Consider the following 288,358-nt stretch of genomic DNA (forward strand, 5'->3'; position numbering starts at 1 on the left):
CCAGAAGTAGCTGGCATATAATCTTAATCCTTGGTTCCATGAGCCAGTATTAATTTGGTGCCTGGAACAGCCTCTGGGCAGACCCCACGTTTTCTTCCCTGTTGTACCTTTGCCCAGAATATTTAAAGGAAGTCATGGGGTTGGAGTAGGGGTAGTTTCCTGCTAGGTCTGGCCTTCTACTGGGTCTGGCTTTCTCAAAGCCAGCAGTTCCAGAGAACATAGCTTGTGTTTCCACCCCTCAGCACTTTTCTTCCCAGACCAAGCAGGGAAGATGAATCCAAATAACTCCACCCACACTTAGTATCACCTGCATAATTTGTGGTGCCTAGGGCAAAATGGAAGTGTGTGTGGGGTCCTTTGTTCAAATAATTTTAAGAATCCAAGGCAACAACAGCAGAGTATTAAACCAAGTGAAGCCATTATAAACATGCAGATTCAAATAAAATACTTTAGGAGAAATATTGTACAAGTCTATAGAAAATAACCAAAGTCACTTAAATTGCATTTGGGAGCTGGGGTTCTAACTTGGTGGTGGAGCGCTTGCCTAGCATGCGTGACACACTGGGTTTGATTCTCAGCACCACATATAAATAAAATAAAGGTCCACTGACAACTAAAATAATTTTTAAAAAACAATTGCATTTGAGATCATCTTGGAAGTCCTCAACAAGGTGACCACTGAGGTTACTATAAAGTCCAAGCATTGGGCTATATGGGGAAATGCTAAGATTGAGGATGAATGCTTACCAAATGCCAGGCACAGCACTAGTTGTTTTTCAAACATCATCCCACCCCTGCACAATATGTAGCTTCAATGATCTGAGGAGAAAAACTCAAAGAAGTTAAATAACTTAACCTTGGGCACACACAAACGAAAAGAAATTAAGTTTCTGGTTTGTTTGCTTTGTGGTGCTTTTGTTGTTTTCTATTCTAGGGATCAAACCCTAGGCCTTTTGCACATGCTAGGCAAATGCTCTGCCCTTGAACTACATACCCAGCTCCAGGAATTGGAATTTATTTTAAAAAGTAAGTTAGTCTGGCACAACAATGACTCAGCAGAGGAAACTTCAAAACAGAAGAATAGTTGGATCAATGAGTGCTAGTAGGGAGCCTGGGGAGTCAAGGACTGTTTACAAGTGGATTTTTTCCTATCATAAATGTGGCCTTGACTCTTAAGGCAATGCCAAGAGTAAAAAGATTCTAAGCAGACGCCAAAAAAATGAGCTGAAAACGAGAATGTCATCGGCAGCATGATGATGCCCACGTAGACCAGTAAGTCTTTATTTACTGACCGCAAGGATGCCAGACCCATCACAGTGGATTTGCCGCAAGTAAACAAGCGCAGCTCCATTGGAAAATCTTCTTCGCCTACATTATTCAGCATTTAAAATCCCCAGGGTGGTTGCTCCACAAGCTTCCTTGGGACCCCTCCTCTCCAAACACTCCAAGCTGGGAGCAGGTATGATGGTGGTGCCCTGATCTTGCGCCGCCACTAGAGGCCGTTGACCTCTTTAGCGCCCCCTGGCGTCCGCCCAGCCCTCAGCATCTCCGCCTTTGTCTAGTGGAGCCCGCCTATTTTTCCTTGGAGACCCTGCCCAACTTCCTTCCGGTTGCGCCGCACATCCGCTCACGTGTGGGTACTGTCACGTGACATACCGTCACGTGATTTCCACCCCCCTTCAGGGTCGCGCTGCTGGGGTTCGGCCTCCGGAACTCTGAGGTTCTCTGCGGGTGCAAGCTTTGCAGCTGTGCAGCTCGCGGAGTCGTGCGACCGGGATGGTGAGGGCGGCGGTCAGGGGAGGGCGGCGGTCAGGGTAGGGCTGCGGTGGGGTGGCCTCCACCGCCAGGCTCATTCTCTTTTCTTTCCTTCCCGCTGCAGATGAACCGGGCAACCCCAGACCAGGAGCGGGCTCCAACCTCCAAGCCTGTGTGGGAGCGGCCCTGGTCGGTGGAGGAGATCCGCAGGAACAGCCAGAGCTGGTCGCTAGCGGCCGATGCGGGAGTGAGAGGCGGGCCCCGGGGACGCGAGGGGAAGGCGGGACTCCCGGGGTGAAGCACGGCCTGCGAGCAGGGGGACGAGAGCCTGGATTCCTCTGCACCCAGGCTGTCCCGCTGCCTGCTTTCTGCAGGAATACGTACCCACTCCTTGCCCTTGAAAACGCAGCCGTGGCAATCTCCGGGTCCCAAGGAGAGGGGCGGACCAGCGGGCCTCAACTCACCGAGTAGTCGGACTAAAGCCCTTATGAGGATTTCTGTTCCTTGTTTGGGCTTCCTAGTGATGCCGACGGATTGCGTTATTCAGGATCTAGCCTAAGTGGGGCGAGAGACAAGCCACTATATGACTATCCTTGAGTGAGACTCTTAAGTCTTGGGACCCAGAAAGATCAGTTGTAATTCCAGAGTCCCACATGAATAGGCGTTTTGGATGTTTTGTTATCTTGTGCTTCATCAGTGATCTCTGCAGAATGACAACCAAACAGGACTCTAAAATTCCTCCAGAAATGGGATAACAAATATCTATTGACTCACTCCTTCAAAGAGGTTTCTTAATTTTCAATGCTTCTTGGTCTTAACTACTGTCAAAAGCATCATTCCTTTACATTTCAACATACAAAAGAGAAAGGATATGGGTTATTTTTTGTTTTGTCACACAGAGTAGATACATATAATATTGATACTACTATATGTTTATTTTAAAAATAGCTACTACAGTTTCTACAGGAATTCTCGCAACAGACTATCTCTCGGACCCATGAAATCAAGAAACAAGTGGACGGACTAATTCGGGAGACTAAAGCCACTGATTGTCGCCTGCATAATGTCTTCAATGACTTCCTTATGTTGTCCAATACCCAGTTTATTGAGAATGTGAGTATTTTACGTAGTACTTATAGATAATACCTTTATGGGGAGCAAGAACTATTGTAATTTTGGATACCCTCCCAAATTTTGGTGGACTGTGCTTATGGGTATTTGAAGTTTTTCTCTAGGGTTATTGCCTGCTGTTTTTTTAATTGAAGTTTTTTTTTTTTTTTTTTTACATCTTCAAAAGAAATCTAATGATAGGATGCCTAATATTCTAGTTTTTCTATCCCTTTTTAGTTTTGAGAGCAGTTAACAGTTATCCTAAGTTGTGATATTCAAGGTGTATTATGGCACATTCTGTAAGAATAGTCATATGTCTGGTCTAACCCTTTGGGCATCTGCTGTGGCTTCAGTTGTTGGTTGGGTACATTATGTTCTGATAAATTATATTAAAGGTATGTATATGTCTACTTGTAATATCCTCAGTTAAAGTTTTTTTATGATTGTTGAATGCGATACAGAATCATCTACAAACAGGTTACTGAGCTTCAATTAAACCACATGTGATTTTTGTCTATATATTGTTTCTACCAGATGTTCAGAACACAGGTAAATTAGAAATTTTATCTTAGTAAATAGTGTAATTCTAGAATAGAAGAGAAGATGTAGGTGTCCACGAAGCCAAGCGAGCAAAGGGGAGACTGTTAAGAAGTAAGGATAGAGAAGAAGCTTAGTTATCTGTCAGAGACTGTTAATTTGTGAAAAGAGGAATGTAAAATAGGCTATCTCCTGTAATCATTAAATGCGAAGTAATATAAAAGATTTTCAGAATTGCAAGATTATAAAAAGCCCACAATTTAGAATTAAAAGAATACCAGTAATGCCACACAAGCAACTTGTGCAGCATGTTTATGCATATTTCAGAAACTCAGGTTGAAATACTACTTCTAACCTTTTGGGGAGAACTATATATATGAGTAAAGAACTTCATAAAGGTGTTAGAGATCTCTTTGCTAGTTATTTTCCTTAAAGGCAAACTCATGAATTTGAAATATAACAGTATTCAAGTAAAACAAATACATTAAGTATTCCTTGTCTTGAATGCTTAGAATCACATGTGTTTCAGGTTTCAGAGTTTTCCAGATTGGGTTATTTACATAGATTATGGGGTCAGCATCCCTAATCTGAAATACTCAAAAATCCGGAAATTTTTGAGGGTCTTTGCAGTGCTCAAAAAGTTTTGGGTTAGAGGTGCTTAGCCTCTAGTTATTTTCTACACTGAATGTCCTTTCTTGGTCCTGAGCAGTTCTCTCACTGAAAGAGTCAGCTTGATGGGCCAAAGATGTGTCTCAGTGGTGGAACACTTAAACATGCCTGAGGCCCTGGACACAAAAACTTAGTAATAGTTTTAGAGTAAAACTAGAAATAGTAGTAAGAATCAGCCTAGAGGTTTCTAGTCTGTACTTTCCTGGTGAATACAGCCCAGTCACTTTTTCATCCCACTGAATTTGTTGTCCTTCTAGTTATTCTCATTACTTTGTTTACCTTTTCCTGGATCAAGTACTCAGCACTTCTTGCAGTCAATGTTACAGCTCTAGACTGACCAAGGAATAAATTTAGAAGGTTTTCTTTTATACCCAACATTCCTATACCAGCGTGGTCCTGGATTGGGTACCAGATGAGTCCTTTTGTGAGGAGAAGGGGTGGAGAGTGTCAAAAATTTATTTTCTGAGTCATAGTCTTTAGGTGTCCTTTTTTCTCCAACTTTTCTTTTCTGTTGGAGTTTTCTTTGATTCAGAGTTTTCCATGGTACAGGTTTTGTGGATTTTGTTTTGGTTCCAGGTCATTCTTTCTGTCTACTTTTGTGGATTCTATTTTCCATCCATATATCCATCCCCTTAATGTTAAGTCTTGTGCCTCTTCCACTTCCATTCTGCTGTCAGAATTCCTCTTTGGTATCACTACCAAGTGTTAATGCTTCCTAGCACCCCTATAATGCCTAAGAACATATTAGAGGTTCTTTCCATTTGTGACAGGCAGCTGATAATGTTGAGGAAACAGCTTCTGCTAAAGAAAACTCTGAAAAAAATCTATTTTCTGATAATACCTGTGGCAGTGATGTGGCTTCTATTGTGTTTTTTTTCCCAACCCTGATGGTGGTACTTATATATTGCTATTCAGGCTAGAATGATGGGTTCGTGGTAGTTCATTGGAAAAAAATTCTTGCGTCAGGTTTCTGAGTTTTATTAATTAACCTCAGAAGCAGAAATGCTTTTCCACACTACAGTAGAATCAGTGAAGCATTCTGGATTTTCTGGGGCGAGAACCATCAAGACTTTCTAGGGCAAGAGAAATTAGCACCTTTAGTAAAGGCTCAAGAGGGGATCCTGAAGGAGAAAGTAATGCTAATTAACACTACTGGCCAGTGTTTTAGTGTCTAATCAAAAGGTGACCCAATTCTTTTTTTCTTTTCTTTTTTTTTTTTTTTTTTTAGAAACTGGTGTTTATTTTCTGTAACCTCATTTCTACTTTGCTTAAGTGTCTGCAGAAGAATAGCTCCAATTTTTAGTTTCATTAATCTGTCAGTTTAGGAGTTTCAACCATATAATTGCCTATAATGACTTCAGTTTTTTAGAAGATGTCTTAAAGGAGGCTTTTTTAAGTTCGTTGTTTTAAAATCTTTAGATTTGAATTTAAAAAAAAAAATCTTTAGATTTGTAAAATCAAAATTTTCTGTTCCAAAATGAAACCTAAATTAATTTTTCAGGTCATCTTCCTGTTCATTTATAAATGCTGTTTTTTGGGTCATTTTCCCCCCTCCTTTTCTCCCTTTCTCTAGAGGAAATAGATGCAACTATTGCAAACTCAGCAATTAGGGCAGTGCAAGTCTCAGAGCCTTATCGTCCCAAACTTCCCTACAGGCTGCCTTCTGAACCTGCCTTATTTTACATGATGATACCTTGCTTTTGGCACTGCAACCTCTTCATTCCTTGAAGGTATCCAGTGCCCTGCTGCCATCAGGCCTTGGCTTACATTGATCTGTGTGCCTCTGTCTGTTGATTGACATCTGTCTTCCAGGTCTCAGCTCAGTTATTACTTCCTCATTGACTCTCTGTTCTAGGCATATCCCCTGGATAAAAGCTCTACAAGCATCACAGACTTCTTGTAATCCTAATTTTTTTGATGGTATCTGATTAGCTGAACTCCTGTGCTAAATGTTGTATTAGTAGGGCTCATCACATACCTGATACATACAGACTTCATGAATATTTGAATGAATGAATAAACAAATGAAAGAACTGAGATCTGTGTATAATCTGTTTTCATCAGTTTTTTCGATATCGTGACCAAAAGACCTGACAAGAACAATTAGAGAAGGAAAGTTTATTTTGGGGCTTAGGTTTTCAGAAATCTTACCCCATAAATGACTGTCTCTGTTACTCTGGGTTCAAGGTGAGGCAGGACATCATGGCAGAAGATACCGATGGAGGAAAGTAGGTCAGGACTTGGCCACCAATAAGCAGCGAGAGACATCCTCTCACATCAGGGATAAAATATACACCCCAAAGACATGCCCCATTGACTTACTTCTTCTAGCCACACCCTACATGCCTTCATTTACCACACAGTTAAACCCTATGTGGGGATTAATGCATTGATTAGGTTAAAACTCTTACAACCCCAACCATCATTTATCTCATACTTTTCTTACATTGTCTCACACATGAGCTTTTGGGGGGCACCTAATATCTAAAGCATACATCTGTTAAAAAATCCCTAGGCTTTTTCAGTTTTCCATGGTTCTCCACCTTCACCTTTTATTTTCTCTTCCCAGTTGAGGAATATCTCCTACAAGGGAAAATACCAAAGATACCTAACAGTTCTGAGTATAGCTCTGATTGTAAAATGATCACAAAGCACATGAAGCTGTGAGTTCAGCTGGGAAGGGTGAAGAAAGTTGGCTTCAATTAGTTGCTGTATTAAGTACTTAAAATGCATAGACCTGCTTGCATGCAAAAGATCCCCTGAGTTATAGGTCTTTGCTGATTGGTTTCTTATGTCTTGTAAGGTAGTTTTAGTGACAGGGGAAAAAGAGGGTATTTGTGCTGTTCTTGGTATTTATATTCTGAAGTAACCTTGGTAACTCCTCTGTTTAAATTAAAGTCTCAATTTTAAGATTTAGTATTTCTGTTTCTGTCTTTGAAAATTGCCAATTTCTGATTTTTATGAAGCAATTAGGGTTTGAAAAAAATTAGAACTTTGAATGTGTCTCACTGGTAAAGTGCTGGCCTAGCACACAAGCACCATAAGGAAAAAGAGAGGAAAGGGACCATAGGGTGAGAGGAGAGAGGGAGTAGGGAAGGGCTGGGGAGTGATATTGGCCACATTATGTTGTTATATTGTGTGCATGTACAAATATGTGACAACCAGTCCCAGCATTATGCACCAGTAAAAATGTGGAAAGAAAGAACAGGAAAACAGATGGGAAAAAATAAAAATAAAGTCAGAAAGATTAAAAAAAATTAAGGGTAAGAAAGTTTTGATCACAGAGTAGCAGTGAAAAAAAATCAGTGTATAAACTGAATTTGTATTTTTTTCTACTCCTTCTTAATAGTTTAGAATCCAGAATTATTTAAGCAATTGTGGAAAATTTATAATCTGAAATGATAGCTGAAAAATTTTTACATTACCTCAATGACTCAGGAGACTGAAGACAGGAGGATCGGGAGTTCAAAGCCAACCTCAGCAACTTAGCGAGGCCCTAAACAACTTATGAGACCCTCTCTAAATAAAGTTTTAAAAGGGCTGGGGAATGTGGCTCAGTGGTTAAGCATCCCTCAGTTAAATTCCTGCTACCAAAAAAAAAAAAATTAATTTAATTATGATCTCTGAAATCTTATGTATCTTTGTAAAAATAAGAAAAAGTTTTAAATTAGAATGTTGTGGTTCCTCTATAGTGACGTTATAGCAGATTGGACTTGTTAATAAAAATAGATGTTCTGGACTGGGGAGATAACTCAGCTGGTAGAGTGCTGGTCCTGAGTTCGATCCCCAGTACTGCAAAAAAAAAAAAAAAAAAAATTCTTTTTTACTATTAGGAAAAAGAAAGATATAGGGAAGAAAAGTAAGGAAAAGAAAAATTATCTGAAATGTCGTCATATGGAAGGGAACCTGTCAATATTTTATCATATATATTCTGAATCCATTTTCATTCAGACATTAGGCTTACAGAAATTAAATCTACAAAAAAAGATTAGCTACAATTCCACCAACCCAGATTAACTAATCCTTGAGCAATTAGGTATATTTTTTTCTAGGTTTTTTTTTTTTTTTTTTTTTTTTTTTTGTGGTACTGGAGATTAAACTCAGGAGTGCTTAACCACTTGAGCCACATTCCCAGCCCTTCTTATTTTTTATTTTAAGGCAGTGTCTTGCTAAGTTGCTCAGGACCTTACTAAATTGCTGAGACTGACTGACCCTCCTGCCTCAGACTCCCAAACAGCTGGGATTACAGTCCTGTACCACCAATCTCAGCCTTTCTAGTCTTTTGTTTGTTTTAACTTTAACTTTTTCTAGATGACTGCGTATGTATTTGCAGCCTGCATTTTCCTTAATGTTAACTTATAAACATTTTAACACATCTTTTTTTTTTTTTTTTTTTTTTTTTTTTGCGGTGCTGGGGATTTGAACCCAGGGCCTTGTGCTTATGAGGCAAGCATTCAACCAACTGAGCTATATCCCCAGTCCTTTAATACATCTTTGAGACTTTTATGAATTTAATTTATATTTCTATTCCATGTATGACTATCATAATTTAACAATCATTCAATATCAGGTTTTAATGAAATATTTAATATATATAGAAAAACAGATAACCACAAATGTTAAGAACACACAGCACCTAGCACTGATTAGCAGATCTTAATATTTTGCCATTTTGCTTCAAAGATACCAATCCACCCCTGTTTGCCCCTTAATGCTAAACATTTTGGGTGAGGACTTTTTTTGTCCCAGCCTTTTTATTTTTTATAACTGGAGAAATTATCCTGAGTGGGTATGTGTGAGTACATATATATATAGTATTAGGAATTCTTTTTTTTCTTCTGTATAAATAACCTTTATTGTGTAGTTGTTATTCTCCTGTTGATTTATGAATATGAGAGAGTGTGTGTACATGTGTTTATGTGACTGTAAAATCAGGCTTTCACATAATTGTGGTCCTTTCTGGTTTTCTCTGCTGTATGCCAGTATCATTATGTCAAGTACCACAGATTTCTAATACCTCATGATACAGTGAGTCCCCACAACTTTATTCGTAATTGTCACATTTCTTTTATTTTCAACTTTTTACTTTGCTGTACAAATTAAAGGTTTATATTGCTATTTCATTCCATAGAAAAATACTATAAACATTTGATCCAAAGGGCATAGTAATTCTGGTGTTTGTGACTTTCCACTGTAAATTGTGATGCCATGAGCATCTTGTTGTTTGCATTCAGGATTATTTTTCTTTAAACTAAATTTTTTTTTTTTTTTTTTTTTTTTTTTTTTTGCGTACTGGGGATCGAACTCAGGGCCTTGTGCTTGTGAGGCAGGCACTCTACCAGCTGAGCTATCTCCCCAGCCCTAAACTAAATTTTAAGAAGTAGAATTCTTGAGTCAGAGTATACATTTAAAAGCAATGTCATTTTGATCAAATTAGAAGATTATTTTTTAAAAGATGGACAGTATTCACTGCTACCAGAGGTTTGGAAAATAGATGGGAACACTGGTGGTGACAGTGACTTGTGACACGTTCATGCATAGTAATTTAGAAATGCTGTTAAGATTAGAAAAGTTTTGTCTTTTGATTTGACAGTGCTACTTTTTAAATCTTTTTTTTAGATGTTGACAGACCTTTATTTTATTCTTTTATTTATATGTGGTGCTGAGACCTGAACCCGATGCCTCATACATGCTAGGCAGGTGCTTTACCCCTGAACCACAAGCTCAGCCCCTTGACAATGCTATTTTGAGAAGCCTATAGAAATAAAATAACTATTGCCTAAAAAAATATATATCTCTGTGTGTGTGTATGCTGAGAGCAACTTTGTTTACAGTAGCAAACTTGGGAAATATTAATTAAACTTTTGGCTAATTGAAAGGTTTGAATCAAATTTGTATGTATTGACCTAGGAAGAAGTTTATGAGAATGTTAAGTGAAAGATGGGGCAAAGAAATGTATAGTATGAGTGTGTTTTTATTTAAAAACAGGAAGAGTAGGAGAACTCTGAATGTGTGCATAAGTCTGTGTTAAAAGGCCTTAGGAAACAGGAGCATGTGCTCAAAGTGTAAGTTGGTTATTCCAAGGATTAGGTTGGGGTAGGAAGGGAATTATTTTTAACTGCATACCTTTTACATGTATTTTTATACAGGTTGAGCATCCTTAATCTAAAAGTCTGAAATTGAATTTTAAAGTTTCAGATTTTGGAGCATTTTTGATTTCAGATCTTCAGATTAAGGGTAGATACTCAGTGGTAAAATGTATGCAAATATTCCAAAATCTGAAAAACTCAAATTTGAGACACTTCAGGCTCCAAGGTTTTGGAGAAGGGGTATTCAACCTGTATTGACTTAGAATTTTAAACATGGAGCTGTAATTCACAGGCCATAAGATTCACCCTTCTTAAATGTGTTTAGTTCATTTAGTTCAGAGGGTTTTAGTTTATTCATTAAGTTTTATAACTGTGGCCAACTAATTCCAGAACATTTTCATCATCTCATTTTTATTGACTTTTTTTCACCTCTCAAGTGTCCCAAATTTGAGATTTTCAGATTTTGGAATATTTGCATAAATTTTACCAGTTGAGTTTCTATCCCTAAGCATGTTGTACTTTGGTGGTTAAAAGAAAAGTTGAATAAAAAAAGGAAATCACAATGAGTTGCCAGAGTAATTCAACTGTCTTGGAAAAGAGATTCTTGCCTGACCATGCAGTAAAGGTCAGTTATGTGCCCACCCTTCTGGCAAGTTATTGGTTGATTTTGTCTTTCTGCTCTCATATATGTGGGGTAATAAAAATTTATTGGTCATTTTAAACAGCAGGATGAAGATAAATTTTAACTTTACTATGTCCATTGCTTTACATGTTACAGGTCTTATTACCTAGTTGATAAGTTATTCCAGTTGTCATTCTCAGTACCTTATTACTGCCCACCAGCATTGTGTGTCTGGTGAAACAAAAGGGTACAAAAACTTACATAGTTTCTTCCTGTTTTTACTACTCTGGTCAACTATGAGCTTGAACTTACTTTGTGTTTCCTTGTCATTTTTTTTTTAAATTGTGTAAATTGATGACTGTTCTTTGCTATTTGTCTATGACCCATTGGTATTGGCTATAGCCATTTGTTGATAACCATTTCCTTCCCCATCTTTTTCTTTTACTGTATGTTGAATTCTTACATTTTATTTCAAATGATGTTTTGACCTTTTAAAACTGAATTTGTTTTCATATTTAGCGTGTGTACGATGAAGAAGTGGAGGAGCCAGTACTCAAGATTGAGGCAGAAAAAACAGAACAGGTACTTTTAAACATCACTTTTTGGTTAAGTTTCTGGCTTAGATTCGAAGATTGGTAGAGATTTGTTAAGGTATCTGGTATGGGGATGGATATTGGGGGAAGTGGGAGAGATTACTCCTGACAGGTAGCCCAGTTGAACTTTTTTATTTGTTTCTAAAACTTAGCACATTAAGTAATAGGTAGATTGAATTCCTGAACTCTTGTATAAAAATAGAGCAGAGATCAGCAAACGTTTTCTGTAAATGTACCAGGTAGCAAATACTGGAGGTTTTGTAAGCCACTTACTTGTCACTCTCTTCTTGTCCTTCTCCTCTTCTCCTCATCCCCTCTTCCTCCTTCTCCTCATCCTCTTCTCTTTCCTCCTCTTACTCTAACCCTTTAAAAATGTAGAATTCAGGTACTGGGGTTGTGGCTCAGTGGTAGAGCACTTGCCTAGCATGTGTGAGGCACTGGGTTGGATTCTCAGCACCATATATAAATATATGAATAAAATAAAGATCTGTTGACATCTAAAAAATATTTTTAAAAAAATGTAGAATTCATGTTTACCTTTGCAAAAATAGACCATGGTTGGGAGTTTGCAATTTTTTTTTTTTTTTTTTTTGTGGTTCTGGGTGTCAAACCCAGGGCCTCAGGCAAGTGCTACACCAATGAACTATATCCACAGTCCAAGTTTGCCACCTCTGAAGTAGAATATTGACACAGATGAGTTATTTGAAGACCGAGTTTCCCTATCTTCTCATGATTGCTTTGATATTTATTACTATCAGATTAAAATGGTAATGAGATAAATATTGGTTTAGTCTGCCCACAGTTGAGTGCTTCTTGACTGCTACAGGAGGCGTTAGTATAGAGAATATGAATTACACAGTGAAAAGTTACTGACTGTGTAGTGATACTGCAGGTGGCTGTTAACTTAGGATAGATACTTTCTCTCAAGAGGTTACAGTACTGGTTGTGACCACAGGACCTAGAGTATCTAAGTTGTGTGACTGCTCAGTGTTTTGGAAGTTCAGAAGAGGAAGCACAGGTGGGTAGAGATAACAAGGATGAAACTTGAGCTGGACAAAGAAAGAAGTGCCATATTTTGAGGTGGTGGCTGGGGCCTTTTTAGCAAGAGAATGCCATGAGCTGAAGTTCAGAGTTGGTGATGTATCTGGTATTTCAGGCCACAATTATGTGAAAACCTGATTTTACCTTCACATAAACACACATACATACATACATGAATGGACATTTATACATATAAATTACCTGGGAGTGAAGCAAGAGGTAGGAAAAGGGGCAAGAGCTGGTTGCTGGAACGCTTCAAAAAAACAGACCAAAATGTCAAGGAACAGTAAGTAGTTCCTGCCTTATTTTCTGTGGCAGGAACCATGGTCTCATATATAGCCATCATTGGCACTAAGAGGTTGTAGGCTGTACTGATTTCCTAGTACTCTGGCAGAGTTGTTTCCTCTTACCTCCCACTCAGGAAGGCACAGTGAAGTGTGGGAACATTTATTATGGGAGTAGCTTTCAGTGAGCTCTAGCTTACTCAGAAAGTGTAAATCACTTGAAAAGATTAGTGCTCTGTCAGTGACTATTATAACAGATGAAGCTGTTAAAAATAAAAGAGGATATTAAAAACTAGCTACAGTTCTGACTATTCCCAGGATTTTTAGAAAAATAAAGATATCTTATTTCTAAGGGTACTCAAGGACTTGCTAAACCATTTAAGTGCAATAGTATTTGGTTACACCAAATCAGCATTAAATGTGAACGTGATGGGTATTTAGTGAACTATTTTCTAAAAGCCACAGAGGAAGAGGTGTAGCTCAGTGGTAGAGCACTAGCTTAGCATGTATGAAGCTCTGGATTCAATCCCCAGCACTGCAAATATAAATAAGTGAAAGCCACCATGTGTTTCACGAATATGTTTTCACAGACTCAGTACAGTGTTAGCTGTTGAACTCAGAACCAAACCTACCAGATTAGAAAAAGATGAAACTAAATATTTATTAGAAAGACTTCCATACTTAGGTAAAAGACTAAAAATACTCATAGGGTTTTCTCCTTTGGCCTTCAGAACAGCACTGGATGGTTTGGTTCTTTCTAGAGTTAATATTTTGAGAAGGGGAAATGACACTAAATATTTTTTCAGTATTTCTCACAACTGATGACACACATGCTTGTGTACAGGGGACTGTCAGTGAGAGCTGCTCTTGTAAGAAGTAGAAACCTATGGAAAAGTTTCAGCAGGTTGGTGGGTATGAACAGACTCATTTTGAGAGGAGCATTGTTCTGTGTGATACACACTAGAGATGAAACTGACTTTTCCTTGGTGTGAAATAAATTTATAAACCAATGGTAATTACTCATTTTTTTTTTTTTAAATTTCTTAGCCGTAATTGGAAACTGACATCTTAGTTTGCAGTATTTCCTTCTGAATTTTAGCTCCTAAAATTGACTAAGGGACCATTAACTAAGAGATACACTCATGGTGAATCTGAAAATCTAGGCCCTTTTTTCCTCTAACAGTAGCTTCCTGTCCTTCCTGACATAACATTCATTGTTAGGGTACTTTCACACAACTTATTAACTGAACCATCACCCAATATTTGAACTTGTTTTGTAGATGAAAAGCCTGGAACTCTGGGCATGTCCAGAAAGTTGCAAACTTAAGGGTTAAAACTTGCACTATTCCAAAGTCTGTATCAAAACATTGACTTCTGTTAACACTTAAATTAAGTTTTTTTTGCACATGAAACTGACTAGGCTTTAGAAAAGAACATTTATAGTGTTTTCTTGCAGTGATATAAATACATTAGGGATCCACACTGAATGGTATTTTTTTTGTAGGAGAAGACCAGGGAACAGAAAGAAGTAGATCTGATTCCTAAAGTACAGGAGGCTGTGAACTACGGTTTACAAGTATTGGACAGTGCATTTGAGCAACTTGATATAAAAGCAGGCAACTCAGACTCTGAAGAAGATGATGCTAATGAGCGGGTGGAACTGATCCTTGAACCTAAGGTAAAGACATTCGATTCAAGTACTTATTGTTATACCACAGTTACTGATATGTTTTGGGTCTTTACTTGGGCACAGGATTAGTAAGACATAGACTCTGTAGAAAGTGAGAGTGTTTCTTAGCAGTCCTGCATTGAACTCATCAGAAAGACTTAGTTTAAACAAGCATTGATCACTTCAGAGGTACAAGGCTGCATGCCAGGGTGGGGGTACAAAGATGTAAGGTGTGGCTCTTCCTCCAGGGTCCTCATTACATTCTGGTGGGAGAGGGGAGGTATGTACCTGAGTAAACATTGTAAGCACTCTGAGAGGAAATTGACTTCTTTCTAGTTGGGATATTAAGGTAAGATGAGATTTGAGTTTGGGTTTCTTTCTTTTTTTTTTTTTTTAACTCCAGAAGTTTTATTTATTTTTTAGTTGACAAAATTTTGTATGTTTATCTTGTACAACATGTTGTTTTGAAATATGTATACATTGTGAAATGATTTAATTCAGCTAATGAATTTATGCATACCTCACATAGTAACCTTTTGTGCTAAGAACACCTAAAATATACACTCAGTGATTTTCAAACACAATATATTGTTATTAACTGTAGTTAACCATGTTGTACCTTGGATCTCTGGATATCATTCCTCTGGGTCTTACTGAAATTTTGTACCTTTGGATCAACATCTCCCCAATCCACTCTTCCTCTAATCTTTAGGGCAGAAATGAGGTTTGAATTGGGGTTAGGATTGGGAGGCTCATTAGAAGTAGAGATTCTGTAGCTTGTGCTATGGATGACTGAAGATGGGTTCAGAGCATTTGGATTGTTTCCTGGTTTGGACTCTTACAAGTAAAACCAGTGTGATCTTTACTGAACAGAGAGAGCCTTCTCTCTTAACCTCTAGTTTATTGCCTTATTCTTTCCCTTGAATTGTTAAAGGAGGTAATGTGGCAACTGGAGTCACCCAATAATAAAACAAAATAGGTTACAATATTGATTTTGAGAGTCTTTGTGGCACTAAGTGCCTTATAAATTAAAATATAACATACATTTACAATATTCAAAAAATTTTTTGACTCACCAGTACTGCTTTATACTGCTTTTATACATTAAACATACATTTTGAGATTCATAAGAAATAGCCCTAAATGTGGAAAGAAGCATACTGAGGAAATAAAGAAACGCAAAGATGAGATTTGAGTTGGGGTTCACATTTACAAATGCACACTTTTTTTGACTGACTAGAGGAGGAAGACTCTGGGGTAGGACTCATCAAAGCTCACCAGAAGCTTCTCTCCTTGGTACTCCTTTTAAACATTTTATTATGAGATTGTATCCTTTTCCTTGTTTGGTTACTGATGGTAAACTTTTTTGTAGGGTTTTGCCAATTTTGTTAATGAGGTACTTGGGAAAGATTCAACTTTATTTGCCATCTTTACCTAGCATTTTGCATTTTTAAAATCAATGATTGTTTTTTCTTTTTTTCCAGATCCTTCTGTGTTTCTTATTTTCCACTTTTATTGGGTTAGTCAGATGGAACAGGATGTTTAATGGCTATTCCCTTTTATTTCTTGTAGGATCTATACATTGATCGTCCTTTACCCTATCTCATTGGGTCAAAGCTGTTCATGGAGCAGGAAGATGTAGGACTTGGAGAGCTTTCTAGTGAAGGTACTTTTCTTCACCAAGTAGTCTTATTACTTTTTACATTTGTATCTTAACTTTTCATTTCAAAATAATTTGAGAGTTTACATTAACATTTTAAGAATAGTGCAGTGAATTCACATATACCTTTACCCAGGTTTGTCAGTTAACATTTCACCACGTATATATATATATCCGGATTTTTCCCCTGAACCTCTTTGAGACATTACTCCTGAATATTTCTGTTTTCTGAGTACAAGGTCATTCTTTTATATAGCCCCAGTATAATGACCAAAACCAGGAAATCTTATTGAACATACTATTATCTGTTCTTCAGTCATAGTTAGATTTTGCCATTTGTCTCATTAATATTTTTACCATCTCTTTCTCTTTTTTTTCTGGTCCAGGACTCAATCCAGGATCCCCCACAGCATTTAGTTATCAAATCTCTTTTAGTCTGATATAACTTCTTAGCCTTTCTTTGCTTTTCATGACCTCATGACCTTGACATCTTTGAAGAGTATGGGCCAGTTTATGAATAATTTTTTCTTCTTGTGAAAAGATGCTTTGAGACTATATACATTTTCTATTCTTCATGTAATAAAATTAGTTTTAATTATAGTAAGTTGGGTATAGATGGCTTTTATGCTGTTGATTGTGATTGTGGACTAAAGACATTTTCTTACAAATATTGGTTCTAATGCTTATCCTCTTCTCAACAGAAGGTTCTGTAGGCAGTGATCGTGGCAGTATTGTAGACAGTGAAGAAGAGAAAGAGGAAGAGGTAAGGAATGTTTGCTGTGTTTGGGTCATGGTAAGTAGGAAACTTAGGATGTGCTCAGCCAGCTAAGTACAGAACATATTTGTGAATGGGTGATCTGTTTTTGTGTGTTGTTTTGTTCTTCTTGAAACCGGTTTGGCTATTTTGCCCACATTGGCCTCAAACCTCTGTGCTCAAGTAATTTTCTGCCTCAACCTCCTGAGTAACTGGGACTATAGGTGTGTACCACCATGACCAGCCATACTTGGAAGTTTTATCCTTGGTGTTAGATTTGCTTTTTGTCTTGTATGTAGAAACAACATTGGTTAAATTTCTTTTCACCCTTACTTTTCCTCCCACCTTGCCAAATCCCTTTTCCTCCCATTTATTTTGAAGAGGCAGTTTAAATATTTTGGTGGAATCTCTGCTTATGATAAAGTCTTTGTATTTTCTGTGTATAATTCTAGTGGAAAAAAACTATATTAGCATGTTTTAACTCTAAAACTTTCTAGAGGAGAGGATGCTTTAAAGCATTACATTTTAGCTGTCACCTCTAGCACTTTTTAAAAATTTATTTATTTTGATTCATTGTACACAAATGGGGTACAACTGTTGTTTTTCTGGTTGTACATGAAGTAGAGTTGCACCATTTGTGTAATCATACATGTATATAGAGTAATGATGTTTGTCTCATTGTTATTTTTTCCATCCCCCCACCCTCTCCCACCCCTCTTTTTCCTCTATACAATCCATCCTTCCTCCATTCTTACCTCCCTCCTACCCCCCCATTATGTATCATCATCTGCTTATCAGAGAGATCATTTAGTGTTTGGTTTTTTGGGATTGACTTATCTAGCATTTTTATATCTATAGTACATAATCTGACTTCTTGATATAGGACCTAGAGTCTTGAGTTGTTCTTACATGTAGTATTCATTACTGCAAAGAGCAGAGATACTTTGAAGGATAGTCCTTGAGCATCATATTTCCAAAAGAAGACCATTTTGTGTGCACATTCCTTGTCTGTCAATCATCCTGCCTTCTGTAGTCTCCCTCCCAGCCCTCCTTCCTTCAGCCTTCCAAACAAAAAACCTAGCAGTAAGACATAAGTTTTTCTTTAAGCAGCCTTGCTAGAACAGACATTCACTGAATCCTTTTTTACCTGTTGACACAGCTCTTTACCAAATTGTTGATGTTCCCTTCTTGATCCTGATGTACTAGTTATTCTATGTAGAGGGAGTATAGAAATTGGAGTCCAAAATGTAAAATAATACACCAACCTTTGAAAATTTAGTTAATTAAAATATAGCTCTTACTCTGAATCCAAAGGTTAGAATGGAGAGTACAGATGCCAAGAACAAATGTTTAGAGGTATTTCACTGGACCACAAAAATTACATTAACTGATGAAGTCTTTTATAATAATTGCCAACTATCCACCTTATTTGCATCTTAAAGTGACCAGTAGTCAGTACAAGAGACTGTGTCACAGCTTTTCCTCTACTAAACAGAAACTTCTTTCCCGTCTTTGACCTGAAATCATTTCTGTGCTTCTAAGTAAAACCTTTGTTAACCACAAAGCTGTTTTCCCCTATAGGAGTCAGATGACGATTTTGCCAATCATAGTGACAATGATCAAAACCAGGTAAGGCTTGTATATTGAAGTGACTTTATTTCTAATTTTTTTTTCATAATTTTTTGTGGTGCATTATTATTATACACAATGGTGGGTTCATTGTTACGTATTTATATATCCACATGATATTTACTTCTGCATTTTAATTTAAGAATTGCATATATACTAAAATTACTTTTGACTCATTTATGACAGAGCGAAGGGTTTTTTGTGTTTTACAACTAATTTTACTTTGTGTTTATGCTAACTACTCCCTTTATATATTTTTTCCAGTTTTACTTTATGATTTCATCTTCCTTAAAAAAAAAAAAAATTGTGAAAAAGATCCTCTGAAAAGAATACCCCATTATCCAAGCTGAACCTTGAGTCCTCTTCTCATTTTAAAATTTGAGACATTAATGATCCCAAGATTAACATCATCTTTCCTACTGTCTTAGCACAGTATCTTAATTTTTGTGAATCTATCAAAGGAAATGTTCTTTTTATTGCATGCATATTTTTTAAAAAAATTTTTAGTTGTCAATGAACCCCCATTTTATTTATTTACATGTGGTGCTGAGAATTGAACCCAGTGCCTCACACACACACTAGGCAAGCGCTCTACTGCTGATCTACAACCCCAACCCTGTAACATGCATATTTTATTCTTTGCTCTTTTATGTTAATGCGTTTTTGTTGTCATTTTGAATAGTCTTTGCAATTTGTTTTGTAAACTCTGTGTGTGTGTGTGTGTGTGTGTGTGTGTGTGTGTGTTTTTCCAGTAGTGGGGATTTGACCCAGCACTTTACACATGCCAGGCAAGCATTCTACTAACTACTAAGCTTTATCTCCAGCCTCTTCTATATTTAAAAAAATTTTTTTTTTTCAGTTGTTGACGGACCTTTATTTTATTTATTATGCGGTGCTGAGGATTGCACACAGTGCCTCACACAGTGCTAAGCTTGCACTTTTCCATTGAGCCACAACTCCAGCCCCTCTTCTGTGTTTCTAAATATGCTGATATATGATGGTGTGGTAGTCTCTAGATACATAAGGAAAATCTTATGAAGCATTTTGTACTTTTTGATTGATACTTCTATTTTCCAGGTTGTGGTTGTATTCAGAATTGTGATTGGTCTGTATAGTTTTAATAGGCAATCTAATGTCAGAAGATATTTTTTCTATGAAATTTGCTCTTAAGATTTATAAATACAGTTTTTCAAACAGTATAATAGTGATTAAAAACATTGACTACCCATCTATTTTATTGAGATGGACTGGTTTTGTGTTCCATAGCTAACCTCATGTCGATAATAAAGTCCTTTTGGCATAGTGCTGGTAGTTTTCTTAATGATTTAAACAGGAAAAGAAAAAAAAAAACTTTTTTTTTTTTTTTTAAAGGCTATACGAATTAGACATTCCAGTAGTAACTTTAGAAAAATTAAAAATTAGAATTCAACAAATAAGGTTGTATTTACGCTCACCATCCTTGTCTTCAGAGGCAACTGGTATCATGATCTGGCAGTGTATCTTTCTAAGACTTTCCCATTGTTTTTACAATGAAATGTATCTTGTAAATACCTTTGAATTCTTAGAAATGACACAGTGTAGTGGGGCAGGGTACGATGCTAGATTTGTCATTCTGTACTTTTTTACTCAGTCTTTGGATGGCTCTCCAGTTTATATCTTTATACTATTACCTAGTATTTTTACTAAAATAAGACTTTGTTTCATTTATATTTCTCTCATGTTGAACATCTTGACTATTTCATATTTTAGGCATATGTTCTTGCTATTACATTCTTAGTGAAAGAGTAAGTTCTAGCTGGCACATACCTATAATCCCAGCTTCTCAGCAGGCAGGAGGATAGCAAGTTCAAGGCATGCCTGAGTAACTTAGACCCTGTTTTTAAATAAAACAGAATGCTGGGGATGTATCTCAGTGGTAAAGTGTCCCTGGGTACAATGCCCAGTACTACCAAAAAAAAAAGTAAGTTCTTTATTTGTATTCTAAGTGAATCTTATGTATTATTTGTTCTGCCACATATACATTCTGCTTCATTGCTTGCTTACATTACCATTAGAATCAGTATCAATATATTTCTAGGAAATGCAAAATTAAGTGATGGTATTTCTTTTTGAACTTGATGACTTGTGTCTAATAGTTAAAATCTGGTGTTTTATACTCAGCACACTGCACAAATGAGTGATGAAGAGGAGGAGGAGGATGGTGACCTTTTTGCTGATTCTGAAAAGGAAGAGGAAGATACTGAAGATATTGAAGAAAATACTAGATCAGTAAGAAAGACGGTAGCTCCTTGTCACTTGGCAAGATTTTAGAAATGGTGCACACGACTCAGTCCTTGTCACTTATGTTTGTAGTTACCTTTTGTGTTATATTAGTAATTTCATTTACACTTCAGTGAAAACAGTGGTGAACCTCACTTGCCATACAATTGTCATTTTCTTCTTCCAGTGTTATGATTTTATAGCTCAGATCATTCAGAATATATTCAGTTCCATACTTTTAAGACTTAAAGCTCTTCCCTCTCCTGCCAAGCACCCTATGATAGTTTTCTTGTCTAGATTTTCAGGTACTAAAGTATACTAGTGGAAATAGGAAATAAGGAAATACAGAGCATATATCTTCCTTTGAAGAAACATTATTATGAGTCATATTCTTTGGGTGATCTCCAGTTTGTGCATATGTTTAAATTCATCTAGTTAAACTTTTTTCTTTGATTCAGTTTCTTTGCTTGTGTTGATATGTGTAATTTTGTTAGGTGACCAAAAGTTAGCTATTATAAAAGTGATTCCTTTGTTCTTTTCTGTCCATAGAAAAGGCCTACGTCATTTGCTGAAGAGCTGGCAGCTCGGATCAAAGGGGATGCCTCAAACCGACTAGAAGAGGAGCAAACAGGTGAGCCTCAGAGGATGGATAGTGGGGATGGTAGGTGGTGTTTGGGAGCCTCTGTTGACTTCACTGAGGGTGGAGTTCCCTTTCTAATTATATTGTAGTTCTTTATCTGTTCTTGATTCATAGACTTCTTTTGATAATGAAACACTTTGTGAACCCCACAAGAAAAATGAACATGTGCACTTGTATATAAAATTTTACATGAAATTCTGTGGAATTCAAGGGTATCCAGAGAACTATGAGCACCAGATTGAGTTCCTGACTAAATATTTACTCCTATATATCAAATCAATAAGAAAATACACTATATAGTATATTTTAGTTATTTAAAAGGATAGATATCAGAATAATTTCTTCACAAAGTACATTCCTGGTATGGAAGTGACCCTGGCATGTAAGCAGCAACCTTTTGCCATACAAAGATGACTCTCTTGAGGGTCTCTGTATGTAAGCCATAGGGTTAAGTGCTCCATTGGAGCTAAGATATGAAGTTGAATGTCTGTCTTTAGCCTGAGTCATGAGGATGACAGACGTGTAGATAATCAGTGAGAGAGAGTGTGTGTGTATATCATATAGTATATGTATGTAGAGAGAGAAAAAAATATACATACAGACACTAAGGATGGACTATGTACTATTAAAATGAAAATATTCAAATCTTATCTACAGGAGAAGCAAAACCCCGGAAGACATTAAAAGAGAAGAAGGAAAGGAGAACACCTTCGGATGGTAGGCCTTTCTCCTCCATTTGATTATTTAAGGAGTCTTTTGACTCAGTAATGTTGATATTATTTATAAAGTGTTGCTTTAGATGCTGACAAGTGAGCTCTTTCTCCATTTTCTTTTTGAAAACATCAAAGATCATGTTTTGGGGTCCTGGGGCAAGGGGTAGGTGTGGAGCAAAAATGCCTGTAAACATTTGAATTACTAGATTTTATAGTGGCCATTACCTGTTTGCTAGCATTTTCAGTAAAGACTATAGCAGGCCCTTTTTATTTTATACTATTGTCCATTATAAGTATTCCTCTAGTTGCTCTGTTCATGTGTTGATCTCTTTCTTCAGGCTGCCTTTCCCCTTGATTCTTTGGGAAATAGGTCTTAAATGTGGCAATTGAGCTGTGTTCTTACTTCAAAATAAATATGTCTAGGAGAATTGCCTGAAGAATTTACTGTGTCTGCTCTGGACATATATCAACTTGAGAATGAGAGCCCAGAGATCCTTTTGAGGGACTCAATGAACTGTTAATGTGTTTTTGTATGAAATCCCTAAGTCTGCCTCTAGATACTCCTTGTTAGATACAGTTAAATTCCATGTCAATGTTGTGAATGTTGTAGAGGCAGCCCCAGGAATTTGGGTTCCAAATGCATCTTTAACTCTCTGCCAAACCTTTCTGCTTGCTAGATGAAGATGATAACTTATTTGCACCCCCCAAGTTGACTGATGAAGACTTCTCACCATTTGGCTCTAGAGGCGGACTGTTCAGTGGAGGACAAGGACTTTTTGATGATGAGGATGAGGAGGTGAGTCAGTGGTACTCAGTAATGCTCCCTGTAGCTGTTTGTCATGGGTCCACAAGGAAGAAATACACTGTTCTTTTAATAGGAGAAAAATAGCTTTTCATTTGGAAGTTGCTTCTATTTTCATATTTTGGAACATGTTGAATTCAGTTATAGAATGAGAAATACTATGTCCTGCTGTCCTTCGGTAGGTGAGGAGAGGATGTGAGAGTGAGTATTAATAGTGAAGGATTTGCTTGGTTAGGTAGGTGATTTTTCTTACCTTATTTGATCTTTATATTTAATTCCTAAGGAGGCCCAAATTACTTAAGGCTCTGTTTTGCCATAGTCTTCACTTGGTGACTGATTTTCTGGCAGAACAATAAATGCATAGCTTTGAATTATAGGGTACTTTTCCTTAGAAATCTTCAAATGCAGCTACATTTACCTTTACATTTTTAAATTCTTTGTGACATACCTACTACAACCAGAGTGACCTCTTCAGGGAAGCCCCCCGGGATCAGCAAGCTCAAGCCCCTATTAATGAAGGTAAGCTGGGCTTAGGACCTACTCTGCATTTTCCTTGTGGGGTTTCACAGCTGTTTCTTTCTGTTAGGAGATGAGATACACAGAGTTGTTTCTTTGTTGAGTTGAAAGCTATTGTTTTTTTTCTTGACCCAGTTAAAAACAGTTTGGTTTCACTCATTCATGTCTTGGAAAAAAACACTACATCTGTAAACCTACAATGCGGTTTTGCCTCTTTTTTGGGAGAGAATTTACAAAAAGGAAAAGTACTCCATGGTAGTGTTGATGACATCTTTAATGAAATGAAGTTAAGTTCAAAGAAACATTTTTAATATTCTGCATATAAGTTGGCCATCAATGATTCCCTAGCTCATGTGCATCAGAATCTTCTGTGAAGGGTGGGGTTTTTTATGTACTGGAGATTAAACCCAGGGCCTCAACATGGTAGGCAGGTGCTCTACCACTGAGCTAATATCCTCAACCCATCTTTCAAGTTTTTGAAAAGTCCATAATTTTTTTTTTCTAAACCTGCAGTTTTATTCCATTAGATTTGAAGTAGTTCTTGGGAATTAGTTATTTTTAAGCAGTGTGTGGTCTTGATCTTCCAGGCGTCATTGTTGGGGTCCTGCTCATAATTGTTGGGCATCAGCTTACTGTCCTTTAGTTTCTGTGTGCTAGCTTTTGGCTCCTGGTTACTGACTTATTTTCTTCTTTGCTGTTATTGTCTTCACATTTTTCATTTGATGTCTCACGTTTTGTACTATTCCTTTTTACTTGTTTTTCTCCTCAGACTAGAATAGGTAGAGTTATAATTATTTTGAGGGACCCTAGTTGCTCTGTCCTTGCTTCCGCCAGCTGTCTCCACTGCTGCTGTTTGAGTGTAGTCACGTGACCTTCCCTGGAAATTACAGCTGGACTGTATTAATCCCAAGGGAAAACTCTTGGCATTGTTGGAGAAGAAAAATACTCTGGAATTTTTAAATGGCTTATTTAGGAAAAATTAGTCTTAAGAAGTTTCTTATTAACTCTGTGTCATGTTGCACATAAGTCAGGGAAGGTGAGTTTAACAGTTAGGAAAGTTATTTTCTTTGTGAAGTGATTGACCCTTTCTTTCTCCTTCTAGAGTCTTCATCCTCCAAACCTGGAAAGAAAATCCCAGCAGGAGCTGTGTCTGTATTTTTAGGTAACCTGGTGTTTGTTTTTTAAATAAGTTCGTAAATATTGTTTTGCCATTGTTTTAAGATGTGGTTTTTCTAAGGTATGGCTGGAGAATTGGAGGTACCTGGAAGCTTCAGAGGGTATTGAACAGTGTATAGAAAGAGATTGTTTTCTGACGTTAGCTTATATCCTCTTAGAATCAGTCATCTGGGGGGATGAGGGTGTAGCTTGGTAGTTGAGTTCTTGCATAGCATGCACATGATCCCGAGCACCACACTAATAAAACAAAACAAAAAACAAAACAAAACAAACAAAATCTGTGGCCTTGGACTTTCTATGTGTATTTGCTCAGGTCATTTTGCATTGTGTAATGATCTTAAGCAGTAAGAAATAAAGGTTATTTGGCTTTGTTTGTGTTTTGTGTATGAACTGAAGCTAATACTTCTTAGTAGATATGACTGTTTTTTTCAGGAGGCCCACCCTGGCTCTCAGTTGTGGCTGTCTTGTCTCTCCATTCACAGGGGACACTGATGTATTTGGGGCCACCTCTGCTCCATCACTGAAGGAGCCCCAGAAGCCTGAGCAGCCCATTCCAGGGAAGAGCTCATTCCTCCCAGCTCCTGCTGGCCTCTTCGATGATGATGAGGAGGAGGACTTTTTTGCAGCATCCTGTAGCAAACCTTCCAAGACAGGTGCCTGTTTCAGTCTCTGATTTTGTTGACCTAAAAAGGACAGAGCTTCCTAGTTCAATATCTTTCTTCAGCTTCAGAATCTCTTCTCAAGCATTCTTGTGATTATCTCATCTATACTTAAAAAAAGTTTTGAAAACTTGGAGGTCTCTTTAATGGATTGGTCTTTTCTGCTCCAGAAACTAATTTCTGTCCTCCTTATTCAGACTTGAAGTCTTTTCCCCTATAATTTCTGCTAAAAAATGATAATTCTGATCTTTGGAATTACTAAGTTTTAATTGTATGTTCTTCCAGCAACCTTTAGTGAATTATGAGCAGAGTATTGTATGCTAGTCATCTAGTCCCAGTTTCTTTTCTCTGCCTAAAACTCAGGTATCAAAGAATAATAGGACTTTAGTTCTTTGTCTACTGTGGTACTCCCTTTCTTCTCCCAGATTTAAATCAGTGTATTCATGAAGTCTTTCCTCTTAAGTCATTTGTTCTTTAATGTACAGATTAATATCCCAGGGGCTTTTGTCAAAATGAAGATTTTGAATGAATGTGTCTTAAGGTGGCGCCTGAGAGAATCTACATTTCCAGCAAGTTCCCTGGTGGGCAGAGTTCACTACTCTGCAGGTCTCACACTTGGAGGAGCAGGAATCATTGGGTGCTTTTTCAGAAAAGAAAGATAGATGGCTAAGATGTACATACTTTTTAGCAGTTTGAAAAAAGAAAGGGTGGTATAAGGAATAGATGAGATCAGAATCTAGAATCTATAGAAGCAGACCATCTGGACTAACTCTCCTTTTCCAGTATTAGGTGTAGAAGTAGGGATGGAAGCAGAAACATGAGAGGGGGAATGATAGTGTAGCTCTTTTAGAAAGAGTACAGGCAGGTGCACAACATACTCAGACCCCAGCCTGAAATGACAGTGAGTGAAATGACAATAGCTTGAGGTCCCTTACTCAGTGGACATCATGGAGAACTGGTTTGGCATCACAGAAAAAGTCAGTGCCATGTTCCTTCACAGATGTCCGTCAGGACATTCATGTCAGGGCCTTCATTTCAGATGAGATCGGGTGCATTAGAGGTGGTATGACTGTAGACGGCAGCGCCTCATTTCAGTGACACATGCCTCATTTAGTGCAGCAATGCTCATGGGAATGAAAGGTTGGAAACCACCCAGATAGCCATCAATAGCGTAAGCTGTGGTTGTTCCATTCAGTGGAGTTCAGAGAAGGAGGTTTCTATGTATTGACTTGGGAAGATTTTCTAGGTATATTAAGTGGCCACTGCAGATGGTAGGGCACATTGCTCAGATTGTTTTGTAATTAACTTATAGTCTTATTAATACCTAAAGTTAATATACTAATTTTTGGAGATTTAGCAGCACATATTCCAAACTGTTTCTCATGTCTCTCTTGTTTAAGGGTGGGCAGGTAGAGTTCTAGGACAGTTCAGTGTTTGCTTTTATCTGTTTCTGTGTGGTTGTATTTTTAAAAAGTAGATTCTTAGAATGGTGGACTTGGTAACCTATTTAAATGATCTTTCTTTCTTCAGGCCTCTCTTTTAGATGGCCAAGCTAACTGTTCTGGGTTTCATTTGAGCTACTATGTGCTCTTTGCAAAATACCAAGGCAATGGGACTGGGGTGGTAGCTCAGTGTTGGAGCACTTCCCTAGCACCCCCCTACCCCCAAAAAAAAGAGAGAAGAAAATTACCAAGGCAAGAGTATGGTTCCACTTACTATTTCTTTATGACTACACAAGAAATAGTGTGCCTTTTATCCTTTGGAAGGAAAGACTCGTGTGTGTGTGTGTGTGTGCGCGCGCGTGCGTGTGAATATTGTGATAGGATTTTGATACTATTGTAATTTTGTGCTGTGGTATCTTTTTAAAGAAAAAATCAAATCCACTGCCAGTATCTTCGATGATGAGGAAGGAGATCTGTTCAAAGAAAAATCAGCAGCTTTGCCAGAAACTACTGTGAATCAGACAGATGAAAACAAAGGAAGAGCAGAAAAAACGGTGAGCAGGAGGCAAAATAAAGAATGTTGATCTGGTGCAGTTTACTAATTCATCTGGAGCCCAGAGGGAAGTATTGTTCCCTTTCATATTTGTATTGAAGAACACTCAGATACCTACCATCGAGATTCAGCAATTGTAGGGATTTTGCCCAATATTCTATGTATCTGAATCTTTCTATACAGCTAAATTCAGAAATTATGTTAAATTATGACATTTAACGCCTAAATATCTCTTCATGGGAGTTCCGTGTAACTAAAAGCATTATCAATAGCTAGGAGATTAACATAAATGCTGTAGTAGAATATAATATCTAATCCATATTCTGATTTCTTCCATTTGCCCCAATGTGTCTTTGTAAAATCACAACCAACAAAAAAATAATTGACATTAAATTATCTCATGTGTAGTCCACATTCTAATTTTTTTTCTTGTCTCAAATATATCTTTTATGAAAAGTGCTTTTTTAAATACAAAACTAAAGCCTCCTCCTGTGTTTTTCTTTTTTTATGGCCAGCCGGTTATCTTGTAGAATGTATAACAATGTGAATTTCCCTGATCGTTTTCCTACAATTAGATTTAGGTTTAGATTTGCATTTTTGGCAAAAATGTAGTCAGGCAAAGTGTCCACTGCCTCACCTCCCAAGACACCCCAAGCCAACTATGATCTTGATAACATTTTGTTTTGTCATTTGGTTAAAGTGGTGCATGTCTGTAATCCCAGTGGCTTGGAAGGCTGAGGCAGGAGGATGGCAAGTTCAGTGCTAACCTCAGCAACTTAGTGAGGCCCTCAGCAACTCAGGAAGACCCTGTCTTTAAATAAAATACAAAAAAGGGTTGGGGATGTGACTCAGTGGTTAAATGCTCCTGGGTATAATCCCCAGTACCAAAAAAAAAAAAAAAAAAAGATGTTAACTACACTGCTCCACTGGGAAGGCGCCTTCCTTTCTTTTGTCATTAATAAACTGATGTCTATATGATCTATTCTCTACCAGCCTTGAATTCAGTGGTTTTAATTTAATATCTACTGTTGATTTTTTTCCTGAACCATTTAACCTGTGAGGGGTGTGAAAGAATGTCTAATTCTATATTTCATCTACCCTTACTAGTTGACATTCTTCTAAATATAAGTTTTCTCCTCATCCTTCCTCCCATTTTTAGTGTTTTTTTGGGAGTATGCTTACTTTATTCAACTTGATATAACCCACTCCCTTCATCATTGTTATTTTTGATACTCAAATTGACCTGTGTTTGGCCAGTGGTCTATCTATGTCATCATTAGTTGTGAAGCTCCTTTGGCTGCTTCCTTCCCCTGCTCTCCTGCACAGCTTGCTCCTCCCATGTTTCCAAAACTTATCTCATTGTGTCATGACCTTGCAATGAAATCTGACTTCTCTTCCTGCCACCAGAGTCCCAGCATTCAGAACAGGCAGGGCAGCCTGCCTTTCTATGTATCTCTGATTGTATATGTCCCCTCTGTGCACTGCATGGCGTGGGCAGTCTCTCCTGCTGCCTGGTGCCAGATGTGCCTTTTGCTCTGTCTTGTTTTTCTCAGTTTCCTCTGTCTGGAATTCTCTTGCTTTTACCATCTCACTGTGCCTGAACCTTGTCCATCCTAGGAAATTTACTTTCCCAAGGAACTGTTTCTTGCCTCTCTCCTAACTTAAACCAATTTTTAAATTACTTTGCTTTGTACCAATTATTTGTGTGAACTTTGTACTCACTCAAAGTCCACAGCATCTTTATTCCTGAAGTTCATGACTTGGTGCCTTCTCATAGAAAAGACTCAATATGTTTTCTGAATGAATGGTTAGCTAAACTAATTTTCAGGTATGTAATTTACTAATCCTCCATTTTTCTTTTTTCCCCCACAAAGGTTACACTGTCTTCTAGCAAAAATCTCAAGTTCTTATCAGAAACAAAGACTCAGAAAGGTTTATTTTCAGATGAGGAGGACTCTGAGGTATGGAATTCTCTTTCTTATTCCTGGATGTTCATCTATGAATGTGACATTAAAGACTGTTCAGCATAGGACTTCTTTTTTTTTAATTTGTTCTTTTCATTTATATGTAACAGTAGAATGCATTTTGACATATGCATACATGGAATATAACTTCCCATTTTTATGGTTGTACATGATGTGAATACTGATTATGTATTCATATATGAACATAGGAAAGTTATGTCCAGTTCATTCTACTGTCTTCCCAATCCCCTTTCCTTCCCCCCACTACCCCCTCTCCAATCCATCTGATAAACTTCCCCTTCTCTCCACCCCCCACCCCACATTACCTCCCACCCTGCCTATTGTGAGAGTCAGCATCCACATATCAGAGAGAACATTTGGCCTTTGTTTTTGGGGGATTGGCTTATTTTACTTCGCATGATAGCCTCCAGTTCCATCTCCTTACTGGCAAATTCCCTAATATCATTCTCTTTAAGACTGAGTAATATTCCATTGTGAATAGGTACCACATTTTCTTTATCCATTCATCTGTTGAAAGGCACCTAAGCTGGTTCCATAGCTTAGCTATAATGAATTGAGCTGCTATAAATGTTGATGTGGCTGTGTCATTATAGTATGTTGATGTTAAGTCCTTTTGGGTATATACTGAAGAGTGGGATAACTGGGTCAAATGGCCCCATTCCAAGTTTTCTGAGGTATCTCCATATTGCTTTCCAAAGCAGCCACACCACTTTGCAGTTCCACCAGCAGTTTACAAATGTACCTTCTTCCCTACATCCTCACCAGTGTTTATCGTTACTTGTATTCTTGACACTTGCCATTCTGACTGGAGTGAGATGAAATCTTAGCATAGTTTTAATTTACATTTCTCATTGCTAGGGATGTTGAACATGTTCTCATGTGTTTGTTGACTGATCATATTTCCTCTTCTGTTCAGTTTCTTGAGGCATAGGACTTTTTATTAAATAGTTTAGTTCTTTCTTTAAAACTAATCTCTTGAAAAAACATGGTCCTTAGAAAGCAATATGTATGTGATACTTCTTATTTTGGTATTGAATCCATTCCATCTCATGGAAGGAAAGTACCCTCTTTGGGATGCTCAGATTTTAGGCTGTTTTTTGGTATACACCATGAGGCATTCATACCAAAATAGAAAGCAACCTGTTGCTTCCTTTTTTGATAGTCTTGCTAACTAAATAGTGGACTTAATTCTATAGAGACATATATTTTGTCTTGTTATGTCCAGTCACAGATTGTAGCTAGCCTTGGTCCCTGTAGGCTGTCAGAAGCTTCACTGCTTTTTCTGACTCCCTCACACCTAATCCTTTCTGAATTGATTTTAGGCTGATCTCTTGGGATGGGAGACCCATACAAGAATATAAAGGGAAATAGTAAGCTGCCTTCACAGAAAAATATATGGACATGGCAGAAATTTACATGTAATTTCAAGAAATTGTGGACTCTAGGTTCAGCTCTCAAGATTAGATTTTGTGCTCAAAGCCAGGATGAACACATAACTTTTGGGAGGTGAACTGATTACACTCGATGTAAATAACACCTTTAAGGTTTGAATATCATTGAAGGCTTACGTACAGAGATAGGAATTAACCAAAGTCCTGGTAAGCCAGATTCCTGACCATCAAGGCACCATGCAGTCAGGTCCATGCTCTGAGTTACCCCATGCTCCTTTTTTATCACCTTTGGGGCTGCACTGGTCTCATCATGCGGCATACTCACATGTTAGGGTGTTTGTACTGGCTCTTGCCCCTCTGGAAGACTCCCCTCAGAAGTTCTTTGGGTTACTTCCTCACTCTTCTTGAGGTTGTCTTGAGGCCTCCCCCGATGGCCCTACTGAGATGAGGCTGCCAGCATCTACCACACTGTGCTCTGTCTCCCCTCTTCTCTTCTGTTATTTATTTACTTGTTCATTGTCTCTACCCCAAACTAGTTTAAGCTCCACAACATTTTGTTCCCTGCTTATATACCTGACATGCTACCTTTTGTACTAATGCTTGGTATTAATTATTCAGTAATTGTTAAGTGCATGGAAGAAGCAAATGTGAGTGATTACAGTGACTTACCAAGTGTTCTGGTTATTATTGCTATGAAACAAATCATGATTTTTGTGCTTTAAAACATCAAGTTTTATTGTCTCTTACGGAACTAGAGGTTGACTGAGCTCAGTTAGGCAGTTGTCCCTAAAGGTCTCTTATATCTTAGGGAGTAAGGACAGAGAATCATCCCACTCATGTCTGGTGCCTAGGTGAGAAAGACTCAAGCTGCTGGAGCTCCTGGGCCCCCCCCTCTATCCCTTCGTGGTCACCCAGCATGGCAGCTTCAAGGAAGCTGGGTCTCTTGTGTGGTTGCAAGTGAGATTGTTGAGAGAGAGCTGGGAAGAGACTGTATTGCCTTTTGTAACCCAGCCTTGGAAATCAAGTGCATGCTGCATCTGTTTGTTGGTTGAGACAGTCAGAAAGGCCCACTCAGAACAAATGGCAGGGGCATATTCTCTGTTTCTTGATGGTGGAAGTGTCAGTGAACTAGAATTTTTTTTTAATTGCCATCAAAGGCTTTGCCCTATGTATGTCATCACAGAATGAGTGATTTTATTGGATATTGTTGGGATTCTTAGATAAGGAAAAGTAAAACAAGACAATTTAGGAAATAAAGCATTGAAGCAATATCAAGTGTGGAGCTGAAACTTGTCCTGGGAAGTCATTTTGGGGGACATGTTTGGGGTAATAGAAATATCTTTTTTTTCTAACACCAAGAAAAGTCCAAAATTGTGATGTTACTCTGGTTTGGGTTGCTTTCATTTTCTGAAAGCAGCAGAGCCCTTACTTTAACCTGCATATAAAGGTGGGAGGGACATGGGACTCTGTGGAATCCAGGTGAAAAACACTGTACTGAGAAGAACTGTTCTCAACTTATTAGGTCTATATTTGAGGTCTAATTGCTGATTTAATAATTTAAATGAGTTATTCAAAGAGGTCTTAGAAAATATGTTCTCATCCTAATTGTCTAGTGCTTTCTTTGTAGTCCAAGTCAACATATTATAACTGTCTAATGATTTCTTCAGAATCTTACAGGTCTTTTCCTGGTTTGCAATAGTGTGTAACTATAGCTCAAGTAGAATAGTCAGTGTTTTTAAGTAGAAACTTAACATTATGATCTTAGGAGAGAGAGGTATAACAATCATAGATATAACAATCATAGATTCAGTAATTTGGGAATCTAACCACTGTTTCCATTATTGAATTTGTGTGATTTTTCTCTTAATTCTTTAGACAAAAAAGAAGTAGGTTTTTTGTTTTGTTTTTTTTAAGTCTTGATAGGACATTGATTAGAAAATCTCTTCCTGCCTTACATCCTTTAGATGGGAACACGGAAGTCCCCAGAGTCCTGTGGGACTCTTAGAACCTCAGGCTTTTGTGCCTTGCAAAACCAGGGTGAAATCTGAGGCTCTTTAAAGATTGTTTCAGCCATCTTCCCTCTCCCTTTCAACCTAGGTGCATGGCAGCCATCACATTCTCTTCTTTAGTGTTTTGTATTGAACCGATACACCCAACTAACCAGCAACTTCAATCTTGATCCAACAGGATTTGTTTTCTTCTCAAAATGCAAGTAAGTCCAAAGGTGCATCTCTCCTGCCCAACAAACTCCCCACATCGGTCTCCCTTTTTGATGATGAAGATGAAGAGGTAAACATTGTTATTGCAGCACCAGATAATTAACTTTTAGATCAGTGGAAAGTTGTTGATATGACTTTATAGAGACTCATATAGTAGAAAAGGTGATGGGGAAGCAGTCATGCTCCCTGCAACTCAAACAAAAATATGTTTGAGGCAACTCTTTAAGTTTTCCTAGCTATACATTGAGGAGGATGTTAAGACTTCTAAACCAGGTGTTTTTTGTTTGTTTTGTTGGTTGGTTATTTTTTGGTACTAGGGCTTGAACCCAGGGCCTTATGTGTGCTAGGCAAGCATTCGGCCACTGAGCTACATCCTCAACCCCCAGTCTAATTCTTAAAGAAAACTCAGTAGATTTCATTTTTCTCTGCATTTGAGAAATATTTTTTAGAGATTGAATCTGTGTTATACTCAATGATGTGCAAGAATGTCTTGGACAAAGTGAAAAGAGAATGACCTTGTCCCCAGTTTGCTTTTCTCTCCCATCTGAATGGGGAGAGCAGAGTGGCAGAGATAAATGAACAGGGAAATAAACAAAACTTTAATCCTTATGCAGTATCATGCAGTGGCTAAGCTTATGGGTTATTGCCTCAGACCTAGCTCTCATCATTGAAGACAAGGGACCTTCAATAAAAAACTTAACTTTCTGCAGTCTCATATGGGTTAAAGGTAAATGAGATTGTTGTGAGAGCTAAAACAACTAATGTAAAATCCTTGCACAGTGCCCAGCACAGAGTAAATAATATGAATGTTCACTTTTGTCTTTAGTTCTCTTATTGGATACCCAATCATGATTCTCATGACCTTTTCTACCTTACCACACTCTCCTTAGTGCTCCATTCATTAATTTTTATGGTTCAGGATGGTCCTTCTGCTGTACCATACTGTTAAGGGTTTTTCCAATCTAACCTAGTCCCAGACCCTCTGACAGTTTTGTTCCATTGGCTTAACAAGAGATACTTTTGGATGCTTGACTACACAATAATTTATAAATGCCGTTGAACCCATAATCGTTAGCCCTTATGATGCCAGGAATTTATTTCTTAACTTTGTATATATTTTTTTAATGACCTGAAACACAAGTCATTCCTCCCCTCTTTCCTAGATCTGTGTGTCTTTCTTAGCTCTAAAAGAATGGAGAAATCCCCCTTGTTCTCTCTTTTTATCCTTTGCTCCAGTTTCTAATTCACAAAAAGAGGTGTGAGTTGCTGTCTGACTGCTGCTGGGGCTCTCATGCCCATAGGAGCACCAGGTGGGGTCACTGAATGGTCCTCCGTTCCCCCTCCTCCCACCTTGTCCTCAAGTTGCCCTTCCCTTGCTCCTTCCCAGTATTCTGTCTTCAAGTTCAGTGGTAATCTGTTTCCCTTCCAGAGGTAGAGAATGTAATTAGAAAGACTCTTATGGAGTGGGATCTCCTAGCAGTTAATGACTTTTTTCCCCCCAGATATGTTGTTTTCTGTTCTCGATGGAGACTTAACTCCCTTTGACATGGGAAAACAAATTTACATTTTCTGTTTTATGTGTATGAAGCCATCATACCTCTCCACCATTTGTATTTCTAGGATAATCTTTTTGGGGCTCCAGCTGCTACAAAGCAGACATCATCTCTACAAACTCATAGTCAAGAGAAAGTAAAACCTTTGGAGCAGTCCAAAAAGAAAGCATCTACTTTGTTGTTCAGCAGTGATGAAGAGGTGGGTTAAGATTTTGCCTGAAGAGGAGGAAGATAGTATCTGATGGGATTTAAGAGTTACAGCTAACCTGAACATTGTTGTTGTTATTGTTGTTTTTACCTGCCTATTTCATACCTACTGAAGTTCATTTACCAAAAAATGATGTTTATAAGGTTGTGTCTTTTCTTAAAGAAAGATATTTAGGAACTGGGGTCGTAGCTTGGTGGAGCACTTGCCTCTCATGTAAGGCATTGGGTTCGATCCTCAGCACCACATAAAAATAAAGGTATTTTGTTCATCTGCAATTAAAAATATATTTTTTTATAAAAAGAAAGATTTAATATGTCTAATGCAATAATTTAAAATTACTCTGTCCAAAATGGCTAGAATAAGTGTGGCCCCTAAATTATAATACATGCTAATTCAGATGAGTTAGACCATGTAGAGAAGTAAAGATTTCTCACCCATTACAAGGTTTATGTCTGAGACCCTGTACCAAAAGAAAGATCAACAAGGGAAAAGCAAACAAGTTACTTAAGGTAAGTTTTAGACTTCTTTAGAAGCCATCAAAAATAAAGACTCAGGGAAACAGGAAAACCTGCTAAGTCTGAGGAAGACATGCATAATTGTGGAGACACATAATTGGGCAAAAGAGATATATGATCTAGTGGTAATAAGCTGGGGAGAGTTTAGCAAGAACTGTTCATTGAGAGTTTTCTCTAGGATAGGCAAGTGCTCTACTCTTGAGCTCAGCCTCAACCTCCCTGGATTTTTAATGTGTTTTATGTTTCAAGGACCAGTGGAATATCACTGATTCACAGACCAAGTCAGCATCTGACAGCAGGTCCAAAGGAGAACTCAGGGACTCAGGGAACAACCAGGGCCAGGAGGCCAAGACAGTGAAAAAGACCAGTCTCTTTGAAGAAGATGACGAAGATGATCTGTTTGCTATTGCCAAAGACAGGTGAGATGGTCATTGTAAGAAATCATTCACTTAGTGTCTGTAGCAGTAAGGAAAGACTTTCAGTGCCCAAGATGTTCGGTGCTTCCATTCTTAATGGTTGGCACCTCCTAGTCCCAACACAATTGCAAGTGTAAATGTCCTTGCCTGTGAGAAATACTGAGAAATGTTTGTCTTGGATCCTTACTTGATTTTATCCATTTTTTTAACCTTGAAATATTCTTTTTCTTAGTTTGTCAGGGGTTTAAATGTCTTTTTTGTGTTCGTTTTTGTGTTTTCTATGGATTTACCCTAAAGATTCTATAGTTTGGTCAAGATTACATAAAAGTTTATCATTTCCATAGAAATCACTTAGCACTGAAAAACATCCTGTTAAGGGGGTAGTTCTCTGCAGAACTCTGGTATCCTACTAGATATCAGGAACCTTTACTGGGCTGTGTGACTCTCCACATCGATACTTGAACAGAAATTGGCAGGAAAATTGGAACAAACATGGGCTGTGTTGATGTAACATCCTTCCTGATTAGTCGTGGATTCAGAATAAAACTCTTGCTAATAATACTTTTTTCTCTTAAAAACTTTAAATGATAAATTTGAAATTAACATGACTGGCAGTAGCATAAAGAGGTAATTGATTGGACCTGTCAATCCTGTACCTTATGTGATTATGCTTCTTTAGGTAGATTTAAAAATACCTCAGGCTTAGTGGTCGAGCACTCAGATAGCATGTGTGAGACACTGGGTTTGATCCTTAGCACCACATAAAAATAAATAAATAAAGGTATTATATCCAGCCACAACTAAAAATTAAAAAAAAAATAAAATAAAAGTACCTCATACTTCTATCTCCAAATATTATCCTCTCTTTAAGATTTCTCCAGTTCTGCTTTAGGCTCCCTTGTCTTGACCTCATTGGCTTCTGGTTCAGAATATAAGCTCTAGAATCCTAGTACCTGATGATAAATTCTGGCCTTGCCATCTGTTTGAATAGCCTTGGGCAAGTTGACCTAATTTCTTTGTGCCTCAGTTTCCTCATTTCTTGTCAAGTTTTTGAAATGATTAAATGAAAATCAAATGCAAAATGCTGAGAACAATAGCTGGTATGTTGCCAACACTTGAATGTTGTCATTCATCATGATAAATGCAGGGGAAATATTTCATTCCTTTCTTTTTGATGCTGTCTCTCTCCTGGAACACTGTTCTTCCTTTTTAATCTGGCCAGCTTCTTTCAGAATATAGTGTAAGTCCTCTCTTTTAAGAAGCCTTCCCTGACCTGAACAGATAAGAATTAGGGTGGAGAGTGTAGAGCAGACTCAGCTCTACCTTCATGTGCCTCTCCATGACTCGACTGCAGTTGAGTGTTCTGTGTACTTTGGAGAAGTTACCTGTTTATCAGCATGCCCCCTGACACATTCATAGTCATAATGTGATCACAGTTATAAACTGAACATTTTATTTATAGATTCTGGTGCCAGCCATGTACATTATCTGGTTTTCATTAATGCTTTCTCTACCCTACACTCATTCCATCTTCAGTTGTTCCTGAAGTTGTATGTTGAATTTTATATATGGGAAGTAATGCATAGCTTTCATCAGATTTCAGAAGAAAGTTTTACAGACAATAAATAAGTGTAGGTGAGGATGTGGAAGAGTTATAAACCTCATATACTGCTGGTAGGAATGTAAAATGGTACAAACTAGTTCGGAAAAAAAATTAGCACTTCCTCAAAAGGTTAAACAGGGCTGGGGTTGTAGCTCAGTGGTAGAGTGCTTACCGTAGCACATGTGAGGCACTGGGTTCAATCCTCAGCACCACATGAAAATAAATAAATAAATAAAATAAAGGCATTGTGTCAGTCTACCACTAAAAAAAATTTATAAAATAAAACCCCCCAAAATGTTAGCGTTAACCATATGACCCAATAAATTCATTCCTAGGTATATACCTAAGAGAAGTGAAAATGTTTATTCAGACAGAAACTTTGACATGAATGTTCATTGTAGCATTATTCACAGTAGCCCTAAAGTAAAAACAACCCAGATATTCATCAACAAATGGATGGATAAACAAAATGTTGCGTAACCATACAGTGGACATTTTACTCATGAATAAAAAAGGAATAAAGTAGTGATCCTTGCTACGACGTGGATTTTTTTTTTTACATAGGGCAATGATGTTTATTTTTTTTCCTTCCCCCCCACCCCTCCCACCCCTCTTTTCCCTCTATACAGTCCTTCTTTCCTTCATTCTTACCGCTCTCCTTATCCCTAACCCTAAACCTAACCCTAAACCTAATGCTAACCCCTCCCATCCCCCATTATATGTCCTCATCTGCTTATCAACGAAATCATTCGTCCTTTAGTTTTTTGAGATTGGCTTATCTCACTTAGCATGATATTCTCCAATTTCATCCATTTGCCTACAAATGCCATAATTTTATCATTCTTCATTGCGGAGTAATATTCCATTGTATAAATATGCCACAGTTTCTTTATCCATTCATCAACTGAAGGGCATCTAGGTTGGTTCCACAATCTGGCTATGGTGAATTGAGCAGCAGTGAACATTGATGTGGCTGTATCTCTGTAGTATGCTGATTTTAAGTCCTTTGGGTATAGGCCAAGGAGTGGGATAGCTGGGTCAAATGGTGTTTCCATTCCAAGCTTTCTGAGGAATCTCCACACTGCTTTCCAGAGTGGCTGCACTAATTTGCAACCCCACCAGCAATGTATGAGTGTTCCTTTTTCACCACATCCTCGCCAACACCTATTGTTGCTTGTATTCTTGATAATCGCCATTCTAATTGGGGTGAGATGAAATCTTAGGGTAGTTTGATTTGCATTTCCCTTATTACTAGGGATGTTGAACATTTTTTCATATATCTGTTGATTACTTGTACATCTTCTTCTGTGAAGTGTCTGTTCATTTCCTTAGCCCATTTGTTGATTGGATTATTTGTATTCTTCGTGTAGAGTTTTTTGAGTTCTTTATAGATTCTGGAAATTAGCACTCTATCTGAGGTATGGTTGGCAAAGATATTCTCCCACTCTGTAGGCTCTCTCTTCACATTTCTGATAGTTTCCTTTGCTGAGAGAAAGCTTTTTAGTTTGAATCTATCCCAGTTGTTGATTCTTGCTTTTATTTCTTGTGCTATGGGAGTCCTGTTAAGGAAGTCTGATCCTAAGCCAACAAGTTGAAGATTTGGACCTACTTTTTCTTCTATAAGATGCAGGGTCTCGAAGACCAGAGATTTTATAATTCCACTTATATGAAATGTCCAGAGTAGATAATTCCAGAGAAACAGAACGTAGAATGGTAGTTACCAGGGTTTGTGGGGAGAAGGGAATGGTGAGTGACTGCTGAAGGGCGTGAACTTTCTCTTTTTGGGTGATGAAGCGTACACTGAGATTGGGGTGATAGTTACACAGTGAAAATATGAAAATCCATTGATGTGTATATACTTTTTGAGAGGGTAAATTTTTGAAAAAAGTAGAAAGCAGACCACAAGACCACTTCCCAAAGCTGGCTCTGGCCCTGTGATATGGCTAAGCAGTTGTCTCTTTGTCCTGGGAAGTAGGTATGTATACTCCCTAATTCTTCCTCTGCTGTAGGAGGTGGTGAATGCCAAAAGTGTTGGGTGCCTTGCAGAGCTAACAGCTAGTACATCTTCACTGACTGAAAGTGACTGACAAGGGTCAAGATGATGAGGATCCTGGACTTAACTAACTTAAGTGACTCTTTATCATAGGTGACAAGGTAGAGACAAATTTCTCCTGTTTAAAAGTTTTTCTTATTTGCTTTCAACTGTATAAGATCCACAGAAGATGGTAGGTGGGTTGCTTTAGGTGTGGATTTAGAAGGAATATTGTTTTTGTTTTTAAAGCACTTTTGCCCTGAGTTTGACATTTTGTTTGTTTGTATAGTCAAAAGAAGACCCAGAGAGCATCACTCCTCTTTGAAGATGACGCTGATAGTGGAAGCTCTCTGTTTGGCTCTCCTCCTGCATCTGTTCCTCCTGCAGTAACGGTATTCTTAATCTTATAGACCCAGGAAATAGCCTTAAACTTATGCTACATAAATAGTAATACCACCCTGAGTCAGCTCTGAAACTCTGACTTTGGAGGTTGAGTCTTAAGGGAAGAACTTATTTGCCTAATTTATAAAGAGCTTTTTTGGTTAGCAGTGTTTTCCACATGAAGCACACATGCAAAGCCTAAAGAAAAGGATCCCTCCATGTCATGTAGCCCATTCAGTCAAGATTGGGAATAAGAAATTGCCAGGAGAGAGAGAGTCTAGTGACATGGAGTTCTGCAGACATTAGACTAGGCCAGTTAAGGCATGTGTTAGTCAAGTTTCTTTCACTATGTCAAAAATATCTGAGATATTGAACTTACAAGGAGGGAATGTTTGTTTTGGCTTATGGTTTCATTCCATGACCATTTGGCCCAGTTTGCATTTGGAACTGTGGTGGCACAGTTCATGATCATGGGAGCACCAGGCAGAGGAAGCTGCTTACCTCATGGCAGCCTAGAAGCAAAAAGAAAGAGGAAGGGACTGGAGTCCCACTCTCTCCTCCAAGGGTACATCCTGGTGACTTAACTTCCTCCCACTAGGTCCCCTAAAGGTTCCACCACCTCTGAAGAATGTCACGTGAGAATCTAAACCTTTTAACACATGGATCTTCAGGGAACATTCCAGATCCAAACTATAGCAAGGCATAAATTACCCTTTTGGGAACATGTTTCAAGGACTAGCTACCTCTTTGGTCCTGTTTATGTTAATAGCCAATCAATAAAAAGCAAGAAAATTCTCTCACGTGCTACATATAACATGTGTGAATCTTAACATTATGCTAAATGTCATAAACTAATCACAAAAGAAAAGATACTGTATGATACTGTATGGAATAGCTGAAGTAGTCAGATTCAAAGATATAGAAAGTATAGTGGTGGTTGTCAGGAACTAAAGGGAGAGGGAAATGGGAAGTTGTTTAATGGTGTTGAGTTTCAGTGTTGCACGATGAAAAAATTCTGGAGGTTGGTTGTACAATAGTGTGGATACACTTAAAATCTGTTGAACTATGCACTTCAAATTGGAAGACGGTAAAATTATGTTATGTATTTTTTGTCACTGTATAATTTTTTTTTTTTTTTTTTTTTTTTTTTTAGTTAAAGTATGTGATAAGGGGGGAGAAGAGCCATCAGTGGCTATCTGGTCTAACTACCCTTCCAGTGATTACTTCTGAATAGTATTACTCCCATAATCATGTAAGCTAAAAAATTTAACCATCTTTAATGTTAGTTATATCAAAAAAGACTATTAAAAAAAAAAGAGGGGAAGGTGCCATTAGGATGTATTTGTCCAGGGAACCAAGGCATACTGGAATCCTGCCAGTGGGCCATTGCTCACCCTTCCCCAGCACATTCTCTTTGTGTGGGTATCCATATTTGCACATAGGAAAAGGTGAGGACAAGCACTGTCTTAATTTCAACTTCTGATTAACAACCCCCAAAGGGAAATGTGGAGCTTCTTAGGCTAGACTTCATGGAGACCCCCCGCTAGCCTGAGCTGTAGTGACCTGAAAGATCAAGAATCACTGCACCCAGAGCCTCAGCCTTAGCCCCAGCCCACTTTGATGTGGCATGTATTAGAGGTGGAAAAACATACACAACAGGGAAGGAGGGAGAGCTCACACACCTTCCATGTAGGAGCAGCCAGGTTCTCAAGTGGAATCCTCTGTACCTCCACTCCAGTGTTTGATGTTTGTTACCACCCTAGTTATGGGCGCCCAAATCCCTAACTGCACAACACTAGGGACATTGCTGCTTCTCAGGGGTGCAGGTGAGGAAGGATAGAGTGATAGAAGCGCCTGGGACTTCCTGGATTCTAAGGGTGGACATTTGACTCTTTTTCCATACCTCCTAGATATTTTTGTTCAAAGTTTAAATTCCAAAGTAATGCATATCTTTTGATAATGCATATCTTTAAAAGGTTTAAAAAATGATGGGCAGTATGAAATTCCCATTCCATCCCCTTTCCACATGTAATTTTGGTAACTTGTTGTCGATACTTTCTTTCTGGTTTCTAGGCATCCACTTGTATTTTTTCTTTAAATGAGATTACATTATATATTCTTATGCATCTTTCTTCATCCTGAGCATATTTTCATCCATAAACAGCACCTGTTCTTTTTTACTACTTTATAATATTCCACAATAGAACTACTAGGACCCATGTAACCATTTCTCCATTGATGGTGTAATCAGTTGGTCACTGTTTTCCTCTTATGATAGGGATGTTTCTTGCCTTCCTTACTACCTTGCCGTCTATAATGTGATTGTGAAGAGAATTTCTAACCTGGCATCTCTGAATGTTCTTTCCTCTTGACTTAACTCCTTGTTGTTACCATAGTTCCATTTTTTTTTTTTAACTTATTTTTATTTGTCCATAGTTCTCTTTTTAAAGACAAATCTAGTCTTGCCATTCCCTTGTCCATCCACCTTAACTTAACCTGTGGTGCCATCTCATTACATTAGACTCTTCTTTTCCAGCCTCTCTCACATTGCACTCTACTTCCATGTTCTCTAGGTAACCCAGTCTGTTCCAGAATAATCCAGAAGTGATTGTCGACTCTTTTGTTTGGAAAATTCTTCATACTTACCCATGCAGTATGAATGTTAACGTGTCCTGTGAAAGGTACTCAGGGCAAGCCTGTACCAATTAATAGCTTTATTACTCTTACCTTCTTCAGCACCATCCTGTCAAGTGGGTTTGCACAGTTATGCTAGAAACTTCTAGCCCTGGAGAATCACAATGCCTGCCCTGACCCCTGGGCATCTGAGGAACTCATAATTATATCTTTCCTTGCTTCATGCATGCTTACGTGGTTAAAAGAGCCAGGAGATCTGGGAAGTTTTCTACCTGTGGTAGAGGATAAATGAACAATGATTCAGTGAATTTTGAAAGCTCTTCCAATCTATGGTAATTACGATCATTAAATAAACAGAAGGTTAAATTGGGCGCAGTGGCACACACTTGTAATCTTGGTTACCTGAAGGGCTCATGCAGGAAGAGCACAAGTTTGAGACTGACCTGGAAAACTTAGACTTTCCCTCAAAATAAATAACAGGGCTGAAATGTAGCTCAGTAATACAGAGCTTGCCTAGCACGAGCAAAGCCCTGGCTTCAATCACCAGCATCATACACATGCACACCACAAAAAAACAAAAAAGAAACTTAAGACATAAATGTTGAGAAGCTGAGTAATGTACGTAGCCTACACGCTGTTTTTCTACCATTTGTAAAATAATCATCTTTAGACAATAGTAGATATGTATGTAGTTTTTGTTTCTTTGATTTTTGTTTAAAGATCTTAGGGTACAGATGGGGGAAAAGGCAAATAGGGCAAATATTTTCCCCCAAAGAAAATAAGTAAATTAAATGTGAGTTATTTGTAAATCTATCAAGAAAATAAATTTCAACTGGGAATGTTGGCTTAGAGGACTTGTCTCGCATTTATGAGGCCCTGGGTTCAATTCCCAAGACCACAAAAGACAAAAATTTCATCTTGAGGATTAAGAGTGAGCTCATTTGCAAGAAGCTTTTAAAACCAATACCTTGGGTGGCATGTACCTTAGTTTAAAGACCCGAGTTATATGAAGGGAGAGTGTTTTGCCATACTTAAGTCTGTTCTTTCTTTCCAGTCAACTTATAGCAGAAATTTATGTAGTTTCTAGTGAGTCCAGCATGTTTGATAATACTTCTTTCTTTCCTTCAATGCCTTAGGTATTGCCTTATCTTTTCTGAAGTTTTTTTGTGAACTTCCAGTCTTATTTCAAGTTGAAATCACTTTGCATTTTAAGTTCTTGTCCTAACAATAACTAAAAATCATCCCTTTCTTAGTTTCTTAATTTGTAACATTTTTCTGATGTGGGTAGTAATGTCCTTCATTAGTTTTCCATATCTGCATTCCTTGCTTCAAAGCTCACTTCCTTACAGCATCTAATCTTGTGAGTATAATAGAGTTTCAGTTTTTTCCTTAAAAAATCTGCTGAAAATTTAGTTGCCCAAAAGGTGCTGATAACTCTAGGTGAATCACATAACTTTGGTTACTAATCTGTGAGAATCCCTGCCTCCCAAAGAAGGAAGAGATGAGAGATAAACCAAAGGGCTTGCAAACTTGAGCACCTACTTGGTTTAAGATGTCATAATTAGCTATATGGTGTATGGTTCTTTCAAATGAACAGATTAATAAATGTACATTAGCAGTTAGAAAGAAAGTAAAGCAAGTGCCAGGTAGAGAAATAATATGTTTATTCAGTGAAGCAACTGATTTACTGAAGAACAGGGAAACCATCATGCATGACATGTAAGCTGGACCCTGCTGCATATATGAGGATTTGCTTCTGCAGGCAAAGAGGGGAGTGTGGTATGGAAGTGTGGAAGTGTGCAGTAAATTTAAGAAATGTTGAGGAATGGGGAGGCACAGATGAGGAGAGGAATACAGAATAGAGTGTCTGTTGATTATCATTTGCTCAATGCTCCAGTTTTGGGCTGGAAGATGAAGTGATCTGCAGGGATTTTTATTTTAGCAGGACAGCTCTGGGTGATACTTAAGAGTTGAAATGTAAGAGGAGGGAGGCACACAGGCATCAGTGGCAAGGTCTCTTTTTAAGAGAGGACAAGGTGGGGTTGTCAGACAAAAGGAGATAAAACAAATGCTTATCACAGCAGAAACGGAAGTGTGGTGGCCAGAATGTAAGGGAGTAGTGTTTGTTGTGTCTCCCTGTTGGTGCCACCCCCACTGTTCTGTTCACTCTCCTTCCACATTTCACTTCTGTTCTAAGAGGAATGTTTTTGGTCTTTCTGTACATTGCCATGCTAGTTGGGCTTTTTTTTTTTTTTTTTTTTTTGGTGCTGTTGGTGCGAATTTAACTCTTTTCTTGGCAGAAAAAAGAGACCGTCTCTGAGGTGCCACCTTTGCTGTTCAGTGATGAAGATGAGAAGGAGACACAAGTCAGAGTGAAACCCACAGATAAGAATGTCGTGAGTGCCAGAGCATCATCAGACTTGGGGAAAATTGACATGGCTGAGACGGCAGAAAAGGTAGCCTTTGTTCTTTTGTTTTCTAATATGTTTGTGTCTCTTACATTGTAATGCACACAAACCCTTACATCTTTCCACCATAGGAAATAAATGACTCATTTCTGTGAAGACTTGAAAACAATGAAAAGTTTGAAGAAGATAGTCTGTGCTCTCATCCCTAGGGCACTTGATTTTTGTTTCCTTTTTTAGACACACATGTGCATACGTTGGTGTGCAGGCTTCTTGTTCTGTGTTATTGACATGTCATGTCATTGTTCATTTCTCAAGGGGGCTCTTCCACCTTACCTGTACTTGAATTAAGATGCCAGAAGATTTTAGTTCATTCTTTTACATCTGGTTAATGTTGACTGTGAATTACAGAGTAGTCAAATGTGTACTTTTTCTCAAACAGCTTTGCCATCTCTTGCTGGAGGCCTTATGGCTTGTGGCCACATCTGGAAACCCAGTACCAGCACTTGCCTTTGGTTTCTGTTTGTCTTATCTTTTTTCTAACTCTTCTTAAACTTTGTGTCCAAGCATTCAGATTTAGTAACTCTTAGGGTCTGTGTGAAGAACATTACTTTTACTTTTCCCATGGAGGCTCCTTGGAGCTACAGTAATTCAAGTATGTATTTGTACAAGTATGTATTTGTACCCAACCACTGGGAAGAGAAGATCTAAATTACCTGATCCTATCCTGTTCCACACTTGATACTGTCCTCTTCATTACTTGATTATGTTGATAGCACTTAGCATGTTACCTTATACATGATAGGTGCTGTTTTATAAAGTACATATTACTTCAAAGAAGCATGTTTTTTCACAGTTCAGCCACTCTGAAATTATAATGCACCTCACAGTTAATGGCATGTGTAATTGGGAGTTGTTTTTTCTTTCTTGGTGGTACATAAATGATAGGATAATAGTGGTACTTTTTAAAAAATATCTTTAAAAAATTCTTTTAGTTGTAGATGGACACAATTTATTTATTTTAATGTGGTGCTAAGGATTGAACCCAGTGCCTCACAAATGCTAGCACGCTCTCTACCACTGAGCTACAACTCCAGCCCATAATAATGGTTCTTATGATCAGTGGTATCTTGCTTGAATTATGATACTATTCAACAAATAAATGTTGCATTTTATGATTATTTTAGAGATTGACCTAATTGCATATACAGTGTATTCCTTATACAATTTGAGTATCTGATTTTGCTGAGTACATTTCCCCTTGGGACTGCATAATACTTAAATACTAGGAAATACATGGTCTACTCCCAGTGATTGACATTTGTTCCTTCTGTGACTTAGAAGTTCTTCTCTAACTCATGAGCAACCTGTGTGCCTCAGGGTTCTAACTGTATGTCTACTAGCAGAGGGCAGGACCTGTGGTCTTAAAGTGATTGGAAAAATTACCTTTGATGATAGATTATCTATACACGACTTAATTTGAGCAGTCAATCAAGAACTGACCTCACTCAGCATTCTGTCACATAGGAGTAGGTACAATTAGCTCTAGTTCCCTGAATCATGTTAATATGGCAGTTATTGACTCATTGAGGACCTTGTGAGGCCAAAAGTAGGGTATTTATTCACAGTTATTGCTTTTTTTTTTTAATTGTAATTTTCCATTTTCAGGAAGGAATTTTGACTTCATCTGCTCAGGATGTAGCCAGGCATTCTGATTTATTTTCTTCATCATCTCCATTGGACAAAGGAACCAAGGGTAGAACCAAAACTGTTCTTAGCTTGTTCGATGATGAAGAGGATAAAATGGAAGATCAAAACAACATCCATACTCCACAGAAAGAAGTAGGAAAGGTGAGCAAACATGATAAAGTTTCACATCTTAGACAAAAGAATCTCATTTCATGGTATTCGTTCTGTTGTGTGAATTACTGAAGAAACCTTAGCTTTCAGTAGAGAATGTAAATGACTCTCTCTAGTTATTTAGATATTCAGGAATCCAAATCGGTGACTTTCAGGTAGCACTGTTGGGTAGGAGATTAGAATTTCACCTGCTTCTCTTGGGATTTGTAGACCTTGTTTCACTTAGCAAACTTTTGCCCCTTGACCAGTTAGTTATAGGATATGAGCAATAGGAAAGGAAAGATAGGCCATATCTGTACACTTACATATGTCTGGCATTCAGTTTTAGATATATATGTTGTCGATGGACATTTTCTGTTTATCAGGTGTCAGCATACTTTCTTTTTGTAAAGGGCTATATGGTGACTATTTTAGCTGTTGCAGGTCATACAGGTTCTCTCATCGCTGCTCAGCTCTGCCATTGGTAGTGTAAAAGCAGCCCTAAAAAATACAAAAAGGATTGGACATGATTGTGTTCCAGTAAATTTTATTCAAAGTAAGTAACAGTCATTCTGTGAGACTTATTAGTATCCAGATATTAAAACTAGAGTGAGATATCACAAGAAAACTATATACCAGTATCTTTAATGAGTGTAGATACTAAAGTCCTCAATAAAATGCTGTAGTCAACCCTGTATATAAAAATATGAAAAGGATTACACAGCATGATGAGGGATTTCTCCCGAAAATTAAGGTTGGTCGAATATTTGAAAATCAACTGATAGTAATATATTGTATCAGTAAAATATAGGTTAAAAAGCACATGGTCACCCCAATAAAGGCAGAAAATGTGCTTGGTAAAATAAAAACCTGTTCATGATAAACACCCTCAATAAATTAAGCATGGAAGGAAACTTCCTCAACTTGATAAAGGACATCTGTGAAAACCCATAACTGACTATATACTTAATGGTGAAAGACTAAAAGATTTTGCTTTAAGATCATGAGTAGATAAGGATATTCACTCTTGACAATTTCAGTCAACTTTGTGCTGGAAATTCTAAGCAGGACAAGAAACTGAGTTAAAATGCATCCAGGTTGGAAAGGAAGAGTTAAACTATCTCTATTAGTATATGGCACAACCTTATGTGTAGTATGTCCTAAAGAATCTACAAAGTGTCTATTGTCTATTCAAAATAATTAATCTTAGCAAGATTATAGAATACAAAATCAATATTTGAAAACCAATTTTGTAATTTTATATGCCAGAAACAGTCTGAAAATGAAATTAAGAAATTAGTTCCATTAACAGTATCAACAGAAAAAGTAAAGTACTTAGTATTAAATTTAACAAAAGAATTGCAAGACTTGTATATTAAGAACTACAACATAGTGTTGAGAGAAGTAAGAGACCTAAAATAGATGGAAAGTCATCTCATATTTATGGATTGGAAGCCTTAATATTGTTAAGATGATAGTAGTCCCCAAATTTATCTACAGATTAAGTTGAGTGTAGTCCATATCAGAATTCCACATTGTTTTTGCAGAAATGGACATGCTGATCCTAAAATTTTTATAGAAGTGCAAAGAACCCAGAATAGCCAGCAGTCTTGGAAAAGAACAAGGTTAGACTTACACTTTCTGATTTCAAAACCTACTTCCTGACAGTACAGTACTGACATAAGATTAAAATATATAGATCAGTGGAAGAGAATTGAGAATTCAGAAATAAACACTTTAGTGGTCAGTTGTTTTATTAAATAAATCGTGCTGAGACATGATAAGCCACATGTAAAAGAAAGAGGTTGGATTGTTACCTCATACTACATACAAAAATAAACTCAGAATGGTTCATATATATAAATGTAAGAACTAAAACAGTAATATATGAGTAAATGATTATGACCTTAGATTAGGCAAAGCTTTCTTGGATATGACATCAAAAGTATAAGTGACAAAAAAATGAATAGCCAAATTGGACTTCATTGAAATTAAAAATAGCTGTGCTTCACAAAACACCCTCAAAGCCAGGCATGGTGGCACATGCCTATAATCCCAGTGGCTCAGGAGGCTGAGGCAGGAGGATTGCAAGTTCAAAGCCACAGCAACAGCGAGGTGATTAGCAACTCATACCCTGTTCTTTAACTAAAATACAAAGTAGGACTGAAGATGTGGCTCAGTGATTTGAGTGTCCCTGAGTTCAATCCCTGGTACCATTCCCCCTCGCCCCAAAAAAACACTTATTAAGAATGTGAAAAATTACAACTCAATAAAAAGATGACCCAATTTTTAAAAAAACAAAGGATGTGAATAGATGTTCTACAAAGAAAATTCACACATTGTCAAAACACATGAGAAGATACTCTGCATCATCATTTGTTAGGGTAGTACTAATCAAAACCACAATGAGATGCCCATCAGGAAGGCTACAAGTAAAAAAAGGGAAAGTTACAAGTGTTGATGAGGGTGTGAAGAAACTGAAACCCTCATTTATTGCTTCTGAGAACGTGAAATTGTTCAACCAGTTTGAAAAACCATTAGGTGGTTCCTCAACTTGTTAAAACCTGGAGTTACCACATGACCCATCTGTTCCACTCGTAGACATCTATCCAAGATGAATGAAAGCATGTTCACACAAAAATGTGAGTGTGAATGTTCCCAGCAGCATTGTTCATAGGAACCAAAAGGTGGAAATAACCTGAATGTGTATCCACTGATGAATGGGCACACACAATACTGTCTACCCATACGATGGATTATAAGAGTCCCTCCTTATCCAAGATTTTTCTTTCTTGTGTTTGTTAACACAGTCAGCTATATCCTGGAAATCTTAAATGGGAAATTCCAGAAATCTGTAAGTTTTAAGTTGTGCTTCATTCTGCGTAACATGAAGCTCCATCACCCTTGTGATACTCCATCCCCCCTCGATGTGGTTCATCCTTTTGTTCAACTTATCCACACTGGATAGGATACTACCTGCCCAGTAGTCCCTTAGAAGCCATCTTGGTTAACAGGTCAACTCTTACCATCTTGTATTGTTGCAGTGTTTGTATTTAAGGAACTTTTATTTTACTTAATAATACCCCCAAAACACAAAAGTAGTGAATATGCCAAAAAGAAGTAATAGGAGTACTTCCTTTTGGGGAAGATGTAAGTATTACTTAAGAAGAGGAAAAAAGGGCTGGGGATATAGCTCAGTTGGTAGAGTGCTTGCCTTGCGTGCACAAGGCCCTGGGTTCAATCCCCAACACCGCAAAAAAAAAAAAAAAAAAAAGAGGAAAAAAATCTTGTGCAGAGGTTGCTAAGATCTATGGTAAGAATGAATTTCTATCAAATTGTGAAGGAGGAAAAAAAATCCATGCTGGTTTTGTCTTAAACTGTAGAAGTTATGAGCACAGTGGGTGATAAGTGCTTATTTAAGATGGAAATAGCATTAGATTATAGACTTCCATACTCTGAGGTTTTTGAGGCATCTACGGGGGGCCAGGTCTTGGTGTGTATCCCCCACAGATAGAGGAAAGCTGCTAATTTATTTGGCAACAAGAAGTATGAAGTAAATAGGTGGAACGAGTTCTAATTCTCTGTAGCACACTAGGGTGACTATAGTTCACAACAATTCATTATATATTTTACAAAGAACTTTAGGAAGGGTTTGAAGTTTTCTGATACATAGAAATGATAAATGTTTAAGGAAATGAAAATACTCATTACCCTTTTTTCATCATTGCACATCATATACAGATACACAGTTATCACATTGTACCCCATTAAGACAGAAAGTAGATGAGTGGTTGCTTGGGGCTGAGTGAAGTGGGTGGGCAGGAATGGAAAGTAACCTCTAATGGTTTGGGGTATCTTTGGGTGATAAGAATGTTCTTAGATTGTGATGATAGTGTTTGCACACGTCATGTGAATTTTATCCAACAGAGATGTTTGGGGGAAAAAACTGGTTCGGCATCTTGTAGATTGCCAATCCTTTTTTATATCTAACTGAATAGTCCATATTGATTTCTACAAAAAGTTTTATTAATTCTTTGTTATAACAGCAGACTAACCCTGTTTGTAAATGAGAGCCACATATAGTGAATATAAATGATTTACTGTATTTACTCTTATTTACTGTATTAAACTGGTTCTTATATATTAATAATAATTGGTTAATTAGTGTAATTTACTTTGACAAAAGTGGGATTTTGTTTGTCTGAATCTTTAAGTTGTCATAGTAAAGAAGAAATAGGGATGAATTCTACAATGTCAGATCTGAAGCATGATATCTTCAAACCAAGTAATGTGAACAGTAATTTTTAAATGTCTGTTATCCTAGCAGACAAAAAATAATTTTTACAGAGTCTAAACATAGTGGGATAGAAGTGAACAGGCATAGGAGATGGCTTGCTGGTCATACCTCTGCCAGTTCTTTGGAGTAGGGATACATGCTTGATCCACTCTGGTGTTTTGGGATTAAGTCACTGATGTCTCCTGTTCCTTTTAGGAATAAGATTGAACTTACTTAATATTATTGTTTGTATTCCAAAGTATTTCTCATGGAACTCATGTATTTTTTAAAAAAATGAAAGTTCAGGTACTATACAAAGGTTGAAAGATCATTTTTTCCAGATTGTGCTTTCTGTATTCATAAATTTACTTTCCCCTATTTTTTTTTATTGTAAACAGATGGGATACATGTTGTTTCTCTGTTTGTACATGGAGTAAAGGCATACCATTTGTGTAATCATAAATTTACATAGGGTAATGTTGTTTGATTCATTCTGTTATTTTTTCCCTTCCCCCACCCCTCCCACCCCTCTTTTCCCTCTATACAGTTCTTCCTTCCTCCATTCTTGCCCTGCTCCCTAACCCTAACCCTAACCCTAACCCTAATGCTAACCCCTCCCACCCCCCATTATGTGTCATCATCCGCTTATCAGCAAGATCATTTGTCCTTTGTTTTTTTCAGATTGGCTTATCTCATTTAGCATGATATTCTCCAATTTCATCCATTTGCCTGCAGATGCCATAATTTTATCATTCTTTATGGCAGAGTAATATTCCATTGTATATATATATATATATATATATATATATATATATACACCCCAGTTTCTTTATCCATTCATCAATTGAAGGACATCTAGGTTGGTTCCACAGTCTGGCTGTTGTGAATTGAGAAGCTATGAACATTGATGTGGCTGTATCTCTGTAGTATGCTGATTTTTAAGTCCTTTGGGTATAGGCCAAGGAGTGGGATAACTGGGTCAAATGGTTATTTTTGATAGCTCCATAGTATTCTTTTTTGTAAATAAAATGGTTCAACCTTTTGCCAGCATAAGCGGAGCTGCAGGGGACATCTTTGTTTTGTCCATCTTTGCACTTGTGACTTTTGCTTAATAAATGCTTGGAAATATAATCGTACATGATCTTCTCTGTTTTGTCCAGGGTCAAGATTCTGATGCCCGTCCTAAGAGCACAGGTGTGTTCCAGGATGAAGAGCTCCTTTTTAGTCACAAGCTCCAGAAGGACAATGACCCTGATGTTGACCTTTTTGCTGGCACCAAAAAAACCAGGGTCAGTTTCCAGTGGATTCCTACATTATGTGTTTGTTATTGTGTTAGATATTCTTTCAGTGGCTCACCTAGCTCTGTTTGTAAATTGCTTTTGTTTTCTTTTGGATATTGAATCTAAATGTTGTCTATTGTAGTTGTCAGAGCCAAGCACTGGAAGCCTATTTGGTGATGATGAAGATGATGATCTGTTCAGCTCTGCTAAGTCCCAGCCTGTGGTACCAACCTTTGTTCTCAGTATCGGGGAGCGTGGGAAAGGAAACTAATATCCAGTTATAGGATGAAGGAAAATCATATTGTTCCCTAACTAATATTAGAACATTAACTGACCCAGGCCCTCTGAATGTATTAAAAACTTCTTTGATTTTTTTTAAATAGTTTCTTGAAAGGTCATTGCATACAATATGGTGACTACATTTTTGTGCCTTTTAGATAGAAAAATTTAAACCTGAGTTTAGCCCCTGTGTGTCATTTTTGCCTTCTGCCCTGCTCATTTTTTTTTTATATACTATTTTCTTTTTATCATAGTGATGACTCCTGCTAAAACCAGTCTTCTGCTTCTTCTTTTTTTTTTTTTTTTTTTTTTGGTGATGCTGGGAATTGAACACAGGGCCCTTGCTCATGCTAGGCAAGTACTGTACCACTGAGCTATATCACCAGCCCTAGAAAATCTTTAGAATACTATTTTATTTTTAGCTAGTTCCACCCTCATGTGAAAAGGGACTTGTAAACCCAGAAGCCAGGTTCCTTTTTTGCATTATGATTTTTCTTTAAAATTTTCAATACATGACAGACTTTGGTTCTTTTTCTTTTGAAGGTACCAGAAAAAAGAAGGTAGTGAAAAAAGACCACTCTGTTTTCTCTCTCAAGAACCAAAAACATCCAGAGTCCTTTCAAGGTAGCAAAGAGAAAAGCATATGGAAACCAGAAACACCACAGGTTAGAATCTCTCTAAGGACCTCCAGCTCTTATTTGCATCCCAGTACAGACCAATTCCGTCATTCAGACCCAGAGTTATTCAGAGTTCTTTTAGCTGAGGAAACAAGTAGGACCTCTCTTTTTTTTTCTGCTATGTTCTTTTATCCCCTATCATCTCTTTTCTCCTTTCACACTCCAGAGTCTTATGATTCTGTATTTAATTATTATTATTTTTTGACTCAATTCCAAATTGAGTTCCAAGGTGAAGTTAAGTTAGGGTGAAGCCACCTTTTTCCCACCAGAGACCCATTTCTCCTCTGGGATCTCTTGGAGTAGAATGAAATTTGAGTTAATATAAATCACGTGTGATTTCTTACTTTCTCCTGAATGTCACTTGTTCTGAGATGGCCTTCTCATCAGCAGTCCTCTCAGAATTCTGTGGAGCTCCTTCTGAGAATAGGCCAGAAGTCTGGCCGGAACGTGTCCCTGGATATCTCACTGAGGCCACTGTGTCCTGAGCTCAGAAAAAGGAGGCACATCTCCACTCACTCACCCCCAAACTCCACTTCTTTAGTGTTAGAAGTGGTGTCAGGCTGGGGGAGAGGTCCGATGTGCTCCTCTATGCCACTGTGATGGGTAGCCAGCAGGTCAATGATGCCAGCTGGTCAGACTTTGCTGTTTTGATAGACAGCTCTTACAAATCCTATTCCTGATCTCTGTCTCCCTCTTCTTCATGTATGATCTGAGCCTCTCTACCTACATGCCAGAGGAAGGGGCACAGGTGAAGTGAGGCTAGTGAAAATTTTTGAGGGCCTGGGAGGGATTGATTCGAATGAATGACAGAGAGTGACAGCTTTGCTCTATCACAGATTTATGTACAGGCATGAATATAATCCCAGAGACACTTTGCTTCCTCTTTCCCCAATGAATTTTTAACTGAATGTAATTTCACACAGGATTCGTCAGGTCTCGCTCCATTTAAAACCAAAGAACCATCCACTCGGATCGGGAAAATACAAGTAATTATAATACATCTGGATCTTCATTGCCTGCCTTGTGGCATCTATAAACCTTTTTGGAATTTTCACTTTTTTCAGCTGCTGCCAAACATTTCCTCATCTTTCCCCCCACTCCAACCACACCCCCCACCTCCACCTAGTTGTTGCTTCTTGTGTGCTGTGTCTTTAACGTCTTTTCTTTGATCACAGTGGTGGGCACAGTTGTATGACCCTCTGTTCTAATTCTGAGACTAGATCAGGTGATTTTCCTACATTATTCTTCTCCTCTTGTATTCTACATTGTGTACACTGAACCTCATCATGTCACAGAAATAGTAAGAGACTGCTGTGTTAAAAAATGAATACTGAGTTTCATTTTTCTTCTTTAGGCAAATTTAGCAATTAACCCAGCAGCCTTGCTGCCTTCAGCGGTTCCCCAGATCTTGGGAGCAAAACCTGTTTCGCCAGAATTGGTTTTTCCTTCATCTGAACCTGGAAGGATCCACGGTCTGGAAAGTATGCCCTCTCTTCCTGGCAGTGGGGAGGCTGGTGTGAGTTTCGATCTTCCAGCTCAGGCAGACACCTTACACAGTGCAAACAAGGTGATGAAAATATCTTTGCCTGCGCCTGCTTGCTTTTAGCCAGAATCTGGCTGCTTCTTTCTAGTCCATTGATAGAAATGCATCCTCAATTCCACACTGAAGGAGATACCTCCTCCTTCCTTCAGCCCCTCCTACTTTTCTCCACCTCCCTAATTCTATGTCTGCTTTTCCACTGTACGCTTTTGGCTTTTGTTCCATTTACGATGCACAGAAGCCATAGTGAAGTCTCACCTCTACCCCCATCTCACTTTGGTGTCTGCCATCTGGGACTTCTCACTGTGCAGAGAACATTCTAGTTTCTGGTTTGGTGTGAAAGCCCCTTTACAGGTGATGCTAAGCCTTGCCTCCAGCTTTCCTGCCAATGTCCCCACACTGCAGCCTGAACTCCAGACACAAGGCCCCCCATTCCCTGAGTACACATACTTTGTCCTGCTGATGCCTGCCAGTTGTGCTGCTTCCTCACGTGGAATGTTCTTCCCCACCTGCAACTCCATGCAAACCTCTCACTTCTGTGGCATTCCCCTCCTGTCCCCATGTCCTGGGCTTCTTTTGAGAACCCATAGCAATTCCTTCTCAGGTAAAAAATCTGTCATACTGTTTCACCGAATCTCTGATAGACCCTGAACTCTTGGAGCTTTTCCTTCTATTTTAATGAGTTTTCTTTTTTCTATCCAGTCTCCCTTATCTTGAAAATCTTAGCTGATCTCTAAAGTGATGAGACCTAGAATGATTTAATCTTAGCAAATAAATTTTAAGTGTTTGCAGACCTGTTTTCTCTGTGCAAAGTAAAGTATCATTTTAGTAGCTTTTTTTGGTGGGGGGTAAGTTTAAATTAGCCACTTCTTAAAATTAATTGTGAAATTTCCTTGAAGTAGGCAGATAGAGTTAAGTACTTTGCCCGAAATAGATTGTACTTTATAGAACTTGACTTGATTGTGTATTTTGGAACATATCACAAATATTAAATCATAGTTATTGAGATACTAATGTTTCAGTGTTATATTGAGGGCTCTGGTTTCAGAACCATGTTTTTTACACATAATATTTAATGTTTGAATTAGCGTTTGTTGACTTGAAGAAAACAACCTCAGGTTACCTCTCTTTCCTTATTGTGTCATACCTCCTTGCTCCTGAAACCTGATTTAGATTAGCATCTAATAAAGGTTGGCTCCAGAATCTCCCAGTTCTATCTTGTTTTGAAAGATGCCCACATTTGAATTGAGAAAAGAAGAGATGCCTGAGAAGGTTTTGAGTCACAGAGCATCAATTTGCCTACTTTCTGGGGTCCCAACAACCACTGAAACTGAACCAAAAACTGCAGTCAAAAGACTCAGAAATGGGGGCTGGAGTTGTGGCTCAGTGGTGGGGCGCTTGCCTGACATGCACAAGGCCCTGGGTTCGATACTTAGCACCACATATAAATAAATAAAATAAAAGATCCATTGACAACTAAAAAAAATGTTTAAAAGGCTCAAATGAAGAACACTAAAGGATTAAAAATTACTTAGTCTTGGAGGAGTAGGAGCTAGCAAACTCCTTTGGAAATCTTTAAGAAATAACTTCTTTGTATTTCAGATAATGATTGATGGAGAACAGATAACCGTACAGTACTTTGTGTTACTGATTCTTTGCTATGTTAGCTTTTAACACTTTTTACTTTATCATCAGATCAGCATGTGATTTTTTTTTTCTTTCTCTCTCTCTCTCGCTCTTTTTTTTTTTGGTGCAATTGCAGAGCCGTGTCAAAGTGAGAGGGAAGCGTCGACCGCAGACGCGTGCAGCTAGGCGACTGGCTGCCCAGGAATCCAGTGAGGCTGAAGACATGAGTGTACCCAGGGGACCCCTTGCACACTTGGCAGATGGTGCCATTTCACCAAATGGCTGGCAACCTCAGCCCAGAGCAGCCAGTGGAGAAGTCTTTGAGGAGGCAGTGGCTGCTGCTGCTGCTTCACCTTGGGAAAACAGCCCTGTGCTTGCAATGGACAGAAGCCCCTTTGCAAAGTCCCTGGGTCAGTCCAGAGGCGAGGTTGACCTGTTCGATTCTGGGGACATATTTTCTAGGGGCCCAGGACCTCAGTTCATGGAGAGATCAAAAACCAAGGGGAAGGTAGCAGAGACCCTGGCCCACCCATCCGGGGAAGATAAAGAAAACAGCCCCCTCTTTCCTGCTCTCGTTGAGGCCAGCAGTGATGATGATCTCTTTCACTCTGTTAAACCAAGACCAGCAAAGAAAACAAATCCATTTCCCCTCCTGGAAGATGAGGATGATCTCTTTACAGATCAGAAAGGCAAGAAGAATGAGTCAAAATCTAATAACCAGCAGGACATCATGTCAAAAACACAAGATATATTTGAGGTAATAAAATATTTCATTCCTATTTCTCTGTTAAGGAAAATAACTGATTGACTCTGATGCTATAGATTACATTAAGCTAGTTTTGTATATACCTGGATATTTAATGATTATAATTAGGATTCCCTATTAATAACTGAAATTTACACAGAAATGTTTGATTTTTTTGTTTTGTTGTTGTATGTATGGGTAGTTCTTGACTGGTCATAATCCTTGATGAAAGTCTTGATTTTATTCATTCTTCATTCATTTTCTGGTACTGGATATCAAACCCAGAGCCTCTAACATATTGGGCAAGCATTCTACCACTGAGATGTGCTCCGAGCCCCAGATCTGGATTTTGATAATTTTGATTATTTCATAGAATGTTGCTGCAGTCAGCTTCCTCAGCATGCCACTCTGTGACACATATAAAGTCAATTGGTGCAGCTTGAATGTTTAACAACTGGTTTTGAGGAAATAGGCCCTGGTTAGACCTGCTAATTTAGCAAAGGCACATGCAGGAAGGCCTTCAGTGACTGTTGCTCAGCAGGTTTTTTTTTTTTTTTTAATTTAAAAAAAAATCATTTATTTATATGTGATGCTGAGAATCAAACCCAGTACCTCATACCTGCTTGGCAATTGCTCTACCCCTGAGCCATAACCCCAACCCCCTCAGAAGATATTTGTTGAGCATCTGGGTCCTATAGGCAGAGTGAACTGGGACCATAAGAGCTCTGCTTCTCAGAGGTCTTAGGGAGGGCAACCAGATACAAACAGGGAGAGAGATAGTTAAGAAATTTTTAAATAGCAAAAAGTGCCATGAAGAAAATTACCTAGGGAAGTGTGGTGAATTAGGGGTAGGAGACTGTCCTTTCAGGTAGGACTGGTAGAGCCTCAACATAGGGCTGATAGAATAATGTGAAAGACCAAGGCTAAGTAGAGGAGTGTATTCATTAAGAAAATTTTTAAAAATTTAAAATTGTTTTACTTGTTGTTTGTTTTGGTTTAACAAGGATGATATATTTGCTACAGAAGCAATTAAACCCTCACACAAAAAAAGAGACAAGGAGAAAACTTTGGAATCCAACTTATTTGATGATAACATCGATATCTTTGCTGACCTAACTATAAAGCCCAAAGAAAAATCCAAAAAGAAAGTAGAAGCTAAGTCTATATTTGATGATGATATGGGTAAGTTTGTTTTTCTGTTTGATTTAGAGAATTGTTCCTATTCAGTTGCTTGTTCTGTCTCCTGTTCCTTGTCTTGGCCCTTTCCTAGAAACTGTTCCCCAGTTGATTTTATTTATTTATTTTTTATTTTATTTTATTTTTTTTTTACGTTTACATAGGGTAATGATGTTTATTTTATTTTTCCCCTCGCCCCCACCCCTCCCACCCCTCTTTTCCCTCTACACAGTCCTTCTTTCCTTCATTCTTACCGCTCTCCTTAGCCTAACTCTAAACCTAACCCTAAACCTAATGCTAGCCTGTCCCACCCCCCATTATATGTCCTCATCCGCTTATCAGCGAGATCATTCGTCCTTTAGTTTTTTGAGATTGGCTTATCTCACTTAGCATGATATTCTCCAATTTCGACCATTTGCCTACAAATGCCATAATTTTATCATTCTTCATTGCGGAGTAATATTCCATTGTATAAATATGCCACAGTTTCTTTATCCATTCATCAACTGAAGGGCATCTAGGTTGGTTCCACAATCTGGCTATGGTGAATTGAGCAGCAGTGAACATTGATGTGGCTGTATCTCTGTAGTATGCTGATTTTAAGTCCTTTGGGTATAGGCCAAGGAGTGGGATAGCTGGGTCAAATGGTGTTTCCATTCCAAGCTTTCTGAGGAATCTCCACACTGCTTTCCAGAGTGGCTGCACTAATTTGCAACCCCACCAGCAATGTATGAGTGTTCCTTTTTCACCACATCCTCGCCAACACCTATTGTTGCTTGTATTCTTGATAATCGCCATTCTAATTGGGGTGAGATGAAATCTTAGGGTAGTTTTGATTTGCATTTCCCTTATTACTAGGGATGTTGAACATTTTTTCATATATCTGTTGATTACTTGTACATCTTCTTCTGTGAAGTGTCTGTTCATTTCCTTAGCCCATTTGTTGATTGGATTATTTGTATTCTTCATGTAGAGTTTTTTGAGTTCTTTATAGATTCTGGAAATTAGCGCTCTATCTGAGGTATGGTTGGCAAAGATATTCTCCCACTCTGTAGGCTCTCTCTTCACATTTCTGATAGTTTCCTTTGCTGAGAGAAAGCTTTTAAGTTTGAATCTATCCCAGTTGTTGATTCTTGCTTTTATTTCTTGTGCTATGGGAGTCCTGTTAAGGAAGTCTGATCCTAAGCCAACAAGTTGAAGATTTGGACCTACTTTTTCTTCTATAAAATGCAGGGTCTCTGGTCTGATTCCGAGGTCCTTGATCCATTTTGAGTTGAGTTTTGTGTAGGGTGAGAGATAGGGGTTTAATTTCATTCTATTGCATATGGTTTTCCAGTTTTCCCAGCACCATTTGTTGAAGAGGCTATCTTTTCTCCATTGCATATTGTTGGAACCTTTGTCTAGTATGAGAAAATTGTATTTATTTGGGTTTGTGTCCATGTCCTCTATTCTGTACCATTGATCTACCTGTCTATTTTGGTACCAATACCATGCCGTTTTTGTTACTATTGCTTTGTAGTAGAGTTGAAGATCTGGTATTGCAATACCCCCTGCTTCGCTCTTGCTACTGAGGATTGCTTTAGCTATTCTAGGTTTTTTATTCTTCCAGATGAATTTCATAATTGCTTGCTCTATTTCTGCAAGGTACATCATTGGGATTTTAATTGGAATTGCATTGAATCTGTATAGCACTTTAGGTAGTATAGCCATTTTGACGATATTAATTCTGCCTATCCAGGAACATGGGAGATCTTTCCATCTTCTAAGGTTTTCTTGAATTTCTTTCTTTAGTGTTCTGTAGTTCTCATTGTAGAGGTCTTTCACCTCTTTTGTTAGATTGATTCCCAAGTATTTTATTTTTTTCGATGCTATTGTGAATGGGGTAGTTTTCCTAATTTCTCTTTCTGAAGATTCATCACTTATGTATAAAATGCATTGGATTTATGAGCATTGATCTTGTAACCTGCTACTTTACTGAATTCACTTATGAGTTCTAAAAGTTTTCTGGTGGAATTTCCAGGTTCCTCTAAATATATAATCATGTCATCAGCAAACAGGGATAGTTTGAGTTCTTCTTTTCCTATTCGTATCCCTTTAATTTCTTTGGTTTGTCTGATTGCTCTGGCTAGAGTCTCAAGGACGATGTTGAATAGAAGCGGTGAAAGAGGGCATCCCTGCCTTGTTCCAGTTTTTAGGGGGAACGCTTTCAGTTTTTCACCATTTAGAATGATATTAGCCATGGGCTTAGTGTAGACTGCCTTTATAATGTTTAGGAATGTTCCCACTACCCCAATTTTTTCTAGTGTTTTGAGCATGAAGGGATGTTGTATTTTATCGAATGCTTTTTCTGCATCTATTGAAATAATCATGTGATTCTTAACTTTAAGTCTGTTGATATGGTGAATGACATTTATTGATTTCCGAATGTTGAACCAACCTTGCATCCCTGGGATAAAACCCACTTGATCGTGGTGCACTATCTTTTTTTTTTTTTTTTTTTAAATTTATTTATTTATTTATTTATTTTTTTACGTTTACATAGGGTAATGATGTTTATTATATTTTTCCCCTCCCCCCACCCCTCCCACCCCTCCCACCCCTCTTTTCCCTCTACACAGTCCTTTTTTCCTTCATTCTTACTGCTCTCCTTAGCCTAACTCTAAACCTAACCCTAAACCTAATGCTAGCCCGTCCCACCCCCCATTATATGTCCTCATCCGCTTATCAGCGAGATCATTCGTCCTTTAGTTTTTTGAGATTGGCTTATCTCACTTAGCATGATATTCTCCAATTTCGACCATTTGCCTACAAATGCCATAATTTTATCATTCTTCATTGCGGAGTAATATTCCATTGTATAAATATGCCACAGTTTCTTTATCCATTCATCAACTGAAGGGCATCTAGGTTGGTTCCACAATCTGGCTATGGTGAATTGAGCAGCAATGAACATTGATGTGGCTGTATCTCTGTAGTATGCTGATTTTAAGTCCTTTGGGTATAGGCCAAGGAGTGGGATAGCTGGGTCAAATGGTGTTTCCATTCCAAGCTTTCTGAGGAATCTCCACACTGCTTTCCAGAGTGGTTGCACTAATTTGCAACCCCACCAGCAATGTATGAGTGTTCCTTTTTCACCACATCCTCGCCAACACCTATTGTTGCTTGTATTCTTGATAATCGCCATTCTAATTGGGGTGAGATGAAATCTTAGGGTAGTTTTGATTTGCATTTCCCTTATTACTAGGGATGTTGAACATTTTTTCATATATCTGTTGATTACTTGTACATCTTCTTCTGTGAAGTGTCTGTTCATTTCCTTAGCCCATTGTTGATTGGATTATTTGTATTCTTCGTTGTAGAGTTTTTTGAGTTCTTTATAGATTCTGGAAATTAGCGCTCTATCTGAGGTATGGTTGGCAAAGATATTCTCCCACTCTGTAGGCTCTCTCTTCACATTTCTGATAGTTTCCTTTGCTGAGAGAAAGCTTTTTAGTTTGAATCTATCCCAGTTGTTTATTCTTGCTTTTATTTCTTGTGCTATGGGAGTCCTGTTAAGGAAATCTGATCCTGAGCCAACAATTTGAAGATTTGGACCTACTTTTTCTTCTATAAGATGCAGGGTCTCTGGTCTGATTCCGAGGTCCTTGATCCATTTTGAGTTGAGTTTTGTGTAGGGTGAGAGATAGGGGTTTAGTTTCATTCTATTGCATATAGTTTTCCAGTTTTCCCAGCACCATTTGTTGAAGAGGCTATCTTTTCTCCATTGCATATTGTTGGAACCTTTGTCTAGTATGAGAAAATTGTATTTATTTGGGTTTGTGTCCATGTCCTCTATTCTGTACCATTGATCTACCTGTCTATTTTGGTACCAATACCATGCCGTTTTTGTTACTATTGCTTTGTAGTAGAGTTGAAGATCTGGTATTGCAATACCCCCTGCTTCGCTCTTGCTACTGAGGATTGCTTTAGCTATTCTAGGTTTTTTTATTCTTCCAGATGAATTTCATAATTGCTTGCTCTATTTCTGCGAGGTACATCATTGGGATTTTAATTGGAATTGCATTGAATCTGTATAGAACTTTAGGTAGTATAGCCATTTTGACGATATTAATTCTGCCTATCCAGGAACATGGGAGATCTTTCCATCTTCTAAGGTTTTCTTGGATTTCTTTCTTTAGTGTTCTGTAGTTCTCATTGTAGAGGTCTTTCACCTCTTTTGTGAGATTGATTCCCAAGTATTTTATTTTTTTCGATGCTATTGTGAATGGGGTAGTTTTCCTAATTTCTCTTTCTGAAGATTCATCACTTATGTATAAAAATGCATTGGATTTATGAGCATTGATCTTGTAACCTGCTACTTTACTGAATTCACTTATGAGTTCTAAAAGTTTTCTGGTGGAATTTCCAGGTTCCTCTAAATATATAATCATGTCATCAGCAAACAGGGATAGTTTGAGTTCTTCTTTTCCTATTCGTATCCCTTTAATTTCTTTGGTTTGTCTGATTGCTCTGGCTAGGGTCTCAAGGACGATGTTGAATAGAAGCGGTGAAAGAGGGCATCCCTGCCTTGTTCCAGTTTTTAGGGGGAACGCTTTCAGTTTTTCACCATTTAGAATGATATTAGCCATGGGCTTAGCGTAGATGGCCTTTATAATGTTTAGGAATGTTCCCACTACCCCAATTTTTTCTAGTGTTTTGAGCATGAAGGGATGCTGTATTTTATCAAATGCTTTTTCTGCATCTATTGAAATAATCATGTGATTCTTAACTTTAAGTCTGTTGATAATGGTGAATGACATTTATTGATTTCCGAATGTTGAACCAACCTTGCATCCCTGGGATAAAACCCACTTGATCGTGGTGCACTATCTTTTTAATATGTTTTTGTACGCGATTTGCTAAAATTTTGTTGAGAATTTTTGCATCGATGTTCATTAAGGATATTGGTCTGAAATTTTCTTTCCTCGATGTGTCTCTGTCTGGTTTAGGTATCAGGGTGATATTGGCTTCATAGAATGAGTTTGGGAGGGTTCCCTCCTCTTCTATTTCATGGAATAGTTTGAGGAGTATTGGAATGAGCTCTTCTTTAAAGGTTTTGTAGAACTCGGCTGAGAACCCATCTGGTCCTGGACTTTTCTTTGTTGGTAGGCTTTTGATGACCTCTTCTATTTCATTGCTTGAAATTGGTTTATTTAAGTTGTGTATGTCCTCCTCGTTCAGTTTAGGTAGTTCATATGTCTCTAGAAATTTGTTGATGTCTTCGAGGTTTTCTGTTTTGTTGGAGTATAGATTTTCGAAATAGCTTCTAATTATGTTTTGTATTTCACTCGTGTCTGTTGTGATGTTTCCTTGTTCATCCGAATTTTAGTAATTTGAGTTTTCTCCCTCTTTCTCTTTGTTAGTGTGGCTAAGGGTTTATCAATTTTATTTATTTTTTCAAAGAACCAACTATTTATTTTGTTAATTTTTCCGATTGTTTCTTTTGTTTCGATTTCGTTGATTTCGGCTCTGATTTTAACTATTTCCTGTCTTCTACTAGTTTTGGTATTGGTCTGCTCTTCTTTTTCTAGTGCTTTGAGCTGTAGTGTTAAGTCGTTTATTTGTTGATTTCTACTTCTTTTTTTGAATGCACCCATGAAATAAATCTTCCTCTAAGTACTGCTTTCATAGTGTCCCAGAGATTTTGATATGATGTGTCTTTGTTCTCGTTTACTTCTAAGAATTTTTTTATTTCCCTCCTGATGTCTTCTGTTATCCATTCATCATATAATAGTGTATTATTTAGTCTCCAGGTATTGGAGAAGTTTCTGTTTTTTATTCTGTCATTTATTTCTAATTTCAATCCATTATGATCTGATAGAGTACAAGGTAGTATCTCTATCTTCTTGTATTTGCTAACAGTAGCTTTGTGGCATAAAATATGGTCTATTTTAGAGAAGGATCCATGTGCTGCTGAGAAGAAAGTGTATTCGTTCTTTGTTGGATGGTATATTCTATATATGTCCGTTAAGTCTAAATTGCTGATTGTGTTGTTGAGATCTATAGTTTCTTTATTCAATTTTTGTTTGGACGATCTATCCAGTAGTGAGAGAGGTGTGTTAAAATCGCCTAGTATTATTGTGTTGTGGTCTATTTGATTTCTGTAATTGAGAAGGATTGTTTGACGTACGTGGATGAGCCAATGTTCGGGGCATAGATATTTATGATTGTTATGTCTTGCTGATTTATGCTTCCCTTAAGCAGCATGTAATGTCCTTCTTTATCCCTTCTGACTAGTTTTGGTTTGAAGTCCACATTATCTGAGATGAGGATGGATACTCCAGCTTTTTTGCTGTGTCCGTGTGCATGGTATGTTTTTCTCCATCCTTTCACCTTTAGTCTATGGGTGTCTCTTTCTATGAGATGAGTCTCTTGCAGGAAGCATATTGTTGGATTTTTCTTTTTAATCCAATCTGCCAGTCTGTGTCTTTTGATTGATGAATTCAGGCCATTAACATTCAGGGTTATTATTGTGATATGATTTGTATTCCCAGTCAATTGACTCATATTTGTTTTTGACATGATTTGGTTTCTCCTTTATTTGGCTATTCCTTTAGGCTAGCGCCTCCTGTTGCTGATTTGCATCGTTGTTTTTCATCTCTTCCTCATGGAATATTTTGCTGAGAATGTTCTGTAATGCTGGCTTTCTTTTTGTAAATTCCTTTAGCTTTTGTTTATCATGGAAGGATCTTATTCATCGTCAAATTTGAAGGTAAGTTTTGCTGGGTATAAGATTCTTGGTTGGCATCCGTTTTCTTTCAGGGCTTGGTATATGTTGTTCCAGGCCCTTCTAGCTTTTAGGGTCTGGATTGAAAAATCTGCTGATATTCTTATTGGTTTCCCCCTGAATGTAATTTGATTCTTTTCTCTCGCGGCCTTTAAAATTCTGTCTTTATTTTGTATGTTAGGTATTTTCATAATAATGTGCCTTGGTGTGGGTCTGTTGTAATTTTGTATGTTTGGAGTTCTATAAGCTTCTTGTACTTGGTTTTCCATTTCATTCTTCAGATTGGGAAATTTTCTGTTATTATTTCATTGAATAGATTGTTCATTCCTTTGGTTTGTTTCTCTAAGCCTTCCTCAATCCCAATAATTCTTAAATTTGGCCTTTTCATGATATCCCATAATTCTTGTAGATTCTGTTCATGATTTCTTACCATCTTTTCTGTTTGGCCAACTTTGCTTTCAAGATTAAATAATTTGTCTTCAATGTCTGAGGTTCTGTCTTCCAGGTGTTCTATCCTATTGGTTATGCTTTCTATGGAGTTTTTAACTTGGTTTATTGTTTCCTTCATTTCAAGGATTTCAGTTTGGTTTTGTTTCAGTATCTCTAACTCTTTATTGAAATGATCTCTTGCTTCCCGTATTTGGTCTTTAACTGTTGATTGGTGCGATCATTTAATGCCTGCATTTGCTCTTTCATCTCCTCCTTCAATACCTGCATTTGCTCTTTCATCTCCTCATTAGCTTCCCTGATCGTTTTAATTACGTACATTCTGAACTCCCTTTCTGACATTTCTTCTGCTGTGCTGTCATTGGGTTTTATTGATGTAGTATCTAGGTTGTTTGGGACATTTTCTTCCCTTGTTTTCTCATATTGGTCAGTTGTCAGTGGGACCCTGAGATATTGCAGTTTCCGCTATTGGCTTATAGTGTCCCGGTAGATTTCCAGTGTTATCACCTCCCAGCCTTCAGTAGCCTGATGTCTTGGAGGAATCTGATAAAGCAGCTCATCCGAAGAAAACTGCCCCTAGCCCCCTACTGGTTCCACGGTTTGGAACTGGCTCTGTGCGGAAATGCTCTCACTGTGGGCCTGCACCGTGCAGCTGGCCGTGTGGGAGGAGCCCACTGCCAGAGTGTGAAGGCTACCTTGGGAAGACTCTAGCTGCCCTGCCCGGCTCCAATAAGCCACCTCTATCTGGGCCTGCCACCCGGGCTGAGCTTTACCCAGTGGGCAGACTCACCCGTGGCTCTATTTCAGTCCGAGTCTCTCAATGCCTCCCCTTCTTAACTCCTGGGTTCTGGAGCGACTGGGGGTACAGTCTCCCTCTAGGCCACCATCTGGGATCGCCTCGTGAAGAGAGCCTGCAGCCAGAGTGGGCAGAGCCGCCTGAAGAGGTCTCTGGCTGCCCTGCCCTGATCCCAGAGGCTGCTTGCGGATCTAGGCTCTCCGCTGGTTCGTAGCCGAGTATGCTGCGCTGCAGTGGCTCCGGGACTCGGAGCTTGTTCTGGTCAGAAAGGCTCTCACTAGCGGGCCAGTTCCGTTCCGAGAACCTGGAGAAGCTGGCTGTGTGGGCGGGGCCCACCGCCGGAGTGCGCAGGGCTGCCTGTGGATGACTCTAGCTGCCCTGCCCGGCTCCGATAAGCCACCTCTATCTGGGCCTGCCACCCGGGTCGAGCTTTACCCAGTGGGCAGACTCACCCGTGGCTCTATTTCAGTCTGAGTCTCTCAATGCCTCCCCTTCTTAACTCCTGGGTTCTGGAGCGACTGGGGGTGCAGTCTCCCTCTAGGCCGCCATCTTGGATTGCCCCCAGTTGATTTTAGTTTGCTATGTAATCCTGAGTTAGGTTGAATATGGAAAAGTAATGGATAGTCATTTTGGTGAAACAGCTTTTTGGCAAGATAGACATCAAGGAATGTGAAAGTACCCAGAATTTAACCTTTATGTATATAACTAACTTTATCTTAGTGTGCCCCTCCCAACCATCTGACAAACACTGTGATGTTATGAAATCAGGAACTGCCCCATGTGCTGATGTAGGCTGAGGTAGCCACCTTGGGTACCATGCAGTTCCAGATAGAGAGTAAGGGTCAGCATTTCAGACTTGGGCAGTATATGAGGAGAGTAGGTTTGCAGGGAAGTAGAATATACAGCAGACTTGGCATCTCGTTGTTAGTGAACATGCTACAACTTCTGTTGGTTAATGGGCAAGCCAGATGCCTGGTAGTTATAAATGTTGGACTTCCTATGTATCCTGTGTCTAAGACTTGGGGGTTAAGGCCAAAGATATGCTTCCTATTCTTTCCCCTCTTTTCTTCCCAAATCTAGACCATGAGACTACCAGGGAGACAGTTGCTATTGCAGAGCCACACTGGGCATACTGCCCCAGCAAACTGTGTGCTGTCTCCCACCATGTGGAGTGCAGGAGACTTCATTTGTTTATTACCAAAAATGTTAATACATGCTTATGGTAACAGTCATATAATTTAGAAAATGTAAAAAGCAAGAAAGCCTCAGATTTAACCAATATTAGTAGTTTGGTTTGAGTCCTTTCAGACATGGTGATATTAATGTATATTTGTATACATATAAACATACACATTCTTTTTCCTGTTCTGCTGTTCCTTTTAGTCACCCTTTTCTTTTTTTTTTTTTTTTTTTTTTTTACCCTTGTGCTGGGGATCACACTCAGGGCCTAGACACATACTCTCACATACTCTACCACTGAACCACATCCTCAGAGCCTTCTAACTACTTTGTAAATATCTTTCCTTGTCAGCACGTGGAAATCTCCTTCCTTGATTTTAGTGGTTGTGTAATACTGCTTTGTATTTAGCCATTAGCCTTTAGTGATGGTCTCAATCATTTCTGAATTTTCTCTGTTACCAATAATGACTGTGGTCTTTGTCATTTGTGTGTACCTGTCTATATCCACATGTTGGAATCTTGGTGTTATTGTATCCAAGCAGTAATATTACTGGGTAAGCAGTATAATTAAGATAAGCTTTGGAGTGAGTAAAACACTAAACATGGACATAGTCACAAAGACTTTACTCTTACCATTGATATACCTTGAATTAATGTATTTATTCTGAAGGAGAATGAATCCTATATTGGATTCGTTTGCATATTCTTAGTCACTCTTTTCCTTTTAAAATCTAAAGTGAAAAGAATATAGAAGTAAGTTCATTGTCCCCCCAGATGGTAAGTTTCTGGTCTAGGTTAGAGATCCAGTCATCCTTTTTTCTTTGTTTTCATACACATATACACACTTTTGTAGCTAAGATAACCTGTGCTCAAAGCAACCTGTGGTTTATATTTAATTAGTAACTAAACCAGAACTATAAAAGGCTTGACTTCTTTATTTGTGTTTCTTGATACCTTGTACTGTTACCAGAAATGGTTCTTCGGTGATTTGTGTGTGTCTTAAAAGCACCCATTTTCTTGCCTGTTCAGCAAATTTCTTTTTCTTTCTTTCTCTCTTTTCTTTCTTTCTTTCTTTACTTATTTATTTATTTATTTATTTATTTATTTTTAGATGATATCTTCTCCTCTGGTCTCCAGGCTAAGACAACCAAACCAAAAATCCAATCTGCACAGGCAGCACCTGAACTAAGACGTGAACACAAGGGATCTAACATATTTGATGATCCCCTGAATGCCTTTGGAGGCCAGTAAAGCATTCAGAGTATCCATGTCTCACCCTTCAGCTCATTCTTCAGTAAAGGATGCTGTCTTAATGCTTATTGTTTTAACCTCATTATACACAAAGCAAACAATGAAACAGTTAGCTCACCTTTTACCCAATATACTTAGTATTTTCTGCCGGGATTTTAACCATGATTAAAACTGTAAAACACAAATAAATGTTTCATGGTGGTTGGTGTGTTTTTTTTTTAAATTAGCCTCAGCAGGGTCCTAAGATTAGAAGAAATCTATTTGTGGCTTTCATAGGTTATAGGGAATCTGAAAGTAGCAAATGCTAGACAATGACCTTCAGTGTTTGTTACATGCAGGAAGTCCTAGCTTAGGAAAGGCCTTGGCAGAAGAAAGGGAAAGGAGATGAGAGATTATACTTCATGAGTCTTAGCTTCAGAGGTTTCTACCTGAATTCCAAAGATTGCTCTGCAGGTCCTTTAAGGAAACATTTGGCAAACTATGGCCCTCAACCATGTGGTTTTATAAAGTTTTATTGGAAAACAGCCACACCTATTTGTTTCTGTATTGTCTATGGTTACATTCAACGAGACTGAATGGTCCATGTCTAAAATGTTTTTATTTGCAAACATAAACAGTTTGCTGACCTTTGCTTTAAGTCACTCATTTCTATCCTTGGAGGTTTGCATTTTCTTGTGGAGTCAGCAGGGTGAACCCAGGTAATATTAGCAGGGAGACATACTTAAAATGGAAATGTCAGCCTCCAGAGCAGCAGTGTGCTGCAGAGTTCTGCACTGATGGATATGTCTCCATCGGCCAGTGTGGTAGCTACTTGCCACATGAATGGCTCACCCCTCCCCCACCTCCTAGCCACGTTTTACTGTGCTGTGCCATATCTGGCATGATCTTACAGGCTAGCCAGGCCTCACAGATGCTAACACCATTAGCAGGTTCCTTGGACATGTTAAGATTGGACTGGGAAACTGGGCAGTGTTGCATGCTTATAATCCCAGCTACTTGGGACACTGAAGGAGGAGGATCACAAGTTTGAGATCAGCCTTGGCAACCTAACAGGACCTTAGACTGGGGGAGTTCCTCATACCCACACAGCCAAAGATTTGTATGGCTCCCACAGGTCAGCAGTGTGCCGTGCCCTGCTGAGAGTGGCTTGATGGCAGAAGAGGCACTTACCAATTGCGTTCTCCTCCTATACCTTTTATTTGTTTCCCTTGTATTCTTTAGGTTGTATGTTCAGTTTCCTGCTCTGAGATCAAGCCCACTGCAAGATTTGTCACCAAATCTATTCACCAATCATTAGGATTGATTCTAGCGGTTCATGAAATTAGAGTTAAAAACATACAAACTGCTATATTGAGAAGTTTGTAAAAGGAATGGCAAAAAAAAAAAAATTCCTACAGTAGGCACTTTTCATGCTATTTTATTTAGTCTGTGTACTACCAGATCAGTAACATCCTAATTTCATAGATAAGACTAAAATCTGGGAGAAAAAGTGGAATTATGGAACAAGGTTGGATTTTTAATTTTTTCTGAGATTCAAATTTGGCTCTTGTACTTAAGAGCTGTTTAATTGTAAGAAATTGTCTTTCCTTCCTTAGCTTTATACCAGCTTTTCAGAATTATGATTGGGGAGAAAATATATGAAGACCCCTTAACTACGTGGCACTCAAAAAATAGTACATGACACAAAATGAATGACTTAATCAGATTGTGGAGCTTCCAATATTAGAAACCAGACAAGTCTGCCTGACTCCAAAGCCTATATTGTCAGTTCTCTGAATTTGGAATTAGGGTTGATAAACAGTTTTTTATTAAAGTCTATCAGAGGCACTAGTACTTGGTTCTGTATATGAAGATAATGATCATGCCTCTGTCTTCAAGAAGTTTCAACTCTTCAGCATTAAGCAAGTGTAGAGTTTTAGAACCCAACCAATGGTGAGAATGACAAATGAAGGGCCTTACCATACACGCCCCAGTGTAATATCAGTAGTTTGGTGGATTGTGGAGGTTTAGAGAAGGAGAGAATACAGAGTCTGGTTAGGTAGGTGTTGGATTCATCCTAGGCTAGTTCCTGAGTCATAAAATGAGGATGAGTGAACCAGAAGGAGTAAGGTTGTTTCCTTGTCAGTTGAATAATCCACCTAGTGAAGTGGGGTCAATGAGGTTGGAAGTTTTGTTAGGAAACCACCTATGTGGAGAATGAAGCAGTGGGGCCCATGTTGGGTTCGAAGATTCATGTTGTCTTGAAGCTGGTTACTGCTTACACCCCCAATTCAGCAGCTTGGAAAAGTGGAACAGGAAAAAAAAAAAAAAAAAAGAAAAAAGGTGGCTGGGATTTGGAATCTGCACTGCCCACTCTACAACTGGTTTGCAGCCTTCCTAAGGTGGATGAGCTGTAAACAAATAAAGCCTACGGAAAGTTATCTGATTTCGCCCTTGTCTTCAGCAAGCATGATAATGTCCCCACTTCTCAGATGAGGCAACTGAGGCCAGAAATGCTAGGATGCGTTTACGTTAAAGGAGGGAGATTTGTTGAACGCCCAGGATGTATTAGTAGTGTCCCAGGCTCTGGAAAAGCTACCACTGGACAGTGCCTGCCCGGGATCCACCTATCGCCTGAGGGTCATTAGCGGGTCCCAGGGAAGGCCCTGTTACATGCAGGCTCCAGCCCCGCCTTTCGCCGCAGACGGTGTGGCCGATGGCCAGCTGCTGGCTTGAACTCTAGTCAGGGTGTTCACTGTTGTGGTAATAAAGGCTCAACATCCGGGCCTCTCCTAACCGACAATCATCACTGAACGCAGAGGCCCCGGCGTCCGAGCAACCGCCGAGTTGGGCGGCAAGTCCCCACCCCCTTCCCCACTGATTGGAGGGCGGCGTAAGCGCCGGCGAGCGATTGGCAGGCGGTGTCACAAAGGGCGGAGACGCGGTGGCCGCGGAGCGTTGCAGGTCGCGCCTGCTGCGGCGACGCTTTCGGACCTGCGCGTCCTTGTCGGCCTGCGTACGAGCGAGGGAACGGACCAGACAGCCGGTGAGGGCGAGCGGGCGAGCGTGCTGGATGGGGAGGGCGCCCTGGGCCGCGGGCCTCTGAACTGGGGCGCGCCGTCGCCGCCCTTCGCGGGGCTGGAGCGGCGTGCCAGGCAGCTGGGCCGCGCCCCGTCCGAAGCCCCCACTGTGCTGCCCGACTCCAGCCGTCGCAGCTGCCCTGGGATCGGCGCAGAGTGCCGCCTTTGCGCAGGGCACACACTCGCGGGTTGGTCCCCTCCGCTGGCCGAAGCGGGCCACCCCGCTCTCCTGCCCCTAGCGGGTGCTGTTCTCCAAGTCGCTGTTCCCACGGGGAGCGCGGCCACAGCCCTCCAGATTGAGACCGGGGCGTCTCGGTAGCACCGAGGAGCAAGGGCTGCGCAGGTGATTTGTGAGCATGCAGCGTGTATGTATATTGAAGGCTTGCGTAGGCGCAAACCCCTAGTTATTTCCCAGTCCCACTCGCCAATCTACTCCAGGCTGGAATTAGGTTACAGAGGTATCGTGGGGTTGATGTAATTTTGTAGCTTGCTTTTAAAACGTTAGGGATGTTTTCACACACCAGTAAATATAGATAGATCTGGGTCTGTAATTAATGCACATCACATGGTGGATATCTTTAAGTTGGGGGAAAAGTTTAAAAGGTAACTACTCTTAGGTGATAAGCTTCTTAGAGCAGAGAGTGAAGCAGATTCCAAGTCACTGACACATTTATTCAGTGCCATTATTTCTTTATGTATCTTTAACTTCCCTTTCATGTTTGGAGGTTGTTTTCAGAACTTTTTCAGAAAAGATGACAAATGTTTTGGGAATTTATTTAGAATGGCTTCTAAATCATTACTCTTAATAGCTAGGTATGATTTTTGAATTATTTGTAAAAATTCTGGACTACCTTTTTCTCCACCTGTCTCCTTTCTTTTCTATTTTTAAAGCTATTCTTGCATCATTTTCCATCTTTGAATCTTCATTGCACCCCTCCTTTTCCAACATCCTGTGGCCCCCAAAATGATTAGTCACGAATAACCACATGGAGATGCCTTCTGTGGACTCAGCTTTTAGTACTGGGTAGGTCTGTGGCCCACTAGATTTTTCATTTGCTCTTCTAATTCTTCAGTCTGGTTTAACCAGAGTACATGATTTCATTATGTTTCTTCTAATGAAAAGTATGACTGTTTTCAAGAGGAAGCATTTTAAATCAGTTATGGGTACTATTCTTGGTTCTTTTGTATATTACAAATAATTCCATTGACTGGGCCTAAATTACCATGGAAGTTCCAGCATAATTAATGCTTGTACTTTATGCTCTTTTTTCTTATAATCTATAGTCACTATGTATTCTTGTTCTAGATGAAGGACTTCTAAATCTGTTACCTTCTACTCTCTCCCTAGATGGTTTATTATTTTCAGGGTATTGCTGTGCAAGAGCACTGTGCTGAAGAAATACTCCTTGTATATTCTCTGTATCTAAATTCCTGAGTTAGGCACTGCCTCACCTATGCCTGCCTTTCTGTAATGTTCATTTCAGCATACCTGACTTCTGTTGCCAGAGCTGCTACTTTGTAGGTGTAGGGAGTGTTGTCCTTGAGCTAACAGACACTGATCATTCTGTAGTACACTCTTAGTTGATGTATCATGGTAAGTATGTTTTTTGTTTTTTTGTTTTTGGTACTACGGATTGAACCCAGGAACACTTAACCACTGAGCCACATCCCCAGCCCATTTTGTGTTTTATTTTGAGACAGGGTCTTGCTAGGTTGCTTAGGGCCTCACTAGGTTGCTGAGACTGCCTTTGAACTTGCAATTCTCTTGCCTCAGCCTCCCAAGTCACTTGGATTACAGTCATGTGCCACCACACCCTGCTAAGTATGTTTTTAAGAATCAACATGTTAACCAAAATCATATTTTAAAAGCAATTGTTTCAATGAGGGAACAAAAACGGATTGTGGTTCTAGAGCTCCATATAGTCATTTTTCCTATAGACATTTTACTACCTTTTCCCTTTTTTTAAATTGATGCATTATAATTATAGATAATATTGGAACTCATTTTGACATAGTCATACAAACATGAAATGTAATTTTCTCCACTTCAGTCGCAGTCCCCAGTACTTTCCTCCTTCCCTCCCCTTCCTGTTCCCCTTCCTCTACTGATCTATTTACAGTGTTTTAAAATATACATAAAGTAGAAATTCATTCTGGTATATTCATATATGTACATAACATAGTTTTATTGATTTCATTCCGCTATTTTTCTCCTTTCCCATCCCTTTCTCCTTCCCCTTTCTCCTTAATCCCCTTCTGCTTTGCTGATCTCCCTTCTGTTTTCATGGAATTCCACCGCCCCCCCCTTTTTTTCTTTGAGGTGTAGTGGGAATTAAACTCTGGACCTCACACTTACTAGGCAAGTGCTCTACTACTGAGCTACATCTCCAGCCAACATTTCACTGAAAAAGATATAAGAATAAATATTTAATGAACCTGAGCAGCACAGTTCATTATTTAAAGCTTTTCTTTAACAGTAATGGGCTTTTGCTAGTATTGCCAGCAATAACAGTAGCATAACAGCACTCAGAACAACTGCTGTTAGCAACAGCTTTTCTTCCTGTGATGCCATTTCTTTAGGAGCATTTGCAATTTGCCCAATGTTTTTCAGGTTCCTTAGTAAATGAAATTTATTTCCTATTAGTATTATGAAGCTCACACTATAACAAAATACATATATGTGCAGATCTGTCATGAATTGGGTACATTTTGGTGGGATCAGTACATATTTCTGTGGGAAATGTCCCTTCAAACAAACTTTTGGAGCATAACCAATACTTTCTCTCTTTAAGATAAAATAATGCCTTACATATATCATAGTTTTTTTTCCTAAGGATCAATTGAGGAAGTGTTTTTCTTATTTAATTCAACAAACTTTCAGTGAGTACCAATATGTGAAAAACACTGCTAGATGATTGGTAAATCAAAAATCTTTCCTCTCTTAAATAGCTTATAATTTAAAGGGACAAGAAGACTATGTAAACAATTAAATTAATTGTTATATGATATAGGTAGTGGTGCAAAAGAGAATAGAACTGGGCGTTCTGATACTCACTTATAATCTCAGTGACTCAGGAGGCCGAGGCAGGAGGATTGCAAGTTTGAGGACAGCCTCAGCAAAAAGAAAGACCCTAAACAGTTTAGTGAGACCCTGTCTTAAAAAAACACAAAAGCGGCTGGGGGTATAGCTCAGTTGGTAGAGTGCTTGCCTTGCAAGCACAAGGCCCTGGGTTCAATCCCCAGCACCGCAAAAAAAAAAAAAAAAAAAAAAAAAAAGCTTTGGGGATGTGGCACCCCAGAATTCAATCCCCAGTACCCAAAAAAAAAAGAGAGAGAGCAAGCAAGAGAAACTAGATATAAAAGGTTTTGTGGGATAGTTTATGTTAGAACTAAGTTTAATTTATGTATTTTGAGTGGCACTGGGGATTAAACCCACAGCCTCTTGTATGGTCCTTAAGATATATCCCCAGTCTCTTGAACTGAGCCACAGAGATGAGTAGGTCCTTATTAGGTAGTAATGTGTGGGTATGTAGTGAACAGAGCAGTACAGGAGCAAAGATACAGAAGCTGGTACGTTCCAAAGCTGTGAGTGGAAATGATTATAGAGGATAAATTACCAGAGGGTTTGGGTGAAATATGCAGATAAGTAAAAAAGGGACTAGAAGGTGAGACCTTAGGAGCCTTTCTAGGGAGTCTGAATGTTATCCCATACTCACCTAACCCTCCCAGGGTACTGGGGATTTAATCAAGGAGCACTTTACCATGGAGCTACATCCACAGCCCTTATATTTTTTTTTTTTTTTTTTTTTTTTAATTTTGAGACAGGGCCTGGCCACATTGCCAAGGCTGGCCTTGAACTTGAGATCCTCCTGCCACAGTCTCCTGAGTAGTAGGGGATACAGTTGTACGCCACCACATTCCAGCCTGAATGTTAGTCTGTAGATGCCATCATAGGACCTTGTACTAAGAACTAACAGAATTAGTTCCATATTTTCAAAATAAACTGTATTCCTCATCATATTTTATTAGGGAAACATAAAATAAGACACTACTACATGACTGCTTAGGATGACCACAATCCAGAACACTGACAGTGTCATAGAAAATGTGATGGGGATGTGGAGCAACAGAAATTCTCATTCATTCCTGTGGGAATGCCAAAATGATATAGACAGTTTGGAATATTATTTAGTGTCTTCCTAAAAAACTTAACATACTCTTATCATACAGTCCACAGTTGCACTTTTTTGGGATTTGCCCAATTGTGTTGAAACATATCCTTACAAAAACATGAATACAATGCCTATAGAAGCTTGTGTTCATAATTGCCAAAACTTGGAAGTATCTAAGATATCCATTAGGAGGTGAATGGATAAACTCTGTGGTACATCTAGACAATAGAATATCATTTAATATTAAACTCTGTGGTACATCTAGACAATAGAATATCATTTAATATTAAAAGAAATAAGCCATCAAGTCATGAATGATGTGGAAGAACCTTAATGCATATTACTAAGTGAAAGAAGTCAATCTGAAAAGACTGTATATTGTATAATTACAACTATATGATATCCTGGAAAAGATAGGCTATGAATACTTTTAAAAGATGAGAAGTTGCTATAAGTTGGGAGAAAGGAGGGATCAACAGGCAGACCCACAGGATTTTTTTTGAGCAGTGTAACTACTCTAATGCTATCATTACAAATATATGTCTTATACATTTGTCCAAACCTGTAGTTTATAAATCAACAGTGAACCCTAATGTAAACAATGAATTTAGGGTGGTAATGATGTGTAGGTTCATCAGTTATAACAAATTTATTATGCTGGCACAGGATGTAGCTAGGAGGAGGGAGGGAAGGAGGATGGGTGAGCTCTTCTGTATTTTCTGCTCAATTTTGCTGTGTACCTACATATGCTCTTTAAAAAAATAAAGCATTTAAAAGGAGAAAAATTTGTGTCTTTAACTTAGATTCATTTCCATCATTGGTAAGATTTCACTTCGGTGCATTCTAAAGTCAAGAATAAACATTTTAGAATTTCGACCTTTTCTCCTGCGTAAACACAGATAATAGAGAGTATAGTAATTACTGAACAGTGTGATAAAATGACACCCTATTCCAATTTTCATGAACTTTATTTCCAAAATTTGTTTTAAAAGAAAATTGATCTATTGGAAGAAGGAAGCACAGGAATCAAGGGTAATAGCTGGGCTTTGAAAATGGCTCAGTTGAGAGCTAATGAACTCCTGAAATTAAGTTGAAACTAAGTCCTAACCCATGTGAATGGAAAGGGTAACATAACAACATACAGAATATTAAGAAGTCATATTGTCAAGATTGGTCACTTCCAGATGTCATGGGGTTGAAGGAAAAATCCAAAATGTTTCCTAAATTTCTGGCTTGAGTGACTGAACGGTGGTACTATTTAATAAGGTGAGGACTACAGAACAGAAGGAAGGTTTGTGGGAAAGATAATTATTTTTGGATATGTTGGATTTCAGGTATCTTTGTAATATCCAGAGTTCAGATGCCTGTCATGCTTTTAGAGTGGTGATTATTGATTATTATCGAAACCACAATTTTTAGATAACTAAACACATTTCTATTAAGATTATGATTTCAGTGATAGCTCATATCCATTTGGTAGAAAAAATGTATGTATAACACATTTTTTATTCTTAAAATCCTTAATGTTCACCTTGACCTGCTTACTCTGAGGCTTTACCCATCCTGAAATATATCCAGAAATTTACCCATCTTTAGGGAACATTTCCCAACTGATTCTATAAAGCCAGTATTACCCTGATTACAGAATCAGAAAAATTCAAAACTACAAATTATCTTGTGATTATAGACACAGATCCTCAGTAAATTGTACCAAACCAATGCAACATATATGAAGGATTATGTGTACGAATACAATTTAACCTGGGAATGCAAGTTTAATTCAACATACAAAAAATGTAATATATTAAATCATTAGTAATGATGAAAGTAATAACAGTAATTATAAAAAAAACTATGCTTATTTAAGTGGATACAGGAAAAAAAAACATTTGACAAAATCTATACCCCTTCATGGTATAAACAAAAACCCCAAATGCTAAAAAAGCAGGAATAGAAGGGAAACTGATCTGAGAAGATTATATATGAAAACCTCAGTAAACAGCATATCTAGTAGCAAAACTTAATGCTTTCCTCCTATAATCAGGAATAATACAAAGATGTCAAACCATTCCTAGTCAGCTTATAATGTAGATTCAAAGGACTTACTATAACCAAGAAAAGGAAATAAAGAGCATCTAGATTGGAAAGGAAGAAGTAAAACTATATTTACAGATAACATGATCTTGTATGTAGAGCTTATATATAGAAAACATTAAGGAATCTACTACAAAACTATTAGAACTAAAATAGTTATGCAAGTTGCAGGGTATAAAATTAATATATTAAATGAATTTTATTCCTGTACACTAGCAATGTAAAAAATAGGATAATTCCATTTATAATAGCATCAAAAAGAATAAAATACTTAGGAATAAACTAAAGTATACAATTTATATTCTAAAAAACAAAATACTTGAAAGAAATTAAGACAGACTGAAAGACTGGAAGGACAATGTTGTTAATATGGAAATACTCTCCAAGAATTTTTATCTACAGACTCAATATAATTCCTATCAAAATCTCAGCTGACGTTTTGTAAACTCAGCATATTCATCCTGAAATTCACATGGAAATTCCAGGGGTATTAGAGTAGTGGTCTGGAAAGAGAAGAACAAATTGGAGGACTCAACATTTCCTGTTTCAGAACTTAAAAGCCACAATAATCAAGAGAGAGTATTGCTGAAATAAGGATAGACCAATGGAATAGAATTAAAAGTCTGAAAATTAAACATATTTATAGTCAGTTGATTTCTACAAGGGATGCAAGGCAATGGGGATAGGACAGCCATTCCAATAAATGATACTGAAACAACTGGTTAAACACATGCAAAAGGATCAAGTTGGACTCCTACCTCACACCATACACAAAAATAAATTCAGAGTGACCAATATCTATAAATTAAAAGGTAAAGCTATACATTTCTTAAGAAAGTTATATATATATATAGTGAATCTGTTACCTTGGGTAAAGCTAAAGTTTTTAAATATGACAACAAAAGAAAAAATAGAGAAATTGAATTTATAAAAATTGATGACTTCTGAAATTGATAAAATCAAGAAAGAAAAAGACAACTCACAAAATGAGAGAAAACATTTGCTAATAATATACAGGGTAAAGGGCTTTTATCTAGGATATTTAAACTCTTACAACTCGATAATAAAAAATTAAAAAATGGACAAAGGATCCAAATAGAAATCTCTGTAGAAGATGTACCAATGGACAATAATCACATAAAAAGATGTCCAAAATTATTAGCCATTAGAGAAATGCAAATCATAGCCATGACATACTACTACACAACCACAGGATTGCCTTAATCAAAAAGACCAGAAGTGGAGAATTTGGTACCCTCATTCATTGTTGGTGGAACTGTAAAATGGTTCAGACCACTTTGGAAAACAGTTCTATAAATTGCTAAACATAGAGTTACTACTGCAAAACTCAGCAAACGTATTCCTAGAAACATACACACACATAAGAAAGGAAAATATGTCCACACAAAAACGTAATTGAATGTTCATCAGTAGCATTATTTGTAATAGCCAAAGACAGGAAACAATCCAAATGCCCATCAGCTGATGACTGGAAAAACATGATGTATATCCACACAAGGGAATATTATGTACCCTAGAACATAAACGGACTTTGAAAACATGCTAAGTAAAAGAAGCATTTCACAAAAGATTGTATATCATGTAATTTTGCTTATGTAAACTGTCCAGAATAGGCCAATTACGGAGACCAAAAAAGTAGATTAGTGGTTGCCTTGGTCTGAGGGGCAAAATGGGGAAATTTGGGAAATATGGCTACAGGTATGAGGTTCCTTTCAGGGTGATGAAAATGCTCTAAAAGTGATTGTGAGGAACTGGGATATAGCTCGGTTGGAGACAAGTTGCAAGGCTCTAGATTCAATCCCTAATCCCCACACACATACACAAAAGTTGTCTTGATGATAGTTGCACAACTCTCAAATATGCTAAAAACCAATGAATTTTAAACAATGAATTTTGTAATGTATAAATTATATCTCAATAAAGCTATTTTATAAAAAAGTTTTCCCTACCGATCCAAGAAGATGTGTTTTATCCTTACAGTTTAAGTTAAGGGGCCTCCCCCTTTACCCCAAGAGTTCATTGAGTAATATCATTTATCAATTTGATTATTCCTGTGTTCCTGATTCCACACTTATAATTTTTTGGGGGGTTATATTAAACCCAGGGGTTGGTTTCCAATGAGATACATCCCCAGTTCTTCTTATTTTTTATTTAGAGACAAGGTCTCCCTAAGTTGCTGAGACTGACCTTGAACTTGAGATCCTCCTACCTCAGCCTCCAGATTGCTGTATACACACATGTGCCACTGTGCCTGGCCCATACTTGTAATTATCTTACTACTTCTGTTTAATGTCTTTGCCTCTTCTACTTATTAGCCATTGTAGTTTTTTAAAAAACCTTTCTTAGTTTTAGATGGACACAACACCTTTATTTTATTTATTTTTATGTGGTGCTGAGGATTGAACCCAGTGCCTTACATGTGATAGGTGAGCACTCTACCACTGAGCCACAATTCCAACCCTCATGGTATGTTTTAAGTAGAGATCATCTAATATCTTTTTTTTTTTTTTAAATTACAGTGCTGGGGATTGAACCCAGGGCCTTGTGCTTGCAAGGCAAGCACTCTACTGACTGAGCTATATCCCCAACCCTCTTATCTAATGTTTTTTTTACCAATATTAAACTCCTTTTAATGTTATTGATAGATATTCTCTGGAAATACAAATGCTTATTGGTTATTCAGTGGTTCCTATTTTTAAACAATCTATTAAGATTCTTGTGATTCCTTTTGTCATGATTCAAATATGCAATGGCTGCAAAGTTATGCTTTATAGATTTAGATGACATAATTTATATATTTTTTGGAAAAGGATATATATTTTTGAAAATCTTATAAAACTAAGTTGATATGTTGAGTTTAAATATCAACATTAAAATGATTGTTTACCATATACTATATGTTAGGAATTGTTTTTAAGCTCTAGTAAGATACATTAAAGTATCAAAAACATACCTATTCTGCCTGATGTGGTTAAACATGCCTATAATCCCAGCAACTCAGGAGTAAAGAGGATCACAAGTCTGGGCAATTTAGTGAGATCCTGCCTCAAAATAAAATTAAAAAGGACAAGGCACATGGTCAGTGATGAAGTGTCCCTGGGTTCAATCCTCAGTGAGACAGACATATGCACATACAAAAAACATCTCTATCTACGTATACCTATTCTTAATTTACAGTCTACTTTGAAGAGTGGTTTCAGAGGCAGTGTGAAAAGTTCAGAATTGTGGTCTGTCTGGAAGATTCATGTGGGCCAGAGTTATTAAGAAAATCGTTATGGAAGAATGAAACTTTCAGACTTGTTTAAAAAATTATTCTTTCTTTTTAGGTACAAAACTCAAAACATGAACAACAGTACATATTACCAATGTTCAAAGTTGATTTGGCTAGAACTGCAATACAGTGCCTACGACATATTCTAGAGGAATTAGAAAAGTCAAAGTGATGGACAACAGAAAAGAGCCTCCATTCTTCAATGAAGATAACGTGGGACCATATTACTACAAACTTCTTTCTGTGATACCATGGAACTCTTCATTGAAACATTAACTGGAACTTGTTTTGAGCTGAGAGTTTTCACCCTTTGAAGCTGTTATTTCTGTGAAAGCAAAAATTCAAAGATTGGAAGGTACTAGTCTTTCTATATTTTTGGGATATGAGGATAAAATTTGCTCATCAGGAAAGTATAAAGTTTTTTTTAATGGAGAAAATTTCAAGCATATGTTAGAAAGAATAGTATAATGAACCCCAGTATGAACCTACTACCTTTCCATTCCTGTTTTCTCTCCACCTTGTTTCCTTTCCCCCAAATTCCTTTGAAGCAGATCTCTAGCATAATGTTAATGGTGTGATATCATATTTCAAAACAGTTTTTAGCAGGTTAAAGGACATGTAAATTTTGTCATAACTATCTTAGGTAATTTTAATGGGAAATGCTTTTCTGGAAAATTGTCTATTTGCCTATATTTACTACCTTATTACATGAATATTTTTAAGGTAGTCTCATGTGTTTCAAATTTCTGTTGCATCTGTTGTTATGGTGCTTTTTTATTCTAGATTTGTGACTTATCTCTTTGGCAGTCTTGCCAGGAGTTTTTCTGTTTTATTGGTCTTTCCAAAGACAGCTTTCATCTGTGTTCTAGCTGTTTATTTTATTAATGTCTGCGTTTGGCCTGCCTTTGACTTCTTTGTGCATAATCTCTACCTTTTCTTAGTATTAATTCATTAATTTTTTTCTGCTTACTTGAAGTTTAAATCACTCTTCTTTCCCTATGTTTCTGAGCAGAAAACTTAGACTTGGTATAAGATCATCTCTTCTAAACATATATTTAATGCTACAATTTCTTCCTAGGCATTGCTTTTGCTGCATCCCACAAATTTTAATGTTGTATTTTCATTTTCATTTAGTTAAAATATTTTAATTTTTTTCTTGAAACTTTTCCTGACCCATGCATTAGTTCAAAATGTATTATTTCAATTCCAGACATTTTGTTTTTTTCCAGCTGTCTTTTTGTACTGATTTCTAGTTTAAACTCTATGTGATCGGAGACAATTCTATTCTTTGAATTGTTAATGTGTGTTTTGGTGCCTTGGATTGTGTTTGATGTTTGCTATAGTTGAAAGTGTCAGAGGCTTCAGATTCTCTAGCTTTATATTTTGTCTCCTCTGTTGTCTTGGGTTACCTTAAGAACTCCTTAGAGTCTGTGTGGTTGACAGACCTTTCCATTGCAATCTGCAGTTAGTTTTCTGGTACCTTTTAGTTTTGGTGGTGAGGTTTTGGGTAGGGGAAATAGTCTATAATTTTATTATTAAATATTATTCTTTAGTGAGTCTAAGTCCCTGGCTTCAGCCTTCAAAATGTATATTGGCATCTGCCTTCCCTCCACTACCTAATCCCATAGGAAAGCTTGAAGGGCCTGGTCTCCAGTAAAGGTAATAGACTTTTGTTATGTATAGTGTTCTGGTTGTTTTACAGTGTTTATTTTCCCCCTGCCTGTGTCTAAGCTACAAGGGAGTCTTTCTTGGCTCTTCACAGTGAGAACCTGTTAGAGTTGTGTAGAGATAAAACTCATGAAAATATGGAGCTCTCCCTAAGATTGTGGTCCTCAGGAATTTCTCAGTCTCCTGGTGGAGCTTACTTTTTATCTACCAGTCATCAAAATTACTATTTGAGTGTTCCTTCCAGTTTATGACTTCAGAGGCTTCTGCTTAGGTAAGTAGCTTTTGGCTGTGAGTCTGCACATCTCTACAGATTTTAAGGTAGTAGTTTGCTTAATATCTTATTTCTGTGATGGTTCCAAGAAACCTTGTTGGTGTCAGTTCATTCAGCTATTTTTTGGTATGGATAGGATTGACTCTTTTTACAAGCCCATATTTATGTGTTGGAGCTGAAATTGAGAATCTCAGCTTGAAATCATTTGTTTTACAATTCCTTTCAAAAACTGTGTTAGCTCTGCCCTAAAAGTTGAATTTCATTTTCATTAAATTCTTTGTTGGCAAAATATTTTATTTTAAAGAATCATTGTCATTTGGGGGCTCTGCAACCATGGCAATATATAATATTAAATAACTTGATCACTTTTTATAGTTCATACACACTCTTAATATTCCAACTGGTAACATTGAACATGTTTTCATTTGTTTTTTAAATGAAAGTATAATTTCATATCATAAAATGTACATATTTGTTTACTCTGGCTGCCATATCAAAGTACCACAAACTGGGTAGCCTAAGCAACAGAAATTTATTGTCTTACAGTTGGGGCCAGAAATCCAGGATTTTAGTGTGGGTTCCTTAGTATTGGTTCCTTTTGTAGGCTATTAGAATCTTTCCATGCCCTTCATTTAGTTTATGGTGGTTGTCTGTCAGTCTTTCTCATTTATTAATTGATGCATACCATCTCCTTGCCCATCTCCTCATACCATCTCCATATTTTTGTCTTCAATTTTCCCTTTTTATAAGGACATATCATATTAGATTAGGGCCTTCCCTAATTCATTTGAACTTCATTGCATCTGCCTTTGACTAAGGTCACATGCTCAGGTTCTAATGATTAGGAATTTAACCTATGAATTTTGAGGGGACACAATTCAACCCTTAACAAGTGGATAGTTCTGCCAATATTGGCAAACATTTACAGCTGTGTCACCACCACCAGTGGTTAGTACATGTACATAGTACAGGCTGGGACCTGGTGGCAGGAGGCTGAAGTGGGAGGATCACTTGAGCCCACAACTCAAGACCATCTGGGCAACACAGTGAGGCCCTATCTCAAAAAAACCAAAAACCAAAAACTAAGCAAACAAACAAAAACCCCTACAGAACAATTCTCTCACCCATCAAAATTATCCTGTGCCCTTGCTTTTGTGGTCAACCCTTCTTTTGTACACAGCTCCTGTCAACCACTCTCCTGTTTCTATTCCTGTATTTTGCCTTCCAAGAATTTCATATAAATGGAATAATATACTGTCTTTTAGTCTGCTTTCTTTCCCTTATTTACCTTTTTGAGATTTCTGCATATTGGTACATTTATCAACACTATCCTGTTTATGGCCAAGTAATGGTCCAGCGTATGATATCAATAGTTACTCATTCCCAAATTAAAGGACATTTGTATAGTTTTCAGGTTTGACAGTTATAAATAAGCCTTATGAGCCTTCATATTTACATGGGAGCATAGGTTTTCATTTCTTTTGGGTAAATTCTTAGGAATGGAATCGCTGAGTTATGTAATGTGTATATTTAATTCCAAAAGAAACTGCCAAACTGTTTTCCAGTTTGTATTATTCATATAAACTGTACCACTTTGTATGAGTAATATACAGTCATATGCCCTATAAGGTTTCGGTTAACAACAGTAGGTCTCATCACCTAGTATGTCATAGCTATCTTAATTTTAAGTATACTCTATTAAATTGCCCAATGACAAATCTCATAGAATGTATCCCCATTGTTAAGCAACACATGAAGTATGAAAGTCCTAGTTACTCTGCTTCGTCATCAGTACTTATTATCTTCTGAGTTGTTTTTGTTTCTTTTTTATCATTCTAATAGATATTGGCACTATTTCACTGTAGTTTTAATTTGCATTTCGCTAATGATGTTAAACATCTTTTAATTTCCTTTCTTGTTATCACCTAAAAAGTTCAGGCTGCTATAACAGAATACAATAAACTGGGTAGCTTAAACAATAGAAATTTATTTCTGAAAGTTCTAGAGGCTGGAATACAAGTTCAGGGAACCAGTAGATCCAGCACCTGGTGAGGGTACTGTCTTGAGAAAAAGGAAAAAGAAGGTTTAATGCTTTGCTAGCAAAGGAGAAACCCAGGGGACTCCTGTCCCAAAGGCTGTGATTCTGCCCACCAGCAGGAACAGGAGGCTTTTAAAGAAGTGACTCAAAGGCTACTTTGCACATGTTCTCTGTTGAAGTTGTAATTCACTTATTAATTGGGAGATGGTCATTTCTGAGATCTTCTGGTAGCATCCCCAACTCTGGATTACTTCATTCCTATGGTGGGTGTGTACTCAGGGACAGATAACTCTGCCTAGGATGGGGAAGAAAGGTAATCCTGTTTCCCCCTGAGAGAAATTAGGGAGGAGCAAGGAGAGAAGAGAAAGAAACATGTCCATTTAAAAATAAATTGCAATGGCACAGCAGTAAGGGTTATGTTTAAAGCATAAAGTAGACCACTATCACATTTCCCCACTGTCAATTTCCAAATTCCATTTCTATGGAAAAATGGGTGACTACATCTCCAAACTGCTTCCAGCTGAAAGGGGGTGAAGTTTGGGAAAGTAACATAGGGCAGGGATCATGCTAAGACAACAATAAAGACAGCAAAGCATTACTTTTTTGTAAATAATTAGCACATAAACAATTAGTATTTCAGCCAGTCTTTGAAAACCCCAAGGACAGTAACTCACGATCTTATGGATAAAAATAGGATGTAGGAGGTTCATCAATGTAGAAGGTTAGGAAGATTTATAGGTCTATGAAATCAGACTCAGATTAACTCAGGACAAATTTGCGACTCCTGTGATCATTATTATTAGTAACCTTGTGGCCCCAATTTCCTGGCATTGACTAATTAGCTTTCTGTATTAATGGATTTGCTTATTCTAGACTTTTCATATAAGTAGTATTATACCATATGTGACCTTTTGTGTCTGGCTTCTTTCATTTTTTTCCAGGTGCATCATCTGTAGCATGTCTTTTCTTTCCTTTTCATGACTGAATAACATTCCATTGCACACATACGTACCACATTTTATTGAAACCCCACCCATCAGTTTGAAATCTGGCTTGTTTCCACTTTTTTGGTTATTATGAGTAATGCCATGATGAACATTCATGTAAGAGTTTCTGTGTGAACATGTTTTCATTTTGTTTTGAGTATATATCTGGGAATAGAATTTCTGGGTTTTATGGTAACTATGTTTAACAGTTGGAGAAAACTGCTAAACTACCAAATTTTCCCCTAGTAATGCACTATCTCACACTGTTATTAGCAATGTAGGAGGGTTCCTTTTTCTTCAGATCCTCACAAGTACCTGTTGTTTTCCATTTTTAAAATTATACTTATCCCACTGAGTGTGAAATTGTATCAGATTAGATTTATACTTCCGTAGTGATTTAAATGCTAAATGTTTTTTGGTATGTCTAACATCTTTGGAGAAATGTCTATTCCAATCTTTTGTACATTTTTTATACTGTGTTTTATGTTGTAGTGTTGTAGTAATTATATATTTGTGATACTACCCTTATCAGATCTATGAAAAAACAAGCCAGAGAATGGGACTGACTGACTTTTTACTGTCCTTTGATACTCAATAGTTTTTAATTTTCATGAAGTCCAATTTGTGCTTTTTGTTTTGCCATTTATATATAGCTTTTGCTGTTATATTTATGAAGCCATTGTAGCTGGGTGTGCCTGTAATTGGAGTGATTCTGGAAGCTGAGACAGGAGGATTGCAAGTTCAAGTCCAGCCTTAGCAATTTAGCAAGGTCCGAGCAACTTAATGAGACTCTGTCTCATTAAAAAATAAAAATGACTGGAATGTAGCTCAGTGGTAAAGTGCCCTGGATTCAATCTCCAGTTGAAGAAGGAGAAGGAGGAGAAGGAGGAGAAGGAGGAGAAGAAGGGAGAAGAGGAGGGGGAGGGGGAGGGAATGAAGCCATTGTGTAATCCAAGCTCATATTTTTAATTTACACTTTTGTGAGGTTTCTGTTGTTTCTTTGCTTGTTTGTGGAGCTGGGGGTTGAACCCAGGGCCTCCCACATGCTAGGATCATGCACTACCATTGAGTTATACCTCCAGCCCCTTACACTTTAGTGTTTTTAAAGAGCTTTATAGTTATTGAACTCTTACATTTAAATCTTGCCCTTTTTTTCTAACTCAAGTTAAAATTAATATTATACAAAGTTGACCTTTGGCATTTGATTCAATGATATTTAATAATTGTACAACATTGTACAACCTTTATTCTAATGCCAAAACATTTTCATAACCCTAAAAGGAAGTCCTTGTAATAATTTGTATATGTATAGGTTTATTTCTGGCCTCCTAATTCTATCCCATTGTAGCATTGTAGTAAGATTTGAAATTGGCAAGTTGGATTTTGTCAGATGTTATTTCTGCATCTATTGAAATGCTTATGTAGTGTTAGTACTTCATTGTATGAATATGGTATATTACACAGATTGATTTTGTGTGTTAAGCCAACTTTGCATTCCTGAGATAAATCCCACTTGGTCATAGTATATAATCCTCTTAATATGCTGTTGTGCGGGCTGGGGAGATAGCTCAGTTGGTAGAGTGCTCGCCTCACAAGCACTAAGGCCCTGAGTTCAATCCCCAGCACCGCAAAAAAAAAAAAAAAAAAAAAAAAAAAAAAAAAAAAAAATGCTGTTGTATTCTGTTTGCTTATGTTTTGTTGAGGACTTTTTTTTTTTTTGGTACCAGTGATTAAACACAGTTGTACATCCAGGCCCCTTTTATTTTTTGAGACAGGGTCTCACTAAGTTGCTTAGGGCCTTGCTAAATTGGCTGAGTTTGGCCCCAGACTTGTGATCCTCCTGTTTCAGATTCCCAAGTCACTGGGTTTACAGTGTGTGCCACCATGCCTGGCTGAGGATTTTTGCAACTCTATTTATAAAGAATATTAGTCTGTGGGTTTCTTTTTCTATTTATCTTTGGCTTTAATATCCCAGGAATATTGGCCTGATGGAATGAGTTGGGAAGTATTCCATTCGCTTTCATTTTTAGGAAGAATTTCCAAAGGATTGTGTTAATTAATTGTGCTGTAGAATTCAGAAGTGAAAGCATCCAGTAAGATTTTTGATTATTGGCTCAATCTCTTTACTTTTTATAGGTTTAATTCTGATATTCTGTTTCTTCTTGAATCAGTTTTAATAGTTTTGTGTTTCTAGGAATGTGTTCATTTCTTCTAAGTTATATAGTTTGTTGTTATATAATTATTCATACTATTACTTTATAAGTAAGCATTTTTATTTTTTGAACTCAATGGTAATGTCTCACTTTCATTACTTATTTTTGTAATTTGAGTTCTCTCTCTTTTTCTTGGTTAGTCAGCTATAGTTTTGTCAATTTTGTTGTGTTTCAAAGTGCCAACTTTTTATTTCATTGTTTTTCTCTGTTGTTTTTCTTCTTTCATATTACTTATCTCAACTTTTATTGTTTGTTTCCTTCTTCTTGCTTTGGGTTTAGTTTGGTTTTACTTTTTAATTTCTTAAGGTAGAAAACTTGATTTGAGATTTTCTTTTAATGTAACCATTTATAGTTATAAATGTCCTTCTGGGCACAGTCTCTGTATCCCGTTGTTTTTTGGAGATTCAGAAGTACTCAGGAATAATCAGCTGCTTTAATAAGCCAAGTAGAAAGAGAGCTGAGAATTGAGTGTTGGATTTAGTAATCAGAGTTAATTGTGATCTTAACCAGTTATTTGGATGGAGTGGTAAAAGTGAAACCTGATTAGCAGTGAATTCTAGGGATACCAAAGAAGAAAAATTGGAGACAACTAATATGTACACATCTGGGGGATTTTTGCTATACAGAGAAGGCTAGAAAATAGGGCAAACAGGGGACCCAAATTCAAAAGTCTTCTTTTACATTATGGAAGAAGTAATAGTACTTTTTGTGTATTGATGTTTTAGTCACCTTTTTCACTGCTGTGATTAAGACACAACCAGAATAATTTTAGAATAGGAAAAGTTCATTTAGGGGGGCTCATTGGTTTCAGAGATCTCAGTCCAGCTGGCTTCATTCGTCAGGGCTCAAGGTGAGGCAGAATATGGTGAAGAAAAGCAGCTCATGTGATGATCAGGAAGCAGAGAGACTCTACTCATCAGATTCAAAAGATGTACCCGAAAGGCATACCCCCAATACCTACCTCCTCCAGCCACGCCCTACCCGACTGCAGTTAACCACTTAGTTAATCCCCCTCAGGGAGTTAACTCACTAATTGGTTTAAGGCTTTCATAACCCAATCACTTCTCTAAACCTTCTTGCATTGTCTCACACATGAACTTTTGGAGAATACTTCACATCAAAACTATAACAACTGATAAGAATACACAAGTAAAAATGGGAAAAATGGAGTTAAAAAAGAAAACAAACTTTGGGACTGGGGGTATACACTCAGTGATACAGTACTTGCCTAGAATACACAAGGCTCTGGGCTTGGGCCCCAGCACTGCAACAAAACAAAACAATTTTGACCTACTTGTTTTATTTTTAAAAAGATTTTTATATTGAAATAAATTTAGATTTACAAAAAAGTTGCAAAAATAGCACAAATTTCCATGTACCCTTCACCCACCTTCACCAATAATTGCCTAATAGTATAATTATTGAAACCATGAGATTAATTTCTCAGCCATATAAGCACATCTTGTTTTCCCACTCTTCTCTTTCTTAGAGCCCAGAATCCAATGGCGCTTTCACTTCTGTGAATCCTTAGTCTCCTTCCATCTGTCACAGTTACTCACTGTGCTTTCTTTTGCCTTTCTTGACTGACACTTCTGAAGACGCTGGTCAGATATTTCCTAGAATGTCTGTCAGTTTGGACTTGATACTTTCTTATTTGATTGAGGTCATACAGAAGAGGTATTGTACTTTCCTTGTGATGTCAAAAAAGGTATGATGTCAATATGTAATCATATTTATAATGTTAACTTTGCATGACTAAGTTGATATCCACTAGTTTTCACACTGTAAAATTACTGTTTTTACTTTTGTAATTAATAAGCATCTTGTGGAAACTAATCTGATACTACTACCCAAATATTCTGTTTCTTATCATTTTGCCCCATAATTTTAGCATCCACTGATGGTTCTTGCCATCATCCATTTCTCTAAGGGTACTTTAATTGAAATGGTATTTAGAAACCAAGATATAGATACTAGGTACTTTGACTATTGGATGCTATTGCTCCCAGGCAATGACAAGAATGTAAAGGACATTGTGTAAGGGACAGAGCTAAGAAATGTGCACAAACACGTGCACACGCTTCTGTATCTATCCAAATGTGTATTTTTTAAAAACCATGAATTAATACTGATACCTCTGATTCTAGTCTAACACCCATGAGTTCATTTTAGCCTTTTTCCTTGTTTTAACCTCTTTCTCTGATAAACTTGGTTCCATTATTTGTACTACTTAATTGTTCAATGTAAATTAATTAATTTACTATAAACATTAATTAATTCAGAATTGTTAACTGATATCCCTTTAAGCAACAAATTTTCTAGTAGTACAATATTTGCATATGGTTCTTTTTGTCCTAGCTTACAGTATATAGCCAGGACATTGTTTAGTTACCTCAGTTATTTTTTTCTCTTGCCCGGACCTTAAATTTCAATTCATTTGTACTCATTTGTTACTATTTATATACCATTTGGGGTTCCCCCACAGGCTTAATGATTTTAACTATTCATTTAAGGGTGCAGGTTGAAGTTGATGTAAAACATCATTATGGTGCTAAGAGTCAGAACTACACAAACATTTCCTCATCCCTACTATTTTTTCCCTTTCCCATATTCTCTGCCCCACTCTAGTCAGCCCCTGTGCATAATCAGTCTTATTGGTTTCTGATTTATCCTCTCTGTCTTTATTTTGCACAAACCAGTAAATATTTTATATAGCCTCTTATTTGTAACTTGGGTGGTAATATGCTATAGTCTTTTGTACTTTGATTTTTACATTTAATAATTTATCCTGATATTATACCAAACTGGTTCATGGAAGTCTTCTCATTCATTTTTCTTCACAGCATTTTTTTCTTCATATCTGTATGAACTCCATTATTTGACTATATCATTGTTTTTTCAATCATTTTCTCATGTGTGGCATTTAGGTCATTTGTAGTATTTTACAACTTTAAATGGTGCTGCAGTGGATAGCCTTGTGCATATTTTTGTACATTGTAGGCGTATCTTCAGGGTAGATTAAAAATATTGGAATTGCTGGGTCAAAAGGTAAATAAATGCACATGTAGTTTAGTTCTTAGGTCTCATCAAGTAATTCCTCTCCAGAATGACTGTAGCAGTTTATTCTCACAACAGTATCCAAAAATGCCTGTTGACCCACCACCTTGCCATCAGAAACGACCAATATAATGTGTCGTTTTAATTCTCTAATTATAAATGAATTGGAACATTTTAGTCATATGTATAAGGGCTTTTTTTATCTTTTATGATGAATTGTTTATATCTTTTACATATTTTTAAAATTAGAATTTATATAGCTTATTATATAGTAAGTTGCTTAGGGCCTTGCCAAGGTGATGAGGCTGGCCTTAAACTTGGCAATCTTCCTGCCTCAACCTCCCAAATTGCTGGGATTTTAGGTGTGCACCACCACATTGGACTGTCCTCCAAATTTTAAGATTTTTTTTATATTAGGGGTATTAGTTTTTTTGTGTGTGTAATGTCATACATATTTTCTCCTGGCTTATCAGTTCTTTTAACTTTGGTTATATGGGTTTCTTTCTCATGAAATTTAAAACTGTTTTTTTTTTTTTTAACCAGGTGAGGTGACACACACCTATAATCACAGTTACTCAGGATGCTGAGGCAGGAAGATTTCAAGTTCAAGGCCAGCCTCAGCAACTTAGTGAGACCATCTCAAAATTTTTTAAAAAGGGCTGGGGCTGGGTGTGGTACATACTTGAAATCCCAGCAACTTGGGAGACTGAGGCAGGAGAATCACAAGTTTGAGGTAAGCTTCAGCAACTTAGTGAGGCCCTTAGCAATTTAGCAAGACCCCATCTTGAAATAAAATAAAAAGGAGTAAGGATGTAATTTAACGGTAGAACCCTGCTAGATACAACCCCTGGTACTGCAAACAATCAAAACAAAAAAAAATTGTATTTTTAAAATACAAATTTTAAAGCAAAATTATCAACCTTTTATTGTCTTTTGCTTTTTGAGTGATAGAAATCCTTTCCCTGAACCAAAGTCAGAGGTATTCATCCATGTTTTCTTTTTTTTTTGGTAAGGTCTCATTTTTTACATTTAGCTTTTTAATCCATTTGGAGTTCTTATGTATGGCATTAGGTATGCATCTAATTTTATCTTTTCCCATGTGACTACTCAGTTGTTCCAATACCATTTATTTAAAAAGTTCATTTGGGCTCAGTAGTTTGAGAGCCCACTTTTATTATCTGTGCATGGGTCTGTTTCTGTTTTTTTTTTTTTTAATGTGTCAGTCAGTACCACACTTCTGTAATTACAGAGACTTGATGCTAGGTTTCATGTCTGGTAGGACTAGCAGTCACTGATTTTATTTTATAGTGTTTCTAGCTATTCTTCATGTTTGTTTTCCATTTAACTTTAATATCACCTTGCCTCTTCTTTTTAAAGTTGATATTTTAGTACGATTGCATTACATTTAGAAATCAACTTAGGTAGAACTGAGTGTTAGAATGTTGAATCATTCTAAGAACAGGGTTATCTTTCCTTTTATTTTAGCCTTTTTTTTTTTTTTTTGGTACTGGAAATTGAACCCATCGTTGCTTTGCCACTGAGCTACATTACCAAGTCTTTTGAGACCAGGTTTGCTAAGTTGCTGATGGTCTTGCTAAATTGCTGAGACTGGCCTTGAACTTGCAATGCTTCTGCCTCAGCCTCCTTAGTCACTGGGATTACAGGTATATGCCATTGTGCTAAGCTCTAAGTCTGCTTTTATGTAGATGTATTTAAATTTTGTAGAAATTCTTATTAAGTTTATTTCTAAGTATTAAATATGTTTATTGCTGTTGTAATAGATATTTTTCTACCATTGTGTCCTTTAATAGTTTGCTTTTTGCTTATTTGAAGGTTATTGATATTCATTTGCTAATTTTATAGCCTTCCATTTTACTGAAAAGTTTTCTTAGTTTTATTAAGGTTTCACCAGGGTTTTTCAGATTAATTACATCTACCATATTATCTGCAGTAGAAATAGTTTTACTACTTAACATTTTTGGCCTCTAATTGATTTATTTTTTTAATTATATTAACTAATATCTCTAGTTCTGTGTTCAGTAAGATAGTGGTCATCCTTACCATGTTTCTGATCTTAATAGAAGTGCTTCTAGTATTTCCTTATTAAGTTACATACTGACTTTAGACTTATTTGGTACTACTGTAATGCACAACTGTAATCCCATCTACTCAGGAGGCTGAGGTAGGAGGATCACAGGCTTAAGGGCAGCCTGGGCAATTTAGTGAGATGCTGTCTCAAAATAAAATAATTTAAAAGGGCTGGGGATGTAGCCCAGTGGTTGAGCATCCTGGGTTCAATCCCCAGTACCACAAACAAACAAACAAAATCCCACTAATTCCTATTTTCTTGAATTTTTAAAATTATCATGAATGGAGGCATCTCAGTCTCCACTGGCCCCCCTCTGCAAATTTATCCCCAATAAACTTGTGTTGCTGAGCCACCTCTCCTCTCTATTTCCTTTGTTTGGTTCTTACATGTTGGCGCTGAAACCCAGGACCAGTGTTTGAGGTTCCCACCAAGGACGGCCTCTTTGGGTCTTCCCTTTGACCTCTGTCTGGTCTCTTTCTTTCCCTCTCTCTTTCTACCACTTCCCCCTCCGGCAGCTCCAGTAAGGACCACTTACATTGTTGGACTTCACATCAATCACTGGCCATCGCTTATTGGGTGAGTGACCCCCTCTGACTCCTCTGGATTTCTAAAATCCCTGCTACAGTTTCTCTCTCCATGGATACTATTTCTGTGATAAATCCTAGCACCCAGTGAGAGAAACCTCCACCATCACTGAGTGGCAACAACTTGCTTTCTTTGGGGATACCCATCAATTGTCATTTTATTGGTTGTTCCTGAAACAGCCTCAGAGAAAGCAAAATTCTTGTGAGGATGCCTCTTGATTTGGGCTTTTCTCTCTGCCAGAGTTCTTAGAGGCCCTCCTTACCCCTTTTTTTCCAGGATAGGCCAGACCCCATCAAAGTCTCCTTGAGACACTCTGTTAGGGTACCTTTCCAAACATATCCAGACCCTGGGTCTTCAAGACATAGTCAGACCTACTGCTTGGCACCAATACAAGCTGGACAGTAGCAGTCACTGGCCTGAAAGTAACACATTTGACTTCCAGATTCTCTGAGATCTTGAAAACTTTCTCTACCATGATGACAAATGGTCCGAGTTTCCCTATATCCAGGCTTCTGTCCAGGCCTGGTACCTCCACTCCTCTCTGCTAAAACTGCTCAACTTCTTAAGGCATCCCTCTCTTGGGACCCCTCTCTCTTTGTGAGCTCTGCCTTCTTTCTATTACTTTAATAAACCCTGTTACTTTGCTCTGTCTGATACTTGTGTCCATGAATTTCATTCCTTGAATTCATGAGACAAAGAACCCACCCATCCACCCACCCTGTTGCATTTATGAGGGTTTTCTTGGGATCTACAGAAGGGTGAGTAATATGGAAAGAAGAACTCTCATCTCTCTTCTCTGTTCTCTTTCTTAGTGAACAAACTGTCTTTAAACACCAGGTACCTGTCAACCAGTTAAAAATGACTAACATGGTTGCCAGTCTGAAGACTAGGGGCAGGCATGCTGGACAGACTGGGCCCACTCTCCTTTGCTTAGGCCTTGGAAATGTCAGTCCTGACTTGCTTCAGTTTCTTTTCTGTGGGAGAGAATTGGTGTGGAACAGAGGAAGGCTTGAGACAACTGATGGTAGAAGACAAGAGAGACTCCCTGATGCTGCATGAAAGTCTCAGGTCCAGAGTCTGACCAGGACAGCCCTCAGGGATAAAGTAACAACCATATCTGTCTTTCTGCTTCTGACTGACCTCAATGGTGAAGGGCAACCTAACCTAATGGATCTTGAATTCCGAGATGGAGTCTTAGTTTGATCCAAGCTCTTTGAGAAAGAGGTGACCCCTTAATCACCAGAGTGTTAACAAACCATTCTCTCTCCTCTGCAGAAATGCTTCTTCTACTTGTGTGTCCTGGTGTTCAAGCTACTACCAAACTACTGTATTTGTCCAACTGATCTTCAATTCTTTCACCTTCTCTCAAGTGTCTAAATGGAGTCTCTAGGGACCTTCAGGCTTTCAAATGCTTTCTGGGACCTAAACCCCAAGCCCATCCCCACCTATGGTCTTGCATGGACAAATTAATATATTTTGCTCCAGTTAACCTTGTTTTGTCTAAGTGGAGTTTATTTTTTTGTTCCTCTTTGTTTTTTTCTGCTATCTTTAGTTAGAGACCAAGGGTTAACTCTCAAATAATGATAGAGACGAAAAAGAACTGCTTCTTTGGAGAATACTAAAGAGGGAGATAAACAGTGAAGATGGTGGGAGTAGGTATGTCTTCTTGGAGAATGGGTGGCCACCTGAACCTTTGATTTCAGCATCCACCAGGGTTGAAAGACCCTACTTCTAACATTACCAATTGTACAGGCTAACCTCATGCCTATGTCATACTGTAACAATCTGTGACAAGCTCTCTTTTAATTTCTCTCTCTCTTTTTTTTTTTTTTTTTTTTTTTTTTTTGCAGTGCTGGGGATTGAACCCAGGGCCTGTGCTTGCGAGGCAAGCACTTTACCAACTGAGCTATATCTCCAGTCCTCTATTTCAATTTCTAAAGGGCTAAATCTAATACACTTATATATAACTTTGTCCCTTACCTGTGGGGCATAGGATTGTTTCAGAATATGAATTTAAGAGTATACAAAATTGAAGGAAAAAGATTTGATGCTAAAGTCCAAGGTGAAAGGACACATTGAGGATGTAAACAAGTTATAGAATGTAAGTAAGTTGCAAAAGGTTTGTGGTAGGTAAATCTGAAAAATCTCTTACATGTGATTAAGTTGGCTATAATCCGCACAGTTAAAGTTATACAATAGTTTTTTTCTAAGGTTAACCTTTAATATGCAAATTCTCTATATTTAGAAACAAGAAGCATTCCTTAAAGCATTGATCTATTTTTATTTATCAAGATAATTTCTTATGTCTGTTAGGTTTCATTACTTACGGAAACTAAGTCTTAAATGGATTAGGGTTTGTACCTGTTTTAAAATCATTACTTTGTAACTGGTTAAATAAACAACTGTTATTTTAGGTTATTACAATATAGTTGACATCCTAAATATACGTGACCAGAGATACATCTGAAAACTGTTTGAGCCTTGTGTAAGTGTTAATGTAAAAGTTTGTGGAATGTTAGTATATGGAGGTTTATAGAGGCAATATAACCAGTAAGTACTTTCTTTTATACATTAAATCTGACATAGAATGCTATTGCCATTTGAATATCGGGCTTATATCTATTTGCTTTGACCAAGTCTGTTTCTAATCATTAACACTGTTTTCCAAATGTGTAACAGATTTAAGGCTATCCTTTGATTTTTGCCAGTACTACTAACCCATGCAGACCTGTGATTATTGTTACTCTACACTATAGATTCTAAATTTTACTTAAAAGTTAAACTTAGTTGGACTGGGGTTGTGGCTCAGTGGTAGAGTGCTTGCCTAGCACATGTGAGGCACTGGGTTAGATCCTCAGCACCACATTAAAAAAAAATGAATAAAGTTATAAAAAAGCACATGATTTCAGGCTAAAAAAAGTTAAACTTATTTAATATAAGGACATCTGTATAATTGTGATTCTAACCATTACTGACTTCTCTGCGTATTAGTTGTATCATGTTCTTCAAGTATACAAGCCTTTTAAAAGCTTAGGAGAGCATTTTACCAAGTTGGTATTCTCCAAAATGCAATTGTCGGTAGCAATAGTCTCCTTCAGATTTACATTGAAATAAGAAATGTGATTGGTATTATCATTTAATGTTTTGTAACTGGATAAAGGTAACCCATTATCTGTAAGTTATATATAAAATTTTGTGTTACTCTTTACATTGTAATGGGAATTTAAATTTATTTTTGAAAGGCAAAAACTATCATGAATATATATGGAATTTTATAAAGGTGGTTTTTCAACATCTCTGAAAGGTTTTTCTCTCAAACTTATAACTATTATTGTGATATATGATATTAATATATTCCTTAGTATTGAACCAATTGGCATTCCTCAAATACATTCCACTTGGTTATAGTGAAAGTACTTGCTTTAAGTGCTTGTGGAGTCTGTTTGCTAATTTATATATATACATATATATAAAATTGTGTATGAATATGTATGAGTGAGATTGGTCTGTAGTTTTCTTTTTTAATTCTCTTAGATTTAATAGTTAATGGCAATTTTTTCTTTGTAGGTTAGGAAGTTTTCATTTATGTGCTTTGAAAAAATTGTAGATCTTAGAGTTTACTTTATCTCATTGAAATTTTGTTGAAATCCTGTGAGTCCATCTGGGCCTGCTGCTTTTAATTGTGGTGTAGTTCCTGAATAACATCCCCTAGTTCTTCTAAGGAAATTTATCTATTTAAACTTTCTAACTTTAACTTTGTTAATCTAACATTTCCTATGATATTAGCTCCTTGTTATTTATTATTATTATGTATTTTTTATTTCTCTCCTTTTTTTCTGTTAAAGTTTGCTGAAAGTGTTTTACTTTGTTTTTTTTTTAAAATAGGATTTTTCTTTTACTCCTTTTCTGTTTTCTGCCTCATTGTGTTCTGCTTTCATCTGTATTGTTTCTTATGTTTTTGGTTTACTTTGTTTTTCTTTCTGTTTTTTTAGATAAGAATTTAATTTATTTTTATTCTTTTATTTATATTTGTTTAATACTGGTAATTTCTTCTGATAACTGTCGTTGATATTATTTGGTACTGGGGATTGAACCTAGGGATACTGTACCACTAAGCTACATCCCCAGCCCTTTTTATTTTTTGAGACACAGTGTCTTACTAAATTATTGAGGCTAACCTTGAACTTGTGATCTTCCTGCTTTAACCTTCTAAATCAGTTGGATTACAGATGTGTGCCGCTGTGCCTGGCACATTATTTTTAAATTCTTCAATCTTTATATATATTCTTTCAACCAATTTGTTAATTTTTGAATTTTGGATGCAAATGTGGTTTTTCATGTATACAAATGTTTGAGTATTTTTAACTCTGAATGAGGTGTGGACTTAACAGTCTTCTTCTGCTTCATGGTTTCTTTTTCAGGTTGAAATTTTCCTTGGTTGATATGTGTGAGATTTCATTTTCTTGTTTTTACCATTAACTCTTATAGATCTGTTGTTTTTTTTCTTGCTTATTTTTGTGATCTTGGAGTGTTTAAAACAGTCTTTAAGATTGTTTGATGATGCGTTTTCTGTCAGTCTAGTATTGATCAGATATCAAATAGATGTCTGTAAGATATCTTCCAGTGATTGGTGTTTATGGTGGTGATGTGAGTCCCTTAATTTTATGGTTTTCTCTTGTCTTACAGGACTGTCTACATTTTCACCCTTTGTTTCTTTTCCCTCTGACCATCAATCTCTAAGAGGTTTGCAGGAAACTTCTCCAAGTAATCTTGGACCAACCCAGTTCTTACTCTTTCTTACATGTAGCTCTCAAGAATGACTATAGAACATGCTGGGGATAGAAAAACCTGGGTTCATTCTAGGCCCTTGGGGCCCTTTAGTGCTTGAGCATGTCATGGCCCCAGGTTTAAAAAGTCAGGACAGGCTGCTGTGTGGAGCCCCTCAACTGCGGTCCAGGTGTGAGGCATACTTAGTCAAGACTCCATTTGCCCCAGGCAGCTTTTCTGATCTGTGAGGGACTGGTTGGAGATGAATACCAGGTTGCTAGGTTTTGCCGCCCAGCAAGTAAAATCCCACTTCCTATAACTTGTGTGTGGGTGTTCTGTCTCACTGAACTCTGGTAAGTTGGTAGCTAATACACAGTGAAACTGCTTCACAGGCTGCTCTCCTTATCTGTTTGTTTGTTTTGCCACCTAAAGAAGCTTCTTCAAATTGTAATTAGTGCCCTGATTTACATTTTGTAAATGTTCATATTTAGAGTGACCTTTATCTTCCTGGTGATGGTTTATATTGAACTAAGAACTAATACTAATTCCCCCCTCAGTCTAAACCATGGTTTTTCTCAAATCGACCTTGTAAGGGTGGGAGCATGAGGCATTCTGCACTGAGATGGGGTGATTGATCCTTTTTATTTACAGTTATCTTGAAATTTGGACATTCTGTATCTTCAGGTTATAATGTCTGATGACAATTTCCATACAGATTTATTTTTCTTCATACTATTCTTTTATTTGGAAGAAAATATTGACAAGTGGGAACTATGGTCCCTTTTTCTTTAATTACACAGAAGTTCTACTGATTCTGCTTCTATGGTTTATTCTAAATGCAGTTATGAACATGTTCTAACACACATCTGTCTGAAAAATTCTTTAAAAAGGCACAAGAAACACCATTGAGTCATTACAATATGCATACAAACACACATACTGTTACAGATAAATATTTGTGTTGCCCCTTCTGACATACCACATTCTTATGTTAAAGCTTTAACCCCCAATTTGAGTCTTTGGGAGGTAAATAGGGTCATAAACATCGTGCCCTCATGATGGGTATTATGCTTTAAATATATGTTCCCCAAAAGCTCGTGTGTAGGGCAATGCAAAAAGGCTTAGAGATGAAATGTTTGGGCTTTGAGAGCCTTAACCCAATCAGAGAATTAATCCCCTGATAGGGATTAACTGAGTGGAAACTGAGGTAGGCAGGGTGTGACTGAAGGAGGTGGTCATTGGGATGTGCCTTTGGGGTATATATTTTGTCTTTTTTGAGAAAATCTCTCTCTCTGCTTCTTGGTGCAATGTTCTGAGCCACTTTGCTCCACCACACTCTTCTGCCATGATGTTCTGCTTCATCTCAGGTCCTGAGGAATGGAATCAGTCATCTATGGGTTGAGATCTCTGAAACCGTGAGCCCCAAAATAAACTTTTCCTCCTTTAATTGTTCTTGTCAGGTCTTTTGGTCACAGCAATGAAAAAGCTGACTTAAACAAGGAGATTAATGTTTTTATAAGAAGAGGCACCAGAGAGATCCCCATCTCTCTGCTGTTACACAAAGAAAGTCACAAGTGTGTACAATGAGATGGCAGCTGCCTTCATGCCCAGAAAAGAAGACTCAGAGTAAAACCTGCCTTGCACCTTGATTTGGGGCTTCTAGTCTTCAGAGCTGTGGAAAATAAATTTCTGTTGTTTAAACCACCTGGTCTGTGGTGTTTTGTTTTGGCAGCCTGAGCAGTAAGTTATATGTGTGTGTACACACACACACACACACACACACACAACGCAAACTTACATATTCTCAAATGCATGCACATTCACATGTTGCTTAATTATGTTAATCTAAAAAAGAACTAGGGAGATTTTCTAAAGATTAATTAGATTTATTTGGGAATAGAATAGCATTGCAATGGAAATATGCATGTCATACTGAACTGTGAAGTATATTCAAAGAGGTTGAGACAAGGGGAAGTTTCTAAAACTTCAGAAATAAGGATTACATAAGATATTTTGAAATCAATATCCTTAGCCACAAAGATTTCTAACAAGTGTGGTGCTGGTCCTAGGTTAAACCAGGTAGTTGCTTGGCAGAAGTCTTTTAACAGAAGTATTTTTCATGTAAAGTTGTGGTTCTGGCAATCTTTTGTAATAGTTATCATCAGGCAATTGTGTGAGAACCCTTATTTCTTAACATCCTGCCTTTATTTATCCTTTTGTTGTTGTTGTTAGGGTTGATAGAAGCAACTTCATTTTTATTCTGATAACTTTACCAGTCACAAATTGTTTTTAATAGTGGAAAAATTGAATAGATAAAAATAATCTCATAGTAGAGGATTGGGTAAATCATTTATGACAAATATATCTTGGAGTACCATCTAGTTATTTTAAAAATGTATATTTTATTTGTTGACATGAAAAATGAATATAATGTATTAAGTGAAAAAGTTTATTAAATAATTTTACAAAATACAATCCAATTCCATTAAAAAATAGACTTTACTAGATTTAGAATTGCACATACTTTTTATTTTCTGTATAATTTTTATATTGTCTATTTTTTCACAAGTGACTTTTTATGATAGATATTTTCTTTGGAAGAAACTTAAAACACTGCCGAATGGCAAAGTGCTTCCTGGAATGTGCAAGGATCTGGGTTTGATTCCCAGGACTACAAAAAAAAAAGTAAATTAATGAAAAAAATTATATGCATGCTGTCTATTTAAGGGAAAATTTGTTTTATAGAATGAGTATCTGGACTTAGGCTTGCAATAAGTATTGAGGGTTAAAGACAAAGACCCATTCTATAATAGGGTTGCCAGATTTAGTAAATAAAAATACAGTAACTCTGTCTTAGAGCAAAATTGGTTTGTTTTATATATTTCAGATTCAGAAAGTGCTAATGGTAGAGGAACTCTAGTCTTTTTCAACATGCAAGAAAAGAAGCTGAAACTCAGAGTTTGATGACTCTCTCAGTCATCCACCAAGTGGCAGTCAGGAACTCAGCTCAGTCATGGACATTTTATTGCCTGCTAAAGGATGACTAGGTCTATTAAAAATAGAGTAGTTGAGTTTAGGCAGTGTTATTAACTGTCTCTTCAATCCAGCTCTAAAGCTTCAGTTACAAAATAATGTTCTAAATGTTGATTGAATGCAAACATGGTGTTACTTGCCCAAATTGCTTTATCTACTTATGCTGATGAAATTCTGGAAATTTGATTGAAAAAATGATCTTGGTGCATTAAATATTTGATATGATAATACTTTCAGAGTGAAATAATTTCTAGCTTAGGAATCTTTCTTTACTGGCATTCTCTTTTGCTGAGTATTTAGTTGATATTCACATCTACTGATAGCCAACACTTCTAAAGCATATTCCTCAGCAGCTGCTTTTGTTTTATGGAGGTTGATTTCTTAGAGATAAATCAGCATAAAGATTAGTGCAATCTCTGGAGGTACCCTTCACACTTCTGACCCACCACATACTCTCAGTGTGTCAATTTCTCTGTTCTTGGGTGTTATCACCTGTGAAATGGGGATTCTATTGGTGCCCACTTCACAAGCTTTCTGATACAGTTAAATTATGATAACATAGGTCAAGTGCATATAATAGTGCTTGGCTCATAGTAATAAAATCTAACACATTATTCTGGTCTCCTTATTTTATAGCATCATAAGCAAAAGCAACTTGATACGTATGTTAGATATTTGAAAAATATTTTCATCAATTTCAATAAGAAGTGTTCTATAAAGTAGATAATGCTCATTCCTTAAATAATTTAAAATTGCTTGGGACATTTAAATGTGGAGTTTATTAAAAATAATAATTGAATTATGCTTAAGCATAGAATCTGCCTTAATATTATTATTATTATTTTGTTTTTTTTTGGTGCCAGGGATTGAGCACTTAACCACACTTAACCACTGAGCCACATCCCCAGCCCTTTATATTTTTTATTTTGAAAAAGGGTCTCACTAAGTTTCTAAGAGCCTCACTTAAATTGCTGAGGCTAGTTTTGAATTTACAATCCTCCTGCCTCAGCCTCTCAAGTCACCGGGATTACAAGCATGTGCTACCACATCTGGCTTCCTTAATATTCTTTTAACCTCATAGAAATGTAAAGAAAAGGTCTTGTGGACTATCACTTCAACATTAAAAATTACCAATAATTTACCTTTTTTTTTGGTGGGAATAGGGGATTGGACCTAGAGGCTCCATAGGCAAGTACTATACCACTGAGCTACACCCCAACCCCCATCCATAAGATACTTTTAACTCTGAATGTAACCGAATGAATACTGTCTTTTGCAGATTTAGAACTATCTTTTAGGCCTTATACTTTTCAGGAATGACTCATGATATTTTGCCTTTTATAGGGCTCACTAATTTTATACTTTGTTTAGGGCCAGAGTGTTACTACAACATACTCTTCAAAGTGAATGGATTAGACTTCATCTACTTTAACCATGATTTTTACCAATGATTCTATAAACTTTAGCTAAGCACCTAGCATTTAATTTAGAAATGTGTTTAATTTATTAGTACTCTTAGTGTTTTAATGGAATAACTTTGTATCATACTCATTTAGAGATACTATTAAATTGTTAACATTCTTTATTATCACCTTCCCCTAAGGTATTCCCATCTGTCAGCAGCACTTAATTTGGAATAACATGGAACTCGAAGATGATTATTGCTTGAATGATTACAAGTGAGTGTAATTGCATATTAGCTGATTTGTAGGCATTCAGTTTTATGACTCCACACACCAGTGTTTTTCTTCTGAATCCTTGGATTATGTCTCTTTTGAATAGTTCCGATTTCTGGCTTTCACTATAAAATTCTGAACTATAGATATGTTGGGATGGTACCCCATCTTTGTCCTTTGATACTTGTGTTTTGTCTTTTCATTTTTTTTGTCAAGCTGTTTATCTCCTGCATTTATACATCTTGCCTTCTTTAATTCTTTTTTGAATATTGACCCATTCTCGTCTGGCCATGTTCCTTTACCTTCCATTTTCCCAAGTTTTAGGAATGAGAGAATTGCTCTCCACCAAGTCTTTTCTCATTAAGCCCTGCTTCTGTTACTAAGCAACACTGCACTGGTGATGCCAAACACTTTCTGGCTTTTTGAGTCTTATTCTTCTTCATCTCACATAAATCATTATTCTTTTTTAAGAAAAGAAGCAAAAAGATGAAAGGTGGTATATAATGGCTGGAAGAGCACTGGGAGTTAGAGACATGATAGATTTGCCATTTTTCTATTTTCTATTATACTGAATAGATTTGTCATTGCCCAACACTTTGGGTCTTCGTAAGCCTCTTTTCTTACCTGGGCCTCCTTCTCCCTACATGTAGAATGAAGAGGCTAAGCTACATGATTATGTAGAGGTCCCTTCCCATACTTTGAATTTCACATCATGTTTAAGGCTTATGAGAACTTGTAAACATTTTTGTTATTTATACAAGTAAATACATTAACATTTTATATTTAATAATATTGTTGTATCTTTTTATATTTTGTAGAGTAGGTACTGTGGCTAATAAACTGGCACATAATTAGTGTTATATTTAAGCTGAGTATTTTGATTATTATAGTTTGTTTTTGTGTTAACTATTCACAGCATTTCAGAAGGTTGTACCTTGAAGCTGGTATTGGCTATGCGTGGTGGACCTATAAATACTAGAAAAGGTAGGCATATAGTAAAGCAATGTGACAATCATTCTTCAAGCAATTTGACAATAAGAATCTTCAAGTCAACATTTTTAGCCAAGTTCATTTTATGCTGTTATGTCTTAGAAGAATCACATTTGTTTCTCTAGGCATTATTTTCTAAAACCTAAATATGTAGAGCTTGGAACTCTGAAATATATTCTAGAAAGTGTAATGACTCCTAATTCAATCCAGGGAGATTAAAAATAAATCTCACCAATATAGGAAAGAGAAATAGAGTGATACCATATAAATATTATATTATCATTGTCTTTAGATTCATATTAGTCTTGCTTTGTTTTATCTACTGAGTCTTCAATTTCTGGGCTGATGATTTGCTATGGAAAATTCCAAAGTTATCTCTTGACCTGATTTGAGAGGCAAACCAGGGTTTCATGAATATTCTCCTGGTCTTGGTTGAATCCTTTCTCAGAATATGGGTGGTCTCCAGAGTCCATTTTTTCATTCAACAAATATATAGTGAGCATCTATGATATTTAGTGCAAGTCCCAAGTGCAGTAAACATGGGAGACAAAGTGCATGCTTCATGACACTGCCTGAAATAAATGTATAAGGATTGACATAATTTCAAGTGGTTGTAAGTGCTATGCAGGAAACAAGATGATATGATAATGTCTATGGAAGTAGGATAGTAGGAAGATCCCTTGGAAAATATGACATGGGTAGAAGTTTGATTAACAAGAAGATTCTAGGCACAGGAAAAGCTGGGTGTGTTCACACTGACCCTTGATTGAGGTATGTCACATCCCTATTAAATTGAATTCAGACCACTCCTGCTCCTCATACGCTTGTGCACATCCTTTTGGGGAAGGCCTAAACATTTATTTGGTTTTTCATAAACCAGAGAACTGAAGGTTAAGTAATGATTATACTGCTAGATTACTTCCACATATCAAATTATATATTGCCTGTGCTTCATAACTTTGGTTAAAAAATAGAATTATTGGGCTGGGGATGTGGTTCAGTGGTAGAGTACTTGCCTAGCATGCATAAGGCCCTGTACTTTTAAGAAAACCAACAACAACAATAACAAAAAATTCAAAGATTATTACCACCTTTTTCTTAGCTACCTCAAGGGGATTTTATGAGAGCTGTTCAACTGTTTTGCTTAGGTTAGAGAAAACAAAGGTAGTAACTTTAGGAATGGTTAATTAGCACTCCTGGCCTTAGGGACTATGAATTAGATTTGAGGAATACTTTTAAGTAACTTTAGTGATGTTTACAGTAACAATTCTGAGGGTAGTATAAGAACCCTGTTTACTGAGCCATTATGTTAAGATATAGTTACATAGTGTTTAATGACATGTGAATTCCATTGTTAATGTATTTTTAAAAATATTTTATTAGTTGTTGATAAACTTTTATTTATTTATTTGTATGTGGTGCCAAGAATTGAACCCAGTGCCTCACACATGCTAGGCAAGTGCTCTACAAGTGAGCCACAATCCCAGCCTGATTGTTAATGTATTTTTAAAATTGATTATTTATGTATAGTACTATCTTTAAACCAATGTATTTAATCAATTTACTTTTCTACTGAGACTAAAGTTATTTTATATGTGTATGAGAATAAGTACTACCGATAGTGTTTTTATATATGTATATATATATTTATATTTCATATAGAGAATATTTATATATAAAATATATAAAGATATTTCTTTTTAAAAGCAAAAATGAAAGGCATTATATCACTACCCTTTATTAGTTAAATTTTTTTATTTAATAAAGTTTTATTTTTCCAAATGTACAGTTGATTGGACCTGTTCATACATCTTCACCAGCAGCTGGGGCATCTCCACCCTTGTTATTTTTTGGTGTAAATTACTTGAGCTCTGTGCTTTGAAACCAGTTTGATAAATTCTTTACTGAGGAGGTCTGAAGGGTTTCCCTGGCCAGTCTCTGAGACCACAGCTGGGGATACAAGCTTATAGTTGGAAACTTCCTTACAGAGTTTGTCATGAGTAGTTTTGTTCAAGAAGACTAGATTATTGAGCTTTTCCCAAATTTTGCCTTTGAATTACTTCTTCTTTTTGGCCTTGCCCCCCACATTTGTTCATTGGGTCCTTATGATTCTTGATCAACTTTCCAGCATCTTCTTTTGTCATACGTGGGCTGCATTGTGAAGCTCAGAGAGCAGAGACCACTCCTGGAGCCTCTTTGAAATGTCAGACAAAAAAGAAGCTCTGCTCACAAACAGGCCCAGAAACCTCTGCCCACTGTGCCTCTAGTAGTTGAAGCTTTGTAATAAAGTCTTCCTAATAATTTTTCCTGCAACTTTCTTTGCTGTGTTTGTGAATTTAAAAAAATCAGTATATTTAAAATTAAGGTTTTCATAATTTTACCTTTATTGAATTAACTTTTTTAAAATTGAAAGCTTGATATTTCCCACTGTGTGTCATTAAAATCTTTGCAAAAAGGAAAACGACCCAGATTTAGGACTTCTCCCTGTTGTACTCAAGAAATCATATTTTTATTGCATTTTAATTTGTTCTTTTTAGTTACACATGACAGTAGAGTCAATTTTTATAAATTTATACAAACATGGAGTGTATCTTACTCAAATTAGGATCCCAGTGTTGTGGATGTACAAGTAATCATATTTGTAAAGGTAATTTAGTCTTGCTATTTCAAACTCATAATTTAGAAAGTACCTTTATCATTTGAGTTCCAGTAGTATTTAGCATTGTAATAATACTTTCTTTTCTAGAATTAAATTGTACTCTAAGTCTATATGTGTTACTTTATAGCGTATAAAATGCAAATGACTTTTCTTTTATGAAATGTGCACATACATGTGCACATCCACTGGTGCGTGTTCAGGAAAGTTTTCAATGTGGTTGTAGTAACAGCGTAGCAATGCCTACAATATTGGTATCTTAATTTTTACTTCTTAGTAATGTAACGTACAGCATTACTAAACTAAAAAGGGCAAGGACTTATTGGAAAATGTGTTTAATATTTATATATTTTGTGCCTGTCAAAGAGCTAATCAGAACATTCATAACAATTATTTTTATAAAATAAGCTAAATCATATTTCTGCAATTTTTATGTTTTATCAGTAGTAGTATTGAATTTAGAATATGGGAACATCTTTGAAGTTTTACCTAATTACATTCAGATTTTAATTTTTTTTTAAACTGGTTTCACTTCTTTTTATTTGATATTTATTTATTTAGTACTGGAGATTGAACTCAGGGGCACTTTACCACTGAGCTATGTCTCCAGCCCTTTTTAAGTTTGGAGATAGTGTCTCACTAAATTACTGAGGGCTTTGCTAAATTGTTGAGGTTGCTGGCCTCAAACTTTCAATCCTCCTACGTCAGCCTCCCAGGTTGCTGGGATTATAGGAATGTGACACCACACCTGGCTCAGTTATTTTTAAAGAGTAGTAAAACATTCTGATTCTGTTAATAATAAAAGTTGTGCAGCTTACAAAATTGTTGCATCTTTAGGAGAGAACAAAAGTTTCTGCAGTATGACATGGGACAGGACGGGACTTTCCCCCCTCAAACAGTTCTTAGACTTCCAAGTCTACTGGAACATTCATCCTATGAGCCAGCAATCTTTTGATACCCATTTCCACCACCAGGGTAAAATCAGTGACTGCTCTGGAGGTGATCAGGTTGTAATGATGGCTGCAATATTATTCAAACCTGAGGATAACTCTGGACCACTAGAACCTACTAATAGTAGGGGCCTTCAGAGTGCCTTGTGTATGCTCTGACTGGACACATCTGGACACACAGACACCTTTTAGGACAACTGTGGTCCTGGGAGGATCCTCTTCAGAAATAATATATTGACCATTCACACATTTCAATTTACTATACTAAGTGACCCCTCGTGTCCTGAGTTCTAGTGTGTACTTTTAATTACCTGAATTTACGTTAAGTAACAGATCTGGGACTGGGGATGTAGCTCAGTTGATCTGGGACTGGGGATATAGCTCAGTTGGTAGAGTGCTTGCCTAACATGCACAAAGCCCTGGGTTCAATCCTCAGCACTGCCAAAAAGAAAAAAAGAAAAAAAAGAGAGAGAACAGATCTAAGGATAAGTCAGCCATTATATAAAGCTAGAAAAAAAGAGAACTTTGCGTGCTTCTAATTTCTTAGATACATCTTTCCAGTTGTGCATGTGTACATGTTTATTTTTAATCTAAAATAAGTTGATTATGTTGCTTTTTTAATCATTTACTGTTGGAATCAATATTTGAAAATACAGGAAGTGAAGGTTTACAGTGAAAATAACCATAGATAATGATGTCATAGAATCAACAAATATGTGGACTCCAGTAGCACACACGTACACATGCACTCACACAAAACTCTTGTTTTAGTTAAACCCTGTCTTTGGACATAGCAGTATAGTTATGCATTTGTTTTTTCATACAACACAACATAGGAAATTCTGTATTAATATAAAAACATTAAATACTTATCCAAGGATGTCATGTACATATTATATGCACAGGGTGGTTGTTCTAATTCAATACATTATATCCTGTCACTGTACCAAGATGTACAAAAGTTGATGTAAATTGAAAACTTGTTTATCAATTTTTCCATTTGTAGTTCCTGTGGAAGATCCACTTAGGGAGATGGCTGAGTACATGGATTCCAGTCGAGATGAGGTCTGGGAGAAGACCTCCTGCAACAAACAAGTTACATATTTGGTATACCGAGAAGGAGATCAATTGAATTTCTTTCGTGTAGTAGATAGGGGAGATGGCACTTTAACACCATTATCTGAATCTTTAAGGTAAATAGGTTTTCATTTGATGTCTCACTTAGAAAAGGAGAAGATTAGATGTCATACTCCATAAACTTTTATGTTTATCTTATGTTGTCAAAATGTTCTGGGTATATAACAAAATTGACTAAGCATCATGCATCTTTCCTCACCCCTCCCCCTAATATGTAATTCTGACATTATCCTTCATATGACTGATACTTAAAGAGTGATTTCTAAAACTGTGGTCTCTTTACATAATAGGATTTTTTTTCTATTACTTTATGAAATTCTGAGATGCCTACTAGGTTATAGTCTTGTGGTAGTGTGTTATTATGTAGCTGTAGAAAGTGTTAAACCTGATGTTGGTATGTTTTTTCAAAATTTAACTTCACTACTTGAAGATGGATAATCTCTTCTTTGTTTTTATGTTCCTACTCTAGAAGAGAGAGAAATGCTACTTGTAAAATCAGAAAGGAAAACTCTGCAGGTATTTAGCTAGGCAATAGAAAAATCAGGAAATTGGACAAAGTATCTTCTAATTTTCTGCACATTCCAATTTACTCTGATTCTTTATCTCCTTTTACTTTAAGTCATTAAATTTTACTGAAATTTTATCTAGTCATTAAACTAGGCACTGCTGTATAAAGATGATTATACCTATTCTTCATTGAGTATACACTCTTTAATTAATAGTGTTGGTGATATAATCTTCATATTCTGGAAAAACAGATGAAACATGGAGGGTTAGGAACAACCTCTGAGAAGACGAGAACTTAATGAGGAGTAGAGGTTTGCCAAACAAAGGAAGAAAGGTATTATAGGCAACTAAAGTACATCTTACTCACCCCTCACTCAAAAAACAAGGAGGCAGAAGAGGAGGGGAAGAGGAAGGGATGTGGGGAGGGGAGGAAGAGGATGGGGAGGAAGAGAAAACTTTTTTTTTTTTTGGGTGGTACTGAGGATTGAACTCACGGCCTTGTGCTTGTAAGGCAAGCACTCTACCTACTGAGCTATATCCCCAGCCCCTGAGAAAACTTTTAAAGAAAAAAACAACTGTATTTTGGAGAACAGTATCTGGGTCAGGAGCACAATACAGCTGGTACTCTGCTGAGAGTCCCATGTGCTGCACACATGGTGTCAGCAAGACTAAATTGGGGACAAGAATCTGCTTTCAAACTCATTCATTCACATTGTTGACATAATTCATCTCCTTTCATTACATGATGGAAGGCCATAGTTTTTGTTGGCTCTTGGCTAGCAACTATCCTCAGATTCCATTTGATTAACTCAAGATGAATTCTTTTGGAGCCTATTATCACAAACTCCCTTTACCTTTGTCATAGCTAGTCATAGGTCATGTCCATACCAGATGGTAAGACTGTACAGGGTAGGAGCACCAGAACTGGGAACCACAGAGGTTTCTTTAGGATTCTTCCCACCACAGAGCACACATAGAAGAAGGATTTTTATATGTGTGTGGTGACAGAGAGAAAACTGTAACAAATGGGTATTGACTGTCCTCTGATGTATCAGGGTCTGGTTAGCACTCTAAACCATGACATCCACATATAGGCTAGAAGTAGAGAGAGGGTTGCAATGAGGGCACCTGTCTTGGGTCTTAGTAGAATTTATTTACATCTATTTCTCCACATACTGGCTCACCATTGTTTTAGTTTTTTTCCTTAGTTCACTCTCTTTTGACTTTCCTGAAGAAGGAAATCTGGCTACTCAGCTTAGCATGAGGCTGGACAGCCTGGCATCCTATTTTCCAAGCCTCTTCATTATACCATGTTTTCACATACCTTTTCCCCTTTGCTTAAAATGTCATCTCTTCTTCTTGCTTCAAATTTTCCCTAGCCAACTTTTAGTCCAAATTTCTTCATCAAATTTGATTAAAAATATATAATTGTTCCTCTCAAGATAATTCTGTTAGTTTTTTTTTTCTTCCTTTTTCCTTACCTAACACAATGGACAAAGAAGGATAAGGAGTAGACAGAAAGAGTAGTAGAAAACTATCTCGTCATACCTGAAGGATATTTATCTTATGTATTCCAGAAGGGGCTTTATTACTCTTCGACAGGGGCCACAAACTTTTTCTGTGAAAGTCCCAATAGTAACTGTTTTGGGATTGTTGGGCCAAGAGGTAAAATAAAAGATATTATGTAGGTAGTTTTGTAACAAGAGAGGAAACAAATCTCCACAAAAGTTTACTGGCAAAATTCAAAAGATAAGAATAATAATTATGCTAGGCATGGTGGCCCCATACCTTTAATCCCAGTAACTCAGGAGGCTGAGGCAGAAGGATGGCAAGTTTGAGGCCAGCCTCAGCAACTTAGAGAGACCCTGTTTCACAATTTTAAAAGGTTGGGGATGTAGGTCAGTGGTAAGGTGTCCCCTGGGTTCAAAACCCAGTTTAAGAAAAAACAATAATCAAGCACTTTTTTTTAGTAATATAGGTCTACTTCTGAGAAGAAATTATTTTTAAGAGAGTATTTTACTTGATTGAGGTTGAATATTAGTGTTGCCTATCAAATTTGTAAAATCAGTTGCTAACGTTCACCTTTTAATGTTGACTTGTAATGAGATTTTGTGATTTTATCTTTGAAATTTTTTTCACACAAATACTGCCAAATATCGATATTAGCCTATGAGCATATGATTTTAATTGCATGTATTAATAGCATAATAATTAATAGTATAAGTTCTGTTAGATCTTCTCTTTGCTGTTTGCCTTTAGCATATCATTATGTTGCAGTTTAATCACTTCCAATTGAAGACAGGTAGAAGTCCTCAATTGCACATTTAAATGGATTTTGAAATATGGAGATTGCCTTTAAACTTGTACCATGGTGTAAAAACTTCTCTAGAGCTAGAGTTTGAGCTCAGAAAATGTGTCTGCTGTAAATTTGTGTGGGAACAACGTTCTCACTTCATTTTAACTTTTGAAAGCACCAGGAAATATTGCAACTTGTCCTTACATGTGATTCAGGCAATACAAGTTGTTGAAATGCCATTACTGCAGTATAAGTTGTCTTGTCATTTTAGGTTGAATTTGTTAGGAAACATTATCAAGTCCACAACAAAAATTAATTTCTAAGGCATTCAGTGTCTGATATTATTGGTTAAAGATGGTTCTTCTCATTCAAAAATCCTAGAGCTTAAAAGAATAATGTTAAGATCTGGAGGCAAAATAGTGGTAGAGCATGCACCTAGCATGCATTAGGGCCTGGGTTTAATCCCTAGGGGGAAAAAAAAACAGGGAAAAAAAACAGCAAACCTCACAGTAAAACTTTATTACTGCTAAGTCATCAAACTGATCATGAGTAAGTTCATGGAACAAGTAAAGTTTACCATCGACACTACTGGTTTAATAATATATGGTAGCTTCAGATATTTACTGCAGAATACCTGCTGATGAATAATAAAGTTACATATTCAGTAACTTTATTATTTTCCCAGCTTTTAACTTTTAAGCTTTTTCTCTGTTCCATACATGTTGTAGAAGATTTCACGTCAAGTTATACTGATTTAGTGTTTTAACCACTACTTACACAGGTGGAATATTCTCACCTGTAATCATTCACAGTCTATTCAGAGAGACTAACTCTTCAGTCACTTTATACTTTGGTATTGATACCTCAAGTAAACAATAACACGAGTAATATTGGTAACAAATGTATACTTATCAGAAGCCAAGGAAGATGGCTCAAAATCATTAGCTTTGATTTTAAATTGAGTTTTGTGATTGTTTCTGATATTGTGAGCTCTTCAAGAAATAGTTCTTCCTGGAAAAGTAGTCTTTAAAGAAATTTATTTTCTCTGTACACATTTCTTCAGCTGTTGTGATCGAACATCATTGCATCAGTTCATTATTGATAAACACCTTTTCTTGCTTGGCTAACAAACAAACCACTTTGTTGGTTGTAACCTCATCTTCATCTTTTATTTTGTGAGGAAATTGTACTGTAATGAGATATTTCACTGTAAATTTCCTAATTTGTTCTACTGTTGCTTCCCTGCAAGTTGGGAATATTGCAATGAGTGCTTACTGTTGTAATGTCTATAACATATGCTATGTCTTTAGCATAGCTGTAGTGTCACTGCATCATAAACAAGACTTTACCATATAACTGATAACAAATGATCTCCTCTCCACTATGCCTTAAAATTACAGCATTTAAAATCTACTTTTCTTGTTTTTACATTTTGGTATACATAAAAAAGTTACAGTGTAGCCGTACACATGGTACTCAATGTGATTAAATTATGACTGTGTCATGGTAATTTGTGGTTTGCCAAGCTTCATAGTGGTGAGAACTACATGCACTCTCTGTCACAGCTGTTCAGCTCCGCCATTGTAGTGCAGAAGCAGCCATATATGATACACAGTCAAATGAGTGTGACTGTGTTTCAATAAAACTTTTTTTATGGGACTGGGGTTGTGGCTCAGTGGTAGAGCACATGCCTGGCATGTGTGAGACAATGGGTTTGATTCTCAGTCCCATGTATAAATAAATGAATAAAATAAAGGTCTGTCAACATCTAAAAAATATTTTAAGACAATATTTATGAAGACAGATTTTAATTTTGAGCAGTTTTCATGTATTATGAAATACCATTCTTATTTTCAAATATTTAAAAATGCGAAAACCATTTTTAGTTCATGAGCCACCCATAATAGGTGACAGGCCCCTAGCCATGGGTGCGTAACCTGATTTAAGAAGAAACAGGAAGAACTGGATGTTTTTTGGTTCCCCATCATTCTACCTTATCATTTTTTTGTTTTGTTTTATTTTAAGGAAATATAAGGAGACATTGCACACTTAAATGGTAACTTCTTTGCAAAACTCAAATTAGCTCTTGGCTTTGAGATGAACAATATTTATGTTAAAGTAGACATCACATTTTCCTATTTCTTATTCTTTAATCATTTTAAATTATTTAGCAAAAGTTTTATATAGCACTCAAGAAAATATGTAGAAATTCAATAAAATGTTGGAATATTTAAATTTATAAGGGTATTTTGAATAGGTTCATAAATTATTATGTCATCTTCATCTAGTGACATTTTTGCCATCTAAAAATTTGTGACTGATTTCTAACTGACCTTATGACACTGTGCTTTTTTTTAAAAATTTTTGATAGACCTTTTTATATTTTATTCATTTATTTATATGTGGTGCTGAGACTCAAACCCAGTACCTCACACATGCTAGGCAAGTGCTCTATTACTGAGCCACAAACCAGCCCCAGACACTGTGCTTTTGAGAGAAAATATAATGTAATTCTTGGGTGGGAGGAGGTGAATTTAAAGGTGTCTTCTGTATTCTAAAATGCATCCAATAAAATATTTATCTTGATTATTCTTTTAAACACAAATATTCCATGGGAGAGTAGTAGTTAGTAAGACTGAGTCAAAAATTTCTTTTAATATTTGATAAGGGTAAAGTTAAAATGTCACAGGATAACAAAGGAATATTTAAATTAATTAAAACTATTACAAGGTAACCAATAATAGAGTAAACTTAAATTATTCCTTCTAATTCCTCAAGGTAAACTGACAAAAATATTCATATACCCCTCCTTTTCATATGTGTTACCCTCAAGATTAAAGCTATCACACAGTATACTTCTGTCACTCATATGAGTGCACAAGGTTGATGCAGTACGATCTGTTGTTTGGTGCCTAGGGAAGCAGTTCTTCTCTAAGTAAGAAGAATCAGCTTTGGAACAAGACAGAAGGGGCATTTAATCTTATGCTCCCCAGTTTTCTGGTCTTAAACCAAATCACTTACCTCTCTTAACTGCAGTCTTGTCATTTATAAAATAGGATGTAAAATCTACCTTATGTAGTTTTGCCAAGACTAGGAATATTGTGTGGGAAGTGCCTGACAGTAAGCATTCAGCAAATGGCAGGCAATGTGACTACTTTAGCACTGCTTTTGTCCATTAGCATATGTGGGTTTATATAGCAGTGGGCATCTGTTATAGGTAGCAGTGATAGTCATGGGTCAAGAACTGTACATCAAATGGGTTGTGAAGACTAATTGCTGCATTAAGATTATTAAGGCTATCCTATATTGTTTCTATTTCTTACAACAAGATAGAACAGAAAATATGTTGTTAACCTCATACTTCTATAGCATGGCTACACATTTTAGTATTCATATATGTAAATGGGGCCACTATGACTAATATATAGTTTGCTCTGAAGTTTTAATCATTCTCCAGTTCTGCTGAGAAAAGAGGAACTCCAAATATTTCTTTAAAGCGTAAATAAATAACATGATAGTTGATCAGTAATTGAAAGTTAAACATGTTTAATAATTGGTGTCATGGCTTGAGGTGGGAGTGTCTTTTTCTGTGTTAAAGTCTATACTACTCTTCGTAATTACATTTCCAAATAGAAAAATTTTGTTAGCCCTTTTAAAAATTTTATATTTTATTATTTAGGAACAGAAAATGTTCTGATGACACCTATATATGCATTCCTTTGTTTTCTTTCTTTTTAGTAAAAATTCCTTCAGGATAAAGAAAATCTGTACCAATTTCTTTTTCATTCTGGTTCATGGAATCTGATCAGTTATAGTCTAGGCTGCACATCTGTCAGCCTTGGCTAACTAAAACGAAACCAGAGCATTCTGTGGGAAGGGAGTTTCCCTCTTTGGAAATGCTGTAGCAGGTTTCCAATGATCTTTACCAATGATTTGTTGAATTAAGAGAAGCTCAGGTTTTCTAGATTTTCAGTTGTACCAGATTGTACTAGAAATGTCCTAGATTTTCATGATGCAGTATTTATCACCATTTATTTGTTCTCCTGAGAAAAACATTTTTGAAATATATTTTCTTTGCATTTACAGTGACAAAAAGGATTTAGTGTTTTATTAGTAGTAACATGTATAGTTGCTGCTATTGCACAGGGATGATTTTTAGTTTTTGAGCAGGTATCAAACAAATTTCAAGAAGTTATTATTTTCTTTGCAGAGGTGGTTCAGTGTATAACTTGTATACAGATGAGGATGAAGAAGTTGAGCCTTCTCCTTCTGGGCAACAGATCATTGAAAATTCAATAACTATGAATAAGATGAAGCTGCTGAAGGCTAAGATGGAGAACATGAATCTCAGCAAAAAGGTGAAGCTGTCAGCACTTGGCCAGGCTTTTCTCCCATGCAGGGCTCAGCAATGAGGTCTGTTGGTAATTGTGAACAAAAACTTATAAAATATTATTCATTTCAAGATTCTGGCCTCAGTTGTTTATCAATACATGAAAAGGCCAGTAACACATGGGAAAAGATTATATGACACTTAATATAATTCATGATTTTTAAATTTCATTAGCTCTAGGCCAGGCAAGTGGTACATACCTTTAATCCCAGCTACTCTGGAGGCTGCACAAGTTTGAGGTCATCCTGGGCAATGTAGCAAGACCCTGTCTCAAAATAAAAATTTAAAAAGTGCTGGGGATGTAGCAGAGTGCTTGTATAATTTGTGCAAGGTCCTGCATTCAATATCAGTACAGTACCAAAACAGAACAAAACAAAAATATTCATAGCTCTAGAACTAAGAATAATAAAAGATAGCTTAAACTTAATCTTGCAGTAATTACTTTTTTAAAATGCTGTGTAAATATTTACCTATTATGGATAACATCTACTATTTTAACTTTATGGTAGATTTTATCAGTTTTCCAAAGTGATCCCAAAGTGATTAAACTAATTTATATCTGTCCAGCAGTGAATGAGAGTTTCGATTTTTTTTCGCATTTTTACCAGTGTTTGGAGTGGTTCTCCTGTTTTTATTTTTGCCATTCTGATTGGTATATAGTGATATTACACTGATTTTACTTTGTATTTCTCTGATGATCAGGGGAATTGAGAAGAGCATTTACAAAGAGAAACCATATTGTGTGCCATAAAATAAGTTCCAATAAATTTTAAAACATTCAAATCATACCAAAATAAATGCTCTAATTTATAAAGGAATAAAAATTATAAATCAATAACAAAACAATTTGGGAAATCTTCTGATGTCTGAAAGCAACACATTTCTCAATAACAGGTCAAAGAAGAAATCCAAAGAAAATTTTAAAATATTATACCCTGAATAAAATATTCTGATAAAATGGCAAATTGAATTTCAAAGAATATAAAACAATTCTTGCATTCTTGGAATGAACCACTCTTGGTTGCGGTTTATTCTCTTTTTATGTTGTTTTTATTTCCCTTTTTATGTCTTTAGATTTCATTACTCATGTTTTATTTAGGATTTTTATACTTAGGATTTTTCTTTATGAGAAAAATAAGTCTGTATTTTTCCTTTTCCAACATACAGCAATATTGAAATTAACACCAAGCACTTAAATTTATTAATCACCTAGATTCTTCCATGAACCTTAAATTTTTTTATTCTTAATTTTGATAAATTAAGATAAAATTTACCATCCTAACCATCTTCAAGTATACTCACCATTCAATGTGTTACGTATATTCACATTTTTGTGCAACCAGTCTTCAGAACTTTATCTTGCAAAATTGAAACTCTGTACTCATTAAAAAACAACTCCCTAGCCAGGTGTGGTGGCACACCTGTAGTCCCAGCAACTCAGAAGGCTGAGCCAGAAGGATCGAAAGTTCAAAACCGGTCTCAGCAACTTGGCAAGGCCCTAATCAAGTTAGCAAAACCTTGTCTCAAAATAAAAAAGTAAAAATAAAAAGGGTTGGGGAATGTGGCTCAGGGGTTAAGTGCCCCTGGGTTCAATTCTCAGTTCCAAAATAAAAATCCAAATCTCTTAGTACTCATCTTCCCCAACCTCTGACAACTATCATTCCATTTTCTGTATCTAGGAATTTGATTCTTCATATAAGTAAAATCATGCAGCGTTTGTCTTTCTGTGACTAGCTTATTTCATTTAGTATAATGTCCTTAGGTTCATTCATGTCATAGTATGTCAGAATTTCCTTCCTTTTAAAGGTTGAATAATATTCATTGTATGTTTAGCATTTCATTTATTCATTTATCCATCAGTGGTCACTTGGGTTGCTTCTACATTTTAACCACAGGGAATAAAAGTGCTATGAACATGGAAGTACAATATTATCTCTTTGAAAACTTGCTTTCACTTCTTTTGGTTATATACCAGAATTAAAATTGTTGGGTAACATACTAATTCTATTTTTTTTTTTTTGTGGTGCTGGGGATTGAACCCAGGACCTTGTGCATGTGAGGCAAGCACTCTACCAACTGAGCTATATCCCCAGCCCCAAAATTCTATTTTTAATTAAAAAAAAAAAAAACTTCTCTACAGTGTCCATACTGTTACTTTTAGGGTGGATTTTTCTATTTATGTTTAAATTTTTTTTAACTTTTGGAATTTTGGTAGGGTTTACATTAAATCTGTAGACTTCTTTGGGTAGTGTTGGTCTCCCCCCACCTCATGGTTTACTTAGAAGTAGGCTCTAGTTTGCAAACAAGTTGCAATTTTGTGTACCTTTTTAGTAGTGATTCATAGCTTAATTTACCAGAAAACATACTCAAAGGTTTTTATTCCTTTGAAAGTAGTTGAGGTTTGTGAATACAAGTATATTAGAAGTTCTACTTTTACCCTTGGAAAAACTGTATATTCTGATATTGTATAAAATGTCTATCAGTTAGATCAGGTTTGTTAATTGTGTTGTTCAGATCTTGTTTCTGTATTCTTTCTGGTTTGTCTTTTTTGAGGTGGGGTTGTTTTTTCTATCAATCATTGAGAGAGTTAGGTTAAACTCTTCCTTTGTAGTTGTGGATTTATTTTTCCTTTTAGTTCTTTATTTTTGCATTTTATATTTTGAAGTTCTGTCATTGGATCTAGTTTAGATTTTGGATTGTGATATCTTTCTTGAGGTTGAACATCTTTATTATTATAAAATGTTTTTCCTTACCTTAAGTAACACTCTTAAAATATCTAACTTTGGCTAAACTAGTTTTGTGTTGTTGTTTTTGCAGGGGATGTATGGTATCCTTTCCATTCTATTATTTTCAATCTCTGTTATAATTTAAACAGCACATGGTTTGGCTCATTTTTTAAAAATCTAAACTGACAAGCTTAGTCACTTATTTGATTTACATTTAATGTAATTACTGATGTATTCAGATTTTTCATCTATTTGTTATCTGTTTTACTATCCATTTTGTTTTATTTTCTCTCCCTTTCCTCTTTTTAAAAAAATTTTTTTTAGTTATAGATGAACACAATACCTGTATTTACTTATTTATTTATTTTTATGTGGTGTTGAGGATTGAACCCACTGCCTCACAGGTGTTGGGCAAGTGCTCTACACTGAGGTACAACCTCAGGCCCCTCCCCTCCTTTTTAATATTATTTTATTTAATTCTCATCTCCATACTTTTTGTAATACATTCTTAGACTGGTTTATTTAAGTGGTTAACTTAGTACATACTGTGCTTCCTTGATTTATGCAGTCTAGTAAAAATGATTCCTGCTACTTTCTTGTTAATTCCCAAATCTTAGAACACCAACTTCATTATACCTCCAACTACTTTTGTGTCATTGTTGCCAAGAATTTAAGTGTCTACATGTATTTTGAACCCCCCTCAATTTATATGTTTGTTTGTTTATTTATTTTTCACAGTGCTGAGTATTGAACCCAGGGCCCTCACGCATACCAGGGAAATACTCTATCACTGAACCACATCTTCAGCCCCATCAAATTGTTTTATATTGCCAATATTCAGTTATTTATAATTTCCTATACATTCACCATTTCTTTTATTTATTCTTTTAGTTTTATATCACAGCAGAATTCATTTTAATATGATTATATAAGCATGGAATATATCTTATTGTAGTTAAGAGTTCCATTCTTATGGATGGATATGGTGGTGGGATTCACTGTGTTGTTTGCCTTTTCTCTCTCTTTTTTTTTTTTTCTGGTACCAGGCATTGAACCCAGGGTGTTTTATCACTCAGCTACATCCCAGCCCTTTTCATTTTTTATTTTGAGACATGGTCTCACTAAGTTTCTAAGGCTGATTTTGAACTTGGGATCCTCCTGCCTCAAACTCCTGAGTCCCTGGGATTACAGGCATGTGCCACCTCTCCCAGCTCATATTCACCTTTTCTATTGCTGCTCGTTCTTTCCTGTAGTTATTTCTTTCAATGGTTATTTTACCTCTGTCTGAATTCTTTCTTTCTTTTTTTTTTTTTTAAGGTTTCTGGCAGTGAATTCTCTCAGCATTTATTTATTTATTTATTTGATTTTGAAAAATGTTCAGTTCCTCAGAAATAAGACTAGTACAATGAACATCAGTATACACTTCACCAGGGGCTGGAGATGTGACTCAGTGTTAGAACATCTGCCTAGCAGGTGCAAGGCCCTGGGTTCCATCCATAGCACTGCAAACACACAGACACACATATATATACTTTACCTAGATTCACTAATTAAAGCTTTATCACATTTGCTTTTTCTCCCTAATTTTCCTCCTGATTCATTTGGGAATTAGTTGTAGACATTATGACACTTCATAACATGTATCATTTACCATGTATCTCCTAAGAGTAATGGCCTTCTTCTCCTTCCATACAATTAACATGCTCATAAAATTTGTCATTGATACACATTATGTCATCTGTATTCATATTTCCCAGATCTCAATAATATGCTTGATAGCATTTTGGTTTGTTTTCAATCGAGATTCAATCAAGAATCAGATAGCCAGGCACTCTGGCACACATCTGTAGTTCCAGCTACTAGGGAGGCTAAGGAAGGTGGATTGCTTGAGTCTAGGAGTTCAAGGCTAGTCTGAGTAACATAGCAAGACTGTATCTAAAAAAAAAAAAAAAAATGAAATCTGCATTGCATTTTAGATGTAATGTTTGCTTAGACTCCTTTTATAAACAATTATTTCTTTAACCTTATTTGGACATTCATGTCAGATTTTTTTATTGTTTGTTCTTTTTAGTTATACATGCAGCAGAATGCATTTGGGTTCATTGTACACAAATGAAGTACAGTTTTTCATATCTCTAATTGTACACGATGTAGAGTCACATCATTCATGAATTCCTACATGTACACAGGGTAATGATGTTTGTCTCATTCTGACATATTTCCTTCCTCCACCCCCACCCCTCCCCTTATTTCCCTCTACACAATCCAACATTCCTCCATTCTTCCCTTACTCCCCACCATTATGTATCAGCATCCACTTATCAGAGAAAACAGTTGGTCTTTGGTTTTTTGGGATTGGCTTATTTCACTTAGCATGATATTCTCCAACTCCATCATTTACCTGCAAATGCCATAATTTTATTCTTCTTTATGGCTGAGTAATATTCCATTGTGTATATATACCTTAGTTTCTTTATTTATTCATCTCTTGAAGGGCATCTAGGTTGGTTCCACAATCTAGCTACTGTGAATTGAGCTGCTGTAAACACTGATGTGGTTGCAGCACTGAAGTATGCTGATTTTAAGCCTTTTGGGTATAAACCGAGGAGTGGGATTGTGCTGGGTCAAATGGTCCATTCCAAGTTTTCTGAGGAACCTCCGTACTGTTTTTCAAAGTGGTTGCACCAATCTACAGTTCCACCAACAATGTATAAGTGTATCTTTTCCCCCTCATCCTCACCCACACTTATTATTGCTTGTATTTTTGATAATTGCCATTCTGATGTCAGATATTTTTGAAGAGTATAGGCCCATTGTTTTGTAGACTATTCCTCAATGTGGATTTGTCTGACAGTTTCATCATGCAGGTAAACATTTTTGGCAGGAAATATTACAAAGGTGATATATTCTTCTCTGTTAACACATTAGTGGGAACATAATGTCAATTGTAGTATTTTAATTACTTTTAAGTGTATAAGTTTTGTTAGTATATAACTTTCGTCAGTCCAAAAATAATTTAATGAATTTCTAGTTTTATTTCATGGAAATCAGACAATGCTGTTTACATTTCTACTTAATAGTAGTTTTTATTCATTGAGATCCAATATCATTTTTTCATATACATTCCATATGTATTTCAAAAGGTGTTTTCTAACTTTCGTGTAAAAGTTTGATAGATATCTATGAAATCAACTTTAATGATAGGTTGTTTAGATCTTCTGTTTTTTTTTAATTTGTCCACTTGATATTTTGCAGTAAGAACCATGATGCTCGAAAGTCTATTATTAGAAGCTTTTGTATAGAGAAATAAATTTATTATTTCATCTCCCATAGCTTTTGCCTTAAGGAGGTAGATTCTGTGTGACTTGGTCAATAAATACTAATAACATATTTTCATTGTGCTGCTAACTCTAAAAGGCTATAAAATACTTTATGTCATATTTTTAGCAACTTTACCCTTAACTTTCCTTGCCTGGTATCAGGACCATACATCATCTGATATATCTTTTGACCCCTACTTATTAATTGACCATCAGTGTACTTAAGTGATGGTGAACTTCTTTTTTCTCCCATTTAAAAATTTGCATTATTTATCCCCACTGATATTTTAGTTTTAATGACATATATACCATACATACTATTAATCTTTTTCACTAAAGTTTCTCCATACTTTTTGGTTAGTAAATTCTTCAGAAAAGGCTTATAAGAACATAAATTACTGAGTTTTTGCATGTTCAAAACTTTTTATTTACTCTTAACACTTAAATGGCAGTTCAACTGAATATAAAATGTGGTTTAATTTCCCTGGAGTTTAAAAAATGTTGCTCTATTATTGTCTTACTTTTATATTACCATTGAGAAATCCAACTGACAATCCCACTTTTTTTCTCTGTAAATGACTTACTTAGGATAGGTCTTAGAATTTGCTGTTCTGGGTCAATTTTCACAGTACACTTGAGTCTTTTTTGATGTAAAGATTCAAGTCTTATTTCAGGATGATTTCTTATAATCTATGTATTCGTTTTTTAATGTTTCAATTATTTCTGTTCTTGGGACTTCCTTTATATACTTATTGGAATGTCTTTGAATCAACTACTTTTTCTCATATTTTAAATTATTTATTTTAATTTTCTTTCCTGTTTTCATATCTTTCCGTAGTATTCTTTATTCTATTGTCCATTGTGTCTTTAGTTTTGGGATTTATTGTTTGGTATGACTTTTTTCCCCCATAGTACTAAGGATGAACCTTCCAGCTCTTTTATTTTTTATTTTGATACAGAGTCTCCCTGAATTGCCAAGGCTGGTCTTAAACTTGTAAACCTTCTACTTAGCCTCCCCAGTAAAATGGGATTATAAGTGTGTGCCACTTGATATAACTTTTTAAAAAATACATGCAAATATAAACTTAAAGATATCTAATTCAATTGTAGTGTTGTGATGCAATTTCACAATTTCACTTCATTGTGTTGAGGGAGAATTTTAAGTAGCTGAAATGTTCCAGTTTTCATTGTTTTCTGTTTATTTTTGTAATTTTGTATGGATTTGGTCTGCCTTTTTTTCAGATTTTTCTTGTAATTTTATTTACTTGGGTACATATTAATAGTTAATATACAAAAGTGAGAATTTTGTACAGAGAAATAAATTTACTATTTCAGTAGCACCCTCTTGATAATACAGCAAAATGCAAGGTTTTTGCTTTTCTTTCTTTCTTTCTCTTTTTAATGGGATTGAGTTCAACCCCAGAGACACTCCATCCTGAGCTACATCCCTAGTTCTTCTTCAGTTTTTCAAATTTTGAGACAGGGTCTCACTAAGATGCTGAGGCTGTCCTCTAACTTGTGATCCTCCTACCTCAGCCTCCTGAGTTGCTGAGATTACAGGTGTGCGCCACCACACCTGTACAGTTTTATTATTTTTGTTTTAATCAATGGCACTCTTTCATTGGAGGGAAGATTTAGTGTTTCCTGATTTTTTTTTTTTTTTGGTATGGGGGATTGAACTCAGGGGCACTTTACCACTGAGCCACATCCCCATCCCTATTTTATATTTTATTTAGAGACAGGGTCTTGCTGAGTTGCTTAGCACCTCACCATTGCTGAGGCTAGCTTTGAATTTGCAGTCCTCCTGTCTCAGTCTCCCGAGCTGCTGGGATTACAGGTGTGCACCACCACGCCTGGCTGTTTTCTGATTTTTATAATTCACTTTTTTATGTTTTTATTAGTGTATTATAGTTATACATGACTATGGGGTACATTGTAACATATTCATACATGCATATAACATGATTTGGTCCAATTCATTACCCAGTATTTTCTTTTTCTGTCCCTCCTCCCTCCCCCAATTCACTTCCTCTTCCAGTTTCCCTTGTATTTATTTAGTTTTAAAAATTTGGTGCATTATAATTTGTGGTTTACTTTCATTTCTCTAGGATCTTTGCTTTCTCTTCTTGCTTTCCTCTTTACCTTTACTCTTCTTTTTAAACTTAAATGACTTCACTTATTTTTTTTTTAGTTGTAGGTGGACACAATATCTTTATATTTATGTGGTGCTGAGGATTGAATCCAATGCCTCGCACGTTAGGCAAGTGTGCTACCACAGAACCACAATCCCAACCCCTTTACCTTTACTCTTGTCCTTCTGATTTACTCTTCTTTCTTCCTTCTTCCCATGAATAGTACTGTCTCCTTGGATACTAAATGATTTCAAGTTGCTTCCTTTTGATTTCCTTGGAGCCTATGCTAATCAACTTTTTGTCTCTGTGACCAAAATACTTGATAAGAACAACTTAGAGGGCTGGAGTTGTGGCTCAGTGAAAGAGTGCTTGCCTGGCATGTTTGAGTCCCTGGGTTCGACTCAGCACCACATATAAATAAATAAATAAAAAAAGATTAATTGATAACTAAAATATTTTTTAAAAAAGACAACTTGGAGGAGGAAAAGTTTAATTTAGACTTACAGTTTCAGAGTTTTAGTGCATGATTGAGCCCACTCCATCACTATGGACCCATAGTGAGGCAGAGAATAATGACAGAAGGGCATGGTGCAGGAAAATTCCTGGCTACAGGGAAGTGTAGAGGGTGTGGGGAAGGGTTCAGGGACAGATGCGGGCTAAGACCACACCCCCAGTGACATAATTCCTCCAGCCACACTCCACTTGGCTACAGTTACCACCCAGTAGCTCATGCATATTATTAATCCTTCAAATGGATTAATCCACTGATGAGGGTACAGCTCTCATAATCTATTAATTTCACCTGTAAACATTCCTGCGTTGCCCAGCATGTGAGATTTTTAGGGACGTGGAAGATACAAAGCGTAACATAGCTCATGTTTGAAATCCCAGATCTTAGAACTGTTTTCATAACAAGTATATTTTCCTTTTTGTGGGTTCATTTTTTGAAGCTACACTTTCTTGCCTCTCACCACTGGTGCATAGGCTTTGCAGATGAGTCTTTTAGATTTGTGTATTTTTCTATTTACTGCTAGTTTGAACTTCATATTAAATGTTTCCCTGTGATGAAGGTGTGGGTTATGAGTGATTTTATTTGATTATATTATTCGTCTCTTTGGTTTTGGCTTTTTTGTTTGTTTGTTTTGCTTTATTTTGTTTTAGAGAATGTATGAAGATACTCAGATTTAGGCATCTGCCATTAACCTCTACTGCTTAGAAGTCATAACCTTCATTTAAAAAAATTATTTATGTATTTATTTGTTTTTCTGGTAGTTGGGATTGAACCCATAGGTGGTCTTCCACTGAGCTACATCCTCATCACTTTATTTTTTATTTTGAGACAGAGTCTTGCTAAGTTACTGAGGCTGGCCTCTAACTTGTGATCCTCCTGCTTCAGCCTTCCAAGTTGCTGGGAGTAGAGGCAAGCGCCACTGTGTCCAGCTCATAACCTTCACTTTTAAAGAATATTTTTGGTGGATGTAGAGTTGCATACTGGCCAGAGAATGAGTCTAGGATAAAAGCAGCTACCAGAGGCAGCCCTTCTGTGTACAGGAATTATATATTCACTCTTTTCTTATAGCCTAAGAAAGTTGTCAAGGTAAAACCTCATCCACCTATAGCTCCTCGACCTTCTAGCAGTTCCACAGCAGCAGCGCGCCACAGGTTGCTAAGAGTCCTTCCACACATTGGGCAATCTTGTTTATCTTCTCCTGGAAATGACTGTCTACCGGAAACATCCAGGAAGGGAGCTGCAAGTTTGGCAACTCAGCCCCCTGCAGATAGACCCATTTCATCTCTCACTGGTGAAGCACTTAAGGAGGAGAATAACTGGGAAAGTAACACACTCTCTCATTCTAATAGTAGCAACAGACTGCCACCTCAGATGCCCCATATGGAGTTAGAAAATGATGGAGAGCTTGCTGGTTCTGTTCTCCATCTTGGATCATCCCTGCCCAGGCGGACAAAACACTTTTCAGGGAACTTGCCCTGTAATAACAAAGATGACACTGTCTTATTTCCAGCTTCAGAAAAGGGTGTACCTGAAGAATCACTTCTACCTAAAGTGGGACCGTTTGCCTCGTTTTCAGAAGGAAATGCTGTTGAACAGAACAGTGGCTTAGAAGGCATTCAGAAGGCGAATACAGAGTTCCTACTCACTAACGATGACAAAGGGTCCAGAGCCACAGAGCAGCATATGAAGCATGTTGCACGAGTGTTGAGTGGTGAGACAGTAGACACTACAGTTCTTAACCACCGGGAGTTAAGTCCTCACAAGAATGGACTCTTGTCACCACTTCGCTGTTCTGCGCCAACACCACTGCGTAATTCTCTCGTGAAACCACAGAGACAGACCAAATGTTTGGAGTCAGAGAACCTCCCTTCTGCTTCACAAAACACACTCAGGTCATTGGATGTTAGAACCATAGCTGATTCTTCTTTCTCTAGGACTACTCGCTTTCGTGGTATTAAAGTTGATTCATCTGGGAAAAGATCTGATATTATTTCCAAAGTCGAGGCTCGGGACATCACAGAAATAGCCAACAAGGCTTCCAAAGAGCCCGTTGGTTGTATAAATAATGTCGGTTTTTTTGCTTCACTGGCGCAGAGCGCAAGCAAAGACAGTTTACAGAGCACACGTGGGGCAGGCAGGCTCCGGCCCTCTGGAATTGGTCTGTCTACAAACCTTCAGCATTTTCAGGAAGAAAGCCTTAGGAAAAGTTCTCCTCAGTCAGAATCTACAGATTTTTTTCTAGTAAGTGTATTCATTTCAACATGTTCCACTAGTTATCCTTGTAGTTATTCAGCATATTTAAAGTTTGATCATTGTTTACAGAAATGAGGGACTGATTGGACCTTTTTCATAAGTTTCTCTGAAACTGTTTACTCAGTTTGTAGAATATCTTTTAAAAATTTTTTAAAAATATTTTTATGATAGAATTTCAAATAATGTTAGTCCCAATTGAGAAGTGTGATTTGAAAATAAGTTCATGTAAACAGTTCATCATATATTGCTAAATGCTAAATGTTTTTTTTAATTTTATTTTTTTGTTTAATTTTATTTTTTTATTTGCTAAATGTTTTTACTAATGTTTTTCTCAAAGTTGGAACTCTTATCTGAACCATCAACTCTCTTTCAAAGATAATAATAAGCATCATATTACTAAAAGTGACAAGCAGTTTTCAAGTTATTTGTTAATTAAACAAAATAGATTAAATAATTTTAAATGGAAGCCCAAATAGCATCTTAGTAATAAAATGCAAGTATTTCATGTTTGGTGATCTTTTCTATTCTCCATTGACTCACCTCTGTAGGTGTTTTGTGTTTTAATTGTAGTCTGCCCGTGGTATTGGAATGAATGGAAATAATGCAACAGCAGGGAAAAGAGTAGGTAAGCTACAGATCATTTTGAAAATAATATAAGGCTAATAATCACATTACTCTGTATAGTGTTGAATTTTCAAAGAGAAATGGGAAGAACATTTTCTATGGTATGTACAGAGTAAATTCTTTCCCTAAACTTTTTTCCAGTTCAGAAATTCAGTATGTGAACTGACCATATTGAAGAATAAAACAAAAATTGAAATTGACATCCTTTGTCTGGGAAAAGGTATGGTCTATGTGAAAAGACAAGATTATTAAAGAATTAACATGTAGTTCCCATCCCCTAGTGACTGGCCACTCTTGAGTCCTGATGGACTGCTGAATGGGTTTTGAGGAGTTACCCTAGAAAGATGTTTTTAACATCATGCTTCAGTACCAAGGGTAAGAATCTCTTTTTGATGGACTGATAATTATTTCTGGATAAAAGAAAGGAGTAGGTGGGCTCAGTGACACACACCTGTAATGCCAGTGACTTGGGAGGCTAAGGCAGGAGGATCATAAGTTTGAGGCTAGCCTTAGCAACTTAGTGAGACACTATCTGAAAATAAAAAAATTTTTTTAAGAAAGGACTTGGGATGTAGCTTAGTATTGAAGTGCTCCTGGGTTCAATTCCCAGTATCAGAAAAGAAAAAATATTAAAAAAGAAAGGAGCAATTTTTAGGACAGGCCCTGTCTAAGACATAGTAGCAGGAATGACTATAACATTAGTATTTCCTCCTACCAATGGTAGCACCTTAAAGATGCACTGTCAGTCAGTATTTTCAAGGATAAGAGAAGCTATTTCTATCTTCTTTTGTTTTAGTACCCAGACCAGAGATGGGAAACTCATTACCCAAGATGTACTTCCTTTGTACTTTATATATTATTGTTACCATGTGAGTTTTATATTTTTAAAGAGATACTTAGGATTTGTTTTCCATTTCTATGCAAGGCATAATATTATGAAGTCTTAATATATCTACTTACTTTTTCAATTTTTTGTGTGGTAAATATACACAAATTTTACTTTTTAAATAATTTTTAAGTATCCAGTTCCATTGTATTAAATATATTCCCATTGTTGGGCAACTGTCACCACCATCTGCCTCCAGAACTCTTTTCATCCTGCAAAACTGAAACTTTGTATAGGCACAATATAGGAAAACCCATATCAAAAGAACAAAACAAAAACAAAAACAGAAAAAGAACCACCAGCTCCTTATTTTCTCCCTCTCTGCAGCCCTCAGCAACCATCACTCTATTTCCTATCTGGATTGTTTTTTTGACTACTCTTAAGTACCATCTAAGTGGATATAGTATTTGTCTTTTTGTGACTTGCTTATTTCACTTACCATAAAGTCTTCAAGGTTTGTCTATGTTGTAGCATGGTCAACATTTTCTTCCTTTATAAGGCTGATATTCCATTGTTTGTATATAGTACATTTTGCTTATCCATTCATCTGTCAGTAATACACCTATGCTGATTCCACATTTTATCTACAGTGAGTAAAATAGTACTGTGAACATGATTGTAACAAATAATTCCTTGAGACACTACTTTAAATTCTTTGGGATATATATCAGAAGTGAAACTGTTGGATCATATGGCACTTTATTTTTTTCTTTTTTTGTACTGGGGATTGAACCCAGGGCATTATACCACTGAGCTACATCCTTAGCCCTTTGTATTTTTTGAGACAGGACCTTGCTAAGTTGCTGAGGGTAGCCTTGAACTTGGAATCTTCCTGTCTCAATTTCTTGAGTCACTGGAATTACAGGCATATATGCCACCACTCCTGGTTTATTTTTAATTTTTTGAGGAACCACCATATTGTTTTCCCACTAACAGAGCACAGAATTCCAGTTCTCTACATCCTTGTTTGTACTTGTTTTCTGTTTTCGTTTTTTCAAACAGCCATCTAATGGGTATAAGGTGATATGTTATGTGGTATGGTTTTGCATTTCCTTTTTTTTATTTTTAAATTTTTAAATTTTGAGACAGAGTATCACTGAGTTGGTTAGGGCCTTGCTAAGTTGCTGAGACTGGTCTTGATTTGTGATCCTTCTGCATTGACCTCCCAAATTGCTGGGATTGTAGATGTATGCCAAGACACCCAGCTTGATTTATACTTCTGTAATGATTAGCGATATCATCACTTCCCTAATTAGTGATGTTGATTGCCTAGTTGACTAAGTTTCAGGTGTTTCTTGGCCGTTTGTATATCTTTAGAGAAATATCTATTTCTGTCCTTTATTCAGTTTTGAATCAGGTTGGTTGTTTTTTGTGTTGTGGATTTTTAGAGTCATTTATATATTCTAGAAATTAAGCCTTTATCATGAAATTACTTGTAAAGTTTTCTCCATTCTGGCCTTTTTTTTTTTTTTTTTTCTCTTCTGGCACTGGGGATTGAACCCAGGGGCATTTTACCCACTAAGTTTCATTACCAGCTCTTTTATTTTTATTTTGAGAGAGTCTTGCCAAGTTGCTTAAGGATTCACTAAGTTTCTGAGGCTGATCTTGAACTAGGCAACCCTCTTGCTTGAGCCTCCTAAATTGCTGGGATTATAGGTGTACACTATTATGCCTAAACTTTTTTGTGGTAGGGAGGATACTGTGGATTGAATTCAGGGGCACACGACCCCTGAGCCACATTCCCATCCCTATTTTGTATTTTATTTAAAGACAGGGTCTCACTGAGTTGCTTAGTGCCTTGACCTTGCTGAGGCTGGCTTTGAATTTGCCATCCTCCTGCCTCAGCCTCCCAAGCCACTGGCGTTTACAGGCATGCTCCACTGAGCCCAGCGCCATGCCTAAACTTTTTACTCTTTTAAATGTATCTTTCGATGCATAAGTTTTTAATTTTCATGAAATTTAATTTGTCTATCTTCTCCATTGTTATCTGTGTCTTTGATGTCATATCCAAGAAATCCAATATCATGAAACTTTTCTCATGTTATTTCTTCTAGATGTTTTATAGTTATAGGCCAAACATTTAGATCTTTGCTCCATTTGGAGTTAATTTTTGAATATGATATTAGATGAGGGCCCAACTTTATTATGTTACAATTTAGGCATCCAGTTTTCCCAGGACCTTTTATTGAAAAGACAATTCTTCCCTCAGTAAAGGTTGCATCCTTGTTGAAAGTTATTTGACCACATATGAGGGTTTATTTCTTGGATCTTTATTCTGTTCCATTGGTCTGTGTAATTTATGCCATTGCCACACTGTTTTGATTACTGTAATATATACACTTTAATGTTACGGGTTTTCCTTGACATACTGTGCTGCCCTAATTCACAATAAGTCTCTTAGTAATTTGCATTTCTCTCATTTACTCCATCAGCCTTAATGTAGGTTTCAGTGCTTCCTTCACTTCTTTTCTTGCAGCTCTTCTAAAACTGCTAATCCTGAGGTCACCAAAGATCTTCATAATTTCAAATTCAGTGGATGCATCTGTAGACTTACCTGACTTGGTTTATGTATTTGAAATATTTTTTTTTCTTTTTTTTCTTTTGCGGTGCTGGGATTGAACCCAGGGCCTTATGCATGCTAAGCACATGCTTTACCACTAAACTACATTTCCCCAGCCCTCTTTTTTTCTTTTTAATTCTTGGATGCTAGGTTATTATAGATTTTTATTTTGAGCTATTATTTTTGCCTTTTTAAAAATTAATTTTTGGCAGTGCTTGGGATGAAAGCCACACATGCTGGGCAAGTGCTCTGCCACTGAGCCTTCATCTTTTTTTAACCTAAGTTTTCTTCTATACATCAACATTGTTTTATGGAATTTTTCTTAATTCACGTATGCATGTAATACACATTTGAGAGAAAGCTTCAGAGAATAGTTGATAATTAATTATGTCTTATAGGATAAATAGAATTTTAATAGGTTGACAAATGATGTAGAGCATTTTAGAAGAAGAAACTGGATGTGAATGGATCTGGTACATCATTCCGAGTTGGTATGACACGGTTAGTAATAGGAAATGACTCTGGAAATTAGAAACCTTATCATATTGGACATGTAAGGCCTTGGATGCCAGTCAAAGGAATATTAGGCTGGCATATATTAGCAATGGTTCCTAGCATGGAGTAGATGACCAATAAATAGTAGTCTTTGAACGTGTAGAAGGATATGTGGAAACAGTTCTCATAGGAGATGGCAGCAGTTATGTTTTTATTCCACCTAACTTCTGTCATTAATATTAATGACAGAATGTGCATATTATCTCTGCACATTCACAATAGTTCTTGAATAAAAAAATTGGAAAATATTGAGTTAAAGATCTCCTACAGAAAGAAAAATGAAAATGTGACTGCACTGAACTAATTTATCATCAACAGTTTTCTTCAACCCACCATTGTTTTAGAAAGAATGTTCTAAGTCTGAGCTTCAAAGACAGTCGAAAATAGATGTACTTCTGTTAGGTATCTTGTAATAGATGCCTTCCCCGTGGGTCCTGTGCAAGCGCTTATTTATTTATTTATTTATTTAGGTGCTGAGAATTGAATCCACCTAAGTAGTAATTGTATCATTCTGATTTTCCTAGAAGAGACTAAGTTTTGGTATAAGCTTTACTTAATTAACTCACTAAGTTCCTCCATTGGTCTTCTTGTGAATGCTAAGAACACCCTCTTACCACGGAGATGTACCCCAATCCTCCTTTTTATTTATATTTTTAAGAGGTAGAAAGTACCCATCACCTTTGTGAAGTGTTCCTGGTAATTCTAAGTGTACTGAGAAAGAAATTTCTTATTGATTTAGGAGCCATTCAGCTAGTTGTTTCAAATTTTATTTCCAGTTTTGTGCAAGAACTGGGAACATATTTTATAGACTGGTAGTAAAGCAGACTCGATTTTGCTGGGCTTATATATTGAGCCACCCAAACTGGATTGTGGCAAAAGACATAGCATCAATTACTTGTAAATCCTAATTTTTAATCCTTAAAGGGTTTTCATAGTCTTTCAGCTGCCTAATAAATATTAAGCTAAGGTCTCCCAGACTTTTTCATAGTAGAGACTAGATGCCGGTACACTGACACTGTACCATTTTTCTTTTATTTTTTAATTTTTTTTTTTTTAGTTGTCTGTGGACACAACTAAACCTTTGCTTTATTTTTATGTGGAGCTGGGGATCGAACCCAGTACCTCACACATGGTAGGCAAGCGCTCTACCACTGAGCTACAACCCCAGCCAGTTTTCTTTTCATTCCTTTACTTGTTCTTATTATTTTTCTTAGCCTTTGACAAGTGCCATCAAGTGTTTGTTTGTACTTATTCCATTATTTTAACAAGGATGGACAGTAACTTTGAGTCTATCTGCTGGGATTTGTTGGCATTTTGGTCAGTTCTAAAGACATTTAAGTTAGTAATCAAATTAATTATTTCATTTACATAAGATATGCCGCCATCATCATCATCATCATCACCATCATTTAGTACTAGAATTGAACCCAGTGTGCTCTACCACTGAACTACATCCCCAGCCCTTTTCATTTTTTTTTTCTTGAGACAGAGTCTCATTAAGTTGCCAAGACTGGCCTCCAACTTGGGATCCTCCTCCTTCAACCTCCTGAATCACTGCAATTGCAGGCGACCACACCTGGAGAGATATGCTCTTATTTTAAGAAGAAAAAGAAAAAGAAATCAAGTTACAATAGTATTGAATTTAGTAATTTTTTTTTGTGCTAGGATCTTGAGCATGGTAGGCAAATGCTCTACTACTGAGATAAATCCCCAGCTCCTAATAAATATTTTTTTGAAAGCTGTACTTTTTTTGGAAAGCAATACTGTGAAATCAAGCTGCGTACTGTTTTAGTCACCATTTATAGTATGATATTTATATTATTATAACATTTCATTTTTTTCAGAGTGCTTTTTACTTATGTGAACTGATTTTGACTTTAAAGCACTTAGTAAACTAGGGAGAAAAATATATGTTCTTTTAACTTTAAAATGGTTAAATTGAAGTTTTGAAAGAATTAATGAGTTGCTCATAGTTGAGAAATTTGCTTTCTGTGATAGCCTATGACTAAAAGATCAACTCCATGATCCTCTGGTGCTCCTTGATGTTGGCAGGATGACTGTTTTGTAATGACATTGTTCTCAGGGGGCTCATCAAGGACAACTTTGAAGCATTTTTCTTGATCCCTTTAATGTTTGGTATACTATATGCAAGCTGATTATCCTTAGATATAATCAGAAAAGTGTTGGTGTATACAAGAAGTCTTAAAAAATATTAGTCCTAGTATCAATAGAAACCTATCACATCTTTAAAAAAAATTTGAGAAAACTACTCCTGCAACTTCATTTATAGATTCTGTCAATAATTTTCAATATAAAAATAATATAGAACTAGTGGCTGGGAGTATAGCTTACTTGGTAAAGTGCTTGCCTTGTATGCACAAGGCCCTGGGTTCTAACTGCCAGCACCACCAAAAAAAAAAAAAAAAATAGTATAGAGTTGGGTGTGGTGGCACATGCCTGTAATTCTAGCTACCTAAGATCCTGAGGCAGGAAGATCTCAAGTTTGAGGCCAACCTGGCCCTTTGGTAAGACCCTGTCTCAGAAATTTTTTTGAAAGGACCATGGGTAGAACTCAGTGGTAGAGCCCCCCTGGGTTCAATCCCCATTATGGCAAAAAAGAAAATGGTACAAATTAAATTCTTATATCATAGATGTTTACCATTACAGGAATGTGTCTTGTGTTTTGCTTAGAGATATTCACATTTAGAATTTAATGCCTGCATTAATCAAGATGTCCTTTCTCTAAACAGGAGAATGTACCCATCACCTCCCACCTGTGAAAGTCCCTCTTCAAACAAAGAAAAAAACAACAAAGCATTGTTTTCTTTGTGGAAAGAAAACTGGACTGGCTACTAGCTACGAATGCAGGCAGGTTGGCCAGCTGCAGAAGCTGAGATGCTTTCTCTGTGGTGAACCAGTGTGGGGATTATGCAAAATAAAAACATTATTTAAATTGGCTATTCATAACATCAAGCTGATGTTCAAATAGCAACCTCAGTTGATTTCCTAATTGACTGAAGTAGAGAGCAAGTAGATAGTTAATGAATTTCCAAAAGGCAAAAGCGGATCTTTCACTGCCCTTTAAGGTAGATTTAAACCAATGGGACACAGTATACCTTCTTTGTCCTTTGTTAAATACACTTGATTTTTGTTTGACTGTTACCTATAAGAACGCCTTCTTCAAAATTCTATTTTAAATAGAAAAAAAGGACTGAATTTAATTTACTGTGAATTTTAACAATTATATGGTTCACTTATTTCAAAACAGATGACTATTTTTTTTAATAATGTATTTTTTGTTCTCATAATTATGTCTTTCATTAGCATTAATTGATATCCTCCAAGGATGGTATCTGCCCTTAGGGTGAGGCCAGGCATTGAAAATAACTGCTGCTTTTTAGAATGTATCATGTTCAACTGAAAACAGCCTATCTTGTTGCTCAAAGCATTTGTTTTTAATTTTTTGTGGTATTAGGGATTGAACGACCTTGTGCATGGTAGGCAAGTGCTCTAACCACTGAGCTATGTCCCCAGCCCTAGAAACATTTTTTAAAAAATCCTTTTATGGCTTAGTTAACTTTTACACAATTTACTTTTTTCATGAAATGAAATTTCTTAGAAATTCAGAGTTCTTTCTAGGTTACTAAATATAAGAGATACGGTGGACATATTTATCAGCTTTGGAAATTTTACTACTTCAGAAAGGTATATACCCTATTTCATTCCATAATGAATTCTTTAGTATAAACTGCATTCATAGGCAATTAACTTGTTCTTTTGGGAGGGATCTCTGTGCTTATAAGTGGAAGGGAAATGTCAGCACTGAAATTGCTAAGGAGAGATCCAAAGGGCTCCTGTTGGAATACCTGAAGTCAAGTGTCTCTCTCCCAAAGAGATGAACCTTTCATAGAAATGTGACTATTCACATAAACTCTTTTTGTGCTTTAGATGTGGAAACAACTTCTGTGCATCTCATCGCTATGCAGAAACTCACGGCTGCACCTATGATTACAAGAGTGCAGGGAGGAGATACTTGCAGGAGGCAAATCCTGTGGTTAATGCACCAAAACTTCCAAAAATATAACTCTTCCTCTGCACCTTATTGTTCTGCCTGAGGAATCGTATTATATTAACAGAAGAAATACTGTTTAGACTGCATTATTTTTGTTCGACTCCAAAAGATTTGCCAAGTAACAAAAGCATATAATGCATACTGTTGGAGGATGAGAACACTACTGTATTTGACCTCTTTATTTTTTGGTGAATCAAAAGTTTTAAAAGTAGTTTTAAAAACTTTACACCATAATGATTTAGCTTTGTTATTGCATGTCTGTGTTAAGTGTTTTATGTTTGATATTGCAATTTTACTAGACAAGTCTTCAAAAGGTGCACTTTAGGAAGTTAATATTGATTGTATAAACAGGCTTTAATGTTGTACAGAAATGAGTGGTTGTGTAATGACTCTACTCAAATTGACCAAGTTTTTTCTTTTGTTTGTTGGTCAGGTGGGGACTTTTTTTTTAATCCCATGTGTGGAAGTTTATGGGGTTTACTAGCAAGTTCTTATTTATTTCAAACTACTTTTTATATTAAAAAAAAACCTTTGGCTTTCCAGTGTGGTTTTTAACACATATATATTTCTTCCTTATTCACATTGGCATTCAGATATGTATCAATTCCATAAAACACATCATGTTAATCATAGTATATATTCTTAAAGTACTACTTCTTAAATGGTAGTTTTAAAATAGATGTCCCACTTATTGCCATTAAATACAGAACTGTTTCATTTTCCAAAAAATGGGTACATTTAAAACAAAATGTCACAGCTTGGTTATTTTTTATTCATTGAGTACTACTACCAAGAGAAATTCAAATAAACATTCACTTTCACTATGAGTTTGGTTATTTGATTATTTACAACAAATTTTCTTTTATAAATACTTTTTCTTGCCAGGAGCAGTGGCACCTGCCTGTAATTCCAGGGACTTGGGAAGCTGAGGCAGGAAGATTGTAAGTTTGAGGGCCAGCCTGAGAAACTTAGAGAGAACTTGTCTCAAAATAAAATATTTTAGAAAGGACTGGGGGTATAGCTTAGTGGTAAGAGCAACCCTGGGTTCATCCCTGAGTACTGCACAAAACCAAAACAAAACAAAAAGACAGGAACCAGACAGTGATACATGCCTGCAGGCCTAGCTACTAAGGAGATGGGGGCTGGGAGGCTCCTTTGGTTCAGAAATTCAGAACCAACCTGGGAAAAATAGCAAAAACAACAACAAAACAAACAAACAAAAAATCCCAAAAAACAAAACCATAAATAATGAAAGATAGCTATTTATTTTCTTTAATGTTTAATATGGTTCTAAGCTATCAAATAATTAAATTTTGCATCTAGTATTATTTTCCAAACTGTGACCCCTTGTCTACTCCAGAAACATGAGATAACTTTAGGTGTTAACATGAATGAACATTTTTTTTTTGATAGTACCCAAGATGGAACCCAGGAGTGCTCTACCACTGAGCAACATCCCTAACCCTTTATATTTTTAATTTTGAGACACTGTCTTACTAAGTTGCCCAGGCTGGTTTCAAATTTGCAGTCCTCCTGCCTCAGCCTCCCAAGTTGTTGGGATTACAGGTGTGTGCCACCACATCCAGCTGGATGAACATTTTAAAATAGTCTATATATTTTAATGTGTTTCAGAAAAATATAATTGTAAGCAGTTTAAGTTGAAAATCAAGTGAAATACATTGATTTAATTTTTAGTAAGTTGATTGAAAGTTGATAAGCATGAGTACATATAATAAAAATCATAAAACACCTGGATGACTGAAATTTAGGAAACGAAGTTATGGTATTTTAACTTTTCTTTAAAGGTTATGTTAAACTTTTAAAATGATTGATGGAAGTAATATGCACAGTTTTAGAAAAACTATATGAGTAAAAATTATATATGAAAATTTCACTGTAGACCCCAAACTCTTCTAATAATCAGTTTTAGTTTTTTCTGGTAGTTTCCATCATAAGACTGCTAGTGTGTTTTAGACACTATTTTCTTATATTCTGTTATTACTGATGAGTAATTTATCCTTATTGCACATTAAGTCCATGCTTCTCAGTTTTTGTAAATACGTTGGCCTGCTCAGGCTCCCAACAAAATAGCCCAGAAATTTGTTTTCTCACAGTTCTAGAAGCTGGACTTCCTAGATCAAGGCCCAACAGGATTGGCCACCTTCTTAATATGTCTTCACATGCTCTTTTCTCATGCAAGGAGTGAAGGTGAGGGAAAACTAGAGTGAAAAAGAGAGACAGAACTCCTTGGATTCTCTGTTTATAAATCAGACAAGTTATGTGCAAAATAAAATGGTGGGAGAGACATAGGATAAAGATAACCATTCCAAAGGGAAAAACAGATCAAAGGAAAGGGATGACAGGTCCCACACAGCTCCAAAATCTAGTAAGGAAAATCCCATTAAACGTTAGGTCTCAAGAATTGTCCTTTGTGGTCTGATGCTATGTCCTCCAGGCCCATTCGGGCAGCATGGAGTCATTCCTGAGACACTAGATAGTGGTATCCTGGTTGTTCCAAGGAAAAAGTCCCACCCTTTGAAATGGTGAAGGGATGTCTTGCCCACTAGACCCTGAGTGGCAGTGCAGCCTTGCCAATCACCTTTGAGATGTTCCTTTTTTTTTTTTTTTTTAAGAAAAACTCATATTCACAGCCAGATTTGCTCTATTGTCTCGTCATGTGGAACCCTAAAAGTCCTCTTCCACCTTTTATTCTTCCTGTTATTCCTGTTTCATTGAGTTCTAACTGACAGTGTTTCTAATGTGTATAATCCCATTTTTATTCTTGCTTTTGCTTAGGTGGCTGTTTAAATTTGTGCTTTACACCATACTAATTTTATCAAGTGGTGGCTCAGGCATACTCTTGTACTTTGAGAATAAGTTTTCTTATTTTTATTTATTTATTGCAATATGTATAGGCTGAGAATTTTCCAAATTGACTTATAGTTCCTTTAAAAAACAACAACAAAAACAAGGCCAAACAGAGCACAAATTTATTAAAAGTGAAAGTGAAAGTACACTATAAAGGAGAGCAGAGCAGGCAGAGAGAGAGAAGCTCTGTGTTTCTTTTTGATCAATCTCCCTTTCTCTTTTTTTGCATTTTAAGTTTTGAGGAGAAATCCCTAAAAATCTCAATTATTCAATTTCATTGCTTACAATTTCTACTTTCTACAAAACATTGGAACACAATTCAGGCAAGTTCTTTCCATTTTATAACAAGGGGTTATTTTTGTTTTATTGATAAAATAAATAACAGTTCCTCATTTCTATCTGAGACCTCACAAAAATGACCTTTAATGTCCACAACTTCCTTGAGCATTGTTTTCATGCTATGTGTTTTCTATAATAAGATGGAGGCTTTCCCTGGAGCACTCTCCTCTTTTTGAGTTCTCACCTTTAATTCAATTGTGTTCCATACAGTCTTATTACAACAATCTAGGTTTTTTCTAGCATTCACATCCAAACTCCTTCAACCTCTACTCATTACCCAGTTCCAAAGTCACTTTCTCATTTTTGGTATTTATTACAGAAGTACCTGCTTCTTGATACCACAATATGTATTAACCTTCTCAGGTTGCCCTAGTGAAATACCACAAACTGGGTAGCTTAAACAAATTTATTTTTTCACAGTTTTGGGTGCTGGAATTCCCAGAACAAATCCAGAAGGTTTGGTTGCTGGTAAAGGCTCTTTTCCTAGCTTGTAGATAGCAGTTCTGATGGACTGTTTTCTTTATTTCCTCCCTCCTTCCCTTCCTTCTTTTTTTTTTTTTTTTTGAGTTGGTCTAACTAAATTGCCCAGGCTGGCTTCAAACTTTCAATCCTCCTGCCTCAGCAGCTGGGATTATGGGTGTGCATAACTACACCCAGCTCAGATTATTGCCTTCCTGTGTGGTCCTCACAAGGCCTTTCCTTAATGCATGTGCCTAATTGGTGGAGGTTTGGGGAAGGACTGAGATCACCAATGACTATTCTTAATAGACTCCAGTCCTGTAAGATCAGGGCCCACCCTCATGACCCAACGTAACCTTAATAATTTCCTTTTTCTAAATACAGCCACAGTGGGGGTTAGGGCTTCAACATGAATTTTAAGAGTACACCATTCAGTTCATAATAGTTATTTTTAGTTACAGTAGTTACTTCAAATTTGCCCACTCTACTGCAGTTACCCTAGTACAGATTACCATAGCTTGACTTGAGCTATTGCAATAGCTTCCTAACTAGGATCTTTGAATTAGTTCTATATCCTTCATATCCTTCTACAAAAAAACAAAACAAAACAAAACAAAACAAAAAAACCATCTTGTGTTTTTTTTTTATATATATATTTTTTAGTTGTTGATAGACCTTTTATTTTATTTATATGCGGTGACTGAGAATTGAACCCAGTGCCTCACACATGCCAGGCAAGCACTCTACCACTGAGTCACAAACCCAGCCCACCATCTTGTGTTTTTGTGATTGACATTTTCTTTTCTTTCTTTTTTTTTTTTTCCCCATATGGATTTATTTATTTAGGCACTGGGGATTTAACCCATGGGCACTTTAGCACTGAGTTACATCACCAGTCTTTTTTTAACTTGTTATTTTGAGACAGGGACTTGATTAGCTGCTGATATTGCCCTCAAACTTGCACCTCCTGCCTCTTCCTTTCTAGTTGATAGGCCTGCACCACCACACCCAACTTCCATATGGTTTTAAATCCTAAACCATAGTATCTCTTCATTTTTGCCTTACAAAATGGTATGGAATTGTATGGTATATATTGTATGGTTTTGGTTATTTCATTCTGGGGTGTGGACACTTATTTGTGTTGCTTTTGGTTGTAGTTTATTTTTATGGTGGTGGTGTATAAATGTGAATTTATTCATCCATCTACTATTGATGGACATTTGGGTGTTTCTGGCTTTGAGCTATTACAAATAATGCTGCTATGAACATTCTTGTGCCTGTCTCTTGAGAAATATATGCATGTTTTTCTTTTGTGTCTATACATAAGAGTAGAGCTAGATCATAGGATGGTCCTTGTGCATGTTCAGTCTATTAGTTAATACTTAACCAATAGCTCAAACTGGTTTTACCAATTTATTTTTTCTGTCTATAACAGTTTGAGAGTTCTCTGCTTCATTTCCTTGCCAATGCTTAGTTATCTTTACTTGAGTTATCCCGGTTTGTAAACAACTTTTCACATCCTCCTCCTCACCCCACCACTCCAAAATGTTGTTTATTTTGCAATCTTATAGATTTGGGATAGAGTGGGACCTCAGTTTTGGAAAGGAGAGTATCTTTCTTGGGTGAGGCCATTAGAACCAAAGCTCACATCTGTCCTGTTTGGTACATACACATAGTACAGACATGATTTCAGTCAGTGTTCTGTTACTACATTGGATGCATGCTTTCACTTAGATTTTAGTTCACTGACTCTAGAGAAGTTTGCTCTTTTTTTTTTCTTTTTTAAAAATATGTACTTAAGTCAGGCATGGTGGTGCATGCCTATAATCCCAGTGACTTGAGAGGCTGACAAGTTTGAGGCCAACTTCAGCAAGACCCTGTCTCCAAATAAAAAATAAAAAGGGTTGGGGATATAATGCTCAGTGGTTAGAAGACCACCACCCATGGCTTCAGTCCCCAGTGACAACAGCAACAACAAAAACAATATGTACTTTTAAATTTTTTATCCAGCATTTTCAGCTCAAGCCATGGCTTAAATAACTCATTTTGGTCTTATTTCTGAAAGCATATTTTTGGTTTTAATTTAACTTTTTTTTAGTTCGTTCTCTTAGTTTCTTTGTCAGTCTTAATCTTTTTCTTTCATGCTGTTGATTTTCCTCAGGTGTTTCGAGATTTTGTACATTACTAGAAAGTAAGAATGTGACTAGCATGGGTTGGGGCCAAGGAGAAAAATAGAAATATTGCCTAATTTTTATGTATTTGGTGACTGTGTTTATCAGGTAATCCTCTTTTGCAAATTCGTTCATTCAAATGCTTATCGAGTGCCTCCCAAGTGCAAGGGACAGTAATTAGGTGTTTGGGATATAATAGTAAACTGGGCAGGTAGAGTTTACATTGCAACACAGACTTAACCATGTCATTATCTAATTATAATTTTAATAAATATTGTAAAGGAGAAGTATGGTCTAGGACTCCTTAAGTTGAAATTTCTTGAAGAGTATTAGCTAGGAAAAGGGAAGTGCTGGGGCAAGAATCCTAGGAGGGAGGGACAACACACAACACACACACAAATTCTCAAGAGGACTTTTTCTTTAGGCTTTACTTCTTTATTTCAGGATGAAATGCGCAGCTAAGTGTCTTTATCCTTTATTTCATTGACCAGGAACCTGTTAACAAGGACATTTGATAGATCAACGTTTTAGCTTTTCCATTGTAGCAGTTTCAAGATGATGTTGGAAATGGAAATTGGACTGATGAGCTACAGTATCTGCTATAGATGATTAGATTTCAAAAGAGGTGAGAATGTAAGATTTGTTAGGGTACAAGGAAAATGTAAAGGAAGAAATCCTCATGAAGAGAATGCAGGGATACTAAACCCCAAAGCTCATATCCAATCTGCTCAAGAAGAAAATAGAAGCCAGGCATGATGGCACATCCCTGTATTCCTAGCTACTCCAGTGGCTGAGGCAGAAGAAGCTGGAGCCCAGGAGTTTGAGACCATCATGGGAAATAAAGTGAGACCCTATCTCAAAGGAGCAAAAAGAGAAAGAGGAATCACTTTTTTTCCTATATGTAGAATAAGAAAAAAGGAGAATATTTGAGATTTTAGTAGTTTTTAAAAAAATATTTCTAGTTGTAGATGGTCACAATACCTTTTTAAAATTTATTTTAATGTGGTGCTGAGGATTTATTTAACCCAGTGCCTCATGTGTGAGGGAGCTACAGCCCCAGTCCTAGTTTTTTTAAAAAATCACATCCATAGTATTTAAATTTGGTCCTGGTCTAGTGGTTTAGGTCAGTGGTAGAAATGCTTGCCTGACAGACACCTCATCCAGGTGGTTGAGGTCATTAATAGTTATAACTCATATTTTTGGTATGTACCCTTGATATGATGAGAATGGTGTTTTACCTCTGTAGTCTTCCTCTCAAAACCTAACACCCCAGTCTGACCAGTGGAATCATGGGGAGAACAATTTCCAACTAAGGAACATTCAATATCTGACTAGTATTCCTGAACATTATCAAGGCCATCAAAAACAAGGGAAGCCTAAGCAGATATGCTGACGAACGAGAGGTAGTACCTTGGATGGGCCCTGGCACAGAAAAGGGAACTGAGGAAATGAGAGTGAAGTGTGGACTTTAATGTATATTTTTGGTTAATTAACATACATAAGATGTGAATCAGAGAAAGTGGTTGTGAGATATATGGAAACTGAACTATTTTTGGAAATTTTCTATAAATTAAAATGATCCCCAAAATAGTTTATTAAAAAAGATACATGTAAAAAGAAGTGAAATAGAAAAGATAATAAGTGTCTTAATATTACAAGTACAACAGAATAAGTCAACAGTGAAAAACTAGATGGATGTAACAGATTTTTGTAGGGAATAAAATGGGACAAATAGTAGGGATATATGTTTTCTAAATTATCTGATTATTTCATAACAAGTTCATTTTGGGGGTAGGTGAATCTCTTTAAAATATAAAGTTAAATTTTACATGCTGTGTTCTTGGACATATTGGTTTGCAAAATGTTGTTATTAAAGTGTATACCAGGGCTGGGGGTATAGCTCAGTGGTAAAGTGCTTGCCTAGCATGTGTGAGGCACTGGGTTTGATCCTCAGCACCACATACAAATAAACAAATAAAGGTGCTGTGTCCATCTACAACTAAAAAATATATAATAAATAAATAAATTTAAAAAATGCATACGAGGAACTGAGTGCAGTGATTCACATCAGTAATCCCAGCTACTCCTGAGGCTAAGTCGGGGGATCACAAGTTCAACGCCAGCCTCAGCAACTTAGCAAAACCCCGTCTCAAAATAAAAAAAAATAAAGGACTGGGATATGGCTCAGTGGTAAAGTGCCCTTGCCTGGTTTCAATCTCCAGTATCAAAAAGAGAAGAAAGAAAGAAAAAAATAGTGTATAATAAGACCAAAGAACATTCTTTATACTATCAATTCTAGTATTATTTTATGCACCCTAAATAGTATTTATTAAATTTTATAGAATAGACAAAGCTGTAATTATTATATTCTTTATTTAAAAAAGTTTAAAGCAGAAATGTCTGTTGCCTGGGAAGAGAAAAATGAACTATAACTAATTTAAAACTTGGGAAAAGAAGTCAGAAAACCAATGGAAAGGAGAAAATAAATATTAAGAGGAAAAAATGATTACTGAAAATTGAATAAAACTGCATTTTTCCTGAAATATTTTAACCAACTTCATGTCATCATTGCTTTAAGAAAGAACAGCAAGTCAGAAGCAGTGATGTACACCTGTAATCCCAGTGACTCAGAAGGCTGAGACAGGAGGATTGCAAGCTCAAGTCCAACCTCAGCTACTTACTGAGGCTCTAAACAGCTTAGTGAGACCCTGTCTTAAAAAAAAAAAAAAAAAAGGACTGGTATGTAGCTCGGTGGTGGTAAATTGCTCCTGGGTTTGATCCCTAGGACCTCACTGCCACCCACCCACCAAAAAAAAAAAAAAAAAAAGAACGAAAAGCAGATGGGCAAAATTAGAAATGAAAAATCAAGATTAACTCAAAGGAGTATTAGGGAAAGTGAGTCAAAATGAATAGAGCTCCAGAAAGAGTTTTTTTGAAAAATTTCACTACAGTATTTAGTCATTCAGTAAATATTAATTGAGCATTTGTTTGGTATCATACCCTTTACTAAGTGCCATGGACACAATATTAAACTCAACAACATTCTGACTTTCCTTGTGCATGTACCTTCTAGAAGAAAGAAGCAAAAATAAATATTTTAGATGGTGTATTAGGATCCTGCATCATTTGCTAGGGCTACCAGAACAAAAGGCCACAGATACTTGATTTAAACAATAGAAATTTACTTTCTCACAATTCTAGGGACTAGAAATCTAACATCAAGAGGTAAATAGTGTTGGTTCCTTCAGGATCATCTCTCCTTGGCTTACAAATGGCTATCTTTTCCCTTTCTTCTATGTGTGTCTGTATCTCAATCTCTTCTTATAAGGACACCAGTCACATTGAATTAGGTCCAGATCACCTCTTTAAAGACCTTATATCTTCAAATAGAGTGACATTATGACATTATGAGATACTAGGCATTAGAACTTTAACATATGCATTGGGGGCAGAGGCATAATTCAGACCATAACAGATATTTATTATCCTGTGGTAACAAATTAACCCCCAAGGCTCAGTGGTTTAACACAACAAAGTTTATTTTTTACCCACACAAAATTCACTGACACAGCTAATTTCCCAGGGCAGCTGCCCAATAAAGTGACTCAGGAATTCAGGCTGTTTCTATTGTGTAGTTTCTCCATTGCTCTATGTGGTTGTTGCAAGGGAAGAGAGAGCTGGAGGGTTGTGTTTGGCTCTTAAATGCTTTTGTTTGGGTGTATAGATGTCCCTTTCAATCATACCCCATTGGTAAGAACTGGTAATGTGGCCCAACCTAATTGCAAAGGTGGGAAGGGGTACTGGCAAATGGAGATTTTATGATCTAGATTTCTCTGCCACTGATGGCATTACGCTAAGAACAAAAACCAAGTAGGGAAAGGTGGCATTAATGAGTATTGTATCCTTTTTCCCTATTAGAATTGTGAAACCAATAACAAGACCAAGCATCAAATGAATAGTGAAGGAGCCTTATTTTTGGCAATAGAAGTGGGAGATGAACTCCCAACCCACTCTTTGGGTTCAGGATATTATAGATTTAGAGTAAAAGAAATAAGGGGGAGGAATATGCTAATAAAGAAGAGGAATATTCATGTGTTTTATTATAAAGAAGTTAGGGGTTGTCTTGGGGGGGGTCACTGTGGCAGCGGCCTTAGATGGAACCAGTTTCAGCTAACCCATCTGAAGAGGAACTTCTGGCCTTCAGTTTTCCTGTCCTCAAAGATAAGTGAGATTAGAGTAGGGTAGAGATTTGGTCGCCCTGGTAGTACTGAATCTGGGCAGGGTAACAAAACCACAGGGAAGTGAAATGCTGGACAATGTTCTACTTTTTTATTTTTGAAGTACTGGGAATTGAACCCAGGGGCTCTCTGCCACTGAGCTTCGTTCCCAACCCATTTTACTTTTTATTTTGAGGCAGGGCCTCACTACGCTATGTTGCTGAGGCTGGCTTCAAACTTGCCATCGTCCTGCCTCCAATTACAGGCTTACAACAATATATCTGGCAATGTTCTACTCTTGAGAAAACCAAGTAACAGTGAGGAATCCAGGTAGCCAGAGTGAAGCCACTAAGGGAGCAATAGCAGTAAGGCTAGATCATGGAGAAACTCTCTAATCAAGAATTTTGGATCTTATCCTGAATTGGGAAATTATTGGGGTTAACATGTCCAGACTTAGGTTTCAAAAAATAACTTTTGTGAGTGTATAGGGAAAAAAAAAGATTTGTAGAAAAAAAGACAACCTCATAATAAGAAAGGATAGAAGTTGGGAGAAGAAAGATACAGCAATCATGAGTGTGGGAAATCAAGGGGCTGAGACTGAAAAGTAGCACTCTCCTGGACTAATTGCATAATTGCAACAAAAGAGAACCAATGGCTAATCTTTGTGGCACTGTCTTCTCTCAAATCACCCTGGACTAATTGCATAATTGCAACAAAAGAGAACCAATGGCTAGTCTTTGTGGCACCGTCTTCTCTCAAACCACCCTGGACTAATTGCATAATTGCAACAAAAGAGAACCAATGGCTAGTCTTTGTGGCACAGTCTTCTCTCAAACCACCAGCACCTCTCTACATCTCCTCACTCTCTTATTTTATTAAACTATAAACAATCAGAAGAGAAATCACATGTGGCCAACAACAAATCTACTGAGCTATATGTACCTGAGTCCACTGTCAAAGACAAAATTATAACATGTAGTTTAAAGATTTTAATTGGCTTTTACATTAATTTTTTTTTTTTTTGGTGGAAATGGTCTTGCTATATTACCCAGGCTGGTCTCACACTCCTGGGCTCAAGAGATCATCCAGCCTGAGTTTCCTAAGTAACTGGGACTATAGGTGTACCATCACACTGGGCTTTTACTTTTGATTCTAGAATTGGGCAACACCTTATTCTATAAGATAGAATGAGTGTTCTGATAAGTTGAGCAGAGGAGTTTGGCTTTATAGACTGAAAAACACTGGAGAAAAGTGGAAATAGGACCAAAAGTAGTTTGGTGGCTTCAAAGTTACTTTCATTGTAAAGAGTTAAAGCAAAAGGGACTTAGTATGGGGCTAAAACTGGCCTGCTTGGGGTTCGTTTGTTTCTCTCTCTCTCTGTTTTTTTGGAAGGTGAGATAAACCATTCGGTTTTGAGATAGAAAGTTCGAAATATATAAAGAAAACTGAGTCCCTGCTGTAATGTGTAAGGAGAAAACGTCCTTGTTGTAATGTGGCAGTTTATAGACAACTTGTGAGCTCAACAAAAAAGCCTGAGTGTAGGGACAGAAAGAGACTAAAAGGTATGAAGCACTGAATAAAATACTTTGTAAATTTCCAGTTCCCTCTTAAGTTTTCTGGAATGTAGCAAATCAGGAACATAGAGATGGTTAACTTTGTGAGGCTCATCAGTCCCAGAGACACTGAAGGAAGCTGAAACCCACAGGCCAGACCAGCTCCACTAATGGGCAATACAATCTTGTTCAATATTTTCCAATCTCAAGGAATGTCCAGGCCCTTTAGGTCATATATATTACATCTAATTATGTACCTTAATAAAAACTGGGACCTTAAGTCCCAGGGGCACATCTGGCTCTGCCATTCTACACTGAGAATGCATATCTTCACCTTTTGCTTTCTAATGAAGCTTGTTAGCTCTTTGCTAAGATCTGATGCATTCTTTAAATCTGTTCTGTGATGCGTCAAGAATCTGGAAGGTGCAAGAAATAATCTCCTTTTCCCCTGAATAGACCTCCTAGGATTCCCTTATGGTGACAAAAAATCTTAGCTTGGTGACATGGACAGCATGAGTACCCCATTTTGATTTGGTCTGTTGGGCCTGGTGCAGGAGCTCAGTCTAAACCAATGACCTATACATTTTATTCAACACCACTACCCCTTTCGTTACTTTAGTGAAGGGTGACTCCTCCAGCTTGCTTCCTACAGCTGGGACTCTCTTCTGCATCAACATTTCCTTGTTACGCTGAGGTCACTTAACAGTCATATATAAACCAGAAAACCTTAACATTTTCTTGTCCACTGCAGTCCCATTTCCATGCTTCCCTTTACGACAAAAAGAAGCATAACTATTGGCTTTCGCCATCTACTATCTCTACAATTAGACCTTTAACCCCACCACTCTATCTTAATTGCTCTACTCTCAAAGTCTCAATGATTTCTATACTGCCAAACCCAAAGGTCAGTTATCTTACCCAACTTCTCAGTAGCAAGTGACAAATTTGGGTAGTTACTTACCTTTTTGAAATATTCTTCATTTAGCTTTCAAGACTTCAGTTTTCCTATTACCTCCCAATTTTCCTAAGTTTCCTTTGCTTGTGGTCTTCTTATCTTGATAGTGCAACATGACTAGTCTTTGGATCTTTTGTTGCAATTATACATTTAATGTTCTAGGTCAGTGACTGTCAGCGATTTTTAAACTGTAGGCCACAACTGTTACTAGTTTAAAAAATCAATTGAGTTGGGGTCAACAATTTTAAATAAATAAGTAGAAGAGAAAGGGTATAATGCATCCCACATGGGAAGGGTAAATTTGCTTCTGGAAACTTTTAGTAATACATATGTATTTGGTTAATATATAAAAATGCATTTTGCATCTTGGTTTGAGGTCAGAGGTATTAAAATGATTACTCTGTGTGATCTCTTTCAGTCCTGTAGCTTTAAATACCATTGGCATAATTTTATATACATTCTTCCTCCAAATTCCAGTCTACTAGCCAGCTACCAACTGTTCATCTTCATTTGAATGTCCAAGTGGCATGCCAGATTTAACATGCCCAAATCAAATTATTGATCCTATTCCCCCATCCCTAATTAAACATAACCCGAAATTAAACATAATCATTCATTTCCATCTAGCATAGCAATTTGGTTCTTTTGGTTGTACAGGCCAAAAACCTCAGAGTCAAACTTCACTATGGTCTTTCATATCCATATTTAATCTGTAAATCCTATTGACTCTACCTTTGAAAAGCATACCAAATGGTAAGTGAAACAAGACTGTTGTCATCATAGCATAGGAAGGGTAAAACGAAGAGAATAAACAAGATAAAAGTCATATATTCATGGTCATTAATAAAAAGCAAAAGGCATGCTATGATTTAAATGTGTCCTCCAAAGGTTAATGTGTTAAAGATTTGATCCTAGTGTGGCTCTGCTGGGATGTAGTGGAACCTTTGAGAGGTGGAGACTTGTGGGAAGTCTTCAGATCTTTGGAGGCATGCCCTTAAAGGGGATTGTATATGATCTCAGCCCCTTCCACTTCCTCCAACACTCTCCTCTCTGGTTATGATGTAAGTAGGAGGTTTTGCTCTGCTATGTGCTCCCACTATGATGTACTACCTTGTCAGAAGACCAAAGCTCTCCCCCAATCCTGCATCCTGATCTTGTACTGCATCCTCCGGAACCATGAACCAAAATAAGCCTTTTTATAAGTTCTCAGGTATTTTGTAATAGTGATGGAAAGCTGATTAATACAGACTTGGAATCGGAAAACTCAAATTCAATACTGGCTCTACCACATCATAGCTTTGTAACAAAGCTATGTGGGTTATTCATCTCTTCATTTGTTTGCAAGTTCTCCATTATTTTTTACATTCTCAGTTTAATGGGAACACTAGTATATTCACTGTTTTAGATGAAATGCCGTTATTGAGTTGTATACTTCAGTGTATTTTGTCATACATAACTACATATTTTGTTTTTAACAATGAAACCCTAACTAAAACTCTAGAATACAGTTCATATGTTTAACCATTTGGGTATGACTGATTCTTAGGGTATTACTGGCCACTTGGCTCAAGCCTGACTTTTTTCTAGAGTATCACCCCTATATCCCACAAATTTTAGGAGAAGACAGGCAGTTTCTCTATGTGGTATACATTATGGAAGGAGAGTGTATTAGGAGTCCCCAAGAGCACAAGCAGAAGGAATTTAGAAACTGTACTTACTAATCTCTTGCTACAAGGCCAGTATTCCACCTCTTTTTTTTTTTTTTTTTTTTTTTTTTTGGTACTGGGGATTGAACCCAGGGGCTCTTAACCGCTGAGTCGTATCCCCAACCATTTTTGAGACAGGGTCTCATTAAGTTGCTTAGGGTTTCACTGTATTGCTGAAGCTAGCTTTAAACTTGTGATCCTCACGTCTCAGCCTCCTGAGTCACTGGGATTACAGACATTTGCCACCACACCTGGCTAAAGCCAGCGCTCCTCTTGTACTGAATACCTTATCACCCAAGAGTAACTTCCTTACTGGAAGGCAGCCTTATATTCATAGTACAAAGGATTCCTCCAATTTTTTTTTTCGTTTCCTTGTTGGTGATCTCTTCCTCAGCTGTAGACCAGATGGCAAGAATCTGGACCCAGGACATGGACACATTCAAATTGTCAGACTCCTTTCCCTCAGGACTCTGAATTTTTAAATTTTGTCTTGCCAAACACTATATATGGGTTAATATTTACTGAGTGCTGTGTGTGTTGGGCATTTTATGTTATCTTTTTTTTCTGGTATTGGAGATTGAACCCAGGGGCACTCTACCAGTGAGCTATATACCCAGCATGATTATTTATTTATTTATTTATTTAAGCTAAATTGGGTCGTGCTAAATTTCTGAGAGGCTAAGTTGTTGAGCTTGGCCTCAAACTTGCAATCCTCCCACCCCAGCCCCCAGTCATTGAGATTACAGACATGAGCCACTGGGCATAGTTTTTTGGGCACTTTAGTGTTGTGCCAGCATTATCTCATTTCACCTCTGAACCTCTTTACTCAACAGATATTTTTCTTTTGGATTAACAAAGAGAGGCAATCAAAATTGAAGTGAAAGGCCTAGGTAGTAATGGATAAGCCAGGACTCACTCTAGCTTTATCTGCATAAGTAATGCTTCTCAGTCCTGTTAAAACTCACCGGTGCCTCTGGAACCATGAAGGTTCTGCCACTTCTTACAGAAGGGCAGTAGGATTCTACATCCAAAAATCAGTCAACCAAACTTTTTGTTCACCAGACATGGTTTAGGCATAAAGTATACCAATGGAAGAAAATGATCCTGCCTTCTTGGAACACTTGGTGCCAGAAGCATTAAGGTAGAGTCCAACAAATTGTGACAGCTGGCCTTGATAACCTATTTTGTTATGGTGCATTCTAGCTTTGTTATAGAAATGATGGTTTTACTACTTTGTTATACTAATCTAGAGGCTATTTTGAGTTCACTGTTTTGAAACTGAAATTTTGCTCTATACTTAGCCAAGTATGCAAAGTGATCAGAATTGTAGGGAGGAACTTGATAAACCATACAATAGGTCACTTCTAGACCCACCCCCTCAAAAAAAAATTCTGGGATATTTGTGGGGATTTGCTAACAAATCACTCATGAATTTACTAAGAAATAATGCAAACTATTAATCTTTAGTGCAATTTAAAACGAGTAAAATAGGCAGTGGTTTAAACTACTTCTATGAAGTTTTATTATGAAAACTGGAGTTGGTAGAAATAGTCACTAAAAATAAATTGACACGTATAATCATGAAAATTTGATGTGGGCGAAAGATGAATCGTATTTATTTAGATATATCTATTTACACAGTGTAAAGACTAATCCCTAAGAAACTGAAAATATAACAAGTTGGAGACCCATACGCCTTCCTACCTACATCCCACCTTTCCCTGGCTGGAAGGGGTAAGATGTGGGCATCAGTCTTTCACTGCAAACGAGAGAGTGAAAGCTGGCAAAAATCTATTCGTCGAAGCAAACAAAACCATTACCGGCTCGCCCTTCCATTTGCTAGTTTCGGGTAAGAAAGTTTCTATTTCTTTCCTCCAGACACATCATATTGACTGAACGAATTCTCTTCTTCCAAAATGCTAATAACAAGCAGTCAGGCCCAGGGTCACTAAAGGACGAAGCCAGGGCTGGGGTAGTCCTTCCTCTTTCTGATCGGGTGGTTTCTCCTGGTGGAACAGAGGGTCTGCGGCACAGCCGCTCTGCGCCTCAGCGCGCCGCGGTTGCCAAGGCAACACCTCCGGAACCCCCCCTCCCGCTTCCACGGGCCGGGTTTGGCACGTGACGCAGGCGTCACGTGACGGGTCAGTCGGCGTCCTCCCACGGAAGAGTGTAAACAGGCGCCTGGGGCCGTGTCTCCGCGAGCTACAGGCTGGCGGTGGGGGCGGCGCCTGCGGCTCAGCACCCACCTGAGGTGACTCCTGCGGTCTCCAGATCCGTTTCTCTCTCGCAGCGCACAGTCACAGCCCCACGCCGCCAAGGAGGCGGCCGGAGTCCCAGGCCCAGGCAGGGGGTGTGGCCATCTGACGCCGGTCCACGACAGGTGGCGGGCAGAGTTGGCCTGGCCCGCGCGCTTCTTTGCCCACGAGTCGGGGGCCCGACGCGGATCCGGCGGAGCGGCTGCGCGACTCTGGGCGGTTACCCCTTCCTCCCCAGGGACTCGGGTCTGCGCTTGGAGACGGCCGGAGCTTGGGCTGCCCGGATCCTGTGGTGTTGAGGGCCCGGGGTTGTGCCCATCAGTCCTGCCCCTGAGGGGCTGTGAGACCGTGGGTAAGTCCGCCCTCTTCTGCCAGTTTCCACATTTTTGGAATGGTTAGTCTCGACTGGTACTCTGTGAGGACCTTCCGCGCGTCTGACATGTGATTTCAAGAGAGATCTGCTTATGTTGAAACTGCCGCAGGAAAAGCATAGGTAGGTATTTTGTTTTTTTTTTTTAATTGCTTTTCGTTTGTCTTTAAATTTGGATCTTCCCCCACGTAGGTGAAGTTTTAAATAGAAAACGTATTAGGGAATGTCTTAAAGACTTTTTTTGTATTTTCTTGTTTCCTTAATGCAACGGAACCTCCTTTTCCAAAGAATCTTACTTGGAAGTTCCCCCTAAGTTGAAACTGGACATTTTATACCTCATTATGCTCGCCCCCCCCCCCTTTAAGGATACTCAGCGGTGACAGGTTGAGAAGCTCCGTTATGGAGTTGAGGAAATGTTTTGTGTGATGGATTTTGAATTTGAATTCCTTTTTTTTTTCTTTTTATTCTTTGGTATTAGAGATTGAACCCAGAGGCACTTAACCACATCCCAGACCTTTTATTTTTTATTTTTTGGTACCGGGAATTGAATTCAGGAGCACTCGACCACTGAACCACATTCCCAGCCCTATTTTATATTTTATTTAGAGACAGGTTTTCACTGAGTTGCTTAGTGCCTTGCTTTTGCCGAGGCTGTCTTTGAACTCGCGATCCTGCCTAAAGTTATTGAGGCTGACCTCGAACTTCCGATCCTCCTGCCTCAGCCTCCCAAGCCACTGGGATTACAGGCATGCACCACTAATGCCTGGCAGAAGGTGAATTTTAAAAATTTTTAATTTTTTTATTTGTAGATGGGCGCAATACGTCCATTCTATTTACTTACATGTGGCGCTGAGGCTAGAACCCAGTGCCCCACACATGTAGCCAACTGCTCTACCACTGAGCCACAACCCCAGTCCCATAAGGTGAATTCTTGAATGTGTGGTTTTCTGTTATTTTATTTTTGCTTTCATTTGTCTGTGATGCAGTTAGAAAATTGTTGTATCCCTTATATTACTGGAAAGGGGCCTCAGCATTTCCAATAAAGACCTTTTTCTTCCCATCTTTTCTTGCATCGGAGTCCCAGGGGGTGTAAGTGTATGAGTCTAACAGTGAGATCTTACCCCTCATTGCTGGCACAATTATGTTCAGGCACAGAATGGGAATGGAAACTTTGAGGACAAATGGATTAGGACCTATACTGTAAAAAGCACGCACACTGAAAGCGTTATTTATGAACTAAATCAGAAGAGTTGTAGAATAATGTGAACATGCCCCTTTACTAATTTTTTTTAAGGCTGGGTCTCACCATGTTGTCTAAGTTATCCTTTACCTCCTGGGCTCCCGGATCATCCTCCCTCAGCCTGGTGGGACTACCACCACCAGCCTTTTAATTAATCTTGAAACACCCCAAGCATAACAATTTTGGATTTGAGAAATCTGAGTTTAGGAGAAAATAACATGCTATTTCATGAATAGAATTTGAGGTGGTTATATGTAGGCAAAACCAGCAGGATTTTTAAAAAATTAAGAGCAGTGCATAGTTTCCTAATTTGTTTTATTTTTTGTTGTAGATAGACACAATACTTTTATTTATTTTATGTGTTGCTGAGGCTTGAACCCAGTGCTTCACACGTGCTGGGCTCAACCACTGAGCTACAACCCCAGCCCCTAATTTATTTTTGTGTTTTTGTTGTAAATAGTTTATACATGAAAACAAATAAAAATTGTGCTAAAATTTCTGAAAACAACCTAAATTTGAGTCTTGAAATGATGTTTTTTTTTTTTTTCTGAAAAACCCCAAACTTTCCAACCCTACTTGTTCTCCAGTTCTGTAATTAACTTCAGTACATTTTCTAGAGCAGTACAGTGTTCTGTTGATAAATAATCTTTGAGGAAATTCTTATGCCTTCTGATTCTACCCCCGTGCATATGTAAAATGGTCAGTGTATGCATTATGAACATTTTATAATTTATCTGTTACCAACCTTGTTTTTGCTATACTCAAGAGTTTGGTTTAGAGCTTGGTGATGTGAAATCACTCTTGTGCATGTCTTCCGGTACAATCAGGTCACTGAGACAAGAGTTTCTGGATGTCTAGCTTCTAGGTTGTAGGGTAATGCATATCTTCAGTTTTTCTACAAGTGGTTTTGTTTGTTTGAGATGAGGTCTTGTTATCTTGTCGGTGCTGGCCCTGAACTCCTAGCTCAAGAGAACCTTCTGGGGCTGAGGTGTAGCTTAGTGGTAGAGCACCTACCTAGTGCCCTAGGTTCAAAACCCAATACTGCCTCCCCCGCGACCCCCCCCCCCCAAAAAAAAAAAAGCTTCCTGCTTCAGCCTCTGGAATAACTGGGACTACAGTTTACAGGTGTGCACCACAGTACCTTGCTCTTTTGCTGCATAACAAATTGTCCCAAATTCAGAGGCTTCAGACTACACAAATTCATTATCTCATACTTCTATAGGTCAGAAGTGTGGTAGATGTGACTGGATTATCTGCTGTTGGTTTTTCAAGGCTGAAATCTGGTTGGTTGGACTATATTTTCTAGAAGCTCTGGAGGTGAATCTGATCACAAGCTATTTATACTGTTGACATAGTTCAGTTCTCTGTGGTTGTAGGACTGAGGTCTGTTTCCTCACCGGATGTCAGTTGGTGGTCATTCTCAGCTTCTAGAGGCCACTCATATTCCTTGTTCTGTGGTTTCCTTTATTAGTTTATTTTCAGAGCCTGCAATTGTTTGTATTCTTCTCATGCTTGGAATCTCTTAACCCTCTTTTTTCCTTTCCATTTTTGTGGTGCTGGGGTTAAAACTCAGGGTCTCACACATGCTAAACATGCACTCTATCATCGAGCTACTAGACTGCCTCTCCTACCTCATCTCTTACTCCTTCTGGTACACTCAGGCCATTGAGACAAGAGGGTACTGAAGATAATTGTCTGCTGTTAAGGGCGCGTGTGATTAGATTGGGCCCACTTGGATGTAGGTTACTATTTGTATTTTATCTGCACTATCAGTTCACAATTGTACCCAGGTTAATGTTTGATTGAATAACTAGGGTAGGACTCTTGGAAGAATAGCTTTAGATTTCTGTCTGCTGCACTGTATAAATTTTTATAGTGATTGTGCTGATATGAATTTATACCAATAGTATGTAAGTTCTTGTTCCATGTCATTGTTAACAGTTAATGTTGTCACGTATTTTTGTTTTTATCAACTGGTGGCTGTGAAGTAGTATCTGATGGTTTTGTGTGTGTGTGTGTGTGTGTGTGTGTGTGTGTTTGATGCTGGGAATTGAAGCTAGGGCCTTGCATGCTAAGCTTGTGCTCTAGTACTGGGCTGCACCCCCAACCCCTCATAGTGTGTGTTTGGTTTTGGTACTGGGGATTGAACCCCATGGGACTTTATCACTGGGCTACATCCCCAGCCCTTATATTTTAAATTTTGATTCAGGGTCTCCCTAAGTTAGAGGGTTTCACAAGTTTCTGAGGCTGGTCTCCTCTTCCTCCCCAGTAGCTGGGATGACATGTGTGCACCAGTGTTCCCTGTTTACATAGCATCTTGTTATACAACATGGTATTCTTCTGAGGGCAAAAGTTAGGAAGCCTGAGTTCCTTCACCAACTTTCCTGAGTAACTGCTTAACCTCTGTCAGGGAATCTTTTCTCTGCCTTAGTTACTCATTTATAAAAGTGAGATGGGGTATGAATTGGTTGGTTACTAAGATTCCTTTTCATTCTTCTGTTTTTTGCCTTCCATTGAGTCTTAGTTGTATAACCTAAAGAACTAGCTGTAACACAGTTGATGAGGAGAGCACATTTTAAAACCTGGAGAAGGAAAAGGCTTGGGTTGGGAGGGCAAGGTAATTTGAGTACTGATACATCTAGAATATTAAGACTTGTTTCACATGATTTAAACTAACACCTGTGGTTGAAAGACATGCACTTTTTTTTTTTTGTATCAGGGATTGAACTTAGGGCCTTAACCACTGAGTAACATCTCTGTACCTTTTTAAATATTTTATTTAGAGACAGGGTCTTGCTGAGTTGCTTAGGACCTAGTTAAGTTGCTGAGGCTGGCTGTGAACTCGTGATCTTCCTGCCTCAGCCTCCTGAGCTGCTTGGAAGATGTGTACTCTTGATTCAGCATAATGGACATTTTAAAATGGTTATTCCTCTCCAGAGCTAAAATGGAACTTAACTGGTGGGTGCTCTCTTTCACTGAAAGGACAAACATCAAGGACTGAAAGGCAAATGAGTCTTTAGAGACAGGTCAAAGTTGTTCATGTCTCAGCTAGGGATGGCATTGGGTGACTTCTCCAACCTTCTGGCCTCCTATGAGTAGAAATCATGGTGGCATGACAGAGTTGTTAAAATAATTGAGAAAAAACTTATTTTGGTGTGTCTCAGTGACTCAGCTAAATTCTTTTGAGCTGAAATTTATATACTTATTTTGGCTGAAGTTCAGTCTATGTACTTACTGTTCTCAGTTTTGAAAATGTTGCTTAAGTCTTTTGTAGTATTTGATGATTCATCTAGGAAAGCAGACAATTATTCTTTTGAGTGATCTTTGAGTGCTTGCCACTTTAAGCTGTGCATTTTGAGTTTAGAGATACACAACTAAATTTGTCATTGGCTCTGTGGGTGCTCTGCCAGCTTCTCTGAAGGTGTTACCCATCTGGGCAATTTTGATAGTATTATCTTCTTACAGTTGCTGCTGTGAAGCAGTCTTCGAAGAAATACAAGATATATAGGGAACCAAAACCCTTGAGGAAAGAGGCATTCTTAATAGTTTACTTAATTTATAATCTTCTCTTTCCAATGCCTGAGTAAAATTTTGGTCACCAAAGGTGCAGTTTTCTGACACTGCTATAGCATCTAATTGAGAAGGTTGTGTGTGTTTCTTTATATTTCTTAAACTATCTCAGGTTTCCTTTACCCACTTGTTACCAGTGAATTGGGATTAGACTCCATTGCACTAATGGATACATCAATTTATGGTAGAATTCTCAATCTTAAATATGTTGACATTTGAGGTTGAATAATTATTTGTTGGGGGGAACTGTCCTGTGCTCTGTGGGCTGTTCAGTATCATATCTGGCCTTTTTCTATTGGATGCCAGTATCACTCCCAACAGTGGTGGCAACAAAAGTATCTTCGAGACACTGCCAAAAACCCTGTGGTGAAAAATTGCTGCTGTTTAGGAACCACTTACTTACGGATGCTCTCAATTGCCTTTCTGCCGACGTTAAGGTAATTCTACTGCTGTCTGGTTTCTCCATGTTCCCAATCTTGCTTACAGTCTGCTCTCCCCTGAGGGTGCTCTGCTCAGCTAAGTTAGGTGGAAAGGGGCCAAGATAGAAGGGTGGAATCAGTGGGGAATAGGGCCAAACTAGAGTCAGGTGTGGCCCTGTGTAGTGACCGAGTTCTGCAAGGCACAGATGGGTGTGTTTGGGGGTGGGAGCTAATGATTAGATGTTTAATATACATCTTTTTGCATAGAAGTAAGCAATGTTTGTGGTCCTAGCACAGAACAGAAGCAGGTGTGTCTCAACTCTACCCTAGGCATTAGGTTAGGAAAGAAATCTGAGGATGTTTTCTCCTTAATGTTTTTACATGAAAGAAGGAATGAAAAGGGAAACTGCTTCTCAGCATATTTGATTTAGGTTTTAATTTGTGGTAATTAGTAGTTAGAATCATTCTTTTACATGTAGGAAATGAGTGGAGTTTGTAATATATGAAGCAGCAAATGTTTACTGAGTGTAGCAGGAGATAGTGCCATGCCAAGTGCCAAGGGAGCAAGACAGGCAGATGGGGAAGGACACCACCATGTAATGAATGGTTGCTCTGTTTTGGGTTGTTGGGACAGGTGGCAAGGGGTGGGCAAGTAAATCTAAGAGATGATCTGGAGAGTGGGACAGGTGTTGAACTTTCAGTTTGTATTTACTTTCAGTCACTGTTTGCTTTTAGTACTTCTGGGTATTATGAATGTGTATTTTCTTAGTTAAGTCCATATAGAATGCCTCCTTTTGTAACCTTATTTTCTTGATATTTATTGCATTATATTTCCCATTTTAATATATATATATATATATATGTTGTTGATGGACCCTTAATTTATTTATATGTGAGGCAGAGAATCGAACCCAGTGCCTCACACATGCTAGGCAAGTGCTCTACTACTGAGCCACAACCTCAGCCCCTTATAGGTTTATTTTTAGTTTTGAAGAATTTTTTTCGCTTTTTCCCCATAGTGGCTGTAGTAATATATATTCTCACTAACAGTGTTTAAGTGTTCCTTTTTCTCCATGGCTCATTTGTTATTTATTGTTCTTTTGATGGTAATCATTCTGACTGGCATGAGATGGAATCTTGATAAAGTTTTGATTTACATTTCCTGTCTAAAGGTGTTGAGGATTTTTCATTTGTTCCTTGCATATTTGTAATTCTTTAAAGAAATATCTGTTCGGCTCATTTGCTTATTTATAGATTGAATTGCCTGTTCTTTTGTTGTTCACTTTTTTGAGGTTTGGTTTGGGGTTTTTTTGGATCAGGATTGAATCCAGGGGCATTTAACCACTGGGCCATATCCCTAGCCTTTTTATTTTTTATTTTGAGACAGACAGTGTCTCACCAAAGTTGCTTAGGGCCTCGCTAAGTTGCTGAGGCTGATTTTGAACTTGCCATCCTACTGTCTCAGCCTCCTGAGTTGCTGGGATTACAAACTTGAGTTTTTCTTTTTCTTTTTTCTTTCCTTCTTTCCTTTTTAAATTACTGGTGATTAGAACCCAGGGGCATTCTACCACTGAGATACATCCCTAGCTTTTTATTTTAAAATTTTGAGATAGTCTTTAGTTGTTGAGGGCCTCGCTAAATTGCTGAGACTGGCTTCAAACTTGTGATTCTTCTGCATTGACCTCCAAGTAGTTGGGATTATAGGTGTGCACCATGGTGATCACCTCTTTTTTGTTTTTATATATTTTTGATATTAGTACTCTGTTAGATGACTCGCTGGCAAAGATTTTCAATCTGTAGTTTGTCTCTTCATTTTTATTTCCTTTGCTGTCAGAAGCTTTTTAATTTGGTGTAATCTCATTTGTCAATTCTTGCTTTTTATTTCGTCCTGAGCTATTGGGGTCCTATTCAGGAAATCACTGCCAGTGCCAGTATATTCAAGTGTTTCCTCTGTTTTCCTGTAATAGTGGTTTCAGGTCTTACATTAAGATTGTAGATCCATTTTGAGTTGATTTTTGTACTGAGCAAGAAATAATGGTCTAATTTCAAACTTCTACATGTGGTTGTCCAATTTTTCCAGTACCAGTTGTTGAAGAGGCTGTCTTGTCTTCAGTGTATGTTTTTGGCATCCTTCTCGAGAATCAGATGGTTGTAGATAGTGGGTTTAATTCCAGGTCCTTTGTTCTGTTCCATTGGTTTATATATCTGTATTTATTTCATTACCATGTTGTTTTTATAAGTGTGACTCTGTAGTATATTTTGAAATCAGGTACTGTGATGCCTCCAGCATTGCTGTTTATGTTTTTTTTTTTTTTTTTGCTTCCATATGAATTTTAGGATTTTTTTTCTAGTTTGGTAAGGAAAATTATTGATATTTTGATGGAGATTGCATTGAATCTGTAGATTTTTTCAGTAGTTTGACCATTTTAATAATATTTATTTTTCCAATCCATGAATATGGGAGGTCTTTACATGTATCTTCACTTTATTTCTTCATGGTTTTTATCAATTTAATTTTTTTCATGGTTTTCATTCTTTCTCCTCCTTGGATAGTTTGTTCCTAGGTGTTTTATTTTCTTTTTGCTGATATAGCAAATGGGATTGTTTTTCTGGTTTCTTTCTCAGTGAGTTCATTATGGGTGTATAGAAAAGCTGCTGATTTTTGTAGGTTGATTTTCTATCCTGCTACTGTGTTTAATTTGTGTCTTTTGATGGAGTCTATTTTTTATTTTGGTACCAGGGATTGGACCCAGGGGCAATAACCACTGAACCACTTCTTTGGCCTCCTTTTTTTTTAATTTAATATTTTTATTTTGAGACAGGGTGTGGCTAAGTTGGCGAGAGCCTCACTAAGTTGCTGAGGCTGGTTTTGAACTCATGGTTATCCTACCTCAGCCTCCTAAGCTGCTGGGATTACAGGAGTATGCCACTATACTTGGCTGGTGGAGCCCTTAGGATCTTCTGAATAAAGAATCATATGTAAACCGGGATGCCAAGCATGATGGCACATGCCTATAATCCCGTTGATTTGGGAGGCTGAGGCAGAAGGACTGCAAGGTTCAAGATCAGCCTCAGCAACTTAGTTCCTGTCTCAAAATTAAAAAAAAAAATAGAAAATAAGCGGGGATTAACTCAGTGGCGAAGTGCCCCTAAATTTAATCTCCAGTACCCAGAACAAAACAAAATCAAAATAAAACAACTGATAATTTGACTTCCTTTTTATTATTCATATCCCTTTTATTTCTGTCTCTTACCTAATTGCTCTGGCTAAAATTTCAAGTACTATATTCAGTAGGAGTGGTGATAGTGGATATACTTGTGTAGTTTCCTGTTTTAGAGGAAATTCTGTTAGTTTTTCCTCCTTCAGTGTAATATTGACTTTGCATTTGTTGTATACAGCCTTTACTGTGTTGAGGTATGATCCTTTAATCCTAGTTGCTTCATGGTTTTTATTATGAAGGAATGTTTAATTTTGTCAAAGGTTTTTTTCTGCATCTCTTGAGATGATCCTGTGATTTTTATCCTTGATTCTATTAATGTGCTATATTATGTTTATTTATTTGCCTGTGTTGAACCCTCCTTGCATCCCTGGAATGAATCCAACTTGATCATGGTATGTGATCTTTTTAATGTATTGTTGAATTCAGTTTGTAAATATTTTATTGAGATTTTTGCATCTGTGTTCATCAGGGATATCAGTCTCTAGTTTTCTTTTTTTTTTTGACATGTCCTTATCATTTTTTTTAAGCAGGGTAATACTGTCTTGAGTATTAAGAATGAATTTGTAAGGATTAATTCCCCTTATATTTCATGGAACAGTTTGAGAAACATTGGTATTGTTTCTTCTTTAAAAAGCTTTTAAAATTCAGAAGTAAATCTTTTTGGTCTTGGACTTTTTTTTTTTTTTTTTTTTTTCTTTTTGTTGTTGGGAGATGTATTAGTCAGCTTTTCTGTCATTGTGACCAAAATACTTGACAAGAAAAGCTTAAAGGAGGAAGAGTCTATTTTGGGCTCACAGTTTCAGAGGTCTTAATCCATGGAGGGTTGACTCCATTGCTCTGGCCTGAGGTGAAGGGCGTGGTGGAGAAAAGTTAGCTTATGGCAGCCAGGAAGAAGAGAAAGCAAATGAGATGCCAGGGACAAACTATAAACCCCAAAGTCATGCCCCTAGTGACCTTGTTCCTTAGCCACATCCTGCCTGTATACAGTTACCACTCAGTATAGTAGTACTTTTAAACTATTAATCCACTGAATGGATTAATTCATTGATCAGGTGATAGCACTCATAATCTAATCATTTCATCTCTGAACATTTCATATTGTCTCATACATGAGCTTTTGGGGTACACATCATAGCCAAACCATAATACTGCTTTAACCTCTCAGTGATTGTTATTGCTCCGTTTAGATTTTTTTTTTATATCCTCTTGGTTGAGTTTTGGAAGATCATAAAATTTGTGATCATCCTGCCTCAGTCTCCTGAGTGGCATGTACCACCGTACCTAGCTTTTTATATCTAATTGATGGATTATTCCTTTTATCAATATATAGGGACCATCTTTTCTGACTGTTCTGTAGTCCACTTTATTGAATATGAGTATAGTTACTTCAGCTTGTTTTCAGATTCCATTTGCTTGGAATATCTTTTTTCTATCCTTTACTTTCAATATGTGTATGTCTTTGCCCACAAGGTGAGTTTCTTGCCAGCAGCAGACTGTAGGGTCTTACTTTTAAATCAGATAGTCAATTCGTGTCTTTTAATTGGAGAATTAATACCATTTACATTCAATTATTTTTGAAAGATATGTACTAATTCTTATCAATTTGTTTTTCTTCTGGGTATTTCAAATGATCTATGTTTATTACTTTCTTATTAATTTTGGAAGTTGATGGTTTACTGAATTAATAATGTTTGAGTCTTTTCTAGTTCTCATTTATCAAATTCTTTCAGTGAGATTTATTCTTTCCTGTGTTCATGTTACTATGATTTATTCTGCTTCCTCTTCTGTGTGCAGTATTCCTTTAAGTATGTTCTGTAATACTGGTTTAGTGGTCATACATTTCTCTAATTTATACTTATCTTGGAAGGTTTTTATGTTTTCTTTCAATTCTGAAGGAAAACTTTGTTGGATATAATCAGAATCTAGGGTATGGGGTTATAGCTCAGTGGAAGAGCACTTAACCTCACATGTGTGAGGCACTGGGTTCAATCCCCAGCACCACCTAAAAATAAATAAATAAAGGTACATCTAAACTACAGCTAAAAATATTTTTTTAATTTTCCTTCAGGGTTTGAAATATATAATTCCATGTACTCCTGGCTTTAAGAATTTCTTCTAAGAAATTATCTGTTATTCTGATAGGTTTGCCTTTATAAATGACTTGGTGCTTCTCTTTTGCATCTTTCAATATTCTTTGTTCTACAAGTATTTCATTGAATATGTTTGCTCCACCTTTATCTGTACCTCTGTTTCCTTATCTATACTTGTGATTTACATGTTTATTCTTTTAATCATGTCTCATAAACCTTGTATATTCTGCTTATAATTTATTTTTTCTTTATTGGCATCTGAATGTGATAATTCATCAACCTTGTCTTCAAGCCCTGGCATTACTTCTCCTGTTTGATTTAGTAAGTTGGTGAAACTTTCAGCTGAGTTTTAAAATTTGACTTGTCAAACTTTCAAAGATTTTTTTCCAGAATCACTATTATTGAATTGTTCTTTCATATCTTGCACACTATCTCCCTAATTTATTCCTTTTAATTCACTAATCATCTTAACAGTCAACTTTGTATCCTTCAGAGAGAGCAAAGTCTGGGGATTATTCACCCCTTCTTCTTAATTTTGTGTTAATTTCTCAGCTGCCCTTCCTGCTAGTAGGAGCTAGTGCAGAATGTGACATTCCCTTGGTAGAAATCTACTTCAGAGAGATTAGCTCAACACACTTTCAGGCCTGGGGTGACATGGAGCACCACAGCACCTCCAGGTCATTGGCACATTTTGTGAAGCTCTCTTGGATGGTGGGGCAACATTTGAAATGGGGGTGGAATAGATTGTGGAAGGCCCTACTAGTTCTGCTGCCCATGACTTTCATGGCCTTCTGAAACCCAGTTCCCACTGGTAATCACTTGTGCCTTCTCAGTTCTCTGAAATACTTCAGCTGGCTGTTTGAGCCACCCATCTTACAGGGGAAGCACTTTATGTTTCCTTCCATTGTCATCAAGCAACTTCTCATTGTATGGAGTTTTTAAGGGGTTCATTTCAATGGTGAGCCATTCCGGCAGCACAAAACCAAGACTTAAGAGATAGCACCCACTGAGACAGTGTGTAATGCTTTCCTAGGGTTTCTGGAGACAGGAACTTGCAGCAAGCTGAGACATGACCTAATGATGGCTCCATGTTACAGCATAGTGAATACAGGCTGGAAAGTAAAGAGAACCTCTCTAACTTTAGCCTGCTCTTCAGACCCCAAATCTGCTATGTCCGTACTGTTCCTCTGCACTGTGCTTGTGTTCTAGATGCATTCACTGAGTCTTCCCTTTCCTCTCTCCTACCTGTGTCATCAGCTGTGCTGCTGTGCCATCATGTTGCTGGGCCTTTAGTACTGAGGCACTTTTTCACACTGTTTAATTCTGAAACAGAATGAAAAAAAATTCAATGCCTGAACTTTTCCATGTCTCTTTATGCTGGTGAACCTCAGTCTTCCCACAGTAACGCACCTTGATGAGAAGCTGCTTTCTTGTTGTTCTGATTACCACTCACAGAGAATTGGGCGATGGCTCTGATCAATCCATTTGCCTCTCTGACCTCATGATTTATAAAGTACAGACCAGTTGTTTTGTAGAATATTCCTTACTTTGTGTTTGACTGAAGTTTCCTTATGATTGTATTCAGGTTATGCATTTAGGTAGGGAGAACAAAATAAATGATTTTCATTCTTCTTAATATAATATATTAGGAGCCACTTGATGTCAGTTTGTTTCAGTATTGGTGATAACATTGGACATTTGATTAAGTTGGTATTTGTCAGATTTCTCTATTGCCACGATACTGTTTTTTCCTCAAAGTTAATATATAGGCAGTATGTAAATATCCTGTTCCTCATCAAATGCTTACCCAGTTTTAGCATTCAGTGATGATTTTCCAAATCTATATTCCTTCTGTAGTTATTACCATTCTAAGAAAGAGCTTTCCCTTTTGTGTGTATTTACCCATTCATTTATTTTTCTCCATGATTTATACATATGACCTTATTTAATGGTCTATAATTAATTTCTCTAGTTATTTCCATATCAGCATATACCAGATTTGGCCCTTATGAATCCTTTCAAGCTGGTTCTTGTGTCCTTTTCATATTCTTTCAAAATTCTTTGAACTCTTTTATTTACTTTATGGTGTAACAAGATTCCCTGGACTCATTTTGTATGCCCCAACTTTTGAATTAGCTTGTTTCAGAGCAGCCTTATTCTTATTAGTGGGGAAATTATAATCTGGTTATCCGATGCACTTATTGCAATTATTGTGTCATTACATGTAGGCTCCCTCAATAGGCAAATTAGGATATATTTATGTCTATCCTTATACACACATATCTTTGTTTTTCATTTATATGTGTGTCTTTATCTGTTAGGGCTTCTATAACAAAATATCTGAGACTAGGTTACTTCTAAATAGTCAAAATTTACTTTTTACAGTTTTGGAGGCTGGAAAATTCAAGATTAAGGTGCCTATATTTGGTGTTTGCTGGGGACCTTTTTGCCTCATCCATATGTGGTGGGAGAGCAGAAGGGCAAAAAGGCCAAGCCAGTACCCTCTTTCCCCTTTATAAGGTCCCTAGTTTCATTGATGATGGCTTCATCTTCATGATTTAATCATTATCCCCACCTCTTAATAGTATCATATTAATGATTAAGTTTCAGCATTTGAATTTTTGAAGATAGACCTCAGCAACATCTTTATATATACATATATATTAAAAGTTATAAATTTATATTCATAATACCAATGTTAATCTAACACCATGGTGGAGGTTACTTCTAGTGTCCTCCTCCTGTTAAATTTCATCAAATAAGTTTTCTTAAATCTTGCCCATACTCACTGTGTAAAGATGCTTCCTGTTTTTTTCCTAGAAATCTTATTATAGTTTTGTTTTAGGTTTAGATCTGTGATCAGTCCAGGGTTATTTTTTATTTATGGTGTTAGGGGTTGAAGTTTTTTTTTGGTACTGGGGATTGAATTTGGGGGCACTCAACCACTGAGCCACATCCTCAGCCCTTTTTTGTATTTTATTTAGAGGCAGGGTCTCACTGAGTTGCTTAGAACCTTGTTAAATTGCTGAGACTGTCTGTGAACTCAGGATCCTCACGTGTCAGCCTCCCTTGCTGCTGGGATCACAGGCACGTGCTATGGTGCCTGGTGAAGTTCATCTTTTTTTTTTTTTTTAAATCTATGGATAATGAATTGTTCCAGCACCAAATGTGGAAGAGGCTTTCCATTCTTCTTTGAATTTAGTCCTTCTTTTGAAAATCAACATATTATATAAGAGTGAGTTTATTTTTGAATTCTTGGTTCTGTTCTCTTTATCTATTTGTTTCAAACCTTTTTGTGTTTTCCTCCTAGCTTCCACATATAAGAGAAAACATAGATTTTTTTTTCTGATTGTGACTTCTTTTTCTCCAATTTATGGTTTCTAGATTTCATCTATTATGTAAGTGACATAATATCTTATTATGGCTAAATAAAACTCTATTGTATATACATACTATATTTTCTTTATCTGTTCATTTGTCGACTGATACCTAGGCTGGTTCTATAACTTGATTGTTGTAAATTGTGCTGCAGTAAACATGGGTATGCATGTATTTATAAAATATCCTATTTTTCTTTTTGGTACCAGGGATTGATACCAGAGTTCTTAACTACTGAGTCATATTCCCAGTCTTTTAAATTTATTTTTATTTTATTTTTGAGACAGGGTCTTGCTACCTTGCTTAGGGCTTTGCTAAGTTTGTTTGACTGGCCTTGAACTTGGTATCCTCTTGCCTCAGCCTCCAGAGTCTCTGGGGTTACAGGTGTGCACCACCACAAGCAACCTGACCTTAAATTCCTTTGGATAAATACCAAGGAGTGGTATAGTTTGATCATGTGATACACTTATTTTTAGCGTCTTGAGGAAGCTTCATATTGATTTCCATTGTGGCTTTACTAATTTACATTCCCATAACAGACTGTAAGAGTTCTTTTCCTCATCCTGTCCAGCATTTATGATTTGTATTCCTGCTGATTGCCATTCTGACTGGAGTATGTTGGAATCAGTGTAGTTTTCTTTTGTGTGTGTGGTGCTCAGAATTGAACCCAGAGCTTCGTGTATGCCAGGCAAGTACTCTACCCCTGAGTCACATTGCCAGCCCTCAGTGTAGTTTTGATTTGCACTTCCCTGATGGCTAAAGATACTGAACATCTTTTCTTGTAATTGTTGACCATTTGTACTTCTTTTGAAGAATTGTGGAGGTAATTTGCCCATTTATTGATTTGGTTTTGAATTATTTATATATTTTGGATATTAGTTCTCTGTTGGAGGATTAGCAAAGATTTTTCTCCCATCTGTTGGTTATCTCTTCACTTTGTTTTTTTTTTTATTTTTTTTATTATTGTACACAAATGGGATACATGTTGTTTCTCTGTTTGTACATGGCGTAAAGGCATACCATTTGTGTAATCATAAATTTACATAGGGTAATGTTTGATTCATTCTGTTATTTTTTTCCCTTCCCCCCACCCCTCCCACCCCTCTTTTCCCTCTATACAGTCCTTCCTTCCTCCATTCTTGCCCCCCTCCCTAAACCTAACTCTAAACCTAACACTAACTCTTCCCACCCCACATTATGTGTCCTCATCCACTTATTAGCGATATCATTCTTCCTTTGGTTTTTTGAGATTGGCTTATCTCACTTAGCATGATATTCTCCAGTTTCATCCATTTGCCTGCAAATGCCATAATTTTATCATTCTTTATGGCAGAGTAATATTCCATTGTATATATATACCACATTCTCTTTATCCATTCATCAATTGAAGGACATCTAGGTTGGTTCCACAATCTGGCTATTGTGAACTGAGCAGCTATGAACATTGATGTGGCTGTATCTCTGTAATATACTGATTTTAAATCCTTTGGGTATAGGCCAAGGAGTGGGATAGCTGGGTCAAATGGTGGTTCCATTCCAAGTTTTCTAAGGAGTCTCCATACTGCTTTCCAGAGTGGCTGCACTAATTTGCAGTCCCACCAGCAATGTATGAGTGTACCTTTCTCCCCACATCCTCGCCAACACCTGTTGTTGCTTGTATTCTTGATAATCGCCATTCTAATTGGGGTGAGATGGAATCTTAGGGTGGTTTTGATTTGCATTTCTCTTATTACTAGAGATGTTGAACATTTTTCCATATGTTTGTTGATTGCTTGTAGATCTTCTTCTGTGAAGTGTCTATTCATTTCCTTAGCCCATTTGTCGATTGGATTACTTGCATTCTTAGTGTAGAGTGTTTTGAGTTCTTTATAGATTCTGGAGATTAGCGCTCTATCTGAAGTATGATTGGCAAAGATTTTCTCCCACTCTGTAGGCTCTTTCTTTGCATTGCTGATAGTTTCCTTTGCTGAGAGAAAGCTTTTTAGTTTGAATCTATCCCAGTTATTGATTCTTGCTTTTATTTCTTGTGCTATGGGAGTCATGTTGAGGAAGTCTGGTCCTAAGCCAACATGTTGAAGCTCTGGACCTACTTTTTCTTCTATAAGATGCAAGGTCTCTGGTCTGATTCCGAGATCCTTAATCCATTTTGAGTTTAGTTTCGTGCATGGTGAGAGATATGGGTTTAGTTTCATTCTGTTGCATATGGATTTCCAATTCTCCCAGCATCATTTGTTGAAGAGGCTATCTTTTCTCCATTGCATATTTTTGGCCCCTTTGTTAGTATGAGAAAATTGTATTTATTTGGGTTTGTGTCCATGTCCTCTATTCTGTACCATTGATCTACCTGTCTATTTTGGTACCAATACCATGCCGTTTTTGTTACTATTGCTTTGTAGTAGAGTTGAAGATCGGGTATTGCGATACCCCCTGCTTCACTCTTTCTACTGAGGATTGCTTTAGCTATTCTGGGTTTTTTATTCTTCCAGATGAATTTCATAATTGCTTGCTCTGTTTCTGTAAGGTACATCATTGGGATTTTAATTGGAATTGCATTGAATCTGTATAGCACTTTTGGTAGTATGGCCATTTTGACAATATTAATTCTTCCTATCCAGGAACATGGGAGATCTTTCCATCTTCTGAGGTTTTCTTTAATTTCTTTCTTTAGTGTTTTGTAGTTCTCATTGTAGAGGTCTTTCACCTCTTTTGTGAGATTGATTCCCAAGTATTTTATTTTTTTCGAAGCTATTGTGAATGGGGTAGTTTTCCTAATTTCTCTTTCTGAAGATTCATCGCTTATGTATAGAAATTCCTTAGATTTATGTGCATTGATCTTATATCCCGCTACTTTACTGAATTCACTTATGAGATCTAACAGTTTTCTGGTGGAATTTCCTGGTTCCTCTAAGTATACAATCAAATAGGGATAGTTTGAGTTCTTCTTTTCCTATTCGTATCCCTTTAATTTCTTTGGTCTGTCTAATTGCTCTGGCTAGAGTTTCAAGGACGATATTGAATAGAAGTGGTGAAAGAGGGCATCCCTGCCTTGTTCCAGTTTTTAGAGGGAATGCTTTCAGTTTTTCACCATTTAGAATGATATTAGCCATGGGCTTAGCATAGATGGCCTTTACAATGTTAAGGAATGTTCCCACTATCCCTATTTTTTCTAGTGTTTTGAGAATGAAGGGGTGCTGTATTTTATCAAATGCTTTTTCTGCATCAATCGAAATAATCATGTGATTCTTGACTTTAAGTCTATTGATATGGTGAATTACATTTATTGATTTCCTGATGTTGAACCAACCTTGCATCCCTGGGATGAAATCCACTTGATCATGGTGCACTATCTTTTTAATATGTTTTTGTATGCGATTTGCTAAAATTTTGTTGAGAATTTTTGCGTCGATGTTCATTAAGGATATTGGTCTGAAATTTTCTTTCCTCGATGTGTCTCTGTCTGGTTTAGGTATCAGGGTAATATTGGCTTCATAGAATGAGTTTGGGAGGGTTCCCTCCTCTTCTATTTTATGGAATACTTTGAGAAGTATTGGAATGAGCTCTTCTTTAAAAGTTTTGTAGAACTCGGCTGAGAACCCATCTGGTCCTGGACTTTTCTTTGTTGGTAGGCTTTTGATGACTTCTTCTATTTCATTACTTGAAATTGGTCTATTTAAATTGTGTATGTCCTCCTCGTTTAATTTAGGCAATTCATATGTCTCTAGAAACCTGTTGATGTCTTCGAAATTTTCTATTTTGTTGGAGTATAGGTTTTCAAAATAGCTTCTAATTATGTTTTGTATTTCAGTCGTGTCTGTTGTGATATTTCCTTGTTCATTCCGAATTTTGGTGATTTGGGTTTTCTCTTGTCTTCTCTTTGTTAGTGTGGCTAAAGGTTTATCAATTTTGTTTATTTTTTCGAAGAACCAACTCTTATTTTGTCAATTTTTTGTATTGTTTCTTTTGTTTCAATTTCGTTGATTTCAGCTCTGAGTTTGACTATTTCCTGCCTTCTACTACTTTTGGTGTTGTTCTGTTCTTCTTTTTCTAGGGCTTTGAGCTGTAGTGTTAGGTCGTGTATTTGTTGAGTTTTACTTCTTTTATTAAATGTGCTCCATAAAATAAATCTTCCTCTAAGTACCGCTTTCATAGTGTCCCAGAGATTTTGATATGTTTCTTTATTCTAGTTTACCTCTAAGAATTTTTTAATTTCCTTCCTAATATTCTGTTATCCATTCATCATATAATAGCATATTGTTTAATCTCCAGGTGTTGGAGTAGTTTCTGTTTTTTACTCTTTCATTTATTTCTAACTTCAATCCATTATGATCTGATAGAATACAAGGTAGTGTCTCTATCTTCTTGTATTTGCTGACATTAGCTTTGTGGCATAATATATGGTCTATTTTAGAGAAGGATCCATGTGCTGCTGAGAAGAAAGTGTATTCGCTCTTGGTTGGATGGTATATTCTATAAATGTCTGTTAAGTCTAAATTATTGATTTTGTTATTGAGATCTGTGGTTTCTTTTTTCAATTTTTGTTTGGAAGATCTGTCCAGTGGTGAGAGAGGCGTGTTAAAATCACCTAGTATTATTGTGTTATGGTCTATTTGGTTTTTGAGATTGGATGACCCACTGTTTGGGGCATAGATGTTTATGATTGTTATATCTTGCTGATTTATGCTTCCCTTAAGCAGTATGAAATGTCCTTCTTTATCCCTTCTAACTAACTTTGGCTTGAAGTCCACATTATCTGCAATGAGGATGGATACTCCAGCTTTTTTGCTGAGCCCATGTGCATGGTATGTTTTTCCCCATCCTTTCACCTTTAGTCTATGGGTATCTCTTTCTATGAGGTGAGTCTCTTGCAGGCAACATATTGTTGGATCTTTCTTTTTAATCCAATCTGCCAGTCTATGTCTTTTGATTGATGAATTCAGGCCATTAACATTCAGGGTATTATTGAGATATGCTTGTATTCCCTGGTATTTGGTTCATATTTAAAATTTTATTTATTTATTTCTTTTTTGACACATCTTGGTTCCTCCTTTATTTGACAGTTCCTTTAGGATAATTCCTCCCTTTGCTGATTTGCTTCTTTGTTTTTTATTTCTTCCTCATGAATTATTTTGCCGAGAATGTTCTGTAATGCTGGCTTTCTTTTTGTAAATTCTTTTAGCTTTTGTTTATCATGGCAAGATTTTATTTCATTGTCAAATTTGAAGGTAAGCTTTGCTGGGTATAAGATTCTTGGTTTGCATCCATTTTCTTTCAGAGCTTGAAAAATGTTGTTCCAGGCCCTTCTAGCTTTTAGGGTCTGGATTGAAAAATCTGCTGATATCCGTATTGGTTTCCCCCTGAATGTAATTTGGTTCTTTTCTCTCACAGCCTTTAAAATTCTGTCTTTATTTTGTATGTTAGGTATTTTCATTATAATGTGCCTTGGTGTGGGTCTGTTGTAATTTTGTGTATTTGGAGTCCTATTAGCCTCTTGACTTGATTTCCATTTCATTCTTCAGATTTGGGAAATTTTCTGATATTATTCATTGAATAGATTGTTCATTCCTTGGGTTTGTTTCTCTAAGCCTTCCTCAATCCCAATAATTCTCAAATTTGGCCTTTTCATGATATCCCATAGTTCTTGCAGATTCTGTTCATGATTTCTTACCATCTTCTTGTTTGTTCAACTTTGTTTCTCGGGTTAAATATTTTGTCTTCAATATCTGAAGTTCTGGCTTCCAGGTGTTCTATCCTATTGGTTATGCTTTCTCGTGGAGTTCTTAATTTGGTTTATGTTTCCTTCATTCACGGATTTCTGTTTGGTTTTTTTCAATATCTCGAACTCTTTATTGAAATGATCTTTTGCTTCCTTGATTTGCTCTTTTAACTGTCGATTGGTGCTATCATTCAATGCCTGCATTTTGTTCTTTCATTCATCATTCAATGCCTGCATTGCTCTTTCATCTCATCGTTTGCTTCCCTATCATTTTAATTATGTACATTCTGAACTCCCTTTCTGTCATTTCTTCTCTGCCATGCTGTCGTTGGATTCTATTGATGTAAACACTAGATTTGTTTGGGCATTTCTTCCCTTGTTTTCTCATATTGTTCAGGAATCAGTGGGTCATTAAGATATTGCAGATTTCCTCTATCGACTTATAATGTCCCTGAAGATTGCTAGTATATCCCTCTTAGCCTTCAGGAGCCTGAAGTCTTGGAGGAAGTTGATAATGTGGAGCTCCACGAAGAAGCTGCCTCTCTAGGGTGGTGACCTCAGGTGGCGTTATAGTCCCTGCTATGGTAGAGTGTGCCTCCACTTGTTGACCAATGGTCATCCAACGGGGAACTAGGCTGCGGGCTGAGGCAAGGCCTATTTGTGCCTGTGTCTCTGGTTTAACCGTCCCTGTGGGAAAACCTCTCCTGGTAGGGAAGACTCACTCGGTGGGAACGTCTCGCTGGTCAGTTCCCCTCCTAGAGGTTCCCCTCAATCTACAACTACCGCCTGGCTGGGCTGTCTTCCTCTGCAGCATTCCCAGGGGCCGGGACCTACGTCCTGGGTCTGGGAGCCTCACCCTCTGCAGGCGAGTTCTCCTTAGGCTGCCTCTCCCAGATAATCTGCCCGCAGTCCTGGAAACTTCGCTCCGCCCCTAGGCGTGTCTCTGTGCGGCTCTTCCAGCAAGAAGCCACCTAGCTCCTGGGACCCTACTCTGCACCTAATCGCCTGGCTATGCGGCCCCTCCTCTGAGCCGCCACCTGGAGCCCCGTACAATAGCTCCGATACCCAGAGACCTGCCACACAGCTCCTCCACCAGACAGCAGCCCGGTTTCCGACGCAGTCACTAGGAGTCCAAGCAACTCACTTTGCGTCTCCTCCTCCACCAATCTCCCGTAGCCCTAGGCAGTCACTCCAAGCCCCAAGGACCCGCCCTGTGCCTCGTCCTCCCCCTCGGGGTAGCCCCCGGTGGTTCAGGAGTGGTGCCTCGGAGACCAAGTGACCCACCCGCGCTCCATCCTCCAGGCAGGCCATTGGTGTTCAGAGCGGTCGCTTTGAGTGACAGTCAACTCACCACTCGCCTCTTCCTCTGCAACCACCTGTGGCTCTGATGCAGTCACTCCTAGACCAAAGCGACCGCCCACGCTTCTCCTCTTCCTCCGGGCAACCCCCAGTGTTCAGAAGCAGTCGTTCTGAGTCCAAACAGCTCGCGATGCAGCTCCTCCTCTGGCAAACCGCCTGTGGCTCTGATGCAGTCACGTCCTAGACCAAGTGACCCACAGCTCTTCTCCTCTTCCTCCAGGCAACCCCGGTGTTCAGAAGCGATTACTCTGAGTCTAAACAGCTCACCACGCAGCTCCTCCTCAGGCAGCCGCCCGGAGCCCCAGTGATTGCTCCGAGTCCAAGCGCTGTGCTGAGCCTCATCCTCTAGGATGATCCCAGTTGTCCGTGTTTACCGCTCCAGTGGGGGGAGGGGCGTCTCGCCGAGCAACTCTACTTCACAAAGTTCCCTGCGTTCTGGGACTACCACCCTATCCGGGACGCCTCCCCAATGGGAGAGACTCACCCAGCGGCTTTGAGTTGGTCCCAAGTCTCTCACTATCTCCTCTTTTGAATCCTGTGTCCTGGAGCAACGTGAAATGCAGCCGCCCTCTCGGCCGCCATCTTGAAACTCTCCCTTCCAGTTTCTTAAATGATACCTCTCTTCACTTTGTTAATTGCTTTCTCTGCAGAAGTTTTTTAATTGGATGCCATCCCACTTATTTTTTCTTTTATTTCCTGAGCTATAGGGGTCTTTTCAAAAAAATTTTTTTTGTTGGCAATGTACGTTTATTTATTTATTTGCAGTGCTGAGAATCTAACCCAGTGCCTCGCATGCGCTAGGCGAGTGCTCTGCCACTGAGCCACAACCCCAGCCCCCCGTAGGAGTCTTATTCAGGAAGTTTTTGCCTGCTGCACTTGTTGAAGTATATCCCTTTGTTTTCTTCTAACAGTGTTTCACTATTTCTGACCTTATAATTAGGTGTTTGATTAATTTTGAATTTACTTTTGTACAAGGTGCAAGATAGGGATATAGTTTCATTTTTCTACATATGGATATCCAGTTTTTCCAGCATTGCTTGTTAAAGAAGCCGTCTTTTCTCCAATTTATGTTTTTAGGACCTTTGTCAGAATACAGTCGTAGCTATTTGGGTTCGTCCTGTGTTTTTTGTTCCATTGGTTCGTATGTCTGTTTTTATGCCGGTACCGTACTTTTTAGTTATTGTGTCTCTTTTTACAATTTGAAATTGGATATTGGGGTGTCTCTACCTTAGTTCTCTTTGCTCTGGATTGCATTGGCTATTCTGTTTTTTTTTTGTTGTTGTTGCTATTGTTGTTCTTCCATATGAATTTTAGTTCTTTTTCCAATTCTATGAATAATATCATTAGTATTTTTATGGGGATTTCATTGAATCTATAGATTGTTTTTGTCAATATGATATGGTTATTTAAATAATATTAATTCTCCACATCCAGTTTTTTTACTCATAGTATTTGGTATGTATTAGGTATCTTGACTCTGGATTCATGTTTTTCATGTATATATATATTTTTTTTGTGGTACTGGAGATTGAACTCAGAGCCTCATGTATGCTAGGTATATGCTGTACTACTGAGCTATACCCCCATCCCATCTTTTATCTCAAAATTTGTAGCTTTTATCTCTCCATGTAGTGTTTATTTTCTGTTCTATATATTCTAGGACTCAAATAGCCATATGTGAATCCATGTCAGTCTATTCTTCATGTCTCTTAGGCTCTCTTTAATATTTTTCATTTCCCAATGCTGAGTAATTTCTTAAAATCTGATATCTAGTTTGGTAATTCTCCTTCAGCTGTGTCTAATATGCTGTTTAACTCATTTTTAATTTTAATGGTTAATTTCTAAAAGCAATGTTTTATTCTTTTTCAAACTGGACTTTTTTGGTACTTTTTGTTGTTTCCTCATTTTAAAATTCCTTGATTGACTGATTGATTGTGGTATCAAGGATTGAACCCAAGGGTGCTCTACCACCGACCTACATCACCAGCTCTTATTTTTATTTTTTTTTGAGACAGGATTGCCCTAGATTATATAGACTGGCTTCAAACTTGTGATCCTCCTGCCTCAGCCTCTCAAGTTGTTGGGATTACAGGTGTGCATCACTACACCTGGCACTCCTTTATTTAAATACTTTATATGTACTTATTTCATATTCTCTGTTTTATAATTATATTATTGGAGGTCCGGGTTTGTTTTCTTTTTCTTTTGTGGTGTTACAGTTAGAACCCATGAATGCTTTACTACTGAGTTACATTTGCAGCCCTTTTTTATTTCATTTTGAGACAGGGTTTTGCTAAGTTGCTCAGGCTGACTTCAAATTTGAGATCCTCTTGCCTCAGCCTCCCAAGTCTCTGGGATTATGGGCATGCAGTACTGTGCCTGGCTTCTATGGCATTCTTTTCTTTTTTTTTTCCTCCTTCTTTTTTTTTGGTGGAGGAGGGTACTAGCCATTAAACCCAAGGGCACTTTACTCCTGAGCTACATCCCAAGCTAGAAGAGAGGATATTCTTTTGGAATTAATGTTTGCAGTTCAATTCCAATTCATTCTTACAGAGGACATGAACTCTGAGAATTCCACAGACCTTGTTAAGGACTACAGTTTCAGAAGCATGTAGAGAGAAGGGATTAACAGTGCACTTTGCAGAGCTGCTTATACCATCAGGAGTGACTCTGATGACATCACATGACTTTAATTTTACAGTGGCTATGATTTTGGCCACATTATAAGGTCACTTACAGATTCTTCTTTGCCAGAAGACTATGAATTCTTTTACATTTGGAACCTTTCCCATTCATTCATTTATTATATGAAATACTTGATAGAGAGTTACAAGCATCTTGAGGAAGATCTTCTTTAAAAATAATTTTTTACTGTGAAGTCTTTTTTTAATTCATTTATTTATGTGCGGTGCTGAGAATCGAACCCAGTGCCTCACACATGTGAGGCAAATGCTCTACCAACGAGCCACAACCCCAACCCTTGACGAAGGTCTTTAGGAAGTTGCTGATGAGTTAGATTTGCAGGCGGTTTGAATGCAGCAACACCAGATATTCTTGAAAGAGTTGATTTTTGAGGATAGCTTTGAGGACGCCAAGTACTGTGGGCAGCTTTTTGACCTAAGCATTGAGGTGGTCCAGAAGCAGAATGAGGATGTGGACTCTGCCTAGGAGAAGATGAGCATCCTGACAATCATCAAAAGTATGTGTTGGTGATGGTGGCAGGCTCTGCAGGGTGGTCCCAGTCCTATAGTGGTGCTTCCTGTGCTGACTGTGTACTTATCTTCCCAAGAGGAAGCATCTTTTTTGAGCAAAACTCTTAACTATCATATGTAGTTTCTCTGATTTTGTAAACAAGTCTTCCCTATTCCTCATTCCTAAACAGTAGTCTAGTTGCCTATTGCTGCTAGGATCCATGACTTGCTTGACACCCTTTTTTTTTTTCTTCTCTCCGTATTAGCACCTGGGAGTGCTCTACCGCTGAACTACCCAGCCCTTTAAATTTTTTTGACTTTTTTTTTAAAATTCATTTTTATTGTAAACAAATGGGGTACATCTTGTTTCTCTGTTTGTACATGAAGTAGAAGCATACCATTTGTGTAATCATACATTTACCTAGGGTAATTTTTTTAAAATTTATTTTTATTTTAAACAAATGGGATACATCTTGTTTCTCTGTACATGAAGTAGAGGTATACCATTTGTGTAATCATACATTTACATAGGGTAATGGTGTTTGATTCATTCTGTTATTTTTTCCTCCCCCCACCCCTCCCACCCCTCTTTTTCCTCTGTACAGTCCCTCCTTCCTCCATTCTTGCCATCCTCCCACCTCCCATTATGTGTCATTATCCACTTATCAGTGAGATCATTCATCCTTTTTTTTTTGAGATTGGCTTATCTAACTTAGCATGATATTCTCCAGTCTCATCCATTTGCCTGCAAATGCCATGATTTTATTATTCTTTATGGCCAATATTCCATTATATATATATCTATCTATCTCACAGTTTCTTTATCCATTCATCAGTTGAAGGACATCTAGGTTGGTTCCACAATCTGGCTATTGTGAATTGAGCAGCTATGAACATTGATGTGGCTACATCTCTGTAGTATGCTGATTTTAAGTCCTTTGGGTATAGGCCAAGGAGTGGGATAGCTGGGTCAAATGGTGGTTCTATTCCAAGCTTTCTGAGGAATCTCCATACTGCTTTCCAGAGTGGCTGCACTAATTTGCAACCCCACCAGCAATGTATGAGTGTACCTTTTTCCCCACGTCCTCTCCAACACCTATTGTTGCTTGTATTCTTGATAATAACCATTCTAATTGGAGTGAGATGGAATCTTAGTGTAGTTTTGATTTGCATTTCTCTTACTACTAAAGATGTTGACATTTTTCATATGTTTGTTGATTGCTTGTAGATCATCTTCTGTGAAGTGTCTCTTCATAACCCATTTGTTGACTGGGTTATTTGTATTCTTGGTATAGAGTTTTTTGAGTTCTTTATAGATTCTGGAAATTAGTGCTCTATCCGAAGTATGTGTGGCAAAGATATTCTCCCACTTTGTAGGCTCTCTTTGCATTGCTGATAGTCTCCTTTGCTGAGAGAAAGCTATTTAGTTTGAATCTATCCCAGTTATTGATTCTTGCTTTTATTTCTTGTGCTGTGGGAGTCCTGTTAAGGAAGTCTGATCCTAGGTCGACATGTTGAAGATTTGGACCTAAATTTTTTTGAATTTTAAGATAGGGTCTTGCTAGGTTGCCCAGGCTGGTCTCCATATGGGATCCTCCTGTCTAAGCCTCTCAAGTAGCTGGATTACAGGTGCTGGCCACAATGCCTGGCTTATTTGACACCATTTAAAATATTCCAGATGAGTCTAAAACAAGGTAATATACTGTATATAACTCTTTAAAAAAGAGTAAATTAAGATTTGTTTTGGATTCTTTATTTTTACCTATATAATTATTTATTGCCATATTTGAATGAATTGGACAGGTGTTCTTTCATGGAGAAGTAAAATTCCTGCGTGTGCAGATGACAAGGTTTTATAAAGAATTGGGAAAGGGACTCTTTTTATTTTTCTCTTTGCTTCGTTTCCCTTGCAGATTTAAATATATCTTACCACTGTAGGTATCTTTATGTGAGACTTTTGATTAGAAGGAATGATAGTTCACTTCAGTGTTCTTTAAGAGTAGAGTGTTTATTCTTGAAGCCTCAAGGAAATGAGCTGAATAGCTGTGAGATCTAACACAGTTCTAGGGACCAACTACTCAGCCCTGCTGTTATTTTCATGTCTGTTTCATTTTCCCTTTGAGACCTAGAGGCTTTCTGATCCTCAGATGATCTTTTCTGTTTCATATCTTCTGTTCATGGTTCTCAACTCCTGATGACCTTGGCCTTGCTTGTGAATATTTAAGGATTATTCTTCTTCCATGTATTTTTTTCTTGGTTTACTTTGTGGATTCTGGCCCAGTGTGTCTAGATTCCACATGCCAGCTCACTTAACTAGCTTCTCTCCAGCCAGTGGCTTTACTGTTCTTGGGTCAAATGTCTGTGTTAGGAGAATGATAGGTCCTCCTATCCAGCTTGTCTACTGAGGTGCCATGATAACTTGACTTACAAGTATACTTCTAAGCTGTTTAAAATTCTTTTTACAGATGTGGAAGGTGTAAAAGTAAAAGCCCTCTAACCTAGAGAACTAATGAGTTTGTTGAATTGAAAATTTCTATTGTGTAAAAACCCTTCAGTCTAATTCACACTTGGAATTTCTTTGTTTCTGGGATTCTAGCCAAGGAGGAAATGCAAGTTTGCAGTCATATTTTTAAAGGTTTTAATCTCAGATTAATGTTCATGTTATTGAAATATCAGTATCCATACAAGCATCTTAAATTAAGTGAAACAAGTTCTTACAGTATTAATTAGTAATACAAAAAATGGCTTTAGGAACCATTTCTTAAACATTCATATATATAGTCAAAAGAAAAAAAACAGCATGTTAATGGAGGGTAGATATTTAACTATCTGTCTACCACTGTGCAGTTTGCAAAACATTTCCCACTTTTGTTGTGGCATTTGCTCTTTTTAAGAGAGGTAAGTTGATAGGGATAGTAGGCACGTACCTCAACATTGTAAAAGCTATATTTGCTAAACCCAAGGCCAACATCATTCTAAATGGAGAAAGCATTCCCTCTAAAAACTGGAACAGGACAGGGATTCCCTCTTCCACTACTTTAATTCAACATGGTCCTGGAAACACTAGCCAGAGCAATTAGACAGAAGAAAGAAATTAAAGGGATACAAATAGGAAAAGAAGAACTCAGACTATCCCTATTTACTGATGACATTATTCTATATTTAGAAGACTCAGTAGAGAACTCTACTAGAAACTTCTAGAACTCATAAATGAATCCGGCAAAGTAGCAGCATATAAAATTAACACCTGTAAGTCATTTGCATTCCTATACATCAGTGATGAATCAACTGAAAGAGAATTTAGGAAAACGGTTCCCTTGACAATAGCCTTAAATAAAATAAAATACTTGGGACTCAATCTAACAAAAGAGATGAAAGACCTCTACATGAAAACTACAGAATACTAAAGAAATGATGGAGAAAACCTTAAAGATGGAAAGATCTCCCTGTTCTTGGATAGGCAGAATTAATTTATCAAAATGGTTATACTGCCAAAAGTGCCTATACAGATTTAATCCCAATTCCTATTAAGGTTTGGTTGATGTTCATCATAGAACTAGAAAAAGCAGTCAGGAAATTCACTTGCAAAAAATAAGAGGCCTGGAATAGCCAAAACAATCCTTAGCAAGAAAAGTGAAACACGAAGCATCACGATACCAGAACTAAATTATCCACAGAACTATAGTAACAAAAATGGCATGGTATTGGCAACAAAACAGACCTGAAGACCGGTAGTACAGAATAGAAGACATAGAGACAAACCACATATAATTATCTTATAGGAGGCAAAAGTGCTAAAAATATACATTGGAGAAAAGATAGCGTGTTCAACAAATGGTGCTGGGAAAACTGGAAATCCATATGTAACAAAATGAAATTAGCCTCTATCTTTCACCCTTCACAAAAATCAACTCAAAGTGGATCAGAGATTTAGGCACTAGAAACAGAGACCCCATGACTACTAGAAGAAAAGGTAAGCCCAAATCTCATCATGTGAGCTTAGGAACTGAATTCCTCAACAAAACTCTAAAGCACTAGAAGTAAAATAAAAAATCAATAATGGGATGATGTTAACTAAAAAGCTACTTCACAGCAGAGGAAAACAATCAAGAACAGGAAGATGGAATCTACAGAATGGGAGAACAAGAGAAAAATCTTTGCCACCTGCACCTCAGAGCATTAATCTCCAGGATATATAAAGAACGCAAAAAAGCTTAACACCATAAAAAAAAACAAAAACAAAAACAAAAAAAAAAACCAAGAAAACAAATAACCCCATCAATAATGGGCACAGAACTGAACAGGGGGCACTTCACAGAGAAGAAATACATCAGTCAACAAGCATATATGAAAAATCTTCAACATTACTAGCAATGTAGAGAAGTGCAAATTAAAACTACATGGATATTCCATCTCACTCCAGTAAAATGGCAATTATCAAGAATACAAGTAACATGAATGTTGGTGAGAATGTGGGAAAAAAGCACACTCATACATTGCTGGTGGGATAGCAAATTGTGCAACCACTCTGGAAAATCAGTAGAGGAGACTCCGCAGAAAAACTTAGAATGGAACCACCATTGACCCAGTTATCCTACTCCTCAGTATATACCCAAAGGACAAAATCAGCATACTGTAGTAACAGGGCCATATCAATGTTCACAGCAGCTCAATTCAAAATAGCTAAGCTATGGAACCAACCTAGGTGCCGTTCAATAGATAAATGGATTAAAAAAGTGGTACATATACACAATGGATATTACTGAGCCATAAAGAGAAATGAAATTATGGCATTTGCTGGTAAATGGATGGAACTGAAGACTATCATGCTAAGTGAAATAAGCCAATACAAAAACCAAGACTGATTGTTCTGTCTGATATGTGGATGGTGACTCACAATTGGTGGGGGGTGGGAGGAGTGAAGGTTCACTGGATTGGGACAGGGGGGATGGGCGAAACTGAGCGGAGATAGGAATGAGAGGGACAGTAGAATGAATCATACATAAATCTTCTGTGTTCATATATGAATACACAACCAGTGTAACTCCATATCTTGTACAACCACAAGAATGGAAAGTTATACTCCATGTATGTATGATATGTCAAATACATTCTGCTGTCATGTGTACAAAAAAAAATCTATAGAGGTAAAAAAATAACAGAGGTAAGCTGAAAAGCAAGCAGGCGGAAAGGCATGCTAATTTAGAAATTAAAAAATGCCTAGAAAAAAAAAAAGGCCTGGACAGTTTTCATAGTTTGCTGATTCAGAGCACAGATTCTGGGGCTAGCTGTGATTCTGGCCACCTAGTTTGACCCATTGCTATCATAGGGACCCTGTATGTGCCAGTCCACTTCTCTGTGTTAGTTGTCTGTATAGGATTACCTCATAGAGTTGTAAGTATTGCTTTAGTTGGTGTATGTAAAGTGTGCAGAACCAGTCTGTGGTATGGTAAGCTCTCTGTTAATGTGTGTCCCCTGTGTAGGCTCACTAGCAGTGATGGCAAACCTAGTATACTGGGCTCTGAATCTGTGCTTGTTCGTATGTTGTGTTGTCCTCTGGTGGCCTATTAAGTTCAATGGCATGTTCACTAACTTCTCTTTTCCAGGTGAATAGAACACGTATTTTCCTGAATAACTGAAATTGCCACAAATTTATTGAATTTAAGTCACACTTGTCTTTGTAAGATACATTTAGTAGGAATATTTTTTTATCTTAAAAAGATGGGACTGTCAAAGCACAAATAAGACTTTATTATAAATTCTATATTAAATTATACTGACTTTACCATGTATTTTTTTCATTTAATATTCATGTTATACTTTTGCATATATTTTAATTATTGCTGAGGTTTCTTTGTTCTCCAGTTCTCTCCCCCCTTATCTCTACTTCCTGCCTGTGTGACTAGGCCTGGTTTGGCAGTGAGATGCTTAAAGTGAGGAGGAATGGGCAGGGGGAGGGGCCAAAGTGATTCAACTAGGTAAGGGCCCAGGGTGCATTAATTAGCAACTCCTTGCCTGTAGTCCTTGATAAGGGCAGGTAACTTTGGTATCAATGGGCTCTGGAGATCCTTGACATTCCATTCTTCCAGGGGCAGTCTCCAACTTCCAGAGGCAGATGACTTTCATGGCCTCCAGTTCCTCTATTTGACGTGATCCCCTAATTTCTACATTAACTGCCTGTCCCCTATTCTGGCTTCAGTACTGTATAATTATAAAAAAAGAAAAACCAGTTAGTATAGAAAAAGTGAAAGTTCTCTGGTGATTCCACTTCCATTTCCTCTGTCTGTTCCCAGCTGTACTATTAAAGAGTTTGGTGTTATACAAAAAATAGTGTGTTTGTGCACACACACTGCTGTTGGTACTGGAAATAGAAATGAGCTGCTGCCTCCTGTTCCTGGCACCAGAAACACAGGAAGCAAACATCCAATATTGACAGGGCAACTATCATGGCTGTGTTTGCCAGTGTGGTCATTATCACTTGTGTTTTTGTCAGTTCTGTGACTAACAACTGCTTTTTCCTGTTTTGCTGATCCCTGGCAATTTTATTGTTCTGCAGATCCTTTTTCAGAAGCATCCTTAACTTGTTACAGCTCCCTTACTTTATGTGGTGTAGTGTGACTGAAGGAAACCATGTTGTCTTCCAAACCACAGTCATGTTCTGTGAATTTCTTTGGATTACTACTTTAGAATGAGTGTGCCCTCTCCAGCCTACCCCATTGCCCCATGATATTTCTAGTCCTTTTTGTAAATGGGTCCTTGGCTGGCTTGATCCTGCTAATATCCTCAGGTCCTTTACAAATTCTTGTTGTCTCTTCTGGAGTGGTCATGGTGAAGCCTAGGCTGTAAGTTGTGCTTTGAAAGAACAGTGTTGTATAAAAGGGATTTTGAAAAAGAAGTGGAATGACTAAGGGTTTAACTAATACCAAGTTAATTAGAACTTTTGAAACTGGCAGAAAAGTTTCAGTGATTATTTTACTTACGTATTATGCTAAGTTATTGTTACCAAACTTTATAGCTAAGTAGTTTGTTATTTTGTAGGCCTGCATAAGCATCTTTAACTTAGTTTGTTGAATGAGGCACAACTTTCCTAGACCTTTCCATAAGGCATTTGTTAATTTGACTCTGTGTGCTTACCAGGGTTTACCACTGTTATAGCTTGTTTGTGGGAGTGGTAAGCCTCTGTTGAATGCAGCTATGAAAGGACTTGCTTTGATAGTTGGGTGCGGTGTCCTCATAACTGCAGGTCTTCCTCTTCCTGTCTTGGACTTTTAGATTGACTCTGACAGCACATTCCAACCCAGTCTTTCTTCTTTCCTGGGGCTCATATGGTCTTCTGTCCACAGTCATGCTTCAGACTTGTTGTTTCCTTTGCTGTCATTGTGCTAGTGATCTACAAAGTGAATACTTAGAAGAATAATGCTTTAAATGCAGTTGTGGTAGTTAGAAGCATTATGTCAAGTAGACTAGGCAATCAGTAGGGATTATTAAAAGCAATCATCTTTGGACTGGAGGTCTCGCTTAGTGGTGGAGTACTTGCCTAGCAGGTGCAAGGCACGGGATTGATTCCCAAAATTGCCAAACAAACAGAAACAAAACCATCTTTTGTCATTTAATGGGTATTGCTTCAGTTTGTAAGATGAAAGTTCTAGAGCTCATTTCACAACAGTGTGAGAACATACTTTTTATTTTGAACTCCGTACACTTAAGCAGAGTTAATTTGGCGCATTCTGTTGCCACAAGAAAAAATAATATCCTTTGTGGCATATAGATTTAAAAGATTAAGTGTTGGGTTTTGATTTTTAATCTTACTTTTCGTACTTGGTTCTATTATTTTTTTATTTTCAGGGTGCTGGGATTGAACCCTTAGCTTGTGCTTTCTAGGCACCAACTACATCCTGAGCTCTGTTCCTCTTGTAGTAGAAATTGGATCAATAGATTAGAGCCTTGGAGGGAAGCGAGACAGAGGCAATGTATAGGAAACAGAATTAACTGATTTGACATTTATTAAGCACTTCTCATATAGTCAGCTGTATGCTTTTAGTTTATTATTCAGAGAATAAAGGGCGTGAACCCCAGGTGACAAACAGAAGGAGTCTTACTACTTTAGGTGAAAGAATATGGAAGCCTCTTTATTGTAAAGCAGGAAATCATGAAAAATTATGCATGCCATTACAATTTTCATTAATAAAGTATGTAGATGTACAGTGTTCTATGGAATTTTCAAAAACTTTATAATGAAAATTTTCAAACATTCACGAAAGGGAAGGAGGAGTGCAATCTGTTACCCAGCTGGTATTCTCTCATGCCTCTTTTACTATCCCACTAGCATTTTTGGAGCCAAGTCTTGTTTTATCATTTTATTTATAAATATTTCAGTACTTTACACTGAAAGATAAAATCTGTTTCTTAGACTTAATCCTAATACTATTATTACTCCCCAAGTGCTGTAACTTAAACAATTGTTTTTCAATACACAGAGCTACGCCCCCAACTCTCTTTTGTAAAAAGTCTTGGTGGAACAGATCTTGCTAAGTCCATAAGGGATGCCTTGAACTTGTGATCCTCCTGCCTTAGCCGTCCTGAGTTGTGGGTTTTACAGATGTGTGCCACCACACCTGACTTCTTTTACACTTTTATTATTATTATTTTTAGTAGTTGATGTCGTTTGAATCATAATCTAAACAATGTAAAACAAGGTCCTGCCAGGTACAGACTGGTTTTATTTTTAGAGGTTTGGTCTGATTTAGTTCCATTTTTGTTGCCAGAATGTTCATAAGCCAGGTAGTGGTATGTGCCTATAGTCTCAGCTATTCTGGAGGCTGAGGCAGGAGGATCTTTAAGAAGTAAAAAAATGTACACACACAGTAGAGCATGGTCTTTGTTTCTAAGAGTACATAATATCTGGTTGTTTTTTTCTTGTGATGCTAAAAGCCACTTATAATTTTCATAAATTCATTATTTAATCATATGTTTGCATAATTTTGCCATTCCAACTTTAACATTCCTTCATTTATAAGCTGGAATACTTCTGTAGAGAAATTCTTCCTACAAATGATTTTTTTTCCCATAACTGTAGTTCATATAGAGATGATGGGCGTACAGGAAGAATCAAATGAATGATTAATTCTATTTTTAACTCTTAGAGAGTTCTTAATATTGCCAGAGATGGCCAATAATAATTTTTCCTTTATTTAAAAACTGTCGGTGTGCACACATGAATTTTTAACATTAGGTTCATTGCAGTTATTTTTATCAATGATCACATTGTTCTTTGGCCACCAAGAGTGCCTTCAGGTTAGCTTCTTGATCTTTTTGACATGAATGCCTCTAAGAGCTTCAAGGGCTTCTTGTTTTCTGATGTGACAAGATAGCAGCTTCATCTTGTACATTTCCAACCATAGGTGTGGAGTCAGCTCTTTCTTTCAACCAGCCTTTTTTTCATTTTTGTTGGGAAATTGTATAATTGTAATTATATTCTGGATACCACAGGTTGGTTGTTGCCTCTAGGCTTTTTCAAAGCTAAGAAATATATTATTGTTTTAAAGAGAAAATGCTTCATGGATTTCATACTGATTTTTCCAATACAAATTTAAAACTAAAGGATTTTACTGAAGTTCTTTGATTTTATATTTGTATTTCATGGTTTCTAATAATGATACCATTACTTATTAGTAACTAGTGATTATGTAAACACTAACAAACTATTAATAACAAATGATGATGGAAATAATTTTAGAACTGAAACCTTTACCCCAATTCTTTAAAACATTTTTACACACAAAATTTTATGTATTTATGTGGTACCATGTGATACTTTGACATATGCTATTTTGTGTAATCCCAATTCTTATTGTTAGGATAGATTTTTAGCAAATAATGACCGTTGCTTTGATCAAATGTTGCTCCAAATAGTCAAAAATTTAGCAAAGAGCATGTGACTCTTTAATACTTTAAATGTGAATTCCATGTATTTCCTGTATTCAAAGTGATTATGGTAACTCCTCTTTACTGCAGGGAATCCAACAAAACGTCAGTTTTTATCTTTATTCTTCCTGTAGTAGTGACATAGTAAATTTTTTTTAATTACATTAGGTTTATCTTACTGTCACATTTAGTGAAGTGTAAATTGCACATTTGTTCACATTTTAACATCTCTGAAATTGGCACCTAGGAATTCTAGGGGCAATCATGATCTAGTTGTATGAAACTTTTAAAATTATACAACATCAGAAATTGACTTCTCTAAACCAGTGCCTCCTGGCACTGCTGTGGAATTCCAGTGTAAAAGCACTTAAGACTTGCAGGTATTTTCATCTCTTTTTTTCCTTCAGTATTACTATTTGTGTGTGTGTTTTTAAGTTACTTTACAATTCTTTTCTTGTTTTGTCACCTGTTTAAACATTTATGCTTTGAATTTAATTATCCACTTACTTTTAGCATTGCTTATATGTTATTCTTTTACTTAATATTGATTTTACTCATTTTATTTTTTGATATTGGGGATTGAACCCAGAGGTGCTTTACCACTGAGCTGCATCCATAGCCTTTTGCATTTATTTATTTTTATTTTGAGACAGAGTCTGAGTTGCTTAGGGCCTTACTAAGTTCCCGAGGCTGACCTTGAACTTGTGATCCACCTGTGTTGCTGGATTACTGGTGTGCACCACCATGCCCAGCTTATTTTACTTTTTATTACCTGTGATAATGCAAAGAATTGTAGATTTAAAATTAACAAACTTAAATATTTTGTTTCTCAGTATATTTTAGTCTGTAAGATTTGTGTTTTGTCATTTCTTCACTTTTCATAATTCATATGTATTTTCTGCTAGGTACTTTTTTGCATTTAAACATTTTAATTTGGATATTTTAAAGTAAGCTCATTGTTCTTGAAGTTAATAGCATTAATAGACTGTGTTAGTCAGTTTTCAGTCACTATAACTAAATCCTGAGATAATCAACTTGTAAAGAGAAAAGTTTATTTGGCTTACAGTTTTGGAGGTTGCAGTCTCTGATCAGTTGACTCTGTTGGTTTGGGTCTGTGGTGAGGCAGGACATCATGATGGGAATGTATGGTAGAACAGAATCACCTGTGCACGGCCAGGAAACAAAAGAAAGAAAGAGGAAAGATTTGGAGTCCTACTATCCCCTTGAAGGGCATTCTTCTAATGACCTGAAGACCTCCTAGTGGTCCTCACTTCTTGAAGTTTCTACCACCTCCCAATAGTGCCACCCTGGGGACCAAGCTTTCAACATATGTGAGCCTTTGGGGGATATTCCACAGCCAAACTATAGACTAGATCAAACCTAAATAAGACAGATTTGTTTTAGATCTTGTTTTCAGTTTATCTTTTCTGTAACTTATAGAATTTGAGTTTTCCTCTTTCTTAAAAGAGCATTTATCAGCAATTCTTAACAATTTGTAATTGGGTGTCTTTTAAAATTATTTTTAAAGATACTTAGATTACCTTTCACCATATTTTGAATTCCATACAATTTGAAACTATGTCAATGTGGTCAATCTACCCCAAATATTAAAAATCAGTGATTTATTCTCAATTAAAATGAATTATTATAAATTTTAATTCATCTTTAGTCCTGGGAATTGAACCTAGAGATGCTTTACCACTGAGCTAACATCTGCAGACCTTTTTACATTTTTTATGTTGACACAGGTTTCACTAAATTGCTTAGGGCTTCACTGAGTTTCTGAGGCTGGCCTCAAACTTGTGATTCTCTTGCCTCAACTCTGAAGTTGCTGGGCTTGCAGGGATGTGCCACTTGTGTCCAGCAATTGAAATGAATTATATCAGGTTGAAAGATACTGGATTTATTTTAGTGTTTTCTAAATTTCCAGTAGAGTTCGTGGTCAGCATTTGGAACAGTAAACAGAGTTGATTAATAGTTTTTGAGGCACCAGTAAAATTTTCCATCTAGTTCTGACTGCTGTCTGAGTGAGTTTGATCCAATCATTGCTGATTGAATAGATCTTTGTGATAGACTCCGGGCTAAAGAAATGAGAATCATGAGCTAAGCAAGGCATGTCTCTACCTTTGTGAGGCTTATATAGACCATAGAGGAGAAAGTGAGAATTACTTCAGTAACTGTAAATTCCAGCTGTAATAGTTATTAATGATGTAGAGATTCTTACTGATGCTGTGAAAAACCTCTCAATATGGAGTCTCTTCTCTGATGAAGAGTTAATTAGATCATGAAGGAAAGGAAAGCATTGCAGAGAAGTGCATATATGAAGAGCCTGAGAAGGAGCCTGAGAATCTGAGAGGACTGGAAAGAAATGCTGGCGTTGTGATGGGAGAGGGGGGAGAGTATTACAAATGAAAGGTCAAACCACAGGTGGGCTGCACGGAATGAGTATCTTGAGGTATAACTTAGATACATAAAAATTCACTCATTATAAGCATATCATTCAATGAGTTTAGTAAATTTAGAGTTGTGGCAGTGTTTTAGTGTTTTGTTCCTGTGGTGAAAAGACTTGATGAGGGGGAAAAGTTTGGGGCTCACTGAGAGAGAGAGAGGGAGAGAAGAGAGAGAGAGGAGGAGAGGGAAAGGAGAAGAGACAGGAGAGATGGAGGAGAGGGAAAGGAGAAGAGACAGGAAGAGAGAGAGAGGAGAAGAGAGAGAGACACAGACACACACACACACACACACACACACACACACACACTGAACGAGAGATTTTCCTTACCACAACAAATATAAACCCTAAAGGCATGACCCCAGTGATCCGCCTCCTTCAGCCACACCCTACCTGCCTACAGTTACCACTCAGTTAATACCTGATGGTGGTTAAACACACTGATTAGGTTAAGACTCTTATATCCCAATCATTTTTCCTCTGAATGTTCTAGTATTGTCTTACACTTGAACTTTTGGGGTATGCCTAATATCTAAACCATAACATACTCCCCCAGACCCCCCAATTCATGCTCATCCTCACAATGCAAAATACATTTATTCCATTTCCAAGAGTCCCGTAGTTTCAAAAGTTTTAGCATTGCCTCAAAGTCCAAGTGCAAAGTCTTCTTTGAGACTCAAGATAAACTCTTGGTGTAAGTCCCTGTAAAAATCAAAACCAAGTTACACGTATCCAGTATATTAAAGCACAGAGTATTACCATTGCAAAAGGAAGACATAGGAGCAGTAGAAAAAAGGGATTCGGCCAAAGCAATATTGAAATACAGCTGGGGCAAACAATTTCTGTAGTTCCTTGTCTGGCATCTTGATGTTTTCCTCCAAAGGACTTGTGTAACTCTGCCCCTATGGCTTTGCTGGTTGTAGCCTGCATGGTCCTCTCTTTTGACTTGTTTTTGGCTTGATTCCTATAGTTTTACTTGACAGATGTCCCATGTTATGGGCATTTCTTAATCTTGGGTCTCCACTGCCGCTTTGGCTTCTTCCTCACATCTCACACATTGCCCTCTGAGTGGCAGCCCACAGGGTCTACAACCCTGCTGCACTTTGCTTGACCTCCCTGACCTTCCTTTGAAATCTTGGGGAAAGCTTTCATGACCCCCTAACTCCAGCATCCTGCAATCTTATAGAACCACAACCATGTGGTGACACCAAAATCTGCCACCAGTAGCCTAGATCTTGAGCAGTAGCCTAGTTCTCTGGAACTGTGACAGTAGTAGCCTCTGAGTGATGAAGTGGCTGAGAATGGTGACAACAACTTTCTAGCCCCCCCCCCATCGCCCCCCTGTACAATAAGAGTACCAACCCATGGTCTGTTCTCAAGGGGATTTTAAAAAATTTTACATCCTTGAGCGGGAGACGAATGTGGTCTTGCCAGTTCCCTGAGATACCCTCCAGCCATCTTTCCTATTGTTTTCTGAATATTTTTTTTGCAGGGGGGCGTACCAGGGATTGAACTCAGGGGCACTCGACCACTGAGCCACATCCCTAGCCCTATTTTGTATTTTATTTAGAGACATGGGATCTCAGCTGAGTTTGCTTTAGTTCCTTGCTTTCGCTGAGACTGACTTTGAACTTGTGATCCTCCTAGCCATCAGCCTCCTGAGCCTCTGGAGTACAGGCATGTGCAAGTGTGCTCACCTTCTGGGCAAAGTATTTACATTTTTTTAGAGGCTGATAGTTCCTTAAACAACCACATCTTCCTTAGTCCTGGGTTTACGTGTTGTTTTCCTGGCCAAACGGGTAGGGTTTTCAATTTTTCTGCTTTGCTTTCTATGCCATGATTATCACAGTAACTTGTCTAAGAGCACCACCAATACCCATGCCACCTCTGCTGTCTTGGAAGTTCCTCCACGTTCATGCACCTTAAATTGAGCCTCACACAAGTATCAGGACAGTGGGCAACATTTAGACAACTTCTTAATCAGAATGTAAAACGAATGGCCTTTAGTTCAATTTTCAGTAGAGCCCTCTTTTTCCTCTAAAACCTCATGAACCCAATCTTTATTGTCCTGCAATCTTATTGGCATTTTGGTCTTCTGAGCTCCCACCAGACTCACTCTTAAGCTCTGCCTATAACAATCTAAAGCTTTTCCATCTGGCATCTCAGCTTTTTCAAAATTCCTCTCAAATTCTAAAAAGCTTCTGAACCATATGGTCAGGTTAGTCACAGCAGTGACCCCACTTCTCGTTACCAGTTTCTGCTTTAGTCAAAAAGACCTGACAAGAACAATATTAGAGGAGGAAAAGTTTATTTGGGGCTCACAGTCTCAGAGGTCTCAGTTCATAGGTTGCTAACTTAGCTGCTGTGGGCCAGAGGTGAAGTAGAACATCATGGCAGAAGGGTTTGGCAGAGGAAAGTTGCTTAGGACATGGCACCAGGAAGCAAGAGAGTAATGTTCTCCAGGGACAAAATGTAAACTCCAAAGGCACATCCCCAGAGGCCATCCTTCTCACACAGTAGGCAGTCATTGATCTGCTTTTTCTCTATGATTTTCTCTTGCATTGATGCAAGAAGTGGAATTCCTGAGTTAACTTTTTAAGAAATTTCCAGTGCAGTTTTCAAAAAGTATCTGTATCATTTCAGCAATATGAGGGCTTTAGGTTTTATATCAAGCTATTAGTATTGACTGACTTTTTGATTACAGCTCTTCTAGTGGGATTATAAGTGGTATCTCAATGTGGTTTTAATTTGAAACATTTTTTATTAGTTTATTAGCTATTCATAGGTCATCTTGGTGAATGTCTATTAAAATAATCTTTTGCCTGTTTTAAAACCAGGTTGTTTTTGTTAGGGATCAGAGAATTTTGGCATGCTGAGCGGTTTGATGTAAAAGAAATTAAAAGACCTTAAGAGCAGGCTCAGTATCAAGGTCTTTCTAATCTTTTTTCCTCTCCCTGCAAGTGAAGGGAGAGGTTCTCTGTGTAATTTTCCTTATCTGCACTAGGACCAGACTGCAAAAATGAACATCACTGACTTTCATTCCCACTCTGAAATCCCATTATCTTAGAAAAGAGGATTGCGGACTGTAACACACTTGGACACATTGCTGTTACAAGATGTCTGTACCTGGTTGGAATTCCAAAGAGAATCATTTTACAAGGTTCCTCCTCAAAATTGCATTCCCTCTTCCCCAATAGAAAAAGTGGTATATAAGTTTCCGAATCATGCTTGGCTAGTGGGGAATTAATTGCTTTCTTGCCTGTGATAAATATGTGTTTTCACTAATTATTCAGTCTTCGACAGCTTATTCTAGCATAGCTTCAGAGGTTAGAGGGAAAATTTTCCTTTTCCCTGTAGATTCTTGAATTGTAGGAGGTCTTTATGTATCCTGGATACAATTCTTTTATCAGATATATTGCCTAATTTTTCCCAGTCAGGAACTTAACTTTGGTTTAATTAATGGAATATTTAAGAGTGCAGAGGTTTTTAATTTGATTGTTTTATTTATCTATATTTTCTTCTTGAATAATATTCACAAAGGGTAGTTGTTGAAGCCAAACTGATGGATTAAATTCCCCCAGAAAAAAGCAACACAGGATGAGAATTTAAGTTTTGAAGGACCTTAACATTTAATGTCTCAAATGTTAAGAATATTGTGTATGGAAGTCAAAAGAAGTGAGTGAATTTGTCAGATCAGGTAATAGCACTGTACAGTGGTCTTTCAGGCTAAACAGCATGGAGAGCATTGAAGAGCATTGTGGACCTTTTAATTTTCTTATTAGTATTTCAGTGTGGGCCTTAATTCATTGAATCCAGATTACAGTTACTTTAAATGTATGTGCAAAGTGAGAAAAAGGCAAAGCTAAGTGTAGACAACTCCTAGAAGGACAAACTAGAAGGAAATGTACAGGATGTGGGTGAGGGAGCAAGTGAAGTTTTTTTCCCCTTCTTTAAAAAAATTCAGTGATAAGAGAACTTCCTTATTCAGTGTTTAAGTAGTGATTCCGGTATAATGCCAGCTTTGGAAAATATGTTGGCATAGGTGTTGATCCATTTAAGGACATATGAATCTCCTGTTTGTCAACTCTTAGACTTCCTCACCACTATTTCTTCAAAACAGCTTTAAAGTTAAAAAAAAAAAAAGTATGATACATGTATGTAGCTTTTGAAAAATGAAATAAAGGCCAAATCTCACTTATTCAAAATTTCTGGGTTTGAAATAATTGGAATTTAGAAAATTTCAGATTTTAGAAAGGTAATTTGCTATATAATAAGTGTTATAAAATAAGATCATTGAGATTTGGGTTAATACCCCTTAAGCCCATTACTGTCTCTTCACTGAAGTATGATTATACTGAACAGTACTGGTAGAGTCTCTGAGTAACTTCCTATCAGTTTAAGTCAGCTTTTTGTCCTAAAGAAGTTCATATAAGATCAGTTCTTATTGTTAAATAAGTAAAAAAAGGCTTGGGTTTGTTTCTTCGTTTAGTAGTTTTCTGAATTTTGGACCTGAATTAGGTGACCCATAGTTGTGTGTGAAAACAGTGCTACTGTGGGCTGTTATTGTAGCTCAGTGGTAGAGTGCTTGCCTAGTTAGCATGTGCGAGACACTGGGTTCAATCCTCAGTACCACATAAAAATAAATAAAGGTGTAAAAAATACAATAACATCATAAAAAGTAAAACAGTGTTACTGTGTTCTCCTCCACAGTCTTTTTAAAAAAATTTATATTGGTTCTTTTAGTTACGCATATCAGAATCCATTTAATATAGTTATACAACCTGGAATATCTCTTATTCTAGTTAGAGTGCTATTCTTATGGATGTCCTGGTGGTGGGATGCACTGTGTTGCTTTCATATATGTACATGGGAAAACTATGTCAGATTCATTCCACGTCTTTTCTTTGCTTATTCCCCCTCCCTTCCCTCCATTCCCCATTATCTAATCTACTGTACTTTCTGTTCTTCCTTTCACCACCCCCCAACTCCCAAATTGGGTGGGTTAGTTTCCACCTACCAGAGAAAACATTCCACCTTTGGTTTTTGGGACTGGCTTATTTCATGCAGGATTAGTCTCCAGATCCATACATTTACTGACAAATGTCATAAAGCCATTTTTTATGACTGAATAATACTCCATTGTGATGTATACCACATTTTCTCTATCTATTGAGGGCACCTAGGTTGGTTCAATAGCTCAGCTATGGTGAATGGAATTGCTGTAATATTGATGTGGCTGCATCAGTGTAGTATCCTGATTTTAATCATTTGGATATGTGCTGAGGAGTGGGTATACTGGGTCAAATGGTGGTTCCATTCCAACTTTTCTGAGGAATCTTCATACTGCTTTCCAGAGTGGTTTCACCAATTTGCAGTCCCGTTCCCCCAGCAATGAATACATATACCCTTTCTCCCCTACATCCTTAATCAGTATTGATTGTTACTTGTATTCTTTTTTTTTCTTTTTAAATTTTATTATTATTATTTATTTATTTATTTTTTAAATTTTATTAATATATTTTTTTATTGTAAACAAATGGGATACATGTTGTTTCTCTGTCTGTACATGGCGTAAAGGCATACCATTTGTGTAATCATAAATTTACATAGGGTAATGTTGTTTGATTCATTCTGCCATTTTTTCCCTTCCCCCCCTCCCCCCCCCCCCCCTCCCCTCCATATATACAGTCCTTCCTTCCTCCATTCCTGCCCCCTCCCTAAACCCAACTTCAACCCCAACACTAACCCTTCCCACCCCCCATTATGTGACATCATCCACTTATTAGCGATATCATTCTTCCTTTGGTTTTTGAGATTGGCTTATCTCACTTAGCATGATATTCTCCAGTTTCATCCATTTGCCTGCAAATGCCATAATTTTATCATTCTTTATGGCTGAGTAATATTCCATTGTATATATATACCACATTTTCTTTATCCATTCATCAATTGAAGGACATCTAGGTTGGTTCCACAATCTGGCTATTGTGAACTGAGCAGCTATGAACATTGATGTGGCTGTATCTCTGTAATATGCTGATTTTAAGTCCTTTGGGTATAGGCCAAGGAGTGGGATAACTGGGTCAAATGGTGGTTCCATTCCAAGCTTTCTAAGGAATCTCCACACTGCTTTCCAGAGTGGCTGCACTAATTTGCAGTCCCACCAGCAATGTATGAGTGTACCTTTCTCCCCACATCCTCGCCAACACCTGTTGTTGCTTGTATTCTTGATAATCGCCATTCTAATTGGGGTGAGATGGAATCTTAGGGTGGTTTTGATTTGCATTTCTCTTATTACTAGAGATGTTGAACATTTTTCCATATGTTTGTTGATTGCTTGTAGATCTTCTTCTGTGAAGTGTCTATTCATTTCTTTAGCCCATTCGTCAGTTGGATTATTTACATTCTTGGTGTAGAGTTTTTTGAGTTCTTTATAGATTCTGGAGATTAGCGCTCTATCTGAAGTATGATTGGCAAAGATTTTCTCCCACTCTGTAGGCTCTTCTTTGCATTGCTGATAGTTTCCTTTGCTGAGAGAAAGCTTTTTAGTTTGAATCTATCCCAGTTATTAATTCTTGCTTTTATTTCTTGTGCTATGGGAGTCATGTTGAGGAAGTCTGGTCCTAAGCCGACATGTTGAAGCTCTGGACCTACTTTTTCTTCTATAAGATGCAAGGTCTCTGGTCTGATTCCGAGATCCTTAATCCATTTTGAGTTTAGTTTCGTGCATGGTGAGAGATATGGGTTTAGTTTCATTCTGTTGCATATGGATTTCCAGTTTTCCCAGCACCATTTGTTGAAGAGGCTATCTTTTCTCCCTTGCATATTTTTGGCCCCTTTGTCTAGTATGAGAAAATTGTATTTATTTGGGTTTGTGTCCGTTGTATTCTTGATAATTGCCATTCTGACTGGAGTGAGATGAAATCTCAGTGTAGTTTTTTAGTTTTTTTTTTTTTTTGGGGGGGGTGCTGGGGATCGAACCCAGAGCCTTGTTCTTACAAGGCAAACACTCTACTGACTGAGCTATCTCCCCAGCCCCTCAGTGTGGTTTTAATTTGTATTTCTCTAGTTGCTGGGGATGCTGAGCATTTTTTCATATATTTGTTCACGATTTATATTTCTTCTGTGAGGTGTCTGTTGAGTTCCTTTGCTCATTTACTGATTGGGTTATTTGTTTGTTTTGGTGTTAAGCAGTCACGTCAGTGTTGGAATTCACGGACTGATCTGCAGATAGTCTTAAGTTCACAAATCCTCCTAGTTTTCTTTATCTCTTACTTTCTCTTGTATACTACTTTCTTGACAACTTCTGTGATTTCATTTTCTGACCCTTGTATTAAATATTTAATTTGCTTGTCATTTTTTTCAGGGTCTACAATCAATTTTATTTTAATATAACCTAAACATATACCATTTAGAATATACCAAGAAAAACTTATGTACAAGAGTTGATGCTATTACATTTGGATAAAATTGTCAAGTTCTGTCTATTAGCATAGCCCAGGAAACACCACTGAGGAAACCTAATATATTGGAATAGATGTTGTGGTGTTTGGCCCACAGTTTGATAGCTCTCAGAGTTAACCTGAAGTTGTCAATGTTTGGAACTAGGTGTGAAATTTCATCGGTTACCCTGCAATCATTAAGACTTCTTATGCATCTTATATCTAAATTTTAATCACACTGTCATCTCGTAGGTCCAAATCTTCTGGAATAGTCTGTAGTGCTAATCTTGCGAACAAAATATCAGTCTCTATCCCATTGAAACAAGAGTTTGATAACTGGTACAAATGCCTCTTCAACTGCTCTTAAATCCTTAACAACTTCTTGTAATTTTAGTTTATCATAGCCTGAGGTGAAAAAGTCACTTTGATCATCATATCTTGGTGCAGCACACAATGCATCATTATCAGTACCTTTTGTATGTATTCCTAATCTGTAAGATCCAAATGTAAAAATTTTTCCTCCAACATTTTCATTTACAGATTGTGGAAGAGTCTTACTTTCACTGATTTCTCATATCCACTCTTTCACCAAGTTATTTAATTTTCCCCAAATTAAAATCCTGCGCTGCAGTTTCTCTTCCGCTTCAAAGACCCCAAAGCATAGTGCTTCTGTGGCAGCTGTGTTTGTTGTGAACCCTGTGTTGAAACTGGAAATGGCATTGTCTCCTGCACCAGCACTACCCAGTCACTTCACCCTGGGCATGATCCACTGAGATTGGAGGGAGGGAGGGCCTACCTCAGCCCAGGGTCCATCCCCACTCCTGCTGCTTTAATCGCTTCTCCTCCTTCTTCTTGGTGCTAACATTTGCTTGTCATTTTTAATTTGAGTGCTTCTTATTATATCCTCTTTTGTATTGTCATATTTTAGCTATATTGATGCCCTTATCTATATCTTTAAGAGGATATTAATTAACTTATTTAGAGAGTTTAATTTTTTTTTGTTTCCCCAGTTTTCTTTGTTGTATGTTTTTATTTTGGTTCATTTGTTTTGGAACTTTTCTGAGTTTGAGTAGTAAATAAGAAAAGTCCTGGCACAGTTTCTGTGAAATGGAGCCACAAAGGTTAGATTGTAGTGAACTGAGTTGTGCGAGGTGAGAATGTGGAGACCATTGTAGACACCTGAGGAAGTTTGGTTGTAGATGGAAAAAGGATAGTAGCATTGCAAGCATTTTTTATTTTTGTTTTTAGAGGTTGAGAGGTATATATCTTAAAATTCTGTATTGATATTGAATTTTAGCATTTGTTTATAGCGTAATCTAGTGACATAAAGTACCCATTCTGTGCGTTTTCCTTGGAGAACTAATATGATGGTGACTTTAAGGAGAGGGTGAAAATATGGGGAGGAAGCTGGATGACAGTTGAGGCCCCTGAATAGCCAGATGAAGAGAAGGGTCAGAGAGTCCAAATTGCCAGAGCTGGGAAGACCTTTCCTTTGCATTACATAATGTAATTTGCCTAGTTCATGAAAGGGTTTTAGACAGTTTATAGGACTGATGAAAGGAACTTATAGTAAATATGGCTTAAACAATGAAAATGCATGATCTCATTGTCATACCCTGGGCATGTGGGTTTCTCCTACAAGGAAGTCTGTTAGGAGAGAACAATATGTTCTCTTGTGGAAAGCCTCTATACTACCTTGGAACAAGAGATTTCTGTTACAATCATGACAAAAAGAAAAATACATTTACTGATAGTACTTGTTTATTATTCTTTTCTGTGTACTGTAAAAGGTGATGATTCCTGCCACAGATGTTTCTAGCATACCTGAGACATGTACTGAAAAAGGAGCCATGTAAGCAGCACATAGCCTTGTGTGTGCTGGGCAAAAGCTCAGATTTATAAGTAGTGGGCAAGTATCAACCTTTCTTGTCTGCTGTGGCATATTGCTGTATTCCTGCTTGCTAGCAGTTCATGTTCTGGGCTCCAGTTTTGTTGTTATGCAAAAGTCATTTCACTGCAGTTGTATTTTTGTGGCAAGTATACCAACCAGAAACAGTGTGACATGAAAATAATTATAAAATTTGTCTTACTGCTTGTAGGAGAAGAAATAATTCAGTCTCCAAGTTCCGTAGCTTTCTGAACAAAGTTTGATGTAATAACTCTGTGAAGAAAGACAAACTGTTTCTATCATGCACAGAGCTTTTTTGGTTTTGTTTGTTTGCTGTTTTGATACTGGGTATCAAACCCAGGAGCATTCTATCTCTGAGTTTACATCCCTAGTCCTTTTTATTTTTTTAATTTTTGAGAAAGGGTCTAAGTTGCTGAGTCTGGCTTTGAATTTGAGGTCCTCCTGTCTGAACATCCTGAATTGTTGGGATTACAGATGTGAATCAGCCATGCCTGGCTATAAAGCTGTTTTTTGAGGGATAGCCCTCTGCAAAAATATTAGAGAAAATCCTAGAAAAATTGAAAAGGATCAGAATATGAACCCTACAATGCTTGTAAACATTTTTGTCCTGAAAATATGCTTTCTTACTCTATTTCCATAGGGGAATTAAGTCAGAGTTCTGTGAGACCATTGGAAATGCATTCCTCACAGAAAATTAGCCCTTTTATGGTTGTTTATGTTCATATACAACCATAACAATTCTATTGCTAACCTATGTGGCATGACTTCATCTTTTAATTTTAACTCTTTAAAAAGCATACTTTATAAAAGAACAGATCTTTACAAAGGACCTGGAAAATGAAAGTAAAAATCATTTATACTGCTTTATCATTAAGGTACTTATTAGCATTTTCATGTTATACCTCCTAGGATTTTTGCTTATGTGTATATTTACATGGCTGTTAATGTAACATGTGTTTAATTTTCAGCATTTGGTTCTTACCACATCTGTGCTTCTGTATTGCTTAAAATGACCACATAATATTTCCTCAGTTGTACTAATACCATAGTTTACATAACTTTGCCCCAATTTGGGTACTGAAATCGAAAATCTTGGTTTATAGATTTTTACAGGTTTTCCTAGGCTCACAAACATAAACTTCCCTGTGATTTCTGAGCCCTGTTGCTCAACAGTTTCCTTGATGGGTATTCTGAATTTATGATGCTATCAGAAGCTATGAGAACACAATCTCAACACACATTTGTCAGTGACAGGTTTTGCCATATTTTTGTCAGAATTTGTTAAGGAAAAAATTGATTTGCCGAACTGTTGCCTTTACTTGAGTATTAAGATGTTAAGTTATTATCCATGATAATAAACTAAATGATGTACTGTTTTTGTGTCTTTGTCCTTATTTGTTGTCTAAATATTCAGTAGGACTCATCTCCTTATTGCTTTTTTCCTCTGACTTTTTTTTTATTTGATTAGCTTATTAGCTTAATTTTAGGACCATTTTGTAATAAAAATTCTTGTTTTGATTTTGATGGATTTATATTTAACATGCTTCAGTTTAGGGAGAGCACATCTTAATTATTCAAATATACTATAAATCGTTATCTTTTCCATGAAAAGTTCTTAGTTTTGTTTTACTTTTTTGGTACTAGTGATTGAACCCAGGGGCACTCAACCACTGAGCCATATCCCTAGTCCTTACTTGTATTTTATTTAGAGACAGGGTCTCACTGAGTTGCTTAGGGCCTCACTAAGTTGCTGAGACTGACTTTGAACTCAAGATCCTCCTGCCTCACTCTCCTAAGCTACTGGAATTACAGGAATGAGCCACCATGCCTGGCTATTCTTAGTTTTTATATTATTTGCCTCTTATATTTTTTCCTTAGGCTTTTTTGTTTGTTTCATTGGTACAACGTTAGTGACGTTATTACACACACACACACACAATGAATATACATATATACACATATATGTTCACATATATACATATGTATTGTATATATATTTATATATTTTTTCCTTGCACCAGTATACACTACTGATTTTATACAAGTGTTTATGACTTTAACTGGTACCAATAATTCTTGTAAAATTTCTTTGAACTTTAGCCTTTCCATTGTGTTGTGAAATTCTCTGTCTTTTCCCATGCTTGGGATTGAACGTTGGGCCTTGCCGATGATCAGCAAGTACTCTGCCACTGAGTGATACTCCCAGCCCTTTATTTATTTATTTGTACCAGGGATTGAACCCAGTGGCACTTAATCACTGAGTAAAATCCCCAGCCCTTTTTCCGTTTTATTTTGAGACAGTGTTGCTAAATTGCTGAGGCTAGCCTTGAACTTGTAATCCTCCTACCTCAGCCTCCCAAGCTGCTGGGAATGTTTTGTACATTTGAAGAAAATTCTAACCTTGTGATTATAACAGCAGAGATAATGTACACATTTTGCTTTTTTTGGAATGTCTCTAAAAGTTGTGCTTTGTTTTCAGTTTTGGGAATTAAACCCACGTTAGGTTTTGCACATGCTCTACTGTTGAACTACATTCACAGCCCTTATTTTATGTTTTGAGGTAGCCTCTTGCTAAGTTGCCAGGCTGGCCTTTAATTTGAGATCCTCCTGCCTCAGATCCAAATAGCTTAGATTATAGACCTGTGCCATTGCCCCTAACTGGAATGTCTCTAGGAGTTTTGCTGTGTATGTTAAATTTTGGTTTGAGATAGATTTTAAAAAGCTTTTAGGAAGGCTGGGAGAGAGCTCAGTTTGCTAGAGTGCTTGCCTTGTAAGCATAAGGCCCTGGGTTCAATCCCCAGCACTGCAAAAAAAAAAAAAAAAAAAAAAAAAAAGGTTTTTAGGGATTCTCCATTGCTACTTTGTGAAATTCTTTGTTGATGTTGGATTTTATCATTTGTTTGTAGCATCTAATGACATAAATGACTGATTGTGAAGACTTTTCCTGGAAAAGAATTCTGTTTCTGTATGTTCAGGTGTCATGAATATGATGATAACTTCTGATCTGTTTTTGAACATACTTTGGATTTCCTGTAGGTATGCGAACTTTGAACTTACCCCTCTTACCCTCCGCTCTTTTGTGCATTCATGTCTTATAATGTTCAACCAGGACTTAGGGGACAGAGCAGGGTGCTGCTGGCATCTGGCATCTTGCAAGCAAGTGTGCTGGGAGGAAGGCAGACCCTTCTTGGGTGATTTTTTTCCTCCGGGAGTCTGTGATATCTTTTTTGTCTTCTCCTGGCTCTGCTTCATCATCTATGTGTCTATAACATTGTTGGAATGGGCAGTTCTTTCATTCATTTTGACCATTTGGAAAGCACATAGGAAAAAAAAAAGTTCAACCTTGCTGTTGTCTTCTTCATTAGGACAGTCTGTTACTCCTTAGAGGGATAGTATTGTCATCCTTGATTTCCCTCAGAGTCAAGTTACCTAGAGGTCCTAAATAAATGTCAGAAAGGATTTGAGGTCCCAGTTGTGGATATCTTGTGTTACACTGAAGTATAGGGGGAAGAGAAAATAGTACTGTAAGACAAAGCAATCAAATAGACCTTTGTGATGCAGTAAGAGGAAATTACTGCAAATGCCTGAAAAACCTATTGTTACATATGCTTTTATATAAGAGAGCTCTTATATTTGTGAACATGGCCACAGTCTTATGTGATCTTTACAGCAACCCTGTGAATTGAATAGAGGTTATTACACTTGTCTTTTACAGTCAGGAAGTAAGAATTTAGAAATTCATTAGTTTGCCTAACCTCTCACAGTGCTGGAACTTGAGCATTAGTTTCTGTTTGCTGATTTTGTACTCTTTTCTGTTGCCTTTCTCAGAAGTGGAAGGGTGAGAGAAAGGGAAGCAATGGGCATCTCCATGTCATCTGGATAAATTACATTAGGGAAATGACAAAGGGAAAATAAAAATTTCTTTTAGACTACTTTGTTTCCACATTCTTTTTTTAAATATATATTTTTAGATGTTGATAGACCTTTATTTTATTCATTTATTTATATGAGATGCTGCAAATTGAACCCAGTGCCTTACACATGCCAGGCAAGCACTCTACCACTGAGCTATAATCCCAGCCCCACTAAAAATAATTTTATTGAGTTATAGTTTACACTCATTAAATTAACTGATTTAAAGTTTATAATCTTATGACTTTCACTATACCCACTATACCCAAGAACTATTTAACCATCCCTATTGTAATTTTTAGAACATTTTCATTACTTTAAAAAGGATACTCTTTTAGCCATTACTCCCTACCAATTGCCCTTTTCTACCCACCCCAGCTTTGTGAACCACCAGTCTACTTTTTGTCTCTGTGGATTTGTCTACTCTGCAAACTCATACAAATGTCTTCATATGGCCTTTTGTGACTGGATTCTTTCACTTAAAATGACGTTTTCCAAAATTCATCCATATTGTGTGTATCAGTACTTTCTTTTTATTATTGAATGTTTCTATTGAGTGGATAATACAAAACAAGTTTTTGGGAAGTTTTCATAAATGGGGCAAATGTTTTTATTTCTTTTGGGTATGTATGCCCTAGGAGTAGAAGTGGTAGGTCATATGGTAACATGTTTAACATTTTGAGAAAGGATCAGACTGTTTTCCAAAGAGCTGCATATATTCCCATCAGCAGTGCGATGTCATCGTTTGCTTTACATTTCTCTGATGGCTAAAGAAATTGAGTAACCATTTTTTATTGGATTGTCTTTATTAAATTTTAATGGTAAGAGAGGTTTTTTTTTTTTTTTACATATTTGGAATATAAATCACTTACTAGATACATGACTTACAAAAACTTCTTTCTATTCTGTGGATTATCTTTTTACTTTTAATTTTTTGGTGGTACTAGTGATTAAACCTAGGGGTTTTGCACATGCAAGCACTGCTGCTGAGTTGAGTTGTCCTTGACTCTTTATAAAAAATTGTTTTGTGAAATAAGGTCTCATTAAGTTGCTCAGACTGGCCTTGAACTTGTGATCCTTCTGCCTTAGCCTCCCAAATAGCTGGGTTTGTGGTATGCAAACCATATCCAGAAATCTTTTCACTTTTTTCAGTACTGGGTGTTGAACTTGGGTGCTTTGTCACTGAGCTATATCCACCACCCAGCTCCCACCCTGCCTTTCTGTTAAAATTTGAGACAGGTTATCACTGAGTTGGCCAGGCTGGCCTTGAATGTGCAATCTTCCTATCTTAGCCTCCTCAGTAGCTGACATTATAGGTGTGCACTACTGCAGCTGGCCTCTTTTCACTTTCTTGATGGTATCTTTTGAAGCACAAAAATTTTCATTTTGATGATATGTAGTTTGTATTTTTTCTTTGTTTTTAGGAAGGAATACACATTCATTCTTTTGCATGTGACTATTCAGTTAGCCTAGCCCTATTTATTGAAAAGACCATTCTTTCACTATAGAATGGCCTTAATGTCTTGGTTGAAAATCAGATGACCGTTGTTGATACATGTCCTGGATTCTAAATTGTATTCTATCGATCTACACATGTATTATTTTTGTTTTGTTTTAGTACTGGGGATTGAACCAGGGATTACTTAACCACTAAGACATAACCTCAGCTCTTTTATTTTTTTAATGTCTTTATTTTGAGACAGCGTCTCACTAAGTCCTTAGGGCCTCATTAATTTCCTGAGGCTGGTCTTGAACTTTAAATCCTCCTGCCTGAGCTTCCTGAGTCATTAGGATTATAGGTGTGCACCACTATACCCAGCTCTGTTGATCGATCAGTTGATCTTTTTATCTATCCATCCATTCATCTTTATTGAATATCATGATCTTGATAACTGTTCTTTTGTAGTAAGTTTTGAATTTGAGAAGTGTGAATCTTCTAATTTTGCTCATCTTTTTCAAGGTTGTTTTAGTAATTTTGAGTCCCTTGAATTTCCATATAAATTTTGGAACTAGCTTTTCATATTTCTGTAAAGAAGTCATCTTATATTTTGATTGAGATTAATTTGACTCTTTAGATCAGTTTTGGGAGAACTGCCATCTGTGTTAGTCAGTTTTCTGATGCTATGACAAAATACTAGAGATAAAATAGGAGGAAAGATGTTTTTTTTGGCTTACGGTTTCAGAGGCTTCAGTTCGTGGTCTTAGCCTTTCTTAGCCTTTGACTTTTGGCGCCATAGTCAGGCAGTTCATCATGGCAGAAATATGTGATGGAAGAAAACTGCTCACTTCTTGGTGACCAGGAAGGATGTGGGGAGGGAGAGAGGTAAAAGGGAGAGAAAAAAAGAGGGGGAGAGGAGGAGGAAAGTGATATGGACAAAATACATCCTTCAAAGGCATGTCCCCAGTGACCTACTTCCTTCAGGTAGGCTGTTCCTCATAAAGTTTCCATGGTCCCCTAACATTGCCACCAACTGGGACCAAGCCTTTAACACACAAACCTTTGGGGAACATTCCAGATTCAAACTGTAACACCATCTTAACAATATAAAGTCTTCTGATCATGAATATAGGATTTTGATTTCCAGACTCAAGTAACTAAACTTAGTAGTCCAGTTCTTACAGATATGGATGTTTATTTCACGTGTCCCAAATTTTGTGAGTTAGCATTAGTGCAGTTGAAGTCCTTGTGTCCAGATCATTAGGCATAATACATAGGTTTAACCATTGCTTTTAAAGATGAATTAATACAAAACAGATATCTGGAAATTATATAAAGAAAATCGTATAATACCTGCTTTATGCTTTTATAATAACCTTCACATTAAAAAGTGGCATGGTGGACTGGGATTGTGGCTCAGTGTAGAGTGCTTGCCTAGCACATGTGAGGCACTGGGTTCGATCCTCAGCACCATGTTAAATAAATAATTGAATAAAATAAAGGCATTGTGTACAATCTACAACTGAAAAAATATTTTTAAAAAGTTGCATTGTCTGTTTTGTGATTTGTTTTAAACTTAGGTTTATCTTCAGTATGTCTGGCATACGAGAGGGATTGTTCAAGCAAACTTATAGATCTATTTTCTGAAGGTGGGGGTGCACATCTGAAGACTAGTTCCCAGATCTGGAGGTTTAAGAGCATGGTGTTGGCATTACTTTCTGGTGAGGGTCTTATAACATGGTGGATGGCATCACGTGGTGGGGACACAAGAAAGTGGGGAGAGCAAGAAGGTGGAGAATATAGGTGATGTTTCACATGGCAAGAGAATGAACAGAAGCAGTGAAAGTTGCTTTATAACAACCTGCTGTTGAGTAAACTAATGAAACCTAACTTGCTCTCTCAAGAAAGCATTAATCTCTCATAAAGACCATCATCTCTTGAGACCCCATCATCTAAATTCCTTTACACTGGGGACTAAGCTTTTTTAGTACATGAACCTCTGAGGGACACACAGTATCAAAAACCATAGCACATGACCATTCTCCTTCATTTACACATTGGCTGTTTTCATGCTAAAAAGCAGAGTTGATTAGCTGAAGCAGATTCAGCTACATACCTGAAATATTTATCTGGCCTGTTACAGGAAAAGTTTGCCAACAACTGGTGTAGTGAGTCCAGATTTTTGGAAGGTTAAGCATGGATCATAGATACATTGAATTTTTGTTAGACTTCTTAACCTCCAGTCTTACTATTATATATATTCAAGGGCAGCAGTTTTAAGGAAACATACCTGCTTATATCAGGATGAGTACTTGATCATGAAAAAAGTTTAACTTCAAAAATACAGCAAATGAAGAAGGTGCTTAAACTTAAGTAGACAATGGAGAATTAATCTTTGTTATGCATGTACCTGATCCACCAGCTTCTTTCAGGTACTCCCATTGTATTAGAGGAATGTTAGGATTTTCCTCCTAAAAAGTCATTTTCTGGACCTTTTTTTTTTTTTTTTTTTTTTGATACTAGGAATTGAACTCAGGGGCACTTAACCATTGAGCCACATCCCTAACCCTTTTTATTTTTTATTTAGAGAACTCGCTAAGTTGCTTAGGGCCTCACTGATTTTCTGAGACTACTCTTGTAATTCCCCTGCTTCAGCCTCCTTAGTTGCTGGGATTATAGGTGTGTACTATCACACTTGACTATTTACTGTCATTTTTGAAGATAAAGCATTTATCATTATCTCTTTAAGTATGAATATGAATATAAAGATAAAATGCCAATCTCATTCTTAGAAAAGTATTTTAGCTCAGTTATTTTTCTCTTCACTCCTCTTAGCTTGAAGTCCATGGCCCAAAATGACTCTACCATTGGAGACTCTCTTCTATAAAGAGGGAGACCGGATCAGAGGCTGGAATGAGCATGCCGCTGCATCAGATCTCTGCCATTCCATCTCAGGATGCCACTTCTGCTAGAGTCTACAGAAGTAAGACCAAAGAAAAGGAGAGGGAAGAACAGGTAATGGGAGAATAAATACCTTTTTAAAGTTTTCATTTCAATAAATGATCTTTAATTATGCTTAAGTTCTAAAGATCAGGGTTTCCTTAGGTAATATAGTAATAAACACAAAATAGTTGCACTTAGAAGAGATTGTCTTTTGGTAGGTTTCTAGGTTTTCAGCGGGTTTTTTTTTTTTTGATGTAAACTTATTCTGCTTATAAATAGTTATAAATGGTTTATCTTTATTAGTTAAGTCTGTATGCCTGATTACTTCTGGTAAATCACTAAGACAAAGTTCTTGCCAGGTGCGTTGACACATGCCTGTAATCCCAGCGGCCTGGGAGGCAGAGGCAGGAGGATGGTGAGTTCAAAACCAGCCTCAACAGTGTTGAGGTGCTAAGCAATTCAGTGAGACCCTGTCTCTAAATAAAATATGAAATAGGGCTGGGGATGCTGCTTAGTGGTTGAGTGCCCCTGAGTTCAGTCCCTAGTAACACCCACCTGCCACAAAAAAAGACAGAGTTCTTTTGAATTTTCAGAACATGATGCAAAGCATGAATTTATTTGAAGAAAAATTTACTTGGTTCAAGGGGGATCATAGTTAATACCACTGAACTTCTCTCTGCCCTCATACTTGTGATCTGGCTTGACAATTAGATATGCATTATAATCTGAGAAGTTCAGTATGGAGGATATTAGGACTTCTAATCCCAGTCCAGGGGGTCAAGCAAAACTTCCTGGAGAAGATGGCATTTGTGTGGAGAGCTGAAACAATAAACCGGAGTTAGGAGAAAGGGATAAGACAGAGTATCCCAGGTTGGGGAAATGCTCCATGCCAAATGCCTGAAGATTAGAGCAATGTGAATTTGAGGAGATTAAAATAAAATACTTAGCATAATAAAGGTCAGAGTGGATAGTGGGAAGACAGGAAGCTGGAAAAATCAGCAGAAAGTTACCTTAAGGAGTTTGGATTTATCTGTGCAAAGATTTGAATGATCAAATTTTTGTTCTTAAAAGTTTCACTGAGACTGCAGTTTGGAGAATGAATTCAGTAAGTTCTGGGGAGACTAGAGAATGATTTAATAGTCTAGGTATGGCACACTTTTTCTGTAAAGGGCCAGATAATAAAGATATATGTTGCTTATTAATGGGAATGTGGTATGTATGTATGAGTATATCACAATGAATTCCATTACTATGTATAATGCACCAGTAAATTTTTTAAAATTATAGGGATACATTCTGAGAAATAAACTATAAGGCAATTTTATCATTGTGCATACATCATGGAGTGTACTTGTATAACTAAGAGCGTCATGGAAGGAGTCAGTAGGCAATATAACCAAAACATTATTTTATGGTGCCTGATTGTACTTTAGACTTTGTGGACCATTCATACCCACTGAACTTTGCTATTGTGGTATGAAAACACTTACACGGTTTGTCAATGTATGGACCTGACTGTGTTCCAGTAAAAGATTGTTTACAAAAAAGGTGGAAACTGTATTTTGAAGACAGGCCAGTCCCTGAACCTCATTGGCCTATGGAAAAAGGTGATATCATCTGGGATTGGGTAATGAAGGTATTTAGTTTATTAATTCATTGGACTTGGTGAATATATGTGGGGAGGGACAGGGAAGAATCAAGGGTGACTTCCTGCTTTTCTCCCTTGCCTTTACAATGTGCTCTATAAACATGCCAGTTAGTTCTTGTAGAATTTCTATTTCATAGTTAAACTGATTTTTTCCTAAGACTAAGATAAAAAATTAGTGTCATTCAGTTTGAAATCATTGTAGTTGATTGGACACCATTCTTCCCATCATTCCATAAAGAATTAAAAAAACAAATCTATCACATTGTAGCTCCTTTGAAGTACATGGACTAAAATGAAAATTCCAATAAGTTAAAATAGATCTCTGCATTCTTAGTTTATGTTTTCCCACACCATTTTGTTTTCTGAACTCTTGGGAGAAGTGTAACCAGCATTGGTTGAAATGCCAGCTGAGGGTAGTGATAAGGTACATAATTGTTAGATGTATTTTTTTCTCACTTGCTAGGGATAAAAGAAGACCCCCCCAATATCTTTCCCATATTCTATCAATGGAAGACTTATTTAAATTAATACTCTTTCTTATAACCCTTCTTTAACCCAAATGGATTTTTAAATATAACTAAATAGAATCTTACTTTAAGGTGCTTGCCTGTACCAAGTTGAGACTGCCAATTTTCTTTTCATTGTAGGGTTGAATTTAGACAATAAATGGCTAGAATTTCTTGGTGTGTCTCTTAGTCTGCTCTGGCTGCTCTAACAAAATAACATAGGTGGGTGGCTTAAGTAATAAACATGCGTTTCTCACAGTTCTAGAGTCTGGAAGTCTGAAATCAGTGTTCCTGTTTCTTGGCTTGTGAACAATTGCCTTCCTGTGATATCCTCACATGTTGAGGGGAGAGAGGGAGCTCTTTCATGTTTCTTCACAGAAGAGCACTAATCCCATCATAAGACCCTACCCTCATGGCCTAATTTTTCGCAGATGCTGAATTTCCAAATATCATCTCATTGGGGATTAGGGTTCCAATATAGGAATTTGGAGGGAGTGAAATAGACATTCAGTCCATAGCAGTGTATGAGAGTCCATGCATATGAGAAAGATGCACATGCTTGGTGTGAAATACAAAAAAGGAAGACATCCCATATTTTAGTCAAGAAGGGAGATTCTTTTTGATATATACCCTGCTTTAGATTTCATTCTTAAGTGGATATTCAATAAATGCTTATTGAATTTATTTATTTCATAGTATGGTTTTAAAAGTTTAAATAAATAGCATTGACTTGTTGTATTCATAGTATTGGGATTTTGATTGGTACTGGGAAGAAAGACAAACTATCCTGTTTCATCTTTGTGGGGGTAATAATTTGAACCTGGTGACAACCTGACAGTCCTGGAAATCATAGTGCCACTGTGCAGCTGCAGACAGTGGAATAGCAGTTAAGACCGGATCAGGCAGGACCCCCAGAGCTTAGTAGAGATTAGAGAAAGAAACTTTGCAGAGGCATCCTTTCCTTCCATCTTATCATTCTTTGTTCTCAGAACTGCAAAGATGAAATTTATCCCTTATTTGTTTCAGGTTATTCCAAGGGTGAATTTATGTATGATTCTTTCTGTAGCACCTATTGGGTAAGCCTGTCTATAATTCTTCTATGGAGAATTAACGTACTTTCATATAATAGTCAATATGATTGATGAGTAAGAAGAATGTTTTATAATCCACAAAAGGATTTCTGTTGCTTTTGCTTTCTTGAAGAAGTATATATATATTTTAAAGTTTTTATGGATATTGATCCATTGCTTTTAAAACTCAGGTCTGCATTTGGAAACTTGATTTGGTGGTTAAATATGCATCTTTTTTAGTGTGAGAGTATATATATATTTTTGGTAATACTGGGTATTGAACCCAGCACCTCTTTACCACTGAGCTAAATCCCTAGCCCCCTCTCTGCCCCCTTTTTTATTAAAATTTTGAGACAAGGTCTTGCTAAGTTGTTGAGGTTGGCCTCAAACTTTTGGTCCTTCTGCCTCAGCCTCCCAAGTTGCTGGGATTACAGGCATGCTCAACCATGCCTGGCTGTTGTGAGAATTTTCATTAGATAATGTTAATAAGATTTTTAAAATTTCTGTTTTTTATTGGTACATTATAATTATATATAACAATAGGATTCATTGTGGTGTATTCATATATATGTAACACAATTTGGTCAATTTAATTCCCTAATACCTTTTCCTTCTTTTCCCCCCTTCCCCGGTCCCCTTTTTTTACTCTACTAGTCTATCTTCTGTTTTTTGCATCTTTAAAATATACCTGTTCCATATTACTGTCTGGTTAGGCATCACCATCTGTGAGATTATTTGCATGGCTTCTTGAGTCTTCCATCTACCTTACCTGTGAGGGACTCAAGAGATTATTTGTTGTAGTCTGTTTTCTGTTGCTATAACAGAACACCTGTGACTGAATATTTTATAATGAAAAGAAGTATAGAATAAAAGAAATACTAAATTCAAATTGATCAGTTTATGAAGAGAAGAGGCTTATTTAGCTCATGATATTCTGCCTCAGCTCTAACCCAAGGAATGGAGTTGGCTGTGTATGGACTGAGACCTCTGAAACCGTGAGCCCCCAGATAAACTTTTCTTCCTCTGAAATTGTTCTCGTCAGGTCCTTTGGTGAAAAAACTGACTAAAACAGAAGGATCACTTCTTCCAGAATAAACTCAGCTTTTGTCTTTCTCACATAGTGTGCCATTGTGCACAGTCCTCACCATGTCTTCTCATTGGCTCATGCTTCTGTCTAGCCTTTCTGTGTGTGTTACCCATGTGGTCTAGGGAAACCCTTCCCTCTTCAGCTACATTATGAACTATGAGCTAGTGTGGCATTCTTTGTGCTGGTGGGGTGACTGTGACAAAGTATGGTAAAGGGAAAAGGGAAGCAACTTAGCTGGGGCAGGGCTACAGGCAACCTCTGCTGTGTTGGGGTTAATGTCTCTTGTTGCAGGGGTGTCATCCATGACCCATATGATGGGTAAAGGAAAATTATCACCCCTTCATGCCCCTACCATTTCTCAATGCCTTAGGAGAGTCCATGCCCATTGGAGTCAGCCCAGGTAGGTTTCTTCTTCCTTTGCAGTCATTCCTTTTCCTCTAAAGGCTGACTACCCACCCTCCCATCCCTTGAGTGAGAAATTAAGGGAACCTTGTTACCTAAAGCAGAATACCTATGACTGAAATATAATTTCCTGAGAGCAAAAGCCTGACGCATTTCCAATGAGTGGAGAAGAAAAATAAAGAATGAAGTAGTAGGGTAAAAATGAGGGATACAGGATACAGTTGGAGAACATTGCAGGCGATTGGACTTCCCAGATGCAGTGACAAGATGGTAGGAGTATGGGTTTTCCTGTCTTTGGTTCAATTCCTCTTGGAATTATGTTTTTAGTTGCAGAAAATTGACTGCTTCAGACATCATGCATTTGGAAATGTGTAAGCATTGACAAATTGGGGGAAATGAATGTTTATCTGCTTCCTAGAAGAATACCAATGAGATGAAAGGTTTATTTATAGCCTGAGACCAGGAAAATTCCCCTTTGAAACAGTTTATTTCCTGGCACTGGTACTCAAAGCTCCCTTCCCCCAGCTGTTGGTGATTTTCTTTGGTTTGCAGTAGCTGATCAGTAGCTAAATATAAATAGTGGCCTACCAATAACAAGGCAAGCTGTGTGCTGCTTTTCCTACAACCAGAACACTGTAGGACAGGTTTATATAAATAAAGAAGAAAATAAATTTTTTTGTTCCTTCAGACATCTGTGGTTAATTATTTACTTTTTCTACTTTTTTTTTTTTTTTTTTTTAATGTAAGTCTGGGTTATAGGTTAGCATACCGGAAGAGCAAACAGATCCAGTAACATACTGTCATTTACCAGAAAACTTAACTTCCATTCCTTACATGCCAGCAAGTGTGGTTTAGAATCTTTACATTGCATATTGCTATAGGGCACTAGTGAAATTGGTTGCTGGAATGGACTAGTCATGAATTATTCATTCACTGCCTGGTTCCTTGGAAATCAGTTGGAGGAAGTAGTTAGTCCATTTTGATCACAGGAGCATTAATTACACTAAGGGCCTTGAGTCCAGAGGCTGTGAGGATGGGCTTCTGCTGACTCTTGTAAGGCTGAAGCTGCTGTGTAGGCAGAGCTCATCCTCCCGTGTGGAGCACAGGCACCATGCTGCAGGGGAGAGCTGCACTGAGGATACACCAATGTATTCCTGCTGGAAAATGAAGCTTCAGGTAGGAGAAGAGCTCTGTCAGCAGTGCTAAGGTTTCTCACTGATTTTAGGGATGCTGTTTTTGGCCTTCTGTAACAATTATGTATAGAACTCAAGAGTTTTTCTCCCTGTAGAGGTATCCAATCTGAGAAGTTTATCAGTTTTTATCTTCAAGGGTGTACATTGTTTCACAAAAGTGTTCCTCAAAATTGTGGAAAGTATTTTTAAGCAAATAAATGTTTAAATGTATATATTATATATAGCATTTTAATGATATCTTCCTTTTTATGTAAAATCATCCTTTTAATGGGTGTAGTATTGCTCATTTAATTTTAAATCATGGATTTTTGAATCATGGTTTTGGAAAATCTTGAGAAAGACAGTTTAGTTCACAATTTGGGTAGAGCTGCAGGCTCTATTGATATTTTCTACAGGAAGTATTGTTTGCAGAAGCTACTTCGGTCCTTTCTGCTAAAACATTCATCCTGGGAAGATCTTTAGCTTCTCATAGAATGGAAAAATGCATAGAAGAAAGAACAAAGGGTCTTTGTTCTTTTGGTTGTTATTATTTACACTCTTCCCCCCCCCCATGGGTGTGTTTTAAGTGAGACATATAATTTCATTTGGCAGGGCTGATATAATGTTGCCATTTGCTTTTTGTCTGTCTGATTTTGTATGGATGCTGTCTCTGTTAACTTTGCTGAGCCTGAGATTCTCTTGCTGTGAGAACACAAAGATAGTAAGGATGAAAAGAACCACACCACCAAGGTATCTGAACCAAATTGGATATATTATTTAATCATTAAATATTATTTTCAGTTTTTAAACTCTACTAATGTCTCTTGAATATATGCATTGTGGGCTCTGAGATAACCAGGGAAGATCAACAGTTTCCTATACTGCTATAAGAGCAGGGGTTTTTATTTTGTTCACTCATCATTCCCAAGAGTCTAAAAAACTGCCTGGGTCACAGTAGTTGGTCAATAAATGTGTTTCTGAATGAGTAAATTCTGAACTGAAGACTGAAAATATTCAGTAGCCTTTGAACAAAGGTTGCTTGTTCATATAGCACTGAAGGAAGTTGTAGTATAATTTTTGTAATAACTTTTATAGGAAATGGTTTCTTGTTTATATTTCAATAGATTATTTCAGGTTCAAGGTTTTGCGTACTTGATACATAATTTTTAAATGGTAAATTTTTATCTCTATATAATTTTTTATATAAAATTTATATAAATATTTTACTATTTATATAATTATAAATATTACAGGACTCAGAAAACCTTTGTTTTCAGCAAAGCTTTATTTCCTGTTTAGAAAATAAAAATGAAAAATACTTCATAGAAAATGTACTTGGAAAAGATTATATTCTTTTAAAATTATTATTTTTTTTTAAATTTTGAGAGAGTCTCATTAAGTTGCTTAGGGCCTCACTGAGTTGCTAAGGCTAGCTTTTGAACTTGTAATTGTTCTGCCTCAACCTTGCAAGTTGCTGGAATTACAGGTGTGTACTGCCACACCCAGCTTGGAAAAGATTATATCTAGTAAGGTTATGATTCTAACCATACCTTGTTGATGTAGGTTTTTTTTTTTCGTTCTTTCTTTTTTTTTTTTTTTTGGTGGTGGGGATCGAACCCAGGGCCTTGTGCTTACAAGGCAAGCACTCTACCGACTGAGCTATCTCCCAGCCCCTGATGTACGTTTAAAAAGCATTTATCAGTCTTATTTCAGAAGGGAACTATGAATCAGTTTAATTTCAGGAGTTTTTAAACTGCAGAATGTGTGGTGTTCAGTGGCACTAAACAGAGCAACATATTTCCTGTAGACACCACATCTGGGAACTCAGATGAACCACAGGTTACAAGGAGATATTAACTCTCCTCCCCTCTTCTTCCCACACAAGCTCACTTATGAAGGAGAAAGTGGCAATCTACAGACTAGATGAATGGCCCAGAACAAGGCTTTAGTTGTTATAGTCTTGTGCTTGGCTATAATCATGTATTTTCTAGTTGTTTGTTACTTTGTAATTGCCCAATTAAAACTAAAACAAAAAACAAACCAAACAAAATGTGAAGCAGATAACTGTATTACTATAAATTTGGCTTATATTGCTTAAGCAGTTATTTATTTATTTTTTTGCTTAAGCAGTTATTGATGCATTTCACCTTTCTTTATATAAATCACTGTAGTCCATTTGTTGCAGTATGGTTTTATAAATTGTAGGTTCTTCCTCCTTTTGTGATGTTATTTTTTCCCTGAAATTAAACTTGTAATTAAAGCTGTAATGACTGCATCCTAAATTTTGTTTTAAATTTGAACTTCTTATAAAATGATATTTGTACCATTTTTATTGTTTTTTAAAATGACTGATTTTTCTTTTATTTTTGATAAGTAGATTATGGTGTAGATTATATCATAATTCTCCTGAATCCTTTTTGCTGATTATATTAGTTGCTAGGGCCATAACAAAATAGCACAGGCTTTAGCAACAGAAATTATTTTTTTCAAAATTCTGGAGGCTAGAAAGTCCAAGATCAAGGTCCAATACAGTTGTTTCTGGTAAGGACTCTCTTTCTGGTTTGCAGATGATTGCCTTCTCTCGGTGTCCTTATGTGACCTTTTCCTGTGTGCACATCCTTACTGTCGGTTTCTCTTCTTCTAAGGACACTGGTCATATGGATTAGGGTCCCCATCGTTATGCTTCATTTAACTTTAACTCCTAAAGCTTTATCTCTGAATATGGTCACATCATGTGCTGGTGGGTAGAGCTTCAGAATGCAAATTTGGGGAACACACAGTTTTGTCCTCTGCACTGACCATAATGATATTTTTTAAAGTAAGATTTCTAATAAATTTATTTTTATTCTTTTTCAGTATAAAAAATTGTAAATAATTTGAAACTAAAGCGCCAGGCCACAAAATGCATGCAGGGGGACTCTTATTCATATGTGGGTTGTGCTGGGGATCAAACTCTTATGCATACTGGGCAAGTGTTATACTACTGACCCACAACCCCAGCACACTTAAAGCATCTGTAAGCTAAATAATTCTTGTTTCTAATGTATACATATAGAATTTATTTTAAAATTTAACTCCCTTTTCATCATCTTCCATTTCACTCCCATTTCATTTTCTTCCTATGCACTTCTCAAGTCAGTATTTAAGGAGGTATTCAATCTGCCCTTCCCAGAAGCAGTAGTTATAGGTAGGGTCGATTTAGAGCTATGCCAGGGCAAAGTGTAGGTTTGATGTGGCAGAACTGTGTTTGAATTCCAGCTCCTCTGTCCGCCCCCACCCCATCTCTGGGCAGTACTGAACTGGGGAACCTCATGAAATTCCTGAATTTCTCTGAATCTATTTTTTTTTCATTTTACAGATGAAGATTGCACTTTGTGCAAAAGATTGGTTTCTCAACATGCATGTTAAAATAATTTTATTGGCCAACAATCATAAGTAACATGTGCAACATATGTTCTTTTATAGAATTACAATCAAAATGATGAAGATGACCAATTAATACCCAATAATATGACTGTAAACAAAATAACAGAAAATAATAAACATTGGTGAGGATGTGGAGAAATTGGGACCCTGTTCACACATTGCTGGTAGGGATGTAAAGTATTACAGTTCTTCAGCAATTAAACAGAACTACCTGCCTTATGATGCATTATTCCCACTTCTAAAATTTTCCCAGAGAATTCTAAACAGATGTTTAAGCAAAAACATGTATATGGATGTTCATAGCAACACTATTTACAATAGTCATCAAAGGAAGTCATCTGGGTAGAAGCAACCCAGATGTCCATCAGTAGAAGAATAAATGAAATGTAGTAAATCCATGCAAGAGAATATTCAGCCATTATAAGAAATGAAGTGTTGATACTTGTGACAACATTGACTGAACCTTTGAAACATTATGCTAAATGAAAGAATCTAGTAACAAAAGACCATATTTTGTGTGATTCCATTTTTAGAAAATATCCAGAATACACAAGTTCATAGAACATAGTAGTGATTGCCGGGGGCTGGGGAGAGGGGAATGAGAGTGACAGCTACAGAGTTTAGGTTTTCATTTTAGGATAATGAAAATGGTCTGGAACTAGATGGTGATGATGGTTGCATAGCATTGTAAGTGTGCTAAATATCACTGAGTTGTACACTTTCAAGTGGTTAGAATGGTAAATTTGATATGTATTTACCACAAGGAAAAAAAATTAAAAGGGTGAGCTTGTAACAAGAAAAAAAAAAGCCAATTTATGACATGTTTTAAAGAATTAATTTTACTCATGATTTGAGAGAGCCAGGCAAATATTCTACCAGTTTTAAAAAAAAGTCAAGAGAGCACCAATTTCTGTGGAGGGAAAAGAATGTTGAGATGAATTACAAATGATTACAGAACTTTTTCCAAATGGTATGAAGTCTGTTAAAGTCACTCTAAGGCATAATTTAGTATCTCAGAGGTATTTAGAGTTTATTTTCAACGAAGAGTTGCATATAGTTTTCCATTGAAATAACATTTTTTTTTCCTCTAGATTCTGTTTTTTGTTTTTTGTTTGTTTGTTTTTGTTTTCAAATCAAACACATGAAGAGAATGTTTAATGGAAGATTTAGGTTAAACAGTTACTCTTATAAGAAGAATTTGTATGACTATTACTTGAATTCTCTTATATAAACAACCAAAATTTATGGGTTGAATATTGAGTGACCCACATTCTCTCATTTAATAAAAAACAATACAAAAAACAAACAATAAAACAGAACAGAACGAATACATTTGAGACCCACTAAATGCTTCTAGCAGTTAGGGAAACAGATAAGAAAATCAAGCTCTTGTGTTCATTCTTAGGACAAAACATAGAATACAAGTATTAATATTAAGTATTTTAATATCATTTCAGATAAATGTTAAGGAAAAGTAAAGCAACTTGAGGGGAATAATATGGTTAGAGAATACTGAGTTATCAGTAAGAGATCCTGCCAGGTCATACTGATAAAATTTCATGTAATAGGAGAACAGATGCTGACACACACATAGGTGCATATACACATTCTTAAGGGGAAGAAAGAATGAATCTGAATAATGCATTTAAAAAAGCTCAACAATGTTTTATACTACCTTTTACCATGTCCATGGAATTTTACCAGTTGAATAAGACAAAGAGAACTGTTAATACAAGCAAATATGTAATTAGTTTTCTGATTAAAATTTAATATCTACAGAAATTAGAAATTAGAAAATAATAAGAAATAATTTTCATGTCATTGAGAAAATCAAATCTGCAATTATAACCTATTAATAATTAACAACTAGAACACTGTGAGCTACAGACAAGGTTAAAAATTCCCAATATTCCATTGTGAAAAAGATTCCCTGATTTTGATTTTAAAAATCTCATTGAAAAGTTATTCTTGATCACAAAATAACTTCTGATTAGATTCAACCTGTTTTATTTATAAAGACACAGTGAGAATGGGCCTTCTTAAGTTGGCTTTGCTCCAACTTTCCTTGAGGAATTTCAGGTTGGATTTTTTTCTTTTTTTAAAAAGTTTTTATTATTGCATTATAGTTACACATAATAGTGGGGTTCATTTTGACATATTCATAAATTTATATAGTATACTTTATTCCATTTCTTTTTAAATTTGTTTTAATTAGTTGTACATGATAGTAGAATGCATATACTCCATTTCAATCCCCAGTGCTTCTTCTTATACTCCCCTTTTTCTTTCCCCAGTACCTTTTTTTTTTTTATTGTAAACAAATGGGATGCATGTTGTTTCTCTGTTTGTACATGGCATTAAGGCATACCATTTGTATAATCATACATTTACATAGAGTAATGCTGTTTGATTCATTTAGTTATTTTTTTTCCTTACCCCCCACCCCTCCCACCCCTCTTTTCCCTCTATACAGTCCTTCCTTCCTCCATTCTTGCCCCCCTCCCTAACCCTAACTCTAACCCTAACACTAACCCCTCCCACCCTCCATTATGTGTCGTCATCCACTTATTAGCGATATCATTCGTCCTTTGTTTAAGATTGGCTTATCTCACTTAGCATGATATTCTCCAATTTCATCCATTTGCCTGCAAATGCCATAATTTTATCATTCTTTATGGCTGAGTAATATTCCTTTGTATATATATACCACAGTTTCTTTATCCATTCATCAATTGAAGGACATCTAGGTTGGTTCCACAATCTGGCTATTGTGAACTGAGCAGCTATGAACATTGATGTGGCTGTATCTCTGTAGTATGCTGATTTTAAGTCCTTTGGGTATAGGCCAAGGAGTGGGATAGCTGGGTCAAATGGTGGTTCCATTCCAGGTTTTCTAAGGAGTCCCCACACTGCTTTCCAGAGTGGCTGCACTAATTTGCAGTCCCACCAGCAATGTATGAGTGTACCTTTCTCCCCACATCCTCGCCAACACCTGTTGTTGCTTGTATTCTTGATAATCGCCATTCTAATTGGGGTGAGATGGAATCTTAGGGTGGTTTTGATTTGCATTTCTCTTATTACTAGAGATGTTGAACATTTTTCCATATGTTTGTTGATTGCTTGTAGATCTTCTTCTGTGAAGTGTCTGTTCATTTCCTTAGCCCATTTGTCGATTGGATTATTTGCATTCTTGGTGTAGAGTTTTTTGAGTTCTTTATAGATTCTGGAGATTAGCGCTCTATCTGAAGTATGATTGGCAAACATTTTCTTCCACTCTGTAGGCTCTTTCTTTGCATTGCTGATAGTTTCCTTTTCTGAGAGAAAGCTTTTTAGTTTGAATCTATCCCAGTTATTGATTCTTGCTTTTATTTCTTGTGCTATGGGAGTCCTGTTGAGGAAGTCTGGTCCTAAGCCGACATGTTGAAGCTCTGGACCTACTTTTTCTTCTATAAGATGCACTGTCTCTGGTCTGATTCCGAGGTCCTTAATCCATTTTGAGTTTAGTTTCATGCATGGTGAGAGATATGGGTTTAGTTTCATTCTGTTGCATATGGATTTCTAATTCTCCCAGCACCATTTGTTGAAGAGACTATCTTTTCTCCCTTGCATATTTTGGCCCCTTTGTCTAGTATGAGAAAATTGTATTTATTTGGGTTTGTGTCCGTGTCCTCTATTCTGTACCATTGATCCACCTTTCTATTTTGTTACCAATACCATGCCGTTTTTGTTACTATTGCTTTGTAGTAGAGTTGAAGATCGGGTATTGCGATACCCCCTGCTTCACTCTTTCTACTGAGGATTGCTTTAGCTATTCTGGGTTTTTTATTCTTCCAGATGAATTTCATAATTGCTTGCTCTATTTCTGTAAGGTACATCATTGGATTTTAATTGGAATTGCATTAAATCTGTATAGCACTTTAGGTAGTATGGCCATTTTGACAATATTAATTCTTCCTATCCAAGGACATGGGAGATCTTTCCATCTTCTGAGGTTTTCTTTAATTTCTTTCTTTAGTGTTCTGTAGTTCTCACTGTAGAGGTCTTTCACCTCTTTTGTGAGATTGATTCCCAAGTATTTTATTTTTTTCGAAGCTATTGTGAATGGGGCAGTTTTCCTAATTTCTCTTTCTGAAGATTCATCACTTATGTATAAAAATGCCTTAGATTTATGTGCATTGATCTTATATCCTGCTACTTTACTGAATTCACTTATGAGATCTAAAAGTTTTCTGGTGGAATTTCCTGGTTCCTCTAAATATATAATCATGTCATCAGCAAACAGGGATAGTTTGAGTTCTTCTTTTCCTATTCATATCCCTTTAATTTCTTTGGACTGTGTAATTGCTCTGGCTAGAGTTTCAAGGACGATATTGAAAAGAAGTGGTGAAAGAGGGCATCCCTGCCTTGTTCCAGTTTTTAGGGGGAATGCTTTCAGTTTTTCACCATTTAGAATGATATTAGCCATGGGCTTAGCATAGATGGCCTTTACAATGTTAAGGAATGTTCCCACTATCCCTATTTTTTCTAGTGTTTTGAGCATGAAGGGGTGCTGTATTTTATCAAATGCTTTTTCTGCATCTGTTGAAATAATCATGTGATTCTTGACTTTAAGTCTATTGATATGGTGAATGACATTTATTGATTTCCTGATGTTGAACCAACCTTGCATCCCTGGGATGAAACCCACTTGATCATGGTGCACTATCTTTTTAATATGTTTTTGTATGCAATTTGCTAAAATTTTGTTGAGAATTTTTGCGTCGATGTTCATTAAGGATATTGGTCTGAAATTTTCTTTCCTCGATGTGTCTCTGTCTGGTTTAGGTATTAGGGTGATATTGACTTCATAGAACGAGTTTGGGAGGGTTCCCTCCTCTTCTATTTTATGGAATACTTTGAGAAGTGTTGGAATGAGCTCTTCTTTAAAGGTTTTGTATAACTCGGCTGAAAACCCATCTGGTCCTGGACTTTTCTTTGTTGGTAGGCTTTTGATGACTTCATCTATTTCATTACTTGAAATTGGTCTATTTAAATTGTGTATGTCCTCCTTGTTCAGTTTAGGCAATTCATATGTCTCTAGAAACATGTTGATGTCTTCAAAATTTTCTATTTTGTTGGAGTATAGGTTTTCAAAATAGCTTCTAATTATGTTTTGTATTTCAGTCGTGTCTGTTGTGATATTTCCTTGTTCATTCTGAATTTAGTGATTTGGGTTTCTCTTGTCTTCTCTTTGTTAGTGTGGCTAAAGGTTTATCAATTTTGTTTATTTTTTCGAAGAACTAACTATTTTGTCAATTTTTTGTATTGTTTCTTTTGTTTCAATTTCGTTGATTTCAGATCTGAGTTTAACTATTTCCTGCCTTCTACTACTTTTGGTGTTGGTCTGTTCTTCTTTTTCTAGGGCTTTGAGCTGTAGTGTTAGGTCGTTTATTTGTTGAGTTTTACTTCTTTTATTAAATGCGCTCCATGAAATAAATCTTCCTCTAAGTTCTGCTTTCATAGTGTCCCAGAGATTTTGATATGATGTTTCTTTGTTCTCATTACCTCTAAGAATTTTTTAATTTCCTTCCTAATATCTTCTGTTATCCATTCATCATATAATAGCATATTGTTTAATCTCCAGGTGTTGGAGTAGTTTCTGTTTTTTACTCTTTTATTTCTAACTTCAATCCATTATGATCTGATAGAATACAAGGTAGTGTCTCTATCTTCTTGTATTTGCTGACATTAGCTTTGTGGCATAATATATGGTCTATTTTAGAGAAGGATCCATGTGCTGCTGAGAAGAAAGTGTATTCGCTCTTGGTTGGATGGTATATTCTATAAATGTCTGTTAAGTCTAAATTATTGATTGTGTTATTGAGATCTATGGTTTCTTTGTTCAATTTTTGTTTGGAAGATCTGTCCAGTGGTGAGAGAGGCGTGTTAAAATCACCTAGTATTATTGTGTTATGGTCTATTTGGTTTTGGAGATTGAGAAGGATTTGTTTGACATACATGGATGAGCCACTGTTTGGGGCATAGATGTTTATGATTGTTATATCTTGCTGATTTATGGTTCCCTTAAGCAGTATGAAATGTCCTTCTTTATCCCTTCTGACTAACTTTGGCTTGAAGTCCACATTATCTGCAATGAGGATGGATACTCCAGCTTTTTTGCTGAGCCCATGTGCATGGTATGTTTTTCCCCATCCTTTCACCTTTAGTCTATGGGTATCTCTTTCTATGAGGTGAGTCTCTTGCAGGCAACATATTGTTGGATCTTTCTTTTTAATCCAATCTGCCAGTCTATGTCTTTTGATTGATGAATTCAGGCCATTAACATTCAGGGTTATTATTGAGATATGATTTGTATTCCTGGTCATTTGGTTCATTTTTAAAATTTTATTTATTTATTTTTTTGACACAACTTGGTTCTTCCTTTATTTGACAGTTCCTTTAGGATAATTCCTCCCTTTGCTGATTGCTTCTTTGTGTTTTATCTCTTCCTCATGGACTATTTGCTGAGAATGTTCTGTAATGCTGGCTTTCTTTTTGTAAATTCTTTTAGCTTTTGTTTATCATGGAATGATTTTATTTCATCATCAAATTTGAAAGTAAGTTTTGCTGGGTATAAGATTCTTGGTTTGCATCCATTTTCTTTCAGAGCTTGAAAAATGTTGTTCCAGGCCCTTCTAGCTTTTAGGGTCTGGATTGAAAATCTGCTGATATCCGTATTGGTTTCCCCCTGAATGTAATTTGGTTCTTTTCTCTCACAGCCTTTAAAATTCTGTCTTTATTTTGTATGTTAGGTATTTTCATTATAATGTGCCTTGGTGTGGGTCTGTTGTAATTTTATGTATTAGGAGTCCTATAAGACTCTTGAACTTGATTTTCCATTTCATTCTTCAGATTGGGAAATTTTCTGATATTATTTCATTGAATAGATTGTTCATTCCTTTGGTTTGTTTCTCTAAGCCTTCCTCAATCCCAATAATTCTCAAATTTGGCCTTTTCATGATATCCCATAGTTCTTGTAGATTCTGTTCATGATTTCTTACCATCTTCTCTGTTTGTTCAACTTGTTTTCGAGGTTAAATATTTTGTCTTCAATATCTGAGGTTCTGTCTTCCAGGTGTTCTATCCTATTGGTTGTGCTTTCTATGGAGTTCTTAATTTGGTTTATTGTTTCCTTCATTTCAAGGATTTGTTTGATTTTTTTCAATATCTCTTAACTCTTATTGAAATGATCTTTTGCTTCCTGTATTTGCTCTTTTAACTGTTGATTGGTGCTATCATTCAATGCCTGCATTTGCTCTTTCATCTCATCATTCAATGCCTGCATTTGCTCTTTCATCTCATCATTTGCTTCCCTGATCATTTTAATTATGTACATTCTGAATTCCCTTTCTGTCATTTCTTCTGCCATGCTGTCGATGGATTTTATTGATGTAACATCTAGATTTGTTTGGGGCATTTTCTTCCCTTGTGTTCTCATATTGTTCAGGAATCAGTGGGTCATTAAGATATTGCAGATTTCCTCTATTGAATTATAATGTCCCTGAAGATTGCTAGTATATCCCCTCTTATCCTTCAGTAGCCTGCAGTCTTGGAGGAAGATGATAATGCGGTGCTCCACAAGGAAGCTGCCTCTCTAGGGTTGGTGACCCTCAGGTGGGGTATATTCTGTGCTAGTGGGCAGAGGTGCCTCCACTTGTTGAGCAATGGTCATCCACAGGGGAACTAGGCTGCGGGCTGAAGCATGGCCCGTTTGTTCCTATGTCTCTGATTTTACCGACCTTGTGGGAAAACCTCACCCGGCGGAGAAGACTCACCCTGTGGGGAGGTCTCGCTGGTCAGTTCCCCTCCTAAAGGTTCCCCTCAATCTACAACTACCGCCTGGGCTGGGCTGTCTTCCTCTGCAACCTTCCCAGGGGCCCGGACCTACCTCCTGGGCCTGGGAGCCTCACCCTTCGCAGACGAGTCTTCTTACGCTGTCTCTCCTCAGAGAATCTGCCCGCAGTCCTGGAAACTTCACTCCACCCCTAGGCGTGTCTCGGTGCGGCTCTTCCCAGCAAGAAGCCACCTAGCTCCTGGGACCCTGCTCTGCACCTAATCGCCTGGCTATCGGCCCCTCCTCTGAGCCGCCACCTGGAGCCCCGTACAATAGCTCCGAGACCCTGGGACCCACCACACACCTCCTCCTCCGGACAGCCGCCCGGTTTCTGACGCAGTCAGTGGGAGTCCAAGCAACTTACTTCGCGTCTCCTCCTCCCCCCGCCAACCGCCCGTAGCCCTAGGCAGTCACTCGGAGTCCAAGTGACCCACCCTGTTCCTCCTCCTCCTCGGGCTAGCCCCCCGGGTGTTCAGGAGCGGTCGCTCGGAGACCAAGGGAGCCAGCACGCTCCTCCTCCAGGCAGGCCACCGGTGTTCAGGAGTGGTCGCTTTGAGTCCAAACAACTCACCACTCACCTCCTCCTCTGGCAACTGCCTGTGGTTCTGATGCAGTCACTCCTAGACAGAGCAACCCGCCGCGCTTCTCCTCTTCCTCTGGGCAACCCCCCGGTGTTCAGAAGCGGTTGTTCTGAGTCCAAATAGCTCGCCACGCAGCTCCTCTCAGGCAGCGGCCTGTAGCTCTGATGCAGTCAGTCCTAGACCTAGCGACCTGCCACGTTCCTCCTCTTCCTCCGGGCAGCCCCCCCGGTGTTCAGAAGCGATCGCTCTGAGTCTATACAGCTCGCCACGCTGCTCCTCCTCAGGCAGCCGCCCGGAGCCCCAGTGGTTGCTCCAAGTCCAAGCGCTGTGCTGAGCCGCCTCCTCTCGATGATCCCAGTTGTCCGTGTTTCTCACCTACTTTTTAGTCTCACAAATTTCTGGCTAATTGCTCTGTTATTTCTGACAGTTCTCTGGGTCACAAATGTTCCAGAGTCTGACTCAGATAAATTCTGATGTCTTTACAATGACTGTTTTTTGAGGCCAATTTGTAAGGTTTCTTCTAAGCTCAGGACTCTTCTTAGTGGCCTCCATAATGGAGAGTGCAACTAGAAGGCCAAGGGAAACCCAAGGGAAGGGACTCACAATTGTCTGTTGGCCCAGCCCGGATACAGAGAAATGGAATGGAGCAGGAATCTCCTGGTTCATCTGAGGGAGAGGGTGGACCTCAACCCGATGGGGGAAGCCTGAAAACCCTCCTGGGTTTTGGCACCAAATGAAAGGTCAGATGTGGGTGACCAGAAACGATCAGACCAAAAGCGGCTGAACAAGGCTTTATTGGGCTTTGACCCTTGGGCAAGATTCACCAGTCCTCTGGGATGAAAGGCCAGGGTGGAGGGCTAGGGAATCTGTGCATGGGCCTTTATAATCCAGAATTGGTGGGGGAAGGCTTGAGGGTTTAGTGTCCCCTGGGGTTGACTGAGGACGTGGTTGATTGATGGGCAGTTGCAAGTCACCACTAAGGTTTATCTGCTGGTGTCTGATTGGTTGTTCTTTGGTGCGCTTGGGCTGCCTGATGCCCTGCTCTACGCACTTGCAGTGGGTCGCCAGTTGTCCTGTTCCCTCCCATGCAGCCGCTCAAATTCTACCTAATATACAATTCTTTCAAATAGCTATTGGGATATACCTCGTATTCTAAATACATACCTGTATAAAACTGGATTTTCTTCATTTTTCATTAAAACATTGGGGAGGAGACCATTCTCTATGTATCCTTCTAGGTTCAAGGCTGGTGGCTTGTGAACCAAACTGAAGAGTTTATTAGGGGAAAAATGTCTTCATATGCATACAGGAGCTCATAGAGAAGTAGCTTGCTAAATAGTTACAGTTAGAAGCTTCTATACCTGGTGTAATAGGAGGGGGGAGAAAAAACATTCATGGTAGAGACAAAGGGTGTCTTTAGGAAAAACAAATGGGTTTCTAGGAGAGCAGATTGGAAGTAAAATAAACTTGTGATAATGTTTGCAAGTAGGGTGTTTTCTTTCCTTCTTCAAGACCATAAACCTGTCCCCAGAATGGGGAGTTATGGTGGGTTAGTAAACTTTCCAAGAGAGAATTAATGGTAGCCTCATTTCCAGAAAGGTTTGCCTTTTGTTAGGTGAGGGCCAGTATGGAGAAGGCTTTTCTGTATCTATCTAATCTCAAATGACTTCTGCTTAAAATAATTTTCATACCAACTCTAGGGTTCCATATTGGTTCTCACAAAAGCAGCGTATCAGGAGAGATTGAATGCACAGACATATGAGAATCTAGCTGTCTTCTGTTAGTTACATGACAATGAGATTACAAAAGCATGGAATAATGCCACTCTTCTCACTTAATTTTTTGTTTGAGAAAATAGTTTTCAATGTTTTTTTTTATTAGCAGAGTTTATTATTGTTAATGCTGTGTTCAGATATATATATATTTTTAATTGTCAGATTGATTTCTAATACAACATATCAATAACTCATACACATAAACTAAAGATTTGGGGGAGACCCTTAATAATTTTTACAATTTAAAGGAGTCCTTGAGACCAAAATATTTGAGACTTCTGACATATACCTTTGTTCTGTATGGTCCCAAGGTAACTGCTATACCTCTTGGCATTACATCCTTGTCCAGGCTGAAGGGGGAGGAATTCCAGATAAATGACCAGTACTTATATCAGGAAGCAAAATGTTTTCCCAGAAAGCCTCTAGTTAATATCTTTAAAAGAACTTTCTTTCATATTTTTTTTTTAATCAGCAAAGTGGGGTGGGAAAGTGAAACTTTTAGCCATTTCCCTTGCTACTCAGAGCATTGGGTTCTGTTGGTAAGGATAGGTAGTAGTGTTATAGACCATAGATTTTTTTAAATGATTGATTATGACAGAGATCCTACTTGAAGTTGTGTTTTTCTACTCTTACCAAAACTTGATTAGTCATTTCACCTCATTGTCTTCTTGATACTTCTTGGCTTTCTGCTTTTTAGGGCATGTTTTTACTCTGTGTGGATTCTGGTTCTACACCCAGGGTATATTCTGCAGGAGCTACACATGTCACCTAGAGGGGTCCAAGGGTGTCCTAAGAAAGGGAGAGCTTAACTTGGAACCTCTAGCATCTTGATATTCATCTTAGAAAGAATTATAGGACTAGTTAGTAAGCAAGGCACAGGTAAGGATTTATTTAAGGACAGCAAAGGAATTCACACTCGGAGTTGAGTAGAGGTGACCCTCTTTTCTCAGAGAAGACAAGTTATGTGCCCAGGCTTGATTATGTGTGATTTGGAAGGTGAGTGTGGATCTTAACAGTTGAATTATGATTAAGTTTTGCTGATTTGGAAAATATTTATAAACTTTCTTGAAATCAGGTCTCATGGCAATTAAGTCCATGATGACCACTCTGTACTTGGAGGTCAAAATGTCCTTTTTGGTAAAACATTATCGCCATTAATCACTCATGGGCATATTGTGTAAGTTCCTTGGGTGATAGTCTAATTAATATTGTCTAATGTCTTATAAGCATACATTGAATGTTCTGTTTATCTCTAACCAAAGCAGAAAGCTGACATAATGTGTCATATTTTCAAAGGACTTCATTTACTGAAGACTCTAGACCCATTTTAGTTTACCTATCTCATGTGGTAAAACATCATTAGTGTAAATGATGAAATGTCCTTATTTGCCCTACAGAAGTTCTCACTGTCCTTATGATTTAGTAACTTGTTACATTAACAAAACTTTGCTTTCTCCCTCAGACCAAGTCTTTCCCAATTTATGTATCTGTTTTCTGATTGATTTATTTTTATTAACTCAGTTGTGAGCCCACTGCCATCTTTTACCCAGAAGTCTACTTGCATAGTAGTCATGATTTACTTTTTAAAAAATGAATCAGCCTTTGCAGATTATTCTAGTCCAGATTTGGAGTGAAACTAGCTCCCCAAAGTGTGGGAGTCAACTTGGGAGCTTTTTGAAATGCAGGACTCTGCATGCATCGAGACCCTCACAAATCACAGGATCTCTAAATGATGAAGTATATGGAGTTTGAGAAACGCTGGTCTAAGGGAAATGATGTCTGAGAAGAGGGGATGAGATTGTGTTCTAGTATTGAGCTCTAGTATTTAATATAATGGAAAGCACCCACCAAAGAGATGTAGAGATGAGAGGAAGACAAGGAAGTGCCTGTCATCTCCTGGTACCTCCTCTGAGGAAAGTGCAGTGAGGCTTCCATTTCCTCCTGGGTCTAACATGGTAGAACCCATTAAACAGTGACTAAGTGTGTAATGATCTTATGAAAATTGCTAAGTTTTTTTTTATTACTTGAGTATCGTTTCTTAATTTTGGCTTGAACTAGTACTCTCCTTTTTCCTTGTTATACCTAATTCCATTCTAGTCATTGATGTTTGACAAACTTTCCTTCTTTTCTTCTCATTAAAAAATATACTGTGGGGCATGGTGTTGCATGCCTATAATCCCAGAGGCTTGGGAGGCTGAGGCAGGAGGATTACAAGTTCAAAGCCAGCCTCAGGAAAATCTAGCCACTAAGCAACTCAGTGAGACCCTGTCTCCAAAAAAAAAAAAAAAGGACTGGGGATGTGGCTCAGTGGTCAAATGCCCTGAGTTCAATCCCAGTGCCCCCCCGCCAAATATATATATATATATACACACCATTCTGACCATCTGACCATAGGATGGAATACTGTCACTCACCTCACCCTGACGTAATATTTATATGTACCTTTTCTTCTACTCTTCCTCCTCCTGGAATCAAACCTGGGGCCTTGCACATGCTAGGCAAGCACTTTATCATTGAACTATATCCCTACCCCTGTACATGCTTTTTCACATCATTTTTCAACTTTCTGCTTATCAGCACTTTCCTCATCAAATCCCTGCTTTGAAGCACTTTTGTGGTATACTGCCATTGGCCTAAGGATATGGGGCAGATTTATTCTTGTCTGTGTTCTATGCTTCACACAGTTTTTATGTATAGTAGTTAAGTAATAAGTGTGCAATGAGTGAATGATTTAGACCAAGCCCAGCATTCGCTTTTTGGAAAATTGCTCTTTTGTGGTTCTGAACAAATTTCCTCTTATGTTCAAATAACATTGACATTAAATAGCAATGTTTATGGGAACAGTGTGTTCGAACCAAATTGTTAATATCCTGCCTAGTGTTGAAGAAGCAGCTCTAAATATTGGAAGGTTTCAGGCTTTAAAATACTTGTATCTTCCGGCACTGGTTTTCTTTTATTTTTCCAGTGTAAAGTATTGATTTTTCTAATGAGAAAAACAATAAAAATTTACATCATCAGATTTGTTAAGTTCACATGGAGTAAACAACAACTTTTAGCTCTCAATCTGGATTTATGTTATATAGCTTAATAGTAGTCCTTTCCCCATCCCAGTATTTACTCTCTCTAATAATGAATATCAAAAAGTCTTCAAGAGATTATTTATTTATTTCTTAGTACTATAGAACTTTTTTCTAGATTTCCAGATGGTGTCAAACTGGGTGTTCCTTTTTTAGATAGTAGGTAATGTGACAATGGTTGTAATTGGCTTTCTGTATAGATAACCCAACGTGTACAGTATCTTATCTGGAAGTAAGTCACCAGTAGGTTAACCTTTAAGCTGAGATTCATAGCAGTACCCCCTTTGTTTATCTATATTATATTCTTAATTCATGAATGAGACTTGAATGGTTATAGATTTACATGTTTATGTGAACAGTCTCTCTATTCCTAGTGAGCAAATGTGTGAATAATATGATTGAATGAAATTCTTAATTAACCTTGATCATTTACTAACAACTTTTTGGTGATATACTCCTAACACTTTGAACATACTTGATAATTTTATTATTTTCTGTTATAATGAACTATTTGACTGGCTTAAGACAACACTAGATAGCAGTGCCTAAACACTTAATGGCAGTGCCCATATAATACACTTGAAGAAACCCAAACTTTTATTTTCATTCATATTTATAACATGAGGAAGTGGACAGGTTTGGTGGCACATGCCTGTAATGTCAGTGATTTGGAGGCCAAGGCAGAAGGATTGCAAGTTCAAGGCCAGCCTTGTCAACTTAGCAAAATTGCCTCAAATAAAATTTAAAAAGGGCCTGAGGATGTAGCTCAGTGGTGGAGCACCACTGGGTTAAAACCCTAGTACCAAAAAAGAACAAAACAAGCAGCTCAGATTTATAAAATAAGGAAACAATAGACATATTTTTGTAAAGATAAAGAAAACAACACTGCCAGAATGGAAGTGCTGATTGATAGGCTACCTGAGAGATCAGACCATTTTTCTTCATCAGCATGTTAGGGATAGGGAGTTTTAAAACCAGGAATACAAAATCGAAAGCAGCCTGTAATTGGGTGGGTCAAGGAGAAGGGGAAAATTCAGACTGTCTTCTTGGTTAGCTTTCATTATCTTCCCTCTACTTGGTAGTGAGGATCAAACCCAGGACTTGGTGCATGCTAGGCAAGTGCTGTACCACTGAACTATACCCCCAAGGGCTAAGTTGTCTTTAAGGAGGAGTTTGATTCAGTAGAATGACCTTCAAAGGAATTTTTCGTGATCTACTAGCTTTTTGTACTTCTGATTGACGAGAGGATTTTAAGAGAAAATATATCATTTAAAGATAAAAGTAAGATCTTTTGTTTCTTTTGTAATAGTTTTTTACTGTTGGTTTTGAGCAAGAATGAGTAGATTCAGGAAAAGTTACTTTCTTTTTTTAAAAAATCAGACATATTTAGTTTAGAATGTCAACTTTTTAAAACAAAGCCATAGTGTAGAAGATTATTCTATTTGTTTGCTAGGGCTCCCATAACAAAGTTACACAGAGGGGATGGCTTAAACAGCAGAAATTAATTTTCTCACAGTCTGGAGGGTGGAAGTCTGAGCTCAAGGTATGAGCAAATTGGTTTCTTCTGAGTCTTCTCTTTGACTTGCAGACAGTTGTCTTTTCCATGTTTTCATATGGTCTTTCCTCTGTGTGTATCTGTGTCCCACTCTTTTCTTATAAGGATATAAGTCATATTGGATTTGTGCTCTCCCAAATGACCTCATTTTAACTTAATCACCTCTTGAGAGACTCCACCATCAAATATAGTCAGTCATATTGTGAAGTATTGGGGTTTACAACCTCAGTATATGATTTTGGGGGAGGAGAAACACAAGTTAGCCCATAATTATTTGTTAGGGAGGTTGCCCTAAAATTAGAAAGACCAGGTAGGAAATTATGTAGGCATTCCCATGAAGATAAATGAAGAGAATCTAAACTAAGGTATTGATAATAAAAATGGGAATGAGATTTGAAATTTAGAGACCTTAAGGAGATGGTAATTTGATACAAAATTTGTGACTGAATGTGGAGGAGTGTGAGAGGGAGGGGCAGTGTCCTCAGATTTCTGCTCCAGGAGAAGAAACAGACTTGAGGGAGATATGAGCAGTGTGGTTTCTCTTTTGAGTACGCAGCACTTTGACAAACAGATGACCCAGGTGGGATCAACTCTAGGGACATCCTACCATGACTCCTTATAACATGGACTATGCAGTTTCTCACCTTTTAACCTGCACTTGAATATATCTTAAGATAGTTATCACCCTCTTATTTTTATAATTGTTTCCAAACTCCTGATTTTTCCCTGATGAATTCCTTTAGGGTAGGGCCTTCTGTTTTGTTATTTTTTGCCCAGTTCTTCAGCATCTGATACATAGCTTCACACATCTAGTACGTAATAGGAGTAGATTGTGCTTAGCAGATTCTAGTTACAGGAATAGTTTGTTAGGAGGATTGTTACATTCTTTGCATGTTTTAATCAAGGCTCTATATTGAATACCTGTTGGCTTTATTGCAGACTGAGAAGACTTTGGGACATTCCATGAGTCATTCAAGCAACATTTCTAAGGTAAAGTGCTGCAGAAATATATTATTTTAGTGCCTTGGGCTTTTGTATTCTTATACCTTGCATGTGTTTGTACTCTTGTCTTTTAAGACATAGAATTCTTGATACATTTCTGTAATCTGCTCTGGGACCATACTAGGTATGTGGCAGTTATGTTTTTCTAGTTAACAATCCTGAGTGTTATTTTGGGGAATGACTTGCAAGGGAAACACAGGAAATCATATTTTCAGGCAGAATAAGTCTTAGTTACTAGAGTTTGTCTTCTTAATTAGAAATGCATTGGACTGAAAGTAACACAAAGCCAACTGTGGTGACATAAATATAGCTTTATCTGGTTCAGATGACAAGATGCCTGGAGGCAGGTGGCTCAGGGATAAGTTGTTCATAGACATTGCCAGGTGTTATGGTTTGGGTCTGTAATGTCCCCAAAGGCTTATATGCTTGAAGATTTGGTCCCCAATGTAGCAGTGTACAGAGATGGGGCTTTGGGGAAGTGACTGAATCATGAGGGCTCTAACTTCATCAGTGGATTAATCTATTTGGTGGATTAATAATTTGAATGAACTATTGGGAAGTGTTAGAAACTATGGAGGTGGGACCTAGTTGGAAGAAGTAGGTCTTTGGGAGCACTGAAGCATATTCCTTGTGCCACCCCCCACCCCTTTCTTATTCTGCTTCCTGCCTGCCAAGAGTTTAGCAGCTTTCCTCTGCCACACCGTTCTGCCATGATGTTCTGCCTCATTACAGGTCCATAGCAATAGAGCCAGCTGACCATGAACTGAAACTTCAGAACTGTGAGCCAAAATAAAGCCTTCCTCCTTTAAGTTGTTTTTTCTCAGATATTTGTCTCACTGATGAAAAGCTGAATAGACACCCGAGTTCTTTTTCAGTGTTCTTTGTACACCGTCATTCTCCTGCTTGTACATGGTCTCACAATGAAAGCTGGGTCTTCAGGCACTTTGGCCTTGGCCAGATTATTCTGGAATGACTAAGGAAAGGAGGATTCTATCAGCTGAGAGACCCTTTTTGGTAGGAAGGCTAAAGCTTTCCTGACTCAAAGCCCCATCCAGTAATTGACTTCTGCTTATCTCTCACTGAACCTGTTTCAGCAGGCCACCTCTATAAGAAGGTAGCTAGAACAAGGAGACTTGAGGGGGGTGGATCAGCCATCAGTGCAGTGTGGCCACCTACATAGCTTACCAGGAGCCAGCAGTACATCATGCAGTGAGCTTGCTTCCTGTGCTGTGCTCCTCTTTCAGCCCAGAAACAGCTCTGGCTGGCTTCTTGGCCAAGTATGTGTAGAGTCTCATACATCAGACATGAACTGATTCTGACAGGAAGATTTGAACAATGTGATGAAACCTGTATTACGGCCTCAGGTACTCTGAAGTAGTCACCATATATGCCATTTTAATTTACTAACTGTATAGATGTTTTCATTAAGATTATCTGATTTAAAAAAAAACTAAAAGAATCTAGCAGATTCTTAACACATAACCATATCTTTTTAGGCGTATTTATAATCTAATCACTTTCTTCTGCTTAATTTTGCATAAAAAGAAAACCTTATAGTGCACATGACATTACAAGTTATTGCAGTGTGGTCCTTGGCTTCTGTCCTGAGTCATCTCCTGGACCAGTTCCTTGAGCCCTGGGCTTCACCATTTTGTGTGAATGCTTTTCACTGAATACTCCCCACTATCCAACCTCTGTTTCTTTCCTCTTTTTCTCCCTTCAGCTACAAGAACTGGAGCTCTAGAATGGTGCAGTGGTAGATCATTACTCTGGATAAAGAATCCAGTTTTGCTCTACCACCTTTCAAGGGAGCTCGCCAGTGTTGAAGCACAGATGCCGATGAGCTGTTAGATGAGTTGAACTGTATGTGTTAAACAGAGTGCTTTTTGCCTTACTACAGAGACTAAGGGAAGTTCTGGAGGAAGTTATCTTCCTAGGTTTCAAATAGTATCTGTTAATGTGATTTAGTAACATTTTATTTTGAAGGAAAGTTTCTTCTTTAATTAAAAAAATTTTTATAAATGACTGACTTAAAATGTCTAAAGGAAAGGTTAATGGGCATGGCCTGGGGTGTGGGTATTCTAATGCCTTGAAGGATTGGTTAGGGGTTTACATTGGACAGTGGTGACTTTGAGAAAGGATACTTCTCTGAGCTTTAATTTTCTGATAAGTTAAGTTATGGTAATTAATGCAACTTTAAAGGTTGTTGTGAGTCTTAGAATTAGTATTGGCTCAGACCTGTGGCTCCCTTATTGCAACAAAACCAACAAATCTGACTCTTACCAGACTTTGTCAAATCCTGGTGATCATTTGGGTGGATTGGGCCTAAATAGTCCAGTGGTAGCTGTTATTATTTACTGCTGATCAAGGGCAGAAGCATAAGCTTTTTTTTTTTTTCCCCCCTTGGGTACTGGAGATTGAACTCACGGGACACTTGACCATTGAGCCATATCCCCAGCCCTATTTTGTATTTTTATTTAGAGATAGGGTCTTACTGAGTTGCTTAGTGCCTCACTTTTGCTGAGGCTGACTTTGAACCTGTGTTCTGCCCCAGCCTCCCGAGCTGCTGGGATTATAGGTGTATGCTACTATGTCGGCTGAAGCATAAACTTATCCTTTCTTCTGTATACATTATCATCATGTGCTGTCTAGTTCCTGGACACTTTTTAGGATCATAGGAGAATCTCAGACGTGGTGCTTTATAACTGCTCACAGAAACTTTCACGGAGCCCCTCAACATGAATTTTGTCACAAGTATACCCCTCTGTAACTAAGAAAGTTAGTATGCTGTATAACTAAACCAGCTCAGTGGGGCCAAGGGGAACGTAGGCAGGGGACACTCTGGAAGTTGACTTTTTTTCTGAAAATGGTATTGTAGGATTTGTAAATTCACCTGCTGTTTGTTATCATTTTTAGGCCATGACATATAAAACCCTGTCTTTAGTGTAGCAGACGTATTTCAGCAGATGCTTTATACCCTTCAGACAAAAGTACAAAGAAGAAGATCAGAATGACATGTCTTCTATTATCCAGAATTCTCATTGTCTCGTCAGCAGACTTTTCTTGCCAACTCTTTGCCTCCATATGGGTTTCAGCACCTTAGTTGGTCACCTGTAGTTTGTCTTGTAATTCTGCGTTTACTTCTTGCTGGCAGGACGTTAGAGGTTGATAAGAGGGAAAAATAAACCTTAGTATGTCTCATAGTTATTCCATCTAGATTGGATTTCAGGAGGTCATAGATTTGTCACTTCTCCTAGTGGCCCATCCTAGTCACTTAAGTGATTCATGTTTACTTTTCCTGTTTTATTTTCAATAGAGCACTTACTGTTGCCTAGATTTTTGAATTTATTTTTTTTGCTGCTGCTTCATCCCACTTTAATTATGTTAGCATAGAGTCATGTCTTGTTTACTCCTAAACCTTCAAGCCACTGATAGAATGTAACCCTGGAGGTTCCCAGCAGTACTGAGTGAATATTGCATGGTATTGTTCCAGATGCTTTATACTCAGCCTGTTGTTTCCTTTTATTGTCACAGCCACCTGCCAGGCCAGGCTTCTTTTCAGCTCCCTAAGAATCTGTGTATATTTTGACTACTTCTCTGAAATCATCCTCTGTCTAGCAACCTGTAAATGGAATCCTAATGCTTCTCCTTCTCACCTTCATAGTTTTCATTGCATGAGAATAAGTTCTCATCTTCCCATCTTCCTACCTTCATCTATCAGAGTTCAGGTGATCTGACACTGACCACATGGAGCCTCGTCCATCCCACTGTCCCCTTGGTCATCATGATCTAGATGGTTCTTACAGGTCAAGATCTTTTCTGTCTATGCACTTTGCACATGTTATTCTCTCTAGCTAGGTATGAATGACTAAGTCTTGTTTTTTTATTTAGGTCTTGGGCTCCTTTGAGGGGCTTTCCTGGACACCTTCCTCTTAATCTAAGTTACCTTGCTCATTTGGGTATTTTATTTTCCCTTTTTAGCATCTATCACAGTTTATAATGATATTGTAGCAATGTGTAGAAGAAAATATTTTCAGAAGTAGCAGAATTTCCCCTTGGGAAAAGGCCTTTCTTGTTGACTGCCTGGAGAGACTGAGGGTGGATAAGCCCCACAGGGGATATACTCATGGAATGTTGGACATTGGAATGCACCTTCTGTTCATCTCCACCCTTGCCTTCAACCTTGCTGAGGCGTCCTTGACTAGGTGGGCCTGCAGAGCCATCCTGGAGCCATATTCCTCAGCTCCATGTCCATACCCCACACACCTCTCCATTCATTTCCTATGCTCCTGCTAAATCTTTGCTAAAGAATCAATTTAGAATTTTATATCTTGTATAATATATGAAATCACATTTGATTGGTTGGTTTTCCAACCTAAAATTAAATGTAAAACAAATATGTTCTTTGGTATATCACCTTAACTCAGTCACCTCTTGCTTTTCTTGATAATGTCCTTTGAGAGATAAAACTGTGACAAAGAAGGGTATTTGGGAGGCTGACTGGGTTGAGAGGAGGGCTAGGGGCTGGGTAAGCCACCTCCCATCTCTGCTGTGAGTCTCTGCCTGTTGAGGGTCTAGCATTCCCAGGGTGCTAGGGGGGCATAAAATATAAGTTGATAGGGTGCAGTAAGGTACTGAGCACAGACTCAGATGAGGTGAATGTCCTGCAGTATGTGACAAGAACATGCAGTGTAGGATTACATAAGTTAAGATGTTATATAGCACTTAATCATTGTTAGTACCAAACATTGTACTTTTAATGCTGAACCAAACAGAGCAGGGACAAGCTCTGTATGTACCTGTCCATAGAGAATATTCTTACAAAGGGAACAGACAAAGGACTGAGAAGAGGATTATAAGGAACTCAAGTTAGAATGTCTACTCAGGGAAGGTGTGGCTGAGAAGCGGACACTTAAAGCAGTTTATAAATGGTGGAAGGAAGCCAGTCAGGATTAAACTGTAGAAGAAAGATAGTTTGTCACATCCTGGGGAAATCCAGTACTTCAGGTAGAGAGTGAAAGGCAGTGATAGCCATCATAGCACGCATTGCAGGTGCTAGGAAACCATGAAATTGTGTTGATTTCAGCTGTACCAGTGAGTTCTTTGGCCTGAAATGTTTTAGAGGCAGGTTGGAATTCTTTTGAGGTGGGACATGCAATTCCCTGAGGACACCTGAACACACTCTGTCCAACTGGAATTGCCTTAGATACCAGGAATTGGCTGAGGCCAGGCTAATCCAAGGGCTGGACTTTCTTTGTTTCTTTCTTTTTTAAAATATTTTTTTAGTTGTCAGCGAAACTTTTATTTTATTTATTTATATGTGGTGCTGAGTATCAAACCCAGGACCTCACTCATGCCAGGCAAGCACTCTACCACTAAGTCACAACTCCAGCCCCAAGGTACTGGACTTTCTGATGCCTCTGCTGATGCCTTTTAGGAGAGGCATGTGGTGCACAAAGGGCAGCACACCAGATGTGACATAATTTCCCCCTGAGGGAAAACCTTCTCGTTCAACTCTGGGAATCAGACCTAGTCCAGATGACACAATTTCTGGAGCAGCACTTATCCCAGGGAGAAGGCAGTGGAAGTATCAAGTGTGGATATCACCTTCAAGTTCTTGGGCTCTGAGAGTCACTAAGGGCCAGCACCCCTGTTGACTGGTTTTAGAGCTGAGCACTGTTGTAATCTTATACCATGAGAAAGTGCCTCTGGTTAAACAGATATTTTGGGTAAAGTTAAACTGAACTTGTTTAATGAGCACTTATAATTATTTTTATTCTATTGCTTGGCAAGCAGATCTCAGTGAATTTGAGCTTTGACTTGTTTAGATTCCTTGAATACTTTCTAGTTAGTGCTGCATTTAGTAAAAAGATACAGCAGGATGTCCTATATCAGGGTATCAGGATGGAGACTTGCTGACCCACTTTTGCATAGAGGCAGACCTGAATGTGGTCATCAAGGCCAGGGTTTGCTTCTCTTTGTTTTCAGATCCAGAGTTGACCCAGACTGACTCAGTTACTCAGACTCATGGGTTACATATACAGCAGTGTGTTTCTTAATTTGTACTGAAGAAAACAACTATGCCAAAGACAAGAGACTTACTTTCATGCGGCAAAAACAAGAAGAATAAATTGGAGGAGTTGCTGGCATCAGGTGGTGGTGATAGCCTGCTCCATCTACATCACAGATACCAACCATGTAAACTCACAGCAGAACCTGGTGGGCAATGTTTGCTATTTATCTACTATTTCACAAAGTTGTATTTCCATATTTTTTTCTCCTGATTAGTTATAGCTTAATTTTGGCTTAATCATTAGGTCAGCAAGTTTCTAAGTTGATTTCTGTTCTCCTAGAGATAAAAACGTGGGGACAAGTTTAAAGAGTTTCATAGTGATACTGAGACATTCTTTGCCTTTTCTACCTCATTCTCTCACAAGGTGTATAGTGGAGTTTCCCAAGTCTGAGTGACATACAAGATGGTATCTTCTTTTAGACACTAATGGAATTATGTTCTTGTGTTTTAAGGTGTCCTAGTGTAGTGAAGATTGAAAGATGTAACCCTATAAGCAAAAGCTCTTAGAGGGCCATAGTCATTTTTAAGAGTGTAAAGGGGTCCTGAGACTTACCTGGGAAGTCTCCCCAGAGAATAGCTATTTGATTCATTTGGCAAATGTTCATTGAATATTTACTGTGTGCCAGACCAGATGGCAGAAGCTCTGAAGTTGACATATTCTTCCCAAAACATCTCTCTATTCATAAACCTTGTTATGTACCGTGGAAAGAAATAAATAGGGTGCAAGGACAGTGAATAATAGGGGTTGAAAGTCCCTTTTGAGGAGAAATCTCAGGAGGATCTACCCTGTGTGAGGTGGGTATAGGATTGTTCTGGGAAAAGCAGGAGTTACAGAGCCCTGGGTTAGGGAAGACTGCTGTCTGCTGGGTCAATAACAGAGCAGAGTGGCCCAGCTGAGACTTCTAGCAGGTCTCTGAATCTTCTTTTAGATTGTGTGTATAGGTGGGGATATGCTTTAAAAAGATGGCTGATTTCTTTTGCAACCTTCTGACTCATTTGGCTTAGGAGGAGGAGCCCGAGCATGAAATTAGGGTCCTGTGTTCCCACTCATAGCATTCTCCCAGACAATTGTTTCACCCTTGAAGTGCACGGCTCACCATGAACAGCTTGGGTGGAAACTTTTCTTTATCCCAGGTGTGTGGACAGTAGTTACTGCTGTGAAAACAAAGCATTTCATAATATAAAACCTGTAGATTACTGTGTGGGTCATCAAGCAGTCTACATAGAAGTTTTGGAATAGAAGTATTCCTAGAATGGTGCAAGTGGCAATTCTGTATCTCGTTTGATTTTGATTCCTGCAGCAGACCTATTCACAAAATTATTGCCTTTGATGTAATTTAATGAACATAAATTATTTTTTGCAAGATTGCCTCATAGCATGGAGACCTGCTTGGAAAGGCAAGTCCTAAGAAAGTCCCTTCAGCTGCTGCCTTCCCTCTAGCAGTGCTATGATACACACCCCTCATTGTGCTGGAGATATATTGCAATTCATACAATCTCAGATCCTCCTAAGGGGCCAGAAAAGAATTCAATGTTAGTGATACTTGCTAGGCAATGCTAATGATAGTCATTTATAATGGAAATCCTTTGGGCATTCAGTAGTTCTTATTGTGCATTCTCCATGAATACCACTTTGTGTGTATGTGTAGTTTGTGATGGTCAGTTTAATTAATTGCCTTTGTGAAAGCTTGGTCTTGGCAGCCCTTCAGCAACAGTCAGCATGTATTTATCAGAGCAGCCACAGAGTGGCTTTTTCTTTAATTGTAGCTCATTTTTGAAGTTGAATACAACTGAGTATTTATTTATAGAAATCAGAGTCTTATAATGAAGCTTTGATTTTGACAGAGAAACTTCTGTGCTAAGCAAGAAATTTTTCAGAAACATAATTTCAGTCTGCACATTTCAGTATCTTAACACCAACTGAGACTTTGTGCTATATGATGTCATACCTGCTGAGCTGGAAGTTAGGAGATATCACCACTCTCTCTTAGTTTGGAGTGGGAGGACAGTAACCTTTAGCAACCTCCTCAGCAGGACACACAAATTAAAGGTGGTCTGAAATTTTTTCTAAAATGTCCCTCAGAGATGTTCTACTGTTTTGCCTGGAATCTGTGAATATCTTGAGATGTTTATTCTCATGATCATTTTTTTTTTGTCATATAGCATAGTTGATCCTAGAGTAGGGAGATTATCTTGGATATACATGATCCTAGTGGAATCCCATGAACACTGAAAAGCAGAGGAATTTCTTCTAGTTGGTGGCAGAAGAAGTTGGACTGATAGTACAAGTGGGCTTTGAAGATGGTGAAGGGTCCTGTGATGGGCCATGCATGCAACCCTTAAGTGACAATCGGCAAGCAGACATCAAGGTCCTCAATACTCCAGGAAAGAGGAAGACCCTGTATGGTGTCTCATGTGAGACAATGCAAGAATGTTCAGAAGTTAGATGATCAAAATTATGAAAAGTAGGTTAAACCACAGCACTTCACTGCAGAAGACATGTTTGAGTAACCCTAAGATGGCGGCTGACGTCTTGGGCTAAGAGGTGTTGTGCATAATTAGTGTTAACACAACATGATCTACTTTTGCCTAATTAGTTAATGTCTCCTTTGTGCTAGTGGTCAACAGATGTTCCTCATTCTTAATTAGTACCATAGCGCATGCTCCAACCATGCTACTTAATCCTAAACTGATTGGCTGCCTAGGTATATAAGACACATCTATAGGAAGCACTAAGGATAAGCAGCTAGCAGTAAGGATAAACAACAGTTAAGCAGCACCTCTGAATGATGGCAGAACGCAGGTTGCAGATTGCAGAACAGAGACGTAAAGCCACACTCTAGATAGCACAGTGAAGGATGCAGGATATAGGATGCACCTTTAAGAAGAAGCAGCAGGAATTAAGAAGATATAGATCTCTGAAAGTGTAGTCTCTCTCTTAAGCAAAGTCTCTCTTTCTCTTATGCAAAGCCTCTCTCTCTCTCTCTCTCTCCTCTCAAAGCCTTTCTTCCTCTATAAGCTAGGGAACAAGTGAACAAGCAAGAAAGCAGCACACTAAAGAGAAAGATAATAGAAGTAGCTCAGTTTTCCAGTCCACCTCCAATAAATATCCTTGCAATTGTTGCTGCAGGTGGTAACAAATTGCCGCGGGCGGTGGACACTTCACGGTAACTATAGGCATGCAGGGTGTGGTTAAAGGATGTAGGTCACTTAAGGTGTGACTTTGAAGTTTATATTTTGTCTTGGTGAGCGGAATTTTCTCTCTCCGCTTCCTGATGCCATTTTGCTTTAATCTCAGGCCCAGAGATATGGAGATGACCAACCATGGACTGAATCTCTAAAACCATGAGCCAAAATAAACTTTTCCTCCTCTATGTTGTTCTTGTTAGAACTTTTGGTCACAACAATGCACAGCTGACTAAAACAAACCCTGAGCAGAGAGTCCTAGCACACTGTGTCTGGACTTCCGGTTCATTGAATTGGTTGTGATGATAGATTTGTGTAGTTTAAGCCATTCAGTTTGTGGTACTTTGCTATCCAGCAAGAGAAAACTCAAAATAAGTTAAGTTGTTTTCTGTGCAGAGGAGAGACCTCTCTTAGGAACTGGCAGAGCAGTTCACTCTGAAGTTCTCTGAGCTGATGGTTTACCATGACTCCTTTTTTTTTTTTTAATACCTTTTTTTAGTGGGTAGATGGATACAATAAACTATTTTTTTAAAATTTATTTGTATGTAAACAAATTAGATACATGTTGTTTCTGTTTGTACATGAAGTAACAGCATACCATTTGCGTAATCATACATTTACATAGGGGTAATGATGTTTGATTCATTCTGTTATTTTTTTCCCCCCCCCACCCTCCCACCCTTCTTTTCCCTCTATACAGTCCCTCCTTCCTCCATTCTTGCCCCCATCCCATCCCCCATTTTGTGTCATCATCTGCTATTCAGCGAGATCATTTGTCCTTTGGTTTTTGAGATTCGCTATCTCACTTAACATGATAGTCTCCAATTTCATCCATTTGCCTGCATATGCCTTAATTTTATTATTATTTATAGCTGAGTAATACTCCATTGTATATATATATACCACAGTTTCTTTATCATTCTTCAATTGAAGGACATCTAGGTTGGTTCCACAATCTGGCTATAGTGACTTGAGCAGCTATGAACATTGATGTGCTGTATCTCTGTAGTATGCTGATTTTAAGTCCTTTGGGTATAGGCTGAGGAATGGGATAGCTGGGTCAAATGGTGGTTCCATTCCAAGTTTTCTAAGGAATCTCCACACTGCTTTCCAGAGTGGCTGCACTAATTTGCAACCCCACCAGCAATGTATGAGTGTACCTTTTTCACCACATCCTCTCCAATACCTAATGTTGCTTGTGTTCCTGATAATTGCCATTCTAATTGGGGTGAGATGGAATCTTATTGTAGTTTTGATTTGCATTTCTCTTATTACTACAGATATTGAACATTTTTCCATATGTTTGTTGATTGCTTGTAGATCTTCTGTGAAGCGTCTGTTCATATTGTTAGCCCATTTGTTGATTGGGTTATTTGTATTCTTGGTGTAGTTTTTTTTGAGTTCTTTATAGATTCTGGAAATTAGTGCTCTATCTGAAGTATGAGTGGCAAAGATATTCTCCCACTCTGTAGGCTCTCTCTTCACATTGCTGATAGTTTCCTTTGCTGAGAGAAAGCTATTTAGTTTGAATCTGTCCCAGTTGTTGATTCTTCCTTTTATTTCTTGTGCTATGGGAGTCCTGTTAAGGAAGTCTGATCCTAAGCCAACAAGTTGAAGATTTGGACCTACTTTTTCTTCTATAAGATGCAGGGTCTCTGGTCTGATTTCAAGGTCCTTGATCCACTGTGAGCTGATTTTTGTGCAGGGTGAGAGATAGGGGTTTAATTTCATTCTGTTGCATATGGATTTCCAGTTTTCCCAGTACCATTTGTTGAAGAGGCTATCTTTTCTCCATTGCATATTTTTGGACCCTTTGTCTAGTATGAGAAAATTGTATTTATTTGGGTTTGTGTCCGTGTCCTCTATTCTGTACCATTGATCTACCTGTCTATTTTGATACCAATACCATGCCGTTTTTGTTACTATTGCTTTGTAGTATAGTTGAAGGTCTGGTATTGCGATACCCCCTGTTTCATTCTTCCTGCTAAGGATTGCTTTAGCTAGTCTGGGTTTCTTATTCTTCCAGATGAATTTCATGCTTGCTTGCTCTATTTCTGTAAGGTATATCATTGGGATTTTAATTGGAATTGCATTGAATCTGTATAGCACTTTTGGTAGTATGGCCATTTTGACAATATTAATTCTGCCTATCCAAGAACATGGGAGATCTTTCCGTCTTCTAAGGTCTTCCTCAGTTTCTTTCTTCAATGTTTTGTAGTTTTCATTGTAGAGATCTTTTACCTCTTTGGTTAGATTGATTCCCAAGTTTTTTTTTTTTTTGAGGGTATTGCAAATGGAGTTGTTTTCCTCATTTCCCTTTCAGATGTTTCATCGCTTGTGTATAAAAATGCTTTAGATTTATGCATGTTGATTTTATAGCCTGCTATTTTGCTGAATTCATTGATGAGGTCTAGAAGTTTTCTGGAGGAGTTTTTTGGATCCTCTAAATATAGAATCATGTCATCAGCAAATAGTGACAGCTTAAGTTCCTCTTTTCCTATTCATATCCCTTTAATTTCTTTAGTCTGCCTAACTGCTCTGGCTAGAGTTTCGAGGACAATGTTGAATAGAAGTGGTGAAAGAGGACATCCCTATCTTGTTCCTGTTTTCAAAGGGAATGGTTTCAGTTTTTCTCCATTAAGAATGATGTTGGCCATGGGCTTAGCATAAATAGCCTTTACAATGTTCAGGTATGTTCCTGCTATCCCTATTTTTTCTAGTGTTTTGAGCATGAAGGGGTGTTGTATTTTGTTGAATGCTTCTTCTGCATCAGTTGATATAACAATATGATTCTTATCCTTAAGTCTATTGACATGATGGATTACGTTTATTGATTTATGAATGTTAAACCATCCTTGCATTCCAGGGATGAACCCCACTTGATCATGGTGTGCGATTTTCTTAATATGTTTTTAGATATGGTTTGCCAATATTTTGTTGAGGATCTTTGCATCTATATTCATCAAGGATATTGGTCTAAAATTTTCTTTCCTTGATGTGTCTTTTCCTGGTTTGTGTATGAGGGTAATATTAGCTTCATAGAATGAGTTTAGTAGGGTACCTTCCTTTTCTATTTCCTGGAATACTTTGAGAAGTATTGGAATGAGTTCTTCTTTGAAGGTCTTGTAGAACTCAGCTGAGAATCCGTCTGGTCCTGGACTTTTCTTGGATGGTAGGTTTTTAATGGCTTCTTCTATTTCATTGCTTGATATTGATCTGTTTAAATTGTGTATGTCCTCCGGGATGGTTCTGTTTGGGAGGAGCATATGTCTCTAGAAATTTGTCAATGTCTTTGGTAGTTTCTATTTTGTTGGAATACAGATTTTCAAAGTAACTTCTCATTATGTTCTGTATCTCAGTGGTGTCTGTCGTGATATTTCCTTTTTCATCACAAATTTTAGTAATTTGAGTTTTCTCTCTCCTTCTCTTTGTTAGTGTGGCTAAGGGTTTGTCTATTTTGTTTACTTTTTCAAAGAACCAACTTTTTGTTTTGTCAATTTTTGGAATTCTTTTGTTTCAGTTTCATTGATTTCAGCTCTGATTTTAATTATTTCCTGTTTTCTACTACTTTTGCTGTTATTCTGTTCTTCTTTTTCTAGGACTTTGAGCTGTAAGGTTAGATCATTTAGTTGTTGACTTTTCATTCTTTTCTGGAATGGGCTCCATGCAATGAATTTTCCTCTTAGTACCGCTTTCATAGTGTCCCAGAGATTTTGATATGTTGTATTGTCATTCTCATTGACCTCTAATAATTTTTTTATCTCCTCCCTGATGATTTCTGTTATCCATGTTTCATTCAATAGCATATTATTTAGTCTCCAGGTGTTGGAGTAATTTCTGTTTTTTATTTTGTCATTGATTTCTACTCTCAGTCCATTATAATCTGATAGAACACAAGGCAGTATCTCTATTTTTTTGCATTTCCTAAGGGCTGCTTTGTGGCATAACATATGGTCTATTTTCGAGACGGTTCCATGTGCTGCTGAGAAGAAAGGGAATCTGCTTGTTGATGGATGGAATATTCTATATATGTCTGTTAAGTCTGGGTTATTGATTGTGCTATTGAGTTCTGTGGTTTCTTTGGTTGGTTTTTGTTTGGAAGATGTATCTAGTGGTGACAGTGGTGCGTTAAAGTCATCCAGAATTATTGTGTTGTGGTCTATGTGATTCCTGAAATTGAGAAGGATTTGTTTGATGTACAGGGATGCACCATTGTTTGGGGCATAAATATTTACTATTGTTATATCTTCCTGATTTATGGTTCCCTTAAACAGTATGAAATGTCCTTCTTTATCCCTTCTGACTAACTTTGGCTTGAAGTCCACCTTATCTGATATAAGGATGGAAACCCCCGCTTTTTTACTGAGTCCATGTGCGTGGTAGGTTTTTTCCCATCCTTTCACCTTTAGTCTGTGGATGTCTTTTTCTATGAGATGAGTCTCTTGCAGGCAACATATTGTTGGGTCTTTCTTTTTAATCCATTCTGCCAGTCTATGTCTGTTGATTGATGAGTTTAGGCCATTAACATTCAGGGTTATTATTGAGATATGATTTGTATTCCCAGTCATTTGGCTTATTTTTGGTTTTTAAGTTGGCTTGGTTTCTCCTTTGAGTGGGTTTTCTCTAAGATAGTTCCTCCCTTTGCTGACCTACATTGTTGTTTTCATTTCCTCCTCATGGGGAAGGGAAAAAATAACAGAATGAATCAAACAACATTACCCTATGTAAACTTATGATTACACAAATGGTATGCCTTTACTCCATGTACAAACAGAAACAACATTTCCCCTCACCCCTCCCACCCCTCTTTTCCCTCTATACAGTCCTTCCTTCCTCCCTTCTTGCCACCCTCCCTAACCCTTTCAGTTTCTAATTATGATCCTTAGTAAGAGAGGTTTAACATAGAAACCTGTTCACTCACACATAAAACTAAAACACAAAATTCCCGTCAGAACACTTCATACTTCTTATGTGAGATACACTCTGAACATTTCTGTTTTACTCCATTGCATATTTTTAAAATATAGTTCACGACTCACTAAATCAGTTTCTTCACCTGTTATCCTGGAATTGAATGATTATTGCAATTGGCTGTGCTTCAGTAGTTTCGTTTTACTTTTATTTTACTATTATTTTGTATTTTGTTTTATTTTGTTTATTTACTTTGAGTTTTACTTTTATTTGTTTTTATTTTTTATTGGTTCTTTTTGGTTATATACATGATAGTAGAGTCCATTTTGATATAATTATATAAGCACAGAATATATTTTATTCTAATTAGGACCCCAGTGTTGTGGATGTACATGATAGTGGGATTCACTGTGCTGTATTCATATATGTACATAGGAAAGTTATGTCAGACTCATTCAACTGCCTTTCCCATTCCTATCCCCACTCCCTTTCCTTCATTCCCCTTTGTTTAGCCCACTGAACTTCCATCCTCTACCTACCCCGCTTGTGGGTCAACATCTATATATCAGAGAGAACATTGGAACTTTGGTTTTTTTGGCATTGGCTTATTTCACTTAGCACATTAGCCTCCAGATCCATCCATTTACCAGCGAATATCATAAAGTCAATCTTCTTTATGGCTACTATTCCATTATGCATATATATCACAATTTCCTTATTCATTCATCCATTGACGGGCATCTAAGTTGGTTCCATAGCTTAGCTATTGTGAATTTTGCTGCTGTAAACATGGATGTTGCTGCATCACTGTAGAATGCTGATTTTTACTCCTTTGGGTATATACTGAGGAGTGGGATAACTGGGTCAAATGGTGGTTCCATTTCAAGTTTTTCGAAGACGCTCCATACTGTTTTCCAGAGTGGTTGCACCAGTTTGCAGCCCCACCAACAACGTATGAGTGTACCCTTATCCCCATATCCCCGCCAACAATTATTGTTACTTGTATTTTTGATAATTGCCATTCTGAAGGGAATGAGGTGAAATCACAGTATAGTTTTAATTTGCATTTCCCTGATTGCTAGAGATGTTGACCATTCATATTTCTTCTTTTGAGAAGTTTCTGTTCAGTTCATTTGCCCATTTGTTGATTGGCTTATTTGTTGTTTTGGTGTTAAGCTTTTTAAGTTCTTTGCATATCCTGAATTAATGCCTTATCTGAGGTGTAAGGGGCAAAGCTTTTCTCCCATTCTGCAGGTTCTGTCTTCATGCTCTTGATTGTTCCTTTGCTGTGAAGAAGCATTTTAGTGTGATGCCATCCCATTTATTGATTTTTGATTTCACTTCTTGCACTTTAGAGGTCTTATTAAGGAAGTTAGTTCCTAAGCCAACGTGTTGGAGTATTGGGCCTACATTTTCTTCTCGTATATGCAGGGTTTCTAGTCTAATATTTAGCTCTTTGATCCCCTTTAAATTGACTTCCATGCAGGATGAGAGATAGAGGTTAAATTTTATATGAATTTCCAGTTTTCCCCTCACCATTTGTTGAAGGGGATCTCCTTTCTCCAGTATATATTTTTGGTGCCTTTTTCTAGTATGAAGTAACTGTATTTATGTGGGTTTGTCTCTGTGTATTGTATTCTGTTCCATTGGTCTTCATGCCTGTTTTTGCCAATACTATGCTGATTTTGTTACTGTGGCTCTGTAGTACAATTTAACGTCTGGTATTGTGATGCCTCCTGCTTTGATAAGCTATTTTTAAATGAAAGTTTTTGTAGGAAATATTGCTCAGGTTAAAAGTAGCATAACACTTCTGAAGAGTACCTATGGAGAATCAGTGTTCCTCTTACCAAATGCCAGATCATCTCTTTTGCTCTTTTGATTGGATCATCTGTGAAGGTGTCAGCACAGATGGCAATGGTTTCTCTGCTTATTTTGCTGTGTATCCGTTCCTGGGCAAGTAGACTTCCTCTTCCTTTCTTATGACTGACTGGTATTTCTTCCTATAGATGTAATAGTATTGTCCCAATTTGCTGGTGGGCATTTAGGCTGATGTCACCCCTTTGCTCTCATAAACAGTGCTCTTTAAATGCATTGGTACAAATGTTTCAGGATGAATTCCTAAAAGAATTGCTGGGACAAAATTAATGTGCCTTTGTAATTATGAGGGCTATTGCCATCTTGTGGAGTGATAGGGAAGAGAGAGATGTGAGTGGTAGGAACATGAGGTAAATGGAATAATTATTTAAATTGGACCCATTGTGTTTACCCCCACCCACATGCTTTCTTTTTAAAACAAAGCAATTTACCTGCAGACCTGCCTACTTTAAGTTAACTGGATCTGTTAGATTCTTCAGCAAACAGCCTGAACAGTTATCTGCAGGAGAAATGCAGGCCTAAAATGCCAATAAAAGGAACATAATTTACCCCAAAGTAGGGAACTTTTGTGACCCTTACAAAGACCACATCACAGAACTCAGAGAGATAAGGATAATTCCCCCTAACCATCTGTAAGAACAGGTTCCAATTAGAACTGGTCAGCATGGACTAAAGTGACCTATAGTTATTATATGCAGTGGGGACATCAAAGTCTGATATTATCCTGTTGCCAGTACAAAATCAAGAGTTAAACTTGGGCAGGACTCTCTGAAAACTTCCCTGAGACTCCCTAAGAGAGCAGGAGAAATGTGCTTTCCTCTTCTGAAAAGCTCTGCTCTCTCCTTTGAGAGTTTCTCCTTTTCCTTTTTCTTATTCCTTCTAATAAATTCATGCCAGTTACTCTGAGTGACATGTCTAAAGTCTTTCTGGTGTCATCTCAAGAATGAGGGTTTGAAAATGGGGGGTTCTCTGTAGTTGCCTCGGTTTTACATCAGGCCTGTGTCCTGTAACATGAAGGTTTTACATTTGCTTCCTGCCAGCAATGTGTAAGCATATTTCCCTACACTTCTGCCAACATAGTTATTTAATTTAATTTTTGTGTTTCTTTTGGTATATGGTGTGATGGTATCTTATTATGGTTGATTTATACTTCTTACTGTGAGAGAGATAAAGAATCTTTACAAGTTTTAAGAGCCCTCTGCATATCCTTTCCCATTTCTTCTGTTAGGTCATTGTTTTGGAGATACCTGAAAACATGAGCCCTGCCTCTTACCCTCCTTATCAACTTCCTACTCCCTGGCTTATAAAACAAGCTAACCCAACCAGACCATTCCTTGTGGTCCTATACCTACTGATACAAATCACATCAGCAAATTCACTTTGGCTAGGAGCTTTGAGACCTCAGTGTTAACAAGTAGCTTTGCTAGTTTATGAAAAGAAGGTCTAGTGGAGGTTTGTAATAAGAAAAGAAGAAAGGGTGGAGAAAAGGAGACTAGGCAGTAATCTAGTGAAACTGGAAATCCATATGCAACAAAATGAAACTAAACTGCTGTCTCTCACCCTGCACAAAACTCAACTCAAAATGGATCAAGGACCTAGGAATTAGACCAGAGACCTAATAGAAGGAAAAGTAGGTCCAAATCTTCATCATGTTGGCTTAGGACCAGACTTCCTTAACATGACTCCCAAAGCACAAGAAATTAAAAGCAAGAATCAATAATTGGGATAGATTTGAACTAAAAATCTTTTTCTCAGCAAAGGAAACCATCAACGATGTGAAGAGAGAACCTACAGAGTGGGAGAAAAATCTTTGCCACAGACACTTCAGATAGAGCACTAATCTCCAGAATCTATAAAGAACTCAAAAAAACTTTATAGCAAGAATACAAATAACCCAATCAATAAATGGACTAAGGAAATGAGCAGACACTTCACAGAAGATCTACAAGCAATCAACAGATATATGAAAAAATGTTCAACATCTCTAGTAATAAGAGAAATGTAAATCAAAACTACCCTAGGATTCCATCTCACCCCTATTAGAATGGTTATTATCAAGAATACAAGCAACATTAGGTGTTGGCGAGAATGTGGGGAAAAAGGTACACTCATATATTGCTGGTGGGGTTGCAAATTGGTGCAGCCACTCTGGAAAGTGGTGTTGGAGATTCCTTAGAAAACTCCGAATGGAACCACCATTTGAGCCAGCTGTCCCACTCCTTGGCCTATACCCAAAGGACTTAAAATCAGCATACTACAGTGATGCAGCTACATCAATGTTCATAGCTGCTCATTTCACAATAGCTAGATTGTGGAACCAACCTAGGTGCTCTTCAGTTGATGAACAGATAAAGAAACTGTGGTAAATATACATAATGGAATATTATTCAGCCATAAAGAAGAATAAAATTATGGCATTTGCAGGTAAATGGGTGCAGTTGGAGAATATCATGCTGAGTGAGATAAGCCAATCCCCATAAACCAAAGGTCAAATGATCTCTTTGATAAGCAGATGATGATACATAATGGGGGGTTGGGAGGGAGGAAGGGAGGCAAGAATGGAGGAAGGATGGATTGTATAGAGTAAAACGAGGGGTGGGGAAGGGGTGCGGGGGAAGGAAAAATAGTAGAATGAGCCAAATATCATTACCCTATGTAAATGTATGATTGCACAAATGGTGTGACTCTACTTTGTGTATAACCAGAGAAACAACAGTTGTACCCCATTTGTGTGCAATGAATCAAAAAAAAGAAGAGGAGGAGGAGGAGGAAGAAGAGGAAGAAGAAGAAGAAAGAAGAAGAGGAAGAGGAAGAAGAAGAAGAAAAAAAGAAGAAGAAGGGGGGAGGAAAGAAGAAGAGGAGGAGGAGGAGGAGGGGGAGGAAGGGGAGGAAGGAGAAGAAGGAGAACAACAACAACAACTACCACCACCACCACCTCAGGAAGAAAGTGACAGGAAAAGAAGGCATGTAGTCATCCTGCAGTGAAGAGAGTGGTGTGTTCCTGCCACCTACTGAGGAGTGTGTGAGGATAGGCACTCCAAGGGCAGCAGGTTTTCCTAGAAGGAGACAGAAGGAATGAGAAGCCAGGTTCTTTCAAGGATGAATGGGAAGTTTTCTTTTCCCCATATATCTTTGTAGCCTTGTTAAAATCATTCAAAACAGTGAATCTGATAGGAAAGACAACCATTAAGAGGCTCAAGTATAGCCAAACAAATTATCTGAAAACATCTGTCATTCCTGAGAAATGAAGTCAATTGTGATTTAGGCTTGGGTAGATCCTAGAGGTTTGCTTTGGCAGAATTGATGACAACATCTTAAGAAGGGGGAATTTTCATGAATTTTTTTTTTACATTCTTTTCATGGCTAGAAAGTCTCTTGGGAACCTGGAAAGTGCTTCAGGAACAGAGGGCTTCAGTGTATTTTTTTGTCCTTACTGTTTTTTTTTTTTTTTGTTGTTGTTGTTGTTTTTGGTCACATTTATATTTTCTTATCATAGTCAGTAGTACCTTTTGTCATAAATTGTCAGGTCCTTCATTATCTGACCTCATGGGGGAAGAGTGGTGCAGGTGCTCCTAGAATCAGTTTTGTTGGTACAGACCTTTGAGGTGGTACTGCCTCCCTGGCTCCTGAGTGTCACCCTGCTGTGCTCTGGAGCTTCTAAGAGGGGATTGCTGGCCTTTGACTTACCACAGCTTGCCAAATCTGGCCATGAAACTGTATTGGAAACTCTAGGCTTCCTTTTTGTTATCAATCAAGCTAGTCTTATAGATCCTTGTTGGTAGATAGATAAATTTTACTCAGCTTAATGCCAGTAACAGATCAAGCTCTTTAAAGTTGCTCTAGTGAGTATTCCATATTTGGATTGGTCTTGAACTTTGGAATGTGTGCTCTTCTTTAGCTGGTTTCTGTGGGAACTGTGATGTCGCCACCATCCTCTCTCACTTTCTTGCTCTTGCTGGAAAGGAAAGTCAGCATTCTTTCAAGTTTATATTTGTGTAAAGTAAAAGTAGATTTAAAAAATTTCTTTGAAATTTATAATCTGATCAGGAGACTTTGTTATTGGGAGCTTTGTTGAAGTTTTTGGACATTACTTGCTGAGAGCATCTTGCAACTTGCAATTTTTCAAGAGGTTATTAAAGAGGGTCAAATTAAGGCAGGAAAGTAAATAGAATAAAATCCTGAACAAAATTGGGCAGCTGACTGGAGTTGTGGCTCAGTGGTAGAGTGCTTTCCTAGCATGTGTGAGGCACTGGCTTTCATTCTCAGCACCACATATAAATAAATGCATAAAATAAAGGTCCACCAAAAACTAAATAAATTTTTAAAAAATAAAAAATAAAAATTGGGCAGTGACAGGGTCTTCCTGCCTTGCCACAACACCATTCTTCCTTGGGAATAATTGCTGCCACTTTCTCACCAGCCTTGGTGTTTTCTGCCAGTGCAGACACACCTGTGTGAGTTTCCTGCAATGCATGTGAGATGGGAACAATGTGGGCAAGTGCACACAGGTCCCTTTATATGTGGATAGTTGATGCCTCCTTGATGAGGCCTTGTTCTGCTATGAATTCTTGCCTGTCTCTGGACCTTACTGTTCCTACTGCATGTTCTTACCCTAGACACTCATGGATGCAATCATTATCCCTGATTTCCCTTTTAATGTAGATTACTTGACACTCAGAAGGAGAGTGAGAGGAATTTTTTCTTGATTTCAACTTCTTGAGACCTGCCTCCTCCCATAACATTGACCCTGGTTCAGTACCAATCTGCAGATTAGATTCCACTCTCTATCCACAAGGCTTGCTTTCCCTTCAGAGGACAGGAAAGTTTATGTGGTTCTAAGATCATGTTCTTTCTAAGAAAATGGGGGCAGGGAGGTTAACTAGTTAATTCCATGTCTTCTATCCATTGTGGGGCAGGGGCTTCCTTCTGTACCTCTGTGCCAGCAACTGAGCTTGACCTACAACACAGAGGAGGAAGAGGTGACCTCATAGCAGTACAAGGTCCACCCAGATGTCTCGCATTTTTCTCCCATATATTTTGACCAACCTGTATTCTTTAGGATATGTTTTTGGCCTTTATGATATGTTTTCTGTCACTGAACAAAGCTGGTCACTCTCAGAAGTAAAGGGAGGCAGCAAGAAGTTCATGAAAGTTTCCAGTGTCAGAATGGTGGTAGGATTAGATATCAGGAAACAGTCAGAGGTAAGAGTTTGGGCACTTAAGCTCTCAATCTGCTTCCTTGTAGTGATTAACAGTAAAGCCCCTGGTACTGAAAGTATTTTGTGTTCATTTTGGAGCCTGAGGATCCCTCAAGGGGTGGAACCTGCAATGGCTGTTCTGGGATGAGGCTGCAAGAGAAAGAGGAGGATGGCTTATATAGTTGGGGCTATGGAATACAGGGTATAAACAGCACCCTATCCACATGGATCCTGAGAACCCCTCTCATTTTGTTTTTGAAAGAATCCTGAGAAGTAGTAATGGAAGTTATTTTGGTATATCATTTCATGTCTCCAAATGAATTAAACTCTAGATCTTAAGAACTTTGACCATTAATGCTTTTAAAGAAAGTATGTCCAGTGTCCAGGTGTACATTGGTAATAAATGTGGATTCTTGGGTTACTTAGAAGATGTGCTAATTGAGTAACTCTGGATGATTTCATTATACATATGCAGCCTGGCAACAGGTAACTTCTTGGATCAGGTTTCTTGAGGTTTATGAGGTTTAAAATGATGTTTAATCTTGTTCTGGGAGTAGAATAGTGATACAGCAAACATGGTAGTCATGTTTCTTTCCAGGCTGGTGGGTTTGCTGCAGAGGGGGGGGGGGGACAGGATTTTTTGGGAAGTGACAGTTCCATTCCAATGACTAACAGTTGTCCCATATGTGGGTTACCAGGATGAGAGTGTACCCCTGAGTAGTGACACTAAGAGTGGGGGCTAGACCTCAACTAGGGTCAGGGTGGAACTCCTCTTGAATCAAGGTGAGTGGTAACATGGGCCTAAGAGACTCATAGCACTGCTTCCTGGGTCTAAGGAAGGAAGAATGTATTTACAGTCACATACCACATAATGATACTTTGGTCAATGACAGATTGTATATATGGCATTGGTCCCATAAGATTATAGTGAATCTGAAATTTCCTGTCATCTAGTGACAGAAATCCTAGTGTAGTGCAGCATGTTATTTGTGTTTGTGGTGATGGTCGTATAAACCTGCTGTGCTTATACAACTGTGTACAATAATGATAATAAATGACTGTTACTTGTTTATGCACTTATACTACACTTATGTCATTATTTTAGAGTGTACTTCTTCTACTTATTAAAAAATTACTGAAAAATAATATTCAGTGTTGTGCCAGCAGCAGCCTCATATATCTCATGTTTACCATATCTCTAGATCACATCAAGAGGCCACATCAAGTGATTGCCTGTGCCATCTAGGTTGATTAAGTCCACTCTGTGGTATTTGCATGATGACAGACTTCTAGCACACAGGTGGACAGTGTTCCCATTGTAAACAAAACATAACTATAAAAAGGGCGTGGGGATCCTGGAGGCTAGAGAGTGTGTCATGCTAAAACTTAGCCAGGGCCCAAAGAGGCATGCCTGGGAGGCCGTAGGACTCTATTGATGGTTTGCATACTCAGGTCAGCTCTTCTTCCTGTCCCTATTTCTCTCCACCCACTATCTTCTCACTGTGGTGCTTTTCTCTGCCCTAGGTCTTTTCCCTAATTTGGCTTGTTCTTCACCCCTCAGAGGCCCTATTCTATCCTTTGAGCTCTTCCCTTGTGTTCTTTCAAATTTAAATTCTTGATTATTTTTCTTAATTCACAATTCTAAGATTGGACCTCTTGGGAACATTCTATGTTTAGTCCTCTCCTAGCCTTCAGGCTGATCTGTGGATTGGTGGTCCAATCAGGTAGTCTCCTTTATAAAGAGAACTTTGACAGGGTAGTGACCAGCAGATGGGCACTGTGCATGAAGTTGTGAGGTAGGATGAGTGCTCTCAAATCCACCAGCCTGAGTAGGATTGTCTTGAACCATGCGAAGGAATTCTGGGGAGCCCAGTGACAGCAGGCATCCTGCCTCCCTAATCTTTCATTTGCATAGTACCTTATAGTACTAGGTTTCTTGACTTATTTAGGAACTTATTCAAGTGTAGATGCTTAGGAAAAAAACATCCTTTCATCTCTCAGGAGTTTGGAAGTGATGCTTTGTGGTTTCAGATATCTCTTGGCTACACTTTATCCACAGTGTCATGTACACAGCTCAGTTGCGCCAGAGCAGTGGGATAGTTTGCTAAAAGACCAAAGAATACCTGGACATGACATCTAAGATTTATGCTTTATTGAGAAATGCTCACAAGGAAGGTCCAGTGCAAAAGGGTGGGCAGATGGATCTCTGCTGCACGTAGTAGTGCCTCCTACCCCTTTCCACTCTGTCCAGGGGCAGCCACCTGGATGAGCACTTCTGCCTCCACAATGCTCTGATCTGCACCAGTTACCACAGGAGAAGGGGGTTTATAGGTTAGGTTACAGAAAGTGGTGACATCAACCTCAGCTTGCAAGGTTGCTTGTATGGCCAGTGTCCCAAGGAGCAACTACCCTCATGTACATGCAGAAAGCAACTTTCTTCTGATAATGTTAATTATTCTTTTTCCCAGTGTGCATGAGAGCAAGCTAGTGTCCTTCAGGATAACATGTACCTGGACATTCTATTCCAATCCAGACCTGCTCTCATTGCTTCCTTAATGTGACTAGCTATTTTTGGGGGTGGGGGTGGAACAGAGAAGGAGGCATTCAAGACAAGGTAATCACTGTCTCTCTTTTCTCTAAGGATGATACTCTCCATCTCCTATGTGCCTAAATGCCCTTACACTATTATTGTACCCAGCTTTTGCAATATCCCTTGGGCAGCACAATATGTACATTGTGACCAAATCCCTCAACAGAGCCCTGCTATGAGAGCACATAACGTGAATACAACACACATATAGGAAGAGATTATAACCAAACATAAACAGGATCAATACTAAGTCTACCCTTAGCAGAAATATGGGTCTGTAAATTTTTAGGGCAAAAGATTTATGATGATAATATCAAGGATATATACATATATATACTTATGTACACACATATAAAGAGATATATCTATATATATCTGTGTATTTCTATTATCAATCTGTATAAACTTTGTTTCATGAGGGCACAGTTTTCTTCCCTGTGATTTAGGCAGCATCTAATAGCATTCTGCTCTGAACTAACCTTTCACATTTGGGTATTTTTTTTTCTTTATTAGCAGAGCTATGACTCTGTTAGAATTATTTAGGGTGGCAGTAATATGTTTAGCTACATCCTCAACCTGGATGCTTGAGAAGTACAATGTAGTAAGACTGCCGGGCAGCTTGGGTCACTCTATGCCTTCTTTTCCTGTCACTTTCTTCCTGAGGTTTGTTCTTTCTTTCTTCTTTCTTCGTCGTCTTCATCGTCGTCATCTTCTTTCGTCGTCGTTGTCATCTTCGTTTTCTTTCGTCATTATCTTCGTCTTTTTTCGTCGTCATCTTCTTTTGTCGTCTTCTTTCGTCGTTGTCGTCTTCTTTTGTCATCACTCTTGTCGTCTTTGTCGTCGTCTTTGTCATCTTCGTCTTCTTTCGTTGTCATCGTCTTCGTCTTCTTCGTCTTCTGTTTCGTTCTTCTTTTTTTTTTTTTTTTTTTGGTGGTACTGGGGATTGAACCTAGGGGCACCCTATCACTGAGATACATCCCCAGCCATTTTATTTTGTTTTGAGACTGGGTCTTGCTAAGTTGCAGAGAGGCTGGCCTCAATCAGAATTCTCCTGCCTCAGTATCCTGCCACTGGACCAGTCTTATATGCCTGACTTTTTCCTTGTCCCATTTAGTAGTGGTTGTACACAAAGTGAGATGTATGCAAGTTGGAATATAAGGTCTCTAGTTATAAGGCAGGTATGGCTATTCATGGGTGCCACATGCTTATAACCATTCCTAAGGGGAGAGATATGCTCCAGTACATGCTGTTTGACTTTGCCATCCTTATATAGTTAGTGTCTTTGAGTATAACGGTTAAATTACATTGGTTGATAGGGATCCAGCCCATATTATAGAGGATACAGAGTTGTTACTGCCATTGTTTCTTTTTATATAGAGAACTCTTCTCATTTCTGTGTTGCTACCCTAAGCTGTCAAACACAGTATACCCCAGAAAGGCTTAGTTATGTTCATTTGTTCTCACACCAAGTAGAAGATGTGTATTTAGTGTTGTGAAAAGAATGTAAATTTATATTCAAGTCCAGAGGGCAATTGTCAAGCTATGTCCGTGAGTAGTGGGTGTTGCTCCAACTTTCATTTGCTTCTATTTTACCAAGGCATCTGGTTGCAGATGCCATGGGATACTAATGGAGGAGAACAGTGGCAGCTCACTGCATACCCAACATTTCATCGTATTCTACACCTCTGCAATGATATTTAATGATTCTGCAAATAGATTAGCTCTAAGGATGAAATGTAAGATATTTTTACAGGTTGTAATAGAGGCAAGTCTTGATTATTCAACAAAATATAAGCAACCTGATCTTTCTGAGTGAGAAGTACTAAGCCTGTGGCTAGTCCCCAATATATAATGCCATATTTCTTGTCTAAATGGTCCCTTTCGTTTTGGTAGGTACTTCCATAATGAAGTATTATGGAATATACTTCTTTATTGTTCTCCTTTAGGGATTTAAATTCTTGGTTTATTAAGTTTTTCTATTTCTATGTCTTGTTCTAGTTCCTTTGCCTTTGGACCTATGAATCCACACCATAGAAATCCTTTAAACCATTTCCACAGCTAATAGACTATTTGGGTTCATTGGCAGTGCTGTGGCAGTGGCATTGGCAGATTATTCTTTCTTCCCATTTGTGGGGTGTAGGTCTCTTTCTTAAGCATCATCATTTGAATCCAAATCCACTATGTGAAGTTTTTTGGTTCTTGTATTGACATTGGGCAGGCAGGCCACTTGGACTTATGCTGTTCTCTTGTTTGTTAATGACTGATGGCCATCCATAGTCATTTGGTCCCCACTGCAAATAGTCCATCTTTTATATGTAGTTGCCATTTAGTGAGTGACTTATTCATGTAATTAATCCTGCTGTAGGTGGGTTATGAGATAAGTGGAAATGCCAGTGTATGTCTAAAGTCTCAGCCCATTTATGCACCATGTTGTCCGAGATTGTGTCCCTTTGTCACTGTCTGTATCTGTAGGGTGCCACACATGGTACCAAGTGTTTGAAAGCTATGTGTGGTCCTTCTCTACGCATATGCCTGTAGTAGTGCAGTGTGGGTGTCTGCACATGTTTGGGCAATCTTATAGACTTCTGATGGGGCAAGGAACTTATGAAATCAACCTGCCACTATAGTTCAGGTTTCCCTCCCCAAACTACCACACCGAGACATTGTCATGGCTGCTTCTAAGGCCACCATGATAGATCTTGTCTAAACCATCAGGGTAGCTAGAAAAATCAAATTCATAGGACTGTTCTTAGACTAACCGCTCAAGGTTTACAATTGCTGTACAAGTATTTTGTTTGAAAATGTGCTTGTGTTCCCAGTCCCACTAGGTTCATTTACTAAATGGCACAGTGATCTTTTAACATCTGTGCTAATATGGAGTGAAGGCACATCAGTACCTTAATGATTTCAAATGAGATGCATCTCTTTGTGAGTAGTCAGGGTAAGGAAAGCTTAAATTTACCTATACAGAAGCTGGTACCACTAAAGTCTTATCCAACCAAATAACCACAAGTATTTGACAGATAACCCAAGTTTTTACAACTTGGAATGTTGACTGCCCATCCTCTCTCTGGGAAATGCACCACCACCTTTGGGTTACATCTTCTGGTGGGGAATAGACTCAGAAATTAACACTGTATCAGTAATATAATGAAACATCGATACTATGTCAAGTTTTGTCCACTAGTCAGATCAACTGCCTCCATCCCTTGACATATGGTTGGGCTATGTAAATATCCTTGGGGAAGAATATTGAAAGTCAATTTTTGCCCTTCCCATATGAAATCAAATTTCTCCTGGCTTTCCTTATTGAGCCCCTTGCATTTCCTTGCTCACTCTTTCTCCCACCTTATCATCCATATCTGTACCTCTCACTTCGAGCTTCCTAATCTTTTTAGTTTCCCCCATATCAGTTACAGCCTGTGCTGCTTGAGAAACTGAAAGGTCCACCAAAGGACTGAGGATTCATAACAGAGTTCCATAATATTTCCCCAGAGCATTTTGAAGAATGGTGTCCTTTATTCCTGCTCTGAATGTTTCATTAGGACCATTGTATATTTCTACATAAATGGCACACTTCATCCCTGTCTTAGGAGGTCTTGCAGTTCTTCCTGAATTGCCATCTTGGTATGCCATAGGTAAATCCTCCACTGGGGCTAAGCATTTTTATTTTTTATTTTTTGGGGATTGAATTCAGAGTTACTCAACCACTGAGCCACATCCCCTGCCCTATTTGGTATTTTATTTAGAGATAGGTTCTCACTGAGTTACTTATTAGTGCCTTGCTATTGCTGAGGCTGGCTTTGAACTTATGATCCTCCTGCCTCAGCCTCTCAAGTCACTGGAATTACTGGCATGCACCACTGTCCCCTGCTGGGCTAAGCATTTTTATAGGCTGCTGTCATCCAGGACAATAGATATATATGGTTCTCCTTAACAGTTGAATATAAATGTTACTGCAGGATAGGATGTGTGGTGCCTGAGGCAGTTTTATTCATTTTACTTCCAAGAAGAGTGTGCATTCAGCACCAGTATCCAAAGCCAAACAGCCATACTGCTACATTTTCCTTGGTTTTCTGCCTAAACTTGTTTTCTCTAGTTCTACCACTTCAGCAGTAATATAATCTTTTGGGAGATATGCATGTTCCAATTGGGAGGGGGCAGATTCTCAATATCCACTTTCACTGATTGTGACTGATTTGTCTTTACATTTTTAATTAGGGCCTGTCTGGCCTTTAGTACTGGTATCTCCATTTGCTCATCCCAGTGCTTATATTTTCTTCTGAGATGCTGGGTTCTCCAGTTCTTTTAAGTAATTATCATCCTTACTTTAGATCATGGTAGACATTTACCTTTCAGCTTAGTAAAGCAGAAGGCTTGAGTTTCTAAATTCTCATCATTATTCTTCACATGAGCAGTTGTTGCTCAGTAGTCCCTGCTTGAGTTAAACTTGTTACACATTCCAGTTTCAATTCTTCTTGCAGTTGCTTAATACAGGATTGGGCCTAAGCTCTGCCTCTGTTACTACCTGCACTATGTGGAGGGGACACCACATAGTTGCTGCTATTTTACATACCTCTTTCTTTTTTTTTAGACCATATTTCTTGTCCACAAGCAATAATATCTCCCCTGGTCCCTGGGTTGTTTTTAGGGATCTTCGTACTTGTGTGCTGGCCCCTAGGTATCCCCTCCTCCTGTGGTAACTGATGCCTCCTTTAGAGGCAGAAGTGCTCATCCAGGTGGCTGCCCCTGGACAGAGTGGAGAGGGATAGGAGGCACTACTCTCTGGCAAGGTACTAGAGACACTGTGTGCAGCAGAGGTTCATCTGCCCAGCCAGTTGCTACTGGACTTTCTGGGAAAGCACTTGTTCAGCCTTTTGCCACTGTACCATTTCTCAGTAAAGCATACATCTCAGTAAAATGAAGTTCACAAAAAAGCCTTATGCCTCATAAGCCATCTGTGAGTATTTCCTTTAGTTTCTCAGCAACCTGCCCCACTATCCTGGCACTTCTGTCCTCTCGCACTTATGTCACGCCATCCAACCAGGACATCTGCAGGTAACACTGCTTCACATGCTTCCGTGGCCCATATGATTCTGGATAAAAGGATTAATGTCTGTAGTTTCTCAATTTTCCATTTGTTTGATCAGTCTTCCTTTGGTCTAAGCAGTTGGTCCAATTTTATGTGCTGTTTGCTCACCAGATTACCACACCAGTCTCATTTCTAAACTTTGATGTCTGTTGTCTCTTAAAATTGTTTTTACTTTCTGTGTTTTATTCCACTGTTCTGCATGTAGTTCCAGTGCAGTGTTTTCTGACACATGGAAATGGAAAGCATTTTGGATGTTACCTATGGCATATGTCCCCTTTTCAGCTGCCATGTTGTTTCAGTCAGCTTCTTTGCTGCTGTGACTAAAAGATCTGACCAGTACAATTATAGAGGAGGAAAAGTTTATTTGAGGGCTCACAGTTTCAGAGGTCTTAGTCCATAGAAGGCTGGCTCCATTCCTTGGGGCTTGAGGTGAGGCTGAACATCATGGCTGGAAAGGGTGATGGAGGGAAGCAGCTCACATTATGGTGATCAGGAAGCAGAGACAGACTCCACGCTTCAGATACAAATAATATACCCCATAGTCATGCCCCCAATTAACCACTTCCTCCAGCCACACCCCACCTGCCTCCAGTTACTCACTCAGTTAATCCCATCAGGGATTAATTCACTTATTAGATTAAGACTTTCAAAACCCAGTCATTTCTCCTCTGAACCTTCTTGCTCTTGTCTCACACATGAGCTCTGGGGATACCTCATATCCAAACCATAGCACATGTTTTGGCCCTCATGGGATCTCTTTGGTTCCCTTGCCAATCTGCTCTTCTATCCATAGCCCATTTGTGCCAGGACAGTGGGGCAGGTTGCTGAAGAAACTAAAGGAAATACTCACAGATGGCTTATGAGGCATAAGGATTTTTTGTGAACTTCATTTTATTGAGATGTCTGCTTTACTGAGAAATGGTACAGTGGCAAAAGGCTGAACATGTGCTTTCCCAGAAAGTCCAGTAGCAACTGGCTGGGCAGATGAATTCTCTGCTGCACACAGTGCCTCTAGTACCTTGCCAGAGAGTAGTGCCTCCTGTCCCTATCCACTCTGTCCAGGGGCAGCCACCTGGATGAGTACTTCTGCCTCTAAAGGAGGCATCAATTACCTCAGGAGGAGGGGGTTTATAGATTAGGTTACAGAAGTGGTGACATCAACCTTAGCTTGAAGGGTGCTTGTATGGCCGCGTCCCAAGGAGCAACTACCCTGGTGTACATGCAGAAAGCAACTTCTTCTGATAATGTTAAATATTCTTTTTTCCCAGTGTGCATGAGAGATAGCTAGTGTCCTTCAAGATAACATGTCCCTGGACATTCTATTCCAATCCAGACCTGCTCTCATTGCTTCCTTAATCTGACTAGGTTTTCTTCGGGGGGAATCAGAGAAGGGAGGGCATTCAGGACAGGTACATTACTATTTCACTTTTCTTCAAGAACAGTGCACACAGATAAGAATAAAGGAAGAGTACTGTTGTATTTGTTTTACCTAGGTTTGTGAAACCTAACACATATTCCATACTGAGCAGTAGACATTGTTAGATTTTCTACTCACAGCCATTCAGGAGGAAGATGGTGTTTCCACTTACCTCAGGCTCCTGCCTGAACAACTGGACTGGGCTGTGTCATTGCAGGCTGGGAGTCCTCCTTCAGCATCAGCTCCAGTGTCTGCCTTCTCTCGCACTTCTGTCACGCCATCCAACCAGGACATCTGCAGGTAAACACTGCTTCACATGCTTCCGTGGCCCATATGATTCTGGATAAAAGGATTAATGTCTGTAGCTTCTCAATTTTCCATTTGTTTGATCAGTCTTCCTTTGGTCTAAGCAGTTGGTCCAATTTTTATGTGCTGTTTGCTCACCAGATTACCACACCAGTCTCATTCTAAACTTTGATGTCTATTCTCTCTTAAAATTGTTTTTACTTTCTGTGTTTTATTCCACTGTTCTGCATGCAGTTCCAGTGCAGTGTTTTCTGAGTATGTCACCACAGTCCCGTGCAGTCTGCTGTTGTCTTGAAAGCACCTCAGTACCAGAGTTCTCTGACAGAAGGGCTCACTGTGACAGTTATTTGTAAAGACACATTGCAGGCATCAAAAAGCAATCCTTTGGTTCAGAATGGTTTCGGGCCTTGAAGCCTGCTAAGACTGTAAAGCCAGAAGAACACTAAAGTTTTCAAAATCCCTAAATGATGTATGTGAGAAGAACCAGGATACTTTGGAAAGCTTTGACTTTGTGGAAAGAACTTGTTCTGAAGGAAAATTGGTACTCCCTCAAGATCCATGTCTCAGAATTAACAGGTTTCGTTTTAAGGAAAAAGAGCACCTGAATCATAAATCTCCTGGCAGTTTCCAAATGTTTTGTGGTCTCATCCCTCTATGCCAACCTTCTATTTGCCTCAGAGGTGGAAGCTGCAAGGGGGCATGCACAACCTGATTTTGGAAGAGAAAGCAATGGTGAGGCCGGGTCCAGAAGCCAGTGGCTGCTCCAGTACCTGTTCTTGCTCTCCGTGGCTCTAGCACCAGCAGACTGCACAAATCCACGAGCTGGAGAGCCACGCTGCTCACTTGCATGCGCCCAAGTCCTCCAGGGGTGGCAGGGAGCATGGGCTTCTGGTCTGATGAAATGGGAGACGACGACGTTCTTTGAGGACAGCACATCCCACCAAACTGAAGTGCAGGCTTCTGCGGGCAACCCCTCTGCTCAGTGGAGAAGGACAGTGACCTGGATTGTCCTTCTCCCCTGTCTGAAAATCCCCCCCCATCTCTCCTGTGTCCACCTCAGGGGATGCCTGCAGGTTGGTTTGCCAGAAACCACCATTCTGGCCATCCCTACTCACACCCTTTATAGACTCATCTTGCTTTTAATATGTAAAGTTTTCAGGAAAACAATACAGTTGTAGCCATTTGGGGGCGGTAATGTTTTCTTGGGTATTGTTGCCATTTGAAAAACTAATTTTTAAAAGACGGAAGCTACACATTATAGGCCAACCCTGATCCTTCTCCACCTAAATAAAGTAGACTTGCATAGGGAAATGGAAAAAGAAAATAGTATTTCCAATTTTCCAACTTGGTGGTCCTGCAAAGAATTTTGCTGCCATCCCAGCCTCATTTTTACTCCTTGCAGCTGCCCGAAAGTGTGTCGGGTGTAACTGCTCTCCAGTAACTCCTTCCTGCTTCCTCTTAACTTAGGTGTGGCCACCCCTGCCCAGTCCTAATTCCTATTTTACTGTGCAGCATTCTTGTCTGGTTCCTAAGGCCTGCCTCACCCAAACCAGCCTTACTCAGTCTTCCCATCCTTGGTCCCTTCTGGTTAATTTCTCAGAGCTGGATCAGAAATCCTGTGCCTGAAAATAACCGCCCAGAGTCCGGCCAGTCAAGGGCCTGGCTGCTTCAGGACACAGTGGTCCCTGCTTATACCCCAGCTGGAAAAGACCCCTGTTTTCAAAAGCTGATTAAGTTCCTTGAGGTTAGTGGTTACATCCTGCTGCATGCTTCATTAGAAATATGACTGTTCTAAAATTAATTTTTGCTCATACTATGAGTGGTCCCTGAAACAAAAATGAAATTGTAGCATCTCATGGTGAGTTTTTAGGTAGAGAAGAGATAACTGTGATCTCTGTTATACTCCATGAGAGAGGGTGGGATTGGCTTATACCTGTAGTGTTTGAAGGCGAGGTCAGTATTAAAGTTAGAAAGCAATGATCTTTTAAGTCACTGCTGGTATTTTGGGGAGGGGAGACTGCTGGTTTTATTTACATAGAAATTTTTTCTTAAATTTAGTTTAATGTTTTATGTTCTGGAAGATGACTTCCTGTGCTTTTAAATTCATCTTTCAGTGAAGTTTCTTAAGTTTTACCCCAAAATGATTGCTTTGTCATTTTCTTACATCATTTTTTTCCCTCTTGTTGCAAATGGCCATCCGACTTTCCATGTTTGTGCGGTGTACAGCTAGATATTTTAGATTGTGTATTGTTTTTAGTTGTGCTTGTATGTTTTCGTGCTCATAGTCCTTCTGTGATGTTTGTTTCTGAAAGTTTTCTTTGGTGAATCGAACTTCCATTGAAGTGTCACCTCTTGTCCTGCGGCTCTTCTTGCACTGACTGATTTTCTTCCAGCTGTAGGATCTGCCACTGTGAAGGAGATGATGAGAGCCCCCTGATCACTCCCTGCCACTGCACAGGAAGCCTCCACTTTGTGCACCAGGCCTGCCTGCAAACAGTGGATCAAGAGCTCTGACACCGCTGCTGTGAGGCTCTGCAAGTATGAGTTCATCATGGAGACCAAGCTGAAAACCTTTGAGAAAAGGTACTGTGTGAGGAAGGAACATTCCCAGAAGTGCCTAACACTCTCTTGAGATGAGTGACCTGAATAAGTTGGTGTCTCAGGACCATGGAGCCATAGTGTACCTGTGTTTGTTTCTTTAAAAAACTGGCTGGTGCTTACATTCACATTGTAGATTGTTGTTTCTGTTACAGATGTCTAAGTTCCTCCCCTTAGGAAGAAGCTCTTTGCCACCATTCAGTTATAATTGCTTCTCTTTGATTTGCAGTAAGACTGCTTGCTTGTCTATGTCAGTCACCTGGTCCTTGACCACAGACTGTCCTGTGACATCTTAGTCAGCATTAACTTTGTATGTATTAACTGTTAGTGTCTTGCCTTTCCAGTGAAGAGTGAATATTAGAGATTAATGTTTCTTTCTAGCATTCAGCCTGGCATAGCACATAGTCAATTTGTTTGTGTACACCTGTGACAAGTATTACTGGATGGGAGGGTGGGTGAGTGGGGAAATGCAGCTGTGTTCAGGGCACAGGTTACTTCCCCCTTTTTAGAGAAACTCTGTGATGCTGACCTACCATTCAGATGTTGACTGTTTCATACATGTTATGTGCCCAGCAAAGAAGGTTTTGTTTGGAAAACTAAAAGCCTATTTCTATCTTAAAATGTCAACATATAATTTGCCAAGGGAATCACATAATCAAATAATGGCATACAGTGAGGCCAATTAAATGTTAACTTATGTGACAGTAGAGCATGTCTGACATGCAGAAAAAGAAGTGCCATTGTGAGCATGCCTCAGGGTGAGGAGGTAGGGAGCATCAAAGAAAGTATGACTTTTGCAGTAGTTGTGGAAGGATACATGGGCTTTGAGGGCAAAGTGAAAGACTTTAGAGAGGTCAAATTGTCTAGAGAAAAGCATCCACCAAGGAAGGTCATGAGTGTGAGCACTTCAGAGGTATGAAAGAGTGGAGCTGTGGGTACCCTAGGAAAAAGCAGTAATCAGTGGACAGGAGACACCAAAATACTGTGTTTTAGGTAGGAAGTCCAGAAAACTTGCTGGTTATAAAACCTCAGCAGAAAGCAGTCAGATGTTACAGAAGGCAGGCTCATATTACTGAAAGAAACATTTTGCCACCTGTTCTATGCTAATCTCTCAAATGATTCTCTCTTATGGCACTTGGATAATTTAGATAATCTGTGAGGCTCTATTTTCAGCTTACCTTGCATAGAACCATCTGGATAGAGGCTATGACTATCTTTGGCAAGGAACATGCAGAGTTTTTACACTTTCTTCTTTCTTTCTACTTTTATGTGTTTTCTTCTGATTCGGAAACCAGTAAATGAAAAAGACATTCTGGCTATTTGAAGTAAATTAATGTGCTCCTAGAGGAGATGGCACTGGCAGAGTCTGCTTGTACCAGGAACTCTTAGCATCGATGTCAAGCTGTTGCTGCCAAGGTAGCAGAGGACCAAAGAGTGAGCGCCTTCCACCATTCACCTTCACAACATAGTGTGACCCATCTGCCAGTGTATTGTGGCATCATCAACCCTCTTCTGCTTTCCATATCAGTCAGCAAGCCAGGGAGACCTAAAACAGCACCTGGGTTTTGGACCAACATGTTGTTTTCATTAGGATTGAAATCACAGAATCCTTTATTAGGCCACTAGTGTCTGCTTGTGAGAATAAGCAGTTGGTGATGATAGTTCAATGCTCATCTTGATCCCAGTTTCTTTTCATTGTGAAAAATGTTGGCTGTTTCTGGCACCCGGTTGAAGCCCAGTGTCTTAAAAGGAACAACTTTGAGTATTTGAGTATTGGGTAAAGTCATCTAGTCTAGGGAGAGGGAGGGTATGGAGAGCTGATTGTAGCCATCAACAATATTCTCACTCCCATTATACCCATTTACTCTGAGCCTGAGCCTCACACTTTGCATGTCGCCTTTCCAGTGGGAGAAGTTGCAGATGACAGCCAGCGAGCGCAGGAAGATCACGTACTCGGTGATGTTTCATGTCATCGCCATCACCTGTGTAGTCTGGTCTTTATATGTGCTCATCGACCGTACTGCTGAGGAGATCAAGCAGGGGCAGGGAACAGGTGAGAGCTCAGGCTGAGAAGTAAGTGCTGCACACAAGCCCTGGAGAGCATGCTGGGGTCTTGGGGTCAGTGTTGTTCTAGCCCTATTGTGAATATCTGGGTTTGGGGAGTCGGGCATCAAGTAGGCGGCACCAAGCATCCTTTTTGGATGTTTCTCAGGCTAGTTTAAAACCCATTCAGAAGAAATGAAATCATGGAATGTGAGAATCTCTAGGAATAACCTTCTGAGAGAACAGGATAAAAGGTGTTTGATGTTCTCTTCCACCCCACTTTTGAGGAAGGAGAATTTGATGAGCGAAGAATCCACTGATTATGAGAGTTCAAAAATTGTATTTTATTTACTCAGATGTTAAATTTAAACTCTATTTAGAGGCTAACTGAGTTTTTCCCTTCCAGGAATCCTAGAGTGGCCCTTTTGGACTAAATTGGTGGTAGTGGCCATTGGCTTCACTGGAGGACTTCTTTTTATGTACATTCAATGCAAAGTATATCTGCAATTGTGGAAGAGACTCAAGGCATATAATAGAGTGATCTATGTTCAAAATTGTCCAGAAACAAGCAAAAGAATATTTTTGAAAAATCTGCACTAACAGAGTCCAATTTTGAAAATAAAGATGGACATGGAGTCTGTTATTCCGACACAAACTCTTCTTCTTGCACAGAGCCTGAAGACACTGGAGCAGAAATCATTCACGTCTGATGTTGTGGAGGGTATTGTTTTGTGGACATCTATGAAGAGCTAAAGGAAATTGTTTACTGCCAATTGTGTACCTTTCTTATGTCCTTTAAATAGTATAGACTGGACAGGTGACCATTGCCTCTTTTTTTGAACCCTCCTTGACATATCTCCTGGAAAACCCTCCTGTGTGCTGGGCATGGGTGAGTCCCACTTCTGCCTGGCTGTTCTGTATGATTGAAAGGGAGGAGGAGACTTCATGTAGCCACCATGGGGAGACTTATTTGGGAAGCTGCTGAGTTCTAACTCAAGGTCTTGAGAAGTATGAGGTAAATGCCAAACCAGAAGGGAGAACAGGAGCAGAAGTGGGGGACAGCCCTGGTATGCAGCTATCCCTGTCCCAGAGCTAAGCATTGGGAATGTCTGGCAGTGATGAGATAATTCCCTTCTCACTAAAGAGTGCTAGGGATATGGGATGGAAACAGCCCTTACAGGCAAAAAATTCTGCCCTCCCTTTACTGATGATGCCACATTGGCCCTTAACAGATGAAGCTGTGGGGCATGGTTCACTGAGCAAACAGCACTTTACAGAAGAGAATCTTTTATTTGTAAAATGTGTCTAGTGGGAATGACACTTAAAATTGAGTGTTGTATTTAGAAACCTCTTCATTACCCTTGTTATCTCTTTTACATCATAATAGATCTGCAACCCTTTTTGCCTTATATATTCTAAGAAATGGGGCATCTGTATGTGTGAAGACACTGATGACTTAACAGGAAGGCAGACAGGTCTGAGGTTTTGTCATAACAGTGTTCATGGGAACTCATGGATGCTAAATGTCAGGTTGCATAATTCCTATAGTTTTGAGCCTGTTTTATGAGTCCTTATTTCATAGGCCTGACATGTACATTTTTTGTCTACACTGAAAAAGAAGGGTTTTGAGATACAAATGGAAGGAAAGGAAGTACATAGAACAAAACTACAAGACTGACTATTTAAAAAAATGATTACCAGTAGATTTCTCCAGCACATATTGTCTGCTCTGGATATGTGCACTGTAGGTGCTTCTTTCACCTGTCTGATGTGCAGGCTCTTTCTGGGGAAGTTCTGTGGAGCCACTGCTGAGAGCCAAAAGCAGGTGACTGGCTCTGGGATGAAGGCCAGGGATGAGCAGCAGTGTCATGGACCACTGTGTCACTGCTCCCCAGCCAACACCCACCCATCATTGCCTTAAACAGACTGAACAGACAGGATCCTTTAGGGGCCCTTGATCCTGCAGCTGGTCTGTTCTGTCATCAGGGATTACCTCTTGCACCATTTTTCATAAGACAGACAAAACCAGAATCAATACCATCAAATGACTTTTGTTTCTCTAAAATGTCTGCTTATAATTCTGTTTTTGAAGCCCACTTTCGTAGTGTTAGGCAAAGAGTTGACTGTGGGAATTGACCAGGACTGCAACATGACATGTGTGCTCAGATGCTTATTCTCCAGGGAACTGTCATCCAGTTGCTAGCATCTTCAGAACCTCCTTAGAATGGGGCAGGGTAATGCATGGGGTGGCAGGTCCTGCCCACAGTCTCCCTGAGCTTTGGGTGCCTCAGATGTCCTGTTAGAAGGGTAAGCAGTGGTGTGGGGAAATAGGTGGTTAGAGCACTTGCCTAGAGTGTGTGAGTACCTGAGTTTGATCCCTAGCCCTGCACCCCACCGCAAAAAAAAAAAAAAAAGATGAAACAAGTACGATTCTGAATGATCTCATTACTGTTCAGAGTGGAAGCCTTGCAGTTGGTATTGAAGGCTGGAAAGAGGATAGGAGCTCTAAGCCCTGGGCGAGATCCTGAGATCTCCTGCTCTCTCTCTTCCTCTCTCTTCCTAACTGGGATCACAGGTTCTGGTCTGTGGGAGCTGCTTCACCATAACCTTCCTCTTCCAGGCAACGAATCCTGAGGTCACTCTGTCCTCTCTGTCTCCCAGGCCAAGTCCAGTCCATGCCTGTGCCCACTGTGTCCCAAAGTGCAAGTAACCACATTCTCAGTCTGGGGACACCAAGCAGCTGTAGACTGTCTGCTCAGGAGAGCTGAACCCTAGGTCAACACTACCCATGCCCCTTAGGAACTGCTTAGGAAAAGGTCCCTGGTCTTGCATACCTGTCCTTTCTACCCTCCAACCATGGGTGAGTGGTAAAGTGAAGACAAGTATAGATTTTTAAGTGTGAATCCCTCTCCCTCATAGAACCCCATATGCTGAACTTGAAAAGCACTGAGTTTATGTAGTGAAGAAAGTGTGTTTAGGTAGGGATAGTTCCAGCACCTGTGTTCTGGCAACTCAATGAAGCAGATCCAGCCAGGATATGCTCTGCTTCCCTCTAGTGGGAACTCTGGATCTTCCCAATCTCCTGTAATCTGTACCCTTGCCCTCTAAGTGCGTTTGAGGACAATTTAAACCATTTTGCCTTATTTTTCACCAGGCTTTATGGGAAGATGACATTTGGCTAAACCAAACAGAAACCTGGGCTGAAGTCTCAGGGCCAGGAGGGCTGTTACTTGTGGGCTATGTAAGGGAGAAAAGGAAAGCAGTCTCAGAGGTGTCATTGGCCAGCCTTCTCTCTGGCTTGACCTTTATTCCTCATAAGTCATGGTACCAGTGGTGGGCTTCTGACTTTGGCTGCCAGCAGTAATTTGGATATATTGCCCAAGTTTATTGCAAGAATTTCCTGGAAATGCAATTAGAGGTCTCTCACTCCAGTCCTGTCGTCCCCATTTTTTTTGCCTCAGTGTGCTCTTCAGTCACATAGACCTAGTTGCCAAATCTGTATGTGCTTTGTCTGGTCTCAGACATGCAGGCCTCAGGAAGTGGGGTGGTTCAGCTGCCCTGGGTGGTGCTTGCAGTATGGGTTACTGTTACAGCCCTGGTGGTGGGCTGCAGAGCTAGGGCCAGCAAGGTGAAAATCCACATACTATGGATGTGGCTGTACGCAAAAAACACATTTGAAATACTGCCCCTTTGGAATCTCGTTTACGTGTACAACTTCATTCTCTAGCCCAAGGAAAGACAGAGACATAAGGAAATAAAAGCATTTGTCTTTGTTTTAGAACTAAAATTGTTCAAGTTGTGCAGCTGATTGGTGCACATTTAGATTGAATGTTTATAGAAAGTCGATTGTTAATAAAAACCACATTTACACTGATATGTGTGATGTAGTTCCTAAAAGGCATTTTGCATTTCAACATTTTCTTAGAAAACTTACAGGAATATAATTGTCTACTTTTGTATCCCTTTGTGTATGTTTACTATTTCTCAGAACTTGCAAATGTTCTTTCATGTCCCACATACCCTCACCTGTTCATTCCTTAGATCTTTTATAACTCATTGATTGTTGTAGCAATCAACTTTTAAATTTTTTGGCATTTTCTCTACTTTGATAGCATTTTTTATTCAGACACAATTTATTGACATACCTTCCCTTTCATTATTGTTCCTGTTCAAAATGTAAACAGCCCAAAGCAACATCTGTTAAAATTACTCATACAGAAGTTTAGAAATTTGTTAAATTCTTATGAGGAGATAGTGATACAGTCAAAAAAAAGTCCATCTGGTTCTCTTCTGGCTGTGGAGTGAGGTGATTATGTAGAGACCAGTCCATAGAGCTTGGTGCCCATCCTGAGCCAATTGGGGAGTCTTAGACTATGTATTTCTAGGCTTGAAAGGTAGCTATTTCAGCTCCTCCACTTTGATATCTGTGGGTTGAATAACTGGAGTGTTAGTAACTGTTGGAGGCACTTTGTTTTCTCAAGTTTCTTGAGTTTCAATATTGATATTTGTGCATCTGCTGGGGTGGATATCTCTTTTGCTCTTATGTGAGGGTCTTTTTTAGTGAGATGCTTTCTCTTTATTATGTGCTTCAGGCTTGGTGAATATCTGAGTCAAAATTCTCATTCATTGTGATCACAGTGCAATGATCAATTCCTAGTATCTCTTTGAGAGGAGATAATGATCACTGGTAACTGCCCAATTCAGGGCAAGCCTTATACTAATAAACCATAAAAACTTACTGAAGGGCCTGGAGTTGTGACTCAGTGGTAGAGCCTAGCTTGTGTGAGGCACTGGGTTCAATTCTCAGCACCACATGCAAATAAATGAAATAAAGGTCTATTGACAACTACAAAAATATTTTTTTAAAAAAACTTACTGAAAAGTTTTTCGTACCCTGCTAGTTCAAAATGGGAGTAATATTCTAGAGTAGCCTGAAAAATTAAATATTAAAGAAAGTAAAATGGCCATTAAATTGTATAGGACATGAAAAATAAAAGGAGAAAAAGTAAAATGAAAGGGGTGGTGGTGACAGAAACAGATAATGTGAGGAGGAAGAAAGTGTATGAGTGAGAAGAGTATTTAATATTTCCAGTAAAGATTAAAATGCTTAAAAACACATAAAATTGGATTAAAGTGTGCAATATGAAATAATGGAGGAAAACCTCTCAACACAGGAGTTGTTACCAATGAATTTTTATAAAAAAAAATATTGAGTCTAAAATTATTCCTTGGTGAGCTATTTGAAATGGAGAGATTTCCTACAGGGTCTTTCAGTTTGGAATCTGCCAGGTTTTGGGAGGCCTAGTAAAAGCTCACGCCTCCTCCTCTTATCCTCTTAAGTTTCTCTGGGTGTGGAAGTAGCAACTCTACCAGCCATCTCTGTGCTGGGTTGGAGAGGTTTATTTTTAGTTTTTCCCCCATCTATCTCAGCTTTCTACTTCAAAAACAGCACAGAACTTATGTCTTAGACGCTATCCACATAGACCTAGTTCTACCTGCCTAGGTGGGTTCCACAGTTCCTTGGCAAGCTGGGGAAGCTTAATATCTCTGGAGAGTCCAAGCAATGACTTCTGATTGTCTGTGACCTAGCAACCAGGTCTTTCCTTGGCCAGTGCTGCAGGCTTGTGTGCCTGCCTGTAGAAATGCTGTGTGCACCAGGATTATCAAACTGTTGTGAGCTCAACCATGTAGATTTGGTGTGTGGGACTGGGGGGCCCATGGTGAACTCATGGGCTAGCAACTGGAGTTCAGGGTTAGGTGTGACTTTTGTATATTATACTAGATTTCTGCAACCTTGCTGTAGTTGCTTATTTTAGGACTATTTTTGGTTTGTTCTTTTGGATTTTCTGCATAGATGATCTTGTCACCTTATAAGAAAAACACTTTTATTTCTTCCTTCCCATTCTGTATGCCTTTTATTTCCTTTTCTTGTTGTACTGAATTAAGTAGGACTTTGTAATGTTTTCAGCATTCTTTTAAGAAAATTAGTTTTTCAGTAATTTTTTGTTGATTCATTGTATTTGTATATAATGGAATTCCTTGTTACATATTTGTACATGCACACAATATAACCATATAAATTGGCCAATATTATTCCCTACTATTTTCCCTTTCCCTTCTCTCCTCCCTCCTCCTAGTTCCATTCCTCTGCTCTACTCATCTCCCTTTGATATTTATGAGATCCCTCCACCTTTCTTTTTCATTTTTCCTTTCTAGCTTCCACATGTGAGAGAAAATATACAACCCTTGACTTTCTGAGTTTGACTTATTTAGCTTAACATAATATTCTCAAGTTCTGTCTATTTCCCTGCAAATTTCATCTTCTTTATGACTGAATAAAACTCCATTATGTATATGTAGCACATTTTCTTTATCCATTCATCCATCGACAGACACGTGGGCTGGCTCCATAGTATTTTGGCTATTGTGAATTGTGCTGCTATAAACATGACTGTGTGTATCACTGTAGTATGATTACTTTAATTCTTTGGGATAAATACCAGGAAATGGTATAGCTAGGTCAAATGGAGGTTCCATAGCTAATCTTTTGAGGACTCTGAAAGTCCCTGTTGACTTCCGTAGTGGTTTACTAATTTGTAATCCCACCAACAACATAAAAGTATTATTTTTCTCCACATCCCTCTCCAGCATTTATTATTGTTTGTATTCTGGATGGCTGCCACCATGTACCTTCAACCCATGTCAATATATTTCTTCTAACAGTTTAAAGCATTATTTTCCTTGTCTTTGTTTTCCTATGCTTAGTTTATACTTGCTTCTCTTATTCCTCTCACACTGTCTGCCACTACTTCAAATACCCACCCCCATCTGCCTTTTACTCCTTTTTTACCTCAGTCTGTTTCTTTTCTTTTTCTCACTCTTTTACCCAGTCGTCTTCTTCCCCCTTTCAGCCCTCATATAATGTTATAGCAATTGTTAGTATATTCAATAACTAATTCTTCAACCTGTTCCAGAAACCAAACTTCAAGTTTATACCTGGATTAGAGGGACTGTGAAGAATAATACCGAGGTTTTTTACTTTCATAACATTGAATAGTATGTGACTTGGCTCTGAAGTGACTGTACTAAATAGAGTTCAGTGGCATCTCTCAAGGTGAACCTGATATTAGAATTAACAGAGGTCACACACTGTGTTAAGTTGTCAATACTGGATATTCATCTAACCCAGGTCTCATAAGAGAAAGCTCATGAAGTTGCCCCTTGCTTAAAACAAGAAGCTATAAATCTCAATTCACAAAAACTAAACTATTAAACCAACCTAGGTGTGCTTCAACAGAGGAATGGATAAAGAAAATGTGATATATTTATATACACAAAATTGAATATTAGCATGAAGAAAAATGAAATTATGGCATTTGCTGGTAACTGGATGGAACTAGACTACATGCTGAGTGAAATAAACCAGTCCCCCCCAAACCAAAAGCTTAATGTTCTCTCTGATATGCAGTTGCTAACACACCATAGGGCATGGGGCAGTAGGTAAGAATATAAGTAATTCAACTTAGACAAAGGGGAAGGAAGGGAAGGGAGGGACGCTTGGAATAGGAAAGACAGTAGCATTATCAGACATTATTTTCCTATGCTCATATGTGAATACATGACCAGTGTAACACTATATCATATATAATTACAAGAATGGGAAGTTTTGCACCATGTTTGTGTAATATGTCAAAATACATTCTTCTGCTATAGATAACTAAAATGAATAAGTAAAAAATAAAAAAGCTATAATATCCCAGTAAATGGTTTGACATACAATTGATAAAAATGTAACAAATCAGACAATCCATATCATTCAACAACTGACTCCATTGACACCATTGTGGAGGAAAGATCAGAGAAAAAATTCAGAAAATTCATAGTTAAAATGTTCAATGAGCTAAAAGAAGATGTAACGAGTGAAATTAGAGAATATGTATAGGAAGTGAGAGATCATGCAAATAGAGATTCTGAAAATAACCAAATCAAAATCCTGGAAATGAAGGACTCAAGAAATCAAATTAAAAATTCAATAGATTAGACCAGCCTTGAAGATTTTCAGCTTTGAAGACTAAGTATTATAATCTTGAAACTAAAGTTGACCAGAAAGAGATGTTAAGAGACCATGGTCAGAATATTCAAGAAATCTGGGATGACTAGATCAAGAGATCAAATTTAAGATCATTGGTGTAGATGAGGCTTTGAAAAATACAAACTAAAGGGATGCACATTCTTTTCAATGAAATATTATAAGAATTTTCAAAACTTGAGATGGAAATTCAAATACAAGAAGCATATGGGACTCCAAATCATAATAGATTCACTCCAAAGCACATTATAGTGAAAATGCCTAACATACAAAATAAACATAGAATCCTAAAAGCTACAAAAGAAAAATGACTGGTTACATTTAGAGGTTAACCATCTGAATTTCAACTGCTTTCTCAATTCAGACCCTAAAAGCCAAAAGGACTTGGCATAATATATACCAAACTCTGAAAGAAAATGAATGCCAACCAAGATTACTATACCCAGCAAAATTAAGCTTCAGAATTGAAAATGAAACAAAAACCTTCCATGACAAACAATTCAAAACCAAAAATCCTGTACTACAAAACATACTCAATTATTTCACAAAGAAGAAGAAATAAAGAAGAAAAATGAAAACCAGCCACTTGTGTACAGAGTTGAAATGCAATCTGCTTTCATGTATAACTGATTAGAACAAATAAAAAGATACAAAGAAACAAAAAAAGCTGGCAGAGGGATGCATTACACTAGAAGAATAGTTCATTGAAAGAGAATCAAATCTACCAGGCATGGTGGTGAATACCTGTAATCCTAGCAGCTTGGGAAGCTGAGGCAAGAGGATCATGAGTTCAAAGTCAGCCTCAGCAAAAGCAAGGCGCTAAGCAACTCAGTGAGTCCCTGTCTCTAAATAAAATACAAAATAGGGCTAGATATGTGGCTCAGTGGTTGAGTGACCTTGAGTTCAATCCCCAGTACCCCTCCAAAGGAGAACCAAATTTAATTAAACATCAGAAATAAATCAAAATGGTAGGAAATACACTCCTTGGTATATATCCAGAAAATCAGCCACATCAGTGTTTTATAGCAGCACAATTCATAATAGCCAAGCTATGGAACCAGCCAAGGTACCTTTCAACAGATAAATGAATAAAGAAAATGTATGTATACACAACGAAGTATTACTCAACCATAAAGAAGAATGAAATTATGGCATTTGCTGATAAGTGGATGGAACTGGAGATATAAGAAGTCAAGTGAAATGAGCCAGACTCAGAAAGCCAAAGGTCAAATGTTTTATCTGTTAAAAATAAAGGGGAAAAAAGCATGAAAGAATGGGAAAGGGGGATGTATGGATTCTGTCCAAAAAAGGAAGACTGGTGGGCTAGACGAAGGGAACTGAAGGGGAGGGAGATGAGACAGGATAACAGAACAATAGAGTAATGAGTCTAACCTAACTTTCCTATGTACATACATGAAAATGCCACAGTGAATCTCACCAACATGTATATCCACAAGACACTAACCAAAAAGAAAGAATATATAAAAGCAAGTGATAGAAAGATCAATAGAGAGGGAAGGGTGGGAACTCAGAAAATGAGAATGTCAATCTGTGGAGAGTAAAGAGTAGGCTCATGAGGTCTCAGAGGAGGAGAACTCTACAGGAAGTTGGAGTAGAGTTATTCCTATTAAACTTCCAGTGATGTTCTTCATAGAACTAGAAAAAGCAGTTAGGAAATTTATTTGGAAAAATCAGAGCCCTAGAATAGCTAAAGCAGATCTTAGTGAGAAGTAATGCAGGAGGCATCACAATACCATACCTTAAATTATAGTACATAACTATTACTACAAATACAGCATGATATTGGCACAAAAATAGAACAATGGAACAGAATAGAAGACGTAGAGACATACCCACTTAAATATAGTTTTCTCATATTAGACAAAGGTGCCATAAACACACATTGGGGAAAAGATGGCCTCTTCAGCAAATGGTGCTGGGAAAACTGGAAATCCATATGTAGTAGATTAAAATTGAATCCCTATATTTCACCCTGCCCAAAACTCCATACTTCTGATTTTTACAGGGGCTCACTGAGTCTGCCTTGAATCTCAGAGGAGAATTTTGACTTGAACTTTTGGATATTGCTAAACTAATGCATTGTGAGATAACCATGAGCCTTTGGGGGCCAGGGGTGGACTATTATGATTTGGATGTGTGGTGTCCCCCAAAATTTCATGTGTAAGACAATGCAAGAAGGCTTAGAAGTGAAATGATTGGATTACGAGGGCTTTAGACCCAATCAGTGGATTAATCCCTTATAGGGATTGAGTGATAACTGAAGGCAGGTGGTATGTGACTGGAAGAGGTGGGTCATTTGAGGCACAACTTTGGGGTACATATTTTGTATCTGGTGAGTAGAGTCTCTCTCTGCTTCCTGATGTGATTCCTGAGCTACTTTCCTCCATCATACTCTTTCACCATGATGTTTGGCTTCACTTCAAACCCTGAAGAATGGAGCTGACTGCCCTTGGACCATGACTTCTGACACTGTGAGCCCCAAAATAAACTTTTCCTCCTCTAATTGTTCTTGTCAGGTCTCCTGGTTGCAGCAGCGAAAAAGCTAAAGCACTCACCATGCTGCAGGCTGGAGTGAACTAAAACTGAAGCTGGTTAAAATAGCTCTCCACTTTCCTTCTCATCCATAAAAGAATGGGAAGTACTTTCAGTTGGAGTTTTGTCTGCATGGACTACAGTGATGCACTGCCCGGGTGGGGCTGCTACAGAGTTCTAAGAGGGGAGTCCCAGTGACTGGGACTTAGGTCTGATAAGGCCTTTGGAACTTTGTTGGGTGGTATCTGCTTTGGAGAGATGAGATCAACACACCACTAGGGTCAGGCAGACGGCGATTTCTGCTGGGAGTCTGGATCTCAGGAGCCTCCCCAGAATTCTCACAGAGCCGGGGAGCCAACCTTCACAAATCTTATACTCCACTGCCCATAAACATGGTCTTACCAGGCTTAATCCCTGAGTGTAATCACTCCCTTGTTCAGTTTCCTAACCCTCTTAGTCACATGAGCCAACAGACTCAGAGAAAGTCAGTTGCTCTTCTCTCCATATTTCTGTCATGAATACCCCTGGGCAGTCTTCTCTACTGGCCACACCAGTAGACGCTTGTTGGAACTGTATGGCAACATTTGCTCTTATCTTCTGTGCTCCTGCAGCAAGCCACAGCTTGATTGACTCAAGATGGCTCTTGACCTCAGCTCTCCACTTGCCAGGTGAGATAACAGAGTACTTTTCAAATACCAGTTCACTCTGCAGCTTCTGGAACAGCTAGTTTCAGGCTGCTTTTTGTTTTATAGGTCTTTCTGTGCCAAATTTGTTGTGTTTCTATTTCTCTGTTTTCCCTCTCCTCTATAGCGAAGCACTCCTGCATGGCTCCAGTGTACTCTTTTTCTTTGTTTAGTGCACCCAGATTTCTGAGGCTCTGGAAAACTCTGATCATCTGATATTGAACCTCAGTGAATTCCTTCTTTTACCCACCTTGCTGAGAAATACTCCCATGGCTTGAATTCCAAGCCACAGATCAAGTGGAAATACAACCTTTCTCTTATCTGCCATCTTGAATCTTTTTATGAAAATTCTTAAGCATAAAAAATTTAATAATTATAGAATGAGAATACACTTACCCTAGATTCTGCAAAATAACATTTTTCTCCATATGCTTTACCAGTTATCAGTAGCTATTCATTATTCTATCAACTCAACTTATATTTTATGCATTTCTAAGTAAATTTTAGCCAGAAGATATTTCTCCCCAATCACTTCAGTCTTCATCATTAACTAGAATTCATTATTTATTTTTAGATAATATTTACAGACAGTGAAATACATTAATCTTAATTGTACCTTTGATAAGTTTTGACAAATGTATCAACCTATGTAATCCAAACCCCTCTCAAATAAAAATACATACATATATATATGTATGTGTGTTTGTGTGTGTACATATAGAACATACTCTCAATCCTGAAATTTCTGTGATTCTGCTTCACAGTTCACACCCATCTTCATCTCACTTCTTCCAATCCATACCACCATCAGGGAGTGGTTTTAGTCTGTCCTAGAATCTAACTTTTTAATGACATCACATGTAAGTTTCTTTCAGTCAGCATAGTGCATTGAGATTCAGTTAGCTTATCGCTTTTTTTTGTTTTTTGTTTTCTTTTGGTACTGGGGATGGAACTCGGGCACTGAACCACTGAACCACATCCCCAGCCCACTTTTAGTTTTAGAGACAGGGTCTCACTAAGTTGCTTAGGACCTTGCTAAATTGCTGAGGCTGATTTTGAACTTGTAATCATTTTGCCTCACCTCCCGAGCTGCTGGGATTACAGGCATGTGCTGTGTGCCAGACTAGCTTGTCCCTTTTTATTGAGTCATTTCATTTGTAGGGTCAAATGTCTCTTTGTTTTCTTATTGCTGGATGTTTGGACTATTTCCAGACTTCGGCAATTATGAATAAAATTGCTAAAAATATTTTTCTGCAAATATTTTTGTGCATCTATATTTTCATTTCTCTTGGGTAAATACCTAGGAATGGAATGCTGGTTGAGATGGTGGGAGTATGTTTAGTTTTATAAGAAACTGCTGGATGTTTTTCCAAAGCACGTATACAATTTTACTTTCTCACCAACAATGTGTGAGGGTTCTAGTTATTTTATATCTTTGCCAACATTTAGTACTGTCAGTCATTTTATTTTTAGGCATCCCACTAGATGTGAAGCTGCTTTTTGTTGTTTCTAATTTGCATTTTTCTAATGACAAATGATATTTAACATCTTTTTATGTGCTGATTTGCTATTTACACATCCTTTTATCTTTCTCTTGATATCAGGGGCCAGAAAACTATAGCTCACTGACAAAATCTAACCTTTGGCCTTTATAACGCTCTTGAATGAGGAATGTGTTTTATATTTTTAAGGTATTGTTTTTAAAAATACAACTTACTAAATGTGGCCTAAGAAACCTAAAATATCTTGCAGAAAAAAATTATCCTATTGTATGTTTAAAGTGCATCTCTTATGTAAAGCCTTGTTGGATATTTGTTTTCAAATATATTCTGATAATTTCATTCTTTTAGTTGGACTGTTTAGTTCATTACCATTTGATAGTTATTGATAAGATAAGATCTATGGTTTTATTATTTGTTTTTGCCTCTAATTCTGCTTCTCTCTTCTTTCCTTTTTATTATTTTAATATTTCAACTCTATATTTTTACATTGTTTTTAGTAGTTGCTATAGTGATTATATCTATCTTCTTTAATTTTCACAATACTTTTCTTATTTTTGGAGGAGAATGGAAAATAGAATTAAGTATACTGAAGTTAGTTCCTTGTTTAAATATGTAGATTGGTTAGTATTTTGCATTCAAATATGTTTCCTCTGTTTTTCCATGCTAGGATTACAGAGTCAGTAGCCTTGTGAAGATAAAAGTTAGACTTAATCTGAAGAGCATAGGTGAGGTTCTTTTGTGAAATGTTTTGGTTTTCAGTATATACTTTTCAAAGTCTCATTAATTTAAAAACTGGGAATTTGGATGTCTTCTTAGAAAATGATTAGGAAATCTTTATACAACTCCTTATTGATATTAATTTTACCAGATTTTCTCTGAGAGTCTTCTACAGAAGTATGTTGGTCATTTATCTGAGGCTGCAGATGAAAGAACAAAACATAAAAGTAAATGGATATATAAAAGATAGGATTTATATAGTATAAAATGTCCATTGGACTATTTATTTAAAACATGAGAACTGGTTTATTCTAGTATCTGAAGAAAGGCTCCTATAAAATAGGTAGTAAGGACAAATAGAAGTAAAGGGTTAATAAGTGGTATATTTGATCAAGTTTTGGCAATAAGTTAAATTGGGAGTATGGTAGAACTGCTGAATTATTAGTTCTTTTCAAGATATGGTTAGATCAGAAGAAAGTTGGGAAATGAGAGAAGAGGGAATAAAGAGTAAAAATGACAGAGAATACAGAGAGTAAATGAAGGAAGAAGCAGCAGGTGGATACAATAGAGGGAAAGAAATTCATGTAGTTCTTTTGAAAGAGGATGAGCAGAATATTAGAAATGTGGGAAGAATATGTGAACTTCCAGTACCAAACCTTGTCTCGTAAGTAGAGTAAAATTTTCCCACTCCTCCTGTCTTTTTCACTATTGGAAAAGACATTAACAATTGAAGTACCTGATGATACAGAGCTATGTTTTATTTACCATAAATAAATATAAACAGTATGTGGTCAGCCATATGCATATATAATTTGATAATATGTAAAATGCTGCTACTTCCAAGGACAGTATCATATAGGCCATAATAGGAGAATTGGAACAAATAGAAGAGTAGTTTTAGTTATGGACAAATCAGGAAAGACAGCCTGATAATTATCCACTAGAAAATTTACGACTTCCTGTAGAGTTTCAGTTTGGGGGCCAAGATTTCAAAAAGGCTAGATTTCAAAAGGTAAGTTAAGGTAGAGAAATTAGAAGCAGATTCAGTAAAGAACCAGAGCATCTCAAACTTTAATGAATCTTCTGTTAGGGACCATGTTAAAAATACACATTCTGACTAAACAGGTCTAGGTTTCTACATTCCTAATACATTCTAAGTTGATTCCACTGTACCTGGTCCTCAGGCCACATTCTGGTTAGCAGGATATAGACTTCCCTTTAGGGAAATCTGGATGAAGAACCATTGAGTAATAGTTAAAGACAACAAAATCAAGGAAAGCATAAATTTTGCTTTTATTTTTTAGCACATTCCTTGACAAAGGACAAAAAAGATGCACTAGAAATTATAATTTTAAGATACTGTTCATAAATAGAAAAAAAATAGTGGGAATAATCTATGAAAAGAATATAAAATGGGAAGAATCAAGATCACATATCTAGAGGTTACTTTTAAAAAGCAGAAAAGTAGGGGGAATTAGGAAGAAAAGACATTAACTGGGTAATTTTGGAGAAAACCCAATAATGTTCTTCAGTATATTTGCATTCAGACCAAATATTAAATTATTGCTGCTGTGGAGATTATTGGAAGCAGGGGTAAGTGTCAGAATTGGTTTAACTGCAGCTACTCATTTCTCCTGTCCACAATAATTAAGCTTCAGTGATGTATGCTATACTGATGTTAATTATTCATATGAGATATATTTTATTATAGAAGTATTGACTGTTGAAAAATAACTACCCACCCCTTTTGGTGGTGGTGGTGCTGAGGATTGAACCCCATGGCCTTGGGCATGCTTTGAAATGTACTCTATCATTGAGCTACATCTTCTGCTCTAGATAGCTATCTTTTTTTGACAAGATAATTTTTTCATGAAAATCCTTTAGAGACTAATAAGGTACCAAATCAGATTAATTTTGGGAACAAAACACATTATGGAGCTTATTCCTTGAACACCAACTGGTTATTTTTAGCATCTATTAAGCTGATTTTTAAATATAAAGGATCATTTATATCTAATAATTTTATGACATCTCCATTTGCTTTTTCCTTTTTGGTTACCAAATGTTTTGTGCATTCCACTAGGCTGTTATCACAATTTTGTATTTATTAATTTGAAGGATAATTTGAGGAGCAGGAAATTGTTGTACAAATGATTATGATGTGTTACATTAAAGATATGTGTTGTTACATTATACCATTAGTTTTGACATTTATCCTCTTAAGTCATGATTTGCTCCTCTGATTAGAGATTACTTTTTTCTCCATCAATCAGCATGATTACATCTGTATATGCACACTTTCCTGTATTATTTATGGTATTGGAAACATAATCTTACTTTTGGAATGTTAACTATGTTTTATTAAACTCATTCTCCAGTTTTTCTTCATTTTATGTTGCTGTACTTAAAAAAAAGAAGGACAAAGCTAAGTAATCATTATCCAAGCCAAACATGAAAATGTAGCTAGCGCCATACTAACTCTATATGAATGTATGGTTGTTTTTGTCATGGTGACATATAATTGATTATATGTCCCTTTTGTTTTTCAGTATCTATGAGAAATAGCCTCATTTGAAATTAAAAACATTTATATTTTTATCTTATTAACTACATATTGTATAACATATATACTATTTATTTAATATCTTGTTCCAAATCCATTCAGTAGAAAGGAAATGAAACAGTAGGCATGACAAATGTAAGAACAATGAAATAAAACATTAAAATATTTGAAATGCAAGTAGTCTTCCCAGGTCTAATTTTGTTTCTATTTATAAATTTGATGGATTTGACATAAATAAGGCAAATGTCAATGTTAGTATCTACTTTTGGAAAGAGAGTATTTATAAGCATAAGAAGATTTTTTTTTAAAGGTAACCTGTATCTCAGATATTTGTATTTTTAAAATTCTCTTGTCAGAATCCCTATACATGTTAGGCATTCACAGAAGTGGATTGTGAGACTCTTAGGATTTTTCTAATTCTAAAAATGCTTATTGGAGAGCTGAGAAGTGGTGCACATCTGTAGTCTCAGTGTCTTAGGAGATTGAGGAAAAAGTTATACCTGAGTCCCAGGTATTGAAGGCCAGTCTAGGAAACAGAACCTATCTCCTTTAAAAAATCAATTTAAATTCTATGACAATCATTCTGTGTGTCTAATTGCATCAAATGTGTGTTCTGCAGTACATACCAGTTAATTTAGTGCCCTTAAATCACTCCTGTGATTGGATTTGTAGTTGTAAGATAATATTGTTTAGTTTTTCTTTTACCTATAGATTTAATATTGTTTTATAGAAGAAAATATTTTTTCTTAGTGTAGTGACTAAGAACTGTAAATCTAAAGTTATTTACCTCTACCATTGAATTGTTTGCACTTCTTTTTTTTTTTTTTTTTCCTTTTTCTCTTTGATGGAGGGGTGCTGAAACCAGGACCTTTTGCTTACTAAGCAGATGCTCTACCTCTAATGGTTTCAATATATGACTTCTGCCTCACTCACTCTCCTTAGCCTTCTTCTCTGTCTGCCCTTTCTTCTGGTATTAGCGTGACCAAACTTTTGGGTTCCAGCGAGGGGAATTAGAAAATAAAGACTCAAAAACACAAATTTTGAGCTGCTCTCTGATGGAGATGCAGATCTAAAGAGGTATACCAGCAATCTTTATTTATATATGTCTCATTATCAGGTTAAATACTATGCAAGCATTATTCTTTGTATTGAGGAGAGTTACAGAAATTAGATCATATATATGTAACTTTTCCAGTTAGAATCCACAGTTGCAGAGTGCAATGTAAGGAGCTTTGTGTAGCTCTCAAGAAGGTCCATTGTTTAAAGTTACTGTTTAGTGGGCAGGCTCAAGAGTAGTGGAGCTGGTTGAAACATTGTGGTTGTCTAGCATAAGAATTCCTCTATTCCCAGGAGCTGTGTGCTTGAGATCAAGGTGAGAGCTGATAGGACTCTTGGACAGAGCCTCCTCATGCAACAGCTAAGCATCCTGTGCCCTTACACAGGAAGGCACCAGGCATGCCACAGCCATGAGGTCATCAGAGACCTCCAATCTCAGTCACTGCTTTTCCATCTTTTGTCACCACTCTCCACAAATGTCATTGAATCTGTATATTGCTTTTGGTAGTATAGCCATTTTATCTATTAATTCTCCTGAATTCATGAGCATGGGATGTCTTTACATTTTCTGAGGTCTTCATTTTTTCTTTCTTCAGTGTTCTATAGTTTCATTGTAGAGGTATTTCATCTCCTTGATTAGATTTATTCCTTAGTATTTTTTTGAGGCTGTTGTGAATGGAATCGTTTTCCTGTTTTTTTTTTTTTTTTTCTCAGCAGGTTCATTATTAGCATGTAGAAAAGCTTTTGATTTTGTATATTGATTTTGCAACCTACTACATTGCCAGATTCGTTTATTAGTTCTAGCATTCTTTTGGTGGAGTTTTTTGGATCTTCTGGGTGTAGGATCATATCATCTGCCAATAGTAATAATTTGACTTCTTCATTTCCTATTTTTATCCCCTTTATTTCCTTCTGTTGCCTAATTGCTGTGGCTAAAATTTCAGGCACTATATTAAGGAGAAATGTTGAGAGTGGACATCCTTGTCTTGTCCCAGATTTTAAAGGAAATGCTTTCAGTTTTTCCCCATTTACTGTGAGATTTGCTTTGGGTTTTTCATATATAGCCTTAATTATGTTGAGGTAGGTTTCTTTTACCCCTGGTTTCTTCAGTACTTTTTATGGGTGCTAAGAGAAAATTTTATAGCTATGAGTGCCTACATAAGAAAATCAGAAAGATTCCAAATAAACTATCTAATGATGTGTCTCAAGGCCCTTGAAAAAAAAAAGAATGAACCAATTCCAAAACAACTGCAGGGAAGGAAATAATTAAGATTGGAGCTGAAATCAATGAACTTGAGAATAAAAACAATACAAATGATCAATGAATCAAAACCTTGGTTCTTTGAAACATAAATGAGTGATAAACCCCTTAGTCAAACTCATCAAAAAAAAAATAAAAAATAAAAATTAGAGATAAAAGAGAAATCACCACAGACAGCATAGAAATCCAGCAGATTTCTATATTTTGAAAACTTATACTCCAATACATTGGAAAACCTAAAAGAAATACATTTCTAGACAAATACAATATTCCTAAGTGGAATCAAGAGGACATAGAAAGCCAAGACAGACCAATAACTTGTAATGAGATGAAAGCAGTAATAAAAAGGCTTTCCAACAAAGAAAAGTCAGGGACCAGATGAATTCTTAGCTGAATTCTACTAAACCTTTAAAGAAGAATTAATCCAGTACTCCTAAATTGTAACCAAAATAAAAAGGGACGGAATACTTCCTAATTCATTCTGTGAAACTAGTATCACACTTATACCAAAACCAGGTAAGAACACATCAAGGAAAGAAAATGACTAATGTCTCTGATGAACTTAGATGCAAAAATACTAAATAAAAGCAAATTGGTTTCAGCAACATATTAAGAAGACTGTACATCACAACCTAGTTGGTTTATTCCAGAGATGCAAGGATGGTTTAACATACACAAATCAATAAATGTAATTCATCACATAAATAGAATTAAGGACAGAAATCACTTAGTCAACTCAATTGATGTAGAGAAGGTCTTTGACAAAATTCAGTGCCCATAAAAACACATTTAAACGGTATCAAAGGAACTTTGATATTTTAAACAAGTAATTGACAAAACTTTTCTATAGAGTGCCAGATAAAAAATCTTAGACTTTATGGATCAGAAGTTTTCTGTGGGTGTAATCTGAAATCTGCTATAAATGGTAAGTGAAAGTGTGTGAATGTAATCCAACAAAACTTTATTTTCAGGGTATGGGGCATGGCATAGTTGTAGAACACTCACTACAACTACTGCAAAAGAACAAAACCAGGCATTTACAAAAACAGGCAATGGACTGGATTTGGTGCAGAGGCACTAATTTCCAGATCCCTGTGTTAAACCCAAGAGACTGCTAATGCAGTGAATCTTCCTTTCAGTGGTACTCTGCATGCACGTCATGTTCCTTTTAATACATGATGGTATGGCTGTGCAAACCATAAATAATTCACAAAAATTCAGTTTGTAAAATAAGATTACTTTCTGAATTTCTCTCTATTGGTTACTATTATTGAATTTAGTATCTTGGTATGATTGCTTACTTTGTATATTTGACTAGATTTAAATGTCCTAGAATTAAGAGTACTTTTATCATTAAAGAAATAGTGACCTCAAAATACTTTTTTTCTTTATGTGCTCTTTATTCACAAAAATGAGCAAACTTATAGATTTTATAAGAAATTGGTAAGAAACATTCAAGGGTTTTTTTAGGTTATAATTTTTATGAAATTATTACTTAAAACCTTAGTTTAGTACTTTTGGTACCACCTGTATGTAATTTTGAAAATCTTTGATGTGTTGTAAATATATTGCATGCTTATTATGAAATAATTGAAAGATACAGTTGAACAAGATAAGGTCACTTAAAATTATGCTACTTAGTTTGATGTCATTGAGAGGAGAGTCTGTACTCATTGACTTAATTGTCCTTTTAAGTACTTGGGTCAACTCTGGGGCATGCTCTACCATTGAGCCATATCTCAGGCTCTCCATTCACTCTTAAATTCTCTTTAGTGACTTTCTCTTCAAGTACTCCTCCAAAATTGTTTCCCTAAAGTTACCATTGATTTTCACTTTAGCAAATCTAGACATAACATCATGCACTGCATTTTACATTTATACATTGTATAATGAAATATATCCACATTTAATTCCAAGGATTTACAAATGACTTAAAAGGGTGTAGACTCCACGTAAATAAGCAGCTCTGCAAAATGACTTCTCTTTCACAACCACACCTGGAGGTATCCAAATAATGTTAGTACAACTAAGACAAAATCAGAACACAGTGCAAAAATAAGAATAGCCTTATCGAAAATGGGGAGGAACAGGTGTATCCAGAACAACCTGTCCCTAAGTGGACACAATATAATATGATCAGAAGAAAATAACAAATTCTCAGGTTTTACCATGGAGTCAGAAGAGGGGAACATAAGTCCAACATTCTGGCTTTCCAGGTTACTGCTTTCTGTCTCCTGTGACACAGAGAGCTGAAATAGGTGTCCCTGAGAACAAGAAAGTACTTGGCTGCTGGTTGAGCACCAGAGTATTGCAGACAGACACTAGGAGGAATAATAGGTTATGCATTTATGAAATATGGAAGGGTATAGCTCTCTGCTTTGAAGGCTCAGAGAATTCGAATTTTCAGAAAGGATGGAGAAGTTA

General features: G+C 37.6%; 3 protein-coding genes and 2 pseudogenes across 3 annotated transcripts; 4 read left to right on the forward strand and 1 right to left on the reverse strand.

Annotated features, from left to right (window-relative positions):
* Positions 1-1,632: 1,632 nt before the first annotated feature.
* LOC124984859 (WASH complex subunit 2A-like) lies at positions 1,633-68,586 on the forward strand. The gene is made up of 31 exons (XM_047552946.1): positions 1,633-1,779; positions 1,880-2,002; positions 2,704-2,868; positions 11,302-11,364; positions 14,205-14,378; positions 15,942-16,035; positions 16,731-16,792; positions 18,365-18,412; positions 20,573-20,680; positions 21,221-21,302; positions 21,969-22,028; positions 22,702-22,820; positions 23,288-23,345; positions 24,445-24,504; positions 25,001-25,171; positions 27,046-27,173; positions 29,047-29,133; positions 32,736-32,837; positions 34,388-34,519; positions 35,293-35,462; positions 39,384-39,486; positions 44,410-44,565; positions 46,183-46,365; positions 51,790-51,918; positions 52,052-52,151; positions 52,732-52,853; positions 53,789-53,851; positions 54,220-54,432; positions 56,168-56,788; positions 57,781-57,958; positions 68,252-68,586. Exons 1-31 carry the CDS (start codon positions 1,777-1,779, stop codon positions 68,389-68,391), a joined length of 4,017 nt encoding a protein of 1,338 aa, XP_047408902.1. The 5' UTR covers positions 1,633-1,776; the 3' UTR covers positions 68,392-68,586.
* Positions 68,587-71,285: 2,699 nt separating this feature from the next.
* Positions 71,286-136,755, forward strand: Zfand4 (zinc finger AN1-type containing 4). The gene is given in 12 exon segments (XM_047554624.1): positions 71,286-71,416; positions 81,064-81,243; positions 81,246-81,310; positions 81,312-81,363; positions 103,319-103,394; positions 104,308-104,375; positions 108,994-109,180; positions 116,138-116,285; positions 126,075-127,247; positions 127,830-127,884; positions 134,635-134,752; positions 135,833-136,755. Coding segments are annotated over 11 exon segments (2,142 nt in total). The 5' UTR covers positions 71,286-71,416; positions 81,064-81,179; the 3' UTR covers positions 135,969-136,755.
* A 15,622-nt stretch (positions 136,756-152,377) lies between these two features.
* On the forward strand, positions 152,378-269,978 carry Marchf8 (membrane associated ring-CH-type finger 8). Its single transcript, XM_053743402.1, is given in 17 exon segments — positions 152,378-152,972; positions 206,940-207,119; positions 232,159-232,209; positions 262,781-262,863; positions 263,104-263,123; positions 263,126-263,248; positions 263,251-263,292; positions 263,295-263,509; positions 263,511-263,677; positions 263,679-263,732; positions 263,734-263,897; positions 263,900-263,942; positions 265,269-265,362; positions 265,364-265,459; positions 267,373-267,520; positions 267,917-268,078; positions 268,081-269,978. Coding segments are annotated over 16 exon segments (1,704 nt in total). The 5' UTR covers positions 152,378-152,972; positions 206,940-207,017; the 3' UTR covers positions 268,221-269,978.
* Positions 176,359-179,527, forward strand: LOC124985684 (CCR4-NOT transcription complex subunit 8-like; annotated as a pseudogene).
* On the reverse strand, positions 196,790-197,565 carry LOC124984346 (poly(A) polymerase alpha-like; annotated as a pseudogene).
* Positions 269,979-288,358: the final 18,380 nt, after the last annotated feature.

The sequence above is a fragment of the Sciurus carolinensis genome, chromosome 5 (genome assembly GCF_902686445.1).
Source record: "Sciurus carolinensis chromosome 5, mSciCar1.2, whole genome shotgun sequence".
NCBI lineage: Eukaryota > Metazoa > Chordata > Mammalia > Rodentia > Sciuridae > Sciurus > Sciurus carolinensis.

Coding starts and splice junctions, on each gene's coding strand:
- LOC124984859 (XM_047552946.1), top strand. Junction 11,365..14,204: donor AGGCAGAAAAAACAGAACAG/GTACTTTTAAAC, acceptor TTTTTTTTGTAG/GAGAAGACCAGGGAACAGAA. Junction 16,793..18,364: donor AAGAAGAGAAAGAGGAAGAG/GTAAGGAATGTT, acceptor TTTCCCCTATAG/GAGTCAGATGACGATTTTGC.